The 207945-nt window shown below is 43.5% G+C and overlaps 6 protein-coding genes across 15 annotated transcripts in view; 3 read left to right on the top strand and 3 right to left on the bottom strand.

Moving 5' to 3' along the window:
- Positions 1-10626, top strand: part of LOC111975794 (protein ENL) — a 33195-nt gene extending 22569 nt beyond the window's left edge. Inside the window, exons 9-11 of one of the 2 annotated variants that reach the window (XM_024004384.2) lie at positions 5033-5101; positions 5401-5472; positions 5643-10626. In XM_024004384.2, coding sequence (XP_023860152.1) covers positions 5033-5101; positions 5401-5472; positions 5643-5771 — 270 coding nt within the window. In that variant the 3' untranslated portion in view covers positions 5772-10626. Of the gene's footprint in view, positions 1-5032; positions 5111-5400; positions 5473-5642 lie in introns of both variants that reach the window. The other variant, XM_024004383.2, reaches the window with a different exon arrangement.
- Positions 10627-11005: 379 nt separating this feature from the next.
- acsbg2 (acyl-CoA synthetase bubblegum family member 2) lies at positions 11006-39455 on the bottom strand. Of its 4 annotated transcripts, none has more exons than XM_024003645.2 (15): positions 39313-39455; positions 28240-28378; positions 27358-27473; positions 23528-23796; positions 17765-17853; positions 16958-17078; positions 16745-16825; positions 16435-16584; positions 15730-15906; positions 15179-15360; positions 14674-14916; positions 14318-14535; positions 13980-14119; positions 13091-13337; positions 11006-12774 (listed from the first exon to the last, which is right to left on the bottom strand). In XM_024003645.2, exons 2-15 carry the CDS (start codon positions 28353-28355, stop codon positions 12656-12658), a joined length of 2268 nt encoding a protein of 755 aa, XP_023859413.1. In that variant the 5' UTR covers positions 28356-28378; positions 39313-39455; the 3' UTR covers positions 11006-12655. The 4 variants fall into 4 exon arrangements, with proteins under 4 accessions (XP_023859413.1, XP_023859411.1, XP_070303659.1 ...); XM_024003643.1 differs by lacking the exon at positions 39313-39455 and adding an exon at positions 31301-31446; XM_070447558.1 differs by lacking the exons at positions 27358-27473; positions 28240-28378; positions 39313-39455 and adding an exon at positions 27004-27134.
- Positions 39456-47464: 8009 nt separating this feature from the next.
- rfx2 (regulatory factor X, 2 (influences HLA class II expression)) lies at positions 47465-128887 on the top strand. Of its 5 annotated transcripts, XM_024004531.1 has the most exons (20): positions 47465-47620; positions 69216-69373; positions 85388-85501; positions 94605-94694; positions 94947-94988; positions 95356-95438; positions 95993-96260; positions 97514-97588; positions 101743-101924; positions 102064-102183; positions 102525-102646; positions 104528-104646; positions 118903-119015; positions 119130-119281; positions 119399-119496; positions 119617-119766; positions 119874-120082; positions 126011-126164; positions 126370-126406; positions 126515-128887. In XM_024004531.1, exons 3-20 carry the CDS (start codon positions 85397-85399, stop codon positions 126628-126630), a joined length of 2235 nt encoding a protein of 744 aa, XP_023860299.1. In that variant the 5' UTR covers positions 47465-47620; positions 69216-69373; positions 85388-85396; the 3' UTR covers positions 126631-128887. The 5 variants fall into 5 exon arrangements, with proteins under 5 accessions (XP_023860299.1, XP_023860297.1, XP_023860301.1 ...); XM_024004529.1 differs by lacking the exon at positions 69216-69373; XM_024004533.1 differs by lacking the exons at positions 69216-69373; positions 94947-94988.
- Positions 128888-128979: 92 nt separating this feature from the next.
- On the bottom strand, positions 128980-173496 carry LOC111975867 (F-BAR domain only protein 1). Of its 2 annotated transcripts, none has more exons than XM_024004527.2 (27): positions 173019-173496; positions 160736-160788; positions 149697-149788; positions 145290-145364; positions 144184-144325; positions 143888-144040; positions 142751-142855; positions 142012-142110; positions 141717-141813; positions 141501-141618; positions 141363-141393; positions 140787-140847; positions 136840-137015; positions 136541-136565; positions 136351-136407; positions 135666-135717; positions 135311-135438; positions 134141-135145; positions 133846-133952; positions 133438-133552; positions 133151-133265; positions 132891-133046; positions 132652-132784; positions 132290-132486; positions 132023-132087; positions 129743-129910; positions 128980-129627 (listed from the first exon to the last, which is right to left on the bottom strand). In XM_024004527.2, exons 2-27 carry the CDS (start codon positions 160760-160762, stop codon positions 129599-129601), a joined length of 3528 nt encoding a protein of 1175 aa, XP_023860295.1. In that variant the 5' UTR covers positions 160763-160788; positions 173019-173496; the 3' UTR covers positions 128980-129598. The 2 variants fall into 2 exon arrangements, with proteins under 2 accessions (XP_023860295.1, XP_023860296.1); XM_024004528.2 differs by having other exon boundaries at positions 141369-141393; positions 173019-173495.
- A 609-nt stretch (positions 173497-174105) lies between these two features.
- On the bottom strand, positions 174106-179093 carry znf692 (zinc finger protein 692). The gene is made up of 11 exons (XM_024004536.1): positions 178817-179093; positions 178312-178515; positions 178124-178155; positions 177368-178006; positions 177199-177277; positions 177009-177110; positions 175641-175688; positions 175447-175525; positions 175241-175355; positions 174910-175009; positions 174106-174755 (listed from the first exon to the last, which is right to left on the bottom strand). Exons 2-11 carry the CDS (start codon positions 178509-178511, stop codon positions 174590-174592), a joined length of 1560 nt encoding a protein of 519 aa, XP_023860304.1. The 5' UTR covers positions 178512-178515; positions 178817-179093; the 3' UTR covers positions 174106-174589.
- Positions 179094-183667: 4574 nt separating this feature from the next.
- On the top strand, positions 183668-188288 carry LOC111975945 (leupaxin-like). Its single transcript, XM_070447412.1, has 9 exons — positions 183668-183680; positions 184490-184617; positions 184721-184791; positions 184958-185060; positions 185301-185582; positions 185831-186004; positions 186141-186222; positions 186359-186507; positions 186712-188288. The coding sequence occupies exons 1-9, from the start codon at positions 183668-183670 to the stop codon at positions 186976-186978; spliced, it is 1269 nt and encodes a 422-aa protein (XP_070303513.1). The 3' UTR covers positions 186979-188288.
- The last annotated feature ends 19657 nt before the right edge of the window (positions 188289-207945 follow it).

Here is a 207945-nt window from a genome sequence, read left to right as displayed (position 1 = left end):
AGGTGGAGGGAGGACAGAGGGATAAACAGATAGAACACAGAGAGAGAGGGGAGGGGAGGACAAGAGGGATAAACAGAATAGAACACAGAGAGAGGTGGAGGAGGACAGAGGGATAAACAGATAGAACACGAGAGAGGTGGAGGGGAGGACAGAGGGATAAACAGATAGAAACACAGAGAGAGGTGGAGGGAGGACAGAGGGATAAACAGATAGAACACAGAGAGAGGTGGAGGAAGGACAGAGGGATAAACAGATAGAACACGAGAGAGGTGGAGGAAGGACAGAGGATAAACAGATAGAACACAGAGAGGTGGAGGGGGATGAGAGAGGAGACAGAGGGATAACAGAATAGAACACAGAAGAGGAGGGATAGGACGGACAGGAGGACAGGACCAGAGGGGAAAACATAAACAAGGAGATAGATAGAACACAGAGAGAACAGAGAGGTCAATGAGAGAAGGAGGGGAGGGGGAGGACAGAGGGATAAACAGATAAACACGATAGAAAGGGAACACAGAGAGGGTTGAGGAGGGGGAAGGAGGGAGGACAGAGGGATAACAGATAGAACACAAGAGAGGTGGAGGAGGACAGAGGGATAAACAGATAGAACGAGAGAGGTGAGAGGACAGAGGGATAAACAGATAGAACACAGAGAGGTGGAGGGGAGGACAGAGGGATAAACAGATAGTAGAACACAGAGAGAGGGATGGAGGCGGGAGGACAAGAGGAGAGGAGAAATAAAACAGATAGAACACAGAGAGAGGTGGAGGGGGAGGACAGAGGGATAAACAGATAGAACACAGAGAGAGGTGGAGGGGAGGACAGAGGGATAAACAGATAGAACACAAAGAAGTGGTGGAGAGGACAGGACAGAGGAAATAAACAGATAGAACACAGAGAGAGGTGGAGGGGAGGACAGAGGATATAAACAAGATAGAACACAGAGAGAGGTGGAGGGGGAGGACAGAGGGATAAACAGATAGACACAGAGAGAGGTGTGAAGGAGGGGAGGACAGAGGGATAAACAGATAAGAACACAGAGAGAGGTGGAGGGAGGACAGAGGGAATAAACAGATAGAACACAGAGAGAGGTGGAGGGGGGAGGACGAGCAGAGGGATAAAACAGATAGAACACAGACGAGAGAGGTGGTGGAGGGAGGAGGGACAGAGCAGAGGATAAACAGATAGAACACAAGAGAGAGGTGGAGGGGGAGGACAGAGGGATAAACAGATAGAAACACAGAGAGAGTGGAGGGGAGGACAGAGGGATAAACAGATAGAACACAGAGAGAGGTGGAGGGGGAGGACAGAGGGATAAACAGATAGAACACAGAGAGCTGGGTGTTGCGAGGAATTGAGTGAGGACCAGAGGCAAATATAAAAATAAACAGAATATAACACGAGAGAGTGTGGAGTGGTAAGTGAAAGCGGGCGAAAGGTGTATGAGGACCCCAGAGGTGAATATGAAAAATAAACAGATTAGGAACACAGAGAGGAGAGGTTGTGGAGGACAGTAGGCAGCCAGAAGGGGACAGTTATAGTACGAGAGGACTTTTAAAACAGATTATGAACACAACGAGAGAGTTTATGTAGTGACAGGAAATTGCCGCTAGGAGGGTCCATAAAACAGAAGTTTTTAGCTCTCTTTATTCTAGAACACAGAGAGCAGCTGGTAATGGAATTAGGCAACTCTTGTTCTAGGTGACGTGAAGGTGTAATACCTCGTGAGAGACGCTAATGAATACTGGGAGAATAAACAAGATAGCTATACCCAGAGACGGAATCGCTGCCCACTGGTGAAATATATGGCAGAAGCGTAGGAAATCAGTCTGAAGCTGGATCGAAGGCGGATCCATGATCGGGTTGGGAAACGAAGAAAGGAAAAGAACAATGGAATAACCAGACTGGATTCCATTACGCTTTGTAGTTTAAGCATCAAGTAACGACGCTGTTACACAACTTCACTTCAACAAAAACATTACAAGCGTCACTCTGGTATAATGGTAGGCTTTAATAGTTAATAGTTCTTAGTGTTAGAGACAGGACCCAGTAGGGAAATTTAAACAGATTTTTTTACATAGGAACACACCAGCGAGGACGAAGAAGTGCATTATCGTAGGTGCTTAATCTGATGCCTTGCACCGGTGCTAACAACTCTGAACATCAACTCATGGAGATGGTCTCCAGTTGAGCGTAGGACAGACAGGTAGTGGACAAACAGATGCTAGAAACACCAGAGAAGGAGGTATATTCCTTCTCTATGGAAAGCCTCTCGAACATGTGCTTTTCGAAACAGGGGGGGAGGACAGACAGGGGGATTGAAGTTCATGCTGTAAGAATAAACACGATTAGAACACCACTAAGGAACGTCAACTTTCGGTTCGAGGTGAATGACGGAATTGGCATGTTAAGTGGTCGGGGGGGCAATTGTTTACAACTGGATCTGATTTCATTAATCGGAGTATTAGAATGACTTTGTTTTAAAACATTTCATTTTCAAAAGATAAATGTTCAAAAGTACTTGATGGCCAAAATTCACACACCCGAGGAGATGGCGAGCAATAAGACCACAGAAAGTCCAAAGTCCCTGGATAAACAGATGAACACCAAGAGAAACCTAAACAGTATGTTACAGTAGAAGGTGTGGTTAGCAGAGCATACATGGTTTCCAGAAGTGCACAGCTTAGCATGCATATGTCTATGTTGAGGGGAGAGTATTTGCAATGTAAGAAGTGAACACCTGTCTGATATTAGGTATGGAGGAACCATGTGTATCTACGTTTCAAGGGGTATCAAACCAATGAGAAAATGCTTATTTTGATAATTCTACTAATATTCTGTTTTAGAACACAGAGAAGACTAGTCTCTTGTTGGGACTATTGAATAGATTAGGTTACCCCAGAGAACATTGAATGAACCGGGTTCGCAAGAGAGGAGAGACAAATTTCAGTGGTGCATAAGTACCAAAATCTTTTCTCATCACACGCAAATCGAGTTATCGAGGACCAGTAACAAGGGGAGACATGAAACCAGACGTCTGTAGCGAACAGCAAGAGAGGCGACGCGCTCTGCGAGTTGTGATGGATCTAGTGCTGGTTATTGCAAGGGATAAGGAAAGTGGGGAGTGGATGATCTCAGGCACTTCAAGACAAGGACTTGATGATTCTGGAGTAGACATAACCAAAGAACCATATCTAGGTGTGAAATAAAGTACAACAACAAGAAGAGGGAATGTCAAGCAAAACATCATTACTAGAAAACAACCCCACGAGAGTAATGATTAACAGAATGCGTGCACAGCAATTTTACAAAACATTTATCCAACAGGAGCCAGGCAATTGCATAGTCTGTATACACAGCCTATCAGGAGTACATAAAACTCCAGTTGATAAATAAAAACATGCGCTAAAACTAATATGGCTTGAATAAGATATTGGTTCGGTTGGTAGCATGAAAGAAAGGAGATTTGGATGGCTCTCTTTTCAGATTGAAGAGACAGGTAGGTATTGCAGGAAGGTTTCAAATCAATTAATAGACAGGCCATGGTGCACTAGAAAACAACCAGAAATAGATATGGGTGGCCTGGACGGGGGAGGACAAGATGGGGCGCCAGAGGGAATTTAAATAAACACTAGAAATTTCATAGTGGAGAACACCAGATGAGGCTTGCCCAGGAGGCTGGTGGTCTTGTTTTTATTGCAGAACTGACGATTTAGAGCTACAAGCACAATAGATAGACGCACTTTCATCAACTCAAACCAGACAGAAAAAAAACAATACGAATAAGGACTACAGTAAAAAGTGAGGACAATGAATAAATGCTTATTCAGTGAACCAGATTTATTCGTGTTCACCATGTCACCACATGTGTAACTTCATGTCTTTTATTGTTAAATCGAAACCCGGATGGGAGGGGAATCACTGGGAAGGATCCCTAATAAGTTATTTATCATCCAAATGTGGTGGGTGTATTTTGGGTCCAAGTATACAACATAGTATACGAATGCAGCAAAAACTTTAGAGAAAGAAATGAAAGAAAATAGGTTGATACTTTCCCCCAAAATTCTATCTAGCCATAGGTGATCCTATGGACTCCTTTTGGAGTGTTGTATGCAATTGATTGACTGACAAGTATCACAACCCGTACAGATTAACAAGCAGCTCGATCACATGACAACTGAACTTCATCTATCATATTAATTAAAATATGTCCCCTTCATCACAATGAAAAAATAAAATAGTGGTGAATGATAAATTGACAGCTTATCAAAAACCAAACTCATCCAATTGAGAAAGAAAGAATCACCTAGAAGTGGTTTTTACAATGAGAAGAGGTGGGTCTTCTCATGGGATGTGCTTCCTTATATTCTTTTTTCTTACAACTACCCACAAATGTAAACCAAAACCCAATAATGAAAGGAGGAAGCTAGCAAAAATGTTCACAGATGAAAAGAAACAGGAACTTGAACAAGGAGTGGTTTGTCATAAGAGACTGTTCTGTCTGCCATGTTCTTTTGTAGTGTTTCTCCTGAATTGCTCTGCAAGGAGTTAATTTCAACGTGTCCCATGCCTATGGTGGGGAGGGAAGGCAGTGGAGTTATCAGGATAGATCGAGATTGTGAGGGTCACAACCTCTCCTATACGTGTAGAAAAGATTCGTGCGACTCTTTGCCTCTTGTAGTGTACATCTTCATGGGACCACCGGTCTCTTCAGCTTCACTGAGTGAAGCAGGTGAACACTGAGGAGAGAAATGAAAACTAGAAGAACTGTAAAGGTCGGCATCACAAATAAAAGAAGAATCCGTTGTTATGCCGTACGAGGTCAACCACCGCCACTGGAAGTGGGGGAAAACTACCAAGTGAGACACCTCTCTCTGTGTTCTATCTGTTTATCCCTCTGTCCTCCCCCTCCACCTCTCTCTGTGTTCTATCTGTTTATCCCTCTGTCCTGTCCTCCACCTCTCTCTGTGTTCTATCTGTTTATCCCTCTGTCCTCCCCCTCCACCTCTCTCTCTCTGTGTTGTCTGAGCAGGTCTTGGGCAGGAAGAGCCCAGACATCTGCAGCCGCCCAGAGAAGGTGCTGAAGAAGGGATACGACAAGGTAGGAAGGGTAAATATTCACACTTTATTACCTTTTTTCTTATTTCTCTTGTGTTCAAACATCTGTATCAAGTAATTATATTACCAGTGCAGTGTTCAATATACTCTAGTTCAAATTCTACAGTACTGCTTTATCACCACTATTCTAGATGTCACTACCAGCTTGTCACTCCACATTCTTCATGGTGTACAACTCACTCAGATGCAGTAGACAGCACTGGTTAATCAGAAATCACATACTGAATGGACCGGTTTTAATAATGGTTAACTCACTAAGCAGTTCTCCACTATCCTCTTCAGGCCTACACAGAGGAGTTGGTGGACCTCCACCGCAGACTAATGGCTCTGAGGGAGCGCAACGTCCTACAGCAGGTGTGTGTGTGGTTGTGTTCACATATGTCAGTGTGTGGCGTATACATGTGTTGTAAAACAAACCTTTTACTCCTCTGTTATCATGTCACAGTTCACGCTATTTTGTATGTTCAATGTGATTTTATGTTCATCGAAGCCCGGGTATTACCCTCCTTTCCTCTCCTCCCCAGATAGTGAATCTGATCGAGGAGACGGGCCACTTCAACGTGACCAACACCACCTTTGACTTTGACCTGTTCTCTCTGGACGAGTTGACCGTCCGCAAACTACAGAGCTGCCTGGAGACCACGGCCACGTGACAGGAAGCCTGCAGCGCAGAGGACCGCGGCGGGGCCGGTGCTGGGCTGCTGTCTCTCCTCAGCCCCTGGACCCCCACTGGGGAGGTGGAGCTGTAGCAGAGCTACAGAGAGAAACCACAGAATAACAATAGAACACACACTTTCACTATTTGCTGGAGAATGGAGGAACAGGACGAGGGAGGAGAGAGGAGAGAGGATGAGGTCAGAGCAGCTATGCCACTGTCCCGCTAACCTGAACTGGACTGGGGGACCAGACTAGAGGAGCTGGCCTGGGACTGGCAAGAGATGTATTATATATGTTTGTTATGGAGAGCAGCAGAGCAGCCTGTGTGCAGAACTGTGGAATGCGACCACTCTCCTCCCCCTCTCGCCTCACTTCTAGCCATTGCAAACCCAATACTTCCCTCCTCCTCTCCTTCCTCCCCACTCACACACTCTTACCCGGCACAACACTCCTCCCCTCCCCCTCATCTCTGCTGGAGTTAATTTCTCTGTAGGAATATTCCTGTCTATGCATGCATGCATTCGGGTGTGTGTCTGTGTGAGCATTTCAGAGGCTTTAGGGGGGATGTCTTTGGTTAGTCACTTTTTCAGTGTTCTTTAAGCTAGCTTGAGCACAAGCAACAGCCCTTACACACACACTCACAGTGAGAGGCATTTGGGTCCCATGCCAGGGTGTCTCTACACACGCAGGCACTAAGTTGTGTATGTGCCTGTTGGTGGTAGTGTTCTGGATGGGGTTCATCTCTTGTCAGTTTGTCAGTTCAAACATCCCTCCCTCCTTCCATCTCGATGTGCATGAAAGGGCTCAACAGTTAGGGGAAATAGCTGTGGAGGATCACTTCTGAATGGCCTTTTTAAGTGGTGGGGGGTAAAAAGCCGTAGCCATAGACCCCCCCCCCCAAAACAATGGTCCACGCTTTTTTACATTTTATTATTGTACTGATAAGTTTGGAGTATTTGTGGGATTGCGATTCAGATACCTGTGAGCTATGAATGTATTACTGTTCATTTTCTAGGGCTAGCAACAAACCTACTATCATCTCAGTGCCTTTATGCGTTGGCCAGTGTGAGGGCCCACTGACACTGGTTAAAGAGCAAGTCCCTCTCCTGACTAAGTGTTACTTGGGAAGCCTGAAAGTCCATTTGTCATAAGTGCCCTCTCTTAAAATCAGTTGATGCTCCCAGTGGGGTTTCTCTGCTTCTTCCAGTGATCTCTGCTATTATTAGGAACACAAGCCTTCCAGAAATTCTAAGACTCATCTGTTCATCAGCGGTGGTACTTTGCCTTGTTTCTTTCCAGATCCTAATGGTTGTATAGCTGATATTGTGTTGTGTCTGAGGTTTAGTTTTCTATGGATAGGGTCAGTGCCAGACCAGGCCTCAGTCAGCCAGCCAGTCAGTCAGCCTGCTAGACATGTTTCTCTTACTGGGGCCCCTCTAGCCTTCACGTCCACTGTGGTTTCACACTCCGACTAACAGTAAAGTTTTCTCTTCGGGTGCTCCCCCTCACTGTCTTTCTGTTTCACCTAGTGAACAGCTGTATTTATTTTGATGATAATAGCTTTAATAGTTGTGTCCGTTCTGTTGCCTGGGCCTGCAAAGTGCACACACAGCTCTCTGGCCCTTCTTCTCCTCTGTGAGGGTGCTGTGGTGTTGAGGTCTGAATGTGTGGATCTGTTCTAGAGTGAAACAACAACCGCCTTAAGTTCCTCTCTGCATCCACTCTGCTCTGTCCACCACCCCTTTATTTGTCTGGCTGTGCCTATGTCAACATCCCTGCCAGGGATTTTTAAAAGATGTACTTTGCAACTGTGTGAGTGGGATGGGTTGTGTGTGTCAAGCGAGAGGAACGTTCTTGTCCTCGTGTGTGTGAATATGAGGGGGGGGGGGGGCTGAAGGGTTGAGTGGCAGGCAGCTCTGTGCAGCTCTTCCATAGAGAAGCCCCACCAACCGTCTACCAACAGTCAATCTTTTATTTATGTACCTCTGCACTTTTGGCTGTGGTGACTTCAGTACTTAAGTAATTATCTAAACTGTATTTTTAAGAATTTTATACAATATTTACATGCAATACAACATGAATAGATTTTTTTGCCAACCTTTTTTTAAATTATTTAATAGTTTTTATTTGTGTTGGCATGTGTTATTATACATACAGAAACATGCTGTCAATTCTGTTATTTTAGGCCTAATGTTGCGCCATGGAGAACTTCCCTGAATGTTGTATTGTGTATCATAGTTGTTGCAGTTGGACACCATGGAACAGGTGTTGGGAATATGTTTGATGTATGAGCTAACCAAGTCTATATCATACGGTATACATTTATCAAGGAGGAAAAGGTGGACTTTTCAGTGAGAATAAGTATTTTTATGTGTATGTCCTATTATAATTTGAGTATTTTTAACTCAAAGTATGAGGCAGTGTTCTATTTGTCCGTACTCTATGAGGCATGGTTACGAAGCCCAGGCACAAACTCACCCTCTCTTTGGTTCAATATTGATCTGTATTTTTATCCAAGTGCGATCCCTTAAACTGTTAAACAATAACACCATAGGAAAAGATACTACGGTGGAAGGAAGCATTTCAATTGAATCTATATCAATATACAGTACCAGTCAAAAGTTTTAAAACACCTACTCATTCAAGGATTTTCATTATTTTTACTATTTTCTACATTGTAGAATAATAGTGAAGACATCAAAACTATGAAAAAACACATATGGAATCATGTAGTAACCAAAAAAGTGTTAAACACTTAGCCACCCTTTGCCTTGATGACAGCTTTGCACACTCTTGGCATTCTCTCAACCAGCTTCATCTGGAATGCTTTTCCAACAGCCTTGAAGGAGTTCCCACATATACTGAGCACTTGTTGGCTGCTTTTCCTTCACTCTGTGGTTCGACTCATCCCAAACCATCTCAATTTGGTTAAGGTCAGGGTGATTGTGGAGGCCAGGTCATCTGATGCAGCACTCCATCACTCCTTCTTGGTAAAATAGCCCTTACACAGCCTGGAGGCACGTTGGGTCATTGTCCTGTTGAAAAACAAATGATAGTCCCACTAAGCTCAAATCAGATGGGATGGCGTATAGCTGCAGAATACTGTGGTAGCCATGCTGGTTAAGTGTGCCTTGAATTCTAAATAAATCACAGACAGTCACCAGCAAAGCACCCCACACCATCACACCACCTCCTCCATGCTTCATGGTGGGAACCACACATGCGGAGATCATCTGTTCACCTACTCTGCGTCTCACAAAGACACGTCGGTTGGAACCAAAAATCGCTAATTTTACTCATCAGACCAAAGGACAGATTTCCACCGGTCTAAGTCTCTTCTTCCTATTGGTGTCCTTCAGTAGTGGTTTCTTTGCAGCAATTAGACCATGAATGCCTGATTCACACAGTCTCCTCTGAACAGTTGATGTTGAGATGTGTCTGTTACTTGAACTCTGAAGCATTTATTTGGGCTGCAATTTCTGAGGCTGGTAACTCTAATGAACGTATCCTCTACAGCAGAGGTAACTCTGGGTCTTCCATTCTTGTGGCGGTCCTCATGAGAGCCAGTTTCATCATAGCGCTTGATGGTTCTTGCGACTACACTTGAAGAAACTGTAAAAGTTCTTGAAATGTTCCTTAGTGACTGACCTTCCTGTCTTAAATTTATGATGGACTGTTGTTTTTCTTTGCTTATTTGAGCTGTTCTTGCCATAATATGGACTTGGTCTTTTACCAAATAGCGCTATCTTCTGTATACCACCGCTACCTTGTCACAACACAACTGATTGGCTCAAACGCATTAAGAAGGAAAGAAATTCCACAAATGAACTTTTAACAAGGCACTTCTTTTAATTGAAATGCATTCTAGGTGACTACCTCATGAAGCTGGTTGAGAGAATGCCTAGAGTGTGCAAAGCTGTCATCAAGGCAAAGGGTGGCTACTTTGAAGAATCTCAACTATAAAGTATATTTTGATTTGTTTAACACTTCCTTGGTTGCTACATGATACCATATGTGTTATTTCATAGTTGTGACGTCTTCACTATTATTCTACAATGTAGAAAATAGTAAAAAATAAAAAAACTTGAATGACATGCTAACTTTTGGCCGGTAGAGTGTGTGATTAAGCAAAGGTAGACCATCTACTGTGGATTTTAACAAGATACAAAGACAAAAAGCAGCAAATGGTAACTGTTCCTTCTTCTGATGCTGTTAGGAATGTGAGGGGGCATGTGCGGAGGGCCGCTTCCTGTGTCAATGGTTGTCATGTGTCGGGGATGGGGTTGGCTGTATTTATTTGTCAAGGGAGGGTTTGATTGGGGGGGATAAAATGTGTTCCATTCATTTGGTTAATGCTACCTTGGGCTGAACAACAAAATGTTGTATTTTAAACTTGGCATACGATGCCACCATGTGGCCATATAATGCAAGTTTTGATAAGGAGAACTAATTTTTTATTTTGAAATCATATTAATAAAGTAATTGAGTACTGTTTGTGGCTCTTAGTTGACCAGTTTGACCTTCTGAACTCTGGATGGGCTCTGTTGGAAGGGGTGAAGTTACATAGGTCATGTGGAGGTCATTCATGTTAAGCAGATTGTGGGGTGAATCAGGCACTGCAGAGTTCAAAAGGTTATGCTGACAAGGTTTCTAGATTCCATTGTTTAATACATGCAATTATGCGTTGTAGTTTTTCTTAACTTAAGCAGTTATTGTGGTGTTTCTTCCCCCCCAATCTCATCTTTAATACCTAAAGTGGCTACCTGGTACTGTATGTTTATCTGAAAATATGCAAAAAGAACTACATAACTGCTCTTGATATTACAGAATAAATAACTTATTTCCCAGCTAGGTCACATACGGAACACTCCGGTTTCTTCCCCACCCAATACAAGAAAAGCGCTTAAGCTTGTTGAGGCGCAGGTTAAACCGGTATAATGTGTCTTTAGTTGGCAGTCATGAACTGCCTTGTATGCATTTGAAGCGATTGATTTGCATGTAAAAAAAGATACAGGTTTTTCCAAATGCTCAAAGTCCTCCTGGTGTTAGGAAGTTGACTTTGCGTGGGGCTTCCTTGGTATGGAGCAGTGACTGGCTAGTTGCAGTAGCTACAGCTCTTCAGTATATATTTATGCCAGTGCAGAAATCAGTTGGGAAAAGAAAATACTGATTCATCACCTTTGTTTGATTCTGTACACAACTTCATTCAACAAACACATTACAAGGTCACTCTTGGTAAGCTAATAGTTTATTTACAGGTCTTCCTGAACATCAACATGGGTCTCCAGTTGAGCTTCTCTCTATGGAAGCCCTCTAACATCTTTGCAAGGGGCTTGACCTACTCACTTTCGTCTGAGACATTGGCATGTTAGTGGCAATTGTTTACAACTGGGATCTTTGGATTTCATTAGTATTAGATGACTTTGTTTTAAACATTTCATCAAAAGATAAATGTTCAAAAGTACTGATGGCCAAAATTCACAACCAGCAATAAGACACAGAAGTCCAAGTCCTCCTAACATGTACAGTAGGTAGCAGAGATACATGGTTTTCAGAAGTCCACTCAGCATGCATATGTATGTTGAGGGAGAGTATTTGCAATGTAAGAGTGAACACCTGTCTTAGGTATGATTGTATCTACGTTTCAGGATGAATGCTTATTTTGAAATGCTACTAAATTCTGTGTCCTCTTGTTTAGATTAGTTACCCCAGAGAACATAATGAACCGGTTCTCAGAAAGACAAATTCAGTGGTGCAAGTACCAAAATCTTTTCTCATCACACGCGTCTGCGTTGTGCTGGTATGCAAGAGGAAAGTGGTGGATATCTCACACTTCAAGACAAGACTGATGATCTGTAGACTAAAACATTCTATGTAATAAAGACCAGAGAAGAGGAAATGTAAGCAAAACATATTTACAGTATTTAACAAATGGTCACAGCAATTTTACAAAACATTCCAACAAGACCAGGCAATTGCATAGTCTGTATGACACAGCCTATCAGAGTACATAAAACTCATTGGATATAAAACATGGCTAAACTAATATGGCTTGAATAATATGGTTCTGTAGCATGAAGAAAGAGATTTGGATGCTCTCTTTCAGATAAGGTAGGTGCAGAAGTTCAACATTGGGCCATGTGCTTATGGCGCCAAGGAATTAACTTAATTTTCATTGGACGTCCCAGGGCTTGTCTTGTTTTTATTGCAGAACTGCACGATTTAGGAGCTACAACACAATGATAGACGCACTTTCATCAACTCAAACCAGACAGAAAAACAATACAATACTAATAAATAGGACAATGATATGTTCAGTGTTTTCTTTCCCTGTCATTTTACTTCATGTCTTTTATTTTTAATCGAACCCAGGGATCACTGGATGTAATAATTATTTATCATCCAATGTGTGTATTTGGTCCAAGTAATTTCTGACTTTGGAAAAATGAAAAATAGTAACTTTCCCCCAAAATTCTACTACCATGTCCTATGGACTTTTTGGATTTTATGCAATTTATTTGCAAGTATCACAGTAAATTAACAAGGCCTCATCACATACAACTGTACTTCATCTATCATATATTATTGTTCTTCATCACAATAAAATAAAATAGTTGAAATCAGCTTATCAACAACTCATCTTAAAAAAATCCTAAAGGTTTACAATGGCTTCTCATGGATGTTCTTCCTTATATTTTTTTCTTTACAACACCCACAAATGTAAACAAAACCCAATAATGAAAGGAGGAAGCTAGCAAAAAATGTTCACAGGAGAGAAACAGGAACTGAACAAGGAGTGGTTGTCTAAGAGACTGTTCTGTCTGCATGTCTTTTGTAGTGTTTCTCTGAATTGCTCTGCAAGGGTATTTCTGTCCCATGCCTATGTGGGGGGCATGGAGTTATCAGGGGTGCTTGGGGTCACCACCTCTTTGTAGAAATTCTCGACTTGCTCTTTGTACATCTTCATGACCACCGGTCTCTTCAGCTTCATAGTGGGGCCTGAGAGAGAGAATGAGACTGAGTCGGCTATAAAAATCCTATTGTTATGCTCATCAACACCCGCCACTGGATAGGTGGGGAAAACTACAGTGACGACATGGTCTGTAGTAGACAGAAAGGTCAACCAAAAACAATTATATTGAAATTAATGGAAATGAGACAACATTATGGAAACTTGAGTCTAGCTTATATAGTGACCTGGGAAAAACGTCATACTGCAGTCCTTCAGGACCAGAAGAGAAGAACATGGCACTAAACAAACATGCACACCATCCTACCCAGGGCCCCTGCCCAGGCTGCTCCCCGCCCCGCTCACCCAGCTCTCCCCCAGGGATGGAGAAGTCCTGGTTTAGAATGGTCCACTTCTGGATGCGCTGGGCGTTGGAGGTGGCTTTCTCGTTGACGCGGTTGATACCCTCCTGGATAGCGGCATGGATGACTGGGTCACGCCCACCGGCGATCTCTGAGACTCGCGTGGCATTGCTGCCCAGCTTTCGGCACAGCTCTACGGCCTCGGGCATCAGCTCATCTTCAGGAGCACCAGTGTCTCCGTTCACCTGGCACTGAGGGGTAAAGAGACAGATGTTTTATTTGGGAAGGAGTCCTGAAACAAAAGAACAGACATTTTCTTAGAAGGCTGTTTTGCTCATGAATAATTTCTCTTGTCAATGAATCCTATTATTAACTGACAATGATACCATAAAGACTTGCAGTTTGCTAAAATGTCCACCAGGTGGCAGTGGTTGGACAGAAGTTGTATAACTTACAATAAAGAAGAATTGTGAATAACCCACTGTGACCGTCTTGCCCCATCCTGTGATTACATGATAAGGAGCAGTGATGAGGAGTTTATACAGCACTGTGCAATCTCTAATGCAGGCTGCATCTGATTACACATGGTATTTCACAACTACTAGATCATCTTAAAGTGGCTGTAATAGATAGCCATGATACACAACATAACATCCCTGTTCTGAAGAAAATGTTTTGTCAGAACTTGAAATATGACCTTTGAGATAGGTCATATTGGCATGGGGATTTGGTTTCACACCGACACACAAACAATTCCAAATGGCTCATTCATCCCCTCTCGTCCCCCCTGTAACTATTCCCCAGGTCGTTGCTTTAAATGACAATATGTTCCTAGTCAACTTAACTGGTAAAATAAAACCAACAAACGGAGTACTGTAGCCAACGGTTCATACCTTAATGGTGAGCAGCATGGCGAGGAACTTCCTCTTGTCTCCAATGAGCATGGCGTTGCTAACCAGCGGCACGGCCTCCTTCACAGCATCCTCGATTGGCACTGGAGGGATGTTCTCTCCACCCGCTGTGATGATCAGCTCTGGACACACATTGAAACGCAAGTTTTATTTAGGATAGGTTCTCTCTATGTGGAGCCAGACAATAAAATAATATCTTCTGTCGACTGAGGCTTTTATAAAACATCAGTATATTCCGTTTAAAGCTGGGTTCTGATGACCGGGATAGGGTTGGGGGTATTTTAGATATGGGGTTATAGAGTGTGTAGAGAAGACTGTACCTTTGATGCGTCCAGTGATGAAGAGGAAGCCGTTGTCGTCGTGTTTTCCCAGGTCTCCAGAGTGCAGCCAGCCCTCAGCGTCCAGGGCGTCCTCGGTCTTGTCGGCCTGGTTTAGGTAGCCCATGAAGACATGGCGTCCCCAGAAGCAGATCTCCCCATTGCCCTCCTCGTCAGGATTGTTAATCTTAGTCTCACAACCAGGGATCAACTTCCCAACGCTGGGGAGACGAGACATAAATCACTAACTTTGCAGATCTTAAACACAAAGCGTATACAACAAAAATACTTTCTAAAAGCTGAGGTAATATGTCATTTCAGGCCTTGTGTGTTTAGGTGTATGTGGAGGGTTTAGTTACCTGGTGAGGCGGAATGCGTCGGGCAGAGAGATGGTGTGAGGTCCAGTGCTCTCACTCATTCCGTACAGCTCGTACACTGGGATGTCCAGGCTGAGGAAGAACTCCAGGGTGTCCTTGGTGATGGGGGCGGCGCCTGTGTAACACTTGGTGCAGCGGTCCAGACCCAGGGCCTTACGGACCTTCTTGAACACCAGCTTCTTGGCCAAGCGGTAGTTCATGGGCGTCCTCGCCATAGCTCCATTCCTGAGCAGGCAGAAGAGGAAGCAGGAGTTTAATACAACATCAGAACATGTCTCTCTTCGTACACCAGGCTATAGTTCACTACTGTACATACTGTGCTAGCATTATTATACTGTGCGTGGGCAAGACAACTACTGATCCTGTTCTGTCATCTTTGTGACAAATTAGTATTCGCCTTGAGGGAAATCGCTGCAAAGTCAGAACCACAGAGGTGGTGATACAGATCCGCCCCTCCCTACTAAATAGGCCCATGTATAACACATACTGGTTCATCTTGCTGAGGTTGGTCTGCAAACCCACTCCTTTGGCCCAGACTGCCACCTTTCTGCGCACGGTGGACGACTTGGCCCCGACGGACTTCATCTTCTCCTGCATCTTCTCCCAGACACGTGGTACGCCCATGAAGGCTGTGGGACGCACCTCTCTCATTGTGTTAACCAGGGAGCCCTGAGAACAGACAGGAAGGGAGCTCAGTCACAACATATACACACTAAAGGGGTTTGTAGGCACAAAGTATGTGTGACTGTGTGTGGAGTTTCACTGACACGATCATATTGAGAAAGACAGTTCAGCTCCTGAGAATCACAGAACTGTTCAAAAGAGTTTGCAATTGCAACGTGCAAAGCTGGCACTTTTGTGAAGAAAAGCCTTTTTACAGAGAGCAGAAACACTAACGATCTGATCAACGGGGAAACAAAGAGTTGTCTTATGTGAGGACAGGGTATAATTTTAACTTGTGAAAAAAGGCTTCTCAGTGAGATGGAAAAACTAGAAAAATGTCCTCTTGGGATTCTCATAAACGAGAATAGACCTCACCTTCAGTGCGTCTGGCTGGGCGAAGTATGTTGCCCCTCCGACCTTCATGGTGACCCAGATGTCCACCATCTGAGCAGCGATGTGGCTGAGGGGCAGGTAGCTGACCACCATCTCCTGAGACTTGGTGGCTTCTGCCAGCCGGACATAGCGGCCTACTGCGAACGCTGTCCATGTCAGCTGCAGAGAGAGAGACGGTCAGTACAATGCAGGTCATTAGCAGGTAAACTCAGACCAAAAGAGGAGTTTGAATAGATACGAGACTACATCTTGATAAGCAACCTTTAAAGGATATTATAAACTGTGTGGTAGAGCCTTGAATGCTGATTGGCTGACAGCTGTGGTATATCAGACCATATACCATGGGTATGACAACATTTTTACTGCTCTAATTACATTGGTAACCAGTTTATAATAGCAATAAGGCTCCTTGGGAGTTTGTGATATATGGCCAATATACCACGGCTAAGGGCTGTATCCAGGTACTCTGCGTTGCGTCGTGCTTAAGAACAGCCCTTAGCCGTGGTATATTGGCCATATATCACAAACCCCCGAGGAGCCTTATTGCTATTATAAACTGGTTACCAACGTAATTGGTAACCAGTTTATATATTATTGCTTAAGTATAGCACTCTGATATCTTTACACTGGCCGTGTGAAACCAAAGACTAGTGTTAGTGGTGGGTGTTTGTAGTCAGTGTCACTCACATTGTCGTGGCTGAGCATCACTCCTTTGGGCTGGCCTGTGGTACCTGAAGTGTAGATCAGTGTGCAGCACTGGTTGGGCTTCTGGATAGCGACGATATCATCCAGCTTTGTGTCGGGCTCATCACGGCCCAGCTCCATAAACTCAGTCCACTGTGCAGACAATACAAGGCAGACACATTCAGGATAGAGTGGGGGGGAAACGAACCTGCAGAAAACGTACTGTGTTATGAACACTTCTAAAAAGACAGAAGGCATGGATCTGTGTTCTATTGTTCAAATGAAATCTAAATAGTTGACACTCCATTCATACCGTGTAGAGGTTTGGTCTTTTCTCTTTAAGTGCATCTTTGTACTGGATAATGGCTTTCAAGTGTGGCAGCTTGTCTTGAACCTGGAGGAAAAACACTCATTTTAGATACCTGCGTCAGATTCCACAGTCGAGGAATACACTAAAACGTAAAAGGTATCCCTGGAGAATGAATAAATCAAATCACCTTACATCCTTGCCATCCTCTAGGCTTACCTGTAGGATCTTCTGCAGCTGCTTGTGATTCTCCACCACAATGATGTTGGCCTTGCAGTTCTCTGCTACATACTGGCAAGCATCTGGGGAGTTTGTGGTGTAGATGCCCACTGCAAACCCACTGGCAACACAAGAGAAAACAGTACAGCGAGTTGTTGCCTTTATGTTCCATCAAACTCAAAAAAGATTCCTTTCCTACAGACAGGTGTGGCAACTCTGCTAGGTAAGAATGTATTTCAGAAAGTTATGATCATCATGAAAGAAGAATGCAACAGGTGAGTCATTGATCCACCCAGAACAGTAAGTTATTGTAAGTCTGTATCTGATCTCTATGCCAATTACACATGACATATGTTCTCACATAACCAGTTCTGACAGTGGGAAACACTCCAAGCTCTAAATGAACTTCGATTTGTTTTGACATACTGTATTGAGTTTGGATTTCTGATCATGCTCTACAGAGTTTTGGGTTCTGATTATAGCTATTTGCTGATACAACTGAAAAGCAAAAACAGAGTAGTCATTGTGTTTGGCATACCTCAGCGATCTATCAAACTGTTTTAATGTGTGCAATAGGCTACATGCTGAATTCAAGGTCATACACTATGCTGCTCTGACAGGCTCATATGTCATATCTCATCATGTCTTTGGTTGTAGTCACATAAGATGCTTACACGATCTAGATGGGGCTACAGTATATCAGTGAGCAGGAAACCTTCTGCACATCACACATACTTACATGACGGGGCTAGTGTAAGTAACAGGGAGTGTGTCAGACCCCCCCGAAACAGGAGTAGAGGGACTCACCCAGCTAGAATGGCAGCAATGTCAGAAATGAACCACTCAGCAGAGTTGAAGCCCAGAATGCCAACCCCATGGTAGCGCTCCAAGCCAAGCTGTGGACAAACACACACATACAGCATGAGAATAGATGCACACACACATACATACATACATACATACATACATACATACATACATACATACGTGGACACCCCTTCAAATTAGTGGATTCGGCTATTTTCAGCCACACCCGTTGCTGACAGGTGTATAAAAACTCGAGTACACAGCCATGCAGTCTCCATAGACAAACATTGGCAGTAGAATGACCTTACTGAAGAGCTCAGTGACTTTCAACGTGGCACCGTCATAGGATGCCACCTTTCCAACACCGTGTCACATTTCTGCTCTGCTAGAGCTGCCCTGGTCAACTGTAAGAGCTGTTATTGTGAAGTGGAAACGTCTAGGAGCAACAACGGCTCAGCTGCGAAGTGGTAGGCCACACATACTCACCTCCAAGTGCTGAAGCGTGTAGTGCGTAAAAATAGCCTGTCCTCCGTTGCAACACTTACTACAGAGTTCCAAACTGCCTCTGGAAGCAACGTCAGCACAAGAACTGTTTGTCGAGATCTTCATGAAATGGGTTTCCATGGCCGAGCAGCCACACACAAGTCTAAGATCCCCATGTGCAATGCCAAGTGCTGTCTGGAGTAGTGTATAGCTCGCCTTCTACCTTCTCAGACTGTTAGCTAACGGTTGCGGCTAACAAAACAAATTAAATATGTTAGCTAATGTTAGCCAGCGTTTGCGAACCATCTCCCTTGTTGAATGCAACTCAGGGGTCAGCAATCTTTTTCATGTGGAGTGCCAATTTACCTTACCATTTCTACCGATCTGCGTGCCAGTTTAGATTTTCCTATTTTTAGATTTTTCATGGAACAGTTTCAAATAAATGCATTGCTGGAAGAAAATGTGTCTTCACCTACATTTTCGACCTCTCCCTGACCCAGTCTGTAATACCTACATATTTCAAGCTGACAACCATAGTCCCTGTGTCCAAGAACGCCAAGGTAACCTATCTAAATGACTATCCCCATAGCACGCACAACTGTAGCCATGAAATGCTTTGAAAGGCTGGTCATGGCTCACATCAACACCATCATCCCAGACACCTTGGACCCACTCCAAGTCGCATGCCGCCCCAACAGCTCCACAAATGACACAATCTCTATTGCACTCAACACTGCCCTTTCCCACTTGGACAAAAGGAACACCTACGTGAGAAGGCTATTCATTGACTACAGCTCAGTGTTCAACACCATAGTGTCCTAGAAGCTGATCACTACGCTAAGATCCCTGGGACTGAACATCTCCCTCTTCAACTGGATCCTGGACTTCCTGACCGGCCGCCCCCAGGTGGTGAGGCTAGGCAACAACATAGTGGCCCGTCAGGGGTGCGTGCTTAGTCCCTTCCTGTACTCCCTGTTCAACCACGACTGCGTAGGTGTGCACGACTCCAACACCATCATTAAGTTTGCAGACGACACGACAGTGGTAGGCCTGATCACCGACAACGAGACAGCCTATAGGGGAGGTCAGAGACCTGGCAGTGTGGTGCCAGGACAACACTTCTCCCTCAACGTCAGTAAGTCAAAAGGTGTCGATTGGGGACTACAGGAAACGGAGGGCCGAGCAGGCCCCCATTCACATCGACGGGGCTGTAGTGGAGCAGGTCAAGAGCTTCAAGTTCCTCGGTGTCCACATCACTAAGGCTCTATCATGGTTCAAACAAACCAACACTGTTGTAAAGAGGGCATGACAATGCCTCTTCTCCTCATGAGGCTGAAAAGAATTGGCATGGGCCCTCAGATCCTCAAAAATGTATACATCGGCACCATCGATAGCATCTTGGATGCGTAACCGCTTGGTATTGCAACTGCTTGGCATCTGACCGCAAGGCTCTAGAGGGTAGTGCAGACGGCCCAGTACGTCACTGGGGCTGAGCTCCGTGCCATCCAGGACCTCTGTACCAGGCAGTGTCAGATGAAGGCCCAAAAATGTTTCTGATTCCAGCCACCCAAGCCACAGACTGTTCTCTCTGCTACCACACAGCAAGCAGTACCAATGTACCATGTCTGGAACAAACAGGACCCTGAACATCTTCTACCCCCAAGCCATAAGACTTCTAAACAAAATAGCTAATCAACTGGCTACCCGGACTACCTGAATGGACCTGCTTTTGCACACACTCTGGACTCTACCCACACCAACAAACATACGCTGCTGCTACTGTTTATTATCTATCCTGTTGCCTAGTCACTTTATCCATACCTATATGTACAGTACATAGCTACCTCAATTACCTCGTACCCCTGCACATCGACTTGGTACTGGTACTCCCTGTATATAGCCATGTTATTTATTCACTGTGTATTTATGTCACTATTTGCATGAGATTTTTGTTTTTACCTCATCTTCATTGTTGGAAAAGGACCCGCAAGTAAACATTTCACTGTTAGTCTACACCTGTTGCTTCAAGCATTTGACAAATACATTTTGATTTGGAACGATTTTTCTAATACATTGAGGAACTATTGTCAATGGATGTAAAAACAGACTTTGTTTACTTGCCGTTTGAGGTTAAGAAAAAATTACTTTGAGAAGCTCCACAGCTCATTAGTGGTGGTGAGTTAAGACAAATCAGAAATACTAATCAGACTTCTCCAAATAGGCACATTTATACATTCGCGCGCAGGCCAGGTAGCCTAGACAAGGAGCCTCTGCGATGGATTAGTCCACTGAGATAGGTGCTAAATAAGACAGGTTTCTCGTGTGCCATGAAAAAAAAAATTTTTTTGCAACTGCTCGACTAAAGAAATTCACATTTTGCAATGGGGCTGAGAGAAAATGTGCAGTTTTAAAGCAAATTTCCTGCAATTATACACATTTTGCCATGGCTTATGCCATCTGAGTGACTCAAACATAATAAAAATCAATGGGCGCCCCATGCCATGAATTCTTTTTGAATTTTAGATTCTGGTGGTTATTAGTTCTCAAAAGATGATTCTATTTAAAATATATATACAGTGGGGAGAACAAGTATTTGATAACCTGCCGATTTTGCAGGTTTTCCTACTTACAAAGCATGTAGAGGTCTGTCATTTTTTATCATAGGTACACTTCAACTGTGAGAGACGGTATCTAAAACAAAAATCCAGAAAATCACATTGTATGATTTTTAAGTAATTAATTTGCATTTTATTGCACGACATAAGTATTTGATACATCAAAAAAGCAGAACTTAATATTTGGTACAGAAACCTGTGTTTGCAATTACAGAGATCATACGTTTCCTGTAGTTCTTGACCAGGTTTGCACACACTGCAGCAGGGATTTTGGCCCACTCCTCCATTACAACCTTCTCCAGATCCTTCAGGTTTCGGGGCTGTCGCTGGGGCAATTACGGACTTTCAGCCCTCCAGAAGATTTTCTATTGGGTTCAGTCTGGAGACTGGCTAGGCCACCCCAGGACCTCGAGATGCTTCTTACGGAGCCACTCCTTAGTTGCCCTGGCTGTTGTGTTTCGGGTCGTTGTCATTGCTGGAAGAACCCAGCCACGACCCATCTTCAATGCTCTTACTGACGGGAAGGAGGTTGTTGGCCAAGATCTCGGATAACATGGCCCCATCATCCTCCCCTCAATACGGTGCAGTCGGTCCTGTCCCCTTTGCAGAAAAGCATCCCAAAGAATGATGTTTCCACCTCCATGCTTCACGGTTGGGATGTGTTTCTTGGGTTGTACTCATCCTTCTTCCTCCAAACACGGCGAGTGAAGTTGAGACCAAAAAGCTCTATTTTGGTCTCAGACCACATGACCTTCTCCCATTCCTCCTCTGGGATCATCCAGTATGGTCATTGGCAACTTGACGGGCCTGGACATGCGCTGGCTTGAGAGGGGGACCTTGCATGCGCTGCAGGATTTTAATCCATAGTGTGTTACTAATGGTTTTCTTTGAGACTGTTGTCCCAGCCTTCTTTCAAGGTCATTGACCAGGTTCCTGCCGTGTAGTTTGGGCTGATCCTCACCTTCCTCATGATCATTGATGCCCCACGAGGTGAGATCTTGATGGAGCCCCAGACCGAGGGTGATTGACCGTCAATCTTGAACTCTTCCATTTTCTAATAATTGCGCCAACAGTTGTTGCCTTCTCACCAAGCTGCTTGCCTATTGTCCTGTAGCCCATCCGCCTTGTGCAGGTCTACAATTTTATCCCTATGTCCTTACACAGCTCTCTGGTCTTGGCTATTGTGGAGAGGTTGGAGTCTGTTTGATTGAGTGTGTGGACAGGTGTTTTTTATACAGGTAACGAGTTAACAGGTGCAGTTAATATCAGGTAATGAGTGGAGAACAGGAGGGCTTCTAAAGGAAAAACTAACAGGTCTGTGAGAGCTGGATTCTTACTGGTTGGTAGGTGATCAAATAAAATGCAAATGAATTACTTAAAAATCATACAATGTGATTTTCTGGATTTTTGTTAAAAAAGATTCCATCTCACAGTTGAAGTGTACCTATGATTTTTATTTTTTATTTTTTATTTCACCTTTATTTAACCAGGTAGGCTAGTTGAGAACAAGTTCTCATTTGCAACTGCGACCTGGCCAAGATAAAGCATAGCAGTGTGAACAGACAACAACACAGAGTTACACATGGAGTAAACATAATAAAAATTACAGACCTCTAACATGCTTTGTTAAGTAGGAAAACTGCAAAATCTGGCAGTGTATCCAACACTTGTTCTCCCACTGTATAATAACTCCATTATCTTTTCTACATACTGATATCTGGTTTCAGTCATTTAAGTTCAACACTGAAAACATTTGACCATCTCAAATATTTGTTGCACGATTTTAGCGCACCGCTGCTAAATTAATATAAGGGAAACACTGGATCTCTTGCATGTCCATCACACAAACTTGACGCTCTTAAAGAGATGTAAATTTCTATGAATGCATCTAAATAGAAATTAGTTATTTTTCAAGTAGTAGAAACCTAATATCCACAAATTACTTAAAAAAAATTTTTTTTTTTTTTTTTTTTAAACCTTTATTTAACTAGCAAGTCAGTTAAGAACAAAATTATTATTTCTTCCAATGACGGCCTAGGAACAGTGGGTTAACTGCCTTGTTCAGGGGCAGAATGACAGATTTTTACCTTGTCAGCTCGGGGATTCAATTTTGCAACCTTTCGGTTACTAGTCCAACGCTCTAACCACTAGGCTACCTGCCGTTTAGTATCAATATTCTAGCTTTTATAATAAACTCGTCTTAACAGGATTACATATTTGTTTCTAGGGAACAACACATGCTTCATAAGTAGCTAGAATTCTTATTGGCCCAATATAGGCTCTCTCAATCAATGTAAAAATATCTTCTGGTCCTAAGTTTAAGTACACAGTGCTTCTCTTTTGCTTTTGTTTGTCTTGATATTTGGTTTGAGGATACATTGTTGCCTTGCCAACAGAACTTTCTCTCATACTTAGTTTCTCTGTTGCGATGTCACACTTAAGGAACTGATGTCGATAAGCCATTCTTATGACTGGAGAACTGGAGACATGAGCACTAAGAAAGTGTTTAATAAAATACAATATTTCACAGTTCTCATCTGTATGTAACACTCGATAACTATACACATGTATTGTTATGGGTTTTCTGTTGCCACATTGTTCTGACATCCAATGTACAGTACAGCAGTCAAGTGTCAGCAGAGTTGGTCTATGTGTTTAGTCTCACCTTGAGGAAGCTTTTGGCAGCGGTGCGGCAGGCCTGGTAGTACTCCTGGTAGTTGATTGTCTTGGTCTGCTCTCCCTCCTTCCAGCCCAGGGCAGTGTAGCTGCCAAACCTCTCCACAGCAGTCTTAAACATCTGGTCTACGGTGAGTGGGGGCTCAGAGGCAAAGCCCGACTCCCCCATCCTCAGCTTCACCTCCCCGTCACCGCTCGATGTCCACAAGTCTGGCTTAGCCACCGCCAGGGACAGAGAGTCTGGCCGCTGGGCACTCACTGAGGGAGAGGAGAAAGAAGGGTTTAGTTTTTTAGCAAGGCAAGTCAGTTGAGAAGGTGAAGGAAAGGTGTGTTTGATTTGTGAGCTTTGCTTAGACTTAAAACTTTGTATAGCACCTCAGAAAATAGGAAAATTGAGGAGATAAATTGTGTGAGCTGATTTAAGGGCTCTCTTGCTCCATCCTGCCAGTTTGGTGATGGCAAATGGCATACATTGATTTGCCTGTCTGTAATTTGTCAGATGGAACCCGAACCCGTGAGGAAGTCAAACGAATCACTTTGAATGGCGTGCCTCCTGCTTACACCAGCACTCACAGAAATGAGCTTAGACACTCTTTAGGGACAGGATGGAGGCTGCTCTGACTTCTGGTCTTAAATCTCAGTTGCCGTTTGTACACTTGTCTTTCCTCTGTTGTCTGCATTGTTGGTGGAGAGCCAGAGGCAGTGGGTTTAGGTGACCCTGGCCTGGAACCCAGTCTCTACCAGTACACACACAGAGCCTGGTCCCGTATGAGATGCCAATCAGCACACAAAACGCCAGACACCACAAGGGAGCCCCTACAAAGCCCAGGCACACAGACCTCACAAGGAGAGGACTCACTAAAAGGGACTAACAAGACAGCAGGAACTATTATATTGGCCTATATGGATAGGGCTAAATTGTAATGTTTCTTACAGAAGAAATATAGAAAGCATATGCATAACCAAGGTAGCAATTAAAAAGGGAACAGTTTGGAGATTATGGGAAAATTCTTAGACTAAAAAGGTCAGGACAACAGTTCACCTGACAAGACTGAATAAAAACATTACACTGTTGATTTTATGTGCATTTCACATTTACTGTACTTTGCCTCATTTGTTGATTTGGAAATGTGAAAATACTCTGGATACATTCAGTAACAAAAATATTCCAGGAAAATGTGGGGTAGGTGATAGAGGGCCAACTGGTGTTTCCAGGGGTCCACAGCTCTCCAAAGTGTGCACAGTTCTTAAGGATTTTCAATGCTCCTTTATGACTAAAAGAGTCTTAAACTATAAAAGGTGCCTTTCTTTTGAGCTCTCCTAACTGTGCCGGCGAGGAACTAGAGCAAGCAAACATGTAGTTTTGCTTGGAACACAGCCCTGCATCCCTGCTTTACACAATTACTATTGTTTACGCAATCCAAAAACGGTCCATTTTAAATATCAAAATCAGGGTCAGGTGGGCATAATTTCCTCACAATACAACAAACATACTGTAGGCTCATTCTGTTTATGACTACCCAGGGTATAACGTCATGTCATCTTGTAACTATGCTGCACAAAAATAAAATGCAACAATTAAGATTTTACTGAGTTACAGTTCATATATGAAATCAGTCAATTGTAATAAATTAATTAGGCCCTAATCTATGGGTTTCACATGACTGGGCAGGGGTGCAGCCATGGATGGGAATGGGAGAACATAGGCCTATCTACTGGGAAGCCAGGCCCAACCACTGGGGAGCCAGGCCCAGCCAATCAGAATTAGTTTTTCCCCTCAAAAGGACTTTATTACAGACAGAAATACTCCTCAGTTTCATCAGCTGTCCGAGTGGCTGGTCTCAGATGGTCCCGCAGGTGAAGAAGCTGGATGTGGAGGTCCTGGGTTGGATTGGTCACACGTGGTCTGCGGTTGTGAGGCCGGTTGGACATAATGCCGAATTCTCTAAAACGACGTTGGAGGCGGTTTATGGTAGAGAAATTAACATTAAATGATCTGGCAACAGCTCTGGTGGACATTCCTGCAGTCAGCATGCCAATTGCACACTCCCTCAAAACGCGAGACATCTGTGGCATTGTGTTGTGTGACAAAACTGCACATTTTAGAGTGGCCTCTTGTGCCCAGCACAAGGTGCACCTGTGTAATGATCATGCTGTTTAATCAGCTTCTTGATATGCCACATCTGTCAGGTGGATGAATTATCTTGGCAAAGAAGAAAATGCTCACTGACAGGGATGTAAACAAATTTGGGCACAACATTTTATTGAAATAAGCTTTTTGTGATTTTGGAACATTTCTGGGATCTTTAATTTCAGCTCATGAAACATGGGACCAACACTTTACATGTTGTGTTTATATTTTTGTTCAGTGTAGATCAAACAGTGATCATGAACGTTGACACTATATTACATATATAGAGTATAATGACATGGAAATGTGAAGTGCACATTTGGACTTGCTTGTATGACATCAAAGCAGTATTTTTTTTATAATCCACAACATCTCATCTTTCAAAATACGTCAAGTCCTTGTAATTTATAGCATTTCCCTCACTGCCCCCCCCCCCCCCAAAACATTGCCAAATTATCAGGAGGGATGGGGGCAACGTCACACACAGTGCTCAAATTCAGAACGTCTGGCAGTCAAAACCCATACAGAGCTGTGAAGCGGAGATCCTGAGCTATGACGTCATATATAACATGTTACTGTACAGCCACTGCATTCCAATGTAGGCCCTTATCAATGACAAAATCTGCCATTTTCAACCTGTATACAGGTAGGAGTGTCAAGGGTTAATGGGGGCCATTAGCCAGAGACAAACAGAAGCTCTAACTCACCTAGTATTATTAGCAATCAGGTTTGAGTCTTATCAGCAATTTTTCAAATGCCACTGTGATAAGACTAGAACTATAGATAATCCCTGTCACTATTTTGAAGTGCGTGAAGGCTTTATTTAGATAAGGGGACCTACTCTCTCCCATGTTCTGTGTTGACTATGAAGCCTCTGAAAAGCACTATAAAACGAAAAGATCAACACTGAGTGAAGCGTGGGGTCATGTGACCTTGTGTTAGGCTGACCCCGTTTCCAAAGAGCGCTGTGTTTCTGTGTACTGTCAACAGGACTGAGCTGTGGGTGGAACCTTCTGGGAGTTCAGACAGGACTGTTTATGACCAAACACTTCTTTAATAGTCAACAGAAGCACATTGCCACAGTCATGCTGCCACTCTGCCAGGTCCTGAGGCTACAGTTACTGGACTTCAGGTGAATGGATGGATGGTGGAGGAGAATGCCCTACTGATTTGCAGTAACATAGGGTTTTACTGACCAACTGACACAAATCTCAACTGAAATGTGCTTTTAATGAAATTTGTGAATACCTTCATTTAGGATGGCATAGCCCTATTTCATCTAATTTGGGGTTTTATATATGCCAGTATACAGCTTATAAAAAGGGTTGTCATACCGAGTGTGTGTGGAATGTTGAAGACTGAATGTTCTTGACTTGAGTCGGAGACAGGAACCGGAGGAGACAGGGTAGGGAAGTTGGCACGTACTGGCACCAAGGGTGGACTTCACTTCCCTTAGGCCCATTCCCTCAAAGTTCAAAATGGGGACAATTAAATTTGGTCTACCTCAAAATGAATGCACTGGTATAACTTCTGTAACCAAGTGCTAACCTCAAGAGTGTGTGTGAAACACTATGTTTGTGTACGCTCTAACTGTTGTAACCCTGTTTCCTAAATGTATTTGTGTCCCATGTAAATGCTGTCCTTGTGGTGTTTGCCAAGTAAATGTGTGAGTGTGTGGGTCAGCTCACCTGTCTGTGTGTGTGTGGGCCATTCAGTGGGGATGTCTGTGGGATTGTTGGTGAGCTCAGTGTTGGCCCCAGTCTCTGCTTCCCTCTCACCGGCTGACTCCTCCTCTGATGACTCACTGAGGGGAAAAACGTTATAAACAATGTTAAGTAGATTCCCAGTCCTGTCGTGGTGAACTCTGCTGCCACATCTAAGATGGATGGAGGAAACCTTTCAGTGTGTCAGAGAATCTGTCTTGCAAACTGACTCTAAACCTGTTTACAATGCTGATTTGACAAAATGTAAGGACTGTTTCTCATCTTTGAGTGATATAAGTAGGTCAAATATCTCTTTGAGCTGTCATTTAAAGAGATAAACTATAAATACACAAAAGTATGTGGACACCCCTTCAAAATTGATGAATTCGGCAATTTGAGCCGACTGGGAGCCAGGCCTAATCGCCCAACCTCACTAATGCTCGTGGCTGACTGGAAGTAAGTCCCCGCAGCAATGTTCCAACATCCAGTAGAAAGCCTTCCTAGAAGACCATCTCCATATTAATGCTAATGATTTTGGAATGAGATGTTCGATGAACATCCTTTTAGTCATGTAGTGTTCTTCGGGCTTTTGGCAATGAGGCCCTTCATCTACTTCCTCAGAGTCAGATGAACTAGTGGATACCATTTTTACGTCTCATATTTCAGTATGAAGACAGATTCTGGGGAAGTACATAAAGGTCCTCATTGCCAAAATCCCAAAGTATCCCTTTAATGTGGGATTATTATTAAGACCGTGAAAGGTTGCAGGTCATCGTTATTCCTGTGTGACGAGAGCCTTTYGATCAACAGTCCAAACATGAATCACGCCATCAGACCAGAGACAATGGTTTCAGGTCAGGTACGTACTTGGCTGTGGAATCCATAGTGACTTCATCCAGTGAGGCAATGCTGTCCCCGGTGCCACAGGACGACTGCAAGTTGCTGTCATCCCTGGGGGGGTCCATCACCACGGCTGTGGACATGGCAGCGGGCTCGCACACAATCACTGGGGGGGGGGATAGAGATAGGGGACAGGGTAAGAAACAGCATATGACTCATTCACACAACATGACACATGCAAACTTCGGGGCTGAGTTTCCCCAGCAGTAAGTGATGGGAGGTTTAAATCAGGCTTTGAGAGTGACAAATGGGACACAAATGGCACTAGTCCTTCCTTACAGTAGCACCTGCTTCTTGGCCACACAGTGGAACTGCCAGTAGCATGTGACTGCCAAACAGCTCACAAGACTCCCACCACTGTGCTGCCAGTGCTGTCACAGGGTCATGCTCTGGACTCAAAAAGGTACATAGATCCAAGAGCTCCTGTAGACTGAACTGTGTTTTTGTCCCCATAAACCACTGTTTTTGAACAATGAGGCATCCTTTTAAGAAACTTCTTTCAGCCAAAATAAATGAACCATGTTTATTCAGTGTGGTCCTTTCCCAAATCAGAGGAAGCCTAAATTAATATTTGGGCCTTATCGTGTTATGAAACCCCCCTTTCAGAGATATAAAGCCATGTGGACACATGACAACAGGCGGGACAGCAGAGGTTGCATAAGACGGACTAATTTGGTTGGGTGGTTCATCTCATCCTCTGGTTATTGAAATTCAATGGGTCCATCTGTGTGAAAGACACACAGACCCAACCAGAGCCCAGTTCGGCCCCTGTTGATGATCTGCTTGTTCCATTGTGGGCAGTTACCCAACATGGCACATGAAACACGTCAGCGCCCTAGAACAATAACCATGACCGCCCCACCAGCACGTAACTCCAGCCCACTCTCCACCCCCTTGTTGGAAAGCCAATACCGGCCTGGCTTCTGTTTATCTAGGCCTGGCTCGGTGCATTGAAAACACATACCAGTGGCCCTTTCGGCCTATTGTGGAATGGACTATCATAGTTCACCAGCTGAGGACAATTGAGCAGGGGCGGCAGGAAAGAAAAGACCATGGAGGTCAGAGCAGGAACACAAATATTCCCCTGAGCCAGGGCCAGGGCGCAGCCAGCCCTCATTAAAACCCTGTCAATATTATAACCTAGTGTTTTGAAACGGCTATAAACCCTCAAACTGAAAACCAATGTGTCTGATTCATGGTTCGTTCAAGGGCCGTAGCTCAGCAGATCGATAGATTCTACCTCCCTCAGAGGCACTGCTGTTAACCTTGAGACTTCACCTCATCAGTACACATTCCTGCAGAGCCTGTGAGCTCACCGCTTACACCACAAACCCCCTGCAACAGCTACCATTTTACTCTCTTCCTCCTTCCTCCAGTAACAGAGCGGCTGCAGATTCCCCATGCTCACACACTTGGACAGCTGTGGCCAGGGTTCACGCTGCATGGCTGTAATGTATTCTAGTGTGGGAGTTGTATTGTGAGTGGACCCTGGGGGTTGGGGCCGACATGCCTGCATTGGGGGTGGGTGCTATAGACTAAGCCTATAGCTCAGAAAAGGCTCGCTTTCACGCTCAAACTATGTACCTTAATGAGAGAAGAAAGGAGATTCTTGATATTTCTGAATGCTGCCTTAAGGCTGATCCTCAGGGGTCTCTCTCTCTCATGACTGAATAAGTCTCAGGGAGAAGCCCTATAGGACTGATTTATGTTTGGATGTGATGAGAGCTATCGTCACATGCCAAACCAATGACCAAGTTCTGTTCTCATCCCCTCCAGCTATGACGACCAAGGCTGTATGTATTTACCTTCACAATGTGCTCACCAATACAAGTCAGAACAGGGAGAAAAAAAATCTAAATCAAGGTACTTCCTTGTTGTATGATAGAAAGCCATTTCCTTCTCTCCTGTTGATTGAGCCCGGGAATGGATGGTCACCGTCTGACCCCTAGTCCCCAGAGGAGCCGTTCATTGTAATGCCTAAATGAGGTTGTACACCCCTGCCAGGGAGATTCCCAGTGAGCATTAAGGGGATCGGCTCAAATGGATTTAGCATTGCGCAGAGTTTCATCACGTTAGCAACTGACCGCTGCGTTGCACACAATTAAGAGAGGATTAGGTCACAAACAGTATGTCTAGTCCACATAACTGCCACAATGTCCATTCAAAAAACGAATTGCAAGTATAGACGATTTGGCTGATTATGAGTAGAAGCTTTTCTTGCACACTGCTCTAATAGCAACATTAAACACATTTTTAGAAACCAGCATTAACTACAACCTAAACAAATCCTGCCCAAAACTGTGCATCTCCAAAACCAAGCAGGGGTTTCCCTCTCCCCACACCCAGCATTTAAATACCCCAACTGTAGAGAATTTTAGATGCAAAGAAAGCACTTGCTACATTAAATCTCTTTCTGTCCCTGTACTTGTCTCTATCCCAGATGGCCATCTCACCCATCTGCCTGGAGTTGTTTCCAAGGCTGCTAACCCACTGGGGTGAATCAAGTTCCCATCCATCCAACCAGCAGCTGTTTCTGGCCCCAACAATGCAGTTAAAACTGGGACTTCTTTGCCTTGCCCAACCCTGTCTGAGCAGCTGTACATGGAGGGCAGGATGCTCCACCCCAGCCAGCCGGCACATATCTGCTGTCGACATGGGCTAATGAGGTGGATGAGTACCAAATAAACAGCCTTCAGAGCTGTGGTACATGAGCTGTTCTTAATTCAATAACTTAACTTCAATGTAAGAACTAAACCAAATTCAAACGTTGAACACAGAGAGGGACTCAAATGTAGTTTTAAAATGTATTTTAAGTAAGGTACACAGAAACCACCAGTCACATCCTAATGAAAATGCCACGATGCCAGAGAAATGCCTTCCCACAAGCCAAAGTCGGAGGATTATGGATATAAAGATGTATTATATGTAACAATCAATGTAAGCTTTCAGATCTAGGTTACCCAAGTGAAAGGGAAAACGCCCTCATCAAAGTCTGAATGTATATCTAATTCAATGCATAAGAACTTACAGTGCATCCTTGGAAGCAAACTCTTTAGATTCCTTGTTTCAGTTCTGGTTGCCGGTTCTCTGGACTGCTGAAGCACTCTATTCAGTCAGCTGCTAGACTCAAAATATGCTGGCCTCTCCGCCTCCGTCTACTCTGTGTAACACATCATTAATTTTCAAAAGCCTGCTTTGTCCCTCCTCCGAAACCCCACCCTTTCCTGCAGACATCCTTACACACTTCCGCCACTAAGATGACAACACTACAGCCCTTCTCATTGGCTGAAACGGCTCACACCACAAGACTCGTCCCCCATATATGGTCACTTCAGCTAAATGAATGCAAGAGGGAGGGGAATGGGTGGAATGGAATACTCTTTCCCCCTTCTCTTGGATGATGCGATGAGTCCCCCACCCAACCCCCTCACACACACACACTTCACTTCCGCAACATACACAACCACACAAAGCAGATATGCTGCTGGGGTTACTACAGGACAAGGAAGGGGCGGTTCCTCAGGCCAGTTTGTTATAGCTACTGCATAAAGCAGCTGTGCTAGCTGGGCTTTTATGACTGTTCCAGAGATAAACATGCCAACATTGTCAGGCAGACATCTTTATCCTACTGACCTATATACTGTAGGCTACATCAAATAAACATCCAGAACTATTGGATCATATTGTCTTCTATCACTTCCATTAATTTATTCCTAGTTATGATATACAGTGCATTATGATATACAGTGCATTCAGAAAGTATTCAGACCCCTTGACTTTGTCACGTTACAGCCTTTGTCACGTTACAGCCTTAATCTATTTTTTTTATTTTTTAAATCCCCCCTCAATACCCCATAATGACAAAGCAAAAACTGCTTTTTAGAAATTTTTGCAAATGTATTACAAATAAACAAAAATATTACATTTACATAAGTATTCAGACCCTTTACTTAGTACTTTGTTGAAGCACCTTTGGCAGAGATAACATTCTTGAGTCTCCTTGGGTATGAAACTACAAGCTTGGCACACCTGTATTTGGAGAGTTTCTCCCATTCTTCTCTGCAGATCCTATCAAGCTCGGTCAGGTTGGATGGAGGAGCGTCAATGCACAGCTATTTTTCAGGTTTTTCCAGTGATGTTAGATCGGGTTAATGTCCGGGCTCTGGTTGGGCCACTGAAGGACATTCAGAGACTTGTCCCAAAGCCACTCCTGCGTTGTCTTGGCTGTGTGCGTCGGGTCATTGTTCTGTTAGAAGGTGTACTTTGCCCCAGTCTGAGGTCCTGAGCGCTCGAGCAGGCATTAAGGATCTCTCGGTACTTTGCGCCGTTCAACTTTCCCTTGAACCTGACTAGTCTCCGCCGCTGAAAAACATCCCCACATCATGATGCTGCCACCACCATGCTTCACCATAGGGATGGTATTKGCCAAGTGTTGAGCAGTGCCTGGTTTCCTCCAGATGTGATGCTTTGCATTCAGGCCAGAGTTCAATCTTGGTTTCATCAGACCAGAGAATCTTGTTTCTCATGGTTTGAGAGTCTTTAGGTGCCTTTTGGCAAACTCCAAGCTGGCCGTCAGGTTCCTTTTACCGAGGAGTGGCTTCCGTCTCGCCACTACCATAAAGGCCTGATTGGTGGAGTGCTGCAGATATGGTTGTTCTTCTGGAAGATTCTCCCATCTCCACAGAGAAACTCTAGAGCTCTGTCAAAGTGACCATCGGGTGCTTGGTCACCTCCCTGACCAAGGCCCTTCTTCCCAGATTGCTCAGTTTGGCCGGGCGGCCAGCTCGAACATCTCTGGAGACCTGAAAACAGCTGTGCAGCGACGCTCCCCATCCAACCTGACAGAGCTTGAGAGCATCTGCGGAGAAGAATGGGAGAAACTCCCCAAATACAGGCGTGCCAAGCTTGAAGCTTCATACCCAAGAAGATGCGAGGCTGTAATCGCTGCCAAGATGCTTCAATAAAGTACTGAGTAAAAGGTTTGAATACTTATGTGATACCAGTTTATTTTGTATAACTTAGCAAAAATGACTAAAAAAAACTGTTTTTGCTTTGTCATTATAGGGTATTGTGTGTAGATTGATGGGGGATAAAAACAATTTTAGAGTAAGGCTGTAACGTGACAAAGTCAAGGGGTCTGAATACTTTCCGAATGCACTGTATATGAGGGTATGTATAGACATTGTGGATAGAATATGTAATATATCTGAAGAATACGTGGATAGAATAGTATATGTACAGCAATAGTTGAATAGGATGGCTTTGACTGACTAGAATACAGTATATACACACACACATATGAAATGGGTAAAACAGTATGTAAACATTATTAAAATGACCAGTGTTCCAGATCTATGTACTAGGGTAGCAGCCTCTAAGGTGCATGGATTAGTAACTGGGTGGTAGCCGGCTAGTGACGGTGACAGTTCAGGGCACTGGGTGGAGGCAGGTGGGTGATGGCTATTTAATAATCTGATGGCCTTGAGATTGAAAAACAGCTTTTCTCTCGATCCCAGTGTTAATGCACCTGTACTGACCTTGCTTTCTGGATGATAGCAGGGTGAACAGGATGTGGCTTGGGTGGCTGAGGTCTTTGATGATCTTCTTGGCCTTGCTGTAACACTGGGTGCTGTAGATGGCCTGAAGGGCAGGCAGTGTGTTCCAGGTGATGTGTTGGGCTGACCGCACCACCCTCTGGAGAGCCCTGCGGTTGCGGACGGTGCAGTTGTCGTACCAGGCGGTGATACAGCCCGATAGGATGCTCTCAATAGTGCATCTGTAAAAGTTTGTGAGGGTTTTAGGGGCCAATACGAATTTCTTCAGCCTCCTGAGGTTGAAGAGGTGCTGTTGTGCCTTTTTCACTACACTGTCTGTGTGGACCATTTCAGATTGTCAGTGATGTGTACGCCAAGGAACTTGAAGCTTTTCACCTTCACTGCGGCCCCATAGATGCGGGCGTGCTCCCTCTACTGCATCCTGAAGTCCATGTTCAGCTCCTTCGTTTGGTTGACATTGAGGGAGAGGTTATTTTCCTGGCACCACTCCGCCAGGGCCCTCACCTCCCCCTCGTCGTTGTTGGGAATCAGGCCTACCACTGTTGTGAGTTAGAGGCGTGCGTGACCACACAGTCATGGGTGAACAGGGAGTACAGGAGGGGGCGGAGCACACGCCCTTGTGGGGCCCCCGTCAGGAAGTCCAGGACCCAGTTGCACAAGTTGGGGTTCAGACCCAGGGCCGTGAACTTAAGGATGAGCTTGGAGGGTACTGTGGTGTTGAAGGCTGAGCTGTAGTCAATGAACAGCATTCTCACATAGGTATTCCTCTAGGCCAGATGGGATAGGACAGTGTGCAGTGCAATGGCGATTGAATCATCCGTGGATCTGTTGGGGCGGTAAACGAATTGCAGTGGGTCTAGGGTATTGGGTAAGGTGATATGATCCTTAAGCCTCTCAAAGCACTTCATGATGACAGAAGTGAGTGCTGTGGTGCAATAGTCATTTAGTTCAGTTACCTTTGCTTTCTTTGGTACAGGAACAATGGTGGACATCTTGAAGCAAATGGGGACAGCAGACCAGAATACAGAGAGATTGAATATGTCCATAAACACTCCAGCCAGCTGGTCTGCGCATGCTCAGAGGACGCAGCTAGGGATGCCGTCTGGGCTGGCAGCCTTGTGAAGGTTAACAAGCTAAAATGTTTTACTCAAGTCGGCCACGGAGAACGAGGGCTCACAGTCCTCGTTCAGCGGCTTGTGTTGGCGGCACGGTGTTATCCTCAAACCCGGCGAAGAAGTTGTTTAGCTTGTCCGGGAGCAAGACGGTGTCAGTAACGTGGATTGTTTTCCCTTTACAATCCGTGACTGTCTGGAGTCCCTGCCACATAATTATTGTGTCTGACCCATTGAATTGTCGCTGTCTGTGCTGATGTTTTGCCTGTCTGATTGCCTTATGGAGGGCATAACTGGACTGCTTGTAGTCGACCATATTCCCAGTCACCTTGCCATGGTTAAATGCGGTGGTTCACGCATTCAGTTGAGTGAATGCTGCCATTTACAATTTATTTTAGTTTGGATAGGTTTTAATCATCACAGTGGGAACATCCCCTATACACTTCCTGATGAACTCAGTCACTGTGTCAATGTATACATCAATGTTATTAGCAGAGGCAACCCGGAACATGTCCTAGTCTGCGTGATCAAAACAGTCTTGATGCATGGATTCCGATTAGTCAGACCAACGTTGAATAGACCTTGGCACGGGTACTTCCTGTTTGAGTTTCTGCCTATGGAAGGGAGGAGCAAAGATCTGATTTGCTGATGGGAGGGCCTCAAGGCCATCCCGGAAGGGAGAGTAACAATGGTCAAGAGTTTTTGAAGCGAGAGTACTGCAGGCGATGAGTTGATAAAACTTTGGCAGCGTTTTCCACTAGTCCAAATTAAAGTCCCCATCTACAATAAATGCAGCCTTAGTATATGCGGTTTCCGGTTTGCACACAGTCCTTGAGTCGTAGTGGTATCGGCTTGAGGGGGAATATACACAGCTGTGACAAAAAAAAATAACATTCTCTAGTGATGTAATATGGTTGGAATTTGATAGAGGTATTCTAGGTCGGGTGAACAAAAGGACTTGAGTTCCTGTACGTTACCACGATGTACCGAGAACCCAGCTGGCTGTATCAACGGGGACAGTATATCCGGAGAGAGCCATGATTCCGTGAAACAGAGTATGTCTCTCTGGAAGGAGATCCACGCTTTGAGCTCATCTACTTTATCGCCCAAGGACTGAACAATAGCGAGTAATATACTTGGAAGTGGTGGATGGTGTGCACGCCACCTGAGTCAGGCTAAAAGTCCACTCCGGATACCTCTTCTCCCCAGGCAGCATTTTGGAGGAGCCTCTGGTATAAGTTCTATTGCCTTGAAGGGTACGATCAAAGAATCCAATTCAGAAAAGTTGTATTCCTTGTCGAAATGGTGGTGAGAGACTGCCTCTCTGATATCCAAAAGTTATTTCTGGCTGTATGTAATAATGCTAAGAATGTTCTGGGCTAATAGCGTGAGAAATAAAAATATATATATAAATACTGCAAAGTTGCTTAGGAGCGAGAAACAAGGCGGCCATGTCTATCTGCGCCATCTTTATATGAAGTTGATCAACTTTTAAAACAGCATTACTTCCCCATGTTTCCTCTAACTACAGTGTATGATTTTGAAGCTCTGAGTCTGTACTTTTATCCAATTTTCCCACCACTGGTGGGAAAATGCGCATATTTTCTTTATGTAGATTTTAGAATGTTTGCATAAAAATCGATCGCCAATTGGATGGAAACCTAGCTACTTATAACATCAAAACAGTCTCCTCTATGAACAAATATACACACAACCAACACTGCTTTATTCAATAGCCTACTGCAGGGCATTTTTTTAATGTTTTATTGTTGGACATAAGACTGTCAAAATACCAGCAAATCAGCTCCAAGCGATTTTAATTTTGGAAATCTGTTCCAAAGTATTCCCACGCATAGAGAGATGTGATCGTAAACAAATGTAAGCAAGGTTTGAAATGATTATGTTTTAGCCTGTTTGGGCTTCTTGCGGTCAATTTGCAGTCAACCAATTATTTGTAATTACACTGAACAAAAATATAAAATGCAACATGTAAAGTGTTGGTCTTGTTTCATGAGCTGAAATAAAATATTGCAGAAATGTTCCATATGCACAAAAAGCTTATTTCTCTCATATTTTGTGCACATCCCTGTTAGTGAGCATTTCTTCTTTGCCAAGATAATCCATCCACCTGACAGGTGTGGCATATCATGATGATTAAACAGAATGCTCATTACACAGGTGCACCGTGTCTGGGTACAATAAAAGGCCACTAAAATGTGCAGTTTCTTCACACACTTCTCTGCCCAATTTCCTTTCAAACTGGATGACCAAGATAAGGAAAGTAAAACTACTAGTGATACACCGATATGAAATTTTGGGCCGATATCCGATATTTTCCTTGCCAAAAAACCCAATACTAAAAATGTTTGCGGCCTTTTTTTCATTTAATTTTTTAAAATATTGGTATCGTTTTTTTGGCAAGGAAAATATTTGATATCGGTCAAAAATTTGATATTGGTACATTTCTAGTTTCTACTGGTCATTGTTTTCAGGCTGGTTGTATTGGTGCTAGCTAGGTACCAAGCTAAAGCTAGCTAGCTAGCCCAGAAGTTGAGGTCAAACAAATATCGCTTTATTACCAACGCGGAATTGTAAACACATCGTTTGTGGCCGGTGTATGCAGACTTTTGGGCAGCTTTGACAGTGCTACTGATAGTAGTGGTGGCGCTTGGCTTGCACGTGCAAATTCAGAACACAAAACATTCTATAGTAGAACTGTGGTATTTGATGTGTCAAATTTAAAGCTTATTTAATGTGTCAAATAGTGTTATTTGACGTGTATCTTTTTTGACACACAAAGACCCAAACGGTGTTCCATAGTATGTCGTGAAACTAATAGCAGTGACGCTATTACTGTGTAACTCAGGTAGGGCAACATCTGAAAAATAGCGCACTTGGTAGTGTGTACCGGTGCTCGACCAGTCGCGAAAGCCAACATCACCCACGACAGAGAACGGTTGATTGTCAAGGGAAATTAAATTCCATTATCTTGGAGTTAATGGATTTCGCCTTTGCGTTGTCTCACTCTTTCAAATGACTGTTCAACTTGTTGACTGCTCGATCCACACAACAGACATTGTGGGCTAGGTTAGGAATGCTGTGTTGCACGTGTAGCGCAACATTTTACATGGCGTCATTATGTCATGTACCTACATTATATAGGTATGCAGGTCAGCTTTGACTTCGGTTTTGCACATCAGCGTTAAACTAGATGCAAAAATGCAAATGCATAGAGGGTGAGTGCTGATCCCATAGCTAATGATACCAAGGCTGAGAAAGAACTTCCCAACTGGGCAACCCTGTTTGCTGAGAACTTGAAAGTCATGGCAAATGGAGAGATTTGTTTTGCATTATCACATAGAACCTAGCAAGGTGACAGCTTGATGTATTCAACCTACTTTGAGGGATTAACAATGACTCACAGGAAAATGAAGATGCCCATTAATAAAAGAGACCAGATGTATAGCATGATCCTCACAGGAAAATTATGATGCCCATTAATAAAAGAAGAGACCAGATGTATAGCAAGATCGCTTCAGCCAATTGCTCTAAGAGAAGCAAACCCACCGCACTATCACATGATCTCTGGTGAGCCATCTCCCCATAAAAGGCGAGGCCGTGTTGCTGCTGCAGCCAGCGAGGTTATTGGAGTTCATTGACATCTCCTTCGTCATATTCACGGTACAGGGAATCGAGGCTCATTGCGTGTACTGTACAGCAAGTGGAAATAAAATGTTGAGTAACGTTAGACCTGTAAATGTATTTAGCTGGTTGACTGCACATTGACTAACTAGCTAACTATGTTTTCCTATAAATGGGGACTATAGGAAACCTGACATCACCACACGCCTACAAGTATTCGGATTAATAGAAAGGTGTCTTTATTTAGAGAATGTATGATCTTACATGGCATGATGATCAAATAGAGGTAAAAGGTCGGCAGAGGTGGTCATTATTTTCATCGAGGGAAAAAAACATGTCCAATAAAATACATTTAGAAAATAGGTCAAGCTTAACACGTTTTTATCAAACGAGTGACACGAGCATCCACTCGCTGAAGGTGCACCGGCTGACAGTTACCGGTCGGCGCGTGCAAAGATAAATAGCTAGGAGAATGGCTAATTGTAAGGCTAACCAAATTGGTTCAAAGTACAAGTGTCACAGTTTCAGTTAAGATATTCCATTTAAATTAAGAGCAAAATTGTTAACTATAAGTAGCTCTCTGTATTTACCGGTAAACTACCTTAGCTACACAACAATATGACAGCCATTGCATGGCATGTAGTTTGTAGCGAATGAAGAATAGCACACGTTATCGTTAGGCCAACATGTTTAAGTTTATTAATGTCAATTAAAGTAATGTTGGAGCTTACCGTCAATGCAAAACAAGGCAACTTTTTCCTGCTGGAAATTTCAGTGCTGCAAACTTTAGCGCCGAAGTTGTTTAAGAGTTCATAAGGGAAATGAAGTCAGGTTACTTGGCCTATCCTGCAGGTGTGCACGCCAGCTACTGAGAAGCAGAACGAACGGCTCTTTTTGGTTAACGTCTTTTAAACCAAATCACATCTGTGAAAGAACCGTTCATTTGGCACCCTGATTTATTACTACTGCTTTTTGACCTTCAGACAACGATTATCTGCACTGAAGACAATTAAAACATTATCTGAAGATTGTAATGCACTACAGGAACAATAGATAGTGAGGAGAGAATTTTTCTGGTCCACACACATTGTTGCAGTGCATTCATTTTTTCCCTTTCATGTTTTTTTGCAGGCCATCTAATAATTTGGTATGGTAAAAATGTATTTGAACTAACATGCCACGATCTGAAATTACATTTGTAGGCTTCATTTGAGAGATTTCCAATTGTTTCATGGTCTTAGGTATTTTTAAGAGCCAATGAACGAAGAGCTGTTTGGGAGCCAAATGAGCCGGCTCACTGAACAGATTCGGAAATACCCATCACTACTGAGAAGGACACGTTCACACTGAGTATACCAAACATTAGGAACACCTTCCCCTTTTTGCCCTCAGAACAGCATGGACTCTACAAGGTGTCGAAAGCGTTCCATGTTTTTATTTTATTTATCCTGTTCATTTAAGTCAGTTAAGAACAAATACTTATTTACAATGACTGCCTACCCCGTCCAAACCCTAACCCGGACAACGCTGGGCCAATTGTGCGCCGCCCTATGGGACTCTCAATCACGGCCGGTTGTGATACAGCCTGGAATCGAACCAGGGTCTGTAGTGACGCCTCTAGCACTGAGATGCAGTGCCTTAGACCGTTGTGCCACTCGAGAGCCCATGTTTTGTATACTGACCACACATTTATATTGGCCATGTGACTTTAACGATTTTTATGGTTTTGCCTAGAAGCTTTTGCCAAAATGGACTTTTCGTAGTAGGTTTAGATTTAGAACTTAGACAGCAAGGATAGGTTTCCTAAACGCATCGCACTAAGACCATATTTCGTCTATTTAGTTTCAATGGAATTAAGATGATYTTAGTGCTATGATGGTTTTGGGAAACCCAGCCCAGGTTATGAGAATGAATGTAGCAAATTAGGTTAAGGTTAGCTAAAATAAAGAAATCGACTTTTGACGTCAATTTGACAAGAGCTGTATCCCATCTAGACAAAACCGATTTGTATGTGACTTGAAAGATCAATTTGTAGTTTGAAATAATTTCCATATTAGTAGAAAAAATAATAAAACCTTTTACATTCACCTCACCCAGGTGCTAATGTTTTTTCTTTGTGCCAGCAATTCCCATAATAATGATAAAAAAGTGGTACATGTGTTTTAGGCTATGATATTTTGTATTATAAACTGGGTAGTTTGAGCCCTGAATGCTGTTTGGATGAAAGATGTCAAATATCAGACCATATACCACGGGTATGACAAAACATTTATTTGTACTGCTCTAATTACGTTGGTAACCAGATTATAATAGCAATAAGGCACCTTAGGGGTTTGTGGTACATTACCATTATACCATGGCTAAGGGCTGTATCCAGGCGTTGTGACTAAGAACAGCCCTTAGCCGTGGTATATTGGCCATGTACCACATCCCCTCATTGCTTAATTATTAGATCTTGAAATTACTTAAATTTGTGGAAACCTAAATCCATATTAATCACTGTACAGCACCCTTGTTTAAATACAGTCTATGGTAGCCTACCACTTCTCTCTGTATTTATTTGTAAGAGAACACAAAAAGGTGTGTATCATAAAACATTTCTGTGTCCTCCTTTGGTCTGAATAAAGTCTAGGTTATCAAACCCAAGAAGTCGAGTATACCCAGGTTATTTCAGTGGTGTAATCATTAGTACAGTTTTGCAACTAAAACAAGAGTTTGTATTAGACAAATTCAGGTAGGTCCCTCCCCGTTTAGTTCCATTTGCTTCCGTTTAAGAAACGTTTTTCCACCTGGTGAAGGTCTTGGAGAAAATTTATGTTTCAAATCCCAGGTGAAATTAGTGTCGATAGTAAGAATGGCAATGAGTGGAAGAGAAGGAGCACATTGAATGGCAGTATAGCAGCTATGGAAAAACGATGAACATGTACTGCCACCATGTGGTTGAGATGTTATGCACTGGCAAGACCCTATATTTAAACTGGAGGTTACGAGTAACTCAATTGATTACTGATTACAGCGTTATTGATTGATTACTGATTACAGCTTATCTTTTGTGTTGACCTTTACTCAACAGATGGGTTCTCATATGTTTATCAAGAGTTCATTAATAACAATATATTTTATATATTAACAACCCGGCCGTCCTACAATCTAAGATAGATTCCCTCAATCTCACACAAATTATCAAGGAACCCACAAGGTACAACCCTAAATCCGTAAACATGGGCACCCTCATAGATATCATCCTGACCAACTTGCCCTCCAAATACACCTCTGCTGTTTTCAATCAGGATCTCAGCGATCACTGCCTCATTGCCTGCATCCGTTATGGGTCCGCGGTCAAACGACCACCCCTCATCACTGTCAAATGCTCCCTAAAACACTTCTGCGAGCAGGCCTTTCTAATCGACCTGGCCCGGGTATCCTGGAAGGATATTTACCTCATCCCGTCAGTAGAGGATGCCTAGTTGCTCTTTAAAAGTGCTTTCCTCTCCATCTTAAATAAGCATGCCCCATTCAAAAAAAATTAGAACTAAGAACAGATATAGCCTTGGTTCACTCCAGATCTGACTGCCAACGACAAGCACAAAAACATCCTGTGGCATACTGCACGAGCATTGAATAGTCCCCGCGATATGCAACTTTTCAGGGAAGTCAGGAACCAATACACACAGTCAGTTAGGAAAGCAAAGGCTAGCTTTTTCAAACAGAAATTTGCATCCTGTAGCTCTAACTTCAAAATGTTTTGGGACACTGTAAAGTCCATGGAGAATAAAAGAACCTCCTCCCAGCTGCCCACTGCACTGAGGCTAGCAAACACTGTCACTACCGATAAATCCATGATAATCGAGAATTTCAATAAGCATTTCTCTACGGCTGGTCATGCTTTCCTCCTGGCTACCCCAACCCCGGCCAACAGCTCCGCACCCCCCGCAGCTACTTGCCCAAGCCCCCCCCAGCTTCTCCTTCACCCAAATCCAGACAGCAGATGTTCTGAATGAGCTGCAAAACCTGGATCCGTACAAATCAGCTGGGCTAGACAATCTGGACCCTCTCTTTCTAAAATTATTCGCCCCCATTGTTGCAACCCCTATTACTAGTCTGTTCAACCTCTCTCGTATCGTCCGAGATTCCTAAAGATTGGAAAGCTGCCGCAGTCATCCCCCTCATCAAAGGGTGTGACACTCTAGACCCAAACTGTTACAGACCTATATCCATCCTCCCCTGCCTTTCTAAAGTCTTCGAAAGCCAAGTTAACAACCATTTTGAATCCCACCGTACCTTCTCCGCTGTGCAATCCGGTTTCCGAGCTGGTCACGGGTGCACCTCAGCCACGCTCAAGGTACTAAACAATATCATAACCTTCATCGTTAAAGCACAGTACTGTGCAACCGTCGTCTTCATCGACCTAGCCAAGGATTTCGACTCTGTCAATCACCGTATTCTTATCGGCAGACTCAACAGCCTCGGTTTCTCAAATGACTGCCTCGCCTGGTTCACCAACTACTTCTCAGATAGAGTTCAGTGTGTCAAATCGGAGGGCCTGTTGTCTGGACCTCTGGCCGTCTCTATGGGGTTACCACAGGATTCAATTCTCGGGCCGACTCTTTTCTCTGTATATATCAATGACGTCGCTCTTGCTGCGGGTGATACCTTGATCCACCTCTACGCAGACGACACCATTCTGTATACATCTGGCCCTTCTTTGGACACTGTGTTAACAAACCTCCAAACAAGCTTCAATGCCATGCAACACTGCTTCCGTGGCCTCCAACTGCTTTTAAATGCTAGTAAAACTAAATGCATGCTTTTCAGCCGATTGCTGCCCGCACCCGCCCACCTGACTAGCATCACTAATCTGGACGGTTCTGACTTAGAATATGTGGACAACTACAAATACCTAGGTGTCTGGCTAGACTGTAAACTCTCCTTCCAGACTCAYATTAAGCATCTCCAATCCAAAATTAAATCTAGAATCGGCTTCCTATTTCGCAACAAAGCCTCCTTCACTCACGCTGCCAAACATACCCTCATAAAACTGACTATCCTACCAATCCTCGACTTCGGCGATGTCATTTACAAAATAGCCTCCAACACTCTACTCAGCAAACTGGATGCAGTCTATCACAGTGCCATCCGTTTTGTCACCAAAGCCCCATATACCACCCACCACTGCAACCTGTATGCTCTAGTCGGCTGGCCCACGCTACATATTGGTCGCCAGACCCACTGGCTCCAGGTCATCTATAAGTCTTTGCTAGGTAAAGCTCCACCTTATCTCAGCTCACTGGTCACCATAACAACACCCACCCGTAGCATGCGCTCCAGCAGGTATATCTCACTGGTCATCCCCAAAACCGACACCTCTTTTGCCGCCTTTCGTTCCAGTTCTCTGCTGCCAATGACTGGAACGAATTGCAAAAATCGCTGAAGTTGGAGACTTATATCTCCCTCATTAACTTTATGCATCGGCTATCTGAGCAGCTTACCGATCGCTGCAGCTGTACACAGCCCATCTGTAAATAGCTCATCCAACTACCTACCTCATCCCCACATTGTTTTTATTTACTTTTTTTGCTCTTTTGCACACCAGTATTTCTACTTGCACATCATTATCTGCACATCTATCACTCCAGTGTTAATTTGCTCAATTGTAATTACTTCGCTACTATGGCCTATTTATTGCCTTACCTCCTTACTTCATTTGCACACACTGTATATCGATTTTTCTATTGTGTTATTGACTGTACTTTTGTTTATCCCACGTGTAACTCTGTGTTGTTGTTTTTTGTCGCACTGCTTTGCTTTATCTTGGCCAGGTCGCAGTTGTAAATGAGAACTTCTTCTCAACTGGCCTACCTGGTTAAATAAAAGTGAAATAAAAAATATACACTACCGTTCAACAATTTGGGGTCACTTAGAAATGTCCTTGTTTTTTAAAGAAAAACACATTTGTTGTCCATTAAAAAAAATATAAAATTAATCAGAAATACAGTGTAGACATTCTTAATATTGTAAATGAATATTGTAGCTGGAAACAGCAGATTTTTAATGGAATATCTACATAGGCGTACAGAGGCCCATTATCAGCAACCATCACTCCTGTGTTCCGATAGCATGTTGTATTAGCTAATCCAAGTTTATCATTTTAAAAGGCTAACTGATCATTAGAAAACCCTTTTGCAATTATGTTAGCACAGCTGAAAACTGTTATTCTAATTAAAGAAGCAATAAAACTGGCCTTCTTTAAACTAGTTGAGTATCTGGAGCATCAGCATTTGTTTCTTTGCAACTGCCTAGAAAGCCAGCATCCCGGAGTCGCCTGTTCACTGTTGACATTGAGACTGGTGTTTTGCGCATACTATTTAATGAAGCTGCTAGTTGAGGACTTGTGAGGTGGCTGTTTCTCAAACTAGACACTCTAATATACTTGTCCTTTTGCTCAGTTGTGCACCGGGGCCTCCCACTCCTCTTTCTATTCTGGTTAGAGCCAGTTTGCGCTGTTCTGTGAAGGGAGTGGTACACAGCGTTGTACGAGATCTTCAGTTTATTGACAATTTCTCACATGGAATAGCCTTAATTTCTCAGAACAAGAATAGACTGACGAGTTTCAGAAGAAAGGTCTTTGTTTCTGGCCATTTTGAGCTTGTAATCAAACCCACAAATGCTGATGCTTCAGATACTCAACTAGTCTAAAGAAGGCCAGTTTTATTGCTTCTTTAATCAGAACAACAGTTTTCAGCTGTGCTAACATAATTGCAAAAGGGTTTTCTAATGATCAGTGAGCCTTTTAAAATGATAAACATGGATTAGCTAACACAACATGCCATTGGAACACAGGAGTGATGGTTGCTGATAATGGGCCTCTGTATGCCTATGTAGATAATCCAGCTACAATAGTCATTTACAACATGAACAATGTCTACACTGTATTTCTGATCAATTTGTTATTTTAATGTACAAAAAATGTGCTCTTCTTTCAAAAACAAGGACATTTCTAAGTGACCCCAAACTTTTGAACGGTAGTGTAGCTCTTTTCATTACAAAAAATTATTTTCACATCGCTTTGAACACAAAAACACCTTAGGGGATCTGGCAGTTTATGGTTCATCTTCCACAACAGCTTCAGATGACTTTAGGCAGTTCAGATAGGCTGTAGGAGTTGCTTGAACAGAGAGAGCATCGATGATAATGACAGACAGGGAGAAACTTCTGCAATTAATTGACATCAGCAATTCATTAAATTAATTGACATTATCAACTTTCCTGTGGTATCCACTTCTCCTCTCTCGCTCTGACATTACCCTATGAAAGACTTACCATAGATGTTTTATACATTCTGTGAAATGTTGCAAGAACAAATGGCACAATTCTGCAGATTGCTGGACCCTTCACACACACAGATCTCAAAAATGTGAGCAAGACAAAGGAGATGATTATGGACCACAGAAAAAGGAGAACCGAACACGCCCCCATTCACATCGACGTGGCTGTAGTGGAGCAGGTCGAGAGTTTCAAGTTTTTTGTTGACCACATCACCAACAAACTATCATAGTCCAAACACACCAAGAAAGTCGTGAAGAGGGCACGACAATGCCTTTCCCCAACCCGAGGAGACTGAAAATATGGCATGGGTCCCCAGATCCTCAAAAAGTTCTACAGCTGCACCTTCGAGCACATCCTGACCGGTTGCATCACTGCCTGGTATGTATGGCAACTGCTCGGCATCCGACCATAAGGCGTTACAGAGGGTAGTGCGTACAGCCCAGTACATCATTGGGGCCAAGCTTCCTGCCATCCAGGACCTACACTACCGGTCAAAAGTTTTAGAACACCTACTCATTCAAGGGTTTTTTCTTTATTTTGACTATTTTCTACATTGTAGAATAATAGTGAAGACATCAAAACTATGAAATAACATATATGAAATCATGTAGTAACCAAAAAAGTGTTAAACAAATCAAAATATATTTTATATTTGAGATTCTTCAAATAGCCACCCTTTGCCTCGATGACAGCTTTTGCCTCGATGACAGCTTTTGCCTCGATGCCTCGATGACCCAATCCATCCCGTGTGGCTCAGTTGGTAGAGCATGGCGCTTGCAACGCCAGGGTTGTGGGTTCATTCCCCACGGGGGGACCAGAATGAATATGTATGAACTTTCCAATTTGTAAGTCGCTCTGGATAAGAGCGTCTGCTAAATGACTTAAATGTAAATGTCAGAGGAATTGCTGTCCTTGTTACTGCTAAACAGAGAGTAGCTACTGCTACTCTCTGTTTATCATATATGCATAGTCACTTTAACCATACCTACATGTACAYGCTACCTCAATCAGCCTGACTAACCAGTGTTTGTATATAGCCTCCCTACTCTATATAGCCTAGCTACTGTTATTTTTCACTGTCTTTTTTACTGTTGTTTTTATTTCTTTACTTATCTATTGTTCACCTAATACCTTTTTTTTTACTTAAAAATTGCACTGTTGGTTAAGTAAGCTGTAAGGTCTACTACACCTGTTGTATTTGGTGCACGTGACAAATAAACTTTGATTTGATTGTTACTTTAATTTGATTTCTTACTTTAGTTTTTAGTAAATATTTTCATAACTTTATTTCTTGAACTGCATTGTTGGTTAAGGGCTTGTAAGTAAACATTTCGCGGTAAGGTTGTATACCTGTTGTATTTATTTGGCTTATGTGACAAATACAATTTGATTTAAAACGAACGAGTCAGTGACAAACATTGCCGTATGTGGCCTTACTTGAGGAATAGGGTCAGAGCGCCCTCTAGTGATCGATTGGCCTTATTGGGCGGAGTCAATACAGTATCCCCGCCCTCATATATATATATATCAAATGACGTATGCAGTACAGGGTAGCAACAGTTGCTTCGAGACCCCGCGCGCCATAGTGACTGTAGCCGTGGAGACAGTTACTTACCAACCGGCGCAACACTCGGCAGCAACTGGAACACAACGAGCAAGTGATTTGAGAGTGGAAAAAGAACATAGCCAGGGCAGAACTTATACAAAGCAAAGGTGACTATATCTTTACAGAGTTGAGACGATAAATGTATTCTAATTTGGCATAACGATGCTGTGCTATTTAATGCATACCGCCATCAATCTCTTTCACACCCTAGCTGTTACTTTCCCTTCGTCGCATTCACCCCAGGAATCTTCTGATGTCAAGCATTAACGTTACGTAGACCGCCAGCTAGCTAACGTTCAACTAACGTCGTTGACTCCATCCAACGATTGCTTGTCAGTCATTTGCGTACCTTTATCAGCAAGTGAACTGTCTTATTGAAAGCGATTTAGCTAAATTCATTTTTTTGTCGTAATGTTACCATTGTTATACACGGGTTTAATCATTGTGCCAGGTTGTGTGCAGAATGGAATGTTCCGTTTATTCGGCTATCATATTTGCTTACTCTGGCCAAGTTTGCCAGCTACAGGTTGTAGCTAGTTAGCCAGGTTAGCTAATTTTAGCTAACAAATTAGCTCATGACATGGGTGAAATGTTATCGTTACATTTTACCTTGTGGATGTGACTTGTGACAACTTTCTGAAATGTTGTCTTACTCAGTTTAAGCTAGCTAACGTTAGCTCGATAACACATGGTGCACGCCGAATTAGTTAACCATAAGTCAAACTGTTTCACGCACAGTTTAACCGATTGAGTTAACGTTAGCTAGCCTGCTGGGCCAGGTAGCTAGCTAGCATTAGCCTACCTCAAATGGCTAGCCTAGCTATTCCAAATTAGACGGACAATAATATTTTACCAACACCCATCTCTAAAATCTACTTATTAACGTTGATATACGTTCTCTATGTCAACTCAGGATGAGACGCATCATATTGCTGTTAGATGATTTCTGCGCGTTAACTTAAGTTAGCTAGATCTATTATCTTGAAGCTCGCAGCTTACTCGTTCTATACGCAAGGGTGAACTTTTAAAACATGGAACAGTGGCGCGAGTTGATCTCCAATAGCTTAGTACTCGTTATTTGCTATGTTTATTACCGATCCTGTTAAACAACAAGCGGAAAGCTCGTCAACTTGCTGGCTACATCAAATTCAGGGTGCCACTGTCGTGTGTCAATGTCGTGTTGGGGAGGGCGTGCGATGGTGGAGTAGTTTATTTAGCATGCTTTTAAAAGGGGGCTGTGTAAGAACTGCTTTGGAAGTCTGTAATTTGCCCAAGGCAAATATACTGAACAAAAATATAATCGCAACATGTAAAGTGCTGGTCCCATGTTTCATGAGCTGAAATATACCATCCCAGAAATGTTTCATACTCACAAAAAGCTTATTTCTCTCAAATTTTGTGCACAAATTTGTTTACGTACCTGTTAGTGAGCATTTCTCCTTTGCCAAAATAATCCATCCATTTGACAGGTGTGGCATAGCAAGAAGCGGATTAAATGGCATGCTAATTACACAGGTGCACCTTGTGCTGGGGACAATAATAGGCCACTCTAAAATGTGCAGTTTTGTCACACAACACAATGCCACAGATGTCTTAAGTTTTGAGGAAGTGTACTATTGGCATGCTGACTCCATGAATCATCACCAGACCTGTTGCCAAAGAATTGAATGTTAATTTCTCTAAGGCAATTTGCCTCAAATGTTATTTTAGAGAATTTGGCAGTATGTCCAACCGGCCTCACAACCGCAGCCCAGGACCTCCACATCCAGCTTCTTCTCCTGTGGGGGCGTTTGTGACGAAGAGAATTTCATCACAAACTGTCAGAAACCGTATCAGCGGGATGGTTCGATTTTGCTGTATGTGAAACAAGTGTAGCGATACGTCAGCTCTGCCAGGAGGTCTTGGGATGATGAGGAAGGCGCGGGACAGAAGATGGCGGAAACTGAGCTTTTGCTTGAAACTGCTAGTGAGTCGAGTGAAGCTAATAGTACAGAAAGGGACACTGTAACCCACTCGTTCTCAAAGAAAAAGGGAAACGAGAAGTAAGCTATGTTGGAAAATAGGAAACCACTAGACTCGTTTTTCGTTGGAGTCAGGGTTTTGGATCAATGCTACTTGGGAAATCTGTTTAACGTCTCCAGGAAAATCTGGAATGTGTTGGAAGAAAGTTTGGAGTCGGTGAGAGTCACAAAAAGTGGTCTTATTTAGATTTCTTTTTTGTGTCTGCGGAGCTTGTGTTAAGACTCAAAAAGATATCAGAGGGGAATGTTTCCTGCATAGCCTGGGATATTCGTAGCAGGGCACTACACAATACTTATATCAATATTCCCCCTTTTCCACACCTTAAAAACATAATTACCAAAAATATGTTACAGCCAGGTGGTGCTATGATAGTTATTCCTCCTTAGTGGACCTTTTCCGTTTTGTTTTCTTTCCATCTTTGTGGGTAGTAAGTGAGTGCTTTAATATAGATGGTCCATGTGGAAATTGCCAGTCAAATATTCTAAACAATTCACCTGAGAAACAATTGGATTCATTATTGTACAATTCAGATGACTGTGGATCAGAATCAGCTTTATTCGTTAAGTACATTTACACCTTCTGAAATGTACTTGGTGATATGGTGCTGCTAGTGATAGACAACAGAGACAGAATAAAGACATCAGAGTTTAAACAAAGTTGATACATTATATGGATCCCAAACTCTACCCCAGATTAATTTGTCTCAAAGGTCAGATGGACTTCAGGAGACATTGACTGTAACAGCTTGACTCCTCTTGTCTGACCTCAGTCCAATTTTTTAGGTACAAGTCATCACCGCGGTGATGTTACACCTGTTCAACAGAGCCAAGGCAGTTAATGAGTCCTATCCATGAGTGACACATTGTCCAGGTGTCGGTTCTCATTAGGTGTGTTGCGCTATTGATTTATCTTCAGAGCTGAGTGCTCATACCAGGGGCAACAGGTAGCCTAGTAGTTAAGACCATTGGGTCAGTGAACTCACTTTTCTAGACAGCTTTCAGACAGTTCTTTGTTAAACCAGTTTGCTGTAGCGGTACCAGTTAAGTGTTTGCGGCATGAACATTCACTCTTTTAATTAACTCTTTGGTTTCTGGTAATGTCATACACTATCACAGGTGCACTTCCACAAAGGATTCATCTCTGAAGGCAGAGAATGGAATGATTCATGTTTTGATGCATTATTGATGATATATTTTTTTGGGGGGTATTTTCATTAGCCAGTCTGTATATTTATGAGAATTAAGTTGATGGTGACTTTGAGTGCCATCTGTTAATGGGTATTTTGTTGGAGAACATTGGTAGCTGGCCGCGCCACTGAATATAGGTTCCTTCAAAACAAAGTTTTCTAATCCTAATTTTGCTAATACAGTTGATTTTAAAGAAGTATTAAGTCAGTGTTTGATGGATTACTGCACTTGTTTTGGCAAAGTAGCATAATTCTGAGAACCTAGCTTTGATTGATCACACCTACACTAGCTACAAAGGAAATAAATGTCCCTGAAATGCCATGCAACCAGAATCTGAGCATGCTGCTATTACGTTTACATTGCAACTTGAGATTTACAAATCAAATTTTATTTGTCACATGCTCCGAATACAACAGGTGTAGGTAGACCTTACAGTGAAATGCTTACTTACAAGCCCATAACCAACAATACACTTTTTAAGAAAATGTCCAAAAAAAGTAAGAAAAACAAATAATTAAAGAGCAGCAGTTAATAACAATAGCGGGGCTGTATACAGGGGGTACCGGTACAGAGTCAATGTGTTGGGGCACCGGTATTGAGGTAATATGTACATGTAGGTAGAGTTATTAAGTGACTATGCATAGATAATAACAGAGAGTAGCAGCAGCGTTCCAAAGGGGGAAGGGGGCAATGAAAATAGTCTGGGGAGCCATTTGATTAGCTGTTCTGGAGTCTTATGGCTTGGGCGGAGAAGCTATTTAGGAGCCTCTTGGACCTAGACTTGGCGCTCCGTTATCGCTTGCCGTGCGGTAGCAGAGAGAACAGTCTATGACTAGGGTGGCTGGTGTCTTTGACAATTTTTAGGGCCTTCCTCTTCCCTGGTATAGAGGTCCTGGATGGCACGAAGCTTGGCCCCCGGTGATGTACTGGGCCGTATGCACTACCCTCTGTAGTGCCTTGCGGTTGGAGGCCGAGCAGTTGCCATACCAGGCAGTGATGGATGCGCCCGTCAGGATGCGCTCTGGTGCAGCTGTTGAACCTTTTTGAGGATCTGAGGACCCATGCCAAATCGTTTTAGTGTTCTGAGGGGGAATAGGTTTTGTCGTGCCCTCTTCACGACTGTCTTGGTGTGCTTGGACCATGTTAGTTTGTTGGTGATGTGGGAACTTGAAGCTCTCAACCTGCTCCACTACAGGCCTGTCGATGAGAATGGGGGCGTGCTCGGCCCTCCTTTTCCTGTAGTCCACAATCATCTCCTTTGTCTTGATCACGTTGGGAGAGGTTGTTGTCCTTGCATCACACGGTCAGGTCTCTGACCACCTCCCTATAGTCTCATCGTTGTCGGTGATCAGGCCTACCACTGTTGTGTTATCGGCAAACTTAATGATGGTGTTGGAGTCGTACCTGGTTGTGCAGTCATGAGTGAACAGGGAGTACAGGAGGGAACTGAGCACGCACCCCTGAGGAGCCCCCGTGTTGAGGATCAGTGTGGCAGATGTGTTGTTACCTACCCTTACCACCTGGGGGTGGCCCGTCAGGAAGTTCAGGATCCAGTTGCAGAGGGAGGTACCAGGGTCCTTAGCTTAGTGATGAGCTTTGAGGGCACTATGGTGTTGAACGCTGAGCTGTAGTCGATGAATAGCATTCTCATGTAGGTGTTCTGTTTGTCCAGGTGGGAAAGGGCAGTGTGAAGTGCAATAGAGATTGTGTGATCTGTTGGTGTGGTATGCAAATTCGAGTGGGTCTAGGGTTTCTGGGATAATGGTGTTGTGATCCATGATCAGCCTTTCAAAGCATTTCATGGCTACAGACATGAGTGCTATGGGTATAAATACACCCAAAGTCATGGAAAGAGTGGGGGTGGGCCAGGGGGGTAACGTGTTTATACTGTTAAGTCAAGTGTTTTTAAATGGGTTATTTTTATCTCCCTGGATGTGTCGGGCATGCATASTTTTGGCTTGCAGAGGCAGGTCAGGAGGAAAAGGTGCTCAATAGAGGAGAGTGTGAGACAGCATAGAAAGCAGCTGGTACTGCCTAGTTAAAACCCATTCTGAGGTTTTATACTCATTTGTATTTTGGGAAGTGGTTGTCTTTCTTGTACTGTTGAAAAGAATGAGCAAAACAATTTTGGTGCTCCAGGTGAAAGAATACATGTGTTTTGAGTTGACCTTGTATCGTTCGACACATTTTTTTTTTTTTTTTTTGCTCTGCCTGCCTGATATGTCTGCTCTCACTACAGTATGTGTACACCAAACATATGTTGACATACACACATTCACATGTGCTCTACACGGCAGAGCCTACACTCATGTATACTGAAGTGCAGTTAACTAGTGGTTTTGTTATTGACATAGCCTGCAGCCTGGGATCGTGGTCATGCTTCAGTGTCTCCCAGCAACGGATGCCACGGTCATCTGTGATTCACTGCTGCCGCCTGTGGTCCAGGTTTAGTCCTGTCTGTACTCCTCACATGGACCCCTGTCGTGGGCAGTGGCCACATTAACCCTATACCATGTTGAGGTTTTAATGGACTCGTCTCGGGTACAGTGCAGCTCTCAAATGAACAGCTGCAGTTGTCCCTGGGTTGGGAGGGGGTTGACCCGAGATGGGTCGTGTGTGTGTGTGTTCATGCTGTATTTAGCTTATCTGGATGAGGCCCAACCCCGAGGAGAGGCTCTCAGTCCAATACCCGGCCAATGGCTGCCCAATCAGTTATTAAGAGTAGTCCTGCACAAACTGTAATGGACTTCTTGATAGAAGCAATTCTGCGTGTCGCAAATTCAAAATTTTAGCCTAAGAACTGAATATTTTCAAAGGATTGATATCTTGACAGAGTAATCTCTATTGTGGGCAATGGCTCACTGATTGAGTTCTGGCAAATGCATCGACAATGTGTGTTGCTGATGGCCCATTTTATTATCAGCCTTTGAATTGTCTTAGTAGCTTTGATTCACATCTTATTTTAAAAGCAAATAGTTGGCACTAGCAGGCAGTGTGCCTAATATATGTAGATGTCATGACTTTACAGATATGGTGTTTAGATCCAAATTGGGTTTCGTGCTTACTGAACCATCTGGTCTCTGTACATTTGATTATCTGACATTAATTCAGATTTTAATGAGATGCACCAAAACTCCAGTCAGAAGTGTCATGAATTCACTGAACAGAGCTGAGGCACAAAGAATATGATGAATACCTTTGGGTAGTTGTTAATGTGTGTTGGCCTACATGGAAAATATTGGTGTGGTGGTTTTCTACATAAAAAAAAAAAGTTAAATGGCAGAACTGGGGTTAAGTTTTTCCTTTCAGTTTACAGATGACACTTGTACAAAATCAACGAACGAGAGGGAAATTATTTCATCTCAAGTGTCCATGTGCAGTAAATGTGTTTTGTCTTGCAGACAGTGAGTTGGCGACACAGGCAGTGCAGTTTGTAAATCACAAAGTAGGCTTATCTCCAAGCTACTGAGAAACAGTCCTACCAGGTACAAAACTTACCCATGATTGGCTCTCGGTAGCAACATGTTAAAACTTGTTGTGAAATTAAATGTTATTCAGTGTCTCTCTCTCTCTGTCACCAGGGGCATTCTTTACATTCCACCTGGTTTGTATCGTAGCTACACAACTGCTAATTAAATTTCCTGCCACAAACAGCAGACCGGGTTCTGACATTTGCATCACAATGATGGCTCCTTCTTTCAGCTATTCAACCAGGGACAGTAGACCTCCCCAACCTCCCCCCACTTTCTCTTTGGTTATTTTCTTTTGTGGAGTTTTCCTTAGTTAAAATCCATTTTTGAAATGTGGATGTTTTTAATTTTTCAAGCTAAAGCAACAAGTGTGACAACTTGCTTCAAGTTAATGACGATGTCCTGTGAGTCATTGGGAAGAAATGTTCTCAGATTTGTGAGCAGGCTACTTACTGCTTCTTTGCAGTCTGTAGGGCTGCACTTCAGAAGCACTTTTTAATGAGATGATTTGACAGGGAACAGGGGCAGAGGAGGCTTGCAGGCCTCTCAGGTGGACGGCTTCCTGGGCTCCGGGTAGAAAGCACTCATCAAAGACTATTCTCACTACGAGATTCTTTAGAGTTTTTGAGAAAATACCCTTGGCTAGACCTTTTACTGTAATGTCTCCTGCACCTTGTTCTAAGGGGTTGTAACAGAAGTTATTTTCCAATCGTTTCATTCTGAACTGCAAAATAACGTTCTGAACCGGTTCGAGCCAAAAAAGTACAGCTTTGTTGTTCCTTTTTAAACAATGTTTTTTGTACATGTAGCTCGGCAATGAGTTACTTCACCAATCAGTGCAAATAGAGCAGCTTGCAATGGAGCGGGCAAGTGTGATATTTTATAATATCCTTAACTAACATTGAAAAAGTTAATACATTTTTCTCTAATAAAAAACGATCCCTAATTTCTGACTCATGCTTGTAACGTTAGGTCGGGGGCCCCCCCCCGCACTAACGTTACAAGCATGAGTCAGAAATTAGGGATCGGTTTTTATTAGAGAAAAATGTATTAACTTTTTCGAATGGGGGTCCGAACAAATGCCTATAACACAATTAACTGGTTTCCATGCTTTTAAAATAACGGTTCTGTTCTGCAACAGTTTTCGGTTCTGTTCCCTGAACCAGTTCCAACCTCTGCTATGTAGGCTGAAAAGCGATCTAGCTATGGTTCAGCTAGTTGGCTGACATTAGCATTCAGCTAACTAACTTAGCTAGTAAGTTAGCAACAGTAAGCTAGTAGAATGGGAGGAGAATGCAGATAATTTCTTTAGTTTGCTATCTAGCACTGCATAGTATGAATGATAACATTACTGTGCTTGTTATATTCGTCTGAAGGGGTAAAAGTACATTTTTGCTATGCTTAAGTTACTTGATTAAGAAAATGTTGTTAGCTAGATAGCTAGCTATAGTAGTAGCTGTGCCACCTTGTCTGTGTTATTGTCTTGCAGCTGAATTAGTGCATGGATAAGAAAATTCTACATTTAAATGTCTGTATATATGCTTGTGAATTGTTGCATTGTTGGTCCCCGCAATGAAGTCGGGGAGGGGACTATGGATATGTCTCACGCAGTGGTGGGCCGTCAGGGCCTGCAAGGCCTTCTCTGCTGGCCTAAACATCATCAGAATATAATTTTTTTTWAAATATATTTTCCCACAAATATGTATTAAATTATTCCCCAGAGTAAGAGTTATACTCTTCATTTCATAGCTTTCCTCTTGGTTGCACTGCTTCCAGCCCCAGGTTGAGATTTGGAGGGCTGGTCTTTATGTTAGATCTTTTATCCAATCATATTCAGCCATCATGTGTTGCCAGGGGTCTAAAATCTGCTCTTAGGCCTTCAGAATCAACAGTGCAGGCGCTTGTAGCTTAAAGTGAATGGAAATTAAAATTTTGTGTCAACCAATCAGCTTTAGAGTTGGCTATTGTACGCCTGCTGGCTGGCTCCAGTGTTACACAGGAGCCAGCTAGCAGGCGTAGAGCGTCCACGTCTTTTGATTGGATTACCAATATTGAGAGGCAGGTCCTATGGGCAGGTCTATGCAGATCTAGGAAACTGAATTTGATAAACGAATTAATTCGCGTACTACCTAAACTGTTTTTTGAACCCACAATGGCGGAAGGAGGAGAATATATCGATTTGGTCGAGGATATAATTATAACGCCATTCTCAAGACGAACTTTTCAAGAAAAGTTAGACATTGTAAGGAGAGGTCGCCCGACGCCACAAAGCCTGTCACAGGCGGGAAAGGGGTTCGTTCGTTCGCCACTTTCAAAGTTTCAACTATGAGCGCTGTCAATGGCTCACAGGCTCCGAGAAGCACTGCAAACTGTACTGCTGGGAATGCCTATTATTTGCAAGTGATCGATTTGGTGTTTGGAGCCACACTGGCTTTGCAAACTTGAGTTGTCTAACCAAGGCAGCAACGAGACACCAAAGTACGGCTGGGCACTTACAAGCAATGGTGCTTTTGAAAACGTTTGGGGACACCAGAGTGGAGCTACAGCTCTCACTCGTCCTGCGTTATGTGACGGACACGGGAGTCAAGGAGCGATTTATCCGGTTTGAAGATGTGACAAGCGGCAAGCGAGCTGATGACATTGCCGCTCTTATTTTCCGTTTCTTGGAGGAAAATGAATGTAGTCTGGATAAAGTTGTGGCACAGTGTTTTGATGGCGCAGCAGTCATGGCATCTGGACTCAATGGGGTGCAGGCTAAAGTTAAGGAGAGGGCACCGATGGCCTTATTCATTCACTGCTATGCACATCGACTAAATTTAGTACTGACTCAAGGAGCCTCAAAGCTTAAAGAATGCAAGGTCTTCTTTGCCAACCTCAATGGCCTTGCAGCATTTTTCTCACGATCCCCTAAGCGCACGCAACTGTCTAATAATCAGTCTTTGGTGAGTAGGCATACAATGCATGTTATTTTTTATTAAATGTGTATGTATGTTTCGCATTTTATTTCGTTAATATTAAATAGCCTATATATTAACAAAATAAAATGGCAAATAGCCTATGTTGCAAATTATTTGTTTTCTTTTATTTTCAGTGAATAGTTATGTGTCTTTATCATCACGGTGAAACTGCTTTGGGTGCGACAATGCGCTGTTTAGTGAACACACTGTATTTATTTTTTGGGGGACTTAAAGCTCAAAGTTTGTGGACCAGAAATGGTTAGAAGAAGAATATTAATATAACTCTGTTGCACTCGACTATGTTCTTGCCTATTAGTTGAACTGTACTGTATTGTACTCTTCCCCTGCAATTCTCTGAAAAAAATGTCAATTTCAAGGTGACGCAACGCCTGGTTATACTGCGTTTCTGTCTAAATGTATAGTGTCTAGAGCCATGGCATCTAAATGATGGTAATAACAGGTGKATTAATTCGGGTGGGACTGTGTAGGACCTCACTGAAGGCCCAGGCGCCAGGCCCACGGCACGCTACTGGTCTCACGCGATATCTCGGACACCAGTGGCCCAATTTTGACAACTTGGGTGAATGAGTCTTGCCATAAAGATCTGCCATTTACAAAATTACACTGATTGGCCCAAGGTGGGCGCTATAGTAATCAACTGAAATTCATTAGTCAAATGCGATATCTCAGTTAGGCCAAGGGGGGTGCTGCATCATTCGTGGGGGATGACATGTTTACTGTTGCCTTGTTCAAGAGTAAAATGGTTTTGTTAAATCAAGAGTGTAATATGGATGGTAGATGGAAAATTTGCTCGCATGTTTACTGTCTAGAGGCTACTGTGATATTTAAGGTACATTTGCACTTTGGCGCTAGAACGTCGACAAGCCCCCGAACCCTCTCTCGGCATGTGACATTCCATTGCTAATGCAAATAGCAAAGTTTATGTACATATTATGTAAATTGATATTTAGTTGCTTCAACTCTTTAGTCTGAATCAACCCAAATTGTCATTCAGACAAATTGCCACATTTTCCTTCCTCTGACTACATCAACCATTTTTCAAATATTATTATTTACCAATGTCAGGTTGTCATGGAGATGTAGTAACAACAGAGATGTTTCTCTATTCAGAGAATGTCCTGACTGGCTGGGGCTTTCTTCTAACCTGATGTTAATAATCACGTTTGAACAGGCTCCAGACACATAGATTCAACGCCCACATGCTCACACTGAGTCCTTGTACAAATGATGACACACCCTTTGTGCCTGGCTAAAACAGCCCGTAAAATAACTGCCGAGATAGTATTTGGCAACTTAGCACTCACAGAGATTGTAACCTTATGATGTTGTTGTGTTGTAAGGATAAAAAAAAAAAAAATAACTGGTCGAGTCACAGCCGTCTGATAGAAGAGGTCCTCATACCAACCATTGCATGAGAATCCATTTGTACGTTTAATGGGAAGCAATTTACTGGGTGACTCATTGGTTTGTTTTATTGTAGTGCTTGTGAATGCATTCGCTCAATTGCTGTGTGTCATGTCTGTGTGGAGTGAATCCACTGGTAAGGAAATKGAGATAAAACCTGCTACTTGATTTCAGAGACAACGGTGCTAGCTGAAGGCACTACCTCTGCCAGCTACGGAGGTCATCTCTCAGCTATCTCTCTGGAAAAAATAATCCGCAACTGAAAAGAGATCTGAAATGCACTTTGTCTGTTTGACTGCTCTCAGCCTTTCTTCTACGGGCAGGTACTGCTTGCACGTCTTTGAACGTGAAAATATAATATGCACATCTGGAAAGGAAGCTAATGTGGGTTTATATTTAGATATTCCTGGGATATGATTATGAAAAGTCATAATCCATGGTGTTCCGTGATAGTGTTGGAAAACAGCAGAGGCACTGAATTTCACTGAGCCTGATGTTCATTAGGAGTGGTTGGAAATCAGCTGTAAACCCTTGAATTAAATACTGTCTTAAATCACAGCTGCAAGATTAGTCAACCTACCTCCATGGATATGGCTTAGGTTTTAGGACCAGGTTAACATGAAGTGCATGCCATGGCGTAGGGCTGGCCGGTATACAGTATTTAACGATATGCCGGTATTGATGCACAGACTGGTTTGGGTTTTTACTTCACCCTCTATAACGGTATTTACATTTTAGTAATTTAGCAGAAGCTCTTATCCAGAGAGCCTTACTGTAGTGAGTCCATACATTTTTCATACTTTTGAATGTTTTGTTTGTTAAACGTGATACGCCTAGCTTAGGGCTGTTTTTGGATACTTATTATTTCTTTCCTTGGGTCCAGCTCAGTCCCTTGTCCTGCCCCCCCCCTTTTACCGTGTGTTTACAAATAAACCCTGAGTGTTTGATGGTAATTTAGTTGTCTGTGGTTTTTGTTCTCACTGTTACTTTTTCACTGYTATAATTTGCATGAGTTATGTTACGGGTCTCGATACCATCCCCCTAGACTGCCGGGCCAAAAGGGATTCGTAACAGTGTGTAACGTCCATTTTTTTATATTTTACTTTGCTACTTGAGTCATCTCTCTCCATGCCGCTTTCCACACAGACCTATCCCCACCCCCCGTCACTCAAGGAGCGCATTTGTTCCTRTGATCAAGAGATTTGCGTACAGTCTGCATGGTCAATGCAACAATGCAATGTTGATGCTGTTTTTACTTTGCTTCTTAATATAAATCCACTAGCGTTCTATTTAAGTGATAATGCCAGATAAGCCAGTGTTTGGAGGATATATTGGCATGGGTGTTATGCCCGAGACGAGGTCGAGGGCCGGCAAACTGTGCCAATATATCCTCCATACACCGGCTTCTCTGGCATTATCACTTTTATAAAATGGGTTACCAACATATTCAATTAATGATTGACATATTTTCATAAATGTTATTTTGATTTAATTTATTCATACTATTTCATCCTTCCACAAGATATAGTCCCGACACAAATCTAGGGCTGCTACCCAAGCCGGCTTGTCATTAGTTTTGATGCTAGAGACTTTTTGTGCTGCATCTATCCCAGTCGTTCGTTCTAAATGTTCCATTGCCATACTGGCTGGCAACATTCTTATCGCTTGCTAGCCAGCTAACTTACAGTAATGTCAAAAAGAACAACAGTAATGCCTCTCGGGTGGTCTAGGGCACCTCATCGCAGCGCTAGCTGTGCCACCGGAGACTCTGGGTTCGCGCCCAGGCTCTGTAGCAGCCGGCCGCGACCGGGAGGTCCGTGGGGCGACRCACAATTGGCCTAGCGTCGTCCGGGTTAGGGAGGGTTTGGCCGGTAGGGATATCCTTGTCTCATCGCGCACCAGCGACTCCTGTGGCGGGTCGGGCACAGTGCGCGCTAACCAAGGTAGCCAGGTGCACAGTGTTTCCTCCAACACATTGGTGCGGCTGGCTTCCGGGTTGGAGGCGCGCTGTGTTAAGAAGCAGTGCGGCTTGGTTGGGTTGTGCTTCGAAGGACGCGTGGCTTTCGACCTTCGTCTCTCCCGAGCCCGTACGGGAGTTGTAGCGATGAGACACGATAGTAATTACTAACAATTGGATACCACAAAATTGGGGAGAAAAGGGGATAATAAAAAAAAAAAAGAAGAAAAAAAGAACAGTAGCTGCATTTGTATTTGTTTATGTTGTTTTCTAGTGACTTTTTATTTCCAAAACAATTAGCTAATGAGGCGCGATTTCACCTGGCATAGATAATGTGCTCACTCATCAGGAGTGACAMTGTTGTTCAGAGGAGCTGACCAACAACACGGCTAACACAATCAATTCAAACTGAAGCTGGAAAACTGAAAACTAGCTGCACCATTTAAATTGGACATTTATTCAATTGACATTTCTTTATATATATCCATAAAAATTATGCCAGCTGATTCATGATTTCGACTGGCTGAGAACTGCTGCCTGTCTCGTCACGTTCATTACTATGGGACAGCTGGAGATCGAATTTGAATATTGAAACAATGTTGCGAATGTCTGAGAGACAGATGGCAAGGTTTATACAAATCTCTGCTGTTAAACTAAATGTTAGTCAAAAGAAATGTGAGATAATGTCTAGATGCTTTTTATAGTGGAGATTTTGTCTGGCTGGGCTGATGAGACAATGGATTGCGCAGAGTATATAGGCATTTTAACATCATAGATTTAGCCGGTGGTAACTTGTGGAATAGACAATGGCTAGAATGCGCTTTTAACTTTTTAGGGATAGGGGGCAGCATTTCCACTTTGGATGAATAGCGTGCCCAGAGTGAACTGTCTCCTACTCTGTCCCAGATGCTAATATATGCACATTATTATTACTATTGGATAGAAAACACTCTGAAGTTTCTAAAACTGTTTGAATGATGTTTGTGAGTATAACAGAACTCATATGGCAGGCAAAAACCTGAGAAAAAATCCAAACAGGAAGTGGGAATTCTGAGGCTGGTCGATTTTCAACTCATCGCCTATTGAAATCCCAGTGGGATATGGCATGCATCTGTTTGCACTTCCTATGGCTTCAACTAGATGTCAACAGTCTGTAGAACCTTGAATGAAGCTTCTACTGTGATGTTGAGCCGGATGAGAGGGGAATGATTCAGTGGTCTGGCAGAGAGCCAGGTCCTGGTCACGCGCATTCCACATGATATCGACTTGCGTTCCATTACTTCTACAGACACAAAGGAATTCTCCGGTTCGAACGTTATTGAATATTTATGATAACAACATCCTAAAGATTGATTCTATACTTAGTTTGACAAGTTTATTCGACCTGTAATATAACTTTTTGAAGTTTTCGTCCGACGTTTGCTTGGACCTGCACGAGCATTTGGATATGTGTACTAAACGTGCTAACAAAAGTAGCTACTTGGACTTAAATAATGGACATTATCGAACAAAACAACAATTTATTGTGGAACTAGGATTCCTGGGAGTGCATTCTGATGAAGATCATCAAAGGTAAGGGAATATTTACAATGTAACTTCGTATTTCTGTTGACTCCAACATGGCGGAGAAACAAAATTTCTATCTGAGCGTGTCATCTGATGAAGATCATCAAAGGTTAGTGATTAATTTTATCTCTATTTCTGCTTTTTGTGACTCCTATCTTTGGCTGGGAAAATGGCTGTGTTTTTTGGACTTGGCGGTGATCTAACATAATCATATGTTGTGTTTTCGCTGTAAAGCGTTTTAAAAATCGGACACGATGGGTAGATTAACAAGATGTTTATCTTTCATTTGCTGTATTGGACTTGTTAATGTGTGAAAGTTACATATTTCAAAAAAAAATAATTTTGAATTTCCTGCTCTGCCTTTTCAGTGGAATGTTGTCGAGGGGTTCCGCTAGCGGAACGTGTGTCCTAGAAAGGTTAACCAATCAGCATTTAGGATTAGACCCACCCGTTGTGTAAAATTACACTATTAGTTTGTATTTTCTACACCTGCAAATAGCTAGTTTGTCCTTTCTTAGTAAGTTGGGTCGAAATCGTGTTAGTGGCTTATGCTAATCGCAAATGCTAATCGCTAGATGGCCAACAATTTACTGAGTCAGAGCAAAGGTAACTAGCTATACAGCCTGATAATACCAGTGATGGTGTAGACCTACATCTGTGCAATTTCTGTGCAACAGTATCTTCTAAATCAAAGAGGGATACACGAAGCAAGAATATTTTATCTACATGAAGTAGCTAAGAGAACATTCAATGTAGTCAAAGATTATAGGGTCCCCCTAGGGTAGGAACCAAAGTGTTGACAAGTCCCTGTCACAATAACTTCTCCCTTCATTTGTTATCAAACACTGTATTCAAGTGCCCACTATTTATATTTATATTTCCATGATTCCAACAGTTCACCCAAGTATTTTGTTCTAATTCGCAAGTCAAATTGCAATTGCAACATTTGGTTAAAAATAAGGCCTAGATTGTTTGCCCATATCTTGCAGCCCCTCGTGGAATAGTGGAAATTATCTCAAATGAGTGCAGGAAATGCAGAAATGTATGGAAAAATGCTGAAACGTGTATAAAAAAATWAAAATAAAAAAGTAGAATTGAACCGTTTAAAACAATAAGAATGGAGAAATCACTTAGAATGCATGTATTGCGCGTGTTGCCAGTCTAGGGTCACGCACTACCCATAAAGCTAATTTGTAACTTTTATTATTCAAAAACATAATGCTGTCATCTAATAAATAAATAAAATACTGTCATATGATATTTTGGCCATATCGCCCTGCCCTATCATGGAGTTGAAACCACGATATTGGAGATGCGTGCTGAAACAGTTCCTCCTACAGTTTAGGGCAGTGTTCCCCAACTGGTGGCCCGCAGGCTGAATTTGGCCCGTGGGTGGCTTTACACATTGGAAAAATGTGTGTGATTTAGATTTTTGGACATCTGTTTCCAAGTATTCCCATGCATAAGAGACACACTATTTTGTACACAAACCTAGGCAAGGTTTGGTATGGTTTTTTTGTCAAATATATCCGTTTGGGATTCTTGCGGTTAATTTGCAGTTTACTAATTATTTGTAATTTTTTCTGGCCCCCAACYATCCGCTCAAGAAAAAAACAGCCCACGGATGAATCTAGTTGATGATCCCTGGTTTAGGGAAAGTCTGAACTTAGGCTAAACCTCATGAGCCTTAGCCCACTCCATGTTCTTAGTCATGGATTGTTTTGATTAAATGTGATCCATCTATGATGATACCATGCAAAAAGTCATGTTTTTCTTTGCATTATCAAAGGGAAAGCTGCTCAGCTAGTGTAGTAAGATATCAGAGGAAGATTTCTAACGAAAGCACACGTAATGTGGAGAATATTTCTCATGACAGAGTAGCTATAGTTGAGTTTTTCTTTTGCCAGTATGGGCTTTGCATCTTTCTGTGTACGATTCTTTTAAGTTGCCGTTTCTGCCTCATCTTTTTTGACACTCAAATGGAAACGAGGGTATTCTGAAATACTTGAATAGAGGTGTCKACAGTGCACACTTTACCCATTTACTAGTTCAGTCATACTTTCTAGGCTATGTCTTGGAATTTTGTGAAAGAGTCTACATTTGTCAAATTCTAAATGGTAATTTAAGGCAACACGGGAGCTACAAAGCAGTTCTATTGTTTGCATTATATGTTAATTATTATAGGAATGCCTTAGGTTGTGGTTTCATCTGATGCCCACAATAGGCTGGTGTACAGTGCATTCGGCAAGTATTCATACACCTGGACTTTTTCCACATTTTGTTACATTAGTCTTATTCTAAAATTGATGAAAATATTTTTMTTCTCTCATCAATCACACACTACCCCATAATGACAAAGCACAAACAGGTTTTAGAAATGTTTGTTTGCTAATTTACATAAGTATTCAGACCCTTTACTCAGAACTTTTTTGAAGCACCTTTGGCAGCAATTACAGCCCAGAGTCTTCTTGGGTGTGACGCTACAAGCTTGGCACACCTGTATTAGGGGAGTTTCTCCCATTCTTCTCTGTAGATCCTCTCAAGCTTTGTCAGGTTGGATGGGGAGCGTTGCTACACAGATCTCTTCAGGTCTCTCCAGAGATGTTCGATAGGGCTCTGGCTGGGCCACTCAAGGACATCGTGACAGGTTCCGAAGCCACTCCTTCATTGTCTTGGCTGTSTGCTTAGGGTCGTTGTCCTGTTGGAAGGTGAACCTTCGCCCCAGTCTGAAGCCCTGAGCTCTCTGGAGCAGGTTTTCATCAAGGATCTCTCTCTGTACTTTGCTCTGTTCATCTTTCCCTATCCTGAATAGTTTCCCTTCTCCCCCGACTGCTCAGTTTGGCCGGGTGGCCAGCTCTAGGAAGAGTCTTGGTGGTTCCAAACTTCTTCCATTTAAGAATGATGGAGGCCACTGTGTTCTTGGGGACCTTCAATGCTGCAGAAATGTTTTGGTACACAATCCTATCTCGGAGCTCTACGGACAATTCCTTCACCTCATGGCTTGGTTTTTGCTCTGACATGTACTGTCAACTGTGGGACATTTATATAGACAGGTGTTTGCCTTTCCAAATCCTGTCCAATCAATTGAACTTACCGCAAGTGGACCCCAATCAAGTTGTAGAAACATCTCAAGAATGATCAATGGAACACCTGAGCTCAATTTTGAGGGCCTGAATACTTTAAAAAAAATAAAACRTACTTTTTTTACATTACACTTGCAAAAAATTCTAAACCTGTTTTTGCTTTGTCTATGGGGTATTCAAATCAAATCAAATCAAATTTTATTAGTCACATACACATGGTTAGCAGATGTTAATGTGAGTGTAGCGAAATGCTTGTGCTTCTAGTTCCGACAATGCAGTAATAACCAACAAGTAATCTAACCTAACAATTCCACAACTACTACCTTATACACACACACAAGTGTAAAGGGATAAAGAATATGTACATAAAGATATATGAATGAGTGGTGGTACAGAACGGCATGGCAAGATGCAGTAGATGGTATAGAGTACGGTATATACATATGAGATGAGTACTGTAGGGTATGTAAAACATAAAGTGGCATAAGTTTAAAGTGCTAGTGGTACATGTATTACATAAAGATGGCAAGATGCAGTAGATGATATAGAGTACAGTATAATACATATGAGATGGGTAATGTAGGGTATGTAAACATTATATTAAGTGGCATTGTTTAAAGTGCTAGTGTACATTTTTACATAATTTCCATCAATTCCATTTTTAAGTGGCTGGAGTTGAGTCAGTTGTTGGCAGCGGCCGCTAAATGTTAGTGGTGGCTGTTTAACAGTCTGATGGCCTTGAGATAGAAGCTGTTTTTCAGTCTCTCGTCCCTGCTTTGATGCACCTGTACTGACCTCGCCTTCTGGATGATAGCGGGGTGAACAGGCAGTGGCTTGGGTGGTTGTTGTCCTTGATGATCTTTATGGCCTTCCTGTGACATCGGGTGGTGTAGGTTGTCCTGGAGGGCAGTAGTTTGCCCCCGTGATGCGTTCTGCAGACCTCACTACCCTCTGGAGAGCTTACGGTTGTGGGCGAGCAGTTGCCGTACCGGCGGTGATACAGCCCGACAGGATGCTCTCGATTGTGCATCTGTAGAAGTTTTGAGTGCTTTTGGTGACAAGCCGAATTTCTTCAGCCTCCTGAGGTTGAAAGAGGCGCCTTCTTCACAACGCTGTCTGTGTGGGGTGGACCAATTCAGTTTGTCCGTGATGTGTACACCGAGGAACTTAAAACTTTCCACCTTCTCCACTACTGACCCGTCGATGTGGATAGGGGGTGCTCCCTCTGCTGTTTCCTGAAGTCCACAATCATTCCTTTGTTTTGTTGACGTTGAGCGTGAGGTTATTTTCCTGACACCACATCCCGAGGGCCCTCACCTCCTCCCTGTAGGCCGTTCGTCGTTGTTGGTAATCAGCCTACCACTGTAGTGTCATCCGCAAACTTGATGATTGAGTTGGAGGCGTGCATGGCCACGCAGTCGTGGGTGAACAGGGAGTACAGGGGAGGCTCAGAACGCACCCTTGTGGGGCCCCAGTGTTGAGGATCAGCGGGTGGAGATGTTGTTACCTACCCTCACCACCTGGGGGGGCCGTCAGGAAGTCCAGGACCCAGTTGCACAGGGCGGGTCGAGACCCAGGGTCTCGAGCTTGATGACGAGTTTGGAGGTACTATGGTGTAAATGCTGAGCTGTAATCGATGAACAGCATTCTCACATGGGTATTCCTCTGTCCAGATGGGTTAGGGCAGTGTGCAGTGTGGTTGCAATTGCGTCGTCTGTGGACCTATTGGGTCGGTAAGCAAATTGGAGTGGCTAGGGTGTCCGGAGGGTGGAGGTGATATGGTCCTTGACTAGTCTCTCAAAGCACTTCATGATGACGGAAGTGAGTGCTACGGGGCGGTAGTCGTTTAGCTCAGTTACCTTAGCTTTCTTGGGAACAGGAACAATGGTGGCCCTCTTGAAGCATGTGGGACAGCAGACTGGGATAAGGATTGATTGAATATGTCCGTAAACACACCAGCCAGCTGGTCGCGCATGCTCTGAGGACGCGGCTGGGAATGCCGTCTGGGCCTGCAGCCTTGCGAGGGTTAACACGTTTAAATGTTTTACTCACCTCGGCTGCAGTGAAGGAGAGCCCGCAGTTTTTGGTAGGGGCCGTGTCAGTGGCACTGTATTGTCCTCAAAGCGGGCAAAAAAGTTGTTTAGCCTGTCTGGGAGCAAGACATCCTGGTCCGCGACGGGGCTGGTTTTCTTTTTGTAATCCGTGATTGACTGTAGACCCTGCCACATACCTCTTGTGTCTGAGCTGTTGAATTGCGACTCGATTTTGTCTCTGTACTGGGACTTAGCCTGTTTGATTGCCTTGCGGAGAGAATAGCTACACTGTTTGTATTCGGTCATGCTTCCGGTCACCTTGCCCTGGTTAAAAGCAGTGGTTCGCGCTTTCAGTTTCACGCGAATGCTGCCGTCAATCCACGGTTTCTGGTTTGGGAATGTTTTAATCGTTGCTGTGGGTACGAATCGTCAATGCACTTCCTAATGAACTCGCTCCTGAATCAGCATATTCGTCAATATTGTTGTTGGACGCAATGCGGAACATATTCCAATCCGCGTGATCGAAGCAGTCTTGAAGCGTGGATTCAGATTGGTCGGACCAGCGTTGAACAGACCTGAGCGCGGGAGCTTGTTGTTTTAGTTTCTGTTTGTAGGCTGGAATCAACAAAATGGAGTCGTGGTCAGCTTTTCCGAAAGGGGGCGGGGAGGGCCTTATATGCGTCGCGGAAATTAGTATACAATGATCTAGGGTTTTTCCAGCCCTGGTAGCACAATCGATATGCTGATAGAATTTAGGGAGTTTTGTTTTTAGATTAGCCTTGTTAAAATCCCAGCTACGATGAATGCAGCCTCGGGTGTGTGTTTCCAGTTTACAAAGAGTCAGATAAAGTTCGTTCAGGGCCATCGATGTGTCTGCTTGGGGGGAATATATACGGCTTGTGATTATGATTGAAGAGAATTCCCTTGGTAGATAATGCGGTCGACATTTGATGTGAGGAGTTCTAGATCAGGTGAACAGAATGACTTGAGTTCCTGTGTGTTGTTATGATGATCACCCCACGTCTCGTTAATCATAGGCATACCCCCCGCCCTCTTCTTACCAGAAAGATGTTTGTTTCTGTCGGCGCGATGCATGAAGAAACCAGCTGGCTGCACGACTCCGTTAGCGTCTCTTGAGTTAGCCATGTTTCCGTGAGCAGAGCACGTTGCAATCCCTGATGTCTCTCTGGAATGCTACCCGTGCTCGGATTTCATCAACCTTATTGTCAAGAGACTGGACATTGGCGAGTAGTATGCTAGGGAGTGGAGCGCGATGTGCCCGTCTCCGAAGCCTGACACGAGACCGCCTCGTTTGCCCCTTTTACGGCGTCGCACAGGGTCGCCGGCTGGGATCAGATCCATTGTATTGGGTGGAAGGCGAAACACTGGATCCGTTTCGGGAAAGTCATATTCCTGGTAGGAACGATGATGAGTTGACGTTAATCGTATATTCAGTAGTTCCTCCCGACTGTATGTAATGAAACCTAAGATTACCTGGGGTACCGATGTAAGAAATAACACATAAAAAAAACAAAATACTGCATATTTTCCAAGGAACGCGAAGCGAGGCGGCCATCTCTTTACGGCGCCGGAACAAAAATTGTATTGTGTATAGATTGCTGATGAATTTGTTTTATTTAATTTTAGAATAAAGCTGTAACGTAACAAAATGTGGAATAAGTCAAGGGGTCTGAATACTTTTCGAAGGCATTGGATTTGTCTGTGCTGATAATGGCACCAACTCCATGGCATGAAATAATTTTTGTTGTTGAACATTGTAAATAATTGGAATCCATTTTTCTTTTTTTTCTCTCTTTTTTTTGTTGCAGACATTGACCTGGTAAATATGCATTGATGAGCATCACTTAGGGAAGTTTAATTTGTTTTTGTCTATGCTATATGCTTTTGTCTAGCCTATATAAAACTGTCTCAATTCTAGCTGCCAGGTGGGAACAGGTGATTCTTTTTTCCCTTTTTTATTTTTATTTTTTCTTCATTTCAGAAAGTCTTTCTATCTCGATGGGCAACAARGTGGCATGAAAACAAAGACCTGATGTTCCCTCAACTCTGTCATCACCCCTGCTGGAAAAACAGGAGATAAATGTTCATTAATGAGAGAGACACCCACATGCAACAGATTAGTTCCTCCCTGCACTTCTGGTTTGTTTTCCAGCAGGTTGACTTCTCTGAACTGTACTTTCTTATTCTCTAATTCAGTATTATTCAGTTTAGGGGTGGATGGGGATGGGAGGTGGTGGAAATCTGGAAAGGGTTACAGAGGTGGGGGTGGTTGGGGGAGGTGTATGGGTGAACAGTCTCTATGGCAACCATTTCATAATTCTTGGTCTGTCATGCCTGCGCTCCACATTATGACGGATGGTGTCGACGGGCTGTAGTGGTGACCAGAGGTGGAATCTGGGAAAGAGTGGATCCACGATCCGTGGCTGGTTTAGCGGCCCCTTGAACGGCTCCTCTCCTCTGTTAGCTGTCCAGGTCCCCTCTCCCTCCAGCCTCACCATCTGCAGACCCCAATAGCTGCTTTGATTGGATTAGCCATGAATTAATGAGACAGGCTTGAAGAACAGCCTCGGTCGTGGAAATCTGTTATCATATCTTAATTCTCTTTTTGTGTGAGTGCAGCGCCTGTGTGCTATGGTTCTGGGTTTTTTAATAGGATTTAAAAGGAGCCAACCTGGGTTTCTTACAATGGGGATGGCTATTGGATTGGCTACCCAATAAAGATTGCATTGCTTGAACTCTCTTCAGAGTAGAAATGCATGTATGGAAAGCTTGTTCCTTCTCTGTTTAAGTATATTTATCTGTTATATAACTGAACGAATAGGCTAGGGATCGGGGGTGGGTGTGGGGGCAGGATATGGTGAACAGAGGACTCTTGGAAAAAACAGTGCACAGACAGACAAGGCTAGCTGGCAAAACAAGCAGTGGTGTACAAATGTCCCCCATAAACAGGACTTTAATGGCATCAAGTGTCTGTGTTATTGCCTGGTTGTTTCAACTTCCGATGTACACTAAAAGCCTCCGGAGTCGGACTAGTCTGTGCTCTCCTCTCCAAGGTGCTCATGTCTCCTTTCTGCTGCATGGATTAGAAAAGTTAGAAGTCATTTGTGCTTGTTTTTCAAAGTAATTGTTTTTGAAGTGTAGAGGTGTAAACCAAGTTTAGAGGATTGGCTGTTGCCATTCTGTTGACTTAAACATTCCTCCTTTATTTGACCACTGAGTGCATAAAAACACTACATTCTGCCTTCAGTCAAGTTGAAACCAGCATGGAGTTAACATTTTTATATAATCTTTCCTCTGCATGGTATTGGAATTAGCCTGCCCTCTGTCTTCCCCCCCAGTGTCTGAAATTAATAGCTTATGTATTTATTGTTGTAAGTTTCTGCTTAGTGTGAGAGAGGGATCAGTTGGGGGATGGCATTGTTTGGTTTGGGAAGTATTCGGTTGGTTGCATAGCAACAGGCTCCTGGAAACGGGAGTGGACGGTGTTGCCACTAGCAACCGTTGTTGCTCTGCAAACAATGTGGGCCAGTGCAAACAAGAGCCAAGACTGGGCTCCTGTTTTTAATTGAACATCTGTATGTGTTTTTCTCTGAGTTCTGTTTTAAGTTAGATTTGTCAGTGACAGATGTTTAAATCTTATCCAGATTTTCATACCAAATAGCAGGTATGAGTTTATAGAACTGCACGTTTAATTTTAGAAGACTAAAATGGTGAAGTTCTTCATTTTTCCCTCAACTCGGTTGACGCTTTAACAGAGGGAAATTGGTCCACTCACGCAATTGTCTTAATTGCTCATTTGTGATTTGCTTGAGTGAAAACCGGCTCCTTTTGTAGGGGTTTGTGTGTGAAGTTGTCTTGGGGCTGCGAGGAGAAAGGCTGTTTTAAAGTGCAGCCCATTTATCGTTGGGTTCTACAGTGGTGTGCTGGGCCTCCCGCTGTGTTCCGCCTTTGTGCCGCTCATAGCAGCTGGTGGGGAATTTGTGTGGCTTTTAACCTTTACTTGGGGCTCAGATCATATTGGCTGCCTGCCTGCACTTTCTCCCTTCTCCAGTCCAACGCATGGCGCACTTCACCACTCCTACCAAAGCTCCCATTTAATTGAGCTTTATGCATGAAAACCTAAAGGACAAAGCCTAGGTTTATGAGCCGCTCCCTCGCCCTCCCTTCATTGCATAATATCCGTGCTAAGGAAAGTCCAAAGATAACTGCAGGGATTGTTACCAGTGTATTTATAACTCAACTGACACCCCACAAACAAATTATTTCCTTTTAAAACATCTGACCGCTGGAGCTTTAAATACAAATGTTTTCCTTTTTAACTTCATTCAGAAAATCCTAAATCAGTACTGCTATTATTTGCTTTGCCACAAGGAATAATGCAAGAAATMTACAAAGGAGGATGGTCCTTCTCTAGGGTCTACTCTGGACCCTTACAGAATGGTGTTCATGTTGCCTCCTCTGACAAATACACGTGCAGCCCCCTCTGGTCCATCTCATGTGACAGTTGTTTGTGACTGTTTAGAGAGGTTACACAGAGATGGACTTGGCTTTGTCTTCTCAAACAGCTTTTATATTGAGTGAGTCCCTATTTGATCAATGGTTAGACAACGATTGACACATGCCAGCCTAAAGTAATTGAAGAATTTCAACATTAGCTCCACCATTGAGGCTATTACTCATCTAGACAGCCAATCCTCCTGTGTGGAAAATGTCAGTGGCACACCCAGCTCTGTGGTAGTCCATGCCTATAATTGTGAAATGTTATTTTTCAAAACAATGTTTCACAATTTTGTTTGATTAGCTTATGTATGGTGTTGCTCACAATTGTTTTCATGCCATAATGTTAATCTATTATTTGCCATCAGTCTTTAACTTGGTGTACAGCTCTAAAGGAATTTTCCACCAGAATATAAGCAATCTGCATTTAACATTCACTCACTGTTGAACGCTATTAGAACGAGTCTCTTAAGTGTCAAAACGGATTTGTAAGAAATACTGGCATTTTAAAGTGCTGGGGGTGTTTGAGCAGAGGAAGAGCTGAACAGCACCTGTTGCCCACCCACTATCTTGATTTTAAATGATGATTAATGACTGTCTAATCAAACAGTATTAAAAGCAGCCTGTTAATGAAGACTAAGCTAGTCATGCAAGCAAGCAGTGTTACTGTTTACATATGAGCTTTGATTATGGTAGATATGATAAAGCTTTGTATTATTTTCCTGGGCTTTTATTGCTGTAATTGTATATGTAGGGAGTGTTTAAGTTTAAATTATTTTCCTTATTCAGCCTGTCTGCCTGGTATGGTGGCCTTGTTTTAAAGTGGAGCTGACAGTCTTTTAACTACTTTGCAGATATGAAACAGACACTCATGTCAGTCAAAAATATAAAATTCCTAGTATATGCTACAAAACCAGCATTTATAAGAGGTTTTAAAAATAAGTTATGACTCATTTTTGGCAGAATAGATGGATGCAGTTCAATGCATGATTTAATACACTGCTCAAAAAAATTAAGGGAACACTAAAATAACACATCCTAGATCTGAATGAATGAAATATTCTTATTAAATACTTTTTTCTTTACATAATTGAATGTGCTGACTTTTTTCATTACATAATTGAATGTGCTGACAACAAAATCACACACAAATTATCAATGGAAATCAAATTTATCAACCCATGGAGGTCTGGATTTGGAGTCACACTCAAAATTAAAGTGGAAAACCACACTACAGGCTGATCCAACTTTGATGTAATGTCCTTAAAACAAGTCAAAATGAGGCTCAGTAGTGTGTGTGTGGCCTCCAAGTGCCTGTATGACCTCCCTACAACGCCTGGGCATGCTCCTGATGAAGTGGCGGATGGTCTCCTGAGGGATCTCCTCCCAGACCTGGACTAAAGCATCCGCCAACTCCTGGACAGTCTGTGGTGCAACGTGGCGTTGGTGGATGGAGCGAGACATGTCTCAGATGTGCTCAATTGGATTCAGGTCTGGGGAACGGGCGGGCCAGCCCATAGCATCAATGCCTTCCTCTTGCAGGAACTGCTGACACACTCCAGCCACATGAGGTCTAGCATTGTCTTGCATTAGGAGGAACCCAGGGCCAACCGCACCAGCATATGGTCTCACAAGGGGTCTGAGGATCTCATCTCGGTACCTAATGGCAGTCAGGCTACTTCTGGCGAGCACATGGAGGGCTGTGCGGCCCCCCAAAGAAATGCCACCCCACCATGACTGACCCACCGCCAAACCGGTCATGCTGGAGGATGTTGCAGGCAGCAGAACGTTCTCCACGGCATCTCCAGACTCTGTCACGTCTGTCACATGTGCTCAGTGTGAACCTGCTTTCATCTGTGAAGAGCACAGGGCGCCAGTGGCAAATTTGCCAATCTTGGTGTTCTCTGGCAAATGCCAAACGTCCTGCACGGTGTTGGGCTGTAAGCACAACCCCCTCCTGTGGACGTCGGGCCCTCATACCACCCTCATGGAGTCGGTTTCTGACCGTTTGAGCAGACACATGCACATTTGTGGCCTGCTGGAGGTCATTTTGCAGGACTCTGGCAGTGCTCCTCCTGCTCCTCCTTGCACAAAGGCGAAGGTAGCGGTCCTGCTGCTGGGTTGTTGCCCTCCTACGGCCTCCTCCACGTCTCCTGATGTACTGGCCTGTCTCCTGGTAGCGCCTCCATGCTCTGGACACTACGCTGACAGACACAGCAAACCTTCTTGCCACAGCTCGCATTGATGTGCCATCCTGGATGAGCTGCACTACCTGAGCCACTTGTGTGGGTTGTAGACTCCGTCTCATGCTACCACTAGAGTGAAAACACCGCCAGCATTCAAAAGTGACCAAAACATCAGCCAGGAAGCATAGAAACTGAGAAGTGGTCCCGTGTGGCTCAGTTGGTAGAGCATGGCGCTTGCAACGCCAGGGTTGTGGGTTCATTCCCCACGGGGGGACCAGGATGAATATGTATAAACTTTCCAATTTGTAAGTCGCTCTGGATAAGAGCGTCTGCTAAATGACTTAAATGTAAATGTAAGTGGTCTGTGGTCACCACCTGCAGAACCACTCCTTTATTGGGGGTGTCTTGCTAATTGCCTATAATTTCCACCTGTTGTCTATTCCATTTATGAAATTTATTGTCAATCAGTGTTGCTTCCTAAGTGGACAGTTTGATTTCACAGAAGTGTGATTGACTTGGAGTTACATTGTGTTGTATAAGTGTTCCCTTTATTTTTTTGAGCAGTGTATAATTCACCAATACATTTCTTGGTAGTTCAAAAAATATTGCTATCAGTTTGTAAGTCATAGCTGGCCGGGTACATTGTTTGCATCCTCCACCCTTTTGGGATGCACTGTTTCAGTTTTAATGACTCTATTTTTTACAAAAATTGATGAATGTAACTAAGGTTGGAAATGTCAATATAATCAAATTAGCAAGGGCAATGATCACAAGTCAGTCATAATGTGGCTAATAGGCTAGCATATCTATTTATGTAGGTATTTAGCTAGCTAAAAACACAGAGCCTAACGCTAGCTAGCTGCTGCCATGTCATTGGAGCAGTGGGTGAGTGACCAACTTTTCCCCCGCATATTGTTTTTTGGTGGCTAGAGATGCAGGTGTCATTTGGTTAGTTAGCTAGCTAGGAAAGCGCTTTACATTTATTGCTATCTAGTTAGCTATGCTGAACTTTAACGACTGTTATCCAGTTAGCATATCTCTTGCGTTTGTAAATTCACTCAGACTGTCTACTCTGAATAACTGATGAATTTATGAACGCGCAACACTCGCTGAATATGACCGGTGTCAGTAAATGTTGGAAAAACTAGTAATTACATTGTTGCCAGCAGCACAGTTAGTCACTAACGCTCTAGATAACGTTAGTGACTACATAATGTAAACAGCCTAACCAGCTTTGCTAGGGCATGTAAAATGGTCAGAGTGAGGTGTTCTCTCATTTGTGTCGAAGTAGCTAGCCAACTTTAACCAGTTAGCTTGGGGATTGACTGCCGTTGTGAGGAACGCTCGCATTAACCTTACTTCTCGGCCAGAGCATCCACTGTCTATAGTGCAGTGTATGCTCTGAATTTTTCAACGACCCAGAGTGCACTTTGACACACTGGAGGCAATTTACGAACGCACCCTTAGTTGTCAATCAAATGTATTTGGTGTCGATCAAATGGGCGGGCGTGCGGGCAGGCAAGTTCCCATTCAGTTGTCAAAACGTGGGTTGGGACAAGCATGCATTGGCAGGCAAGCTGCAGAAAATTGAGCACGCTACTATTCCCCATCGTTTATCRGTGCAATTTTGATGGCCAATTAGCTGAAAAAGTTTTATCTAATGTTCCCTGGTTAGATTTTAGCTCATCTCGTTCTCGCTAGCATTAGTTGTTGTTCTTGTTGTTGATGTGCGTAAATGAGTGTGAGCGCCTACCTTTCCATGTTTTGTTTTTTTACAAGCATTTCGCTACACTCGCATTAACATCTGCTAACCATGTGTATGTGGCCAATAGAACTTTATTTGATTTATTTGATCAATAGGACTGTAACATTTCCCAAATGTAAGAGGACTCCTGTGGTATTTTCAGAAATCCATTTATTTTGTGGCTTTGGCGAATGTGTTCTAATGATCTGAAGTTGCGCTGTTCCTTACTGCCTGTTAATATACAGTCTAGTTCAAAGTGAATGATGGCAGGCCTGTGAGGTAAATGGTTTATTTGTATTGTAGTTCTAATTGACTCTGGCACACCGGTCTGCTAAGACTCCGGTCTTGGATGAGACAGATGTTTTTATTAGGTTGTATTTACTACAGTGTCTATTAATTGTCCAAACACACACTATAGAATTTTCACAAATGGCTTACTCTACGTCGTTCCCAAACAATCTTTGAATTTATGAAAATGTGAAAATTACCATATCTAAGTGCTCATGTCAGAAAATGTCATTTTTCCTGGGGGTGTATATGAACAGATTTTTACTAAGATTTCATGTTGCTAAAACACTGGCAGTTCCACTTTTAAGTCTGCTCCTCTTGGCAACTGATTGACCTGAGGATGAATAAGTAATGGAAGTGGCATGTCTAAGGAGGGATTTCAGTGGCAACAGAAATTGTATTTGATTTCAGTTCCAACTGATTGTATTTGAATTCCATAATTTATTTATTTGAATTTAATGCACAAATTGAATATATGAATTATAATTAATCAAATTAAAATTGCATTCAATTTTAAATGTACATTTAATATAATACAGTTTGAATATGTACAGTATCAGTTAAACGTTTGGACACCTACTCATTCAAAGGTTTTAATTTTAATTTTTAAAACTATTTTCTACATTGTAGAATTATAGTAAAGACATCAACTATGAAATAACAAAGTATTTAACAAATCAAAATACATTTTGATGACAGCTTTGCACACTCTTGGCATTCTCTCAACCAGCTTCATGAGGTAGTCACCTGGAATGCATTTCAATTAACAGGTGTGCCTTGTTAAACGTTCACTTGTGGAATTTCTTTCCTCCTTAATGTGTTTCAGCTAATCAGTTGTTGTGACAAGGTGGGGGTGTGTAATACAGAAGAGTTTTGTAAAAGACCATGTCCATATTATGGCAAGAACCGCTCAAATAAGCAAAGAGAAAGGACAGTATATCTTTACTTTAAGACATGAAGGTCAGTCAATCCAGGACATTTCAATAACTTTTAAAGTCTCTTCATGTGCTGTTGCAAAAACCATCAAGCGCTATGATGAAACTGGCTCTCATGAGGACCGCCACAGGAAAGGAAGACCCAGAGTTACCTCTGCTGCAGAGGATAATTTGAGTTACATGCCTCAAATTGCAGCCCAAATAAATGCAGAGTTCAAGTAACAGACACATCTCAACATCAACTGTTCAGAGGAGACTGTGTGAATCAGGCCTTCGTGGTTGAATTGCTGCAAAGAAACGACTACTAAAGGACACCAATAAGAAGAAGAGACGTGCTTGGGCCAAGAAACATGAGCAATCTGTCCTTTTGGTCTGATGAGTCCAAATTTGAGATTGTTGCTTCCAACCGCTGTGTCTTTGTGAGACGCAGAGTAGGTGAACGGATGATCTCTGCATGTGTGGTTCCCACTGTGAAGCCTGGAGGAGGTGTGGTGGTGCTTTGCTGGTGACACTGTCTGTGTCTGTCTGAGTTTATTTAGAATTCAAGGCACACTTGGCCTTGCTGGTTAACACAGCATTATGCAGCGATATGCCATCCCATCAGGTTTGCGCTTAGTGGGACTATCATCATTTTGTTTTTCAACAGGACAATGACCCAACACACATCCAGGCTACGTAAGGGATATTTGGCCAAGAAGGAGAGTGAAGGAGTGCTGCATCAGATGACCTGGCCTCCACAATCCCCCGACTTCAACCCAATTGGGTTGAGTTGGACCGCAGAGTGAAGGAAAAGCAGCCAACAAGTGCTCAGTATATGTAGGAACTCCTTCAAGACTGTTGGAAAAGCATTCCCGGTGAAGCTGGTTGAGAGAATGCTAAGGGTGTGCAAAGCTGTCAAGGCAAAGGGTGGCTACTTTGAAGAATCTGAAATATAACATATTTTGATTTGTTGAACTTTTTTTTTTGGTTACATGTGTTATTTCATAGTTTTGATGTCATCACTATTATTCTACAATGTAGAAAATAGTAAAAATAAAGAAACCCTTGAATGAGTAGGTGTCAACTTTTGACTAGTACTGTATATGTTTAGTTTTAATATGGTAGATATTGCATTCATTATCTGTATCAAGTTTACAAACTAAGTTTATCAAAGTTTCATGTATTTAACTTCTCAGATGCATTCAGATTCAGTTTTGAGATGGGTATTTGACATAATTTCACTAGAATAATATTATATTTTTGCGGGATATACGGATAGTCGAAACGCATGTAAAAAAACAAATAGAAACGGGCTTGCTGCGCAGCTTGGGTGCTGCTTGCTTGCAGCAGTGTGATTTGGCAGGGGCTGGTGAGTTTTACACAGGAGAGATAGGGGGAGCGAATAGCCATACAGACTTGCGGTAGTTAGACAAACTTGTAGATTCCATAGGTTGTCTACCATCCCATCTGGTAGTGCTTGTCTTGACTGCATCAAATCGATGTAAAGGAGTTGGCCAGCTAAAAGTAATTGAGGGTATTTTGCTGCGTTTCCCGTCCTTGACTACAACCACTCCATTCAGATTAAACAGCCTACCTGATGGTTGCTAGTAATTGAAGCCTACTCCTTCTCATTTAACAAACTTAATTCAGTAATTGTAATTCCATTTTGCATTGATTAGAGATCTCCCACGTTGCTTACTACACATGGAGTCACCGACTGTAGACAGTGCCGCTTTGATTGGCTGACATTAAGAGCAAAGGCGTGAAACCGTGTAGGCTACTACGGTATGTATTTTTATGAGGTCTGTCAGAACTATATTCAAAAGTTTGTTTTATTGAATTTCAAATATCATGGTCTATGCTTGTGTGTAGCAATGTCACAGATAATTGAATTGAAACAACCGTTTCATTGTTAAAATAGACCTAGAGATCTTGGCTCTTAACTTGATCCCTCTTTTCTCGCAGAGAATTTTCCTGCTGCATCAGGAAATTCAAATGAGCTTCATGATTACTTCAAAATTACACTATCTTTCTCTCAAGCCTGCTATCAAATAATATTCTCTCGCTCGATTTAAACGCTAGGCCTAGGTCCTATTACTGGAACATTCATTTTTAGGGGTCTGTCTTTCATATAATATATCTCATACATACATGCATATACACAGATATCAAATAAAATTGTATTTGTCACATGCCCCGAATACAACCGGTGTAGTAGACCTTAGTGAAATGGTTATTTACAAGCCCTTAACTTCATTAAGGCTAGGGGGCACTATTTTCACGTCCGGATGAAAAGTGTGCCCAAAGTAAACTGCCTGCTACTCAGGCCCAGAAGCTAGGATATGCATATAATTGGTAGATTTGGATAGAAAACACAAAAGTTTCAAATGTTTTTTATCGATTTTATTTACGTTTAAAAATACCTAAAGTTGGATTAGGGAAGTTGTTTGGATCAAGTTTACAGTTAACTTATTAGATACTTTGTAGTCATGTTGCGTGAGTTGGAACCGGTGTATTTTCCGAATCAAACGTGCCAAGTAAATGGACATTTTGGGGATATAACGACAGAGTTTATCGAACAAAAGGACCATTTGTAATGTTTAATGGACATATTGGAGTGCCAACAGAAGAAGATCTTCAAAGGTAAGGCTTTAATTATATTGTTATTTCTGACTTTTGTGTCACGCCTGGCGGGTTGAATTATGATTTTCATGTGTTTGTTTGATGGGGTGCTGTCCTCACATGGTTTGCTTTCGCCGTAAAGCCTTTTTGAAATCTGACATGGTGGCTGGATTAACAAGAAGTTCATCTTTAAACCGATGTATAACACTTGTATGATTTTTGAATTATTATGAGTATTTCTGTTTTTGAATTTGGCGCGCTGCTATTTCACTGGGTGTTGTCAAATCAATCCCATTAACGGGACTGGGCGAGAAGGGATCACTAAGAAGTTAACCAACAATGCAGTTTTAAGAAACCCCCCCCCCCCCCCCCAAATAAATAAAAAAAGACAGATGATTAAAGAGCAGCAGTAAAATAACAATAGTGAGGCTATATACAGGGGGTACCAGTACAGAATCAATGTGTGGGGGCACTGGTTAGTCGAGGTAATATGTACATGTAGGTAGAGTTATTAAAGTGACTATGCTTAGATAATAACAGAGTAGCAGCAACCTAAAGGAGGTGGGGCAGTGCAAATAGTCTTTGTCACCTCCCTTCTTGGTTACAGCCGAGACATTCAGTCCCCTCCTGGATCAGGATCCCTGTTGAGTATACATAAAATAAAAAGTGCATGTGAGATATTTTATATATATTATATTTTTTTATGTTGTGTGCACATTCGGTAATACCATATACCCCGGTTTGGTACAGAAACGGTATGAAAATCTGGATACTTCCCAACCCTACTTTATTAGGGCGGAGACATGAGCATCTCATCATTATGTACAGATCTCTAACTAAGGTAACACCAACATCTTTTTAGGGAGCGGTAATGAGGTGACCAATAATGGTTGCAATTGAGATCAGCTGTGTGCCTATGATGGTTTAACGAGACATCGGCTTTCAATAATCATCCATTGATGGTTGCAATAGGCCGCTTGTTATTTTGGTTTATTTTCTATTATGCTTCATTCTGTAGGCTAACCGTTAGCCTATCCATTGTTACATAATGAAAGGTGTGAAAACTAATAATAGGCTGTGTTTACCTGGCTGAGTTCATGAGCTGATTTGGGCCATCAGTTGATTGACAGATGTAGGTCCTACTGTAGAACGATACACTTTTCTCCAGTGTGGATGCTAGCCCACAATTTATAGTTAGGCTATGTAGAATTTCTAGAGGTGTGTAGAGTACTGGAAATCTGTACTTTAATTGTAATTTACTCAAGTAAAAGTAGCCCTCTTAAACTACTTGAGTAAAAAAGTATCTGGCCAGAAAACTAAATACTAGTTACAAATTTAGTATGGTAATTTGTTACACCTTCTGATAAACTGTGACGGCAAACAAAAAGGACAACTTAGTGCAATAAATTTTACATTAATTTAATATTTTAAGCCTGCCAGCGCCGTCTTGCAGATGTCCTCTAGCACAGGTAGTTTCCAATGAAGACTGACATCAAACAGTCTGTAGGCTGTACAATTTTAAATGACGGTCTTATTCAAAGTTGACTTAATATATATCAATGTGCTTAATTTCATAAAGTAAATGGTACTCGAGACATTGGAATAATTTTACAATTTCAATAGCATTAATAAATGTATTTCACAATATAATTTCAAGCTCATGTGGTGGTGAATGCGTACTAAAAAGACTTACAAGTGTGATGTTTCATTTTTCACTCTGAAAGAAATATCAAGGAGAGTCGGACAATTATTACAACGATATCAAAATTTCACTATCAATCATGACACATTTCAGCATGTAATTAAACATCAACGTAGGTATTCAGGTAAGAATGTTGGTAATAAAAAATCAATCAGTGCAGAACTCAATTGCCAAAGTCGACGAAATCATATTTTTCTTGCCAAGGTAAGATTTACCCTCCTTCTCTTGCAAAACTCTCCTTTCCACTGAAGGGTATTTATTTTCTTGGCTGGCCTATTTTTCTCACCCTCGGTTGTGCTGCTACAAGCTGTAAATAAAGACACACACACACACACAATGTATTTCTAGTATGTGGCACAAAAAGCTTACTGAGATGATACACTGACTGTATGACATGTGCTTTATAGTTCTTATCATAAAAACAGAATGGCATTTTGACACACACACACACACACACACACACGGAGTGAAAGGGAGAGCAATGGATTGGGAGGGTGCTGCGCTGGACTGACCGGTTGATCTAGCTAACGTTAGCAAGCTTAGTTAGCAAGCTACATTGCGACTTACCCAACTTGTAAGTCGCTCTGGATAAGAGCGTCTGCTAAATGACTTAAATGTAAATGTACATGGTTGACACTGCAGCTAGCTAGCTTGCGCAACTTGCCACATTGGCTTCAGAAACCGCCAGAAGGTTCTGTTTGCCACAGAAAGCGTTTTGATTAAAATCAAATGTAGTTTTGTCACATGCTCCAAATACAACAGTGAAATGCTTACTTACAAGCCCTTAACCAACAATGCAGTTAAAAAAAATAAGTAAATAATAGATAAATAAAAGTAACAAGTACTTAGAGCAGCAGTAAAATAACAATAGCGAGGCTATATACAGGGGGTACCGGTGCGGGGGCACCAGTTAGTTGAGGTAATTGCGGTACTGTAATACGTAGGTAGAGGTTAAGTGACTATGCATAGATAACAACAGAGAGTAACAGCAGTGTAAAGGGGGGGGGGGGGGGGGCAGTAATGCAAATAGTCCGGGTAGCCATTTGATTATCTGTTCGGGAGTCTTATGGCTTGGGGGTAGAAGCTGTTAAGGAGCCTTTTGGACCTAGACTTGACGCTCTGGTACCATTTGCCGTGCGGTGTCTGTTTTGCCCGTCTTTATCTTTTCTTTTTATTGGCCAGTCTGAGAGATGGCTTTTTCTTTGCAACTCTGCCTAGAAGGCCAGCATCCCGAAGTCGCCTCTTCACTGTTGAAGTTGAGACTGGTGTTTTCCGGGTACTATTTAATGAAGCTGCCAGTTGAGGACTTGTAAAGCATCTGTTTCTCAAACTAGACACTAAGGTACTTGTCCTCTTGCTCAGTTGTGCACTGGGGCCTCCCACTCCTCTTTCTATTCTGGTTAGAGCCAGTTTGGGGGGAGTAGTACACAGCGTTGTATCAGATCTTCAGTTTCTTGGCAATTTCTCGCATGGAATAGCCTTCATTTCTCAGAACAAGAATAGACTGACGAGTTTCAGAAGAAAGGTCTTTGTTTCTGGCCATTTTGAGCCTGTAATCGAACCCACAAATGCTGATGCTCCAGATACTCAACTAGTCTAAAGAAGGCCAGTGATTGCTTCTTTAATTAGAACAACAGTTTTCAGCTGTGCTAACATAATTGCAAAAGGGTTTTCTAATGATCAGTTAGCCTTTTGAAATGATCAACTTGGATTAGCTTAAACAACGTGCCATTGGAACACAGGAGTGATGGTTGCTGATAATGGGACACTGTACACTACAATAATAATTTACAACATTAATAATGTCTACAGTGTGTTTCTGATCAATTTGATGTTATTTTAATGGACAATTTATTTTTTCTTTCAAAAACAAGAACATTTCTAAGTGACCACAAACTTTTGAACGGTAGTGTACGTACAGTCACTGTGGGGACGACGTCATCGACACACTTATTGATGAAGCCAGTGACTGATGTGGTGTACTCATCAACGCCATCGGAAGAATCCCAGAACAGTATTCCAGTCTGTGCAAGCAAAACAGTCCTGTAGCTTAGCATCTGCTTCATCTGACCACTTTTTATTGGTTGTCACTGGTGCTTCCTGCTTTAGTTTTTGCTTGTAAGCAGGAATCAGGAGGATAGAATTATGGTCAGATTTGCCAAATGGAAGGTGAGGGAGAGCTTTGTACGTGTCTCTGTGTGTGGAGTAAAGGTGGTCTCGAGTTTTCTGTGTTTTTTAAAATTATTGTTTGTTTTCCTCTGGTTGCACATGTGCCATCCTGGTAGAAATGAGGTAAAACGGATTTAACTTTCCCTGCATTAAAGTCTCCGGCCACTAGGAGCGCCGCCTCTGGATGAGCGTTTTTCTGTTTGCTTGTGGCCATATACAGCTCATTGTGTACGGTCGGTATTAGTGCCAGCATCTGTTTGTGGTAGTAAATAGACTGCTACGAAGAATATAGATGACAACTCTCTTGGTAAGTAGTGCAGTCTACAGCTTATGAGATACTTTACCTCAGGCAAGCAAACATCGAGACTTCCTTAGATTTCGTGCACCATCTGTTGTTTACATAGATAGCCACCCCTTGTTTTACCAGAGGCGCCTGTTCTGTCCTGCCGAAAAAGCATAAAACCCGCCAGCTGTGTTATTCAGCCACGACTCGGTGAAACATAAGATATTATAGTTTTTAATGTCCTGTTGGTAGGATATACGTACGTTGGAAAATAGGACCGATGGTAAAGGCAGATTACCCACTCGCCGTCCGATCCTTACAAGGTACCCAGATTCAATCTGTTCTCCTCTACCTTTCCTGGCTGGCAAAGAACAAGGATGTTGTCTCTGGTTTTGAATCTGAATTTAAAGAACTGAATCTGAATGCATTTGAAAATATATATTTTTGATCAACTTGAAATTATAGTTTGTAAACTTCATACACAGACAATGAATACAATATCTACCATATTGAATATATACATACATATTTGAATATTCCGTTAAATGTTATTTGAAAACTGAACGCAATATTAATTAAATTCAGTTTTAAATCATGAAATATAAGTTAAATGTCTTAATTCAATGATCCAATTTGTGCATTACAAATTCAAAAATGTTGAATTCAGTATCATTAAACAAATTCAGAGTTATGGAATTCAAGTACAATTTCATTTGGTTATGAAATCACTCCATACGTATCCATGTCTGCTGACTAATTAGGCCTCATTTGTTTAAGCTCCTGATCTTCTGGAGGTGTGGTGCCTTCCCTCCTGCAAGACCCCCTTCCCCTCTCCTTCACCTCCCTTGCTTTGTGGCCACACTCAAAAGTTCCTGTGCATGAGCTTTATAAATAAGAGAAAGGATGGCACAGTGGGGGGAGGGAGCAGAGCGGGGCAGAGTTAGGGGTGGTCGTCATGGATTCCTCACCATAGCAACCGGCAAACGTTTACAAAGCATTGAGGAATTTCCAGATATCAGCTGGATTATTGGAGCCCCCAGAGAACGGCTCTCATTTGAAACAAACACTGCTTATCGTCAGTACCCTGGCAGGGGTAGGAACCCCACTGCCATTTTCTTCTTTTTTTTTCTCTTTTCTTTGGTGGGGCTGTGGAAGTTTTATTTATTTTATTTTCAATCCCTCCTTCTCCCCTCTTTCTTTCTCTGAAAGAGAGAGCCTTTGTCACTCCATTTTTTTGCTCTTCTCACTGCCTTTTGCCATGCTGTGCATATTTTCTCCCAATGTTCGAGAGAGAGTGTTTACAGTTTGGAGGACCAGGCCTCCTAAATCCTGACAATACTCACAACTGTTTTCACCACAACTTTTTCCACCTGCTTCTTTCCTAGCAGCTGGACTTCTACTAAGCAGCTGTTTAGTGTTGCTGTCTTTACCAGTGTTGTTAATGTTCCATTAATAAAGGCCAGAAGTAAGGCACCTTTGGGGCTCTGAGGTGACTCCGTGTGACTTGGCAGGGGCCTGGAGCCTGGTCTGGACCCCCCCTGGGCAATATGAAAGCCCTGGCCCTTCTCTCAGGCATGCTGTGAAAAGCCCATTTGTTTGGCATGGCAGCATATGTGCAGGCCTGGCTCTGAGTAGGGATGCATGCTGTCTGTTCTCGTGTCCTGTCTGGCAGGGCTGTGCATCTTGTCTCTTGCCTTGGATATCCTTGTGCTCACTACTCCTCTTCCCCATCCCTCTCTCCCCTGTAGGTTCCCAGCATGCAGAGTTCAGAGGGAGGGTCCGATTCGTCGTCCAGTGTGGCGCTGCGTACGTCCACCTCCGCCCAGGCCCCCGTGGTGCAGCCTGTCCCAGCCTCACAACAGGTAAACCATTACACTATCAACAAGACAGGCCCTAGTTTTGTTGGACCTGGACAACTGTTCAGTCGTGTGGTCAGGTGCTACAAAGAGGAACCTCTGAAAATTACAATTGGCTCAGAACAAGGCAGCACGGCTGGCCCTTAAATGTACACAGAGAGCTAACATTAATAATATGCATGTAAATCTCTCATGGCTCGAAGGGGAGGAGAGATTGACTTCATCACTACTTATTTTTGTAAGAAGTGTTGACATGCTGAATGCACCGAGGTGTCTGTTTAAACGACTAGCACACAGCTCGGACTCCCATACATACCCCACAAGACATGCCACCAGAGGTCTCTTCACAGTCCAGAAGTCCAGAATAGACAGACTATGGTAGGTGCACAGTACTACATAGAGCCATGGCTACATGGAACTCTATTCCACATCAAGTAACTGATGCAAGCAGATAAAAATACACCTTCTGGAACAGCGGGGACTGTGAAGAGACACACACGCTTACACATAAGACGCACTCTACACACACGTACACATGGATTTTGTATTGTGGAGTAGTGGCCTGAGGGAACACACTTAATGTGTTGTGAAAAATGTTATGACATGTCATGTAATGTAGTATTTTAAATTGTATAGAACTGCCTTAATGTGGCTGGACCCCAGGAAGACTGCAGCAGCTAATGGGGATCCTTAATAAATAAATATATAAAACCAGGCTGTACTCTCTCACATGCAGCACAGTGGGTCTCTCTCACTCAACCATAACTCTACCTCACAGTACTAGGGCTGTGATGGTCATGACATCATTTTGTCAGCTGGTTATTGTCATCCGGTTATTGACCGTTAATTAACGTTTAACATATCCACGCCTCCACACATACGAGCCGCTGATGCATGCCTTTGGAACTTCTACATTTAAAACATTTAATTTAATATACACATCACAATAAATCCATTATTTATTTTAGTCAGGTCTAAAGGAAAATTATGATATGAATAAAATGTATTTCAGAAGAACAGAATGAGGTGGCCTTCTGTAGGCCTATTATCTGGCTATGCTCCATGCCATAGGCTGTAGGCTTACTCATTTAGTTGACAAGATATGCTTATAAATTCATGACATAAGTTTATAGTAAGAAGAATATAATTGAACTTAATTGATATTTTTGGTGGTTATGTTGAGCTACAAGTTAACATTTTGAAAGTAGTCCTGTATGCTAGATTTAGTTATTTGGCAACTTTAGTTGTGAATGATATAAACCTTAGAATGTTTTAGAAATCAAACGTATATGGGCTGTGCGTTATGACTGTAGGCTATTGATGATTTGAGAAAGTAGCAAAAAAAGCTTGCCCTCTGTACCTTGCCTCAGGCTGCACAGCTGTTCTCTCATCAAGTGATCATATTTTCATCCATCAGACAATTTTCAATTTAATCTTGTCTTTACTAATATGTAAAATTGGTTTAGATTTAGAATGGCCCATTATCAAATAAAAGGAACAGGGGCAGGGGGAAATGCATGTCATCTATATGCAATCGAATGGCGCCGAAGAACATGGCTATTGTTTTACAATCTCCCAACCGATTGTGAAATTGTGTAACTTTTTGTGTACATAATGTTGCTGCTACAGTCTCTCTGCTACCGTCTCTCCGAAAAGATCTTCTGGACATCAGAAAAGAGATTACTCACCATGGACTGGAAGAAACTTTTTCCTTTAATGAGTCTGACGAAAAGGATATCCTGCTTTAACTGGAACAGGCACAGATCCATGCCGTTTGCGTGAAGAAGACGCTGGGAAAGGGGACGCAGATCGGGAATCCTTCTGAGAAGCCAGAGGCAAGCGAGTAAACTACCAATGGCTTTGATTCTCGTTGCTAACATGCAATCGTTAGAAAATAAAATTGATGACCTATTATTAAGATGATCCTACCAACGGGACATAAAATGTTACAGTTTAATGTTTCACCGAGACGTGGCTGAAGGAAGAAACGGATAATATAGAGCTGGTGGGATTTTCCATGCACCGGCAGAACAGAGACGCTACCTCTGGTAAGACGAGGGGTGGGTGTGTGCCTTTTTGTCAATAACAGCTAGTGCGCGATGTCTAATTAAAGAAGTCTTGAGGTATTGCTCGCCTGAGGTAGAATACCTTATAAGTTGTCGACCACACTATCTACCGAGAGTTCTCATCTGTATTATTCGTAGCCGTCTATTTACCACCACAAAGCGAAGCTGGCACTAAGACCGCTCTCAACCAACTCTGTAAGGCCATAAGCAAAGAAGAAAATGCTCACCCAGAAGCGGCGCTCCTAGTTGCCGGGGACTTTAATGCAGGCAAACTTAAATCAGTTTTACCAAATTTTTACCAGCAAGTAACATGTGCAACCAGGGGAGGGGGGGGGGAATCCTAGACCACCTTTACTCCACACGCAGCGATGCATATAATGCTCTCCCCCGCCCCCCATTTGGCAAATCTGACCACAATTCTATCCTCCTGCTTACAAGCAAAAACGAAAGAAGTACCAGTGACTCGCTCAATACAGAAGTGGTCAGATGCCGCGGATGCTACACTACAGGACTGTTTTGCTTGCACAGACTGGAATATGTTCCGGGATACATCCAATGACATTGAGGAATACACCACCTGTCATCGGCTTCATCAAAAAGTGCATCGACGACGTCGTCCCCCACAGTGACTGTATGTACATATCCCAACCAGAAGCCATGGATTACAGGCAACATCCACATCGAGCTAAAGGCTAGAGCTGCCGCTTTCAAGGAGCGGAAGACTTATCTGGACGCTAATAAGAAATCCCGCTATTCCCTCGGACGAACCATCAAACAAGCAAAGCGTCAATACAGGATTAAGATCGAATCCTACTACACCGGCTCTGACACTCGTCGGATGTGGCAGGGCGTGAAAACTATTACGGACTACAAAGGAAAATGCCTTTTTTATGCTCGCTTCGAGGCAAGCAACACTGAAGCATGCACGAGAGCACCAGCTGTTATGGATGACTGTGTGATAACGCTCTCGGTAGCCGATGTGAACAAAACCTTTTAAACAGGTCAACATTCACAAAGCCACTGGGCCAGACGGATTACCAGGATGTGTACTCAAAGCCTGCGCGGACCAACTGTCAAGTGTCTTCACTGACATTTTCAACGTCTCCCTGGCTGAGTCTGTAATACCGACATGTTTCATGCAGACCACCATAGTCCCTGTGCCCAAGGAAGCGAAGGTAACCTGCCTATATGATTACCGCCCTGTGGCACTCACGTGAGTAGCCATTAAGTGCTTTGAAAGGCTGGTCATGGCTCACATCAACAGCATCCTCCCGGACACCCCAGACCCACTCCAATTTAAATACCGCCCCAACAGATCCACAGATGACGCAATCTTAATCGCACTCCACACTGCCCTTTCCCACCTGGACAAAAGAAACACCTATGTGAGAATGCTGTTCATCGACTACAGCTCAGCGTTCAACACCATAGTGCCCACGAAGCTCATCACTAAGCTAAGGACYCTGGGACTAAACACCTCCCTCTGCAACTGGATCCTGGACTTCCTGACTGGCCGCCCCTAGGTGGTAAGAGTAGGCAGCAATACGTCTTGCACGCTGATCCTTAAAACTGGGGCCCCTCAGGGGTGTGTACTTAGTCCCCTACTGTATTCCCTGTTCACCCACGACTGCGTGGCCTAACACGACTCCAACACCATCAAGTTTGCTGATGACACAACAGTGATAGGCCTGATCACCGACAATGATGAGACGGCCTATAGGGAGGTGGTCAGAGACCTGGCAGTGTGGTGCCAGGACAACAACCTCTCCCTCAATTTGAGCAGGACAAAGGAGCTGATCGTGGACTACAGGAAAAGGTGGGCCGAACAGGCCCCCATTAACATCGACGGGGCTGTAGTGGAGCAGGTTGAGAGCTTCATGTTCCTTGGCGTCCACATCACCAACGAACTATCATGGTCCAAACACACCAAGACAGTCGAAGAGGGCACGACAAAACCTTTCACCCCCAGGAGACTGAAAAGATTTTGCATGGGCCCCCTCATCCTCAAAAGGTTCTACAGCTGCACCATCGAGAGCATCCTGACCGGTTGCATCACCGCCTGGTATGGCAACTGCTCGGCATCTGACCGTAAGGCGCTACAGAGGGTAGTGCCAACGGCCCAGTATATCACTGGGGCCAAGCTTCCTGCCATCCAGGACCTATATAATAGGCGGTGTCAGAGGAAAGCCCATAAAATTCAGACCCCAGTCACCCATGTTATAGACTTTTCTCTGCTACTGCACGGCAAGTGGTACCGGAGCGCCAAGTCTAGGACCAAAAGGCTCCTCAACAGCTTCTACCCCCAAGCCATTAGACTGCTGAACAATTCATAAAAATCGGACAATTTACATTGACCCCCCCCTTGTACACTGCTGCTACTCGCTGTTTGTTACCTATGCATAGTCACTGCCTCCACCTACATGTACAGATTACCTCAACTAGGCTGTATCCCTGCACACTGACTCGGTACCGGTGCCCCCTGTATATAGCCTCGTTATTCTTATTGTGTTACTACTTTTTATTTTAGCCTACTTGGTAAATGGTTTCTTCTTGAACTGCACTGTTGGTTAAGGGCTTGTAAGTACGCATTTTCACGGTAAAGTCGACACTTGTTGTATTCGGCGCATGTGGCAAATTAAGTTTGATTTGAATAGCGACTGGAGGCCGCGTGCTTTCCAACCGGTCTATTTTCTTTGGGATACTTCGGGTTTAAAGCAGAGCATGTGCTTAATATGAGCAGCTAGGACTGGGCGGTGTACTGTATTTTACGATATGCCGATGTTGATGTAGAGACCTTTTGGGGTTTTTACTTTACCTACTATAACGGTATTTAAATGTGATACGCCGTGTGTAACGTCCGTTTTTATAGTTCACTACTTGAGTTTTCTCTATCTCTATGCCGCTTTCCACACAGACCTAGCCCCGTCACTCAAGGAGCGCATTTGTTGTTCCTCGAGCACTAGACACTTGTGTTCAGTCTGCATGCTGAATGTAGCACATGCAACAATTTTGATGACAAGGATGCTGTTTTAACTTTGCTTCTTAATATAAATCCACTAGCGTTCTATAATTGCATTATTAGTTTATTTCTTACATCTGCAAACAGCTCATTTGTATTTTATTAGCAAGTTGGTCCTAAATCTTGTTAGCTGAAAATCACTAATGCTAATCGGTAGCTAGCTAATAAATGTACTGAGTCAGAGCAAACGTAATTCGCTATACAGCCTGATAATACCAGTGATGGTGTAGACCTAAATCAGCATGTTTGTGAAACAGTGTCTTCTAAATCAAAGAAGAATACGTGAAGCAAGAATGTTAGCTACATTGAGGAACTGAGAGAACATTTAATGTAGCTAAATATTATAGGGTGCCCTAGGAAACGCTTAAGTGATAATGCCCTCGATGCCGGTGTTTGGAGGATATATTGGCACGGGTTTGTTAGTCCCGGGTTACCAACATATTCAAATAATTATTTTTTTCATTAATGTTAATTTGATGAATTTATTCATTCTATTTAATCCTTCCAAAAGATATAGTCCTGACACACATCTAGGGTTGCTACCCAAGCTGGCTGGTTGTTCGGTTGCCAGAGACGCAACCCAGTTGTTCAGTCTTTTTGTTCTGTATCAATGGACTCAACCCAGTTGTTCGGTCGAAATGTTCCATTGCCATATTGGCTGGCAACATTCTTATCCCTTGCTTGCTAGCTAGCTAACTTACAGTAACGTCAAACAGCGCAGCCAGAATAACAACAGTAGCTGCATTTGCATTTGTTTAAGCTGTTTTCTCGTCACATGTTTTTGGATACATCCATAGCAATGAGCTAATGAGGCACTATTTCGCTTGGCATAGAAAATGTGCTCTCTCGTCAGGACAGTGTTCAGAGGAGCTAGCCAACAACACAGCTAACATAATCACTTCAAACTGAAACTAAAAAGACTGCAAACTAGCTGCACTTTGTTTCGTTTGACCTTTTTTCCCCCAATTTATATTTCTTTGTATATATTCATAAAAAAACTGCCAGCTGATACATGATTTCGACTGATTGAGAAGCGCTGCCTGCTTGTCTCGTCCAGATCTTGACACGTTCATTACTATGGGACAGCTGGAGATTGAATTTGAATATTGAAACAATGTTGCAAATGTCGGAGAGACAGACTGCAAGGTTTTTACAAATCTCCGTTGTTGAAAACTAAATGTTACTCTAAAAGAAATGTGAGATAATGTCTAGATTTTTATAGTGGAGATCACGTTTGTAAGTCGCTCTGGATAAGAGCGTCTGCTAAATGACTTAAATGTAAATGTAAATGTAATAAAGTGCCTGGCTGGGCTGATGAGACAGTGGATTGCACACTCAGATGGAACAGAGTAAATAGGCATTTTACATCATATATTTAGCCGGTGGTAACTTGCGGAATAGACACCGGCTGGAATGCGGGTTTAACCAATCAGCATTAGAACCACCTGTTGTATAATTGTCAACGTCCTACCCAGTAAAAATAACTCCTCCCTGGCATTTTCATTTGTCAAGTCAAACACTGTATTTAAGTGCCCGCTATTATATTCTAACTATGGAATTTGAATGATCATTCTATTTCCATGATTCCAACAGTTCACCCAAGTGTTTTGCTCTAAATCGCAAGTCAAATTGAAATTGCAACATTTGCTTAAAAATAAGGCCTTGATTGTTTGCCCATATTGTGCAGCCCTACTTGGCAGTTTGGAAATTCTCAAATGAGTGCAGGTAATGCAGCAATTGCTGAAAGTGTTTTTTTTATTTTATTGTTTTTTACTGTTTTGAACTGGTCAATTGAACTATCAGAATGGAGACAGAGCCATTGAAATCACTTAAAATGTATGTGTTGCCACCTTACGGCCACCCCGTCATACCGTCCGATTTTTTAAAATATCGTGATAGGATATTTTGGCCCTATCGCCCAGTCCTATGAGCAGCTGAGAAATAAATATAACACTTATTTCACTCCACACATCAACCATTGTTTGAGGAGCATGCCCTCTCTGCCCGACATGATATTCCGCCTAAACTCTGTATGCCATGGCCTCCAACCTTGTTCCTGCAGCTACCCAGTGCTGAATTTGGGAAACCAAGTGGAATCTGTTTGTGCACATCGATAGTATCATGTTTTCAAACCAAACATATTTCACTAAACTGCTGACAGCCCGTCTGTACGCTCGAGAAAGGAATAAAGAAGAGAGCATAGGAGATGGAAACGCATGGTGGTGAGATTCTGTAGCTAAAGGTAATGTGTTGCCCAATTAATGATGAAAATATACAACATTCCCTGTTACTAAGCTATTCAAATTCACAATCAATGAACCAACAGCATCATCTAGGGCTATATTATGTTCTCTCCGAGACTCATGGGTTGACATTTTGGAGCGTAGCGTAAGGTAACCAGTCCATCCAATATACATAATACAGTCCACACTCAAAGACGATTACTCCCCAAAAAAATGAATGTTCAAGTATAGGCCAGACCAATTATGTACCAAAGACATCTTAATAATTTTTGTTTTAGTTTTTTTTTGCAATGAGTAATATGCGGTAGGCTATGTATTGTATAATGGCACAATAATAATTTGAACTCTGCTCTAATATGCGAATGAGAGTTTTTAATTAATCATCACCTTAGATAGTGCTGTACATTTCGTTGTGTTAGGCTTTCAAACAACATCCAGAACTACCATGTTTTACACTCAGTTTCAACCTGCTGTTGAACTTCTTTCTTCAAACTGATCATTACAGTTATGTGAGTTTGATAGGCCTAAGTGTGTAAGTATGATAGACCTCCTGTTTTGATAAGTGTTTGATGTGATTTTAGATTGCATTTGCATTGATGTCAGAGTGGTTAGAGGAACAATAGAGCCCTGAGTACCAGGCCATTAGGACCTGTTGGTTGTTACCGAGTTGGGTACTACCAAAGCATGTCCGGAGTGCAAAAATGTATATTACCATGACTCAACGGTCACGTGGAATTTTACTGCGGTCATGACTAACAGTCACCACAACAGCCCTACACAGTGCTCTACATCACAGCATCCCACCTCACTCCCAACACACAATATTCTCCCCAGGGGAACCAAGCCACTCACGCCATGCACTGGGGAAGAGCAGCAGAATGTTAAAAGGGAATTCTCAACAACCCTGTTGATTTTATTAATCATTTATACCAGATGTATTATACTGCAGAGCAATCCTTTAATGTGAATTTATTTCCAGTCTACAGTACATTAAGAACCCCAAAAATATGTCAACAAGCATTTGCCTAGATGTGGCTGACGGCATCATGAATCATTTGATATCATGTTGTCGTGTGTGATCAGATCTGGCTAGGCAGGAGTTTCTCATTAGTACAATTAGGACCTATAACCTTGTATTGCCACAGCTGTTCAAAGTTCTGGGAAAAGGACATGGGTTGACGAGAGAATCCATAGAAACCAAGCAGTAAATATCCGTATGTTAATATTTTTGGATAGTGTATAATATGTGCCTTGACAGCTGGCTATGCTTGAGAGAAGCCAGTGCTGAACTATAGGCCTATACTACGCCGCAGTCTACCTCAAAAAAAAAATTTTTCTATAAGAGGAAATAGATTTTTTTTAATTTTTTGTTGTCATGAACACACATCTCCATCAACACTACCCTGAAGAGGGATACCAGGAGTGGTCTTCTGCAACCGCCAAAGAAAAACGTCCCAAACAAACATTGTGGTCTCCTGTAATTAGTGAAAGACTAGAATGGACTTGCACAAAAATATGTTGACTGTAAGGCTGCATTGCTGCTGGATAGGAAAGCATAGTCTTTCCCACCAGCATTCACTTCATAGTTGTCTTAAGAAGAAAGGTTTTGCACAAGCCACAGTGTACATATAATAAGGAAGGATATTCTACCAAAAGTCATGTCAAAAATTCAGTCAAGTTCCATGTTTCGTTTGTGGTTATCTGGTATTCTTTCCATAGTGTGTGTTTTGCGTGTGCATCTTATGTGCTTACCAATAATGGTGCGTGTCCTCTCCCCCCAGAGGGTGCTGGTTCAGGCCACAGGCTCAGCCCAGAAAGGAGCGCAGGTGCAGCAGCTGTCAGTCCCCCGGGTGCAACAGGTCCCTCAGCAGGTACACACCGTCTCCTCACCACCCCTCCTTCCTTCTCTCCAGCCCCCAGGACACTCAATCAGTCGGGCTTTATCCACACGCACAGCATGGCTCCACCACAGTAGCATCAGACATATTGATACCAATCACATTCTCCACTGTATTGTAAGCGTTGTTGCTTTTGAATGGTATTGGTTTCTAACTGATATAATGGCTGTTAGATCTCAATCAGGTGTGCTTCAAGTGCTCAGCAGGGATTTTCTTTTTTCTCAGCATGACACTTTAGTCCCACTGCCACCTACTGACAGCACTGTGGTAATATATTTTTTTACATTTGTATTTTATTTAACTAGGCGAGTCAGTTAAGAACAAATTCTTATTTACAATGATGGCCTAGGAACAGTGGGTTAACTGCTTTGTTCAGGGGCCGAACGACAGATGTTTACCTTGTTAGCTCGGGGATTTGATCTAGCAATCTTTCGGTTACTGGCCCAATGCTCTAACCACTAGGCTACCTGCTGCCCAAATCAATATTATGATTACGGAAGACATGAGTTACTCTATTTTGATTACTAACAAGCATAGATGTTTTATCTCATTTCAAGGAATGAAAAATAGCCTAGAAGTGGATACTCCCTCTTGATGACAATAATGCTCAATGGTTGTGTTTGTCTCGCCATAGGTCCAGCAGATCCATCATGTCTACCCCTCCCAGGTTCAATATGTGGGAGAGGGGGGAGAAGCAGTTTACACTAATGGAACCATGTAAGTACTGCAGTGCTCTTCATTTAAGGCAATGGAATATGTTCCAGCGGGCTTTAAAATACTTCTAAATAGAATACCATGAAAAGATGCACTATGTAGAAATCGCTCTGCCATTTCCTGGTTGCAAAAACTGAAAATAAGCAAACTATTAGAATTTATGTGACAGAACAAGCAAGTATAGTGTAGAGAATCATTGTACCATCTAAACCACTGTGATATATTTTCCATAACCAAAAATATTGTATTTTCAGCTGTTAGAAGCTGGTGTACAAAACTGAAAGTAAGCGCAAAAACAAAACCGATCTACTGCTTCTTAGACTTGCTTTCGAAGAGAATGACCGATCTATAACACATATTTCTATTTAAATTTGGTCGTGTCACCCCAAAAATGTCATATTGCTGCTTTTAAAGCTAATTGAACCCCTAACGTGAGATTGTAGATGTGTAGTATTATAATTAAAAACACAAACTAAGTGAATAATGTTATGGAATTGCTGTTTCATTCAGAATAAATCTGAGGTCATACCTTTAACTTATGGCACCTCTCTCTCCAGCCGGACAGCCTACTCCTATAACCCTGAGGCCCAGCTGTATGGCCAGGGCAGTGGAGGAGCCTATTTTGACTCTCAGGGCGGGGGTTCCCAGGTCACGACGGTGGTCTCCTCCGCCAGCGGTGTGCCGCCCCACGGCATGGTGGGCATCGCCATGGATGTGGGCGGCAGTCAGATCATCTCAGGTGGCAGCACCTACCTGATCCACGGCGGGGGCATGGAGGGAGGCCGCCACCACGCCTCACACTCCTCCCGCTCCTCCTCCGCCATGGTGAGCACCTTGGATGAGTTACATATACTCTGTGTCCTTGTTGGGATTTATGGATTTAGTAGGAAGAATTACGTTTCCAGTCCAGTAGGTATCTCCGTGAAATGATTGTGATGTGACTATGTAAGTCCATCAAACCATATGGAATTGAAGAGGCACCAACACCTTTAGAAATGAATGCCATGTCTGAGAGTCAGTTATTCCAACTCATACCAAACATGAGGGATGGTTTATGGTTTCCATTACTAAACAGCTTTTTAAGCCGTGCATGGWTTGAAGTGTTCTCTGAAGTGTGTATAAGTCATTAGTTACACCAACAAACAAATTGCCCTGCTGTAGCAGACACATTCCCTGCTGTGCGCTGCTGTGCCTGTGACGCACGCTGGTGTGACTATCCTCACCACTGCCTGCCTGGCCTATCTGCTGAGCCTCAGGGAAACCTGAGTATGGGGTGGGCCTCAGCCTTCCCAGTGCCCCATGGCGTTACGGGAGAAGCGGGACAGGGGAAGCAGGGTGCAGGCTGGTTTAAGTAATTTGGCTATACTTTGTTTTAGAGTTTTTCACAGGCACTTGAGCGCCCTGCAAAACAAAGCAACCCCTGGGCCTCATTTGGCCAACAGCCCTTAGAAGACTTTGGAAGGATGCCTGCTTTTTTTTCTTCTCAGGTTTTGTCATTCGCTATGCCTGCTAGTTTAACTCCTTTCTATTTTCTCTAGTCCATGATACCGCAGGAAAAAAGTCTAAATGATCTGGTCAATTGATTGAAATGGTTCCTTTGGGATAACAAATGGAAAGAAAAGATGGGGGATGATATGGAAATACATTGCTCCTGTTGGAGGTTTTTCTATTAGGACTGTATTTGTGTTCTAAATGGATTGCAACAGTGACTGTTACATATAACTTCTCAAGTTTTGCATTGTGTGGTGATTTTCATTGGGTGTTAGGTGGAATTTGTCGACTCATTGTCATTGCGCATGGTGTGACCCTGTTTGCAGAGACTATTTGCATACATTAGTGTCAGACAAGGAGGGCCTTCAGTCAGCAGCTTAACCCCTTGAGTCCCTCTCATTTGCATGCTTTTTCAGCCAATAATGAATTTGGCTGCAACATTGACTGAGGGTAATGGAAATGCAGAGATCTGGCTGCTGCTAACCTTCTTATTTCCTTTCTGTTTTGTGTTTTTGTTTTCCCCCTTTCGTTTTCCTCCTTTTTTCTACATCCTGTTTCATTTTTTGCATGCTCATTTTTTTCTTTAGCTTGAAATGGCGATTGAAAACCTCCAAAAGTCGGAAGGGATTGCAACTCACAAAAGCAGCCTGCTCAACAGCCATGTAAGTCAATCAGGAACTTTCTTTGAAAAGGACTAGAAAGGCCTGCCTTTGTCTCCCTGGCTCTACCTTACCACTTCACTGTGATTTCTGCTGAAGGAAACATACTGACAGACTACTGCTAGCCTTAGTGTGCTGTGACCCAAAACACTGCATTGTCTGACCAGATACTTTCCTTGCATCTGCTGCCACTTGTTTCTCAACAAGTTATTGATTGGGGGACTTGCTGCTGGCTGAGCTTGCCTTGTCCTTGTCTTCAAATCAAATTTTATTTGTCACATACACATGGTTAGCAGATGTTAATGCGAGTGTAGCGAAATGCTTGTGCTTCTAGTTCCGACAATGCAGTAATAACCAACGAGTAATCAAACCTATCAATTCCACAACTACTACCTTATACACACAAGTGTAAAGGGATAAAGAATATGTACTTAAAGATATATGAATGAGTAATGGTACAGAACGACATAGGCAAGATGCAGTAGATGGTATCGAGTACAGTATATACATATGAGATGCATAATGTAGGGTATGTAAACGTTATATTAAGTGGCATTGTTTAAAGTGGCTAGTGATACATTTTTGATCAATTTCCATTATTAAAGTGGGCTGGAGTTGAGTCAGTATGTTGGCAGCGGCCACTAAATGTTGATGGCCTTGAGATAGAAGCTGTTTTTCAGTCTCCCGGTCCCTGCTTTGATGCACCTGTACTGACCTCGCCTTCTGGATGATAGCGGGGTGAACAGGCAGTGGCTCGGGTGGTTGTTGTCCTTAATGATCTTTATGGCCTTCCTGTGACATCGGGTGGTGTAGGTGTCCTGGAGGGCAGGTAGTTTGCCCCCAGTGATGCGTTGTGCAGACCTCACTACCCTCTGGAGAGCCTTACGGTTGTGCCGACAGTTAGCCTTACCAGGCGGTGATACAGCCCGACAGGATGCTATCGATTGTGCATCTGTAGAAGTTTGTGAGTGCTTTTGGTGACAAGCCGAATTTCTTCAGCCTCCTGAGGTTGAAGAGGCGCTGCCTCCCTTCTTCACAACGCGTCTGTGGTGGGTGGACCAATTCAGTTTGTCCGTGATGTGTACACCGAGGAACTTAACTTACTACCCTCTCCACTACTGTCCCGTCGATGTGGATAGGGGGTGCTCCCTCTGCTGTTTCCTGAAGTCCACAATCATCTCCTTTTGTTTGTTGACGTTGAGTTTGAGTCTGACAGAAGCTACGCGTGTATTTAACCTGTTGCGTTTTCAGATTCCCCATCCTCCACATGGTGACAGCTACGTGATTGTTATAGGACATAACGCCATGCACCCTTTCTACTGTCAGGGAAGCACACATTCACATGCGAATCAAGACCCGCTCATTATTTGTCAACAATACATGTTGTATAATGTGAGCCGGGTTGTTGGTCACATCTCCATAATTACAGTGTGATATGGTAATAGAAGCAGTACTACTTGACTCTCTTACTTATTATGCCACCAGAGCTGTCATTCAAACCAGCTATTTCATTAGATGTTAGGGGGTTATCTCCATTCCGGCTCTTAACCCTCGGTCACCTCTAGAATCTTTATTATCAAGCAGCTCCACCTGACAGTCATATTGTTGTCTCAACTCCACACTGTGTCTGTCACATCTGGCCCACCCTGTAAATTTAGATAAATATCCATATGTTTATATTTCAACTGCCATCATCTTATTTTTACCTTAGCCTAGTCTCCATCATCCACACAGACAGGTAATAATTGTCTCCACCCTGGGGAATAGGGGACCACAGAGTTCTATATTTCTCTCTTGGACAGGTATAATATGAATGAGCAATTATCACATCAAATATACTAATTCACTCCCTCTGACGAAATAAAAATTATCTCTTGTTTAAACTCATAATCAGGTGGTGGAGTGTGTGTGTGTGTACTCGTGTGTGTGTGTGTGTGGTGTGTGTGTGGTGGTTGTATACCTGCATTTATCACATCAAATATACTAATTCACTCCCTTTGACAGTTAACACAAAATCTCTCTCCTTTAAACTCACTAAACAGGTGTTGTGTGTGTGCGTTACCTCTGGTGTGTACGCGATCTGTTGTTCTTGATGATGTGTATGCTTCTGTGTGTGTTTGTTATCTGGCTCATGTTTTGTCTTTGCTGCATGGTTGCTTTACCTTGGTGTTTGCACTGGCGACTTGGCTGTTGAAATCACTCGTTATGTGCTGCCTGGTGTGTTGCTGCTTTACCTTTTCTGTGTGTGCGCGCGCGCGTTACCTCTCGCTGTGTGTCTCGCGGCGCTGTCGTCCTCATGTTTGTTTTGCGCGGCGTGCTGTGCTTTCACTCTATCTTGTGTTGATGTGTGTGCTTATTGCTGGCGCGTGCTTGTACTCTACTTGTCTGGGGTTGAGTGGTCTTGGCTGTGGGCGCGTTGATCTGTTTCTGTGTGTTGTCGTCTCGTCTGTCTTGCGTGTACCTCATGATGTGTGTCTTAGTCCGTCTGCTTGTGATGTGTTCTTCTGTATGTGTGGTTTTTGGTGCTTGTGTTTTTTTGTGTGTGTTCGTTAGTTTGCCCTTTCTGTTGACATGCTGTTTACTTTTTGGCAGCGTTGTTCGCTTATTGGGATGCTGTTTTAATCTTCTGGATAATTCGCTGGCGCGCCGATACCTGCTTGTTGTGTTCTTACTGGGCTGTGGTTGCGCTTTGCGTGATGTTTACGTGCTTCATGTGTTATGCTGAGACTGTGTTTTTTTGCGTGTGTGTTTTTTGGATGCTTGTTGTTTCTTGCTGCGCTTTGACCCTGGTGTGGCTTGCTTCTGCCTTGGTGTAGCGCGTCGTGTTGTTTCGGTGCATGCATGTGTTTGCTGCCTGTTGTAACCTCTGTGTGTGTTTTATGTGCTGTTGTATGACGGTGTTTTTTTTCCTCTGGTGTTGTGTTTGTGACGTTTGATCACTCGTTGTTGTTTTGTTGTGAGTTGTCGTTTGTTTGTTTGTGTTACTTGCTGTTTTGTTGGTCGTATGGTGTTGACTCTGGTGGTGGCAGGTGTTTATTTCGTACCTGGTGTGTTGTGGGTGTTGTGTTGTACCCCTGATGTTACTCTGTGCTGGTTGGTACACTTTGGTGTTTTTTGATGTGTTTTGTGTTCTTTTTGCTATTGCGGATGGCTGGTCTTCTTTTTTGTTGTGGTGGTGTTTAACCTGTGTGTGATGTGTTTTTGCCTGTGTGTTGTTTTTGGTGTGTTCTGTTTTGTGAATGTTTTTTTTTATGCTGTGTGTATATACTGTCTCGTTTTGGCGTACCTCTCGTGCTGTTTGTGTTTTTTGTGCTGTGTTCTTTGCCTGATGGTTTATCTATGTTTGTGTGGTACTTACTTTGTTGGTTATTATTGATGGTTATTTGTGTGTGTTGACGTGTCGGTTTGTTAATCCCTCTGTGCTGTGGTACCTCTTGGAATGTGTGTCTGTATTCTTGCTGGTGTGTTATCTCGTGTAGTCTGGTACCTGTGGTGTGATCTGAGCTTGCTGTTTTAGTTATTACTACTGTGTGTGGTGTACTGATCCCCTCGTTTGTATTTTGCTACATCCCCTGTGTGTGTTTGGTTACCATCTCTGTGCTGTTGTGTGTGTACGAGCCTATTGTGTGCGCGTGTGTTGCCGTTGTAACCTGGTTGTGTGTGTACCTCGTGTGTGCAGTGTACTGCTGGATGTTGGTCTGTTATTTTACCCTTGTGTGGCGTGTATGCCTGTTGTGTGTTGTAGTGTTACGTTTACCTGCGTCAGTTGTGTATCATCTTTTGACTGTGTGTGTGTGTGTGTGTGTGTGTGTGCGTGTACCTGTGTGTGTGCGCGTGTACCTGTGCGTGCGGGGGGTGTGCACGCCTGTGTGGTTGCCTGTGTGTGTGTGTGTACCTGCTATACCTCAAATATACAAATTCACTCCCTTTGACAGTTTTAACACAATCTAAATTCTCTCTCCTTTAAACTCACTAAACAGGTAGTTGGCGTGTGCGTGTACCTGGGGGGAAAAGGAGTGGTTTTGGGTGGTAAATCTCGGTAACCGGGTTCTAGCCTTTCAACCCTAGGATGGAGGTGTACTGTAAGGATCAGAGTGCAGCAGACAGGGTCCAGTAGGTGTGACTGACTGTGTGTTACTGTGCTGTGTGTGTTTTAGCTGCAGTGGCTGCTGGATAACTATGAGACAGCAGAGGGGGTGAGCCTGCCCCGAAGCTCCCTCTACAACCACTACCTGCGCCACTGTCAGGAGCAGAAACTGGACCCGGTCAACGCTGCCTCCTTTGGGAAACTCATCCGCTCCGTCTTCATGGGCCTCAGGACCCGCCGCCTCGGCACAAGGTAAGACCGTGAGGGTGATGAAGAGCAGGGTAGTGTTAATGATGGATTGGATTGATTGATGTGATGGTGAGTATTTATTCTGATGATAAGACTTACAAAGCTGAATACAATATTTGCTTATTAACCCCTAATGTTCCAGGGGCAACTCCAAATACCACTACTATGGCATTAGACTGAAGCCAGACTCCCCACTCAACAGACTGCAAGAGGACTCTCAGTACATGGCCATGAGACAGCAGCCTGTGCACCAGAAACAAAGGTGAGCCCTACCTCTCACATCCTCCTCTACTCTAGTTTTCTTTAATCTATACTGTCAGCTCAAGTTCATTTGTGTTGTTCTTTTTTAAAGAATTGACCTCATGTCCTCTGCCCAAAACCCCTTTTAATGGACTTTATAATGCTATGCTTCTCTGCAGCAGAGTGAAATGGTGCGCTCACCCTTATTTCAGATACATGGTTTATTTAACCTCTCACACCTGCCTTTATTCTCCACCCTCTCCTCGCCACTGCTCTTTTGTGCTTCCTCTCCTTTCCCAGTCATCCTTTAGTTCTTCCCAGCCCCACCCAACATAGCTGTGCTGCCCTCTCCCCTCTACGCAGGTTCAAGCCCCTCCAGAAGGTGGATGGCATGGGGGACAGCCTGTCAGGAGGCTCCCAGCATTCAGCCAGCACCCCAGAGCAGTCTGTGGCAGCCCAGAGCCAGCACCACCAGCAGTACATTGGTAAGGATCGCCGCTAGCCACACTGTAACAGTCAGGCAGCGCATCATGTCCCCTGTACCAAAACAGAGCTCATATTAATGCCATAGTTTGTGAATAAAGGATATACAGTGGGGCAAAAAAGTATTTAGTATTTAGTCAACTTCTCCCACTTAAAAAGATGAGAGAGGCCTGTAATTTTCGTCATAGGTACACTTCAACTATGACAGACAAAATGAGGGGGAAAAATCCAGAAAATCACATTGTAGGATTTTTTATGAATTTATTTGCAAATTATAGTGGAAAATAAGTATTTGGTCACCTACAAACAAGCAAGATTTCTGGCTCTCACAGACCTGTAACTTCTTCTTTAAGAGGCTCCTCTGTCCTCCACTCGTTACCTGTATTAATGGCACCTGTTTGAACTTGTTATCAGTATAAAAGACACCTGTCCACAACCTCAAACAGTCACACTCCAAACTCCACTATGGCCAAGACCAAAGAGCTGTCAAAGGACACCAGAAACAAAATTGTAGACCTGCACCAGGCTGGGAAGACTGAATCTGCAATAGGTAAGCAGCTTGGTTTGAAGAAATCAACTGTGGGAGCAATTATTAGGAAATGGAAGACATACAAGACCACTGATAATCTCCCTCGATCTGGGGCTCCACGCAAGATCTCACCCCGTGGGGTCAAAATGATCACAAGAACGGTGAGCAAAAATCCCAGAACCACACGGGGGGACCTAGTGAATGACCTGCAGAGAGCTGGGACCAAAGTAACAAAGCCTACCATCAGTAACACACTACGCCRCCAGGGACTCAAATCCTGCAGTGCCAGACGTGTCCCCCTGCTTAAGCCAGTACATGTCCAGGGCCGTCTGAAGTTTGCTAGAGAGCATTGGGATGATCCAGAAGAAGATTGGGAGAATGTCATATGGTCAGATGAAACCAAAATATAACTTTTTGGTAAACTCAACTCGTCGTGTTTGGAGGACAAAGAATGCTGAGTTGCATCCAAAGAACACCATACCTACTGTGAAGCATGGGGGTGGAAACATCATGCTTTGGGGCTGTTTTTCTGCAAAGGGACCAGGACGACTGATCCGTGTAAAGGAAAGAATGAATGGGGCCATGTATTGTGAGATTTTGAGTGAAAACCTCCTTCCATCAGCAAGGGCATTGAAGATGAAACGTGGCTGGGTCTTTCAGCATGACAATGATCCCAAACACACCGCCCGGGCAACGGAGTGGCTTCGTAAGAAGCATTTCAAGGTCCTGGAGTGGCCTAGCCAGTYTCCAGATCTCAACCCCATAGAAAATCTTTGGAGGGAGTTGAAAGTCCGTGTTGCCCAGCAACAGCCCCAAAACATCACTGCTCTAGAGGAGATCTGCATGGAGGAATGGGCCAAAATACCAGCAACAGTGTGTGAAAACCTTGTGAAGACTTACAGAAAACGTTGCCAACAAAGGGTATATAACAAAGTATTGAGATTAACTTTGTTATTGACCAAATACTTATTTTCCACCATAATTTGCAAATAAATTCATTAAAAATCCTACAATGTGATTTTCTGGATTTTTTTTCTTCTAATTTTGTCTGTCATAGTTGAAGTGTACCTATGATGAAAATTACAGGCCTCTCATCTTTTTAAGTGGGAGAACTTGCACAATTGGTGGCTGACTAAATACTTTCTTGCCCTACTGTAGGCTTTTAGATAGCTTGCCCTACTGACAGGCTTTTAGATAGCTTGCATGGTAGCCTAGGGCAAGACTAGCACAGTTTGATCACTGGATGCAAGAATAATGTAGATAAAAAAAAAAAATAATAATATTGATCTCTCATCACAGGATTATCAGACACCACTTTGTTGTTTGGGATTTAACTGTGTCATTGTGTCTGCAGATGTGTCCCATGTCCTGCCCCCGTTCCCCATCCCTGACCTGGGCACCCAGCCCCTCCCCGAACGCATCAACATGAACGACGTGAAGAAGTTGCAGAACCTGTACAGGGATCACTGTGAGGTACGTACACCACAGCGCCAACTAGCTGCAAACTCTGAACTGCTCTGGTCTGGTCTAGTGCAACCGGCGCTGCCAGAGAGCGAGGCTGCAGCCCTCAACAGGTGTCCTGTCCAATGTTCTTTCTAAGCCGCGCAGCTCCTGGAGCAGTCCAGCGCAGAAGAATTGCCAGCCCATGCAGACGCACAATAGATTGGTCTTCACTAAAATGTACACTAGCTTTCCTGATTTGCTGTGGAAATTGGGATTGAATCAACGTAAATTTGGTTTGTTGCATTGAAATATATTTAACTTCATGACTGAGTTGGTGATTTTGTTGTAGGCTGAGGAGCAGCTTTGTTCTCTCTTACGGGTGCAAGTGTTTTTTTCCATCACCCCTGGTCGGAGAGGAGCCTATAATGCGCATTTGAGATCACAGAGCAGCGTGTAGCCGTGTGTGCACATTTGTTGATATTCTTTGAGTTACTAGCCCGGTTATAGCAAATTTTGGTCAGGAATGGGAGAGTTTTTGCTTCCTACAAGAGCACATAACTTGAACATACAGTGCCTTCAGAAAGTATTCACACCCCTTGACTTTTTCCACATTTTGTTGTTTCTGCCTGAATTTAAAATGGATTAAATTGAGATTTTGTGTCACTGGCCTACGCACAATACCCCATAATGCCGAAGTGTAATTATGTTTTTACAAATKAAAACCTGAAATGCCTTTGGTCAATAAGTATTCAACCTCTTTGTTATGGCAAGGCTAAATAAGTTCAGGAGTAAAAATGTGCCAAACAAGTCACAAGTTGCATTGACTCACTCTGTGTGAAATAATAGTGTTTAACATGACTAGCTGATCTGTGTACCCCACACATACATACAATTATCTATAAGGTCCCTCAGTCGAGCAGTGAATTTCAAACACAGATTCATCCACAAAGACCAGGGAGGTTTTCCAATGCCTCGCAAAGAATTGGCGAAATCCAAGATGGAGTAGCAGTCAGACGTCTTTGTCTTTGTCCTGTCGTGTCCCTTGTATATATATTTTTCTTCGCATATCTTTTAAAAATATTTTCCTTAACCTCAACTACTAAATACTCTCCTGCAACCCGCCTCACCCAATGTGGCGTGGATCTGTTTTTTTTTCTAAAGTATTTCTATTTACTTCGGATCTGGAATCCCTCAACTGATGCTAGCCAGCTAACTACCTACCAGCTATCAGTCAGCAAACCACTGCTAGCGGTCATCAGCTAACCTTTAGCTCGGAAAGCTCTCGCCAGTTCGTACGTGTCTCAAACCAGAGCATAACGGACCTATTTTTTTTTCTCTCCATATCCCCGGATTCCTACCGCAAACTGAACATTTTCATCTGGATCTTCGCAACTAGCTAACCGCAATCCCGGGTGACTACTCCTGGCTAGCGTTTCCATCCCGGAGCAGGCACCAATTAGCCTGAAGCTAGCCCGGCTACGGCTCCTGGGCTACCACCGAAGCACACTCCCGGGCTACAATATCCGGACCCCTTCTACTGCCGGTACGGGGCACGGAACCCCGCCTATCCTCTATGACTGGAATACCGACATAATCTGCCCGAGGATTCCAACAGGCCCCTCAGGCGCGACGTCCGCTGAAGGCCCATTCTGCTAACCCGCGGCCTGCTAGCTACCTAGAGCTACTTGGAACCCTACTAATCCACGACTGGTCTATCAACGTCACCGCACGAAGAGGCAAAAACAGACAACTCCATCGCGACGTCCCCCAAAGGCCCTTCTGCTAACTTGCTAGCCCCGGTCTGCTAACTGCTAACTTGCTAGCCCCGGTCTGCTAACTGCTAACTTGCTAGCCCCGGTCTGCTAACTGCTAGCTTGCTAGCCCCGGTCTGCTAACTGCTAGCTTGCTAGCCCCGGTCTGCTAACTGCTAGCTTGCTTGCCCCGGTCTGCCTAAACTGCTAGCTTGCTTGCCCCGGTCTGCTAAACTGCTAGCTTGCTTGCCCCGGTCTGCTAACTGCTAGCTTGCTTGTCCCGGTCTGCTAACTGCTAGCTTGCTTGCCCCGGTCTGCTAACTGCTAGCTTGCTTGCCCCGGTCTGCTAGCTCTGCGTTGCCCCGGTCTGCTAACTGCTTAGCTTGCTTGCCCCGGTCTGCTAACTGCTAGCTTGCCCCGGTCTGCTAAACTGCTAGCTTGCTTTTCCGGTCTGCTAGCTGCTAGCTTGCTTGCCCCGGTCTGCTAGCTTGCTTGCCCCGGTCTGCTAACTGCTAGCTTGCTTGCCCCGGCCTGCTAACTGCTAGCTTGCTTGCCCCGGCCTGCTAACTGCTAGCTTGTTTGCACCGGCCTGCTAACTGTCTGAATCGCCGTGTCCCCAGCCAGCCCAACCACTCACTGGACCCATATGTTCACTTGGCTACGCATGCCTCTCTCTAATATCAATATGCCTCGTCCATTACTGTCCTGGTTAGTGATTACTGTCTTATTTCACTGTAGAGCCTCTAGCCCTGCTCATTATGCCTTAACCAACCATGTTGTTCCTCCTCCTACATATGCGATGACATCACCTGGTTTAAACGTCTCTAGAGACTATATCTCTCTCATCATTACTCAATGCCTAGGTTTACCTCCAATGTACTCACATCCTACCTTTGTATGTACACTATGCCTTGAATCTATGCTATCGTGCCCAGAAACCTGCTCCTTTTACTCTCTGTTCCGAACGTGCTAGACGGCCAGTTCGTATAGCCTTTAGCCGTACCCTTATCCTACTTCTCTGTTCCTCTGGTGATGTAGAGGTTAATCCAGGTCCTGCAGTGCCTAGCTCCACTCCCACTCCCCAGGTGCTCTCATTTGTTGTCTTCTGTAACCGTAAAAGCCTTGGTTTCATGCATGTTAACATTATAAGTCTACTCCCTAAGTAGACTTGTTTTACTCACTGCTTTAGCACACTCTGCCAACCCGGATGTCTTAGCCATGTCTGAATGCTGGCTTAGGAAAACCACCAAAAACCCTGAAATCTCCATCCATAACTATAACATTTTCCGCCAAGATAGAACTGCCAAAGGGGGCGGTGTTGCAATCTACTGCAAAGATAGCCTGCAGAGTTCTGTCTTACTATCCAGGTCTGTAACCAAACAATTCAAGCTTCTACTTCTAAAAATCCACCTTTCCGGAAACAAGTCTCTCACTGTTGCCGCTTGCTATAGACCACCCTCTGCCAAATCCGTAAACACGGGCACCCTCATAGATCAAATCAAATTGTATTTGTCACATACACATGGTTAGCAGATGTTAATGCGAGTGTAGCGAAATGCTTGTGCTTCTAGTTCCGACAATGCAGTAATAACCCACGAGTAATCTAACCTAACAATTCCACAACTACTACCTTATACAAGTATACAAGTGTAAAGGGATAAAGAATATGTACATAAAGATATATGAATGAGTGATGGTACAGAACGGCATAGGCAAGATGCAGTAGATGGTATCGAGTACAGTATATACATATGAGATGAGTAATGTAGGGTAGATATCCTAACTAACTCGCCCTCCAAATACACCGCTGCTGTTTTCAATCAAGATCTCAGCGATCACTGCCTCATTGCCTGCATCCGTAATGGGTCTGCGACCAAACGACCAACCCTCATCACTGTCAAACGCTCCCTAAAACACTTCTAATCGACCTGGCCGGGGTATCCTGGAATGACATTGACCTCATCCTGTCAGTAGAGGATGCCTGGTTATTCTTTAAAAGTGCCTTCCTCACCATCTTAAATAAGCATGCCCCGTTCAAAAAATGTAGAACTAGGAATATATATAGTCATTGGTTCACTCCAGACCTGTCTGCTCTTGACCAGCACAAAAACATCCTGTGGCATTCTGCATTAGCATCGAATAGCCCCCGTGATATGCAACTTTTCAGAGAAGTTAGGAACAAATATACACAGGCAATTAGGAAAGCTAARGCTAGCTTTTTCAAACAGAAATTTGCATCCTGTAGTACAAACTCAAAAAAGTTCTGGGACACTGTAAAGTCCATGGAGAATAAGAGCACCTCCTCCCAGCTGCCCACTGCTCAGAGGCTAGGAAACACTTACCACTGATACATCCACTATAATTGAGAATTTCAATAAGCATTTCTCTACGGCTTGCCATGCTTTCCACCTGACTACCCCTACCCCGCTCAACTGTACGGCAGCAACCCGCCAAAGCCCCCCACCATTTCTCCTTCACCCAAATCCAGATAGCTGATGTTCTGAAAGAGCTGCGAAATCTGGACGCCTACAAATAAGCCGGGCTAGACAATCTGGACTCTCTCTTTCTAAAATTATCTGCCAGAAATTGTTGCAACCCCTATTACTAGCCTGTTCAACCTCTCTTTCGTATCGTCTGAGATTCCCAAAGATTGGAAAGCTGCCGCGGTCATCCCCCTCTTCAAAGTGGGTGACACTAGACCCAAACTGCTACAGACCTATATTTATCCTACCCTGTCTTTCTAAGGTCTTCGAAAGCCAAGTTAACAGATTACTGACCATTTAGAATCCCACCGTACCTTCTCCGCTATGCAGTCTGGTTTCAGAGCTGGTCATGGGTGCAACTCAGCCACGCTCAAGGTCCTAAACGACATCATAACCGCCATCGATAAGAGACATTACTGTGCAGCCGTATTCATTGACCTGGCCAAGGCTTTCGACTCTGTCAATCACCACATTCTTATTGGCAGACTCGACAGCCTTGGTTTCTCAAATGATTGCCTCGCCTGGTTCACCAACTACTCTAGAGTTCAGTGTGTCAAATCGGAGGGCCTGTTGTCCGGACCTCTGGCAGTCTCTATGGGGGTGCCACAGGGTTAAATTCTCGGGCCGACTCTCTTCTCTGTATACATCAATGATGTCGCTCTTGCTGCTGGTGATTCTCTGATCCACCTCTATGCAGACGACACCATTCTGTATACTTCTGGCCCCTCTTTGGACACTGTGTTAACTGACCTCCAGACGAGCTTCAATGCCATACAACTCTCCTTCTGTGGCCTCCAACTGCTCTTAAATGCAAGTAAAACTAAATGCATGCTATTCAATCGATCAATGCCCGCCCGTCCAGCATCACTACTCTGGACGGCTCTGACTTAGAATACGTGGACAACTACAAATACCTAGGTGTCTGATTAGACTGTAAACTCTCCTTCCAGACTCACACTAAGCATCTCCAATCCAAAATTAAATCTAGAATCGGCTTCCTATATCGCAACAAAGCATCCTTCACTCATACTGCCAAACATACCCTCGTAAAACTGACCATCCTACCGATCCTCGACTTTGGTGATGTCATCTATAAAATAGCCCCCAACACTCTACTCAACAAACTGGATGCAGTCTATCACAGTGCCATCCGTTTTGTCACCAAAGCTCCATACATTACCCACCACTGCGACCTGTACGCTCCCTTTGGTTGGCCCTCGCTTCATACTCGTCGCCAAACCCACTGGCTACAGGTTATCTACAAGTCTCCGCTAGGTAAAGCCCCGCCTTATCTCAGCTCACTGGTCACCATAGCAGCACCCACTCGTAGCAAGCGCTCCAGCAGGTATATTTCACTGGTCACCCCCAAAGCCAATTCTTCCTTTGGTCGCCTTTTCTTCCAGTTCTCTGCTGCCAATGACTGGAACGAACTGCAGAAATCACTGAAGCTGGAGACTCATATCTCCCTCACTAGCTTTAAGCACCAGCTGTCAGAGCAGCTCACAGATCACTGCACCTGTACATAGATGGGCTGTTTACAGATGGGCTATCTACCTCATCCCCATACTGTATTTATTTATTTATTTATCTTGCTCTTTTGCACCCCAGTATCTCTACTTGCACATTCATCTTCGGCACATCTACCATTCCAGTGTTTAATTGTAATTACTTCGCCACCATGGCCTATTTATTGCCTAAACTCCCTTATCTTACCTCATTTGCACTCACTGTATATAGATTTTCTTCAACTCTGTTATTGATTGTATGTTATGTTTATTCCATGTGTAACTCAGTGTTGTTGTATGTGTCAAACTGCTTTGCTTTATCTTGGCCAGGTCGCAGTTTCAAATGAGAATTGTTCGCAACTAGCCTACCTGGTTAAATAAAGGTGAAATTTAAAAAAAAAAGATGGCAAAAAGAAAAGCAGACATGGAATATCCCTTTGAGCATGGTGAAGTTATTAATTACACTTTGTATGATGTATCAATACATCCAGTCACTACAAAGATACAAGTGTCCTTCCTAACTCCGTTGCCGGAAAGGAAGGAAACAGCTCAGGGATTTCATCATGTGGCCAATGGTGACTTTAAAACAGAGTTTAATGGCTGTGGTAGGAGAAAACTGAGGATGGATCAACAGCATTGTAGTTACGCCACAATACTAATCTAAATGTGAGTGAAAAGAAAGAAGCCTGTACAGAATACAAATATTCCAAAACATGCATCATGTTTGCAATAATAAGGTACTAAAGTAAAACTGTAAAAAATGTGGCAAAGGAACATTATGTCCTGAATACAAAGTGTTATGTTTGGGGAAAATCCAACACATCACTGAGTACCACTCTTYATATTTTCAAACATGGTGGTGGCTGCATCATGTTATGGGTATGCTTTTCATTTGCAAGGACTAGGGTGTTTAGGATTTTTTTCTTTTATGGAATAGAGCTAAGCACAGGCAAACTTCTAGAGGAAAACCTGGTTGTCTGCTTTCCAACAGACACTGGGAGACAAATTCACCTTTCAGCAGGACAATAACCTAAAACACGGGGTGGGGGACAAGATGGAGGAGTGAGTGATCGCATTAAACTGAGCTCCTGAACTTTAAATTCAATTCAAGCTGTAATTTGAGTTTGATGAACACAATTGCTGTCTTTTTTGTATTTTTTAAAAATTAGTTTGATGGCTTATCGAACATCACTTTTCCACTTTGTTATACTTCAAGCAAGTTCAGACAAGATTATCTAGCTAGTAATATTAGCTGAGATGGAAGCTAGTAAAAAGGTAGAGGGAGCTGTCGTAACCGACGTCGATACTGTCAACTATGTGGAAGATTTTGACACTCCCCCAGAAGTAACGGTACCGAGGTCAGAGGAATTCGTCTTCGGTACAGGTGTCCAAATAACCCCTTCGAACCCCCCCCCCCCCTGTACACTGCTGCTACTCGCTGTTTGTTACCTATGTACAGTCACTTCGCCCCCACCTACATGTACAGATTACCTCAACTAGCCTGTACCCCTGCACACTGACTCGGTACCGGTGCCCCTGTGTAAATATAGCCTTGTTATTCTTATTGTGTCACCTTTTATTATTACTTTTTATTTTAGCCTACTTGGTAAATATTTTCTTCTTGAACTGCAATGTTGGTGAAGGGCTTGTAAGTAAGCATGTCACGGTAAAGTCTACACTTGTTGTATTTGGCGCATGTGGCAAATAMATTTTTGATTTGATACATTAGCTGCAGTGAAATGTCTCCATACATCAAATAATGCCCGTGGCATTTTCCTGTAAAGATTAGGAAAAAAATGAGTAAAAAACCCATTAAAACATTTGTCTTACTAAGGAGTTGTTTAAAGTGAAACATGTATGGAAACAGGTGAATTAAATTCAGTTAGCAGGCTCAAGCAAGCTAAAACCCACATGGTAGCAACAACTAACTAGCAGAAATTGGTAAGTTAGAAATGATTTAAGCACACTATGCTGTAGGCTACTATTTACTAGTTAACAAAAATGTCATAATCAAAACTTACCAGATGGCATGTATTCCTTGGCTCAGACAGTGTAGAAGTGTGGGCTCAATAGCATCTCATTAGGGTGCAAGATCTTGAGAATCAGCTGTACATGTGATGGAAGAGTGTTGCAATTCCATTGAATTGGGGATAGTTTAACCAAAATATGCCAGAAGACCTAGAATGGCCTTGTGTAACCCACAAAAAAGGTTCACTGTTATTAGCTAACTTTTTTGATGAATTTAAGCAAAATTCCCGGGCTTAACTTCCGGAGAGAGATCTCAGATGCTGGACTTCACAATGGGGTGACAAGATTGTTTTTAGCCATGGCTCATCTCATTCTGCTGGTGTGGGAATACTTTTCAGATGGTTTCCAGGTACAGTTTTAGAAAGCAGGTGTGATGAGGGTCACTGGATAACTATTGTTTTTGAATATAAAGGGTCACGTTACGTATTGGTAAATATTTATGGTTATAACATACGGCCAAAAAACTATCTTCTAACATCTATTAGTAAAGTCTTAATTGAGTTGAAAAACAAATATTCTACAGATAACATTATTGTTGGTGATTTATAATGTTGCTCCTGATGACTGGATGGATAGGTATCCCACCAGGCAGTCAGCTCATTGTTTTAATAACTTAATTCTACATTTCTGCTCCAACTTTCAACTTTCCGTTATTTGGCGTTCACAGAATCCAACTTTTAAACAATTGTCTTGGTTCAACTCTACAACTAGTGACAGACAATTAAAATCTAGAATTGATTATTGGTTGGTATCTTCCAATCTTATGAATCTTGTCAGTGACTGTAGTATTTCCTCAGCTCATCTGACAGATCATTGTTCCATTATTCTTTCCTTTTGTTTTGATAATGAGATTTTCTAAAGCATACTGGAAATGTAAATATTTTCTTTTAAAGAATGAGTCATTTTGTTTACAATCTATAGCTCTTATCCGAGAGACCTGTCTCTTCTGCTCTTCTAATAACAAATGGGAAATTCGATGTCTTGCCATCATTACTGGTAAAATGCTAGCTCAGAAAAGATTTTCCAAGCAGATTGATATTAACAGGCTGCTCAATAAACTTGATTTAAATTAGAATGAAAAGGCAGAGCTTGCTAAATGCCAATATGAATTGGAGGACATATACAACGATAAGGCACAGGGTGCCTTCATCCGTTCAAAGGCCAAATGGATTGAAAAAGGTGAAAAAAACACTTATTATTTATTTAATTTGGAGAGGAGTATACAGACTAGGAATAGTATTACATCCATTTATGTAAATGACACTATCTGATGATCTTGAAGTGATTTAATAAGAAAAGACACTTTCCACAGTTCACTATATCAATCTCATCTTTCAGAAGGTGACTTGGATTCCTTTTTTGATTCAGTTAATAACTCTCTTAAACCTTTCTTCTATAGGATTAAGAAACTCTGCGATTCTGATATAGATATTACTGGGTTGGACCAAGCCATTAAACAAATACCTATAGGTACATCGACATTTTTGGCCTGATATTAAGAGTTATTTCTTTCGGTCTACAAAGAGGGTTTTGCTAATGCGATCTTACCACCTCCTTTGAGACAGGGACAAATAGTTCTTATACCCAAACCAAAGAAGGACTCTCTTTACCTGGACAATTGGAGACCAATCATGTTGGAAACGGACTCTAAGTTACTAGCCCATGTCTATGCCAATCGGCTGAAAAAAGGCCTTGATGATATAATCAGTGAATCTCAATCAGCCTTATTAAAGGAAGGAGTATCCATAACCATATACGATTTGGTTTTAGATATTTTAGATTACAGTGATGGCTTTATATAAAAATAATATACTTTTTTTTAAGGCTTTTGACACCTTAGAATCAGCCGATGTCACAAAGTGCTGTATAGAAACCCAGCCTAAAACCCCAAACAGCAAGCAATGCAGATGTAGAAGCACGGTGGCTAGGAAAAACTCCCTAGAAAGGCAGGAACCTAGAGGAACCAGGCTCTGTGGGGTGGCCAGTCCTCTTCTGGATGTGATGAGTGGAGATTATAACAGTACATGGCAAAGATGTTCAAACATTCATAGATGACCAGCAGGGTATAATAATAATAATAATAATAATAATAATAATCACAGTGGTTGTAGAGGGTGCAACAGGTCAGCACCTCAAGAGTAAATGTCAGTTGGCTTTTCATAGCCGATCATTCAGAGTTAGAGACAGCAGGTGCAGTAAAGAGAGAGTCGAAAACAGCAGGTCCGGGACAAGGTAGAACGTCCGGTGAACAGGTCAGGATTCCATAGCCGCAGACAGAACAGTTGAAACTGGAGCAGCAGCAAGACCAGGTGGACTGGGGACAGCAAGGCGTCATCAGGCCAGGTAGTCCTGAGGCATGGTCCTAGGGCTCCGGTCCTCAGAGAGAAGAGCGGAAAAAAAGAGAATTAGAGGGAGCATACATGAATTCACACAGGACACCAAGACTAATGGTTTATCTAGAATAATTTTCCCAAGTCGGTCCCTTTTTCTTTCTTCTAGTAACATAAAAAAGTTAATTATGTTATTTAGATTTGTTTGGGGGAATAAAACGCATTCTATTTGTAAATCACAATTAGTGAAAGACTATGATCATTGAGGCTATTGATTTTGAGTCGTTGGTGGGTGCTTTTAGAATTAAGTGGTTGAAATTGTCTGTCTAATCCTACCTCTATGTGGTATCATATCCCTAACAGTCATTTTTAATGAACTTGGTGGACTTTTTGACCCTCAAATTACCTGTGAAATTGTCTGTTTCACCAGCAAATGTTACTTTTCTGGAAAATGATATTCAAGCACAATTCTTTCCCCCCACAAAACATTGATTTGGAATAAGAGTTATTCAAATTAATAGGAAATCCATTTTCAAGGTCTTTGGTTTGACAAGGGTATTCATTTTGTATGTGATTTGGTAGACAACATTGGAGTTTTTGCTATTTAATGAGTTCATTGGTAAATTTCAGATTAATATTACTCAGAATATATGAAGGTTTGCAAAGCAATTCCACTTCCTTTACTTGGACTTATTAAGAACACTTTGTTATATTATGAGTTTGTTCTCTCTCTTCCAAGTTTACAAATTAATGACTCAAATCTTTTGGATAAAAAATGCAAAAATAAGTGGATACGATTGGAAGTTAGTGAAGTAATTTTTGGTGACTATAATTCAATATATTGCTATGGAAGTGACCAACCCATGCTATGGTCAAAAGCGACACCTTTTACACCTTTTACCTTGTCCAGTTATCCCAAAAGTTAAAGGAACTCATTCCAAAAGTTAAAGGAATATTTTTAAAAGATTACATTTTAACAAAATGCTTGTTTTTTTTGTTCCTTTGATTCAGAATCTTTCGAGTTTATTTTTTGCATGCCACTATTCTAGTAAACTATGGATTGAAATTCATGAATCGTTGTGTGTAAAATCTCCAGAATGACCTATGTTTACCTTTTGATTATGTTAAATGGCATTATGCCTATCCTTGTAATTCCGATCATAACTATTTTATTAACATTTATTATTCTCTTGGCCAAATATTATATTCACAAATGTAAATGGGGTGGAAAAAATCTGTATTTTGTAGTTTTTTTTCATTGAACTATTACAATTTTATAAATCCCTCAAACTTGTGAAACTTAAAGTAGGCAAAATTATTAGTCATGTCGCTGAATGTCTGTTAATGTCTCATTGCCTTGTCACATTAATGATGTCCTGAATTATTTAAAAAAAAATAAAAAATGGGGGGGGGGGTTCGCCTGGTGTTCTATTTAATTTTTTTCATTGTATTCACAGGAATGTCYCTGTATTGATGTGTAATATTGTTATTGTTGTAATAATAAAATATTTAAAATTAAATAACCTAAAACATAAGACCAAATATACACTGGAGTTGCTTACTAAGATGTAATTGAATGTTCCTGAGTGGCCTAGTTACAGAACTTTACAAATAATTGCATGTGTGGGGCACAGAGACAAGGTAGTCATTCAAAAATCTAGATGTTTTTACTTCATTTGTAAAAAATAATAAAAATAAATCTAAAACCAATTCCACTTTGACATTATGGGGTGTGTGTGTTACTGTTGTCCAGTGACACTATCTCAATTTAATCCATTTTAAATTCAGGCTGTAACACAGCAAAATGTGGGAAAAGTTAAGGGGTATGAATACTTTCTGAATCAATGTGGAAATGTTATGGCATTTGCTCTATTGGTTTTGTTGATAGACTATTTGAGCATAATGTAGGCCTATTAGCCACTTTCTGAAACTATAACTTAGTGTGTACAGCTCTGTGTTCACAGTTAATGCGCGCCGGAAGTTACACAGAATGCTCGCAAAAAATGTGTTTCTGCTCACAAGACCTGTAATTTGCTCAATGCTGAAAAGAATTTGAGCGAACATTGGTCCTGTCCTAGTTGATGTATGAGGGAAGTTCCATTTCAGAGCTGGTGCTATAACCTCCTTAGTTACTGTTGAATGTGGCTGATGAGAATACCACCTCCCTAGATGGGATACAGTGATGAGTGAGTGAAATGTTTAATGTAAATATTTTGGGGACTTTTCAAGCTACAGAGAGAAGATGTACAGAAAGGGAGAGGGGCCCTGAAGAGCTTAATTAAAGCGCTGAAGCCGTGGGTTTATGATATTATCCGTGGCCTCCCTCTGTCCAGCCACACCACGCTCCTTTTGTTCCAGCCTCCTTTCATCTCAGCGAAGCCTTTAAGACATGCCAATTAACCTTTCAGCGTGCTGGGTGGACATCTTGGTGTCTTTGTGCTCGCCTCCCCCTGGGCCTTTGTGTTGCCTTGTCTGTGGATGGGCACATGGGCTCCTGCCTTTATCTGCCCGGTGCATTTCTGTCACTCTCACAGCGCTGTGTGTGTGCGTTTTTAATGTTAATGCGCTTTTCTCTTTGTGAGCAAACAATGATCTGTTAACTTTATACTAGGAGGATTATTAATGGTAATTGAAATTTACAAAGCAAATAAAGGTAACAAGTGTACAAAGGACAAATCAAGGTGTAGTTTCAGGAAGAACGTATTCCTCACCCTGCATTCAGTGGAAACAAAGCTGTAGATTTTGTATTTGAACATTTGTTCAAGCAAGCAATGCATGAATTACCTCCACATCCATCTTCATTGGCTTTGGCTTCCATACTTGAATTTATTAATGTCAAAGTTGATTTTTGATGAGACAAATATCCTGCTATCAGCCATGCCAATGAAGCCTGCCGTTGAATCTGAGTTGAATGATACAATTAGTAATAAAAACTTCAGCCTGGAACCACATTAAGAAGTAAATGTGTGTTGGGGCAACGTTAAGGAACCTCAGTCCCAGCCTGCTCCTCTCTCTCTTTCTCTATCTCTCCTCTGTCTCCAGCACGCTGTTTTTCCTGTGTGGTAAAACTGGGGAGGTAAAACACTTGTTTGTAGGGGCAGGGGAATTCTCCTTTTTGTTTTGGAGTTCAGTGTTTAAGCTGTTGCTGGGGCAACGGTAAACACGGTTGCCATGGTGATTCTTGGAAGCAAAAACATATCATGTGATTGAAGGAAAGCCTATACTGTGCTGGGCTGTAACTGGAGACAGGGAGCATGTCCTGCCAAAGGAGAATCTCTGGGCATGGTGTGAATCATAGTGAAGAGAGACACTGTACCACAGAGCACTGATAGACAAAACATACAGGACGCTCACTGCTGTCTATGTGCTATTAAAACCTACTGTAGGGTTTCTGTGGCCTTTGTTTCTGGTCTCTTTGTTGTGTAACGTTTATATAAAATACTTTTTTACAAATTCTCACTGAAGTTGTCTCCTTTTAGCCCATACTGGAAATTTGTATAGTGAGTTAGTAAATCTTAAGTATAATAAATCTGTCATGGATCTGTTACAGTGGAGTGTTGATTAGTGTGTAGCACATGCTCATAGCTCTAAGTTAGAGTTCAAACAGGAATGAGGAAGTCATGTGTGGGTGGGGAGTTGAGCCTGCCAATGTCACAGGGAGCTCTTATAGCACACACTATAATCATTAGGGCCAGGTGGATACTAGTATCGCCATATGTTTTCCATGGAAAAAATGAAAACCCGAAGCAGACAACTCTTTGGTTCTTTCAAAACCTGCTGTTTGCAAAATATTGTTTGTTTTAGCTTTGTAAAATAAATGTGACTCGATGACAACATAATTGTTTCCAACGTTAGGGCTGTTTTCCTAAAGAAGTTAAATCCGCCTCATGTTTTGTTTCCTTGCCATGATACCGCGATACTGGTATTGTCCTTGCCCTATAACCCATGTTATTAAAAAACAAACATTAAATTCATATTAGAGTTTCATTCGTAGTCACTCTCAAATATGGTCCTCGTTGTGGATGGGATCAATGGGTTGGAAGGAAGGCAGTGTTAGGCTTGGCCTCGCACTCAAACTGAGGGTTCGGTTGGGAGGCTGCTGCAGAGAAACTTTGTTGTGTGTCTGGTTGCCATGGCTCCACTTGGTGTGTTTTGTCATTCCCCATCCTCCACTCCTCTCCTCCCCTAGGCTACTCTGGACGTGGTCATGAACCTCCAGTTCCACTACATTGAGAAACTGTGGCAGACCTTCTGGTTTTCAACAGCGCCATCTAGTGACGGAACCACCACCATCCCCAACAGGTCAGACCACTAAAGTACTCTATTTTAATTAGGAAAAACATGCAGGTATTATATGCATGTTTTCTGTGATTTAAAACTGTGCTGTTAGTGATTGTATGCTATGTGTGTCTGTAGTGATGAGGACATGGAGGGGGTGATCCCCAGGCAGAAGCTGATTGCTCTGTGCAAGTATGAGCCTGTCAAGCTGTGGATGAGGAGCTGTGACCACATCTTGTACCAGGCCTTGGTGGAGATCCTCATCCCTGACGTGCTGCGCCCTGTCCCCAGTACGTTCACCTGAATACCTTCAACACTATTACTACACTTCATCATTGCTACTCCAAGTCAAACACATACTCCTCCCCAGTCATTTATATTTATCCAGGTTCTGTTTTGTATTGCAGGCACTCTCACTCAGGCCATCCGCAACTTCGCCAAGAGTCTGGAGGGCTGGCTGACCACAGCTATGAGCGACTTTCCCAATGAGATTGTCCGCACCAAGGTACAGAAAATGCTCCAACATTCTGATAGTGTCCCTGGATACTCCCAGATACAGTAGTAACGGTACACTGAGAGACATTCCCTGGTGAAGTCAATCACCTCTCCCCTGTGCATTTTCTAGGCAGCGGTGGTGAGTGCATTTGCCCAGACCCTGCGTCGGTACACCTCTCTGAACCACCTGGCCCAGGCGGCCCGCGCCGTGCTGCAGAACACCTCTCAGATTAACCAGATGCTCAGCGACCTCAATCGTGTCGACTTCGCCAACGTACAGGTACGCCTCTACCTATCAACACCTGTTGATAGTTCTGACTGTATGTCTATTCGTATGTGTTTGTACATATTATTTGTATGATGTGTTTTGTGTGTGTTGGTAAACAGGAGCAGGCGTCGTGGGTGTGTCAGTGTGATGAGAGCGTGGTCCAGCGGCTGGAGCAGGACTTCAAGGTGACCCTGCAGCAGCAGAGCTCTCTGGACCAGTGGGCCGCCTGGCTTGACAACGTGGTCAACCAGGTCCTTAAGCCCCACGAAGGTAGCCCCAGCTTTCCCAGGGCCGCACGACAGTTCCTGCTCAAGTGGTCCTTCTACAGGTACGGACCCAATCTATAAACAGTGCATTCTGAAAATATTCAGACCCCTTGACTTTTTTTACAGCCTTATTCTAAAATGGGTTTAATCATTTTTTCCCCTCATCAATCTACACACAATTCCCCATAATGACAAAGCGAAAACAGGTCCTTCGAAATTTTTGCACATTCATTAAAAATAAAAACAGATCTCTTATTTACATAAGTATTCAGACCCTTTGCTAGGAGACTTGAAATTGAGCTCATGTGCATCCTGTTTCCATTGATCATCCTTCAGATGTCAAAAACTTGATTGGTCCACCTGTGGTAAATTTAAATTGATTGACATGATTTGGAAAGGCACACACCTGTTTATATAATGTCCCACAGTTGACAGTGCATGTCAGAGCAAAAACCAAGCCATGAGGTCGAAGGAATTGTCCTTAGAGCTCCGAGACAGGATTGTGTCGCGGCACAGATTTGGGGAAGGGTACCAAAACATTTCTGTAGCATTGAAGGTCCCCAAGAACACAGTGGAAATCGGGGGAGAAGGGCCTTGGTCAGGGAGGTGACCAAGAACCCGATGGTCACTCTGACAGAGCTCTAGAAGTAATCTATACATGGGAGAACTTTCCAGAAAGTCAACCATCTCTACAGCACTCCACCAATCAGGCCTTTACGTTAGTGGCCCTACAGAAGCCACTCCTCAGTAAAAGGCACATGAAAGCCCGCTTGGAGTTTGCCAAAAGGCACCTAAAGACTCTGACCATGAGAAACAAGATAATCTGGTCTGATTGAACTCTTTGGCCTGAATGCAAAGCATCGCGTACGGAGAAAACCTGGCACCATCCCTACCGTGACACATGGTGGTGTCGTGACTTGACTTTAACATTAATCTGAAGACTGTTATTTATCTAAATAACGATGTTTAATTGTTACCCGATTTTTGTTTTCATTATTCATGTAACAATTAACTCATTCGAATCTGGGGCACCACGAGAGCGATTCTTTAGAGTTACCATCTCCCAAATTAAACTCTAAAAGGTCTTTACCTATCACGCCTATAAATAGTCAACTTATTAATCATAACCCTGTATCATATCATCATTTTGTAAAATACTTGCATCTGCAAAAACCAGAGCCTTACTTATATTCAGTACTACACAAATTGGTTTAATTTATTTACAAGCTAATTAAATGTGAACATAGGATAAACACACACTGTACTGGTTATTGACTGGAGACGTAATACGCTGAAGACAGGTCCCTAGCGGAATGACCACCACGTGAATGCTTGTTAACCTCTCTAGGGTATGTGGGACGTTAGCGTCCCACCTCATCAACAGCCAGTGATACTGCGGGGCGCCAAATTCAAAACAACAGAAATCCCATAATTTAAATTCCTCAAACATACAAGTATTTTACACCATTTTAAAGCTACACTTGTTGTAAATCCAGCCAAAGTGTCCGATTTCAAAAAGGTTTTACGACGTAAGCACACCAAACGATTATGTAAGGTATGAGCCAAGTCACAGAAAAAGACAGCCATTTTTCCAGCTAAAGAGAGCATTAACAAAAAGCAGAAATAGAGATAAAATTAATCACTAACCTTTGATAATCTTCATCAGATGACACTCATAGGACTTCATGTTACACAATACATGTATTTTATGTTCGGTAAAGTTCATATTTATATCCAAAAATCTGAGTTTAGGCAAGACTCTACTGTATCACTTGGCAAATGCCTGAGAAAATGCATAGCGCCACATTAAAATGAATGACTATGAAAATTACTATAAAATCAAACTTTCAATAAATCACACATGAAAGATATCAAATTAAAGCTACACTGGTTGTGAATCCAGCCAACATGTCAGAATTCAAATAGGCTTTTCAGCGAAAGCATACGATGCTATTATCTGAGCATAGCACCATTGTAAACAAAAGAGAGAAAACATTTCAACCCTGCAGGAGCGACACAAAACGCAGAATAAAAATATAATTCATGCCTTACCTTTGACGAGCTTCTGTTGTTGGCACTCCAATATGTCCCATAAACATCACAAATGGTCCTTTTGTTCGAATAATTCCGTCGATATATGTCCAAAATGTCCATTTATTTGGCGCGTTTGATCCAGAAAAACACTGGTTCCAACTTGCTCAAACATGATGACAAAATATATCAAAGGTTACCTGTAAACTTTGCCAAAAAATGTCAAACTACTTATGTAATACAACTTTAGGTATTTTATAACGTTAATAATCAATAAAATTGAAGACGTGATATGTGTTCAATACAGGATTAAAACGATATGTAGCATGCCTTCTGTTTGATTGAAACGCATGTCTAGGACACCAGGAGTGCCTCGACTTCAAGGTGGCCGTATTTCTTCATTACACAAAGGAATAACCTCAACCTATTTCTCACAACTGTTGACATCCAGTGGAAGCCGTAGGAACTGCAAGCAAGTTGCTTAGAAATCTGGTTTCACAATGAAAACTCATGGAAAAGACAGTGACCTCAAAAAAATAAAAAACCTGAATGGTTTGTCCTCGGGGTTTCGCCTGCTAAATAAGTTCTATTATACTCACAGACATGATTCAAACAGTTTTAGAAACTTCATAGTGTTTTCTATCCAAATCTCCTAATAATATGCATATCTTATCTCCTGGCGATGAGTAACTGGCAGTTGAATTTGGGTATGTTTTTCATCCAAACGTGAAAATGCTGCCCCCTACCCTAGAGAAGTTAAAGAAGAGATGGAGAGGGAGAGAGAGACACTTAACATTACCACATTCAGAAACTACTCTCACGTACAATAACCATATATTTTGCACACGAACCACTGTCCGCTTTGAGCATGAAATCATGAATGCATTTACGTGAAATGCCTGGGATCTCTCGGTGAACGGGCCAGTCTTGATAAGGGGGTTGAGCCTTTTTACGGCATGCTTGTAAGGCTCTGATTGTCCAAAATGGTGCCAACAACTCTTCTACTGTTGTCCTTCTTCGTAGTTGCCCGGTATCCTGTGACTTGTCATCTAGTCCTGAACAGAACTACAGAGTTGATTTTCCTTCCATTCGCTCTTGAAGATGTTTCTTTGAAGATGATTCCCCAGTGGGGGGATGAGAGTAGCGTAATACGATGCTTTGAGCAGAGCAACAGGATGGTCACTTTCAAAGATACCTTACTTAGGACAGCTAATCAGTCGTACCAGTGATTGTCCGGGAGGTGATTTTGTTTTTAGACTCCAACTCTGGTTGAGATTCAAGCTTCAAACCATTTTAAACGTGTAGCTGCGGCTGAACCAGAAAAAGCGTGAAATGTGGGTTTTTTCTTAACCCATTTATACCTTTTGCTCGAAAGGGGCGGTTCCCTGACCTCACTTCGGGGTGGTGATTACTCACTGTGCAAAATTATTGAAAATAATTCTCTTAACTTGTCAAATCACATCCCCCCTCAACAAAAACACTAATTTTTCAGATTACATGCACAACCCATAGTATGGTAACTTCAGCTATATAGTGTGTATTTTCCAAGTTACAGTATTTCCTTTATAACATTTTTAATGACATCACAAAATGATATTAGTGTTCTATAGATCGCATCTTACCATTCCTCACGTTCCTAGTTTGAAATATTGTTCCAGTATTCGCTTTTGAACATGTTACCTTTTTCCCGCTGAGACTGTTATGTTGAGACAAAGAACATTTCTTTGGTGAATTTTGAGAGAACAGGCCTGGATCTTCTCCCTTGATTTACAACAGGATGTGAATGTCAATCCCTACTAGTTTTATCCTTCCCCCCTCTACGGGTGAAAGGGGTTCTGATTGAAGCTCAGGACCTCAGACTGGGGCGAAGGTTCACCTTCCAACAGGACAACGACCCTAAGCACACAGCCAAGACAATGCAGGAGTGGCTTCCGGACAAGTCTCTGAATGTCCTTGATTGGCCCAGCCAGATCCCAGACTTAAACCTGATTGAACATCTCTGGAGAGACCTGAAGAGATCTGTGTAGCAACGCTCCCCATCAAACCTGACAGAGCTTGAGAAGATCTGCAGAGAAGAATGGGAGAAACTCCACAAGTACAGGTGTGCCAAGCTTGTAGCGTCATACCCAAGAAGACTCAAGGCTGTAATCGCTGCCAGAGGTGCTTCAACAAAGTACTCAGTAAAGGGTGTAAATAGTAAATGTGATATTTCAGTTTTGGGATTTTTTTTATAAATGAGCTAAAATAAACGTTTTTGCTTTGTCATAATTGGGTATTGTGTATAGTTTGATGAGCAAAAAAAAATATTTGATCCATTTTAGATTAAGGCTGTAACGTAACAAAATGTGGAAAAACTCAATGAGTCTGAATACTTTCCGAATGCACTGTACGTAGACATTGAATCACTGTTCACTTTAATAATGGAACGCTAGTCACTTTAATGTTTACATACTGCTTTACTCATTTCATATGTATATACTGTATTCTACTGTATTTTAGTCATTGCCACTCTGACATTGCTCATCCTAACATTCATATATTTCTTTATTCCATTCTTTTACTTTTAGATTTGTATGTATTGTTGTTAATTGTTAGATACTACTGCGCTGTTAGAGCTAGGAACACAAGCATTTTGCTACACCCGCAATAACATCTGCTAAATATGTGTATTTGATTTGAAATCGGATACAAATCTGATTCCTGGCCAAAATCTGACTGCGCTCTGGGAATGACTGCGCCCGGGAATGAACCCGGGTCTCTAGTAACGCCTTAGACCTCTGCGCCACTCAAGAGCCCCCCCTCAAGTGGTTTTTAGACTGTTATTCATTGCTACTCTGACAGTTTGACAAGAACATGTGGTAGCTAACTAGCCTGTTTATTGTTTACAAAAAAATGAGTGAATGTGCTGGAAAGCTAAACAGCTAGCTAGTTGACTGCTGCGCCTAGCCAAAAAAGTGTTTTCTAACCCTATGATTTTGAACATTCACAGTAACTGGGAAACTTCCATGGAAGGCATTGTTGTCACCTTAGCTTGCTACATAACTTCTGAGTGATAGGAACCACAAGCACCACCACTAGCCTACACGACTGCACACCCATCGTTACTATGACAACTAGTGTAGGCTTGTCAGCAAATGATTGCTGTCGGAACACACACATCCGATTTGGTCAATTATAACTTCACCGTTTGGACAGTCAGTAGTCCAAAACAAAACTGCTGTGATCATTAAGGCCTGCAGTGTGAACAAGGCTTTAGCTGGCCACTCCAGTCTTCTTGAACCATTCCATGGTGTGTTTAGGGTTGTTGTACTGTTGGAAGACTCACAACCTTCAACAGAGACCGTTTTTGGACACTGCACTCCAAAACACCTTGATAATTGGCTGATTTCATGATGTCTTGCACACGTTCAAGGCCCCCAGTACCAGAGGCAGCTAAGCAACCCCACAGCATTGAGACACCCCATGTTTGATTGTAGGGAGGGTGTTATTCTCTTTGAATGCTGACAAGTGGGCAAAATTGCCAGTAGAAAGGAGCAGCAAGCTCAGAAAGATAGTTTATCTACAGTCATCTTSGCCAAAGACTGTGCAACCAAGTACTAGCTCCGTGCCAATCATTTTGTCCATGCCAACTTAAGTTTACAAATTGAAATTGGTTCTGCAATGTTGACAATTCCAATTACAAGGTGTGGGGACAAAGTTTTTTTTTTCAATTTTAACTTATTTTAGAAATAGCTAATTATTTAAGAAAAGTGAGTGTGCCAATATCTTTGTTTGCCACTATATGTGCAATATAAATGTAAAATGTAGCTGCTTTTCACCAAGGTGTGGGAGTATTTGCAGGCTGATGAATGTGGTGATTAGCTTTGTGTGCCAGGGGCACATTCAAGCTCAGTAGGGCTGTGTTAATGTAATCTCTCTCTGATGGCCCTCTCTTTCTCTCCCCCACTCCCTCCCCACAGCTCCATGGTGATCAGGGACCTGACCCTGCGTAGTGCTGCTAGTTTCGGCTCCTTCCACCTCATCAGACTGCTCTACGATGAGTACATGTTCTACCTGGTGGAGCACCGCGTCGCCCAGGCAACCGGAGAGACGCCCATCGCTGTCATGGGAGAGGTGAGTGGGAGAGCTTTTATGTACCTGTTTCCTTGAGCGATTCTGTGGAACTCCTGCAAAATTCACTGAAATAATTATGCATATTTCATCGCACACCAGGTTCCATGGTCAACGCTTTTGATTATGAGTAATATGGCCTGTTGACAGCATGTAAATCTGTATTAGTACATTACTAATCACAGTTTTCCTCTCTTCTGAAACACAGTTCAGTGACCTTAACTCGATGATGCTCATGGACAAAGGTAGGTCTACTCCCGCTGGCTCCTAGTGTCCTCGTTTTCCCTATCAGTCTCAATGTGGTATAAACCTAGACTTTACCTAGCTCTTAACTGCTGTTTTTCCCATCTTAGACCCATCCTTCTCAGATGACATGAGTGACATAGGCAGTGACGAGGGCCGAGGGCCCAACGAGCCGGCCGTGAAAAGAGAGAGGATCGAAATCAACCACTCGCTGCAGGAAATCTGAGACCGAATGAGGTGAGGGCCATAGCCCACTACTCCAGGAGCCCTGCTGCTGCCCTGGGCCCTTCTGGTCCTGTCAGCACACAGAGTGGCTAGCCCAGCCCGCTACACAGCCAGTGTGTTCAGTGTATATAGAGAAGAGTACTAGGCTCAGCCCCTACCCTACCACACCTCCTAGTTAGTGTAGTTAAAGGGGAGGGGATCTTTATCCCAGGGGAAACAATGTATGCTCACCAAGGGGGGCTGGTTTGACCTGACAGGGGTATACAGTTCTAATTTCTCTCCGTTCACTTGTTCCCGTTTTGCAACTGTGATTCAGGATGACTTTGTGCAGTACCGATGTTGGATACGTGTAACTTCGAATGAGTGGTGTGTATCTTATCCTTTATTAGCTGTGTAATTCCAGTGCCTTAGATGATAACTCTTTAACCGCCACTACTACAGATGTCTATCTCCTCCCTCAGCTGTGCCTCTACCGCAGTATGAATGTATTGTTTCAGAACCTCAGACATTCTAAAGCACCTTTAAACCTGTAGGAGTATACTATACATGTTGCCTCTGTTGCTACTGGCAGCTCAACCCACATTGATGCAACCCACTGACGCAAAGGACTTGTCCCTCTCCCACCAGCGTGGCCACTCTTGGGTATGTCAGTAGGCCCCTAGTCTCATAGTTGATTGGAAGGCAGGGACCTCTTAACACCCTGGCCATATGATATGATTAGTTACCTCATCCTTTTCTATGCTCTGTTCTTTTGAGGCACTATAAGAGAGAGCCACTTACTGTTAATTCTACCAACTCCCCCTTTCCATGTATATATCACTTTTCATTCAAATGATAACGATTCTATGATGCCGTTTGGCAGAAACTCAATTTCAGGAGCACACAAGGCACGTCTCATTGATCCATGACTGTAGAACTTCAGGGTGTTTCTAGATGTCACGCCCCAGAGTCTAGGACAAGCCAGTTGCCTCTTATGTTGATGAGACATTTAGATATGTTTTAAAGACTGAAAGGAGAGTGGTGGAATGTGTTCAGGAAACCACCAGATTGTACATATATATGATGATCTACCTTCTGGGTTAACTGGAGGTGTCTGGCATCCATTTTGTGGAGCTGTATGTCTGGGCCAAGTCAAATTTCTTAAGGGATGTAAAATAGTATGTATTTAACAAAACGTGAAAGAACGTTGGACCTCCGAAGCCAAAACCCTTAAAAGGAAACTCTAGTTGCATCTGTTCAGTTCAACTGATGCTGTTTGAGTTCAGATAGGCTCTCCCCCTTACCGTTACTCAAATGGACTCATTCTATATTGATTGGAAGGAAATATTCAGAATCTCCCAATCCATGTTTATTCATTCATATTGCTAACAGCTTTTGAGTCTGTTGCTCTAAGATTTTATTATATAGCCGTACAATTGTACTGTAGGAGGGCTGATTTGTGCAAAACCAACAAACTGTTCAACTTTAAAATATAACTATTTCTTAATATGATGTAAAAAATCTGTGTTCATCAATGGCCTTTGGTATCACTTGGTCTTTCCCCAATCATTTATCTCTCCCCATACTGTACTGTTTGTGTTTTTAAAGGGGATGTCCTCCTTGCTTTATTTAGTGGCTGGGACTGATGTGTGTCTTCTTTTGATAATTTTCTGTGTCATCTGGTCAACACATCAATATTTAACAAACAACGTTGATATTTGGGGTGTAAATGCCCTATAAAATCGGCAGTCACTTGCCCATATTGAGAGAATTTCTATTTATGAAAAAATATAGCTGATTTAAATCAGTTGCTCTGAAGATCAGCAATATAGTGTGATTGTAATGTTTCTGCATTCGCGGTAAATATGTCTGCTCAACTGGAAATTACAACCGACATGGAGCGTTTTTCTCTAAACACTTTTGGTTGAGTTTCCCCTGTTCCCCCTCAGATTTTGTAGTAGCTATAAGAATCCTGAGCTTGAGTTATTGAAGGCTCTTTGTAACCCGTGCCTGTCACAGTACTTTGCCTTTAAGTGCGTTGGAAAGTAATTTCTATGTGTACTTTGTTTCTTGTAAATCTGTTTTGACTTGGCTGAGGATCATTTTTTTATTGAACTAGATCTGGTTCTTCTGTATTTTGAACCCTTATTTTTATGTATTTTTAAACCTGTTCTTGACTACACTTTACCTAGCCTGAGGGCAGACAAGTCTGTAACAAACTGCATAGTTCAACTGTATTTTGTACTGGTCAATGTGTAATAAATTGGTATTAAACCATCTGTTTGGCCAAGCTTTTATTTCTTAAATATGTCAAATGAAACCTCTTTTGGGAAAAACAATAGGTTTACTAGCATTTGTGTCCTGGCAAATTAACTGTTATTACTGTAACCACTCAATGATTAAGTGCTCTATAAAAATAGTATCGCGTAAGTGTGATTGAAATTTAAAGGCGATGTTCCGCATTCACAGTAAACGGTGCATATGTCGGATCAATTGGAAATTACATTTCTATCACAATCTGTAACCCTTTAGCGATAGATTGAATAGAGCCCTCAGACTAGACATGCATTTTCTCCCGAAATATTCCATGGCAATTCTGTTTGACAAGTAGTATGTTTATTCATAAACGATTTCTCTTCAATAAAACCAACTTCTTATATCCAGTTTAACTGCTGATATAAAGGCACACAATGCAAACAGAACAAGATTCAGTACAAAGAGAAAAGGATTATGTACGACGCAGGGCTGAAAGATACAAAAATAATAAAGTCTAGGTCCCATAATGAGTTTGGTCCTTAGCGGTCAGGACACCATACACAACAAGTTTGGGGGGAAAAGAGTGAGCACGATGTGTGGTCCCAAAGTCAAAACCATCCTAGTCTGTCTGTTCTCTCCCTCCTGGGCGACTAGGTTGGTATGGCCCAGAGGCCTAAAAGTGCAATGTGTACTCCAGGAACTCCCAACGGTGACCTGGTCATTCCTACTCCTCCTCACAAGGTGCAGCCTGCCATGTACTTCCCTGCCAAGGAGACAAAGGTGTGAAGTTGATAAATGTTCATGTCATACTACCTTGTGAAACTCCAGGCCCCACATACTGTATCTTATTGGCCAGGCCTAGTAACATGTTACTCTACCTGTGGCAAATCTCTTCTTTACCAGGGACATGCGGTAACGGTTGCCCACCAGCTCCACGTCCATGCCCGAAAGGGAGGCCCCCGATCCCACAAACTGGACTGCCAGGCTGGGGGGAGGGCCGCGAGGAACCTCTAGGCACTGCCAGCTAGCACACAGAGTGCCAGAGCCTGGAACAACCAACAAGTGACACATTCTTCAGTTCCCCTCCTAACAGAAGCAAGTTAATCACACTGACTTGTGGCAATCGGACAGTACAATCTGTTATCGTCAGGTAGATTGGTGGCCAGACTGGCCACTGAAATGATTGCCTTCAGAAAGTATTCATACCCATTGACTTATTCCACATTTTGTTGTGTTATATAGCCTGAATTAAATGTATTCAATATTTCTCACCCATCTACAATGTGAAAACATGTTTTTAGAAATGCAAAACAGATATATCTAAGTATTCACACTCAATTGAGCTCAGGTGCATCCAATTTCCTTTGATCATCCTTGATGTCACTATAACTTGATCAGAGTCCACCTGTGATCAATTCAATTGTTTGGACATGATTTAGAAAGAAATACACGTGCCTATATAATGTCCTAAGTTGACAGTGCATGTCAGAGCTGTCCGTAGATCGCCGATATATAATTGTGACAATTTCTAGAGTGTTGAAAGTTTCCAAGACCACTCATCATTGGGAAATGGAAAACATATGGAACTACCGGTCAAGAAGGACCTTGGTCAGGGAGGTGACCAAGAACCCAATGACCACTCAGACAGAACTAGAGTTCCTTGGCTGAGATGGGAGAACCTGCCAGAATGACAACAGTCTCTACAGCACTTCACGAGAGAGAGGCCAGAAGGAAGCCACTCCTGAGAAAAAGGCACGTGAAAGACTACGAGCATAAGGCAAAAGATTGTGGTCTGGTGAGATTTTTTTTTAAACTTTGGCCTGAATGCAAAGCACTATGTCTGGAGAAAACCAGACACAGCTCATCACCCATCTAACACCATCCCTACCCTGAAGCATGGTAGTGCTTTTCAGCAGAAGAGACTGGAAGACTGGTAAGGAAAGAGGGAACAATAAATGGAGCCAAATACAGGCAAATCCTTGAGAACTTGCTTCAGAGTGCAAACGACCTTAGACTGGGGGCGAAGTACGTTCCAACAGGACAATGACCGCACGCATACAGCCAAAGCAACGCTGGAATGGCTCAGAACAAGAATGTGAGTGGCCCAGCCAAAGCCCAGACTTGAATCCATTGAAGATATGTGGAAAGATGTGAAGGTTGCTGTTCTCCGCCATTCCCCATCTAACTTAACAGAGCTTGAGAAAATCTACAAGGAAGAATGTGAGAAAATCACCAAATCCAGATGTGCAAAGCTGATACAGACATACCCAAGATGACAAAGCTGTAATCGCCGCCAAAAGTGCTTCTACAAAAGTATTGACTCGGGTGTGAATACTTATCCTGTGTTTAGATGGTACGAGGTAGACGGCAAACCGGATGTCATTGTTTTCAATGAGAGCACGACAGTAAATGCCGTCAGGCGCCACGGTAGACAGGACTTGCCACCATAGTTAAAATATTTCAACTTTTGCAGTCTGCCTTTGCGTTGTTTTCTACCGGATGTTGATTTGCACCGGCTGTTGTTTCTATACCGAAATCACCATAGCAGCGCATACCGTCGTGCTGGCTTGCTTTTGCCGTCGGTCTTTCTTGCTTTCTTGTCCCGCTATGCTGACTGGTATGTTTTTTGCATTATGTCAATTTGATATTTCTGTATTTAATTGAAATAAATGTGCTAAAATGTCAAGTTTTTTATTATGAGGTATAATGTGTAGATGGGTGAGGAAAAAATGTATGTAACACAACAAAGTGGAATGAATACTTTCTGAAGGCTCTGTTCCAAGGAGGGAGAAAGCTATTTGGATCGGATGACCAGTAAAGCAGTTATTGTAACCTTTACGAGATTCTGATCACTGCCTATAAACTAATGTTCAGCCTTTAATATTCCCCAAACTTCCCTCTATTTGTAAGGCCTATAAATAGCAGTGTTACCAATCTCCCACTCACAGGCTCAGCTTTCATCTGCTAATCTTGATATTTAAGACTGATACCTTCAGAGGCTGCATATTACAATAGAGAAACGGGTGGCACTCAATGCAATTATGTTGTCAAAGACTAGACTTGTAAAAATGTGCATTTATATTTCTATAGCTAGAATATGACTGATATGTGGCCATTAAATGAGATGGGTGTGGGTGTACTGTTGACAAGACAGTAACCTTTGCTTTGGTTGGTGGGGGAGAGGTTGGGTAGCTTCCACAGTAGCCGTCGTTCCTTAGTATTCCTGTGAAGGCAGACAAAGGGTCAGTGAGGCCCACCCAGTCCACTATCCTTCCTCTCTCTCCCAGTCTAAAGTATCCAGACCTTCTCCTGTTCTCCCCATTTATCCACCCTTCATCTCTGCCTCCCTTCCATATCTCCTCCCACTCCCCACCCATTCATACGTCCCTCTATCCCTCTTTCCATTCCCACCTCCCCCTGCTCACCAGCATGCGGGGGGATGGCACTGCAGGTCTGTGGCGGTGTGGTCGAGGGGTAGCAGCACCTGCACAGCAGTGAGCTGGGTGGAGGGGGCAGTGGCCGGGCAGCAGTGATAGTCCAGGGACACACGGGTCACTGTGCCACTCCGCTGGCACTCTGCTGACAACAGAAGGGGAGCACGACCAGGGTCCTGGGACGACACCTGAGAAGGGAGGGAAGGAATGCGAAAAGAAGAACAGAGTTGGGAGAGGCTGTTGATGTTAGGACAATGCTGTCATTTGGAAGACAGGGGAAAACGTGTATCTTGAAGAATACTTGAAAGGTCAGATGACAGAGGGTAAGAGTTCCACTGTACTTCATCAGTCACCTGGTACTTGAGTAGGGCCACGTTATAGTAGGAGGCCAGAGGGTTGAGCTCAGCCTCTCTCTGCAGGTAAAGGTTCAGTGCCTGCATGTTGAACCAGAAGTCCCTGGTGTCTGGGTCACTCTGAGAGGGGTCACTGTGGAGAATAACACACTCAGGAGAATGAGACATATCCTACCATTTCCGCAATATGTCTATATATCATAACCCCACAACCAATCCCATAGCACATATTCATCTACCTGTAGAGCAACTTCTGATTGGGCAGAAAGTGGTCAACCCGGGAGATGTTGACCAATCGAAAGCTGAGGACTGGGGTGTTTGGGTTAGCAGTGAAGATACAAGTTATTCCAGCAGGAAAAGACATGGTGAGATCTCCTGTGATCTTCACCAGACAGCTGGAGAAGAGAAGAGAGATGCGCACACGCTTCGCTTTCAGCAGGTCTGTGTATAAAAGGTAATAACATTGGATCTGGTGTACAGAGGGCTTAGGTATACTGACCGGTTATGCTGTCCACCTTTGAAGTAAGCGTTGATGTATTCTGTGATGGCTGCAGCCACAGGCCAGGACTCCTGGGTGCTCAGGGAGATTGGGCTCGGCCCGCGAGACAGATGCACTGTGGGGAAAATAGCCATGTCTAAGACAAGTTCAAGGCACAATGTCCTTATTCATAAGTGCTTTATGCTATTGGGTATCTTTGAAATATTGGTATGAAAATTGTTGTTTAGACTAACTGTGTAGGCGTGTGTGGTCTTTGTGCAGGTGTGAGAGGGGTGAGGGCTGCCCACCTCTAGCAGGGCTGGTGGCATGGGTCTGGGCCCCCCACTCACTAGGGCTGGAGGAGGAGGATGAGGTGAAGTCCAGGCTGGGGTCCGGCAGAGGAGATGAGCACACTGACCTGGACTGAGACGACAGGGATACATAAAGGTTACAGTGTGGAGGAACCAGAGAGGATGTGTGGAGAATGTCATCGTTCAGAACATACCCTCTTCACAGAACATTTTCTCTGCTCGGCTCAATCAGAAACATATTTTAGTTGTAACCTTTTTTTCTACAGTCATCATTCATGTTTGGAAGAATGAACAGGACCACTGTTCTAGCCTTGCTTGTCAGACTTATAGCTGCAAAAGCCACAGGTCTGAGTGAGACCAGACCTGAGCTGCTATAGTCAGGGTGATCTCCCTGAGGACACTCACTCTCTCACAGCCACTCAGTCTGCCTGAGGACCTCTTGGCTCTGGCTGGTCTGGGGGGGGCTGCCACCAGCAGCTCTGCACTGTGCTGCCTGAAGCTATGCCTTGAACCTGGAGAGGAAGGAGAGAGGGAAATTACCAATATTACAACCTGTAAAACAAGAGGAAGTTGACTAAAAGACTGTGTGGCGTTTTGAATAGTGTGAAATATATTTGGGGAAATAAAAAAAAATACAATCCCAAAATATAGCTAGTGCATAGACATTTGAGCCCAGTAGTGTAGTGTGTAACATTTGTACCTTTGTTTGAGTCCATGTTGCAGGATTGCTGTGGTGCGTTCAGATCCAGACAGTTCTGGTCTTTGTCAGTAGAGAAGCACAGGTCCTCCTGTGGCCCAGAATGCAGTGTGAGAGGCAGGCCGCTCCTGCGTGGCCCGCTTTCACTGCATGACTCGTGCTGCTTCCTCCCTCCCTCATTGACCACTCCACCCAGGGCCAGAGACCCAGCCGAGGTCCCCTCACTGAAGGGGTTGTGGACAGAGTTCCAGTGGACCAGCTCCTTTTTCGTCTGGGATAAGGGGAGGGATTTGGCGTTGTGGGTCAACCTACTACTGCTGACACTGTGGGTCAGGACCCCTGTCGCGGCAGCCAGGGCTGACTGGTGGGTGGGGCTGCCAATCATAGTGATGGCGAATGGGTCGTCAGGTGATTCTGGGGGCAGGACGCTACGGTCCCGTTTCCGGTCCATGTCCTTGCAAAAGGAGGTGGTGGGGAGGGTTTTACTGTCACTGGAAAAGGGGTCGCTCCGTACCTCTATCCCCCTCCCGTCTCTGGAGGGGCGCGGAGGTGGGGGGGCCCAGGCGTCAGGGGGGGGCAGGGTCTCCTGGGTGACGACGGTCCTCTCAAAGGCAGCCAGGAAGGGGTCTTCAGGAGGGATGTGTTTACAGCTCCACAGAGCCGGGTCCAGCTCTGGAGGGACCAGGGACTGGGAGAAGACCGGGAAGCGGAGGGCTGAGAGGTCCATGTCTGGAGGGGGGCGGGGGGACCGATGAGCAGCTGCCCAGACACTGGCTGGGTCGTCCTGGGGGGAGTGGGGGCTGTGTCCTGGGGAGGGGTCTCTAAAGGCAGTAAGGAAGGGGTCTGCTGGCCTGCTCAGTCCTGCTGGTTCTTTACTCTGACCTGCCGATGGCCACGCTGCCCAACCAGCTGTCTCAGGGGAGGGGCCCAGGGGCTGTTGGGAAGGTGAGTCCAGCCCAGAGTCCTCTACGTTTTCAGGAGAGGAGGAGTCAGTGGAGAAGGCAGCATCTGGAGAGAACAAGGGCAGACGATCATTCTACCTAAAACAGTATGTATCATACATGCATACATAGGGACAGGTGTTTTACTGACTATGTGATGGGGAAAAACTTCTGTCCCTAATTTTCATCAATAATATATATTATTAGTATATATCATATTAACCATATTTACATTCAGATGCACCAAAGACACTCTCTGCTCTCGGTAGCTGTTCTCTACCAGCAAAGCTTTTGGACTTAAAGGCCGACTCCAGAGGAGGTCCAAAGAGGTTGTCTGAGCCTGACGCAGTAGAACTCAACCTAGAGGGTGGGTGAGAGAGAAGGAATGAGAGAGGGAGATTATGCATTACCAGGAGCCAATAAAAGCATAGCCAGAGATAATGTCAGGATTTGACAGAGTGATGCAGCACTATCATCAGATCTCGGACTGGCTTCCTCTCCCACAGCATCTCTCTCCATCTCCCTGCTGCTCACAGCTACAGCCATGCACGTCAGAGAGAGGAGAGACGAGACTGACATTCACTCACCTGCTGTGATCCGGACTGGAGATGGAATTGCGTAGGCCGTCCTGCTCTCCCTCTGCAAAGTTCACACACACACACACACACGTGAAGTTTAATTCGTGACTGCTCCCCAATCAATCACATCTCCCCCTGATTGGGACTAACTAGAGTGCTTATGGAGGGCAGAGCCATAAGGGAATGCCCATTATCTTCCATAATGATACATACCAGCCATTAGACCAGTTCTCTAAGCAGCATCAGCCCAGCGCTTTATGCTACTGTTTTAATCAAGGCACTCATCGTTAATCATGTCTGCTCATTCCCCCTGCTTTATTCCATCTCCTCCACAAATAGCCTCCTACTGTAGCATCACAGGCTGCTATTCCCCCACTAATAAACCATGTTCCAGACAGACCGAAGTGGGACAAATAGACAGCGTCTTTCAGCCAAGGTCAGCCACCTCTAGGATTTATTACTGGACGGATAGGCACTGCTAAGCCTAGCCAGAAGCAATACAGTAAATCACATTCACAACATCACTTTAGACTGGTAGTAACAGTAAAGATTGGGTAATAGTATCCTTGTGCATGAATACCATATGAAATGGATGTTTATGACCTTTCAACACTGATAGAATACATTGTGGTGAAATTATAAAGTACTGATGCTGCAAAACCAGTGGTGTGGAGAGAGTGCTAACTCCACTTACCCCTGTGGGGGGCGCCCTCTCCCTCCCCCTCTGAACGGCCTGTAGTACTGCTGTTTCCTGTGGAGAGGACAAGGATTCAGAGAACACACTAGCACGCCCACATATACACATAAATGTGTGCATGCGTACAACACAGACAGAGACAGACAGAAATCAAACTATTTTTAACCAGAAGTTAAATGGAACTTACTGGAGCGATGACGTTTCACTGACACCTGGAACAGAGGGAGAGCAGAGTTGTTAATTACACTGTCTGGAAGCATCTAAACAATTAAGCATGCTTCTATCCTGCTGTTGTTACAACAACATGGAGGGATAATTACCAGGAAAAACCAACATGGCATAATACACAGATAAGCATTTCTGAGCTTATCTTTTTCATCAGACTTCTGATACCACCACATGAAAATAAGTGACAAATTTCACCCCATCCATGCCTCCCCTTTGGTCCTGTACTCCCTCCTTCCCCCTTCTCTTTTCCCATCGTACCCCTCTGTTGGGGGGCAGTGTGAGTGCCCCCACGGTGGCCTTCAGCTCCATCTCTGTAGCAGCAGAGTTGCTGCTGCCCACCGGACGGATCTGGATGTGGAACTTCTTGGGCTCCTCGTCGTCAAAGTCAGAGTCGCTGGAGTAGAAGTCGTTCTCCTTGTCCWCCGTCGAGCAGCGTACGGACAGAGAGCTGGGTTAAGGAGCAGTGACCTGAGATAGAGGCTTGAATGGAGGGAAGATGGCCTAATGCAGCTTGCCTAGGACAACTTCGGGAGTGTCAGGGTTTCCATTGTCCTGTATTATACAGATACCTCATCTATGAGTTTAGAAAGCAGTGGAAAATCTTCATGTAGGCGTGCTTGAGCTTTATTGCAAAAATGTTTCACTCATGCATTTTGTTGACGATAATCCTATATGGCTTTATTAATACCCTCTGGGGCCAGAGAATGAATCCATGTAGACTAGAGACTATAGGACTGCTGTGACAAACACAGAGCCAGAGTGCGCCAGAGGTGACAGCGTATAAAACAGCCAACCACAACATCCTGCACCTCCATCTGACCTTATCTCCATCTCCTTCCTGTTATTACATGCTCATCTGCACGCACGTGTGTTAGTGTCGGTTTGCTTGCAGGCATGTGCTCTCAGTGAGTGCCTGAGAGAAACAGATCTAGTGTCAGTATATTTGGCCGTTACATAAAATACCTAATGAGTGTAACAACTGTRCTGTGCTGAGGAGAGTGACAGAATGACAACAGAGGGAGGTAGCCTGCTATCATGGCCCCCATTGCCCCAGCCTCATAATGGACTGGAGTTGGACTAAGGACAGAGAGGGCATTTAAGTCCATTTAAATGTCCCTTAGGGAAAGGGAAACGGGGATACCTAGTCAGTTGTACAACTGAATGCATTAAAATGAATGTGTGGGGGGGGCGGCTGCCTTAATCGACATCCACGTCATCAGCGCCCAGGAACAGTGGGTTAACTGCCTTGCTCAGGGACAGAACAACACATGTTTATGTTGTCAGCTCGGGGAGTCGATCCAGCAACCTTTCGGTTACTGGCCCAACGCTCCTACCCGCCAGGTGCCTGGGAGAACTAGCTAATGTTCTATTCATCTAATACACATATGTCAGAGTCAAGGCCCGCGGGCCACATCCGGCCCGCGAGAAGGTTTTTTACGGCCCCTGGGATGATCTTGATTTATTAYTAGAACCGGCCCGCAGACCGCAGCAAGCCGGCAGCCCGCAGATCTTTTACACGCACCAATACTACATTTCCCACAATGCAACGGTGACGCACCGAGCAGTAGGCTGCTTCATTTCAATATTTATTGGCACAGCAGTCGTCAGCATCACAGTAAAATTAACTTTCAGATACCCATCAAAAATGGCAAAACGGAAGGTGGACACTGAGAACCGGGGGTTTCAAACAAGTGGTGTACGTCGCGAGTAAATGTTCACGGAGAGCGACTGGAAAACCTGTGTGTCTTCTGTGTGGAGAAAGTGTGGCGGTACTGAAAGAGTATAATCTGAGACGACATTATGAAACGAAACACGCGGAACAAAAACAAGAATATGGACATGGAACAAAGGCTACAAAAGGCAGAGGAATTAAAACGAGGCCTCAAATCTCGACAGGCTCTGTTCAAAAAAGCCAAATCACAAGGCCAGGCTGCTGTCAAGGCCAGTTTTATTTTGGCAGAAGAGATCGCTAAATCAGCCCGGCCATTTACGGAGGGGATTTCATCAAAAACTGCATGATTAAAGTTTGTGACGAAGTTTGCCCAGAAAAAAGGCAACTCTTTTTAAATGTGAGTCTGAGCAGAAACACATTGCCGAGAGAGTAGACCAGTTGTCCATCAATCTAAAAGAGCAGCTTGTGAAAAAGGGAAAAGATTTCATTGCATATTCCTTGGCTGTGGATGAGAGCACCGACATTTCTGACATTCGCCGCAGTTGTCAATTTTCATCCGCGGAGTGGACTCCAGCCTAAGCGTGACAGAGGAGTTTTTGGCTTTACGTCCTATGCATGGCACAACTACGGGGCATGATTTGTATGAAGAGGTGTCAAGATGTGTAAATGAGATGGAGCTGCCTTGGGAAAAACTCGTGGTTTGACAACCGACGGAGCACCTGCGATGTGTGGACACAGGAGCGGACTGGTGGCGAAGATACGGGAAAAGATGCAAGAGGAAAACGCGACAGGTGAGCTGACAGCTTATCATTGTATCATACACCAGGAAGCGTTGTGCGGTAAAGCCTTGAAAATGGAGCATGTAATGAGCATCATCACGCGCACAGTTATACTTTATCAGAGCCAAAGGTTTGAATCACCGCCAGTTCAAGGCATTTCTGACGGAGTTAGAAACGGAGCATGGTGATTTGCCTTATCACACAGAGGTGCGATGGCTAAGCCAGGGAAAGGTGCTTCAAAGATGTTTCGAGCTTCGTGAGGAGATTTGTCTGTTCTTGGACAGCAAAGGGAAAGACACAACACAACTCCGAGACGAAATGTTTCTGTGTGAAATGGCTTTTCTGTGTGACATTACGAGTCATCTGAATGCAATGAACTTGCAGCTGCAGGTCGGGATCATGTCATCTCTGATATGTACAGTACAGTGAAGGCATTTAAAACCAAACTGACTCTGTGGGAGACGCAGATGCGGAAAGAAAATTTGAGCCACTTTCCCAGCTGCCAGACCATGAAGAGAAGCTCTCTACCAGTGCGTCCCCGAGCGCACAGTTGCTGATAAAATAGGTATGCTTGCCGCTGACTTTCGACGCCGATTTGCTGACTTTGAAGCACAAAAAAGCAGGTTGGAACTGCTCGGTAACCCATTTGCTGTTGCACGTGGAAAGCTCACCACCAAACCTCCAAATGGAGTTGATTGACCTCCAATGCAATGATGCACTGAGGGCAAAATATGCGGCAGTGGGTGCTGCGGAGTTCGCCCGTTTCCTCCCCGACACAATGCCCCAGCTGCGCATCCAGGCTGCTCAAACGTTGTCTATGTTTGGCAGCACATACCTTGTGAACAACTTGTTTCTTTGATGAACCTGAACAAAACATCACACAGAAGTCGACTTACTGCTGAACACCTCCACTCAATTCTGAGGATTTCCTCAGCTCAGAGCCTTAACCCGAACATTGATGAACTTGTGAAAAGATGGGACACCACCAAGTATCACCCTCAACCTCAAAACAAGTGAACATTACTGTGCAATCACATATTTAGAGTTTTTACTCAGTTCAAGTTTAAAAGTTAAAAGTTTAATATTTGTTTTCACTGCATGTTACTTCTCCTTAAACAAAGTGTTTTTTTGATTATATTTTTGCACTTTATTTTATTGTATTTCAATCCAATATATATTTAAAAATATTTCAGTTGAGTGGATGATGAAGTATGGCTATCTGCTTTTTTTCTTTATTTATTTGCCGCACTTTTGATAAAATAGAATATGGCTCTGATGGTGGGCCTTGTCGGTTTTCTTCTTTCATTTAATGTTCATGTTATGGGGATTTTTATATAAAGGAAATTTGTCTTTTGTGTCTGTTGAAAATTAAAGATTACTGACAGAGCCATAAGAAAATATTGCTTTATTTATCTGATCATATTGGAATATATTTGTTAGGTTTTCAGTAGGTTCAATTAGGTTCACTAGACTATATGCGTCATTTAAAATTTTTTCAATGAACATTCGAACAGTCCGGCCCTCGGCTTGTAGCTAAATTTTTTATTTGGCCCTCCGTCCATTTGACTTTGACACCCCTGATCTAATAGGAGACGTCTAGAGTGCTTTATGAAGATATAATACTCTCTTACAGTGGCAGGAAGCCTTGTTTTCAATATGAAGATAAAGAGGTCTGTCAAAGGCAAATATTACAACAATATAGCAGAGAGATAGCCTCTCATCTGATAGTCAGTGTCACTGCCTGGAAAGGATATCATTCTGATTGACGTCGGCTCGGATGACAAACCCCTCCTCATCCACCTCCAGGGGAGAGTTCTGTGTGCAGAATAGAGAATACCCAGCAATGTCAGACACAAACATAAATACTTTATCCTAGTGTTTGATATGCTTAATAACAAACCTCAATCCAGACTGAGTGATGTTATCATCAGAAGTGTTATATCACTTCAGGGGCAGTGTGTGAAGACTACGACCTGGGTAAGAGGTGGTGCGACCCCCCCTCCATGTGACACTTGTCTGTTAAAACAGTCCTGGCAGCCCACTGATCTCGACCCAACCTCAAAAGCCCCTTCTCAGAAGGATAAAAATAGGCAAAGTAACCCAACACTGCCAGACACGTCATTGTCACACATATGATTACTCCCCCTTGCTCATACACACGCACAAATGCACACGGTGACACACACACACATCCATCTGTCTGTCAGTAAGTTGGCAGGGGGCAACGTGATGTGCTGTTTAAACCACCACAGATGTAGAACTGATAATGGAAGAACTGACATTGACTTGATGGTTTTCGTGCCACTGTGTACAAGTGTGAATTAGCATACACTCACTGGTGTCTCCGTCACAGCCGAATCCCTGCAAAAAGCAACACGTAGGTGAATGTAAGTGACAAGATAATATCCCAGATGAAGCTGACAAAAGAAAGTGAGGGGAATTGGGATTTATCATCCGTGTGTGCTCACGTTGAGTCTGGCTCTTTGTCCCTCTTGCCCAGTCCAGGAATCCTGAAGGCTTTTCCTCGACTCTTCTTACTCCCCTCAGGTACTGAAGCTGTCAGGTACTCCTCAAACCCCACCAGGGCTGCCACACATAGGGATATACCACAGTGAGGACAAATGGGACACACACGCACACACGCTGGGATCAAACCATCCGTTTATGGTGTTTGTGTGGTGTACCTGGTCTGTCCTTCCCTGTGCCCTTCTGCTCTGCAAACCTCTGGATGAGGTTATCTATACCGCTGTTCTCCACGTTCTGTTTGAACTCCTCATGGACCTGAACAGAGGAGAGAGGGGCTCCTTACAGTCTGACAAGAGCAGCTCAAGAGAGAAGAAGCATGCCTGAGAGAGAGGGCTTTGGAGTGTGTGTGTTGTGGATGTGAAGTTTGACTATAGCAGGACAACCCCTCAGAGAGGGCAGTTAAATCCCTCCAGCCAGACTGTGGCCTCCTGGGTCAGTGTCTGGGTGACCTACCTGTCCCACCTGGACGTGGGTGTCCTCTATGGAGTGAGAGTATCCCTTGATAAGCTGTTTCATCTGCCTCAGGTGGGTCTCCTCAATGTCCTGGAACTTCTGTACACAGGATGGGAACACAACAGTGTTTAGACACCAAGATGGGTCCTAATTACAGAAAACTACCCCAAAGCACACCGAAACGCTACTCAAAATACCCACAAACCACCGCAAAATGCCGTTAAGTAGTAAGAACTGAAACCCAAAGAACCCAAGACACAAAAACCAAAGGCACTTATCAGCCATGGCAACTTTAAAAGAACAGAACCAGGCGCAATCCATAATAGTTCCCATCCCAGATAATAACCAGGTGCTAATCACAACACAGCATGTGGGCTAGAGTAATGGCTTGAAAGAACAGGTCATTTCTCCCTGTCATGTTCTGGGCTGTAGTCTTCATGAAGCCACACTGAGCTCTCTCTACCCCACTCATAATTAGGGCCAGATCTCCCATTGTAGCTATTAACAGGTAATTGGTCACCAGGATTCCAGTCATCATTTCATACCCAAATATAGCAACGCTCAGGCTTTTTAAGGGTTTCCTTGGAAACTGCAGGTAGCCATGGAGATGTGTTCATTGTGAATAAAAGGGGTTTATGTTAACTTAAGGGAACCCCAGGATTGGGCCACAGTGATATAACATGTCTGGTTCCTCCAGGGAGTCTGTCTAACCCGCCCCAGGACCAGTGAACTGACTGACCTGAGCTGATTCGCTCATCTTCTGCTCGAAGTCTCCTCCCACGCGGTTGTACTTCTCTATGCACACAGCAAACAACTCTGCAGCTTTCTTAGACTTCAGCTCCGCCTAGTGAGAGGAGAGAGGATGATTATAGACTTCAGCTCCGCCTAGTGAGAGGAGAGAGAGGATGATTATAGACTTCAGCTCCGCCTAGTAGAGAGGAGAGAGAGACGATTATAGACTTCAGCTCCGCCTAGTGAGAGGAGAGAGGACGATTAAAGACTTCAGCTCCGCTAGTAGAGGAGAAGAGGGTGATATATAGACTTCAGCTCCGCCTAGTGAGAGGAGAGAGGATGATTATAGACTTCAGCTGCCGACCTAGTGAGAGAGAGAGGATGATTATAGACTTCAGCTCCGCTAGTGAGAGGAGAAGGGACTGATTTATAGACTTCAGCTCCGGCCTAGTGGAGAGAGAGAGAGACGATTATAACTATTCTCAGGCATGTCCGAGGAAGGGCCTAGTGAAGGAGAAGAGGATGATTATAGACTTCAGCTCCGCCTAGTGAGAGGAAGAGGATGATTATAGACTTCAGCTCCCTAGTGAGAGGAGAGGAAGATTATAGACTTCAGCTCCGCCTAGTGAGAGAGAAGAGGACGATTATAGACTTCAGCTCCGCCTAGTGAGAGGAGAGAGGATGATATTATAGACTTCAGCTCCGCCTAGTGAGAGGAGAGAGGACGATTATAGACTTTCAGCTCCGCTAGTGAGAGGAGAGAGGATGATTATAGACTTCAGCTCCGCCTAGTGAGAGGAGAGAGGAGTGGCGATTATAGACTTCAGCTCCGACCTAGTGAGAGAGAGAGGGATGTTAGACTTCAGCTCCGCCTAGTGAGAGGAGAGGATGATTATAGACTTCAGCTCCGCCTAGTGAGAGGAGAGAGGATGATTATAGACTTCATCCAGTCATTAGTTGAACCTTTATTTGTACTGGTGAGAACAAATGATCTGTTATAATAGTAACCTTGTTTGACTCCCTACCATTAGTAGTCAGTAAACTTCCAGCAACCATTCATTAATAAACAGTAGGCACCCTGTGGTTATATAACAGTTAAGACAGCTCTACTGTAGTTATACAGAATGACACCTAGTGGACAGACCTTCTCCAGTTCTTTCTGGGGGGCTCCCTCTTTCCTCAGTCTGTCCAGCTCAATACACTTGGAGTGGTATCCCTCCCTGGACTTCTGGAGGTGACCATTCTGGACCTGAACCGCCTGAACAGCCTCCAGGGTCCCCACCTGCTCCTCCTTGGCCTGTGAGAAACACACCATGCACATATTCTTAAACAATTGTAGATTGGCTGTTATAGATTAGAATATAGTGAGTGATTCATGGGGGGATAGAGGTGGCATCATCATGGAAACATATGGTGAGAAGAGGGGCTTCCTCATGTTACCTTGCGGTGAACTTTGACCTGCTCGTCACCATACTTGTTGATGTCCCGGATGAGGTCGTTCATCTTGCGCATCAGCTCAAGGTGGCAGAGAGCCAGCTTGTCTGATGACACCCGGAACACGTCCCACATAGGGGCAAACGTCCTGAGGGCCACACAGCAGTATGTCACCTACGGTATAAAGTCCTAACGCCAATTTWTTTWTTTTTTTTTAGCTAATAATAACATATACTGAGTGTACAAAACATTAGGAACACCTTCCTAATATTGAGTTCCACCCCCCTTTGCCCTTAGAACAGCGTCAATTAGCCGGGGCATGGACTCTACAAAGTGTCGAAAGCGTTCCACAGAGATGCTGGCCCATGCTGCTTCTAATGCTTCCCACAGTTGCGTCAAGTTGGCTGGATGTCCTTTGAGTGGTGGACCATTCTTGATACACACAGGAAACTGTTGAGCGTGAACAACTCAGCAGTGTTGCAGTTATCAAAACACTCAGACCGGTGCGCCTGGCACCTACTACCATACCCTGTTCAAAGGCACTTAAATCTTGCCCATTCACCCTCTGAATGGCACACATACACAATCCATGTCTCAATTGTCTCAAGGCTTAAAATTAATTCTTTAACCTGTCTCCTCCCCTTTCATCTACACTGATTGAAGTGGATTTAAGGAGTGACATCAACAAGGAATCATAGCTTTCACCTGGATTCACCTGGTCAGTTTGTCATGAAAAGATCAGGTGTTCCTAATGTTTTGTATACTCAGTATACATTTACAGAGGTGACTTCATACATTTTGTTTGAATGGTAATATGATATTAAAGTCCATCTTCATGGTGCATTTCTAGAGTTAAACAAACCAAATCATCCCAAAACAACACACACAGGAAGTGAAGATGGCAGAGAGTTCTGGGATGATGGAGTAGATCACATCCCTGACCTATGACCCAGTAATCATGGACCCTAGAGAATCATAGACCCTAATCATGCAGACAAACTACTGTACATCCTCCAGGCACCCTGCCAATATAAAACAGTTGATTTCATTATGATAAGAAAACTGCTCTCTAAACTGAGATGTTGATGACAATAGTTATCTAATATACTCACCCTAGTGGGCTTCCATTGCTTGTCATCTTGGCCATTTTGCTCATAGACTTGGAGTAGGTTTCCTCGATGGCAGCCCTGAGAACCCACAGATAGATAAGAGTAAATCCTTATGAACCCTTGGCTGGTCAGTAACAAACCAGGCAGTGATAGTCTACTACACAGTCTCAGCATTGGAAATCCTGCATCCAACTGCAGATAGAGCTATTAAACTTACACTCGTACCCTTCTGGCTCACAGAAAAACGATTGCATATCGAGGACGTTGTCCCCACAGTGACTGTACGTACATACCCCAACCAGAAGCCATGGATTTCAGGCAACATTCGCACTGAGCTAAAGGGTAGAGCTGCCCCTTCAAGGTGCAGGACTCTAACCCGGAAGCTTACAAGAAATCCTGCTATGCCCTGCGACGAACCATCAAACAGGCAAAGCGTCAATACAGGGCTAAGATTGAATCATACTACACCGGCTCCGACGCTCGTCTTATGTGGCAGGGCTTGCAAACTATTACAGACTACAAAGGGAAGCACAGCCGCGAGCTGCCCAGTGACACGAGCCTACCAGACGAGCTAAATCACTTCTATGCTCTCTTAGAGGCAAGCAACACTGAGGCATGCATGAGAGCATCAGCTGTTCCAGGTGACTGTGTGATCACACTCTCCGTAGCCGACGTGAGTAAGACCTTTAAACAGGTCAACATACACAAGGCTGCGGGACCAGACGGATTACCAGGACGTGTGCTCCGGGCATGTGCTGACCAACTGGCAGGTGTCGTCACTGACATTTTCAACATGTCCCTGATTAAGTCTGTAATATCAACATGTTTCAAGCAGACCACCATAGTCCCTGTGACCAAGAACACAAAGGCAACCTGCCTAAATGACTAGAGACCCGTAGCACTCACATCCGTAGCCATGAAGTGCTTTGAAAGGTTGGTAATGGCTCACATCAACACCATTATCCCAGAAACCCTAGACCCACTCCAATTTGCATACCGCACAAACAGATCCACAGATGATGCGATCTCTATTGCACTCCACACTGCCCTTTCCCACCTGGACAAAAGGAACACTTACGTGAGAATGCTATTCATTGACTACAGCTCAGCGTTCAACACAATAGTACCTTCAAAGTTCATCACTAAGCTAAGGATGCCTGGGACTAAACACCTCCCTCTGCAACTGGATCCTGGACTTCCTGACGGGCCGCCCCCAGGTGGTGATGGTAGGTAGCAACACATCTGCCACGCTGATTCTCAACACTGGAGCTTCCCAGGGGTGCTTGCTCAGTCCCCTCCTGTACTACCTGTTCACCCACGACTGCATGGCCAGGCATGACTCCAACACCATCATTAAGTTTGCAGACGACACAACAGTGGTAGGCCTGATCACCGACAACGATGAGATAGCCTATAGGGAGGAGGTCAGAGACCTGGCCGGGTGGTGCCAGAACAACAACCTATCCCTCAACGTAACCAAGACTAAGGAGATGATTGTGGACGACAGGAAAAGGAGCACCGAGCACGCCCCCATTCTCATCGACGGGGCTGTAGTGGAGCAGGTTGAGAGCCTCAAGTTCCTTGGTGTCCACATCAACAACAAACTAGAATGGTCCAAACACACCAAAACAGTCATGAAGAGGGCACGACAAAGCCTATTCCCCCTCAGGAAACTAAAAAGATTTGGCATGGGTCCTGAGATCCTCAAAAGGTTCTACAGCTGCAACATTGAGAGCATCCTGACTGGTTGCATCACTGCCTGGTATGGCAACTGCTCGGCCTCTGACCGCAAGGCACTACAGAGGGTAGTGTGTACGGCCCAGTACATCACTGGGGCCAAGCTTCCTGCCATCCAGGACCTCTATGCCAGGCGGTGTCAGAAGGCCCTAAAAATTGTCAACGACTCCAGCCACCCTAGTCATAGACTGTTCTCTCTGCTACCACATGGCAAGCGGTACCGGAGTGCCAAGTCGAGGTCCAAAAGGCTTCTTAACAGCTTCTACCCCCAAACCATAAGACTCCTGAACAGCTAATCAAAGGGCTACCCAGACCCCTCGTTTACGCTGCTGCTACTCTCTGTTTATCATATATGCATAGTCACTTTAACTATACATTCATGTACATACTACCTCAATTGGGCCGACCAACCAGTGCTCCTGCACAGTGGCTAACTGGGTTATCTGCATTGTGTCCCTCACTACTGTATATAGCCTGTCTTTTTACTGTTGTTTTATTTCTTTACCGACCTATTRTTCACCTAATACCTTTTTTTGCAGTATTGGTCAGAGCCTGTAAGTAAGCATTTCACTGTAAGGCATTTCACCTGTTGTATTCAGCGCACGTGACAAATAAACTTTGATATCTTACTAGCATAATAGATCATATTATTATGTACAGAGAATAATAAAGAGTAAACATAGGGTATAAACAGCCAGGCAAAGGGAAATAAATATTTAGCTTCCGTACTGTGTAAATGTACAGGTGTAAATGTACAGGTGCATCAAAGCAGGGACCGAGAGACTGAAAAACAGCTTCTATCTCAAGGCCATCAGACTGTTAAACAGCCACCACTAACATTTAGCGGCCGCTGCCAACATACTGACTCAACTCCAGCCACTTTAAAAATGGGAATTGATGGAAATTATGTAAAAATGTACCACTAGCCACTTTAAGCAATGCCACTTAATACAATGTTTACATACCCTACATTACCCATCTCATATGTATATACTGTACTCTATATCATCTACTGCATCTTGCCATCTTTATGCAATACATGTACCACTAGCCACTTTAAACTATGCCACTTTATGTTTACATACCCTACAGTACTCATCTCATATGTATATACCGTACTCTATACCATCTACTGCATCTGCCATGCCGTTCTGTACCACCACTCATCCATATATCTTTATGTACATATTCTTTATCCCTTCACACTTGTGTGTGTGTAAGGTAGTAGCGTGGAATTGTTAGGTTAGATTACTGTTGGTTATTACTGCATTGTCGGAACTAGAAGCACAAGCATTTCGCTACACTCGCATTAACATCTGCTAACCATGTGTATGTGACTAATAAAATTTGATTTGATTTGATTTGATTTGATTTGAATGTTGCCCAGACCCACATCTGAATAATAAATGGTCTCATTTTGCAGGAGGAACATAACATTTTAATAACCATCTGTAGTTCGGCGAAAAAAAGTAGATCAGTATATTCTCGACGAGGAGAGAGCAAAGAAATAAACAAACAAATCGAAAACAAATCGCTGCAGTTTCACAAGCCTCCGGCAACAGAGAAATCCCTTTTTAAATGATATAGAGAAGTAGTACACCCTGAAGATGGATAGCTAGGCCTACAGAAAATTTGAATATCTGACATTTCTAATCAACCACTCCTAGATTGTCCTTTTAGATAAATCGAACTTCCCCATCCAGATTGCAAGAGAGCTTTAGAAGACCAGAGAGAAGAGCTGAGTGTGGGAAATCAATCAGCTCAATGGGTTACTCCGTCTGTCCTGAGGGAAACAGCTTCTCTACAACGTCTCATTTCTCATTTCCTGACTGCCACTTTGTTGCCTCCACATTTCCTCCCGCCTGTGGGGAATGTGCAGTGGTTCGGATCTTATGAATAAAAGTCAAGATTATGACATTGGTCTGACAGTGCAGGTTGTTATATCCCCCTGTAAGAAAAGCCCTGTAAGTCCCAGGCTTAAATACTACAATGAGTCTTCAACTTCCAGCTAATTGACTCATTAAGAGATTGAATAAATACAGAGGACTGCAGGGAAAACAACGCAGGAGGAGGATTATTCAGACTGAGCATTTTACCTGAGCCGAGTGCCCAGATAACATGCAAAACACAGCTACTGCAAATGTGTGTGTGGTAAGACAGGGAGCTCCTTGTCTCGTGGGCTGTGTCTTGTCTCGTGGGCTGTGTCTTGTCTCGTGGGCTGTGTCTTGTCTCGTGGGCTGTGTCTTGTCTCGTGGCTGTGTCTTGTCTCGTGGGCTGTGTCTTGTCTCGTGGGCTGTGTCTTGTCTCGTGGGCTGTGTCTTGTCTCGTGGGCTGTGTCTTGTCTCGTGTGAGAGCGTGTGTGTTTGTTAACACTCCTGTGTGCTGGTCTGTCCAAATGCAGCACAGTAGTGTGGGTTAGAGGGCAGGGTTGGCAGGGGAGAGGAGCGGCTCCATCAAAGACGTGACTATGAAAGAAAACAGCAAGGCCCTGTGTCCTGTATTGGAATCAGTCTTTTAAAAGACAATCTTCAAAACCTTAATGAACGTTTAGAAAACTCACTTTTTCAAATGGATTGAAATAAAAAGCGGATTGAGAAACATCTCATCCTCCCCCTATATCCCATCACTACTGTAGCACCCCTCCCACACGGCCCAGCCCAAACAACACCTCACCTCTCACGGACAAACTCTGCCAGCTCCTTGGTAGCAATCTGCCCATGCTTCATGTTGTGGTACAGCAAGTCAAAACCTGCATTCTTGTCCCCCTGCAAAAACACAAAGTCCTTGGGTGAGCCACAGAATAATATTGTACTGTATCTCTATGGGGTGAGCTTTATAGATTCTTCAATATGAGAGATGTGATTACTATACATTTATTGTTCATATAAAATTCTGTCAACACTTCTCTCTGTTACTTTTTCCTTGAGGACATTGGAGCAAAGTAACATGAATTGTTAAGGTAAAAAGGAGGTGAAAGATGAACACAAACAAAACTAATACGGTTTTCTTTCATCGTGGTCCTAATATTGTGGATGTGGACGCTTCTCTTGTTGTTAAGCAACCAGAACCAAGCTTGACATATGGTTGGAGAAAACAGATGTCTATCTGTCCACCTGGGAGGAGGTGGTGACACAAACACAAGTCATTTTGTATTCTTCCATGACCTTTAGTACTGTGGATGTATTCTTGTTTCTCTCATTGGAGGGGAACCACAAGCAATCATGACACTGGTTTAAGGAAACAAAAATCGACGTATTCTTCCTCCAGCTTTCAGAAGAAGGCAGACAGAGTGAGTGGTTTTCAAAAATGCAATTTTCTTCCAAGCTGAAGAAGTCGTCCCACAGGGTCCATGCACATTTTAGATGTATTGTGCTACAATAGAATACATCTGAATTTGCATAGATCCAAAGGCTTTCTTCCTTTTGTCCTGCACCTTACCAGCCTTGTGCAGATGTCTTTATTTTCTACAAGACTGGCATAAGGAAGCCAATGCCACACATGAAAAGAAAAACCAGGAGCTGTGCTTGTTTCAAAGACGGGATTCCATCCCTACATATAACCTTAACAAAGTTATCACGTAACAGGTGCGTTAGGCTAACTGAGGCAGAATTAAAAATAGCCCATACCTTGAAGCACCCACTTTGATGTCAACAGTGGATCTGTTGTGGAGGCTGTCCAGACAGGCAAGCAGCTGCTCCTCAACACTATAAATACCCTGCTAGAGGGACACACACTTTTCCCAAGTAGCAGGGGAATGCCTGGAATGCCAAGGGTCCGGGATAGAGGCTAAGAGCAGGCCAACACCACAACCACCCAAAGTCACAGACACCAAACACAGTCGTTGCTTTGAGACATCTGTCTACAGACAGGAGAGTGGTGGTGGGCTGGAGGCCTCAGTAGGGATCAGAGGATTTGGGTTCAAACCCATTTGATTATTTAACAACAGTACACTAGCTAATACAGAGACTTTAATTCACATATGATTCTCCAAAACCTATCCTTCTCTTCGGAAGGGCTGTTATGCCGTATTCTTTGTCTCTCTCTCCCATCTGCACCAGTCTTTGTGTAACCCAAGCCAGAGAAAGGTGAGCTGCCCTGCTCTGTCCAAAAACACAAAGCAGGTATATAGTTCCCTTAACTACGCTAACATGTACATGTCTCTGACCAGGTGTAGCATTGCCTTTGTGAATCCAATAATTACAAATCATTTGTAGGCTGCAAATTGACTGCAAGAAGCCCAAAGAGATAATATTTAACTGAAAGATAATCATTTCAAACCTTGCTTACATTTGTATATGATTACATACATGTAGTGTATGTGGACACCCCTTCAAATTAGTGGATTTGGCTATTTCAGCCACACCCGTTGCTGACAGGTGTATAAAATCGAGCACACCGCCGTGCAATCTCCATAGACAAACATTTGCAGTAGAATGTCCTTACTGAAGAGCTCAGTGACTTTCAATGTTTTAAACTACCTCTGGAAACAACGTCAGCACAATAACTGTTTGTGGGACCTTCATGAAATGGGTTTCCATGGCCGAGCAGCCGCAAACAAGCCTAACATCACCATACGCAATGCCAAGTATTGGCTGGAGTGGTGTAAAGCTCGCCGCCATTGGACTCTGGAGCAGTGGAAACGCGTTCTCTGCAATGATGAATCACTCTTCACCATCAGGCAGTCCGACGGACGAATCTGGGTTTGGCGGATGCCAGGAGAACGCTACCTGCCCGAATGCATAGTGCCAACTGTAAAGTTTGGTGGAGGAGGAATAATGGTCTGGGGCTGTTTTACATGATTCGGGCTAGGCCCCTTAGTTCCAGTGAAGGGAAATTTTAACGCAACAACATACAATGACATTCTAGACAATTCTGCTTCCAACATTGTGGCAACAGTTTGGGGAAGGTCCTTTCCTGTTTCAGCATGACAATGCCCCCGTGTACAAAGTGAGGTCCATACAGAAATGGTTTGTCAAGATCGGTGTGAAAAAACCTGACTTGCCTGCACAGAGCCCTGACCTCAAACCAATCAAACACCTTTGGGATGAATTGGAACGCCGACTGCAAGTCAGGACTAATTGCCCAACATCAGTGCCTGACCTCACTAATGCTCTTGTGGCTGAATGGAAGCAAGTCCCCACAGCAATGTTCCAACATCTAGTGGAAAGCCTCCCAGAAGAGAGTTTTATAGCAGCAAAAGGGGGTACCAACTTCATATTAATGCCTATGATTTTGGAATTAGATGTTTGACGAGCAGGCTACTTTTGGCCACATAGTATATCTCTATATTATGCGTGGGAATACTTTGAAATAGATTTCCTAAATTAAAATCACTTGGATGTGATTTGCTGGTGTTTTTACAGTGTTTTATGTCCAACAATTAGAAAAGTTGGGGAGACAAATAAAATCACCCACGGGCCGTACAGAAACCTACAGTATATTCAAATAAGGAATAGGCGATCATTGAAACATATTTGCAAATAGTCAAATTAGACCCACCAGGTCCCAAGCAGTCTTCCGTTCAATTAATGTAACGATGAGTGACAGGGGATTTTCAGAAGAGGAACACCAAACAAACAATATGCCTACATAAAGCTACTACTGTTCAGTCTGTTTAACTGCCAAATCATTTATCTGTGAAAGGAGCTTAAGTCCCACACCAACTCAGTAATAACACCCAGACAGAAAATATGACTGATTTCACAGAAACAATATAGCCTAATCTAAAAAGGTTAGGCCTAATTCTCATTTGACTCTCTTGGTCTCAATTGAGACGGACGATTATCGACACATTTGTGCTTTAGAAATTAGTATGAAAGTAATCCCAGTGGATTTTCTTATCAGTTAATGAAACCAGGGGTACATTTAATATGGTGGCTTGGCTTTATGAACAACTCTTATTATGCCTTTGTGTTTCCAGAATAGATAAATAATTGCTAGCTAATTAGAAGTTGACCTCCATGAGGGCTGGGACATTTTGGGGGGGGGGTTATCATTCCCTCCATGGCTCATTGTCCCAGCAACAGAGTTCCCCTGCTAACAGACATTTGTGACAGACAGGTGTGTGTGTGTGTGTGTGTGTGTGTGTGTGTGTGTAGTAATAATAATACATTTTTTGGGGAGGGCTTATATTTGTCCTGTTACAAAGTGTGTAATGGAAATGTGTTTCTTCATATCCCAACTCCCCCTGAGACACCCGCAGGGAATGGGGTCACGGCCAGGGTCACTATTGTACAGCGCTCCTGGAGCAATTAGGGTTAAATGCCTTGCTCAAGGGAACATAGACAGATCTTATTTTTCACCGTGTGTGTGTGTCAGACCTGGAACAACTATTTTAACTATGCTTTGTGGAAAGTAATAATTTTTCCCAGGGGAACAAAGTTACTTTGGAGGGGAATACAACTATTTTACAAAAAAATTATACTTTTTAAAACTATTTTAATAAAGATCTCAGAAAGTGATGACTTTTTAAAAACTATTTTAATACAGGTCTGAGAAAGCAACTACTTAAAAAATATATTTTGGAATACAGATCTCAGGAAGTGATTACTTTTCTGAAACTATTGGATTGGCTGCCTTCAACTAATGACAGGGCTGTATCAGGGCTGTAACTGCATGTTGAAGATAGAAATAGAAGGAATAGAACAGACACACACAATCTGCTGTACTATTCCAATCTGACAGTCATATTTGATCTACACAATACATTTATATTTGTAAATGTCCATTCTCCTGAATGTCCATTACCCCAAGTAATCAAGTCAAACCAATTAACCAATGATATTTTGTACAGATAGGTATAAATAAGTTGTGAAGCTCAACTACAAGCCACTGAAAAGGTTGAAAGCTGCAATTAATTTTATGACATCTGGAAATACCGCAGAGTAATTCAAAGCCATTTGCAAACAGCAAGTTGGATGCTTAGCAAAAACAACTTCTTTACCTTTTTGTCCATCTAAAGGGATAGTTTACTCAGAATACAAATTAACATCATGTTCCACCTACCTTGGCTGTATTTGATTCAAGAAGGCAGTTTTGAGATATTTAGCTTCCTTAAAGCTGCAGTATGTAACTTTTTGGCGTGACCGACCAAATTCACATTGAAATGCGTGTTATAGATCTGTCATTCTCATTGAAAGTAAGTCTAAGAAGCTGTACATCTGTTCTATGGGCACCATTCTATGCTTCCCGTTCTTAAGTTTAATTTTTGCATATTTTACTTTCAGTTTTGTACACCAGCTCCAAACAGCTGAAAACACAATATGTTTGGTTATGGACAAGATATTTCACGGCGGTTTAGATGGTACAATGATTCTCTACACCAGGGGTACTCAACTCTTGCCCTACGAGGTCCGGAGCCTGCTGGTTTTCTTTTCTACCTGATAATTAATTGCACACACCTGGTGTCCCAGTTCTAAATGAATCCCTGATTAGAGAGGAACAATGAARAAAAATGCAGTGGAACTGGCTTCGAGGTCCAGATTGAGTTTGAGGGCTCTACACTACACTTGCTGGTTTTGTCACATAAACTGAAATTAGGTGAACTATTAGAATTTTAGCAACCAGAACATGGCGGAGCGATTTATGGTTAGTGCATCTTTAATAGACATATTTTGTTACTTTTTATTTTCATGTTGTTACATAACACTTTGGTAATTGCATTTTAATTGCATAGGAATGAGCTGATTAGTTTATGTAACTACTGTACAGAAGAGTGACTGTTCCTTACTCCACTTATGTAATAACTCCATTATTATGCAATTATAAAGCAATTTCCAAAGAACTTGATGTCGAGTGTTACTGAACTACCTTACGTCTTACTCATTATGTGATAATCATTTTAAAGCTGCTGTGGTCTACTCTAATGTTTGTTTCTTCATCAAATATTTGGCAGCCACAAATAAATATTTTTTGGTTATCAAATAACGTATTTATATTTAAATACCTTAAAATATTAATTTGGTTTTCTGAGAGGTATTCACAATATTTTCAAGTATTATGTTTTTCTGAGACCTGTATTTGAATATCAGTTGAAACTCTATATAAACTATATTCAACTACCTCGAGTAGTAGAAAAGTTTTTTTTCAACTAAACAAAAAAATACAACTATTTTCTGCCCAGGTATGGTGTATGTGTGTGCCAGGATCGCACCCTAAACAACTTATCATCCAAAGATGTCATAAGAGTTAAATCCATGAGAAAATCTCATCATCTTCCCGCTGAGATCATTCATCACACAGGTCTGTTTCATATTACACTCCATGGCCAATGGTCTTTGACAGTTCTCTTTGTCTGATTCATGCAGTCCCCCTCTTCTCCCTCCCTATTCCTTTAAATCAATTAAGATGAGAGTTTTGCTCATGCAAGAGAGAGCACATTACAATGACAATGACAACTCACAACTTTCTCACCATGGCTGAGATTACTTTGTACTCCATGAAACACTGAGAAGCTCTGTCTGTCAGTCTAGTCTGTGTGGTCAGGTAGTGACCAGATTCATGTTTTGCAGCTATTAGTTTTAGTTCCTCAGCCTTAGTGTCGGTGTGGTTCATCGGTTGACCAGAGTAGAGCCTGGAGCGGTTCACTCCCTGACCAGTGTCGGAGGACATTCTTGTGCTGTGATACAAGCTGGCAGAAAGGCAGGCAGGCATAGAGCCATGTGAAACCTGTCACACAGTGACACACAGAGTACAGAACAGCCGGTCTGTCCTCTCACTGGTCAGCAGCATAAACAACCCTGCCTGCCAATCCATCTATCAACAACTACCAACGACTATCAGGCCTGGATAGTAAAGGAAACATATCCTATGCTCAGAGTTGGATATAATATGATGTGGTATGACATAGCATAGGCCGATATGTTATGATAATTATAATTATCTAGTATAATATAGTTGAAATGGCTTGATAGCCCCAGGTCAGTGTCAGAGGAAAGAGCCAGTCTCGCTGGCTCATTGAGGTTTTGTGCTTACGGTGCACTTTGGGCTCAATAGGCAATCCCACAGCAGAGTGTCAGCAGTACTGATGATGTGCCTCTAGTATCCCGTCACACTACTTCACATCTAAAAGGACATCGTCATTGAGTCCCCATAACAAACCCATTACCTGGTCCACAGTGCCTGGGAGAGACCAGTAGCATCCATGTGGAACTATACTGCACTAACATCACTTCAGATCAGAACACACACAGTCCTGTTGCCGCATTGATTAATGGCTTCAGGGCCCATTGGGGAACAAGCAGGTGGATTGAGCTCTGTGGTACACGTGACACCCTGAGTACAGGACCAACCCATGACAGAGACTGAGCACAATGCAGTCACACACACACACACACACTTTTATTACCATCACCAGTGCATTTGCATCTGGCCACAGGAACCTGAAGGCAAATTTCCTGAAATGGCTCTTTATCTAACGGGACAGTGAGCGACTATCCAGCTGCCATTAATCTAATTTAGGAAAGCAAATAACAGCTCCACAAGGAGGGAGAGAAGGAAAGATGGAGCAAGAGAAAAAATTATGAAAAAGAGGGGAGAGAGAGAGGTAGAGAGAGGAGAGAGACAGGAGAAGGTTGTGAAGAGAGAGGGAGAGCGTGTGTCCTCTGATAACACTCCTACCCATCCGTCCCTGCCACTGTGTTTACATCCACCCTCTCCGGACCGCAGAGCCCCGTGAGACCCAGAGACACAGCCAGGCACAATGTGGATGGGAGGGAAGAGCAGAGCAGAGGCAACACTGGGTTCATTCTGCTGATGAATGATTGGCTGGGTATAAATTCACCTCGGAGAGCAGAGCGCACTTCCTGGAACAGACAGACACTGTGCCCAGATGAGGCCTAGCAGAGAACACCAATGAATTATATAAAAAGACATGGATGATTCATCCAACACACAGTCCTGATAGTTTTCCTAATGGTAGTGCAGGGCGCCAGGTAACCTAGTGGTTAGAGCGTTGGGCCAGTAACCGAAAGGTGTCTAGATCAAATCCCCGAGCTGACAAGGTAAAAATCTGTCGTTCTGCCCCTGAACAAGGCAGTTAACCCACTGTTCCTAGGCCGTCATTGTAAATAAGAATTTGTTCTTAACTGACTTGCTTAGTTAAATAAAGGTAAAATAAAATAAAATGAGTGTGTCTGGACTCTGGAGGAACGTACTGTTGTTAGGCAAAAGGGTGCAATTAAAGGATTAATGGTGTTCAATGTGAGAGCGCCCATTCAGCCATCTCACTGGGGAATTGGACAGGGGGCATATTCTCATGAACTTAACAGGCATTAATGTCTGTGTCTTGGGATGAAAGCACTGAACAGAGCACAACACCCATACTGTACACACTCTCCTTTCATCTGAGAGGAGGGAGTCATTCTACTGTCAAGGACTTGGACTGAGGACTTCATTAAGAATGAGTCTAATTATGATAGATGTGTGTATTCCTCCTCCATCCCTCCATTGACTAATTAAGAAAGGGTGGAATACATGCAAATATAATGGTTTGGCCTGGCGCTGGATAACCAAGCAGAAATGAAGGCTGTGGTTTGGCCTGGCGCTGGATAACCAAGCAGAAATGAAGGCTGTGGTTTTGGCCTGGCGCTGGATAACCAAGACAGAGAAGATTAAGGCTGTGGTTTGGCCTGGCGCTGGATAACCAAAGCAGAAATTAAAGGCGTGTGGTTTTGTGGCGCTGGATAACCAAGCAGAAATGAAGGCTGTGGTTTGGCCTGGCGCTGGATAACTAAGCAGAAATGAAGGCTTGTGGTTTGGCCTGGCGCTGGATAACCAAGCAGAAATGAAGGCTGGCGTTTGGCCCTTGGCGCTGTATAACCAAGCAGAATGAAGGCTGTGGTTTGGCCTGGCGCTGGAATAAACCAAGCAGAAAATGAAGGCTCGTCCTGATTATGCAGCGTCCCAGGTGTCTCTACACGCTAATTTACCTCAAGGTTTGAATTTGCACAGCGCTGGTTGCAATTTGTCGGCATTAAGAGAATCACAGTAGTAGGAAGGAGGAGGGGAGCTGAACTACACACTACATAAGGCAGACACCACGCGCCTTGGAGACTGCGATTCTCATCCCGACGACCTAAGCTGGAGCTATCCGGCCTGAGCATCTACATACAGCTTTCACTTTTCAAGCTCATGGCTGAGACAAACTAGTGTATACATTGTGGATAAGCTGGAGTGGATGGGTGAGTGTCTTACTGGTTATGCAACAGCCATTCGAGCTAGAAGACAAGTCCTTTGTGTTGCTCCTTACAGTAAAGAGCTTGTACGCCAAGCAGTGAGAATCCGAGCAACAACCGTAACATATGACAAGAAAAGAGAAGCCGCACATCATTATGTGACATGGCCTAACATTTGGATTCCTATGGACACAGACTGAATGGGGGACTGAGAAAGAGTTCCATCCTCCTGGTTGGGTTGGAGGGAAGCGTCTTTTGACCTTCCTTTGTTCCACACAAAGGAGTTATCCTCTCCCTCCATAAAAGGCATGGAGGCCCTGCTGCCTGCAGCCACACAAAGGAGTTATCCTCTCCCCTCCATAGGCATGGAGGCCCTGCTGCCTGCAGCCACACAAAGGCAGGCAGGATCACATGACTTGCTGCTGATCAGTCAGCAGGCAGGCAGGCTGGCAGAGCAGACAGACAGCCCAGCTTGCTCCTCACAATAACACACTCAACTCTGCCTCTGTCACAGTCACTCACACAACACATCTCTACATAATGGAGCCAGGGAGGATCCAGCATCACAGAGATAGAGGCTTCATGCACCCACCCACACACACACAAATACAAAGACACACAAACCCCACCACTACCAAACAAGTACACACACTATCTGATGCGCAGTGAATGAGGAATGTGGAGTTACAGAGAAATCATAATCAGATATCCCCCAACAACTGAATGAATATAAAAAKAAACTTTAGATTCTATAAATATTGCGACCTATATAAACCTCTTAAATCAATCAATGATAGAAATCTCATTTCCCTAACCAAATTAAATTCCTGACTCGCTGCCAGACCCAATTGTTACTGGACTTTTAGTTACATTTTTTGGCACAGCTTCCTCCTCCAAATATCCCTCCTTCACGGTGAATTGGCAGAGTGGTGTATTAGAACCAGGGCACACCTGAAATAGCTCAGCCAGGTGTGCAGAGGAGCACAGAACACAGTCAGATTACCGCTAGGAGCAGCTGACAAACACCTGGCCTGTTTCAGTCTCTCCTTCTATCCCTCTAAGACTAGGGGATTACAGTCAGTGGTACATTGCTGTCATGCTTATTCTCTGCAGTATCTGTCCAGGTTCTAACATATTGATGTGGTTCCTGTTGGTTTCTTTTCCAGGTATTGTATGATGATGTGTGTTCATCTGTGTGTCAGGAATTAACTCTGTGCCCCTACTCCCACCATCACTAAGGAGACCAAGCAGCCTAAGCAACCTCAGTTCTATGATTGGAGAGGAGAGAGAGGAGAAGAGAGAGAGAGAAGAGGAAGAGAGAGACTGGATGAGAGAGAGGAGAGATACAAGAGAGAGAAAGTGAGAGAAAGTTGAGAGAAGGAAAGTGAGAGAGAGAGAAAGAGAAAGAGAGAGGATAAAGGAGAGAGAGAAAAGAGAAAGGCAAGAGAGAGAGAGAAAGCGAGAGAGTTGAGAGAAAGAGGAAAGCAAGCGGTGAGGAGAAAGAGAAAGCATAGAGTGAGAAGAAGAGAAAGCAATAGAGTGAAGAGTGAGAGAAAGAGAAGTGAGAAAAGAGAGAAGTAGAGAAAGCGAGAGGGGGAGAGAGAGTGAGAGGAAAGAGAAAAGCGAGAGAGAAAGTGATGAAAGAGTAGAGAGAAAGCGGAGAAAGAGTTGAGAGAAAGAGAGAGAAAGAAAGCGAGAGGGAGAGAGAGAAGATGTAGAGAGAGCGAGAGGAGAAAGAGAGAAAGAGAGATGGAAGAGAAGAGCAAGCAGAGCAGAGTGAGAGAAAGCGAGAGTGAGAAAGCGAGGAGAAAACGAGGAGAGAGAAAGATGATAGCAAGAGAGAGAGAGAGAAAGAGAAAGAACAAGAGAGAGTGAGAGAAAGCGAGAGAGAGAGTGAGAGAAAGATAAAGCGAGAGAGAGAGAGAGTGAGAGAAAGAGAAAGCGAGAGAGAGAGATCACTCAGGAGACTGGTAGAGTTCAACATGTGCATCATGGTGGTGGTTCAGTATCATTCACAGATGAATTACTGAGAAAGTAAGGTGTCATGACTCATATGTGATTCAGGGGAATACACTGGAATTGTTCTGCCAGCCTACATGTCTTTGTCCCCTTTAAGTATATATGTGTTCCTTGTTGTGATGTGTTTTATTTTTAATCCCAGGCCCCGTCCCCGCAGGAGGCCTTTTGGTAGGCCATCATTGTGGATAAGTATTTGTTCTTAACTGACTTGCCTAGTTAAATAAAGTTTATAAATATATAATGCTGTACAAAAGTTGTTCAGCATTATATTTAACTGTAAAAGGCAGGCCTATTATTGCTTCGGTCACATACAGTTTGTAAATGTTTGGGTTTTTATTAGCTTCTGCAATCTGTATAGAAATGAGCGGTAAAAGGGTCTAACATTTGCATGCATAATGGCCAAATAAAAAAAAACGATGTCTAATCGTTACATAACCCTATCCTTGACTGCTGGTTTTCACCCCTCCATGTTGAGCTGCCAATGATCCTCATAGAATACAATACATCAAATAGACTCACCCAGAAGTTGTTCTTGAAGAACGCCATCTTCACTCAGAGAGTTTTATAGGGATCTGTAATTACGTGAGAGGGGAGGAAACCGTTAGAGACAGGACAGAAACGAGGCTACAGCCCTCAGCTCTCCTCTGTATCAGTGACCAGAGTCAGCCGGTGGCACTGAACCAACATTCACACCAATAATGAGACAACTCTACAAATTAACTCTACAAATGTTTTCCCCGTGTTGAACTGCTATTGATCTCTAGCTGTGGGCTGAATCGCCCCTTGTACAGACACTGTAACAATAAATTGGGCTACGTGAAAAGCCTCCTCTCAGGCCCAAAAACAGACACAGAGACACTGTAGTGTATAAAGAATAAAGTAGAAACTTCTGTTGCGGTCTTATTAAAAACAAGCTGATGTAGGCAAGGCAACAATAAGACACATTTAGTTTAATGAAGACCAGTGTCCCGAGGGGACAGCCAGGGTTTAACAGTTCACTTCAAAGAGACGGAGAGGCTGACACAGGGAGGAGAGGGAAGAGAGAGAGAGCGAGGGAAGAGAGAGAGAGCGAGGGAAGAGAGAGAGAGCGAGGGAAGACGGAGAGAGCGGGGGAAGACGGAGAGAGCGGGGGAAGACGGAGAGAGCGGGGGAAGACGGAGAGAGCGGGGGAAGACCGAGAGAGCGAGGGAAGACCGAGAGAGCGAGGGAAGACCGAGGGAAGACCGAGAGAGCGAGGGAAGACCGAGGGAAGACCGAGAGAGCGAGGGAAGACCGAGGGAAGACCGAGAGAGCGAGGGAAGACCGAGAGAGCGAGGGAAGACCGAGAGAGCGAGGGAAGACCGAGAGAGCGAGGGAAGACCGAGAGAAGACCGAGAGAGCGAGAGAGAGCTCTGACAGAGCCACCAAGGAGAGTGTGCCCTATCAAGATGAATAAAAATCTCTACAGTGTGATCACTCAGTTTGTCTGTGTGTGCAGTAGAGCTGAGAGGCTACGGGTCTCTAGCCAATAGCCATATCTCTAATACCATCCCCCAGAGTCACCTCCCAGAAGGTATACTAAGGTAAGGTCACACACAAAGAGCCTCCACAACACAATGAATCAACAGGAACCATGGTCTCTTCTCTGACTGTGAAGTAAGAATTGCGACTATGGGTTTCTATGGGAAGGGATTATGGGCTTCTATGGGAAGGGACTATGGGAGGCAGGAGGAAACATAGCAACAGCTGCACATACACCCTCTGACCCCCTATAGCGTTTCTCCACCCACCCACACTGCTGTGGGGGATTTCATTCCTGCTCAAGTAGCTCCTAGCTCTCTGCTCATCATGAATAATAGTAGCCGGAAGAGCTTCCAAGCACATAGCAAAGGTGAATGAGTGTGAGCGCATACAAGTGAGTGTGTGTGCGTGAGTGTGTGTGTGGTGACCCTGCAGTCCCAGTGTTTCCCCAGGGCAGGCCTGGTTGTGGGTTCCTATTATTCTGCTGAGAGGACAGAGGGCTTTATCTTTGCTGGCACAGAGGAGCGGCTGGCCCTAGCTCAGGCAGAGCGACTTGGTGTTCGACAGGGGAACAGACACGAAAAGCGCTCTCTCTCTCACACACACCTCCCCTCTCACACCACGTTAATTAACTCAGTGCTTGGAGTCGTTTGGCAGCGTGGCTCAGGGCTGAAAGTGAGACGCCGCAGCCAGCTACCAAGTACCCACTCTGTTCTACGCAACACAGACCAAGGGTGATCGAGAAGAGGAGACGTGGCAGTGATGGAATCAGTAAGACAGAGGGATCACACAGGGCTGCTGGCTTCACACAGGGCTGCTGGCTTCACACAGGGCTGCTGAGGAGAGACTGATGAGTGGCTAGAATAGATGACATTCAGCTAACTTGATCAGGATTCAACCTGACCTTTACAGAATCACACCTCTCCTCAGAGGTAAACAAAGACTACAACAGTGTTGTGCATTGGGATTCCTCTGGTTAATTACTATTCCAAAAGAACTGAGGCTGAAGCGGATCATGGTGGGCTGCTGTGGAAGTTGCTGTGGTGGAACCATCTGGTACACGCTGAGTCACTGAGACTCACAGAGGGTCAGAGCGAGAGAGAGAAGCATTCTCCACAGCCGAGAGCCTCAACAGATGTGGGTGGACTGATAAGGAATATGATTAAAAAAGCACATTTAAATTTAAAAATATATATTTTCGGGTAAAGTAATGGAAAGCACCCAGGAATACCTTGTGGGTTAAAGGATACACTTGACTGGACACAATAATAGGCTAGCCAGCCTAGCATATGTCCAGTAGGCTTAACTTTCGTTCCTTTCGGTGTCTTTACAGCTCAGTATTAGTGAGTTTATACAGTAATGCGTCATGTTACCTCCACCCTGGACTGAGCTGGGCTGGGCTTCTGCCGGTTCCTCTGCTGATTGTGAGAGAGTGGCAGGCTAGTGGTGGTTGAGTCTAGGGCCAGAGCCAGGGCTGCGCTAGGCTATCACCAGCATACAGCAGTGGAAAAGAAGCCATATCAGCACAGAGCCCAGGCTCTAGTCTAGATGACCTGCCATGAAAAACTAGGGCTTAAAAAAAAGAAATTTCCAGTCCCCACCACCAACTGTCTCTTCCTCTTGTTTTGACAGTAAATAACTGGCATCTCTCCATCCATATTCAGCCTCCCTCTCTTTTCACTGTGATGGAGGTCATTGGATTGGGGCTACTGGCAGATTCTTCTCTCTGGGTTGACAGTTCAGCAGAGGCTCCTGCATTCTCCTTATATCCCCACACCACCCTCTTTCATCTCTGTTAGGGCATGAGGCTGGGAGGGAATTGACTTACTCCCACAGCCATCTTCATTGACAAATGGCAACCCCAGAGATCTACCTCCTCCATCTTGGTGAAGAGAGAAAATGGGTAAAAGTAATGACACGTCCAAGAATCGATTAAAGATGGTCTGCTAGGGTCTTAACGGTCCCATGTGTCACTGGCAGCAGAGGAAGTCAAGAAGAGAAAGACAGGGTGGGTAGGTGGAGGATGAAACAAGAGAAAAGTAAGAGAACAGAGGGGCCTAAGGCTTTGACAGAGAACAAACTACGACGAGGTGAACAAGAGAAATGGAAGAGAACTGAAGAGAGAGCAACCACCAATTAACACACTCTCCTACACTAAATAACAGAGATACAGCAGTAGAGCTCTAAAATGCATGTGATGATTGCAGTGACCTTTAGATAAATCCTCTCTCTGAGGTCTAACACATCTATAACGTGTCTCGCCAAACTTTCGTAACTGTAGGTGTTTTCCAAGAACAGCGACAGGGAGAGTAGCTCCTGTAGCTAGTCTGTCACACTGTCCTTCATCAAACCTGATGTGGCAGGGAGCGGAACAGAGGTAATTCCGTCAGACCCATTTTGCAGTGCCCACTACCCACTAAAAATCTATGTACAGTGTGTGCAAATCTAGAAGAGTAGGGCGGTAAGTCAATAAATAGGCCATGGACGCAAAAATAATTACAATTTAGCATTAACACCGGAATGACAGATGTGCAGATGATGATGTGCAAGTAGAAATACTGGGGTGCAAAAGAGCAGGAGGGTAAGTAGCAATATGGGGATAAGGTAGTTGGGTGTGCTATTTACAGATTGGCTGTGTACAGGTACAGTGATCAGTAAGCTGCTCTGACAGCTGATGCTTAAAGTTAGAGAGGGAATATATAAGACTCCACTTTCGGTGATTTTTGCAATTCGTTCCAGTCATTGGCAGCAGAGAAATGGAAGGAAAGGCGGCCAAAGGAAGTGTTGGCTTTGGGGATGGCCAGTGAAATATACCTGCTGGAGCGCGTGCTACGGGTGGATGTTGCTATGGTGACCAGTGAGCTAAGATAAGGCGGGCTTTACCTAGCAAAGACTTATAGATGACTTGGAGCCAGTGGGTTTGGCGACAAATATGTAATGAGGGCCAGCCAACGAGAGCATACAAGTCGCAGTGGTGGGTAGTATATGGGGCTTTGGTGACAAAACGGATGGCACTGTGATAGACTACATCCAGTTTCCTGAGTAGAGTGTTGGAGGCTATTTTGTAAATGACATCGCCGAAGTCGAGGATCGGTAGGATAGTCAGTTTTACGAGGGTGTGTTTGGCAGCATGAGTGAAGGAGGCTTTGTTGTGAAATAGGAAGCCGATTCTAGATTTAATTTTGGATTGGAGATGCTTCATGTGAGTCTGGAAGGAGAGTTTACAGTCTAACCAGACACCTAGGTATTTGTAGTTGTCCACATATTCTAAGTAGGAACTGTCCAGAGTAGTGATGCTAATCGGGTGGGAGGGTAAGGGCAGCAATTGGTTGAAGAGCATGCACTTCGTTTTACTAGCATTTAAAAGCAGTTGAAGGACTCGGAAGGAGTGTTGTACGGCATTGAAGCTTATTTGGAGGTTTGTTAGCACAGTGTCCAAAGAAAGGCCGGATGTATACAGAATGGTGTCATCTGTGTAGAGGTGGATCAGAGAATCACAAGCAGCAAGAGCGACATCATTGATATATACAGAGAAAAGAGTCGGCCCAAGAATTGAACCCTGTGGCACCCCCATAGAGATTGCCAGAGTTCGGACAACAGGCCCTCCGATTTGACACACTGAACTCTATCTGAGAAGTAGTTGGTGAACCAGGCAAGGCAGTCATTTGAGAAGCCAAGGCTATTGAGCCTGTCGATAAGAATGCGGTGTTTGACAGAGTCGAAAGCCTTGACCAGGTCGATGAAGACGGCTGCACAGTATTATCTGTTATCGATGGCGGTTATGATATCGTTTTGGACCTTGAGCATGGCTGAGGTGCACCATTGACCAGCTCGGAAATCAGATTGCATAGTGGAAAAGTTCTGGTGGGATTCGAAATGGTCGGCGATCTGTTTGTTAACTTGGCTTTTGAAGATTTTAGAAAGGCAGGGCAGGATGGATATAGGTCTGTAACAGTTTTGGTCTCCCCCTTTGAAGAGGTGGATGACCGCGGCAGCTTTCCAATCTTTGGGGATCTCAGACGATACGAAAGAGAGGCTAGTAATAGGGGTTGCAACAATTTTGGGGGATCATTTTAGAAAGAGAGGGTCCAGATTGTCTAGCCCAGCTGATTTGTAGGGATCCAGATTTTTCAGCTCTTTCAGAACATCAGCTGTCTGGATTTGGGTGAAGGAGAGGAGGGGGGGGGGGGGGGCTTGGGCAAGTTTCTGCGGGGGGTGCTGAGATGTTGGCCGGGGTAGGGGTAGCCAGGTGGAAAGCATGGCCAGCCGTAGAAAAATGCTTATTGAAATGATCAATTATTGTAGTTTTATCGGTGGTGACAATGTTTCCTAGCCTCAGTGCAGTGGGCAGCTGGGAGGAGGTGCTCTTATTCTCCATGAACTTTACAGTGTCCCAAAAGTTTTTGGAATTAGTGCTACAGGATGCAAATTTCTGTTTGAAAAAGCTAGCCTTAGCTTTCCTAACTGACTGAGTGTATTGGTTCCTGACTTCCCTGAAAACTTGCATATCGCAGGGGATATTCAATGCTAATGTAGAACGCCACAGGATGTTTTTGTGCTGGTCAAGGGCAGGTAAGTCTGGGGTGAACCAAGGGCTATATCTGTTAGTTCTACATTTTTTGAATGGGGCATGTTTATTTAAGATGGAGAGGAAAGCACTTTTAAAGAGCAACCAGGCATCCTCTACTGACGGGATGAGGTCAATATCCTTCCAGGATACCTGGGCCAGGTCGATTAGAAAGGCCTGCTCGCTGAAGTGCTTTAGGGAGCGTTTGACAGTGATGAGGGGTGCTTGTTTGACCGCGGACCCATTACGCACGCAGGCAATGATCGCTGAGATCCTGGTTGAAGACAGCAGAGGTGTATTTGGAGGGCAAGTTGGTCAGGATGACATCTAAGAGGGTGCCCATGGTTACGGATTTAGGGTTGTACCTGGTAGGTTCCTTGATAATTTGTGTGAGATTGAGGGCATCTAGCTTAGATTTTAGGACGGCCGGGGTGTTAAGCATGTCCCAGTTTAGGTCACCTAACAGTACGAACTCTGAAGATCGATGGTGGGCAATCAATTCACATATGGTGTCCAGGGCACAGCTGGGGACTGAAGGGGGTCTATAACAAGTGGCAACGGTGAGAGACTTGTTTCCGGAAAGGTGGATTTTTAAAAGTAGAAGCTCGAATTGTTTGGGCACTGACCTGGATAGTATGACAGAGCTCTGCAGGCTCTCTCTGCAGTAGATTGCAACTCCGCCCCCTTTGGCAGTTCTATCTTGTCGGAAAATTTTATAGTTAGGCATGGAAATTTCAGGATTTTTGGTGGCCTTCCTAAGCCAGGCTTCAGAAACGGCTAGGACATCTGGGTTGGCGGAGTGTTCTAAAGCAGTGAATAAAACAAACTTAGGGAGGAGGCTTCTAATGTTAACATGCATGAAACCAAGGCTTTTACGGTTACAGAAGTCAACAAATGAGAGCGCTTGGGGAAAGGGAGTGGAGCTAGGCACTGCAGGGCCTGGGTTAACTTCTACATCACCAGAGGAGGAGTATGATAAGGGTACGGCTAAAGGCTATACGAACTGGTCGTCTAGTGCGTTCGGGAACAGAGAGTAAAAGGAGCAGATTTCTGGGCACGGAAGAATAGATTCAAAGCATAATGTACAGACAAGAGTATGTTACGATGTAGCCTACATGCAATCATTGATTGCCCTATTCACTAGCTTGATGTAATGTGGTGTTGCTGCATCAATTCTGACATCATTACTAGAACACCATCAAGCTGTACACACATGAACAAACCTCTGCTTGTGTAAAATGTTCTCTCCCTCCACTACCCAGGCAGCAGCAGAATCATCAGGCAGAACCAAAGTATGCTCTCCTCCCTGCCCTTCCATTGGAGCTGAATGTGTTGTTGTCCCTGTAGCATATCGTAGGGTCCAGGACAGTCTAAGACACTGAGCCGGCCTGCCGGGCATCACTTCCAGCAGAGACAGACCCGCCACTGAGCAGAGCATGACATCATGGTGAGCACTGGCAGTCCATTCAGAATGAATGGATGTCTGTGTACAAGGCATCAAGGGCGTAACAAAACATTCAAAACAACAACACACAAATCAATACATTTGCATAGTCCAGCTGCTAATTGAGACCTGAAAAAAAATGAATATGTAGATCCAAATGTCTACACAAGAAGGCTCTCTCTCATCTCCGTATTTTATTTTGGGTCACCATGTGCTTTTGGGCGACCCAGATTAGAAACATAATTGATAACACGAGGTGCTGAACAACATCAGAGCTCTCCTTCTCTTCTACTGCAACACAAACAGCAACATCCATATTATATGGAATTACGCTAAATAGATTTGACATCACAGTAGTCAGCCACCATGTCAACAACATGTGATGCATTTCGACCCGACTTGGTAATCCTTATATTGAGCTCCCCTTAGTTATCACTGGTCCACTTAGCACAGCTTGAAGTGGACCAGTAACCCAGAATAGAGTGAGGTCTGTTCCTGCAGCCAGCAGCCATCCCCATAGTGGATACTGGTGGCCAGCGAGCTCCATCTGCTAGAGACCCTATGCTTAGCAGCGTGGCCAGCGGCTGCACAGGCCCATGCACTGCCTCCTGCCTCCCGGCTCTGCCCTGCTTGGCAAGATCAAAGGGAGGCCACGGCCAGCGGCTCCGTAGCCTACATTACAGGCAGGGGATCTCCATAATTAATTAATACAGCATACAGTATCACAATACTGTGTGGGTGAGCTGAGAAGGGAGAGAGAGGGAGCCAGCTAGATCATGAGGACAGAAAATCCTTAAAGGGATACTTCGGGAATTTTAGCAATGAGGCCCTTTATCTATTTCCCCAGAGTCAGATGAACTCTGATTCTGGGGAAGTACATAAAGGGCCTCCTTGCCAAAATTCCGAAGTATTCCTTTAAGGATCAATTGAGATGCTTCTTTTCCCCGGTGACATAAAACGTGTGATTTGAGTGCTCCGATTGCAGAGCGGAGTTAGCCCCCCGATATTGATGTGGTATTTTCCTCGCAGGCTGAGGCGGACGGCTCTGCAGGAAGGCTATGTTCAGAATTTGAGCTAATCAACAGCCCAACACAGAGAGACACACAGTCATTTCAAATCTAAATGCAAAGTAGGGCTCTTTCTCCCCCTGACCTTGCCTTTCTGCTCTCCCTCCTTGCTGCTCCCAGAACAGAACAGAGACACATCTGAAGCCTGCCGCAATGATAGCCCAGTCCAACACCATCCATCACCTAGCCTCGCCTCAGCCCCTGAAAGGCTGCGATGCGTTTCTGTTCGGTTCTGGGAGGAGAGCTAGCAGGGACCTGATGATGGCAGCGGGTAGAGAGAGTGGCTGCTGAGGTGCCAGCCTGGCCCCAGATCAACAGGCTGATGGGGGTCAAAGCAAAGCCTCCTCTGTTCAGCTCTGTGTTATCTCCAGCATTAAGGGCCTACCTGCTGCTGCCTGAGAGACCTGCTGGGGCCAGCAGCAGCAAGCAGCACTCAACTCAAATCTCCATAATGAAAAGCTAACAAAGACAGAAAGGTAGGTCGAGTTTTCAGAGTGCAACTCATAAATAAACATTCCATTTCGAAATATAAAATGCTTAGTGAAATACATACCTAACTACTCAAGAAGTCAACTGGCAAGAGGCCATGGTACATATTTCTTCATCTAATTGAAACCTCTCCACATCTCTTCATTCCCAGTCCCACCCATATGGAGCGATTTCAGTGCCAACAGAAATTGTATTTGAATTATTTTGTATTAGGATATTGAATTAGAATTTCATATTTTAAATTTGTAATGCACAAATTGAATCATTGAATTTGTAAATTGACTTGCATTTCATGATTTGGAATTTACTTGAATATTGCGTTCACTTTCAAATTCAGTTTAAATTCAATTCAATATTCAAATTCAACATTTATATAGGCCTATTCAGTTTCAATACGGTAGATATTGCATTCATTGTCTGTGTATCAAGTTCACAAACTATCATTTCAAGTTTGTCAAAGTGTCATATATTCAACTTCTCAGATACATTCAGATTCAGGTTTCAAATTCAGATTCAAAACCAGAGACAACAAACATGCTGATACTTTGCCAGCCAGGAAAGGGAGAGGGGAATAGATAGAATCAAACGCTAACTGTGGTAAACAGAAACTTATGGTGATTTCTGAAGCCAATGTGGCATATTGAATTTATTTTCTTACAATGAATTTGGCCCTAGCATTTTAACCGTTTTGGCTATGAGTTATTATGACACCATTCCTGAAAGCTAAGACTCCGGAGCCTTCTGTTCCCCTCTATGATGATTACAGGCTACATTAGAAGGCAGTGTCACAAAAAAACTACATTTGACCCACATAAGAATATCGTTTAAATGCCCTGTCATAGCCCTTCTAATGATACCCTTTCCACTCCCTATTTAATTTTGCTCTTGTGACTGACTGGGTTCGTACCAGGTCTCTTGCATGTCACAAGACTCTGTTAGCCCACTTAGCTAAAGCCTATAGGGGAAGTTCAGGAAGTTCATGTAAAGGACAACCCGCTGCTTGCTTAACAAGTAAAGCTTCCCCCTGATTCAGCTCATACCAAGACTCGAACTCAGGACCTCTGCCTCGTAAACACACATGACCACCATCCTTAAGCATTCTAATCCACCACGCTACTGAAAAGATCCTTCGTCAATTGCGCAAGGAGCGACACATCAGGCCGATGAGTGAGTTTCACAGATCCCCATGTGTTACATCCCCATGTGTCACCCCCTTAACTTACTCCACAGCGACACCAGTGGTTGAACCAGCTCAACTGTAGAGTCCAGTCGCACCATTGTAAAGGACGTCATGCCTGAAATGCGAGACGCTCTGTTCCATTTTTAGTCCATTTTTAGCCCAACTAGTCTAACAAGTTTGTTTTGTGTGCAAAAGTATCATTATCTGGCAAATAATGGGGGCCTCAAGGAAACAATGGGCCAGTGTGGAGGCCTGGAGGAAAATAATTGATTGTGTGGAGGCCTGGAGGAAAAGACTGGGTCGGTGTGGAGGCCTGGCGGAAAAGAATGGGTCGGTGTGGAGGCCTGGAGGAAAAGAATGGGTCGGTGTGGAGGCCTGGAGGAAAATAATGGGTCGGTGTGGAGGCCTGGCGGAAAAGAATGGGNGGAAAAGAATGGGTCGGTGTGGAGGCCTGGCGGAAAAGAATGGGTCAGTGTGGAGGCCTGGAGGAAAATAATGGGTTGGTGTGGAGGCCTGGAGGAAAAAAATGGGTCGGTGTGGAGGCCTGGAGGAAAAGAATGGTCCGGTGTGTTAGAAATGCCAGGGCTATGGGCCTCCTGAGTGGCGCAGAGGTCTAAGGCACTGCATCGCAGTGCAAGAGGCGTCACTACAGATCCGGGTTCGATCCCGGGCTGTATTGCCACCGGCCGCAACCGAGAGACCCCTGAGGTGGCACACAATTGACCCAGTGTCGTCCGGATTAGGGGAGAGTTTGGCCGGCTGGTATGTCCTTGTCTCATCGCGCTCTAGCAACTCCTTGTGGCAGCCGTGTGCATGCACGGTGACTTTGGTACACGAGCTGTACGGTGTTTCCTCCGACACATTGGTGCGGCTGGCTTCCAGGTTAAGCGAGCAGTGTGTCAAGAAGCAGTGCGGCTTGGTCATGTTTCGGAGGACACACTCTTCTCGACCTTCGCCTCTCCAGAGTCCGTACGGGAATTGCACCGATGGGACAAGACTGTAACTACCAATTAGATATCACAAAAAGGGGTAAAAAATAAATAAATAAATGCCAGGGCTGATTTTTGGCATGTCTCTGGCATGGGTGGTCATTATAAGATTATTGGTCCTGTGACTTGGATGGGTCTCTTCATGGAGGAGGTCAAAGGGGGGTGAAGTGTAACAGGTGGTTCGGTGACCACACTCGTGTGATGAGTAACTTGTCTGAGACATGACAAGTTGCATTATCTGGTGCACAGGAGACCTGGGTTACAACCCCATCAGTTAAACTAACATGTCGTCATCTCTCAGCCAAGGTTGCTCATCACATAGCCTCACGAGCGACCTGATCCCACGAGCTTACATGAATGGTTCGCTACACATAGTAATCAGTTTGGTAATTACGAGGCTAACACAGTGGGCTAACACAGTCTTGTGACATGCAGGAGACATGCAATATTCATTCAATTCCGTTTCAAATCATGAAATACAAGTTCAATTTATGAATTCAATGACTCAATTTGTGCATTAAAAATTCCCAAATATTACATTCAAATCCAATATCCTAATACAAATTATAAAATTCTAATACAATTTTTGTTGCCACTGAAATCGCTTCATACACCCACACCGTTATGACTCACTACTCTCTCACACAGCAAATTGCAAATCTGGATACAGAAACACAACATCAAATGAGCATTTATTAACCTCTCCTATAGCATTTTCATATAGCCTGGTTGGTTTCGAACCAACTATTGAATAGGAGCTTATGGCATTACAACTTTTACTTTGAGAAGGTTAGAACACAATTGGGGAACAAGTGTCAATGTGGAATTTTACTTCCATTATCATCATGTTCAAAATGTTACATAGGGTATTCCATACAACGTTAAATAGAAAACCTGGCAATTTCTGGAACAGTTTTCAAGTCACAGTAACTTTCTAGACCTTTTATCAACATCATGGTCATTAGATAAATCTCTCTGGGGTCATTGATTGCTGTTAACATCTTGGACTATCCCAGGAGGATATGATTCTACCAAGATGAATACAAGCGATTGTATACTCATTGTATAAAAAAGTGGTTTTAAAACCCCCTGACAAACACCAGTCAGAAGTGACTTTTAGCCAAGTGGCTCATGATCAAAATAAACATTTTCAAAACATTCGATTTGATGAGAGTCTAATTACGTTACAGTATCTTTATAATGATACATTATGCATCCAATCAATTGTTGTTGTTTTTTACTCTCAAAAGTATTAGCTGGCAGCTTTGCAAACTGAGTACAGTTTTTCTAAAGTAATTAGCAATTAAAGTGACGAATTAACAAAAATAACAAGTAAAGCATAATCTATATTTCTGATAATGTAATAATATAACATTCACCAAAATCCAGTTACAGTTAGAGATGTTGGCAGCAAGCTCAGCTCAAAAACGTTATTCGTTGTCTGCTAACGTTACTGAATTCTACATTGTCTCCTGTCATGCTGCTGAAGTCGGCATTATGCACTTCCTCGTGCTAGTTATAAACCAAGCTATTTTTCAGGACGTAGCCTAAATAATGGTTCATTACCTGTATGTATTTTCTGGAAAACCTTTATAGTACATTTTCCATCCTGAGTCATTCACCTGTCCAGCACCAGCCGTACGGTGAAGCCTGCCCAAAGTGATTTGATAGTAAGCACTAGGGAAGTGGCACAAATTCTCTGGGCAGATTTCAGTGTGCGCGCAAATTCCCACCCATCTCTGTCTCTATTGGTTGACATACTTTTCAATCAAGCCTAGGGGGAAGAATGTGTTGTAGGCATAGCAACCATTTGGAGGCAGGTCTTCTAGAATTTCTATGCGCCAATTGGATTACATTCTTTTATTTTAACGATGACGCCCACCTGTTAGTTTGAGGCTGTATTTGCCAATGTGGGCTTCAATCAATAAGACTGACGTATTGAAAGCAAGATTAAAGATGGCATCCTTAATTGAAACAATAACAAAGCAGTTACCCTGCCTGTGTTTTAGTAAATAGTTTTGGTAAAGAGCTGAGAGTTGGGCCTGGAGAAATGCTCTCCAATTCAAAGTGAAAGCTATGTGTGCAAGGACTGACCATCCATGATATCACAATTATAGTTTTAATCATGTTTCGAGGCTATACACTTGGCCCCCTTCCCCAATACTTATGTAAATATTGTAATATAAATTATGTATTACACTTGAGCTAAAAGGTTTCTTCTATTCTGCCATTTTTATGTTCGTATTCTTATTTTTTTACTATTTGTTGTAGTTGTTGCATTGAAAGAGAAGGAACCTTAAGGTAAGGATTTAGTTGGATGATGTATACCATGCATTTTCTGTACATGAGACTTAATAAAACTTGAAACTATACAGTGTTTGTTTACATGTATTTTGTTCACAAATATTGGAGCATAACACGCTCATATTTTGGGTTCTGATGGAGTACGACAGTTGAACTAAGTTCATGATTTATAAGTTATATTCTTCAAGAACCAATGGGTATATATCATTAATTTATACGTCAAAACATTTATGTAGAAACTACAGATTCTAGCTTTAAAGGGGGTTTAGTCATATATTAAACAACATTTCCTCATTGATAACATGTGTAACGTGATTAGTCTGATAATTCAAAATGATAAAACAAAATGTAAAACACAAACTTTTTATTTTCCCCCTTCCTTCCCTTTGACATACTGTACTTTCCTCATAAATAAAGCTACATAGTAGAGATTGTATAGATTTATACAAAAGCAACATCCAAAGGTAGTCTTCTCGATCATTACCGTTCTTACCCCAAAGAATATTGAGTCGTGTAACAAAAACACACATAGGGACGAAGGGGAGACTGCTTGTATTCAGTATGAAGATTGTCCATGGACTGCATTGGAGCCACTGACCTACTGGACATTTGGGTGACAAAAGACCAAAGGGGGCATTATTTACACACTTTCTACAGGTGTAGACACAGGGCAAAACACAGCATCATGGTTTCATGTCACGCCAATGATAAAGCAGTCATCTGTTGCTGTGCCTATGGCTGTGGTGGTGTGGTCATTGTTCTGCAGGGACAGGGAAGGGGCGTGGGGGGGGTGAGTCAGTGTTGGGGATGGTGGTGATGGTGAGGCTCAAGGTCTAGTCAGGGTGGCTTTTGCGGTGGTGAGCGGTCAGGTTGTAACTCTTCTCAAAGCGCCGGCCGCAGATCTCACAGGGGAACTGGTAACTGCTCTCAGCGTTGTGCTTCTTCATGTGCCAGTTGAGTGAGGCCTTCTGGCGGCAGGTGAAGCCACATACCTCACACCTGGTAGAGAGGGAGAGGGATGAACACTCATAAGGATCACTACAGATGTACAGAAATAGTGTCATATAACATATACAGGATCCATATTAGAAGTCCTAATAATAGTGTTACTACTCTACACTGTGTGACAAACACTATGACAGAGAATACTCACTGTATCGGTTTCTCTCCGGTGTGGATGCGGCGGTGGATGAGAAGGTGGCTGTTGGTGCGGAAAGCTCGGGCACAGAACTCACAGATGAAGTCCCTCTGGTCTCAATACACAAAAGCCAGAGAGAGTGATTACATACAGTACCAGGTTCAGAGCATCTGTGGTTGCTCTGTACTGTATATGAAAATGTTAGGGACCTGAGTTCTTCCTGACTCTGCGACTGAAGAAGCACAGGGCCCTACAAATAGCTACTCAGACAATCATTATTTCAGCATAATGAGCAGAAGCAAAGGACGATAATAAAGAATCCTAGAAGTGAAATGTTGAGCCTCACTGCTGTGCAGCTTCTCATGCTCTTTCAGGTGCTTCTTGAAGTTGAAGGACTTCCCACAGGGAGTGTGAGAGCAGGTGAACGTCCTCTGGTGGAAGTGCTGGTACTTCATATGATGCTGAATTAAGTGTGAGATGAGATAGATTGGGGTTTTGTGTATTTTACCTTAATCAGTAAGTGGTCATCTTCAGCTATACTGCTGAACTCACATTGAGGTACTGCCGAGAGGAGAAGATCTTCCCACAGCCATCAAACTCACAAGGCAAGATTGCTTTCGGTGTTGTTTTTCTGGGAACATTAAATTGGGATGACAATAAACAGATAGAAATATACAAGTGAGAAATACATAAATTAGTAATAAACAGTATTCTACATAATAACTTTTAAGTGACAATGTACAAACCTTTTCTTTTTGCTGACAATCTGAGAAACATTGTCGGCTGGCTCCGGTCTATAAAATCCAAACCAAATGAAAGAAAATGTATTACATTTATTGCACAGTATGTGGTGATAAGAATTCTTTGAACCATGTTCGCTTTCATGACTTTCATCTCAATAATATTTTACTTGAAAATACATTTAATGGTTTTAATCATATAATCCAATCTGGCAAATTAAGGAAGTATGAGAAAATACCATCAAAAGCCACCTTCTCCTTGTCCCCAACTTAATGTATCTCTCTCTGGCTGCGTTTACACAGGCAGCCCTATTGTCACGCCCTGACCTTAGAGATCCTTTTTATGTCTCTATTTTGGTTTGGTCAGGGCGTGAGTTGGGGTGGGCATTTTATGTTTCTATGCCTCCAGCCCGGAGCCTCCAGCGACGGCCTCCAGTCCGGGGCCCCCAGCGACGGGCGCCCAGTCCGGGGCCCGCTGCGAGGGTGCCCAGTCCGGGGCCCGCTATGAGGGCGCCCAATCCGGGGCCCGCTACGAGGGTCCCCAGTACGGGGTCGGCGGCGAGGGTCCCCGCACCAGAGGTGCCACCAAAGTGGGGTGAGCCAGCGGTGGAGCAGGGTCTGCGTCCCGCACCTGAGCCGCCGCCGCGGATAGATGCCCACCCAGACCCTCCCCTATAGGTTTAGGTTTTGCGGCCGGAGTCTGCACCTTTGGGGGTCTGTACTGTCACGCCCTGACCTTAGAGATCCTTTTTATGTCTCTATTTTGGTTTGGTCAGGGTGTGAGTTGGGGTGGGCATTCTATGTTTTGTGTTTCTATGATTTTCTATTTCTATGTTTTGGCTGGGTATGGTTCTCAATCAGGGACAGCTGTCTATCGTTGTCTCTGATTGGGAACCATACTTAGGTAGCTCTTTTTTCCACCTGTGTTTGTGGGAAGTTAACTTTGTTTAGGGCACATAGCCTTTGAGCGTCACGGTTTGTTTTGGTATTGTTTATTGTTTTGTTGGCGACATCTACTATTAAAAGTATGTACGCCTACCACGCTGCACCTTGGTCCTCTTTTTCCAACAGCCGTGACACCTATTCTGATATTTTATCCTCTAATTACCCTTTTGACCAATCACAAAGATATTTTCAAATCTGATCAGAACTGATCTGATTGGTAAAAAATATTAATTTGTGAAAAAAATATCGGAATTGGGCAGCCTGTGTAAACGCAACCTCTGACTGAACTGCTTTACTCTGTGTCCCCCTTCAGGTTCTCGTGTACTACAGTTACATCACTATGAAGTTCAACAAAGTACTCATACATTTTCCCAACATGTTCATTCACATGTATTTCCTTCTTAGATGATTAAACTGTGCAATTAAAACCTGCCGGATGAAGGGACATCCTTCTCTCCAGTGATGTTGTCTGGGTTGTGCTCCTTATCATCGTCATGATCATTACATTCCATAGGCAGCCGCCTATGAAAACTTAGATCACCATGAGGTTGGGTTGATTATGATTTGAACAACAAATACATCCAAGGAGTTGTGCATGAAGCAAATTATTCAACTTTACCAATCCTCCAATGACTGCAAGGACTCTGCTGGCATTGTGTCACTTCCTGCCACYGACTCTTCCTGTGCATTCTCACTTCCTGGATGTGACCAAACAACATAGTGATGTTGAGTCAACACTGGCATTTCAGAACTAATCAGGAAATTCGAATTAATATTTCTTAATGAACCTTTTGAGTTGCTCTCTCCAGAGTTTAGGGTTGTCAGGTCCATCGTCTCCTCTCCTGGCTGTTGTGCCTCCTCTTGGATCACCACAGACCTTGCTCCACCACGAGCCCTAGTCCTCCTCACAGTAAGACGACCCGTCCCTGTGACACTCTCCTTCTTGGGCTCCTTTGCTCCTCTCCTCCCTTTGGACATAGTTGGACCTGCAGGGGTAATATCCCCCTCCACAATCTCTCCTTCCCTCTCTCCTGCCCCCCTCTCTTCATCACAGCCACTCTGACTAGGTTGCCATGAAAGCAGATGCCCTCCCTCACAGACATAGTGCAGACACAGTTCTGCCTCTAACACATCCGAGGGTTCTCTCATTTCCTTCCCCTGAGCACATGGAGAGAGGCCCTCCTCTGGAGAACTACAGTCCTTTGCACCTGTCTGAGGTGGTAAGTGCTTTGGGCCTGTTCTCTGCTTCACTGCCTCTCCCTTTGACTGGCTCCCCTCTGTGTCAGCTGCCTGCTTCTCTCTGGCAGTGTCAGATTGGAGGGTTGGTGGGAAGGGGCACTGTTGCCCGTGGGTGTGGACCAATAGGACGAGGCGATGCAGAGATTCTCTTGATGTCACCAAGGCAGTCGTATCCCCTTTCATATTGTCTAGTGGACCAAGACCAAACACACTTTTACATCATCATTCAAAAAACACAGGCTTTGTTCATACATATTCAACATGAATGAAACTGCAAACTGTATGTTATGGGAACAGGTCTTTACCTGAGCATTTGGCACACACTTTAGAAAAATAGCTGAAGAGAAGAGAGTGAAAAGAAATTTAACAAAATGAATAATAGCCGACATCATATTACTCCAATGTTATAGTTGTGTAATAAATATGAGCCATGAAGATTGTGTGCTGTTTGTTACCAGTGCCACCACCAGCCCAGTCTGGTCTGAGGCCTTACCTCTGCAGTAGGTAGTTGGCGAGCTCAGAGTGCAGAGAGAATCCCAGGTGGTTCTTCAGCTGACCCCAGCTCTGCAGGCATGACCCCAGACGCACACGAGACTTACTCCGCCGAGCGTCCAGCTCCCTGCGCCTCTGCTGTCTGATGGTGTCTGGAGTAGACTCCGACACCATGGTCAAAGGGTCATTAATCTGCTCCATCACCCTTGGCATAAACAACAAGAAAGTTTCACAAAATATCTCAATGTTAACTTCACACTGGCCATTATAATTATTGAAATACCATAAAATGTCTTTGAGTGTCAAAATATGACAGCTGAAATTATTTCCCCCATCCTTTGACACCTAATAAAACAGAAGAGCTGTTCAGAATGAGAGGGTAAACTGAAATGTGTGAAACGCTAATGACTACATTCATGTGATAATGTATTTTTGAAGATCACTGTGTAAATGTATGTGTTGTTTTATTTTACATTTGCAAATTCTAAAAGAGGGGTCCACCTCACCTCGTTATGTTTAGTTGACTCAGTCTTGTAAATTATAAGGGGTCCCACCCGCCATGATTCAGTTGCCCTTTTAAGATCTAAGACGCAAACCCTGGTAGTAAATTCCAATCGACTACTGTCTGTACGATTGTGGAGTGATGTTGCCGCTAAAAGACTAATAATACTGGTAAACTATAAGAAATCACACTGCCTTTCATTCATCACTCTACTCAAAGCTCTATCAATAACTACAATTGAATAGGGAGAAATATAAACAGGAACAGAGGAAGTGGGAGGTGGCAAATTTTCTTCCCATGAACCACCACGGCAAATGTGTTACATTATAATCAGAAAGGAAGAGTCGAAGCGAGAAGGATAAGTAGGCCAAAATCGGTAGCAGGTGGCGATTTTTTTCGCTCACTAAGCGAGGGGGTTTTGTATTGAGGTCAATGAGAGAATGGCGAAGGTAGTTAACAAAACATTGAAAGGATTATTTGCTACGTGTGGCTTAATTGATGATCGAATACAAGTTTCTTAACGACTAGGTTATTACCAGTGTACTGATATAAGTAGGCCACGTGATATCCCGGAAACTTTGAGAAAAAAACATTTATATCGGAGTTGTGCCTGGTCGTCAATATTTAACAAAGTCATAAACCTAGCCTATTTCAACAATTTCTCTTCTTAACATGTGATTTGAAACCTAACCCTAACCTCAACCACACTGCTAACCCTACGCCTAACCTTAACCTTAAATGAAGAGCAAAAAGCAAATTTTATGATAGCAAATGTGGACTTTGTGTTTGTGGTATCTAGTGGAAAACGTTGTGCCTGTTGGTCACTCGCGGATCTGCCTTCTCATTGGCTAGAATGGTCCCACCTGATCTTGCTCACCCCAGACTGCCTTCAATTTTTCAAGAAAATGGGCTCGTTTGACTGGTAAGGTGAAAGCAACTGACTAGACGAAAGTCGAGGAGGGAAAGTTGGGTGAGGTGTATCTGCGACAGCCAAAAGTCGGACACTGATGTATGTGTGTGTGTGTACATTGTACAATCAATTGGTGAGAGAGCCTCAAATATCACATTCATAAACGTTTACATTTCCACTGTATACACGATTTGCGGGAATTGCGGCAAAGTTGGTTTCTATTTCAGTCATATCTTTGGTCACGTCTTTGGTCGTGTGGGTCAAACAAAACCACCCTAAATGATTGGTTGACAATAGAGTCTCCCACAATGCAGGCGATGGCTGCAGCATGAAGTTGATGAAGAGCAACTGCAGAAACTTGCAGTCGACTGCAGTTAAAACTTAATTACCTTTGATGACATGGTTTTTGTAATGTTCATGCAGTCGACATGTAGACGCAAGTCGGACAATTTTAATCCTCATAATGCAACACACTTTGAAAGGTGGTGACCAACGATGGTCACTGACTTGACAAAACTGATCCACTCGATCGTAGCCATTTATTTTCATTGTTAGAGCAGCCATTAGAATGTATTTTATTTAACCTTTATTTAACTAGGCAAGTCAGTTAAGAACAAATTGTTATTTACAATGACGGCCTTCTCTGGCCAAAACCTAACCCGGACGAGGCTGGGCCAATTGTGCGCTGCCATATGGGTATCTGGTCAATATAATGGATATTCTGTGTTATAACTGTTCCCTCATTTCAGAAATGATACATTTGTTTCTTGTGTATTGAAACATTGTAATCTCATAATGTAACATTGTCGTAGGCTACAGTTTATTTTAATCTTCTGTAAAACACACATTGCTAGAATAATACCCCTAATTTGCTCCACGGGCAGTGTACTACTATGGCTGACCATGTAAAACAACACATTTCACTGCATCTGTCCGGTGTATGTGAAAAATAAAACATTTCATTTTTGGGGGGGGGGGGACTCAGGGTCTCAACTTAATGTTGTGAGTTAGAATAGTAGAATACAGCCAGTTTTGTGGCCAGTTATCTAAATGTGTTAACATGCTCGCTTCGGGGCAAGCAACACTGAAGTATGCACGAGAGCACCAGCTGTTTTGGATGACTGTGATACCGCTGTCGGTAGCCGATGTGAGCAAGACCTTTAAACAGGTCAACATTCACAAAGCCGCGGGGCCAGATGGATTACCAGGACGTGTACTCAAAGCATGCATGGACAAACTAGCAAGTGTCTTCACTGACATTTTCAACATCTCCCTGACCGAGTCTGTAATACCTACATGTTTCAAGCAGACCACCATAGTCCCTGTGCCCAAGGAAGTGAAGGTAACCTGCCTAAATGATTACCGCCCCGTAGTACTCACGTCGGTAGCCATGAAGTGCTTTGAAAGGCTGGTCATGGCTCACATCAACAGCATCCTCCTGGATACCCTAGACCCACTCCAATTCGCATACCGCCCCAACAGATCCACAGATGACGCAATCTTAATCGCACTCCACACTGCCCTTTCCCACCTGGACAAAAGGAACACCTATGTGAGAATGCTGTTCATTGACTACAGCTCAGCGTTCAACTAAGCTAAGGACCCTGGGACTAAACACCTCCCTCTGCAACTGGATCCTGGACTTCCTGACGGGCCGCCCCCAGGTGGTAAGGGTAGGCAACAACACGTCTGCCCACGCTGATCCTCTGCACTGGGGCCCTCAGGGGTGTGTACTTAGTTCCCTCCTGTACTCCCTGTTCACCACGACTCGTGGCCAAACACGACTTCAACACCATCATTAAGTTCGCTGACGACACAACAGTGGTAGGCCTGATCACCGACAACAATGAGAAAGCCTATAGGAAGGAGGTCAGAGAACTGCAGTGTGTGCCAGGACAACGACCTTCTCCCAATGGGAGCAAGACAAAGGAGCTGATCGTGGACTACAGGAAAAGGCGGGCGAACAGGCCCCATTAACATCAATGGGGCTGTAGTGGAGGCGGGTCAAGAGTTTCAAGTTCCTGTGGTGTCCACATCACCCACGATCTATCATGGTCCAAACACACCAAGACAGTTGTGAAGAGGGCATGACAAAACCTTTCCCCTCAAAGATACAAAAAAGATTTGGCATGGGTCACCAGATCCTAAAAAAGTTATACAGCTGCACCCATCGAGAGCATCCTGACCAGTTGCATCACCGCCTGGTATGGCAACTGCTCGGCATCTGACCGTAAGGCGCTACCAGGGTAGTGCGTACGGGCCCAGTACATCACTGGGGCCAAGCTTCCTGCAATCTAGGACCTATATAATAGGGGGTCAGAGGAAAGGCCATAAAATTGTCAGAGACTCCAGTCACCCAAGTCATAGACTTTTTTCTCTTCTACCGCACGGCAAGTGGTGCCGGAGCGCCAAGTCTGGACCAAAAGGCTCCTTAAACAGCTTCTACCCCCAAGCCAGTAGACTGCTGAACAATTAATCAAATGGCCACCGGACTATTACATGACCCCCCCCCCCCCCTATTTGTTTTGTACACTGCTGCTACTCGCTGTTTTTATTATCTATGCATTGTCACCCTACCTACATGTACAAATGACCTCTAACCTGTACCCCCGCACACTGACTCGGTACCGGTACCCCCTGTATATAAACTTGTTATTGTTATGTTATTGTGTTACTTTTTATAATTTTTTTCTTTCGTTTATTTGTTAAATATTTTCTTAACTCTTCATGAACTGCACTGTTGGTTAATAAGGGCTTGTAAGTAAGCATTTCACGGTAAGGTCTCCACTTGTTGTATTCAGCGCATGTGACAAATAAAGTTTGATTTGATTTGAATTAAATTACCTGCTGGGATGTGGGTACGCAGACCTCGAGCCTCTCCTGATGAGTTCAGATTTTTTGTGGCCCCCACCCCAATCAAAGTTGCCCATCCCTGATATAAATGGATATGAAACGCATTATGATGTCATAATAAAGTAATGATGCTCACAAAATGAACTCATTATGTCATCCCACAACTACACTGTAATAATGTCATTATATTGGGATGTCATGATGTCAACAATTTATGGCATTAGGTAATCAATATGCAATAATCTATGATGTCATAAATATGTCTACTGAAAAACCTTCCCATTATGTTATCATATTGAACTAATATGAAGTGGAACAATCTATTCACCTATGTTACACCATTATTAAGCACAACTATCTTAAAGTGAAAATAAACATTTTACTCTTACCCTATTCAATTTTCAGATAAGGGGGACTGATCTCTCACCTTTCATATTGATAGTTGACCATTTAACCCATATATCATCAGCATTTAGAAGATAGTGGTTGATAAAACGTGTATGTACATACAACCTGAGCTTTGTATAACTACTCACCGGGTCATGAATTGACCTTTAACATGTTTTATTGTGAGCATGAGTAGAAATATGAGTAGAAACATGAGTGGAAATATCTTAGAAGGTATCCAGTTTCTTCAGGAAGGTAGCAGTGCACTCAGAGAAATTCAAGTAAACAAAAAAAACAGACAAAAGGAAATGACAGTTTGACCTGATTAAAGGGATAATTCAAGATTTTGGCAATTAGGCCCTTTATCTATTTCCCCAGAGTCAAATGAACTCGTGTTTACCATTGCCAAAATACAGAAGTATCCCTTTAAGGATCAAGTGAGACGTTTCTTTTCCCTGGTGAAATAAAATGTGTGATTTGAGTGCTCCATAGATAGTTTTAGACTTCCTGTCATTGCTCTAATGCTAGTTAGCAACTTCCTTCAAACTGCACGCAGAGATATAAAAGTCATATCCACAAGTTCATCTGATTTTGACATCATCCTTTTAGGATGTGTGCCAATTAACTGTCAGTAAACCAACAGACACACACACACCCCGGAATTCGTAGGCTCATTCACACAGTGCACAAGTATATTTTCCAAGCATGGATGACCTGGGTGAGTATTTCTTACTCTGCTTCTGTTGTGATTATTAAATATAAAACAAAATGCAATAGATTAAACTATAAGGGAATACACATTGACAGGTTTGAGCACAAATAAGTTTAAAAAATGAAGTTGCTCAGGAGGTGTACATGAACATGTTTTATGGTGTGTGCTGAATTAATGCTTGCCTTGCATTACATTGGTCATGCTGAACATGTCATGTGTTCTATCATACCTATTTAAATTGTATTTTTGATGATATGATTGTCAAAGTAAATTCACAGTGAATCACAAAAGGTTATCTCTGTTGAGAGACAGATGAATTTTTGACGTTGTTGACGGAAGTCACTCACATAATTCCGTTCCACTACCAACTAAATTGTGAAGCCAGTGGATAGCGATTATTATTAATATAAGTGTCTGTTTTTAATAGAAGAATTTGTTTTTCTTCGATTTTTTTTATTGATTTGTGCTCCACCAGTGTATTTATGATTTACTTATGAAGAACTTATAATAAAATGTCTTAAAATTAACACAATTACTTAATAGTTATATGTAACATTCCCTTCCATACAGATTATGTATGAGTTAAGAGCAACACTGTTAGTCATAGAGGGTTGCATCAGTTTCAAAAGTGTCACTTTTAGTGTGAAGATATTGTCTGTAACTATAGCATCTCTTCCACCACTTCCTCAGGAAGAAGCACTGTGTGCAGCAACCACAGCAGATCAATGGGTGCACCTTGCAATCTGCAAGAGGTGACCGTAATGAGGCACTGCAGTTTATCTCAGAGGAATTCTGTTAGAAATGCCTTTTCTGAATTATAGTACCTACCATATCATGTGTGTTTGTTACGGACCTTTTCCTAGAGGAGTTGGCTTTCAACTCAACTGGTCCAGAGTCGGCTCCTCTGAAGAAAGAAAGTGATACAGCCAACACATATGGACAGGTAACGATAAAGTCACCTCTAGCAGTTGTTGTTTAGTCTTTTGTCCAATTACTTCAACTGGATGTATTTTCTAGCCATATGTGTTAAGTGGCATTTCCTGCAGGTCCCAAACGTGTGTTCTGTTGGTCTCCATCCAAGGAAAGGAAAGGAGCCAGATAGCACCAATGTATACAGGTCAGCCACTGGTATGTCAGCCCATAGATAGCCATACGTAATGACACTGGGTGAGACCATACAGATAGAGCTGAGACTCAGATTCATAATCACCACAGATTTAAGTAATTGTCCAGTGTCCACTGTATACCAGTGGACACTGTGGTTTGCTCTGTGTGTTTGTCAGTGAGTTACCAGCTCCAATGGAGGCCGGTCTGCTGAGCCCTCGCTCTGCTTCCAGAGAGCTGGACTCCATAATGGATGAATTGCTGCTTGACCTGGAGATGGGGGTGAGGAAATATCTATCAGTGAATAAATACACTGTTGCTCAGAGCATGAACAGAGGATGACTGTGTATTTCAGTGAAGTTGACCTGATCTGACAGCAGAGGGCAGTATAAGCAAGCTAAACAAATATCGGAAACTTKAGTACTACTAGTGCCACCAACATTAATTTCATTTTCATTTTTCATTCATGTATATGAATGGATGCAAGTCTGTTTTGTGGACACAGATTTTTCTCATCTTTAGCTGCCAGACGCTTATCCTCCCTCAACCCCACCACCGCTTGTCCAGAAGTCAGTCAAAAAGAAACAGATTGGAGAAAAGAAAGAAATGGATGACACACAAGTGAAAGAAGAGAGCACAAACAGCCCAAAGACTTCTGATCTGGAGCGCAAGGCGTCAACACAGAGAAAAACAGACACCATAGATGACCTTCTGGGAGGCCTGAGCTCTGATATGGAGAAGATGGGTGTACACACCACGGCCAAGGGTCACTGTGCTTCTTGTGGAAAGGTCATTGTGGGAAAGGTAAACAGCTTGAGCTGCCAAAGAAATGACAAAATCCTGCTTTCAAAATAGCAGTATAGGCGAAGATGATCAATCGAAAGTACCATTGCCAGTATGTGAAACAACCCACTGGGCACAAACTGGTTGAATCAATGTTGTTTCCACTTCATTTCATAAAAATTATGTTGAACCAACGTGGAATAGACGTTGAGTTGATGTCTATGCCAAGTGGGAATATAGTATCACTTTTTCTTTCTATCATTCTGCAGATGATCACAGCCCTGGGCCAGGTGTGGCACCGAGAACACTTTGTTTGTGTGGTTTGTATGGCGGAGCTGGGCACCATTGGCTTCTTTGAGAGGGAGGGGAAGGCCTACTGTGAGAAAGACTACCAGCATCTCTTTTCACCCTGCTGTAGTTACTGCAAGGGCCCCATTCTGAAGGTACACCACCTCTTTGGATTGGACAGTATCCCCATTATCTAACTCTGCACAAAACCAACTCACCACCTCTCTAGATCTGTTAAGTTGTTGTTGGGTTTACCTCACCGCATGCTGGGCTCTTTGACCTCTCGCTCAGAACATCCTGACAGCGATGGACTGCACCTGGCACCCTGAGCACTTCTTCTGTTCCCACTGTGGGGAGCGCTTTGGGCCTGAAGGTGAGGGAGCACACATCTATCTGCCAGATAACACCACAACCACTACAGTTCCCTACAGGGTAACATAAGTTATAGACCACAGTGTGACAGAGAACACTCTCCTCTCTTTGCGTGTGTGTCCTTTGATGTGCCATAGGTTTTCTGGAGAAGGACGGGAAGCCGTACTGCCACAGAGACTTTTACCATCTCTTTGCTCCAAAGTGCTCTGGCTGCGGAGAGCCTGTGAAAGAGAACTTCCTGACTGCAGCCAACGGCACCTGGCATCCCAACTGCTTCGTCTGCTCAGTGAGTCTCTCACCACAGATCACATGGCTTCGGCTTAGAAACTTCTGCCATTACTCAAACAATACGTTTTGAACAGCCAACAGCCACAATACATCATTGTCCTGACATTACCCATTTACCATAATCGTCCTCAATCTCCCAAAAAAGAGTAGGTCTACTATACCAACTAGATAGAATAAGTTTTCTCTATCCCTTTCTAACAAGGACTGTCTGAAGCCCTTCACCGATGGTTGTTTCCTGGAGCTGGATGGTCGTCCCCTGTGCTCTTTGCACTTCCACTCCCGCCAGGGTACACTGTGTGGGGGCTGTGGAGAGCCCATCTCTGGGTGCTGCATCTCAGCTATGGAGCGCAAGTTCCACCCTGAGCACTTTGTGTGTGCTTTCTGTCTGAGGAAACTCAGTCAGGGAGTATTCAAGGAGCAGACAGGGAAACCCTACTGCTCAGCCTGCCACACCAAACTGTTTGTGTGAGACTTATACTGTAATAATACCCGGTTAATATGTAAGGTAATCAATTAACCTGAAAAAAGTCCTACTTACAAAGTATGTTGGAAATCCCACACAAATAATCTAGGCAATATCTGCATAGAAATCTAAAAATATACGATTAATTGAATCTCTTTGTGTTCCTTGCTGTTTTGCATGTGATACACACTGTGTACAACACATTTGGAACACTTTCCATGAAATAGAAGGACCAGATGAATCCAGGTGAAAGTGATGATCCCTTATTGATGTCACTTCAATCAGTGTAAATGAAGGGGAGGAGACAGGCCCCTAGAGTCGATTGACTCACATAATATAACATAATTCAAAATTCCCATCAAAATCCTTCAGTTTAAACTAGAGATATCTTTTACATTGGATGCGTCTCAATCCACCACATGCGCAAATGTCGCACTTCCGCATCTGCGGTGAAATGTGGCTGAGCTAGAGCGGTGTTTGTCTGGAATGAATAGGTGTGTCCAAACTTTTGACTGGTACAGTATATATATATTTCCTGAGCTTTCTTATATAGGACAAACGCTTCAAAAACCATGTTTCTTATTATTTACTGTTTGACTGTATTTTTGCCATTTATGAATGTGTTATTCAATGTGTTTCTGTGGGCTATAGTAGTAGGGCCAAATTAAATATTTTATCAAATAATTTTTGTTTATTTGTTTATTCCATATGTCAGTTTAGAACCTTCTTTATTAAAGAAGGATTTACAAGCCTTGAGTTAATTGAGACATGGGTTGTGTATATGTGCCATTCAAAGGGTGAATGGACAAGACAAAAGATTTAAGTGCCTTTGAACATGGTATGATAGAAGGTGCCAGGCGTCTGTGTGTCAAGAGCTGCAACGCTGCTGAGATTTTCATTCTCAACAGTTTCCCATGTGTATCAAGAATGGTCCACCACCCAAAGGACATTCCGTCAACTCAACACTTTTGTGGGAGGCATTGGAGTCAAAATGGGCCAGCATCCCTGTGGAACGCTTTCGACACCTTGTAGAATCCATGCCCTAACGAATTGGAATGTTCTGAAGGGCAAAAGGGCAAAGAAGGTGTTCCTACTGTTTGGTACACTCAGTGTATAACCACGTATTTGTGACAATGAACAGAAGTGTGGGAACAGAGTGAGATAAATGGTTTAGAATAAGCTTACCAAGGAAAAGAGTTACCATCTGAATACCTCATTGACATCTAGTAACATAAAACAACCGAATAGAGTACATCATAAAAATACAATTTCTAATGTCTGAAACATGAAATTAAATGATACATTTGTGAACTTTGGATCACTTTATCATGTTTGAATTAATTTATTATGATCACAAAACATTTAAAGATGGAGAAAGAATAACAGCAATCAACCGAATCCAGTTGAGTTTTTCCTGGAGGAAGAAAAACCCCATGGGTTTCATAAAGATATCCTCAGGGCCACGGGTTGGCAGACGGGTGATCCATGCTGGCAGAGCTGAGGCTGCTTTTCCGACTGTAGTTTATCAAGAGACTTCTCTATGGCTCTGACAGATTAAATTGGCATATTCTCTCTGGTAACAAGTTACATATCTAGCCCTGGACTGAACACTTATCCTGGCATACCGCAGGTTTAGAAGAATTCTCCACACTGACCCTTCTATTGCAGTCCATGAGAGATTGATGAAGGTGATGAAACTAATAGCGAAGGTTCCAGGAGAAGCTTTAACAACAACAGTGAGCACCCGCATAGTACTTAACTTAAGTTCCACAGCCAGGGTGCAATATGATGTAATAGTGAGGCCCTACAAAGTAGGGACTTCTCTGCTGAAGTATAGGACTACTGGCTGTGTGCAGGCAGTGTGTCAGTGGACATTGAGGAGGGGATAAATCATGTTGTCATCAGCACATTAGATGACAAGTCTCCTGGTCTACAACCCTGGATTAATGTGGGCTGCTGTCACAACATACTACTGTGCCTGGCCAAGCCCTCTGCTCTGTTTGCTACTGTAGCTCTCTCTCACATGAGTGCTAAGCCTTGCTTAACACACCATTTCCTGTATAAAAGCTTTTCATAGCTGTAAACTTATTGGTCAGCTTAAATTTAGATTTCAGTGAAAAACCTCTGACATACACGCTGACACTAATCCTGGCTGTGATTCAAGATGGCGCTGATAGAGATGGTAGCTTCTAGTCCTTAGGAAACTGCAGTATTTCGTTTTTTATGTATTATTTCTTACATTGTTAGCCCAGAAAACCTTAACTGTTATTACAATTAACCGGGAAGAACTATTGGATATCAGAGAGACGTCAACTTACCAGCACAACCAGCACTACGTCTAGGAATGCGACTTTCCCAAAGCGGATCCTTTGTCTGCACCTCCCAGGGCACTTGAACTGATTCCAGAGGCCGACCCAAAACAACGCCGCCGGAGGAGAGGGTGACGGAGCGGTCTTCTAGTGAGGCTTCGGATGCGCACACACCACCCACCGCTTCCGAGTATATTATTCGCTAATGTCCATTCACTAGTTAACAAAGTCGACAAAGTCAGGGCAAGAGTTGCTTTCCAAAGAGATATTGTCAGACTCGAGTCACAAATATGATGACTTGCAACTCGACTTTGACACCAATGACTCGTGACTTGACTTGGACTTGAGCCTTTTGACTTGACCTGACTTGATACCCTCCCTGAGCCCAAATATAAAAAATTATGGTATTAAAGAAAGTGTGCAGCGCATCAACTCTTCATTTAACGGATTACAGTTTGAATCGGACAGAAGCCAATCAAATTGTGCCAGCTGAGAAAAAGTTGTGAGTGGCAGTGCAGAAGAACATTGGCGGGTGAATTCAGATGGAGCCCTTGGAAAGATGATACCCAAAATTATTATTTTCGGATATAAAGATGACGCTGTATCAACAAAAAACGGATTGTAACTTGCAAAACATGCTGGAAGAAAATTACAGATGGAGGCGCAACAATTTCCAACTTTGTTCGACATTTGAAGCTGCACAAAGAACTGGCTAGGCAGTTGGTAGCCTAAATCCTGCCTGATGTTACTGCTGTTCCTAAAACCATTGACATACGTTAGCCTACTGTAACCACACAGAGAGTGTGTGTGTTAAGGTCGGGCAATTGTGTACAAGCCTACATCGCCCGATTGTGCCCCATAGCAATCCTCAATAGTCGATCACTATTGGGGGGGTCTTTCTCATGGCTACCCATGTATTTCCATGGAAATATATAGTTTATTTGGAAAGTAATAAATATCTAGATATTTTTAAAAGCATTCATGATTTGCGTAAATGTAACATACTAACTATTACTCTTGTTAAAAATATGAAATGGTATTACATTTGGTGAAGAGCACATTATGACTTGTTTAGGACTCGAAACTCAAAGTTTAGGACTTGAGACTTGACTTGCCACTTGACTTGGGACTTGAGTGCTAAGTCTTGAGACTTACTTGTGACTTGTAAAACAATGACTTGGTCCCACCTCTGTATCTGGGATTGTAACATACTCTGTTTCACGGAAACATGGCTAGCTGGGGACATGCTGTCTGAGTCCATACAGCCAACGGAATTTTCATCTCTCCGGTAAGAAGAAGGGCGAGGGTGTATGTTTCATGATTAACGACTCATGGTGTAATTGTAACAACATACAGGAACTCAAGTCCTTTTGTTCACCAGACCTAGAATTCCTCACAATCAAATGCCGACCTTATTATCTCCCAAGAGAACTCTCCTCGGTTATCGTCACAGTCGTGTATATCCCCCCGCAAGCAGATACCAAGATGGTCATCAAGGAACTTGTAATGGGGTCCTGTGTGTAGCTGGTGTAGAGAGTCAGGCGCAGGACAGCAGAAACGAGTAATCAACGTACTTTACTCAAAATACAAAAATACAAGGCAAATATATGAGCCCACTATAACAGACCGATTTACAAAGAACAATCACTCACAAACAAACATGGGGAACAGAGGGTTAAATAATAAACAGGTAATTGGGTGAGTGAAACCAGGTGTGTAAGACTAAGACAAAACAAATGGAAAATGAAAAGTGGATCGGCGGTGGCTAGAAGGCCGGTGACGTCGAGCGCCGAACGCCACCCGAACAAGGAGAGGGACCGACTTCGGCGGAAGTCGTGACAGAACTTCACTGGACTTTATGCAAACTGGAAACCATATATCCTGAGGCTGCATTTATTATAGCTGGGGATTTGAACAAAGCTAATTTGAGAACAAGGCTACTTAAATTCTATCAGCATATCGATTGCTGTACATGAGCAAGTAACACTGCTACTCTAACTTCCGCAATGCATACAAGGCCCTCCCCCGTCCCCCTTTTGGCAAATCTGACCATGACTCCATCTTGTTTCTCCCCTCCTATAGGTAGAAACCAAAACAGGAAGCATTGGTCTGACCAATCGGATTCCACACTTCAAGATTGCTTCGATCATGTGGACTGGGATATGTTCCGGGTAGCCTCAGATAATAACATTGATGTATACGCTGACTCGGTGAGCGAGTTTATAAGGAAGTATATAGGAGATGTTGTACCCACTGTGACTATTAAAACCTTCACTAACCAGAAACCGTTGATTGATGGCAGCATTCACGCAAAACTGAAAGCACGTACCACCGCATTTAATCATGGCAAGGTGACTGGAAATATGGCCAAAAACAAACAATGTAGTTATTCCCTCCGTAAGGCAATCAAACAAGCAAAGTGTCAGTATAGAGACAAAGTGGAGTCACAATTCAACGGCTCAAACACGAGACGTATGTGGCAGGGTCTACAGACAATCACGGATTACAAAAAGAAAACCAGCCCCGTCGCGGACATCGACGTCTTGCTTCCAGACAAAATTAACAAATTAACAATTCAGTCCTCAATTCAGGCCCGACTACCAAAGACTGTGGGCTCTCCTTCTCTGTGGCYGACGTGAGTAAAACATTGAAACGTGTTAACCCTCGCAAGGCTGCCGGTCCAGACGGCATCCCTAGCCGCGTCCTCAGAGCATGCACAGACCAGCTGGCTGATGTGTTTACAGACATAGTCAATCAATCCCTATCCCGGTCTGCTGTCCCCACATGCTTCTAGATGGCCACCATTGTTCTTGTTCCCAAGAAAGCTAAGGTAACTGAACTAAATGACTATCGCCCCGTAGCACTCACTTCTGTCATCATGAAGTGCTTTGAGAGACTAGTCAAGGATCATATCACCTCCACCCTACCTGTCACCCTAGACCCACTTCAATTTGCTTACTGCCCCGATAGGTCCACAGACGATGCAATCACCATCACACTGCACACTGCCCTATCCCATGTGGAAAGGAGGAATACCTATGTAAAAATGCTGTTCATTGACTACAGCTCAGCATTTAACACCGTAGTACCCTCCAAACTCATCATTAAGCTTGAGGCCCTGGGTCTCGACCCAGCCCTGTGCAACTGGTTCTTAGACTTCCTGACGGGCCGCCCCCAGGTGGTGATGGTAGGAAACAACATCTCCACTCCACTGATGCTCAACACTGGGGCCCCACAAGGGTGCATTCTCAGCCCTCTCCTGTACTCCCTGTTCACCCACGACTGCGTGGCCATGCACGCCTCCAACTCAATCATCAAGTTTGCAGACAATACAACAGTGGTAGGCTTGATTATCAACAATGACGAGACAGCCTACAGGGAGGAGGTGAGAGCCCTCGGAGTGTAGTGTCAGGAAAATAACCTCTCACTCAATGTCAGCAAAACAAAATAGATGATTGTGGACTTCAGGAAACAGCAAAGGGAGCACCCCCCTATCCACATCGACAGGACAGCAGTGGAGAAGGTGGAAAGTTTTAAGTTCCTCGCTGTACATATCACCGACAAACTGAAATGTTCCACGCACACAGACAGTGTGGTGAAGAAGGCGCAACAGCATCTCTTCAACCTCAGGAAGCTGAAAAAATGTGGCTTGTCACCGAAAACCCTCACTAACTTTTACAGGTGCACAATTGAGAGCATCCTGTCAGGCTGTATCACCGCCTGGTACAGCAACTGCACCGCCTACAACCGCAAGGCTCTCCAGAGGGTGGTGCGGTCTGCACAAAGCATCACCGAGGGCAAACTAGGACACCTACAACACTCAATGTCACAGGAAGGCAAAAAAGATCATCAAGGACAATAACCACCCGAGCCACTACCTGTTCACCCCGCTTCCATCCAGAAGGTGAGGTCAGTACAGGTACATCAAAGCTGGGACAGAGAGATTGAAAAACAGCTGCTATCTCAAGTCCATCAGATTGTTAAACAGCCACCACTAGCACAGAGAGGTGGCTGCCTACCTACAGACTTGATATCATTGGCCACTTGTAACGGTAGTCTTCGTCCTCCTCGTCTGAGGAGTAAGAAATGTCGGACCAATACGCAGCGTGGTGAGTATTCATATTTATTCTAATACTTTCAAGAACGAACAAAAACAATAAACTGACAAACAACAACCAAAGACGCTACAGTCCCGAAAATGTGAACACAGGGACACACAAACAGGAACAATCACCCACAAAACACACTACAAAACAGGCTACCTAAATATGGTTCCCAATCAGAGACAATGACTAACACCTGCCTCTGATTGAGAACCATATCAGGCCAAACGACAAACCCAACATAGAAACACAAAACATAGATAACCCACCCAACTCACGCCCTGACCATACTAAAACAAAGAAAATACAAAAGAACTATGGTCAGAACGTGACACCACTTTAATAAATGGAACACTAGTCACTTTAGTAATGCCACTTTAAGAATGTTTACATATCTCACATTACTCATCTCATATGTATGTAATGTATACTGTATCCTTCACTATCTATTCTTTACTATCTATTGCATCTTAGCCGTTCTGTCACTGCTCATCCATATATTTTATACTTATATTCTTATCCCATTCCTTTACTAGATTGTGTGTATTAGGTTTTGTTGTGGAATTGTTAGATATTACCTGTTAGATACTGCTACACTGTCAGATCTAGAAGCATAAGCATTTCGCTACACTCACAATAACATCTGCTAACCATGTTTATGTGACCAATAACATTTGATTTGATTTGATTTGGCTGTGGTGTCAGGACTTTTTGACCAGACAGCAATGAAGAAAGTCTCAAACAACATTAAAACAGAAATTAAGATCTAGACGAAACAGGCCAAGAATACACAAGAACATTTCATACTTGAAGGGGCGTGATCCAACAGAGAGAAAGTGGACAGAAAAAGGTTCTTGGGCCAAAATAAACCAAGCGAACATGAAATGTGAGCGGTGGCTCTTCTAAAAGGCGGTGAATAAAGGGCTGTCTGGGGATGCTGGGGGGTTTGTAACTCAGGTGACATTTACTGCTGTGTAACGAGGTAACAGAGACCCGTGGAGTGCACTGGGGCATGGATACTGAGCTGGGCTGGGGGCTGGGGGGAGAAGGCCAGGGTATGAGGACGAGGGCAATAGGGAGAGTTACCCCAGTGTGACACTGAAACCCTACCCTCACCTCAAACTGCCTGTGGCCCCTGTGTCACCCCACTGGGGGTAGGGGGGTACCCAGACAGGCACAGTCCCACTATGGATCACAACCAGGGGAGGGTGGCCCTYTACCTTGTAATCCTTGAGTTGACATGTACCCTCAATGAACATTTCAGCCAATAACTGCCTAATACACTTCAGTTAATCAGCTCGACAGCCAGCAGACCCCTACAATGGCCATGTATCTATTCACACATGTAGATGACAGCTTAGTTATGTTTATTAAACCCCCTAAGGTCTGTGTCCGCGCCCCCGTACTAATCCAATTAGCTTAATAAAAGAATCCCCATAACAATCTGTCAGTTTAAACTAGAGATATCCGTTTTTTGCATTGGATTAATCTCAATTGACCGCATCCGCTCATGTCGCACTTTCACATCTGAGGTGAAAGGTGACTCTTCTCACAAAATCATCTGTAGCAACCAAACGGTTTGGCCTAAAAAACTATTATGACCTCTCTATGGAAAGATGACACTCTCACGAATACGATGGTGTTCTCCCCCACAAGCGTCTTGGGACTCGTCTGAAGTCAGTACAGCCGATCTCCCAACTTCTGTCTGTAGCCTCCCAACAGTTTGCTGTAGGACGCCCACAGGCCTCACAAGACTCATCTGAAAGTCTCCAGGTACCAGTTGAAAAAATGAATAGAAGTATATATGGAGACTATTAAGTACCAAAAATAAGTGGTTAAATACATGTAAAAAAAGTACAAATGTTTCCTGATCTTTCTTATATCTCTCAGATATAGGACCGACACTTCAGAAAAAACAAACAACTGCTGTTCAATGTAGTGAATCTGTTATCCAATAAGTTTGAATGGGCTAATAGCAGTAAGGCCAAATAAAATGTTTAATTAAATAAAACATTTGATGCTTCAAGGGGTCTTAAAATTCTAAATCAAACAGCAAAATTATCCTTTGTATGACCTTCTTTAAACAATTCTGTATAGTTTAGTACAATTTCAAACAGACAAAATGGCGGAAAGATAGGCTCACAATAACTGGTGATGAGTCCTCAGACTACAGTACTAACGCTTCTTCTTCACAGTTGATTTACCTCTGTGTGTGTCTGAGTGAGCATTATGGGTATGGAATTAGTAGCCTGCTGTCAGACACAGTCATGATTAATTGGGGAGCAGAAAAAATGAAATATGTTGCCAACCACAATAATGGCCCTGGTGTACATTTTAAGCACAAATAGGCCGGTATCCATGGCTTCCCTGGTCAGCATAACCGACTTTCATAAATAACCAAATTAGCACAGCTTCAGTGCTCAGCTTGAACCCAGGCACTGGTGATGCAGAGTAATCTGTTATTCTAACTCACCAAACAGAGAAAAAACCTGTGAAGTTATTCACTTCAATAAACGGAGACCATTTTAACAAGACTCAATGGTCCATGTGTTTCAAAGTCCCTAAATGTTAAAACATTAACTTGCATTATCTTACACTGAGAAATACATTTAATTTGACTGAAGCAAGGGTAAGTAATGAGGATATTGGTTTACAAGGTGGTCCTTGGTATGTATGTCAGACTCCATGTCTATTTTTGAGGGGTCAGTGTTCCTGGAGTTGTGAATAGATGTGTTTTTTAAGTGAACAGGAAAAGTGACAATTTCAACACCCCTATAATTACTTCCACAGTAACACGGAGGGTGACTTAGCAGCAGGGAAGTTAATTAGGCCAGTGTATTCACGCTGGGGCCAGGCCAATCCTGGTCCCTCTGGGCTGTGGGCTGGCTGTGTTTGGTTTGGCTCAGTGCTGCTGGGCTGGTGGAGGTTGCAGGTATCACACCTGATTAATGACTGGCTCCTCTGTCCTCAGGCACTTCCTGTTGTCCTTGGCTGAGCCTCCTCGATCTGCTCTCTTCTCTCACTTTATAACACACATTGACGCACACGTGCACGGACGCATACACACACTGACACATGTACACACATGCAACTACACTTGAAACTTTAGTAATGTGTTATTCATGTGTTGTAATCAATTTCATGAACGTGTTGTACATATCATCGTGTGCATTTTTGACCTGCTGTGTGTCTTTTACATTCCTCTATGTGTGACCTCGGTGTCTAGTGTTATAGGGGTTAAATGGGTTAATGGAATCAGTGGAGCGCTCGCTTGGGAAACATTGAGGGAGGTTCTCATAACAGCCTCCAAACTCATTCCTCCATTCCCCATCTCAGCGCCTCGGTCTCATCTTTCTCCCAAAAGTCTCAGCTAGCCATAGTGTTTCCCCTCACCAAGATTCCCCCTATCAGCCTGAGAGAGAAAAAGAGAGAGAGAGAGAGAGAGAGGGTGAGAGAACAAAAGACGTGAGAGAAACTAGATAGAGAGCGAGAGAGAGAAAGATTTWAAAAAAGAGAGAGACAGAGACAGAGAGAGTGAGAGAGCGAGAGAGAGCTGCCTAGTCATCTGTGTGGCCCACAAAAGGGACTGACCAGAGCACACACTAAATTCTTCTGTTTGTCGGCTTCCAGTGTCAAGAAGATAAATGGTTCATTATACCATTTATATGAGTGGGTGTGAGGACTGTATGAGAATATGTGAATTGCTGACTATGTTCAACTATATTTGTGTATGTTTTGAATCATGGCTGGGACAAGGTCTGGAGCTGTGGCTGAAGTCTAGATGTGGATGGGGCTGGGGCTAGGCCTGGGCCATTTGCAGAGGCAGGGTATAGCCTCTGGAGTGGGTTGAGACCAGATCATTATGAGATTTGTTTTAAAGAGGGATGGTTAACCACATAACGGCCCTGCTGACGGAGAGTTGAATGGCCTCCTGGGTTTGGGGAGGCTCAACGAGGCACTGGGTGATAAATCACAGACACTGCAGGAGGAGACCACAGGGCCAGCCTTCCTTTACCATGCATTTTAGCAGGCCTGCCTTAGAAAACACTGGGCTACACACACACACACACACACACACACACACACACACACACAATAATTCAATTTCCAGCCACACTAATTCCATTTCCAGCACCTCAGCCTGTATTTGACATAACATCCATTCAATTTTAACGAGACAATCCAGGTTTACAGTAATGTGCTGAAGGACATATCAGCTAGTATTCCATACCAAAGGATTTTATTAATCACTAATCCTCCTTCTATGCCTTACTGTGACACTCTGTCAGATCCATGGAACCATCCCACACTATAAACAGATATCCTTGTCTGTCTGTTGGATAAAATATCTCAGTGGTGAAGGACAATGTGTTTTTTTTTTAAGCATAATAATGACTTAGTGGTCTGTAATTCAAAACTCCATGCATCACTTTCATCACAAGGATGACCTCTGTGATTACTATAATTCTACAAATTAGAGACATTTATGTAATGTTTATGTACCATGCTCATATGATTTTTCATCTATAGAGCCAAGATCTGATGGAGAGACATGGCTAAATTACTGATATCAAATGTTGTGTAATTTGTTCATATCTACAGTGCATTGGGAAAGTATTCAGACCCCTTCACTTTTTCCACATTCTGTTACATTACAGCCTTATTCTAAAATTGATTAAATCTTTTTTTTCTCTCATCAATTTCAACATAATACCCCATACAGTGAAAACAGTTTTTTCAGAAATGTTTGCTAATTTATTACAAATAAAAAACAGAAATACCTTATTTACATCGCTGCTGCTACTCTCTGTCGCTGCTGCTACTCTCTGTTCATCATATATGCATAGTCACTTTAACCATATCTACATGTACATACTACCTCAATCAGCCTGACTAACCGGTGTCTGTATCTGTATGTAGCCTCGCTACTTTTATAGCCTCGCTACTGTATATAGCCTGTCTTTTTACTGTTGTTTGATTTTTTTACTTGTCTATTGGTCACCTAACACCTTTTTTGCACTATTGGTTAGAGCCTGTAAGTAAGCATTTCACTGTAAGGTCTCCTCCACCTGTTGTACTCGGCGCACGTGACAAATATACTTGGATTTGATTTGATTATTCAGACCCTTTGCTATGAGACTCGAAATTGAGCTCAGGTGCATCCTGTTTCCATTGATCATCCTTGAGATGTTTATACAAATGTATTGTAGTCCACCTGTGGTAAATTCAATTCATTGGACATGATTTGGAAAGGCACACACCTGTCTATATAAGGTCCCGTGTGGCTCAGTTGGTAGAGCATGGCGCTTGCAACGCCAGGGTTGTGGGTTCATTCCCCACGGGGGGACCAGGATGAATATGTATGAACTTTCCAATTTGTAAGTCGCTCTGGATAAGAGCGTCKGCTAAATGACTTAAATGTAAATGTAAATGTCATACAATTGACAGTGCATGTCAGAGCAAAAACCAAGCAATGAGGTTGAAGGAATTGTCTGTAGAGCTCCAAGACAGGATTTTGTCGAGGCACAGATCTGGGGAAGTGTACCAAACACATCCAGCAGCTTTGAAGGTCCCCAAGAACACGGTTGCCTCCATCATTCTTCAATGGAAGAAGTTTGGAACCACCAAGACTCTTCCTAGAGCTAGCCACCCGGTCAAACTGAGCAATCGGGGGAGAAGGGCCTTGGTCAGGGAGGTGACCAAGAACCTGGTGGTCACTCTGACAGAGATCCAGAGTTCCTCTGTGGTGATCGGAGAACCTTGCAGAAGGACARCCAATCTCTGCAGCACTCCACCAATCAGGCCTTTATGGTAGAGTGGCCAGACGGAAGCCACTCCTCAGTAAAAGGCACATGACAGCCCGCTTGGAGTTTGCATATAAGGAACCTAAAGGACTCTCAGACCATGATAAACAAGATTCTCTGGTCTGATGAAAACAAGATTTAACTTTTTGGCCTGAATRCCAAGAGTCACATCTGGAGGAAATCCCACAGCATGATGCTGAGGGGATGTTTTTCAGCGTCAGGGACTGGGAGACTAGTCAGGATCGAGGGAAAGATGAACGGAGCAAAGTACAGAGAGATCCTTGATAAAAACCTGCTCAAGAGCGCTCAAGACCTCAGACTGGGGTGAAGGTTCACCTTCCAACAGGACAACGACTCTAAGCACAGAGCCAAGACAAAACAGAAGTGGCTTCGGGACAAGTCTCTAAATGTCCTTGAGTGTGCCAGCCAGAGCCCGGACTTGAACCCGATCGAACATCTCCAGAGAGACCTGAAAATAGCTGTGCAGCGACGCTCCCCATCCAACCTGACAGAGTTTGAGAGGATCTGCAGAGAAGAATGGGAGAAACTTCCTAAGTACAGGTGTGCCAAGCTTGTAGCGTCATACCCAAGAAGACTCGAGACTGTAATCGCTGCCAAAGGTGCTTCAACAATGTACTGAGTAAAGGGTGTGAATACTTATGTTAATGTGATATTTCGGGGGGGGGGGGGTTTATACAATAGCAAAAATTCAAAAAAATCAGTTTTTGCTTCGTCATTATGGGGTATTGTAAGTCAATTCATGAGGGGAAAAAACTATTTCATCCGTTTTAGAATTAGGCTGAAACGTAACAAAATGTGGAAAAAGTGAAGAGGTGTGAATACTTTCCGAATGTATACTGAACAAAAATATGAACGCAACAAGCAAAAAMAATTWAGATTTTATGGAGTTACAGTTCATATAAGGAAATCAGTCAATTGAAATAAATTCATTAGAACCTAATCTATGGATTTTACATGACTCTAAAAAGACATTGGAGGTGACTTATGGTAGAGAAATTAACATTAAATTCTCTGGTAACAGCCCTGGTGGACATTCCTGCAGTCAGCATGCCAATTGCACGCWCCCTCAAAACTTGACACATCTGTGGCATTGTGTTGTGTGACATAACTGCACATTTTAAAGTGGCCTTTTATTGTCCCCAGCACAAGGTGCACCAGTGCAATGATCATGCTGTTTAATCAGCTTCTTGATTTGCCACACCTGTCAGGTGGATGGATTCTTTTGGCAAAGGAGAAATGCTCAGTAACAGGGATGTAAACACATTTGTGCACAACATTTTAGAGAAATAAGCTTTTTGTGCGTATGAAACCTTTCTGGGATTTTCATTTCAGCTCATGAAAGATGGGATCAACACTTTACATGTTATGTATATATTTATATAAAACAGCTATTTCAAAGCTTTCATATCGAAGTCAGATACTTTCATATCTACTTGTCCTTCCTCAAAAAGCTCAATGCCGTCAGACAGTCAAAGACAGAWGCAGTCCTATTGTGCTCCACAACCTAAGTTCAACTTCACACACAGTTTGCCTGACACCAGATCCAGTTCTCCTTCCTCAAACACCATCCTCTCTTTCTTTCAGACAGACACATAGCAATAGAGCAAGCCAAGACAAACAGGAACTCTGGGATTGTTGGCATTTTTTTCTCTCCATCTTTTCCCCCTCTCTCTGGATGGTAACTGGTGGTTGGGCTCTGAAATGTTTCAACCAAACAGAGAATTCTCTGTCAGGGCTTAAAGGGGATTAAATCTCACATTACAGACTGCGATTCATATAGACTTAGAATCCAGAGTCTTCTAAACAAAATGTGGACCTGTGGTGTGGACACAGGCTCCAGGCATAAGCGTCAGTTTAGGAACTCAGTCRKGGTCTCATTTTACTGTTGAGAGTTAGAMTAGTAGAATACACAAGGTGCAATTTCGAAATTTGGTTGTGCATCAGCAGTTTTTCTATTCTTATGTCAGACACTGACAGTCACTCAATTAGCCATGTCAGATAAACATGTTTAGATTGTTAAATTAGTCTTGCCAGCTATCTAAACTTGTAGTAGTCATGACCAAATATTGACCGGGCACACAGGGCATGTGCCCAGGGGCCCTGACCTTCAGGGGCCCACACTGATTTTGATAGTCACTTTCACTCAGATATCATAAACAGGGCATACACTTGACAAAATGGGTAGAATTGCAGGAAATTCRCTGTAAAACTGAAACATTTTTCTCTCTGCCTCATGGCAAAATTAGTAGAGCTGCATTACATTTTTTCTAAAATTGCTAAACTTCTCTCAGTCCCATGGCAAAATGTGTAGAATTGTAGAAAGCTTTAAAACGGCAACATTTTCTCTACTACCCATGGCAAAATGTGAATTGCAGGAAATGTACTTTAAAACTAAAAAAAGAGGGGTCCCACTAAAATATTTTGCCTGCGAGGTGAGCGGAGAACCCCCAACTAAATCTCACTTAGGGCCCCCAAAAGGCTAGGGACAGCCCTGTGTGGACATTAAATAACTGAAAATAACTTGAAATAAGAACCACATTTGTAAAGAATATCTCCTCCAAAAATGCTGACGTCTTGAATTTATGTCTGTCTGTATGGAACATTGTGACATTTTCAAACATAAAGAGACTTGCATACTACTGACAAAATGCATGACTGTCTCTGTGTCTTCAACCTTCGACTTCTCTTACTAATTTATTTATGTTTTGGTGCTTTAACACGACTTTGGTACATGGAGGGCCTTGATGTAAACAAAGTGTGCCATTATTATCATTTAGATAAGCCATCTACCATTAATGTTACATGTCTCGTCAACTAAATGATAATGTTCTTCAACCACTAATTGAGCAGGGATCATGTTTTCAAACATGGTGGTGTTATGATATGGTCTGTGTACACTGTGAGTGGGTATTGAATCACAGCCTGTGTCTCAGTGTTATCTGCCCCCACTGTCTATATATCTATAATCGCATGCCTGTCAACCAGCCATGCCTCATTTAGACCCTGGAGATACATGATGAACTGAAAACTAACCGCTGACACCAGTTCTGACATGCCCAGTTGCCCACAATGGATTTAACACAAACACAATTCTCAGAGGTTTATAATATGACCTGGGTGGACTGAAATGGCTGCACTTCTAGAATCATGATAAGCGAGAGAACAGTGACAGTTAGAACAGCAGGCCTTGTGAAGGACCTTTATGGACTCCACAGACCACTCACTGAAGGACCTGTATGGACTCCACAGACCACTCACTGACGGACCTTTATGGACTCCACACACCACTCACTGAAGGACCTGTATGGACTCCACACACCACTCACCGGGACCTGTATGGACTCCACACACCACTGCACTGACAGACCTGTATGGACTCCACACAACGACTCACCCGAAAGGACCTGTATGGACTCCACACACCACTCAACTGACTGGACTTTATGTGAACTCCACACACCACTCACTGAGGACCTGTATGGACTCCAACACCACTCAAACTGATGCTTTAGACTCCCAACACCACTCACGCAAGGAACCTGTATGGACTCCACACCACCACTCACTGAGGACCTGTTATGGACTCCACACACCACTCACTGAATGGACCTTATGACTCCACACACCCACTCACGATGGACCTGTATGGACTCCACGACACCACTCACTGACTCGGACTTTATGGACTCCACAACACCACTCACTGAGGACCTTTATGGACTCCACACACGCACTCACTGATAACCTTATGGACTTCCACACACCAACTCACCGAAGGACCTGTATGGACCTCCACACCACCAGACTCACTGAGGACCTGTATGGACTCCACACACCCACTAGACTGATGGACACTGTATGGGACTCCACACACCACGTCACCATGAGGAGACCTGTAGGACTCCACACACCACTCACCGAAGGACCTGTATAGGACTCCACACACGACCTCACGATGGACCTTTATGGACTCCACACACCACTCACTGATGGACCTGTTGTATGGACTCCACAACAGCACACACTCCACGAAGGACTGTATGGACTCCACACACCACTCACTGAGGGACCTTTTGGACTCCACACACACACTCACTGATGGACCTGTATGGACTCCCACACACACTCACTGATGACCTTTATGGACTCACACACACCCATCACGAGGACCTGTATGGACCTCACACACCACTCACTGAAGGACCTGTTATGGACTCCACACACCACTCACCGATGGACCTTTTATGGACTCCACACACCACTCACCGAAGGACCTGTATGGACTCCACACACCACTCACTGAAGGACCTGTATGGACTCCCACACACCACTCACTGACAGGAACACCTGATTATGGACTCCACACACCACTCACTGACGGAACCTTTATGGACTCCACACACCACTCACTGATGGAGCAGAAATCCAAATTCAGCTGGACAGCGGGCTGTGTATCGCGGCGTGTGCCAGAAATTACTCATGAAATAATATTTGGGCAGCTTCAATATGAAGACTGCAATATCAAAATGTGACAGTCATCACTGAGCGTTTCCAGTGAGTGAGTGGCCGTAATATTGGAGCCGATGTGATTTTCAAACATGGTCCCGTTCCTCGCCTCAGTAGGTTGTTCTGTGCTCAGCCCTCACTCATAAATCAAGTGGGCAACCTGTTGTGCGTGCTGCTGAGTTTTTAACCTCCCGGCATGCAATATGTGTTTTAACCCTACATGGTTCTTCCCTCACACCCACACCACTAAAACAAACCCTGTGCATACCTCAACATGCGGTCCAGCCTCCAACACACTCCACTCACAGCCCTCTCTACCTCTCCACAGCACTGCATTGAGCTGATGTGTGTCCATCAGGTGTCAGGGTAATGGATGAAGCTGGGCTCTGCTACCCACTGGAGCACATTCCTACTAATGGGCTTCCCTGGTGGGGGTATTAACCTTCACACCATGCCTGCTGCCTGCTTGCTACCTGGGTCTGGGACTGACTATGCTTGGGGCGAGGTTGAACATACCTGTGAAATCAGCAACAATTAATCTTCTRTGARGAGGGCAAGAGGCCTGTTGTGGACCAGAGGCTGTCAACATTAGTGTTAATGATGTGCTAGGCTGGAGGCACAAGGGACTGAGCTATAGAGCTGAACTCAGCTCTCTACCAGGTTGAGGAAGGATATAGTGTCCTTACCCAACACTGTATTGCAGTACACGGTCTCAGCTTATAGTGCATACAGTGCAGGTAGATGAGAGGCATATTGTATACAGTATAAATACACGGGCACGCACACACACACACACGCACGCACATGAACACTCACACACACACACACACGCGGCCAAAGAGACACAGTCACAACATCCTCCCAGAAGTACAAACATGGATCCTGGCAGGACAATAAATAAATCAAAAATGAAAGGAGAGCGAGGTGCATTTTCTTTTCTTAGGCATAGAGTAGATTACAGTATAAACCTTGACACATGTTTGGGATCAGCTGAAAAAGCAGAAGATTACTTCTACTCTTTTCCTGGAAGGCCTCTCTGTTTTGTACGTGTGTATATGTTGCAGTTCACTCACAAAGGCCTGTTTCATGTGTTTCTGCTTTGTTTGGGAGAGGGGGAGCTGAGGCGGCTTCCGGGCTCTGCTGACAGTACTTCTGCTCTAAGTCTAGCAGGAGAACAAGTCAAGTGTGAGTGAGGAGAGGCTGTAGAGACGCCCAGAGAGGTGTGCAGTCTGGACAAGGAAGCAGGCTGACTACACACATGAGGAGGGGTGGGGGAGAGCTTCACTGACCTTTCCTCCTTTCCGCCACCTTTCATCCCCATAGCAGAACCTTTTTTGGTTCCAGGTAGAACACTTTTGGTACCAGGTAGAACTCTTTTGGGTTCCATGTAGAACCCTTTCCACAGAGGGTTCTACATGGAACCCAAAAGGGATCTACCTGGAACCAAAAAGTGTTCTCCTATGGGGAAGCCGAGTAACCCTTTTTTCTAAGAGTGTACAGTCCATCAGACCATCAGTGGTTTTAGTTCCGTCAMTCGGKGGATTTACTACCATGACAAATGCAACAGGGTCTTCTGGGTTATGGGAGACCAACACAGAGTCTGTGCCACTCTGAGTGCCTCGCTTTGATCAAGGAATGGAAACCAAGACAACCAAGCAATGACCAGACCGAGATGACAGAGAGAGGGAACTGGAAAAATAAGGGGGAAGACCATAAAAATAAAAACTGAAAGGAAACAGAGGTAGCTCTGCATTACATTACATTCATAGTCAACATGCCCTTGAAAAGGGCCTTTCAAATGAAATTCCCTAGAAACCACTCAGTCCCTCTCTCTCCCACGGCCTCGCGCTTCATCCTGGCATTTCTCTAGACCTTATTAATCACTGAGATCTGAGGAGCGTTATCTGTGAAGCCTCCATGCTGCGCTATCAGTCAAGGCGTCAGGGTTAAAATGTTCTCTCTCTCGCGCCAATATCTGTGTGGGTTGTGAGAGTTGGGGATCGTGTTACAGGCTGGAGGCATGTTGCTCCCTGCGCTGCAGCCCAGGAAGACCCAACAGAGCACAGTGTCAGCCATGTTGTACAGGCAGCACTCCAGGATAGATGTCTTGATAGGATCTGAGGAATACCAACCTCCTCCAGCATCTTATCATGTAATGACTGACTGACTGTGAACTACTGAAAGCCTTAACTAGGAGGTGTTCAGCAGCTGACAAAGAAGAGTTAGTTCTGGTCAAGTTAGATCATAAAGGCATGATTGATGTAAAATAGATATAAATAAATAAATATAAGTAAATATTCAGACTTGRGAGCGAACTCAATATCCTGAAGATTGAGCATTCCCAACATACACAGACACACAACCATCCACTTATAAAGTCATATCCTGAATGATGTTATAAGGCACCGCGGCAGAACACAGTACCACCCCAGAGTTGGCGAGTTAGTCTGATGCTCAAGACAAATACTAAATAAACTGTGGATGAACGCAGCATAAACAAGGTTAAGGGCCCTGATGAAAACGCTGGCATCCACACACGCAGCTTGCTGCGGCTCCAACAGAGGACAGGTTTTATTTCTCTGGGCAGAGCACTGGACTCATGGCTCCTGTCCCTGGTCTGCTCACGCTACAGACAGAAGGAAGAAGTAGAGCACAAAAGCTACACCCTATGACATGGGACGGACAGCTATATCTGAGTATCGTCTGTGAGCCCACAGAATCCATTTCTTTGGTTGCGATAATATCCTTGGTTGATATGCTTTCTGAATTCAACGCTGATCCCATTGTTGCAAAACCTAGAAATGAAAGCTGCTTGCAATTTAATCTTTTTCAAAATAACTAAATTAAATGTTAATCTTCAAAGGAAGGTCACGTCTAGATCTSTATTCAATACAGTCTAAAGAAAACTGAGTCTAAAGAAAGACGGATCCTAAAAACAGCATGCAGTGGTGTCTGTGGCCCAGTAGGACCTGGAATGACATCATACTGCAAGGTGTTTATGTGTTTCTCTATGAGCCGTGGAGCCGGGGTTTGGCGCATTGGTTTCACAATCACTCCAACCAGGATAAGCTGTCTGAGGGACCAGAATAGCAAATGTGAAAGGATTGTTGACTGACAACAATGTCATACAACAATGTCATATTATTTCCATAATATTATGATATCCACTGCATCCTTTGTCTGGCTCTGAGCTCTACAGTCCTGTTACAATGGCTGCTGTAATCCTACATGATGACTGGAGACAGAGTTTGATTCTTCTTCTCTGATTCTTTTACAATGCAGATAGATTTACTTATCAGCAGGAGAAACTCCAGTCATTCCCCTCTTCTCCTGTATAGGGAGGGAAAAGGCTAACAGGGGCCCCTGAAAATACATCATACAATGAGTCCCATGGGCTGTGATCAATGGGAAGATGCAATGCATCATGGGATCAGAGGACGAGTGAGTGTGCCAGCCAGTCCTTTGATGTGAGTGCTCAATGTGCTTTAGAAGACAAACACAGGGGTCCATTTGTGTGTGTGTGTGTGTGTGTGTGTGTTTTTTTTGGGAAAGAAAGGCATATCGATATCATAGTCTGAAGAAGGCCAGTTTTATTGCTTCTTTAATCTGTACAACAATTTTTAAGCTGTGGCTAACTAATTTGCGAAGGGTGTTTCTAATGGATCAAGTTAGCCTTTAAAATGATAAACTTAGAATTAGCTAAACAACGTGCCATTGAGACACAGGAGTGATGGTTGCTGATAATTCCGAGGGCTCTTATCTCCCTATGTAGACTTATCCATTAACTATCAGCCGTTTTCCCAGCCTTACAACTGTTCAATCTTACCACCATTATCAACTGTCACACTGTATTTTCTCGATCAATTGATTAGTTTTTAATGGACAAAAATGTGCTTTATGTTAAAACAGTGAATTTCTTAAGCTGAACCCCAAACTTTTGAGTGTGTGTGGATAGAGAGAATTGAGATGTCTTTTTTTATTTTTTATTTTTCACTTGGCCATTGTTTGGAAAGCGAGCCGTAAGTAAGCCTTTCACTGTGTAGTCGACACCTGTTGTTTACGAAGCGTGTGTACTATATTGTTGATTGATGCCGTGTCTGATTCCCCAGGTCCTGATGATGGTCCTTCCTCTGCTCGCATTATCGTCCTGCTCCGCTTGTCACCGCGTCGCCTCGTAGTCTCTCTTGCTCTCTCTCCAGTCTCGCCGCTGTCACGGGCTATCAATCTATC

The sequence above is a fragment of the Salvelinus sp. IW2-2015 genome, linkage group LG16 (genome assembly GCF_002910315.2).
Source record: "Salvelinus sp. IW2-2015 linkage group LG16, ASM291031v2, whole genome shotgun sequence".
Lineage (NCBI taxonomy): Eukaryota > Metazoa > Chordata > Actinopteri > Salmoniformes > Salmonidae > Salvelinus > Salvelinus sp. IW2-2015.
The sequence above is the reverse complement of the archived record's forward strand: the minus strand, read 5'-3'. Positions and strand labels throughout refer to the sequence as shown.

Excerpts from the sequence above, each read along its gene's own strand:
- acsbg2 (XM_024003643.1), bottom strand. Across the intron at positions 17,079-17,764 it reads ATTGCTGCCATTCTAGCTGG|TGGGTTTGCAGTGGGCATCT; the intron begins GTGAGTCCCTCT and ends TTGTGTTGCCAG. Across the intron at positions 15,361-15,729 it reads CCCAGCCAGACGCACTGAAG|GGCTCCCTGGTTAACACAAT; the intron begins GTGAGGTCTATT and ends GTCTGTTCTCAG.
- rfx2 (XM_024004529.1), top strand. The coding sequence starts at position 85,397 with ATGCAGAGTTCAGAGGGAGGGTCCGATTCGTCGTCCAGTGTGGCGCTG. Across the intron at positions 85,502-94,604 it reads CTGTCCCAGCCTCACAACAG|AGGGTGCTGGTTCAGGCCAC; the intron begins GTAAACCATTAC and ends CTCTCCCCCCAG. Across the intron at positions 102,647-104,527 it reads GCACCACCAGCAGTACATTG|ATGTGTCCCATGTCCTGCCC; the intron begins GTAAGGATCGCC and ends TTGTGTCTGCAG.
- LOC111975945 (XM_070447412.1), top strand. Across the intron at positions 184,792-184,957 it reads GATAGCACCAATGTATACAG|TGAGTTACCAGCTCCAATGG; the intron begins GTCAGCCACTGG and ends TGTGTTTGTCAG. Across the intron at positions 186,223-186,358 it reads GGAGCGCTTTGGGCCTGAAG|GTTTTCTGGAGAAGGACGGG; the intron begins GTGAGGGAGCAC and ends GATGTGCCATAG.